Source organism: Pholcus phalangioides, unplaced genomic scaffold (genome assembly GCF_987345545.1).
Source record: "Pholcus phalangioides strain wild (caught in Gottingen) unplaced genomic scaffold, Ppha-v1.0 ptg000037l_1, whole genome shotgun sequence".
Taxonomy (NCBI): Eukaryota; Metazoa; Arthropoda; class Arachnida; order Araneae; family Pholcidae; genus Pholcus; species Pholcus phalangioides.
In genome coordinates, this window is record NW_028301624.1 from 3,969,523 (window position 1) to 4,244,730 (window position 275,208).

Genomic DNA, 275,208 nt, shown 5'->3' on the forward strand with positions numbered 1-275,208 from the left:
ATGGCGACATGAGGTGTTATGAAATGTCAAACCAAAACAAAAACTAGGCTTACCAGTTGAACGATCAGAAAAAAAACTTTCCTCAACTTTGATAACAGAGGCTCAATATATAGCTCAATAAGGTTTGCGCGGGAAGGTCTTAACGAGACCAACATATTTCTGCAAATTTTGATACTTTGGATTCCACGTCCGAGACATTTAGTGCCTATTGGATATATATCGGCTAGATGAATGGATAACTGTATTAGCGGTGACAAAATGGTAAGTGCTGCTTCTGTTGTCATTTTCTTTTTGGCCGAGTTTTATCTGTGAATAGTAGTGCAAATGTCGCGAACCATGGTTGGTAAAAATAAGATGATGGTATGCTTTGCGTATAATGTATTGCTAAATAATGATAAGTTAAATGTTAGTAACATAATTGATAAGATCAAAGAGACAGTAGATGATGAAAAGCTACCTCTTCAGGACACTATAGAGTTTATTCTTTATGAACTGGATCCAATTATTCAAGAGTTCATAAATCATAATAAGTTCAGTGAATGGCTATGTGAAACTGATAGTGAATGTGAAACTAATGGTATCTTACGTACTATTATGAAATTTGTTGAAGACTACGAAAATTCAAAAGATGCTGCGTCTGATAAAATAATTAGTACAGAAATTCTTTGTAGTGAGAAAAAATTATACAGTCGTGATTTCCAGAAATGTGGTTTATATTTAAGTAAGTGTAGGGATGACGAAAAATATCCGATAGGGACGCGAAGTAATAAGAAAACTAAAGTAACTCCTGACATTATTGTCAACGAAAAGGTAATTGTTGAAAAGGAAACTCGGACTGCGGATGAATCCCACGCTTCCCAGAACACTCAACAAGAAAAAACAAAAATCATAGCAGATGATCAGGTGGCTGGCCCATCTCAGCAACCTGATAATTGTTTGCCCAAAAGGGCTAATGGAAAGTCAATAAGTAAAAATGTTGAAAAAGAAAATACAAATGATCCAGATCCCACTAACACAAATGAGTGGCGATTGGTTGAAAAAAAGAAGAAAAAAGTCAGAATACCCCCATTAAATTTGACAAAATACAAGAACTGGAAAGAACTCTCAGTTAAAATTAGGGGTGTTTGTGAATCAAATTTTGATGCCAAAAAAACTGGCACAACATTGCAATTACACGTAACAACAGAAAATGATCATAGAGCTGTGACTAAAATGCTTGAAAAAGAGGGAGTAAATTTTAGCACATTCACACTAAAGTCAGACAAAAACATAAGAGTGGTTATTAGGGATTTGGATACAACAACATCTTGCGATGAGATCAAAGAATCTCTCAAGGAGTTGGGTTACACAATTATTAGTGTGGTACAGCTAAAGAGCCCGCGTCATAAAGATGGTGAAAAGATTTTGGTTCCAATACCACTATGGCTCATTGATTTGCCCAGGACAGATAAAAGCAAGGAAATATATCAATTATCTTCATTAAATTACTTAAAGATAAGAGTAGAAACATACAAAAGAAGGAAGGGGTACACGCAGTGCTACAACTGCCAAGCCTGGAATGGGCACACAGCCCGAAATTGTTATAACGAAGCCCGCTGTGTCAAATGTACAGAAAAACATCACACATCACAGTGTGATAAGGTAAAGGGTAAGGACTTACCAGTGTGTATAAACTGTTCCTTAAATCATCCGGCGAGTTTCCGAGGATGTAAAAGGTACCCGGGGAACCTTAAAAAATCTGGTCCTAAAGCAGTTACTAGGTCACAAAAACTTAGACCACCAAAGCCCAGGCTTTTTTCCGTCACAAGTTCAAGTGACGATGAAATTGAGAAAATAGACATTGAAGCTGAGGAATTACCTCAACAGCAAAAACCAACAGAAGTAAACAATAGACCTACAAGAAGGCATAAGACATATGCAAAAGCTGCAAATGTCCACGAAGAGGTGGAAAATAACAAAATAGAAACTATCAAAAACACAATGACATCAAAAAAAGTTAACATGACTGAAACAAACAATAATGTATACTCTGTACCAGAAATTATACCCACATCAACTATTGCAGTTGAACGTAGGGAAAGTGTAAATAATGAGGTAACCGCAAGGATCCCTCCCAACAGGATGGATGGGGAGGTGTCCCAGATTATGAATACCGGTAATAATGAGATATCATTCCCCTTACAGGAGTTAATGGGTCTAATGAAAAAATGTTTTAATAACATATTACAAGCTAAGACATATCAAGAAAAATACTCAGTATTTATTGATAGCTTTACTGAAATATCTATGAAACTATTATCGGTAAACTTCACCAATGTTCAATAATAGTTCACAACAAATAAAATATCTCAAGATCATGGCGTGGAACGCCAGAGGTATTATTCGTGATCTCCAAGAATTTAGAGAAATTGTTGCAGATGAAGATTTTGATCTGATGTTAATTTGCGAAACATTTTTAAAACCATGCTATACAGCTAAAATAGCAAATTATGATTGTATAAGGAAAGATAGAGCGTACGAAAGAGGAGGGCGAGTAGCCTTATATATCAAAAGGCATTTAAATTATGACATTGTTGACCTCCCACATTCCCGAGATTGCGAAGCGTTGGCAGTGGATCTGCACCTCACTAGCACTAGAAAAATCCGAATTTGTGTTTTATACAAACCACCAAATAATCAATTCGATATCTCTCTGTTAAATCATATATTTGACTGCAATTATGCAACAATTCTTAGCGGTGATTTAAATTCTAAATCACCAATTTGGAATTCAAATAATTACAATGCAGCAGGACGTATATTAGCGCAGTATTGCAGAAATAAAAACATTATTACATACGGGCCAAGTGCTGCGACACACTATCCCGATGACAGCAACCGAACACCAGACGTCCTAGATATTACACTGGTCAAAAACCTCAGTGTTCCTTTAGCAGTAGAGGTAATATCTGCACTTTCATCAGATCACATTCCAACAATTATTGATGTTGATTTCGAAATTCCCATACAACAAAAAATCAAAAAAATTACAAACTGGCCACTATATAGGCAAGTGCTTACAGGAATTGAAACACCAGATAATGCTAGTGAGTGTACCATAGATATAGAAAATGAAATAAACTCATTAACACAAAAATTGCAAGACACTGTTAATAATTCCACTCGGGAAAGGTCAAACGAAAACAACCCATTAGCACTCCCCAGATATCTAAGGGAAATGATAAGAGAAAAGAACAGAGCTAGAAGAAGGTGGCAAAGAACCAGAGATGCTATACATAGGCTCAGATATACAACATTACGAAACAATACACGTCGAGAAATCAGGGAATTTACAAGTGAACGATTTCTAAGGTTCCTAGAAGATGCTAATTGTGAGGATGGGTCGTTCTATAACATTTATAGAGCACAAAAACCCCGTAGCCAAAGACTTACATCTATACATGGCCCGCATGGACTGGTATATACAGATGAAGATAAGGTAGAAGTATTTGCAGATACCTTTGAACTGCAATTCTCACCAAACACTAATACTTCAAATGTTCAGGTCGAGAGAGTGCTTAGAACTATTAATGAATATTTTGATAACCCTGCACCTGAAACACAAACAGCTCTCACTCCAACAGATATTAATGAATTAAAAACAATAATAAAACATTTGAAAATTCGGAATGCATCTGGGCATGACCTAATTTCAAATATGGCACTGAAGAATTTGCCCAATAATATTTTAGATTATATTGTCAAAATATTTAATAGATTGCTGGAGCTCAAATATTTCCCGTCTAACTGGAAAACAGCAATTGTTAAAATTATACCAAAAGCTGGCCAAGATTTGCACTTTCCAAGCAATTGGAGACCCATCTCGTTGCTTAGTAATTTTGGAAAGTTATTCGAGAGAGTTGTGGTAACACGTATCAACACTTACGAAAAATCTCATCCAACAATTGGGCCCGAACAACATGGATTTAGAGATGGTCATTCTACAACCACACAATTATTAAGAGTTATAGAAACACTCCAAGAAGCTAGAATTTATCATCATACAGCTGCAGTTGCACTGGATTTAAGTAAGTCATTTGACAAAGTGTGGCATGAGGGGTTGCTCTATAAAATGATTAGAATGGCCCTACCCTTTAGCATAATTACAATTATACGTCATTATCTAGCAGCAAGAACTTTTTATGTAAAAATCAATGACACAATATCTACAACTAGACAAATTAAGTCATCTATAGTGCAGGGCAGTGTTTTAGGACCTTGCCTCCACAATTATCACATGAATGATTTTCCAGTGGCCATTAAGGGTATTACTGCGCTGTACGCAGACGATTCAATGATAATTTGTACAGATAGAAAACCACAGAAGGCATTAAGTAATTTACAAGAATTAATTGATCAAGTCGAAACATGGTGCGAAAACAGCAGAGTTAAACTTAATGCAGACAAGACAGTATTTATGTGGATCACAGGAAAATTAGATCTACCCCCAGATGCCGGAATAGTGGTTGAGGGGAAATTCATTGAACCTGTTTTAAGTACTAAATACTTGGGAATAATAATTGACAAACGATTGACATTTGTGCAACAACGCAATTATGTAATACAAAGAGCAGACGTAGCAAAACACACTTTAAAACGCATACTTGCAAGCAGATCAACATTGACAATCAAGAACAAATTAAATGTATACAAAATGGCTATCAGATCCATACTTTTATATGCTGCACCAGTGTGGCTCTACTCGAGCAATCAACGCATGGTTAAATTAGAACAATATCAAAACAAAACAATAAGAGCTATGCTGGGAGCCAATTGGTTCATCAGAAATAGAAGTATAAGAAAGGATACTGCAATGCCCACCATACACGCATTTGCACAAAAGCTGGCTAATAATCTCTTCCAAACTCTTGAAGAGTCAGAATACCAACATCTTAGGGAAATATCCACTTACCCAAAAGATCAGATATCAGCTTTCTCCAGACCCAAAAACTTTCTGGTTATGAAAAGACCGGAGGTACCGGGATTGTGAAAAATATATAGAAGCAACTATATATATACAGTGTAAATAATTAGAGACCAACTGCAAAATATCAAATTTTGTAGATAATATATATTTAATCAAATAATCATAATTAACTGCATTTAATAACATATAATCGCATTTATTAATATGATATATGGTTGACGCTAAATATAAAAGTGAGAGTAGGTAATATATGCATTATGATGAATGATTAGTGTTAAAAGAATAACATTAATTATAATTTAATGACGTCCTAACAGGCCGATGAAGTGACATTCTGTCACTGCCCTGTTGAGTGACACTTTCTGCTTTTTATTTCCCCTCCAGCCTACTTAAGCTTTCTTTTCGCCCTAGATTAATAACCCAATATGGGTAATATTAAACTCTAAGTAGTTTAAAAATAATAACATATACAACCATGGCGAAAATCGCACTACTAGTCCAGGATGGCTAAGAAATGACTCAGGGGTATGCACTGTTTGCCAATTTCAGTCGGAACCCACAGGCCACTATGTCATATTTAGGATTTAGGATAGCTCAATAAAGCACAGGGTTTTGATTGTGCGTACATACTGTCCCTGTCAATGGACTTTTTAGATTGCTCATTAACACGATGAAACGAATAGCATTATTTTATTTATTTTCTCTTACTATTATGTTACTCGTGAATATTTATTGCATTGTGTGTGCCATCAGGGAATGATAGGGAATAAACCTAAAAGCAAAATTACACATCAAAGCCCACCACAAGGAGAAAACATACCATCTACCTGTAGCAATCAAAATGACTGCTCTTGGCCGTTCTAGGTATAAACGTCGATATCTTCCGAACAAAACTTTCAATGTCCTCAAATTTTTGTACACAGAGATGAGTACAGAAATAACGGAAAGTCACAAGAAAGGAAGTGTGAGTGTGTACGTCAAATACAGCCGAGAGGATGGCATTTTCAAAATCAAAAACCGTCAAAATGACTGTTTTGGCCGTTCTAGTGTTAAAAGTCCTGGAAAGTTCCTGAATACCGACTGGACAAAAACTCAACAGAATCCAGATGGCAAAGGCAATAATGAACATACAAAGAAGAAAGCCAACAAAAAGACTAATAGACAGTTAAAGGTAAACTATCCGACTCATTGAAAATACAACCAACAAATTCTAATGGGAGCAAAGGAAAAATAAATAAAAAATGACCCCATAGCCTCCACACCATATGAATACTCTGAACAAGAATGGATGGAAGTCATTGCCTCAGAACGTTACAAGAATAATGTCTTTAATACCCAGGAAATCTTTCAGGAGATCATACAAATCATAGGACACTCCACAGGTGAAGGCAAGACGTTTGGAATAGCTTACCCCCGGAGTTAGTAAATTGTAACACAATTGACACGTTCAAAAAGAAATACGATAAACATGTTGTGGTAAATCGAGAAGCTATCCATACTTAGAATAAGACAACCATAAGTATTCTTTATGGGCATTGTATAATATTTTATCATGTGTATATATTGTTTATAATTTTTGTTAATTGGGTTGCTGTTTTTTTTTTTTTTTTGAAATATATGACATCCATAGTTTTATGGGCATCTTTTTCTCAGCCACCTCATTGGGCATTTTGCCTGTTGTGGCGTTGTATTCGTATTTGTATTTGTTTAAATTCGGAATTTCAACACAAATGCGGAAAAAAGCGGAAAAATTGTTGGAAATTGTCAATTTATAGGCTATTAGCCCCCATAATGATCTAACCGTCTTTTCCGCAGAAGCGTTTCTAACGTCCAAATATTCCGTGTCATTTCTTTGTGAGAGTGTTTCTAGATGCACGTGAAAGCCAGTTCCTTCCCCCCAAAACCCTTTGTACCCTGTGTGACAAGCTGTAACTCCCCTTATTCAGGTGTCCCTTTGGGGCAGCTTCACAAGAGCAGAAAATTATACTCAAGGAAAGAGTGCGTATTTAATTGTGTTCTTTCAACAAGACCACCGTGCTTATGTTCAAAATAAAAAATTATGGTTATTATGGTTATATAATGGTCAATTATGGTTATATTATACAGTTATGGTAAAAAAAGGGAATACAATGGCTTTGGTAAGATGCTGCATACTTGGGCATTGTTCACGAGATGCCTAGTCTTGTTAATTGACAACTGCAGTTGAAAGTTGTTTATTCATTCTAAAAATGGCGGGAAAAGGGTTTTGTACGTGTCTGTTTCGAGTTTATTTTTTCCAGACGCATAGGAACTTTGGGCTGGCTGTTTCCAAGAAACACAAGGATAAAACTCAAATTACACACACAATTCCCTTTAAGGGGAAATAATTATTCAATAGCTGCAGCCTTCCATATGCCGGGCTTCATTTCTTTCTAGTTTTCCTTTTTCCTTCACTCACATATGATCAACGAAATATTTTTTTACTGTCATGATCCTACGACAATAATATATATGCCATTAGACTCATTGTAGTGCTCCTAGAATGTTTTTCATCCGACACCAGATTCAAGACTATTTAGGCGTTGTAAATTTTTAAATTTGGCGGCTCCATCTTCATGCATATATTGTATATATAGATATATTCTTGTAACGAACAATATAAGAAATTCCGGGAGTAAGAAAAATATGTACAAAGAAAATGGAGAAAGAAAGAATGCAAGCACAAAAGAAAAGTACAATGGTGTCCCGAGTTTTGACTTTACATATAATTTTATTGATTCTCCCTCCATTTTGCTCCAGAAAATTGGCATTACAGTTTCTTTGTAGGATATCAGTTCAGTATCAGCTGGCTATTTGTTTTTTCCTTCTACTCCGCCGATTGTATTTGAATTAACGGGGAATAAATCACAGCGTTTGAATTTGCAAAATCTACATAATTGTTAATAATATACAAATGCCACCTCCTTTATGGTCCCCACAATGTAAATAGATAAATAACAAACATATAACAATAGAAAAATATATAAATTCCTGCACGTACCAATTCGTTAGAAATTTCGCAAAGGGAATATGTAGAAACACTACTGTACATGCACAGTAGTGTTTTGCAAAGTGGTCGATGAGACTCTTCGGGGGGGGGGGGACTATGAGTAGACATAAGGGGAAATGGGAGGACTAGAGAAAAAAGAATAAGTTTTCGAAAACTGACCCTTTTTCCAAGGGAGCATTCGTAAATATCTGTGCCTATGGGCAAAAAAAAAAACTCCTAAGAATATTGTGCACAGCAGTTGTACTTATTTCATCTGTTAAGCAAACAGAGCTAAAGTACGAAGGTTTTAGCAACTGGCTGTTGCGAAGATATATTTTGGAAAGAGAGAAAATTCAACTACCCCCGCGGGGAATCGAACCCACGTCCTTTCACTTTCCGGGTGAACGCCCTAGACCACTAAACAACAGAGGCACCGAATCTCTCGATCTTTCCTTGGAGCTCGTGTACACTGAAAGGGACCGTACATGGACGGCCGGACGAGACTTAGGCCAAGCTCACAACTGCTGACGCTGCCACCAGATGGCGACTTATACACGGATGACGTCACTCTCGCTACCATACGAAGATTGGTAGTTATTTTAGGAAAATTTCTTTTCCATGTGACCTCTCTCTCTCTCTTTCTCTTCTGTCAACGACAGAGACATCGTGTGAACTGGATGAAACAAAGCATATTTAACACGCACGTGTACAACGTATTATATCTAATATTCAAACGCAGGTTAAGGTAAAAGTGTAAAATTCGGTAGTTATATACAAAGGCCACGACAGGCAAATTTGGCCGAAGAGGTGGCTGAAAAAATTATGCCCATAAAAATATGAATGTCAAATATAACCAAAATGCCCAACATAAAAGCATATATCACCAAAAAAAATTAATAATATATAATACACTGCACGTAAAAAAATCATGGTTGTCTTATCTAAGTATGAATAGCTTCTCGATTTATCCCACTACGTCTATCGTACTTCTTTTAAAACGTATCAATTGTGTTAGAATTCACAACTCCCCGGAGGTAAGCTATTCCATTTCATTGACAACCCTATTAGAGAAAAACTCCTTGTGACACCACAATCTGGAATTTTTCCTTACAAAAAGATATTGTGTCCCCTTGTCGAAGCAGTTGATTGACGGTGTATTAATAACTCAAGGTCCATCCTATCCATCCCAATGAAAATTTTATAAACACTGCGATTATATACCCCTGACACCTTCGTCCCTCCAATGTAAACATATTCATGAAATCAAGCCTTGTGTGCCAACAAGAGCACTCGTAGCACTTCTCTGCTCCCTACCAACCAAGTCCATGCCTCTCCGTATGACTCAAAGAGACCTTTTTTTAAATGAAAATTTTGATTTATAGGCATAACCATTTTGGTAAGTTTAATAGATTCTGTTCATATACCAAGACTTCACCACCATTTATCGGTGATTATGTATATCCCCCAGTTCGTAAGGTCGTTTTGTTAAATATAATAAATCACCAATTAATTACTTGAATTTACTTGGTTTTGAATTTGTTGGTTTTATTTATACAAATTACGTGTGTGAATCTTCCGACACTTATATTTTAATTGAATTTTTATGGCAAAATATGTGTCTCGTGGACGTATCGCAAACTAATAAACAGGTTAAATGAAAAAAACAGAAGTGAGAGAGAGTAATTTTTTTTACATTAATCAAATATACCGACTTCAATTAGGAATTATGGATAACCGCCGGTGAAAGTGATGAACACATTAAAATTCATTGAATTCACACCGAGGCGATCTGTGATTATGCATAATCATAACTATGCATAATCACAGCTACTAGCTACATCATACTAGCTATCACATCAATTAGCTACTTTCCCGCAACATTTATATGCAAAAAAAATTCGGCATTCGAGTGATAAAAAAAATAGTTGAAGTAAATTACCAATGCAATGTGGATATAGCCCCTATACAACTCCTATCCATTTCAGGAAGGCAATAAATGAAAGTAGGGGGTGGAAGATATTTAAGAAGGGGCTTGATTGTGCGGAAATGTGTCCGAAATCTCCCCTACGCGGAAATGCATCGTGCGGATCTGCCGCCATACCGTTACTCAAAAATCCCCCATGGATAATGTGACATAATTGACAGATGCTAATCCCGCAAAATGAATATGAATAATTGAAGTTATCAAACGATTTTGGAGGTTCATCACATTTTCACAGAGAAGTCATAACATTTTTAGAATTAAAGCAGATCATTATGAGAAGTATGGCAACAATTTCTAGTTGGTTTCAGTTCTGGTATAAAAATGGATTCTTATTTTTGCTGTAAATAGTTCGGCATGTTAAGATAAGTCATTCCTCTTCTCTTTAGGCCACAAACGTATCTGGATTGAAAATGTCTTTCGAGATTTCATCAACGACACTAATATCAAACACTTTGGATCAATGTGTTTCTCGAACTGTGGTGAGTATTTTCAGTAATTAAAAAGAAATGTTAGTTCAACGTTAAATGTTAGTTAATGTTAGTAAAATGATTTTTCCACAGAAGTGTAATTTTGGAAAAACATATTCAATTTTTTCGAAACCTGCCTGATAAGTAAAAGCTTCTAATGTCGAATAATATTTCTATTATTAACTTTGTGATTCATTTAGTTCTTATTATGGTACGATTAACATTTAACCTTCTTTACGGCTGTTTCAGAGCGCAATCGCCAGATTTACACTGATTACGTATCGCTTACGGGTAGTATTAATTTATTTGTGGTTGCAGTAAATGAAAGAAAGATAGATTCAGAGTTGCCAAATGAAGTTTCATCTATCATAATTCTAAATGATCAAGGTATTTGTGTCATGTTCGAGATAAATGCATATAAAAGAGAAGCAAATGAAATTCTCAATTTTTTCGGCACACATTTGAAAAATTGGTAGAAAAATAACGAAAAACGGTAGCAAAATGCATCGTATCCTGTATTGTACTTGCAAACAATATAAAGTTTTAGTCCGACAAAGTTTCAAAATTGATTAGAAATTTACACGGCTGTCTTTGACACTAAATTACGGTGTTTTCAAAATAGTATCCAATTAGAGCAGCAACATAGTGGAGTCTCAGAGAAAGGAAGTAGGTTGCTGAAGATATCGTCTCACAGGACCGAAAGCTTGCTAATGTGGTTCCGATATTCCAAAAGGGTAGCAGAGAAACCGTGTCTAAATATCGTCCAGTGAACTCACTCTCGAAAATTTTGGAAATTATTATGAAAAGCAACTGTTGAAGTGGATGGAAGAGAATAATATGTTGGTGGAAAACCAGCATGGCTCAGGAAGGGGAAGTCCTGTTTAACCAATCTTCTTTATTTAATCTAACAATGATTCTGACTAACTTTCATGACATCCAGACTTTCTGTGCAAATAAAATCACCGATTTGGGAATTCTCGTCGACGAGAGATTTAGGTTTTCTGAACATTGTTCAGTGATTTTCAAATAATCGAATAGAACAGCCGCAGGTAATATTCAATACGTCAATCCCAGGGTCGTCGCCAGAAATTTCCTTCGGGGGGGGACAACTGATGTTTCGGGAGGGACCAAAATGTCCGAACAATAGACTTAAACGTGTCATTCCATAAAAATCAGCCATTTTCCAACATTTTCCCGAGGTCCTTTCCCCCTCTCGCTACGGCATTGGTCAATTCCGCGCTTAACAAAAATGATAACACTTACAATGGTAATATTATTCATGATTACAATAACATAATTACAGCTGCGTGTAACTTATTTGAATTTCGTATCGATGATGATTATCGGATCGATAATATTTTTATTCTTATCGAATCAATTTCATTTTTAGAGTTAGCTTTGACGAATGTCTCACGTATCATATATGATGGAGGAGGGACGCTTATGGCAGTTAGGTACCAAGGTGACGTAGAAGAGACAATAGGTATCATTGAAAAGATGTTGATGGCTGGATTGAAGCACATGCTGCTCGTTCAACAACTTCAACAAGAAAACAGCCAAGCCTTTTACGAGGTGTCTTTTTATTAATCACTTTCAATAAATAAAGCATGTTCTCTTCACCCCTCTCCTGAAAGGAAGTTTTGTCACGTTTTCTCATGTCTTCATAATCTGACTAATCAAGAGTAGATGTTTTCCGATTTATAACGTGTCTAAATTTAATTTTCTTGTGTGTTTGACAGGAGTTTTTTAATTTTCATAATTTGAGGAAAATTTTTTATTACCTTAAGAACTATAATTGAAGCACATTTTTTAGATCAAAAGAAAAAAATTTTATTTCAAATATTTAAAAACCAGAAGCTGAAACTCCTCACAATTAAATAAATGGATAATTTTGAATAAATAAAAATAAGCAGTTTTGGGGGCACTATCAGGCCAAGAGTGACACCCACTTTCCTTCCCTCCCTGTTGTTGGTCGGGGGTTTTGTTCGCCGCTAGGGGGCGCTACAGGTGCCATAGGCCTCCCCCCTTTTGTCCTCTCCCCCTCTATTGTTGGTCAGGAGCTTTGTTCATCGTCCAGGTGTTTTTTCGCCTTTATGGGGGGCTGTACCCTATTGTTAGTTATAGGGCTTTGTTCACCGTCCAGGTGTTATGCTTCGCCTTTGTGGGGGCTGAACCTTGTCGTTGGTCAAGGGGGTTTTGTTCATCGTCCAGGTGTCTTTTCACCACCAGGTGTCGTTTTTTACGGTAGCTAAACTAGTTTTACTTTGGGTTTGACGCCCCGCCCCTCAATATTAGTGGTTCTTTGGGAAACCCTCTGACCAATAACGAAGCTGGTTCCCTGATTTCACTTGGTTAACCCCGTTTATTTCAAATCTTTGTTCATGCTCTGTTCCTCTCATCATTTCTGCTCGATTGCTGTAAATGGTAAGATGGAGCTAAACGTTGATTACAAGGCTCAGATTCTGAAATCTCCGAAAAAATTCTTAGACGCATTAGAAAAAGAAGTCGAGTATTTGCCACCAGAACTTTCTAAAGTCGTCGTCTGTGAAAAAGAGTACCCAATACCATGACAGCATGCTGCTTATGGCGATAGTGGACTTACGTATTCTTTTAGTGGTCTCAGATTGACAGCCAAGCCTTGGTTACCAAGAGGATCTCCAAGAGGTGAGAGATGTTATACAAACAGCTACGGGATGGCAATTCAATTTCGTCCTAATCAACCGCTATGCTGACGGTACTCGCCGAATCAGGAATCATCGAGACGATGAATCTGACCTGGAAGCTGATTATCCGATAGCAACGGTTTCTCTTGGAGCTGAAAGGAAGATGGTGTTCACCCGTAAAGGTTCCGACTCCGTTTCGTATACTCTTCAGGACAATTCCCTACTTACTATGAAAGCGCAACAAATCGATTCTGGACACACGGGATTCCCACCGCCCCTGAGGTGAAAGAAGCAAGAGTCAGTCTGACGTTCCGTAAGATGCGCAACGATCCTGATGTTTCACCACCACCAATGAAAAAGTTAAAGACAAATGTGAAGGTAAGCGAATTTTCAAACTTTTTATTTATCAGAATGATCTTTTTATTTCTGAACTTCAATTGATGAGATTTACTGATATCCCTTTTTATATGTTATTATAGGTTGACGGTGCTTTTTCACCATCCGATGTGCCTCAGCATCATTACGAACTGGGTAATGAGGTTTACGTAAAGGTGTGCAAGTTCAGAAGTGATGTATATTGCCATTTGAGAAGATATGCTCTATATGGACAAAAATATTACCCAACGAAAGATGGTATCACTCTCACGAAAGAGGACTATATGGAATTATGTAACAGTGATGAGGTGATCCGCCGATCTCTAACATGCGATGAGGGTGAGTACGAAAATTCAATTAACGATCACGTAAAAGTGCGCGTTCTCGGTAAGACTGTTTTCATAGAGAAAGTAAGGGGTGTCTCCACATGTATCGTGTTGTCTGAAGATCAGTGGAATAATTTAATTGTTACTGAAAACAACGTACTTTCTAGCATAACCCTGCTAGTGCATAATAACGCAGATTTATTATCGGTATATGACCCTCCACATCAAAGTTTAGAACTTGCAGAAGACCAGATTTCTATTCTCCACCAATTTGTGAAAGATGTGTTCTGTGATTTTGTTTTTCGTATTTTATTCGGAAACGTTGATTGGAATGATTTCACCCTCGGTGCTTCAACGAAAGACTTTTATCGTGCACTTATGTTGTGCACTTATGTATCAAGTCATGTATCCGTTATACATGAACTTGGACGATTTCGCTTCCAAACTCAAGGACACTATCATATCAAACAATGATGAAAATGAAATTGTTGAATTTTCTGGTGACATACGTGTTGCAGACTATATCGATCTAGATTCGTATTTCAGATTTGATTAAGGAGGCTGAACGACGATTTGTCCTTACACCGTATTCGCTCATGCATAATCCTTATTAGCCTTGTATCGATCATATTCATTGTGTAACCTTTTTTACCAATCATATTAATAAATGTTTTCTTATTTTCAATTGGTCATGTTTCATTTGCGTATTGTTTTTTCTAAAATAACCAACAAGACAATTTTTTTTTTTAGATTAAATACTTTATTTCTTGAATATTAATCGTACAGCAAAATTTTTCTTTACATATTGATAAACACCAAAATCATTTCCTTTTCTGTTTAGTTTCTCAACAATGTTTTCTAAGGTTACATTTCTACTTCTCTGTATAACAAAGAACATAGCATATTGTCCACAAACATTGGATGTAGGCGACTGTAAAGGAGTCGAGTTCCATAAAATGTTTTTATATCTTCTTGTAAATGATTCAATTTCTTTTCCGTAAGTCTCTGGTTTCTGTCCATAAGAATCGAAAAATTCCAAGGTGTTCTTGTCAGGAATGTTGATTGCCATCCAGTGAGAACCAGGTTCCGTATGCTTATCCGTGTTCACAAACAAAGACGATGGATAGGATTTTATATACGCTGGTAGCTTGTCACATGGAAACACACCTATGAAATACGGCGTTTCCCGTTCTAAGATTGTTTTTATTTGAGACGAATACATCTTTAGCTGCTGAAATCGTAGAGGATGTTTCGTGCTTGGTTTATCTCTATGACGCTATCGAACTCTAGATAGACGATGACTGAAACTGGCTGGGTAAGAGGAGCTTTAAACTTTGTTTCTAGTCGTAGATTACCATGTCTGATCAAATTGAAATGATCACCTTGGCAGAGATCGGCACTCAGATCAAAGGCATAGATAGCATATCCCAAAGGGAATTCGCTTCTAGAGATGTCTATACCTGATACAAATACAATGCCACAACAGGCAAATTGCCCAACGAGGTGGCTGACTTAAGAACATCATGGATCCCCGAGCCATTTTTTTTGGAGGCCCTACCTACTACTGCTACACCACACATACACCCCCCCCCCCCGCGGAGCCCCCAACGAATCGGTACATGCGGGAATGTGCATGTACGTGTAGTGAAAACTGACGTGAAGTTTTTTTTGTTTCTATGTAATGCTTGTTATGTGCAGTGCTGCCATCTGCCACCAGTTTTTCTAACTATGAGTGAAGTGTTATGATTGAATGATTTATCGTTGTAGGACTGTTGCTCTCTGTGGCGAGACTTTTTAACGAGGAGATCGGCTCGCATTTGCGCCTTGAAGTTGGGAACCACAGAAAACCAACTTTAGCCAACCACCACTGTGCGCATCGCGAGTCCGTCACTATAACCACTCGACACCACAGCGGCTCTCTGTCTTGACATGCTTTTTCAGTTTCTAAAAACAAACTGTGGTGCGCTCTGGCATATAAACCTTGATCATATTGGGGTTCTAGAGGCTTAAAAGGTACAGGTTGTCCGTCAGTATACGCTGCTATGAAGTTAAGATCGTAATGTTTAAAATGGAACGGTGATTTGTTATACGATCCCGAAAAACCGTCGTTGTCTACTCGTCCGACCACCACTCTCTTGGGTAATTGACCAACTACGACACCGTCTTGAACCCACGACATGCTTCCCTGATGTATCGAATAGACTCTACATATTACTCTGTCTATCGGATACTTGGCTGACGTATGACTTAGAGCCTTTGCATGTGCTACAAACACACCAGGTGACACTCTCACATGTCTTATGTATAAACAAGCGTCACGTAGGATAACTTTGAAGTTTGCACCTATGTCTGGTGAAAGCAGACAGAATTCCGGCTTGCTACGGATCACCTTTATTCTTAGAGATCTAACAAGATTCACTAAGAGTCGCTGTTGACAGAATATGTCTCCGTGAATCGAACCTATCATGTCGACGGTCTTACTCTCTTCGATGAACACTGCGCGTTGTTTTAGACCTTCGTTGGGAGTCGCTGACGTGGGATCCACAGCATCCATTCTTCCGGCAGTGTCTTTATAAAATAGTTCTGTAGTCAGCTGACTGGTTTTACTTTCGTTACCGTGATTCAAAAGTTTTTCTATCATAGCCCTGTAGGGGTATGTGTTACTGGAAGACGATATGAGACGATCATTCAGAGAAACATCAACTTGGGAAAACAGGGATTGCAAGAACAGGTTCACAGGTGCAACTTTACTCTTTTTACTAAGAAAAGTCCCATCTCCTTTCACGACCTTAGCTTTCACGTGAATTAATGTTTGAGACAGATCTAGATACTCGTCACCGCTTCCGCCAATGTTAAATTCCAGAGGGCCTCCATCGGAGACGTTTGAAAGCGATTAATAGGTGATCCATTTTCCACTTTCTATGGTGGTCTGCGTCCCGGGTAGAGTGAATAGATTGAGTTCGAATTTTGCCAAATGAGGTGAATCCTTCAAGAGAAAAGCCATCACGGATCAAAAATATCGTGTGTGTTCACGTTGGATCGATTGGCTAAAATGATGCGTTTCATCTTCTTGCGTTTCCTTTTATGTCCCGCTCCAAACATTGACCGAGTCTTGGCCGCTGGTTTTCCCGTCAGTATCTTACCAGCTTTACCCATTCTTCACTTCGCAGCGATTTTGACGTTTTCACCTTTCATTACATCATCAGCAATATCAACACCAGAGCGTAAAATCTGTTTGCCTACAGTTTTAGCTCCTGTTTTCAGGAAAGGCATGGCTACTCTAAAAAGCCTTCCGAATATGCTCCCTAGACCATAACCTCTCTGAATCGCCACGCCCAAATAATACGGCAGGCCTTGTCCGGCTTGTTGGACATAGTAGTCCTCAAACTGTTTAGTGCAACAATGGTAAGGAACCTTCATCTTTCGTATCTAATCCGTAAATGGCAATCGATCGATAAGACCAGTGTTTTTATAAGAGCTGTCGCGTGCGGAAGTGAAGAATAAGAATCGATTTTCCTCTACTGAAAGGTATGTAATCTCCCGAACTGTCTCGAATTTCGATCTCTATAGTCTGGAAATCTTTTCGGGCTATAGGAAGATAGTGAGGCCTGTCATAATGTGAACTTATAAAATCGTTATCTTTTCCTTGCACCCGAACGACTCTTAGTAGCGGAGCCTGGACGTCACTAACAACCTGAGGTTGTATGATATCTGAATAGACGTACAAAACAGGAAAAAACACGTTAGTGTCAGCAACGTAAGGACTTTCAATCGTTTCTTCGACCAGCATGGGTTCGAATCCCAGAAGCTCAGCAATACAGGATTTTAAAAGAAGTTTTGCACTATCTTTTATTGTAATTTTCACTTTCCGGGTGCTTTCATTGTAATTGAACAATATTTTGTTTCTTAAAGCAGGTATCTTCAGACTGTTCAAGAGATCTGGAACTGTCTCGTAATATCCAACTGGTACGTTTCTCCCTTGTAACTTTCCATCACCTAGATCGAAACCAAATAAATTATTTTTCTCCGTTATATTAAACCACGTATGGGAATAAACAATTTCTGATAGGGCACATTCCCATTCACCAGTCAAACTTATTGGAAGCGGTAGTCTTGTGACAAAATGGGATGTAGTGTTTTGAGGATAGTATGACACTGAACTGTCGCTGGGAAGTGTTACATAGAACGACATCTTGTTGAATGACTGATAAATACGTGATCACCGTCTTTTATATGCGCTTGAGATGAGGCAACCACGCATTGAAACGGTTGTCGTAGCCTTTTAATTTAACGTAATACTCCATTCTACCTCTTATTTTACGTCTTTTTAAAATTTTTTCTACTTGATAATATTCGCTCGGTTTTACTTTCTGTAACTCAGATTCGTAAAAAGTACCATGAATAACTTCACCGTTAAAGTCGGCTATTCTGTACACTGGGAGGGACTCGTTCGAGTCTCTCTTTAATAGTGAAAATTTCACGTGTCCAATTATGCTCATATGCTTTCTCGAAAATCATTTTGGCGCGGCTTATGCGAACCGTATCTCCAATGTCAAACTTGAACTTTGTCTTCACGGGTTTCAAGATGTCCTTATACAATTCATTCCAAACAATCGATTGATTCTTATCAGTTACAAGGATGGGTTTGGTTTTGATACTACGATGCCATGTGTTGTTATAGCTATGCAGTAATTTGCTTAACACGTCTACATACCTATGCGTATTTCTGTGTGTGAAATATTTGAACATTTTCTGTTTCAATGTTCTGTTAAATCTCTCGAGGACACAGGCTTTTTTCTCACTCTCTGTTGAAAAATGTATGACGCCCATAGATTTTAGATATGATTGCAGTTTTATTTTTGAACTCTATACCCGCATCCGTCTGTAAATAATTGCATACACGATCCTTGAAAATTTTTCTGAACGCCTTGGTTACTTCTTTTCCGGTCTTATCTTTCAAGGGTATGGCCCAACCGAATTTTGATAAAATATCAATGCATGTAAGTACGTATTTGACGCCTTTGTTCTCCTTCTTGAACGCCTGCATGTCTACCAAATCAGCTTGAAATTGTTCGTTTATACATCCCACTATCACTCGATTCCTCCTAAAATTTTTTCTCGAAGGTTTGTGCAGAGTATATGCCTCATTACCCTGTAATAATTCTTTGACGTCTTTCAGAGTCACATTGATATCGTTTTCTTTCAGACTCTTGTGAAACGCATTGATTCCTCCGAAACTGGCTGGTTCGGAGAGATTTGTGTATTTATCCATATTTTTCCAAAATCTGATATTCTTTTCCTGGATCTTATTACATCTTCAACCCAAAATCCTCTTCTATCTTCGCACCCAACTATGAATGTTGTTACGTTATCACTAAAACACACCCGTTTCTTACTACTGTTCATTAGCAAAGGATGTTATTATTATATAGCGTGTGATTAAATACCAGAAAAAAACGAACGGTTTTTTAAATAAACGAAACAACACAATATTTTTCAAGTTTTACTTTTCTTTTATTGCATAAAATCTGTAGTTACAAGTTCAACCATTCAGGTGACAATATACGTTCAACAGAATTTTTAAATACTTCGTTTCCTCTAGGTGATTTTCCAGTAACCTTTTGTCGTAAGTTATGTCTAACGAGTTCCACGATATTCGATCCCGGGACCACAACACCATCAAGCTCGCCATCCGCATTCCAGAACAATTGTCTATTATACACTTTCATGGTATCAACCAGTTCTTTAGCGTTTTCCTTCTGTTTCGGAGCGGTTTTTCGAATGATCATGTTCTCGATACTGGGTCTCGCATCTTCTTCTTTTTTCCTCTTCTTTTCCCCTAAAATTTCAACATCTTTATTTTCTGCAACTGCTAGGTATTTTTGCAATACCTGTAGATAATGTTTCACTTTTTCATCATCTCTCCGCCCTTTCTTCTTGAGGACACTGTTGATATCATCATCTAGCTTGCTTAATTGCTGTTCAACAGCATTAAGGTGTCTATCTACCGAAACGATGACGTATTTTTCAGCGTTTGTATGAACAAAAACATGAAATAAAAATGCCATTTCTCTCATAAACGAAAAGCGGTCACTCAATTATTACGTAAACTGTGAGCTCTCCAATCCCTTCCCAGGGCAAGCGTGGGTCCAGAGAGGGAGACGAATAATATTGGGAAAATTTGTGTGTCCCGTAAAATACGGGATTATCCGATGCACCGACACAAAAAAGCCGGATACGTACTGGACTGATATCTATTCGCAGTTGGAGATTTATTTATTCATTTACATCCACAAAAGGCTAGTTGCATTTACATTGCGGGGAAAAGAAGGAAAAAACGAAAAGAAAAGAACCAAATAATGACAAACTGTACATACATGGGGAGCATTAAATTAAAATGGATATCTGATCAAGAAACTTGAAATGTCAAAGCTTGATAGTCGTTTGCAAAATAACGCGTACATCGGTATTATGGTGCTGTGCTTATGTGATGCATCGCGTATTGTACTGCATTGCGTATAGTTATATGTATTGTAGCGCATAGTGGTGCTTTGCGTGTTATGATACACTGTATATAGTGAATCGCTACTTAGTTTGCTGTCTTGCTGATATGGTGGTGCATTGCATATAGTGGTGTGGTGCATTAGTTATTGTGCTGTATTGCCTATCGTGGTGTATCACGTATGTATTACGGTGCATCGAGTGTTCTGTTGTATTTATGATGGCAATGCATTGCTTATCGAAATCACAATGGGAAACTGGCAATGAATAACTATTTCGCAGGCATTTGCAGTGCCTGAGGAATATTCTGCTTTATAATTAAAGAAGATGTGACGAGTAGTTAGCTCCATTGGAGGAGTTGGGGCGTCCAACGCCCAACCCCCTAGTATATATATATATATATATATATTTGTATATATATATACAATTTTTAGTGTATTTTCAAAAGCCAGGGGAACAATGGCCCCCCCCCGGCCCCCCCGAAATGACGGTTCTGACATTTTGCACAGAGGCGCCGACATGTAGAAAACATTGAGAGGAGATGAAAATAATTTTTCTTCTTGTATATATCAACCCCATACGCGACAGAAGCGAAATGCTGCATTGCATTGTACATTAATTAATTATTAGGGGGGGGGGAGGGGGAGCTCAACCTCCTCATAAAATTTATTTGAGGAGGTCTCACAGCGGCAGCCCCCACCTTCCAGCGTCTATGATTTTGAATTTTATTGGGGCTTGCATCTCGAAATGGACCTTCAACACAAGAGGTTGGTGATATCAATAAGGTTGAGAAACGCTGCAATATAACGACCAATAAATATCATTAAATCTACCAAAATAAAGACATAAATCAGCTTTCTCCCCCCCCCCCCCCAGAAGAAATAGACAAAATTCGTGTTTGAGTGTGTTTAAAATTTCTCTGTTTCCCCTTTTTTTTAAAAGTACAAAATGGTGGCCAAAGTACGATTCTCGGCCGAAGAGCACAGATTGAAGAATGCAGCCGACAGAATAGCTGAGATGGGCCACGCTTGGGAAGCCCAAACAACTAGCGCAATAAAGTTGCACGTCATGTCAGAGACGTTGTGAATTCAGATTCGTGGAAATTCTGTGATGTAGGAATTCTACGTCACATAATTTGTAAGTCACAGAATTTCCACGAATAAGATTTCACAAATTCGACATCGTAGTGTGTTTCGGTGTTAATGCATCACACCAGTGTGCACACCATATGATGTCTGATATGATCCCGAGCCATCTGACGTCACGTGGTTACACGTCACATCATACTAGTGTGTATCCGCCTTAACTGATGTATTCCAGTTTTGAAATTTTTTCTGCTAGGGCTCGTTCAAGTATTACGTCATTATCGATGGGGGGGGGGCGTCTCCGATTTGCTGACTTTTGATGACAAGTGGTGGGGGTTTGGATAATGCTTACGCGTCATCAACCGTGTACTGGATCGCTTAAGTGTACTGGAACTGTGTCCCGGGTCATTTAAGTGATCTGAAAATATGCCACGGGTCGCTTAAATGTTCTGTAATTATACCACGGGACACTTAAGCGATGTGTAAATGTGTCGCTTAGTTTATTTTTACAAAATTAGGTTTGGGGAAGGCAGGCCGCATCAGATAACCCCCTAAAGATAACCTAAAATAAATTTTGAGTTAATAGCCTCCAAATGGCATTGAAATTAATAGAAATTGATTATAATAACATATAAAGGTATTTTATTCCGAAATTTCAATTAAAAAAAAATTATGCATTAAAAAATAAATTTTTGATCGTGGGAGGGAGGCACGAGCCCCTCTATGCCCTCCCCCCTCCCCGTGTACGTCTCTGATCCCACCAATATGCGTTAGGGTTCAGAGGGGTGGAGCTGATGACGACATTTTGCTGACAAGGGGGGGGGGGGTCAGCGTTTTGCTGACTTTTGTTGACAGGGGGGGGGTCAAAAATGGCTAAAAATTTGTTTACGTAATGAACGTACTTGAACGGCCCCCAACCTCATCGGAAAATTTTCCTGTTGTGGCCTTTGTGTTTGTATTAAAATTTGATTAATGGTAACAAATCACTATTGTCGCAATGACAGCGACTAATGAACCCTTATTTTTAGTTGTCCTGTGAAATTTAGTTTCGGTGCTCTATTTAATCTCCACGTCATTTGTTTTTATGTCCCCAGATATTTGAAAGAACACTCAACCGGGTATTTTGGATAATATTTGGAGAAAGTACGGAAAAAAAGGTATTGGATGACTTGAATCTTCATCGATTTGGAACATACTCCTGGATCTTCATTTTAAAGACAGAAAAAAAGGTAAAAATTGAAAAATATGAATTTTCGATGACACTGGTTATAGTGCGGACTCGTGATGCGAGGATCCGGGTTCGAACCCCACAGTGGTGGTCGGCTGAAGTTGGTTTTCTGTGGTTCCCAACTTCAAGGCGCAAATGCGAGCCGATCTCCCCGTTAAAAAGTCTCGCCACAGAGAGCAACAGTCCTACAACGGTAAATCATTCAACCATAACACTTCACTCATAGTTTGAAAAACTGGGGACAGCACTACACATAACAAGCATTACACAGAAACAAAAAACTTTACGTCAGGTTGCACTACACGTACACGCACATTCCCGCATGTACCGATTCGTTGGGGGGTTCCGCGGGGCGGGGTGCATTTGGGGTGTAGCAGTAGTAGGTAGGGCCTCCAAAAAATGGCTCGGGGATCCATGATGTTCTTAAGTCAGCCACCTCGTTGGGCGGTTTGCCTGTTGTGGCGTCGTATTTGTATTTGTATTTGTATGAGGAAGCAAGTTTGAAACATAAGAAAACAAAACAAGCAAGGCTTTTCTGGCCAAAATGTAATGACTAATGAGCAATCCATAGTTTTCGGATTGTTAAACCGACGTGATAAAAATATTTTATCTTCCGATGTTTCATTCTTACGGGTTTGGAATAAGAAAAATGCTACGCCTAAATCTGTCTTCAAGACTATTACATCGGCCTAAAAGAAGCCTGACAGGATTAAACACAGATTAAAATCACTATGGCAGTCAAATTTAGAATTATGTGTCCACTGCCGCTGGTGAGATGCCACCGCTGACCCGCAGAATTATTAAATTTGTTAGCTGTTAGTTTGTTTCCAGTGAAGAAATCTGTAAAGGCAAGCGGACTCCTGTAATTTGCCTTATCTGGAATACAGCTTGTATTGGCTGAGACAGCTCCTATACTGCAGGCTGCAAAGGTATATGCTAGAAGAGGATATATTTGATCAGATGACTGTTGTACGGGTCGCTTTTTTACGCTCTATCTTTATAACGTTATAAAATATTTTTAAATAAGCATGAAGTGTCGCGATATGTCATAAACTGTGAGTGAGCAAACCGTGTATGAAGATATTTTTACTGCGTGAGTCTACAATGAGTGGTTGCAAAACTAATTGTGATGTTATGATGTCATGACTGTCTACGGGGTTTGTGTACTACTTAACGACCGGACTTGGTAAAGATTTTTCTCGTACAAGCGGTGAGCAAATCCAGAAATTGAGTTCATATTCGAATTCTTCGGGTGGTTTTCTATGTAAAACAATATTTCAAACAAATCTTGATAGAAAATTTTAGCCGTTACGAATTTTTGATTCTTCAATGCCTATGGAGATTATATTCAAATTATGCCTATGGAGCAAACTTTGTAAAAATATTGTGTAAACAATGTTGTTGTTAAGATGCCAATTTGAATGCATATACATTCTGGGGCTGTAATACCTGCTCATGCTTATTCTCATCCGATCCGAATTGTAAGCATCGGTTCATAAGCATGACGTTAAGAATAATCCAAAAAAACAATACCAAGGAATTATTCGTAGGTTCACTCCTTAACGTCACGTCACGTGAAAGAGGGAAAATCAAAGAAATCGCTTTCTACATAGGGAAAAAGGGAAAAGTGATTTTTCCCCTTGGCCGATCGACCACTGACCAATTAAAATTAAGCTTGGGATACACAACTACCACTATACATACGGTGGCAACGCAATTCATTTTTAATGCACGTGCAGAACATTTGTTGTTGTTTTCTTTCCACATTCTTTAACGTCAAAAATTGAAGGTGTTAGCGTGCTATCGGCTAGATAAATTTTTAATTTTTTTAATGGGTAGGATGGAAAATGAAAGGCGTATATGAAGAGTTATTTCTACAATTAAAATATATTTTTTAGCGTGTAAATATTATTCAGAAGGATATTCCAGCATTCTAATTAATTTGTTGTTCTTTAAGCCGTACTTCGTAAGAAACTACCAAAATCACATTGGGATAAAAATGTATTGTTGTCCTCCATTACCTATTTTGATGGGCGTGAGTGATTATTACTTTGCTTCATTTATTTTACATATATAAGTATATTATTTTATGATGATTATATCATCGAGAAATATACCGTGAAAAAAAATCTCGAAAAGACACGAAAAAATATAGCTGCAGAGGGACTTATCATTATATCGAGTATCGTTGTATCGAGGTTTCACTGTATACTACACTTGGATTTCTAATTGAATCCGTCCAATCAATTGTAAAAAGCCGACGAAATTGCATATAGTTTTCTTTCAAGGAAAAACACCACTTAAGTCATCGTAATAAATTTCCGAATCCAAGAAATAAATTTTTAATTTTTCGTATTTTTCACTCGCGATGGCGAGTAGAAAATACGATCATCCGATGCTTAAGGAGTGGGTCTGCCCTATCCTTATCTTCATCCGAATATTCGGAGAAATACGAAGCTTGTTTTCGGAGGGAGATTGCCGCTAGTACGGAAATTTCCTTTTCATGCTTATATTGTCATAATTGGCGCGGATACGGATCGGATTCCTGATAAGCATGAAGAGATAGTACAGCCCCTGTAGCCGAATACATTGTGCTCCACCATCAATATTTTGAAATTTAGAGTTGCATATTAAAGATTATGGACATTTTAATTCCCATAGGTAATGGCGTCTATGCAAAATTAACATGCGAAATTTTGAAGTTTAATTTCGAAATGTTTTTATAATTCTAAAATTAGTGTTATTGAATATTAGGAAGATTGATTCATATATTTTGCTCCGGCGCTTATTTTGGAATTCTATCTTCAATAGCTTAATTGATATAATTTTTTGAAATTTTTTTCAATCTGAACAGAAGAAAAGTGTAAACAAAGTACCCTTCACTAACACATTTATACAGGTACTTCGCGTAATGGTCAATCAGTTTATATTTATTTTTTGAGCTCTAAAAAATTTATAGTGTCTTTTTGTCATAGACCATATCTTGATTTCTTTTTTCGGGGCATGTTTTTCTTGCAGTGTTGCCAGATATACATTATAAACGTTTCAATGTCCCGTTTTTTTTATTTTAGACCATATTCTGTATTCTATTTTTCGGAATTTCGCCCATAGCGTTGTCAGATCATCATTATAATAGAGATTTCTGTACCGTTTGTTGCGTTTTGTCATAATATGGAGTCATTGATTACAACAAAGTTTTATTGCATAATTTGAAAATAATAATTTTAAATCAAAAGATAATGGAAATACCTGACAATAGCTTACAGGGGACAAGTAAAAAAAAACATTTATAATTTTGAGCTTCAGAGTGATGCTTCGGTGACAAAGGATAGAGAGGAAGATCATTGGTGCGATCTTGAAGAAAAGTCAGAAGAGGGTGCTACTGAGGAAAATTCAGAAGATAGTGCTACTGAGGGAGATTCAGAAAAGAGTGTTGCTGAGAGAGACTCACCAAACTCAGAAAATACGATTAATTTCATAAATATCAGGACACCACCATCAAGTACCAAGATAAGTAGGAGCAAAATAATACAATTGAGACATCAGATGATGGAGAAATCAACACGACTGTGGGATACGGCATAGGAAGTAAATCAAGACCAAGGTAATCAGAAGATGTCAAATTCAGAGGGAAGAGTGCAACACAAAGATTCTCAAGGACTTGGAAATGAGAAGAAGCTAAGAGCATCGGAGTGCCTACAAACATGTAGTCACGAATATAATGGGAAAAACAATAACCAAAAGGACACACAAACAGAGGAAATCGAACAATTGCGGTCAACGGATGAGATAGGAAATCAAACTCAAGATCAGGACATGAAAAAATGCAAAAACTAGAGGAAGGTGTGCAGCAGAATGATCATCAGGGACCTGGAAAAAAGTCAAGAACATCAGAGTGTCTACCAATATGCAGATACGAAGACAATGGAAATAGTAAGGACAAGGAGGACACATCAACGAAGGAATCAGGACGACTGTGGGCAACGGTAGAGAAAAGAGACCAGAATCAAGATCAAGAACATGAGAAGATGGTAGATTCAGAAGAAGGGGTGCAGCAAAATGATATTCAAGGAATTAGAAAAGAGACAAGAGAATTGGATTTTTTACAAACACGTGGACATGAGAACAGGAAAAAGAACAAACAGAAGGAAAAAGAAAAGAGTATTAGAAGATAACAAAGGGAATAATAAAAATTTTAAACAGGGTGGTCTAGAGTTACCATCAATACAACAAATAGAAAACAAAAAATAATAATTTACAAACAGAAATACATGAAAACGACTTAATTTTGAAACAGAGGTTAGCAATGACAGCCAGACAGGACGAAGAGGGGGTATTCAGCGAAGAGGTTAACATGACGCATCTATTAAGAAAAGTCAAAAACATAGTGAACCACAAATAATAATAGAGAATCAATCAGATACGACTTACCAAACAGCCAAAAGAAAAAGAGCTAATAGAATTCTACTAAACATTATAGAATGGATAGAAAACAACACGGATAAAAATGGAGTTTTTTGCGTGGGAAAGAAAGAATCAGATGAATTAAGGAAGGAAAAGACACATACTCAGGTAGTGGAGAGAAATGAGATTAGACAAGATTCCAGCGATACGGAAGTTTATCTTTCTCTCTCAGAAAATTACTTCGAATATGTGAACTATGTAAAGACTGTTGAATAACTGGAAGAACAACTGGAAAAGAATAGGGAAAGAGATGAATTTCAAGAAGTAGTCAGGAATAAAAATAAGAAGGTCAAGGAGATTAAAGTTAAAGCACAGGAAATAATTTTAAGAAATGATCATATAAAAGAGAAGGGAATCACAATTAATAAAGACAAGCACAGCACGGAAACAAAGGATAAGGAGAAGTCGAATAACAGGCATTGCTTAATGTTATATCCCAACATCAAAGATAGAACACAAATATTCCAAGAAAAGAAGCAAAATATAACCAAACAACTGATAGGAAATATGGTTGTTGAAACAAGGGAAATGAAAAATGGAATGGTGATATATTGTAAGAATGATCAGCAGAGACACGAGCTCCGCATAAAAGTACTAACGGAGAACTTCGTGATACAAATACGGTCTACGCATGGATCCTGAGGAATCAAAATAACAGGAATAAGGACAGGCCAAGGTACGGAGGAAAAGGTTTCCAACAACAGCACTATAGAAGGAATGACAATAGCGATGACTGGAGAAGACAGGAACAAAGAGGAAACTGGAATTATAGGGAAAGAGGACAGCAGCATAACACAAAGGTTCTCTCAAGAAAGTCATATCAACAACAAGTACAGCGAGCTACATATAATTACCGCAACTACAACAACACTCACGAGATAATATATCAAAATAGAATGAGGTGGCCGAATAGCAGGATCAGTTACCCAAGACGTCAGACATGAGAAAGACGTAGTAAAGTCTGGGAAGGAAAAACACGTGGATATGGTCAAAGAAAGATATGGCAAAATGATCAAATGTTGAATGGAGTAGAATGAATAACATTAGGTATATATCAGTCAGCAACAACACACGGAGATCGAAATGGATGCAGCAAGGAAGGAAAAATGGTTTTGAAGAAGATAAGGAACAAACGACACACACAGATCCAAGGTGCAGAATAGCATTTTCCAGTACAAGAGGAGAGAGAGCACAGCAGGAACAACTCTGTACGATACAGAGAGGTTACCGAAAAAGAGGATGGAATATTTCAGCAGAATCAATATAGGTTCCGAAAAGGAAAGGAGCTATTGACGCCCTTCAAAACGTCAAAGATATAGCCAAAAGCAACTTCAGGCGAGATCGAATCGTTTGTCTAATATCACTTGATATAATTAATGCATTCAAGATAACTCCTCTTAAACACATTATATCAAGGATTGACATTCCAGCATATATCAAAAGAATTCTCTACAGTTATCTGACGGACAGATCTATCGTTAATGATAATGGGAAAATACATAAATACAACACTGGAGTGCCTCAGGGGTCGGTCCTAGGGCCGACATTATGGAATTTGTCTATCAACGAACTCTTAAAAATCAACCCGGGAAAAGATGTCAACATAGAGGCCTTTGCCGATGATATTTTGTTAATGGTCTGTGCGGCAGTACCCAAACACTATACAAAAAAGACAAGACATATACTCATGAAAACTCAAGAATGGGCTGACATCTTTGGACTAAAATTCAACAAAGAAAAGTGCGTGTTTTCGATTTGTATATTTGATCATTTTTGTCGCACCACGGTCATTTTTCTGCACACGAGGGCTAATTAGACCGGGACCTACAATTTATTGCCGATTCGGAACGGCAGGCTTGTTTTTTATACTCATCGAGAGGTTGGTGCGCTAACCCCTCGATGGGGGGACTCCCTGCGGTAGCAATTTTTTGCTGCGGTCAAGTCGCCGTTTTTTGTTGTACCCCTGTGTCAGGAAAGTTTTCTGACAAGGACGAACCGGGTATCGAACTCGCGATACCTCTAAACATCCTTTGGTACTTTAGGCGAGCATCTTATCGACCGGGCTACCACGCCCTTCGATTTGTATAGAAAAGAGGAAAATTAAAAGCGTCCCATCAATCAGATTGGCTAATTTCCCCATTGTATACAAAACCAGCTTTAAATACATGGGAGTAATACTGAACCGGAATTTCACATGGAGTGATCATCTGCACTATATCAAAGAAAAAACATCTACATCACATCACGAATTGAAAAGAAACTTGAGGGCAACATGGGGTACGAAGCCGGAAGTTTTAAAGATTTATTTGGAGGCCATAGAAGAGAAAATAATATGTGGTTACGAAGTATGGTTTGAAGACAAAACAACACGTAATAAAAAACTTCTTCAAATACAAAGGCAATTCTTGTTGGATATAACGAAATGCTATTCGACGGTTTCGTACGAGGCGTTGTTCACACTAGCAGGTATACCTCCAACATTACTCAGAAAAATCAAATAAGATGGTATAATATCAGTAAATTGAAAGAGTCTACACAATTTGAAGAACAAATTATAATGCACTCTCAAATACAAGAGCCACACTGCTCTAATATTCCATCGAAAGCTAGTTCCTTCCCCCAAAACCCTTTGTGTCGTGATTGACAAGCTGTAACTCCCCTTCTCATTCAGGTGTCCCTTTGGGGCTACTTCACAAGAGCAGAAATTATACTCGATGAAAGGGTAGCGAGTCAAAATCGGACGGGACATATGCGGACAACATGGAAATAGGGTCAAAATCGGACAAATTTTGCCGCGCCCTCGATGTTGGCGATGTATCTCCCATTTGTTTCTCCAACCTGTTAAATGGCGAAAAAATGGATACAACAAGAAACCGGGTCAAAATCGGACAAATTTTGCCGAGCCGGCGATGTTGGCGGTTTATCCCTAATTTTTTCACCAAGCTGCTAAGTGGCGATTTTCTCTTTGATGGACATTATAAAGACATGCAGAGAAACTTTTGATGAAATTTGAACAATGAAAGACGTGAGTCGTCTACCAGTCGCCAGAACAAGTTAAAAAAATACCCGTCCTCTTTGAACCACTGACAAGTGATGGATTGCTACACGTAAAAAAAAAACGCCGACGTAACTAACACTACAATAATATATAGCTTCAGTAGAACTATTGTCATTATTATTACCGGGCTCGGTGCGGAGGTGATCATAAGCCCTTATCCCGAGGGATTTCTATCCTAGGAAGGGTCTCTACAACTAATCTCGCCTGAGTATTGTCAGCACAGTGCGTGGACTACGGCATTGTCAAACCAAAGGAAGTTGATTGTTTCATAAGAGGGAAAATTAGTAAAATCATACATAAATTAATGAGCACTTATACGATCATATACATAAACGATATCGATTGATCGTACATGCAAGATATATCGTGTGAAAAGAAAAATAACTACATCAATTGAACTAAATTTAATCAATAAAAATCACGGCAATTCACAGATGTCACACGTGGGTAGAAATATGATAATATAGAAAACATGTGAACTAGTTCTACAGAAACATTAAAAAAAGATTGTATTCTAATGAAGTGATCTAAAACTATGCACACACACACACTTATTCCGATTACATTCAATCCCGTTTTTAACGTTCCCGCTTAGTACGACTTATTTCTGTGGTCTCAATTCTAAGTACAGTGGATCCCACTTACAACATTTTTCAAAAAACCTGTCACAAAAACATTGTAAGCGGGGAAATGTTTTAAATGGAAAATCTTAGAGCGAATTAGTGAGTTGGAAACACCAGAATAAGTCGTACTAAGCGGGAAAACTATATAAGCAGAATCGACTGTAATTCTCATTAAGATTTCCCATTTAAAGCGGTTCTCGCTTACAACGTTTTCCATGACAGTTTTTTGGAAAACGTTATAAGCGGGATCCACTGTATTATATAATATTTATGCATTTGCATATAATAGGTGGTCTATTAAAAAATCTTCGAGTTGAGCATAATGAATCGAAATGATAGATATCAAGTAGATACGTGCGATCTTCATGCTTAATTGATTCAGAATTGAAATTATATTACTGTCTTATTAAGGATGGGACGAATAGTGATTTGAGCGAATAACCGAATACTCGGCGGCCGAATATGTATTTCCTTAAAATTCAACACAATCATAAATAAAATTGGGGTTTTTAATTGAAAATAAAATTATTTGTAATTTCAAATGATTGACATTGAATTTTAGTTATACTATTTATTATTTAAATAAATATTGAAAGATTTTTTATTGCCAAGATAATGACAATCAAATTTAACGATGATGTGTTGTATTTCAATATTACTTATGGAATCAATTTCCTTTTCAAAACTCGTTACCAGTTTTACGTCTTTAATCAAGAAAATGTCTCAGCCATTATTTACTCCCAACTATATATTTATTTGTACAATATTGTTGGCCCTTGGGCCTATACAAGAGGATGCGATTGAGAATGACAAAGATAATGTTTGATATTGGATAAAAAACTAGTGATAGAGGGAGATTCAACAATAGAGCATGGGAGTTTGTTCCATTCACCAATGGTATGAGGAAAGAAGCTGTATTTAAAGCAGTCAGTGGAAGCAGAAATTGATTTTATTTTAAGGGAGTGGTCGAGTCTTCTAGAGATGTAGGATGGTTTGGCCAAGACACCAGAAGTATCTATGTTGTACTGACCATGGAAAATTTTATAAAGCCATGTTAATCGAGAAAGTAAAAATATAGTAATGTATCATAAAATTTACGACTTATTTTCTTATTTTTCCTCTCTAGATGTTCTTTGTCTCATTCAGGAGCTCAATACGTATCTGGTCTAGGTACAACCTTCAGTTAGTGGAACTTGCGTAATTCATGCTAGCTTCCACCTTATTGAAGAAAAAATAAGTGTGACCATACGTCTCACGTTTAAATAAACTTACCCGTTTTGTGGTCCAGGATTTTTTATTGTTCTTGATTATGCTTGATAACTTGATCCACATTGCAGCTCTTATTGATGAACAATCATTAGTTACACTTGTCCGAAAATGGGTAAAGAGCACGAATAACTACATTTACTAAGAAATTTACTTCAAATGCTCCAGAGGAATGTGGACCGGAGGAGGAGGCCGGACACCCTTTGCTTATATTCAATCGTTCGAGAAAAATTACTGGGGTCACTGGTCGAAAATCTGGGGTGAATGGCACCGAGACTACCTCAAATTACCAAGGACTAAGATCAAGAGTTTCGGAAGTGTTTTGAACCAGTAGGTACTCATCTTTGTTTTAAACAAATAAATTTGCTTTCTGATCGATTCTGCAGGTGTCGGATGCATGCCAAAAATTACCATGGCTGCTCAGAACCCACAGCACCGACTCGGATTATCCGAAAAACGATAGAAAACGACTTTCGAGAGTGGGGGGGGGGGCGCTATATTGATTTAAAGGTAAAGATAATAAAAAATGTTAAGAAAATACTACGTTTATATCCTGGTTCACAAAGCTGTAGCCCCATCCGCGTTCTACTTGTGTAGCGGTATTTGAAACATGAGCAGTTAACGGCGATAAGGAACTTACTTCCATTTGATGACATACTGTATAATAATTACATTAAAACAATTATTTTTCTAGTTTCTCTTCTTTGGACCTGCCTAGTCAGAGACAATCTCCCCTGTTATTAATCCCTTTTATTAATTCAACTCCCCCTTTGTTATTAATTCAATAACTTAATTCGTTACAGATTAGGACTGCGAAGATCCATGACATCTTTATAAGGGAGACTGACATGGTTTGCTGATATATGAATGCTATATTTTTTGTTTGATGGCACAGTAAATTAACTATAAAGATGCTTGCGAAAAATTTTAGCTAATTATTATAGGTACACGGAAGACCCCAGTTCAGGAGAAGACTCCTTCTGTTCCAGTCTAGTTCAAACGGGAACTCTAAGTACATTGTGTGTGCAGCGAATTACATTCAGTAGTGTCGGAAGATTTTCTCATGAGTGCGGGGGGGGTAAACTTTTTCTTTGTCGAAGGAGAATGATAGTTAACCTACAAAATAGGGTGGATAGATCTGTTGGTTTTACATGACAGTCTCGGTTTTTGTCCAATTCGGATCCCGCTTATAACGTTTTTGAAAAATAGTCATAAAGAACTTTGAATAAACTAAAAACGAATTCCCTCAGAGAGAGAGAAAGTCAGACTGGGGCAGAGACAGGGAATGTCTAATTTAACACTACTCAAGACAAAAAAAAAAATCGGTTTACCAAAGAAACTTCAACGGTTTTAGGTTTTAGTGGGCTGCTGATTCCAAAACTGGTGTTGGTTTTGACGAAATGACTCTAGTTTTGAGATAGTACATATTCTCAACATTCCAATGCAGTCTGTAATCACTATTTTTTGCGGCAGATTTTTACTTTTGTGTTTTTTCATTCATTTTCGTAACTTATTCTCACTATTAGCATCATTAAGGAAGCGTAATTTTCATATTTACGGAATAAATGCGATAAAAGTGAAATTAGCCGATGTAGATGAATAAATACGAAAATTTTGATTTTTATAACTTTTACTCAAAATTTCGAAGATTTACAATGTTAAGCGAAAATAGGTCGTGATTTTGCAGAGCAAAATGCTTTTGAATTCTAACTCGTGAATTAAGAGTTCAGTTGCCTTCCGTTTCTGAGTTCTGTCCGAAAATTATGGATGTTATTGACTATTTATAGAAGGACCAAACTATATATCCATTCGCGCACGTTTTGCGCATCAAGTTAATTTTCTCATGAACGCAAAAGTCAGAGCCATTTTTTTCGAAAAGACAGAAAAAAGTTTGACAGCAGCAGAAGAGTTTAAATACATTTATTTTACACGATATTCGACGCGACAAATTAAATTCTGCAGCATATACAGTGGTTTTATGCTGGGCCTATCTGACGCCGTGACAACACTTACATCAACTTTGCACCCAAATTTTGTACTTTGGAAAGCTTCTCCAAGATAATATTTTTTGCAACGTTATGGCATGGTATGAAGTCATTGATAAATAGAATCATACTACTTTCAGTAGTCATCTAAAATACTTCTGTTGATGGCCATGCACATGAAATTCTACTACCTAATTTGCAAAGGCAGTTATTCAAAGTCTTCGTAGTCCCGCCAATAGCAATAATGCTGACACAGTCAACCTTCGGTTTACGAACGTCTCGGTTTGCGTATAATTCGGTTTACCAACAACAAAAATTGATTCGGTTTACGAACACGCAAGCAGGAAAATATTTGACTAAATTCGAAATGATAATGGAGAAATTGAAGTGTCTACGGCCGCATTTCGATTTTTTCAAATGCATTCCTCCGAATTCGACTACTTTTATCCAGCTCATAGATCAGCTTGTCATTTCAAATTTTGGGACGGTTATCATCAAAGAAATTTTTGAAACACGTTTTGCAATAACCTCTGATACATATATAATTACCACTATCTGATTTCTAGAAACATCATTTTAATATCCCACAGTGCTCATAGAACTTATTGATGAAGTTTGGCAGCAAGTGACTTATAAAACCATGAATTCGGTTTGGAACGCAGTGTAGCCAGATTGCTTTGCAGGCAGAAATTTCGAGAGCTTTGACATTGAGATTAATAGATGAAATTAATCAGACTAGACATGGGTACAGCTTTGCCCATGTATAGCATATATGCCCGTTTTCTCGTAAAGTCTGGATTTTCTCTGGAAAAAAGTGTTTTTAGTATCGGTATGATTATTATAGGTTTCGAGTTATTCACTTGAGCGTGAAAAAGTGTAAAAATTGACACTGTAGGAATCTTCGGGGTCTTAGAAACGAATGAATCTATTTTTACATTAATTCCTATGGGCAAATGTGTTTCGGTTTGCCAACCTACCTCAGGAACGAATTAACTTCGTAAACCGAGAGTCGACTGTATCATGTACCTACAACGCCGTTACTACTCACAGAGGGAAGTACTATTGAAGAAGGAGATATGGAGAGACTACTGAAATATTAGCTTCTAATTAAGTACTTTATTACTTCGCTACAAAATGAAACCTGAAGGAAAAATGTATCGTTAGTTTTGTTCATTTTTGCGAATAAATGCAAAATCTCAAATTTAGAAAATTTTATTTTTGCGAAATTTCGAAATTTTATGCGCAAAATTTACGTATATCACATAATCAGACAGCTGTGAGCAGGGATTTTTGATGGTTCTCAAATTCATAAATTTCTTAAAGATTCGAAATTTTCATCGTTTTTGACGGATATTAATCAATATCCGTTCAATCCGGTCAATCTTCAGTTTGATCATGAACGCAATCGGTTGTTGAGAATTTTTTGAATGATTACAAAGCAGAGAACGATGAAGAATTGCAGTAAAATACGATTAATTTGTAATTTGAATTTAAAAATTCTCAAACGTTTGAAAAATAGACTGTTAATATATGAGCACAAAGGCGCATTTTCTTCTTAGTTACTTGGTCCAATTTCACAGACAATCTGAGTCATTTTAATGACAAGAGAGGCGGTTTCATCAAGATATGAAAGTAATGGAACAGAATTATCAAGGCAAGCTCGAGCCTCGCGTATGATGGCTGATTACTCTACCGAAGCCTCCTATGAAAGACATTCAAAACCTATAACAGAAAATCATGCAAGTGCTTCTCCTTGGATTAATTTAATATCATTTTGTGTTCATGTTAGTGGACAAAATGCAACATTATAGAGTATATCATTACTGCATTGATCTATTCTGATATCCTAAATATATTCCCTTATTTTCATTCCATATATTATACGATACATAAATGTATACACGATATGTATAATGTATATTATGCATATATTGTTTTACTTTTATTCTGAACATAAATGTACCACAAATTTCGTGTGACGTGCATTGCCTGCATATTGAAATCTGATAATTGAGTGGAGTGTTTTTAAAGATGTGCATTTATTGATTTACAAATACGCATTATTTTATTATCAAGGACGGGCTTAAGCATTTTGTGGCCCTCGAAAACTGAATTTCCTAATCCCTGAGTAACCATGAACACTCTGGAGCACGCCAGGTTTACATAGGCAGAATGAACATCAAACTACCATTTCATGGTCACAGAGAAAAAAATTATTCGACAATAAATTTAAACGATATTGCCCGCTGCTTCCAGACATTTAAAGGTTTGAGAGCTGTCGGAGAAATCGAACCGATTACCTATCCAGGACCTCAACTTCATACTCTTTCAGCCGGGCAAGTATGTCTGCCTCGTGTAATTTTTTAAATTTTAAAAGAAGAATTTAGCAACCCATCGTCCGGAGCACTAGATCCACCTCCATCTTTTACTTGACTTGGAGGAAGGGGTTCTGTGAAAACCCTCGGCAAGAGGAATAGGGTTCGATGTCTGAATTTTAAAGGTTTTAGACAAAATTTTAAGCTACAGCGAAACCTCGATAAAACGACTCTGCAGACCAAGAAAAAATGTCGTTGTAGATTATGTAGGGATTATATATCGTTATGTCGAGAGGTAACAGTTTAACATTAGAGTATAGGCATTTTCAAACAAGGCCTGAAAAAATATCGTTGTAGAGTAATTTACCGTTATATTGAGTATCGTTGTAGTGAGGTTTAAATGCATTCGCTTTGTTGAAAACGAAGTTTTTAAATTAAAATGCAATCAAAGTATTTTCTTTCATCACGTTTTTGCGGCCAACCTTCACACTTGCCCAAGTCCGGCCCTAAGTATTGACTTATCTTGCAATTTATGTATTGATTACTTTTCATGATTAAATTGATTCATTCCATTGATTCAAGCTTTCTAGTGATGTAAACTCCGCTCGCAGATTTAAATGCGATTTGTGTGCGGCTTATATGTAGTACTACTGAAATTTAGTTTTCACTTTATGTTAAAAATTACAGCGTTTGAAAAAAATAATGCCAGATTCACACACAGAAGCAGCACTCAAAATTACCCTGAAATCACTAAAAAGTTTTTTTCAATAAAATTACTGTTGAGCAGTCTACGTGTCAAAGCACTCGAAATTTCTGCCTGAAAAGCAATCTGGTTATAATGCGTCCCAAACGGAATTCATGGTTCTGTAAGTCTAAAGCCGCCCTTAGAGGTGTGCGGTTGCACCGGGCCCCGCACTCACGGTAACTTATTGGAGGCTTCCATTAATTCTTAAATTATTTCTTGCATTAATTCCGAATTTTCATCAATTCAAGAATTTTTTCTTCCGTTCATTCTAAAAAAATCAATTCTGTTATTATTTTTCTAATTAATTCTGAATTTTCATTGGTGTTGGATCCATTTCTTACAGTTATTTTTAATTCCTCAATTCTGAAATTTTCATCAGTTTCTGGAATATTGTTTCCTCTCATTACTTTGAAACTACCTTTAAGTACTGAATTATCATTAATTTTTTTTATTTACATTTTATTGTGTATTTAAAATTTTTTGTTAGGATATTTCTCAGCATTCCTGCATATTCTGAAATAATAGCTGATGATCTCCCCCCCCCCCCCCCACAAAATATATAAAATCGGGGCTAAGGGTGTCCTAAACATTTTTGATGCCTCGAAATTTTTGAGATGGCCCCGTGTCTGATAACGGCGTCCCTGTGTAAGTCACTTTTTGCAAAGCTTCATGAATAAAAATTATGAGGAATGTAGTGTATTAGTGTATTAAATTATGTTTGCAGAAGTCAGCGATTGTTAATTCTGAGGCAGAGATTATTGCAAAACACCTTCTTAAAAGTCCTTTGATTTAAACCTTCGAAAGTTTTAAAATTACTTTTTTATCCATGGGCTGGCTAAGAGTCGTATTTGGAGGTACGGACGGCAATGTTAGAAAACGCGTTTCTCAGAAGAAAACAAGGCGACAATTGACTCTAATCCTCCCAGCTCTCAGTCAATTTATTCTTCTTCATAGTACAATCTCCCATGGGGTCGGCAGCCGACATACATTGATTCTTCTTCAAACTTTCCAAGAACTTATTCTCCCCCCCCCCCCCATTAAACACATTTAGAAAATGTAGCTCGAAAAATCGCCAGAATCATTCGCCAATAAGTGTTAAATTATTGGTAAACATAAAATGTCCGATTTTGACCCGATCGCGACCAGAGAACGTACCTTAAAATTCGCCAGAATTACTCGCCAGTAACGTTTGATTATTGGTAAACATAAAATGTCCGCATATGTCCCGATTTCCGACATGTCCGCATATGTCTCGTCCGCTTTTAACCCCTAATCCGATGAAAGAGTGCGTATTTTATTGTGTCCTTTCAACAAGACAACCGTGCTTATGTTCAAGTACCGCAGAGGACAGGCTATAGACATTCCCAAGCCATAAATACAATAAAATGGCTTCGGTAAAAATAATATAATGGCTTCGATAGAATGCTGCATACTTCGGCATCGTTCACGAGATGCCCAGTTGTGTTAATTGAGAACTACAATTGTAAGTTGTTATTCATTCTAAGAATGGCGGGAAAAGGGTTTTGTACTTGTCTGTTTAGAGTTCATTTTTTCCACACGCATAGGAACTAGCTATTTCCAAGAAATACAAGGGTGAAACACAAATTACGCACACACAATTCCCTTCAAGGGGCAATAATTATTTAGAGTAGCTGAAGCCTCCCATATGCCGGGCTTCATTTTTTTCTAGTTTTTCTTTTTCTCACTCAGATATTATCGACGAAATCGTTTTTTATTGTCATGATCCTACGACAATAATATACACTGCTCAAAACAATTAGGGGCGCAAGCAAAAAAGTGAAGAAAACCGTGCGAGACAGCCACGTATTGGCATACAATGGATAGTACACGAGTATCAATGCGCAATACAGAAAAAAGACGTAAAAAAATTTGGAATTAAGCTTTAATTCTTTGAAAATATGGAAAAAACATGAAAAGATGATTTAGGGCAACAATTTGGTTACACGTAAACGATTAAAAATAAGTACTGATTAGACATGATGCATGAGTTTTAATAGGGCGTGTGGTCTCCTCGAACAGCTAAGACTGCTGCACACCTGTTTGACATGGATGCGATAAGGTTATCGATCAGACTTTGGAGAATACTGTTCCACTCTTCAAGAAGTGCAATCTGCAAGTCTCGGACAGTAACAAGCGGCCTTGGTCGTGCAGCAATGCGTCGTCCGAGCATGTCCCAAACATGCGCGATTGGATTCAGGTCAGGAGAGCACGCTGGCCATTCCATACGCTGTATTGTTTCAGCTACAAGCATGTTCTCCACCAGACGAGCTCTATGCGGTCGGGCATTATCAACCTGGAAAACAAAGGCATCTCCAATGGCTCCAACGTAAGGGATGACATGAGGTCGCAGTATCTCGTCTGCATACCTTCGGGCCGTCAAAGTGCCATTCCGAATGATATGCAGGCCCGTACGTCCGCCTATGCTGATTCCACCCCATACCATCCAACCAGCTCGTCTGTATTGTGACCTTTCACGAACGAATGCGGGGTTATTTCGATTGCCCCTGTCCCTCCATACCAGAACACGTCGGGTGTCACACTCCAGACTGAATCGGGACTCGTCTGTAAACAGCACTTGGCTCCAATCATATTGCTCCCAATCTCGATGTTCAGCAGCCCATCTTCTTCGGGCCGCACGGTGGCGTGGGGTGAACGGAATGCAGACCATTGGCCTACGTGCATAGAGCCCTCTCTCATGAAGCCGATTACGTACTGTTTGGCTGGACACTCTTCATCCTGTTGCCAAGAGCACCCGTCTTTGCAGCTGCGTAGCATTCTCTGTTCTGTTTCGACGGGCTGTTAACCGTATATACCGGTCATCAGTTGCTGTAGTGGCGCGTGGCCGACCTTGCCCTGGTCGACGTCTAACATTTCCTGTTTCTTGGAATCGATTCCACAGCCTTGCAACAACACTTCTGGCGACTCCAACAGCGTCCGCGAAACTACGTTGTGTTTTCCCGGATTCCAGTCTGCCTATAACACGCCATGCCATGGATTCCGGTAAATCACGTTGTTGAAACATCCTGAAGGCACCTTGTCTCAAAAAACAATACTGTGCAATCGAATTTCACAGTTACGGCAGTAAAACAGACGTTTCTGCAACATCCCGATTTCTGCCCTTATCTCCTTTTTCTGGTTTTTGACGTCATGAACTTTGATTTGCATATGAAGTTTTCTTCTTCCGTTTCCTGCTAGGCTTTAAATTATGGATGATTCATTTTATGTTACTTATCGGTATACATCTTTGCGTAATTTTGTCAAAACCATGTGCTCCCCTAATTGTTTTGAGCAGTGTATGTTAAAGACAACTAAATTATGGGGGGGGGGGGCAGAAATATAAATTCGACCAATAATACGATCATTGTAGGGCTCTTAAATTTTTTCTTATCCGACACCAGAGTGAAGACTATTTATGCATTGTGACATTTTAAATTTGGTACAACATATTATATTCACACAAAGACCAATATAAAAAATTCCGGAAGTAAGAAAAATATGTACAAAGGAAAAGGAGAAAAAATAGATGGCATACAGCACAAAAAAAAGTACAATGGTGCACCGAGTTGGGACTTTACATATAGTTTCATTGATTTCCCCCTCCCCTCAACGGCCCCCCTGACCCCCCCCCCTCCTCCCCCAAATGACGAACCCCGATTCCCGGCCTAATTTACGTGGCAGCAAATGCGATCATTTTCATCAACCAAAAACCAAAGCTGCGAATCACGAACGAAAAGCAAGCGTAATGCAACTACAACCGGTAAGGACTTATTTCCACAAACCAATGTGCAATTTTAAAATAAATTAATAATAATTAATTTTTTATGAGTATTATTTTGATTACTTATTCTCATTTACAACTTTTGTTTTAAATAGCCCATATGCATGGCCCCACATCCTGATGCAGGGCCCCCAGGCTGGGATGTTTTACGGGCCCCCCCCCCCCGACCAGATTTTCACGGGGACTCCTTTGTGATGAATTTATAGCATGAAAAACAAAAAAGAATGATTAAAATCACCCTGGGCCCGAGGGCTGGAGCCTTGTCAGCCCACCCATTGTGGGGGCCATGCCCATATGTTTATGAGATTGAAATCCAGGAAAATTTCTGGGATCGGATCACTTTGATTCTATATTTTTCGGGATTGGGAGAAAAACCCAGGAAACGTTAACCTTAGTTATGAAAGAGCTGGATGTCGAAAAATTAAAAAAAAAATCTCATTAAATCATTATTGTTTCAGAAAAGTTCAGGTGAACTCGTTTTAAGTCAAAAGCGTATACAGAATTTTTGTCAAGGAGGGGTGTATTCATCAACCTTTTTTTTCCTTCCGAGGAGAGAGGGTTAATTTCTACTCAAAACAAAAACGCCTCAGAGGAGGAGGAGGTTTAAACCCCTCCCCCCATTTCGTATGCCAGTATCCTGCGTACAACATTTCACATCAAAACATCGTACATCGAAACGTTCTGTGCAGGGCCGCAACTAAATGATTGGTCACCCACGGCAAGCGCGCATTTTGACGCCCCTTTGTAATGTTCAAGGACAGGTTTCAGAATGAAATTTGTGCCCCCTCTGATCCAGCGCCCGAGGCACAAGACCCGCCTGCTCCCCCTAGTTGCGGCCCTGGTTCTGTGAATTCAGATTTTCAACAAACAACTAAACTTCTTCGATAGTGCAGAAAGGTTTATTTACAGGGGGCCGTATAAAATTAATACGTGTCTGCTGTGGGACTTGGTCATTGAGTGACAAAAAGAGTGAGCTATTGAGTTTGCAAGCATGTGAGTGACCATCAGAGTGACCTTAGTGAGCAAACAGATCAGTGAGTAACCAAAAAAGAAAGACCTAGAGAGTTTGTGAGCATGTGAGTAACCAAAGGGGGAGTGATCTAGAGCAGGGGTTCTCAACATTTTTTGACTCGTGGAGCCCTTTCAACTAAAACATTCTATGACGGAGCCCCCGTAGGCCAATCTTTTAATAATTCATCAAAGTTACTGATTTATTTTTACTGTTTAAAAATATTTATAATTATTATTATTTTTTTTATTTTCCTCGGGCGGCCGCGGAGCCCCTGGAGAGTGCACGAGGAGCCCAAATGATAAATTACTCACGGCCCGGTTTGACTGATGACAGTGGTTGGTACCGGATCACGGTCCGTCGGTCAGTGCCGTCTTAACGCATGGGCCTACCCGGGCACGGCCCGGGGGCCTCGAGAGAAGAGGGGCCTCACAAAAATTAGATTTGGTTGAAATTTTCTGTAATTTACCTGGTAGGTGCTCAGAGAAACCACTTGGCCCGGGGGCCCATGATACTCTTAAGACGGCCCTGCCGTCGGTTGAGAAGCATTGATTTAGGGTGTACAAGCATGCGAGCGACCAAAACAGGGTGCAAGAAAGTGAATGATAAAAAGAGTGCCCTTGAGAGCAAAGAGCCAAGTCAGTAAGTGACCAAATAAATGACCAAGAAAGTCTGCATACATTTGAGTGACCATAAGAGTGATTTCGAGACAGAGACATACCTTTTTATTAGGAGCGGGGGGAATGCATTAGCGGGTTGCAGCCTAATGTGGCGAATTTGAAGAATGTGAAATCAAGAAAATTAGACAAGAAAGGGCGGCAAAATTTACGCCACAGGCGACCAAACCATAAATCCGACAAGCGTTCAATCAGCGGCGTAGCTTTCAATTCATGGCCAGTCTGTAACTGGAGGGCTTGTCATTGCTTCTAGCAATTGGCACCGCCTATACTTCATAATGGCTTCCTAGTCGAAAACAAATTGGGACATAAAATTAGTTTAGCTTTTCTGCCTCCATATACAATGTCGACTTGACGAAGGGTGAAGGACGTTTTACTATTTTCATGTAGTTTCTTGTGTCGGTACTACAGTGATTCTTATCAGTTTTCAGAATCGATAAAAGCTTCCTCACGAGCATAATATATATATATATATATATATATATATGTCGCTATCTCATTCTCTCACTTCAGAAAGAAATACCCGGCACGCACCTGTTCTGATGGGTGCAGCTCTGTCTAGGTCCTACTGAACAAATTGGGCTTAGTATCTCTATTGTGGAATGGCCACTGAGCAAAGGGGTAAAAAACAAATTTGATGTTCCGTCAGTCTTTGTTGTTGAAAATGAAGAATGTGAAGAATGTCAACAGTCATGAACGGCTTATTCGGATATTTTCCCGCGCACACTTTTCCCTTATTCTATTAATGGAACAAAACAATTGATAATAATTCTTTCAATACAATTCTTTCAAACAATAATAATTCTTTTAATAAACTGGCCAGTTCTGGTCAATCGTCGTGTAAAGCAATGGTTCTCACTGGTGGCACTGGGATACTTCAAGGGGGGGCCACGGAAGAAAATTCAGAAGGGGCCCATGAGTGGTGGTTTGGGGGGCTGCAGAGAGCTGAGAAGAAAAATTAAGGTGTGCAGAAATAAAACTTTTATATTTAGTGACTATATACACAGTATCCACATATATTACAGTATATTACAGTATCCACAAAACTTCACCCACAAAACCACGGCTGTCTTAGGGAATGGACCCGTCCGGCCCTCACCATCTACATTTTGCAGTAGGTTCCCTAGGAGGTTCCTCACACTTGTGAAGGGTCATGCTCGGTGGTCTCATGTCCATAAGTGAGCCGCCCCCCCCCCCTTATGATATTTTGTATAGTACAATAAATTTTGTAAATAAGTAGGAAATATGTAGGCTGTTTGTTTCCGGCTAAGTATAAGACTACCATAGTATCACTTTGCCTAGGAGACCCATGATGTTCAGACAGTCCTGAATAGAAGTCGGATTAGCAGGGAGCTCAATAAATTCTAGGCCAGTGGTCTGGAGGCCAATCTTATTTGCAAAATTTTTGCTCAGTATAAATTCACTGAAAAAATCAATTCAATACGTATAAAGAACCTTGCTTGTAGATGAGGGTCGAAGATTCTGGGTAAGACAGGGGAGCCTCGAGAAAAAAAAAATGCTTCAAAGGGGGCCACAGGCAAAAAAAAGGTTAAAAAACGCTGGTGTAAAAAGGTGAATGCGTGAAAAATGATCGAATGACACCATAAAAGAAAGGGAAGATAGAAAATAATTGTTTCTCGTATTCAGTGACACTTATAAGCAAAAATAGATAGATGGAACTAATGGAAAAAACTACCTCTTTCTCTTTTTACGGGCAATCGAAATGACCGATTGAACCGAAGATAAAATTTGAATCATAGTTTTATTTTGTCATGCTACTCAGGAAAGAAAGAAAGAGAGACGCAAGGCCATAAAATATAATAATCAAGACAGATGCGGCCGGAGGGGCGAATTGGGTAAGTTTTTTTCACCGTCCCATATTGATATGTTATGGGACAGACAAATATTCACATTTTATTTGGCTCTTGGTAGGGGTTGGTTGTTCCCATCGCCTATTCGATCCCCGCCTGAGCGAAGACAAGCATCTTCTGCGGCTAATAAAGTCGAGGCAGATATCTTCAGCTTCGAGTGGAATGGAGTCTGATGTCTTCAGCAGCGGATGAAGCCGATGCAGATGCGGTACAGCATCTCGATAATGGTCATCCATGGGACCAGAAATTTTGTCCGCTAACGGGAAGCAGAGCCGCAGCAGGGACATGCAAGCATTTTGGCTCCCCCTTTTAATGTTGAAAGAGAGGTAAAAGTGTGAAATTTACGCCCCTTCTGGTCCAGCGCCCGGGCAGCAGACCCACCTCCTCCCACCTACTTGCGGCCCTGACGGGAAGTGTCGATTTATGGGAGATACGATAAAAACAGTGGAATCTCATTTATGCAACTTTCACATTTATTCGACATTTGACTTCAGTCGCTATTGGTTTCTATACTAAATTTTTATGTTAAAATGCCCTATATATATATATATATATCATAAATTAATTTCTAACTGTTTTATACAGTAAAAGTGAACACCTGTTCAGTGGTTCTGACATATTTTGCAATAAAAATTTAATCAAGTTAACATAAGTTTGAAGACGTTAAAAACATGTATAAAACCTTTATCAGTCTTGTAATGTTGGCTTTTTTTACGCTTATCAACATGTGCAAACAAAACCAACGTTGATATTTGGAATCATCATCCTGGACCAGAGTTATGTTCAGTTAATCAAATAATTAATTGAAAGATTATCATATTTTCCAAAATATGTGAACTTGGATTCATACATAATCATTGTGAGTTTTATAAATTGAGGCATCTTTTACACCGATGTACGCGTTGTTTTGCAAACGACTATCAAGCTTTGACATTTCGAGTTTCTTGATCAGATATCCATTTTAATTTAATGCTCCCCATGTATGTACAGTTTGTCATTATTTGGTTCTTTTCTTTTCGTTTTTTCCTTCTTTTCCCCGCAATGTAAATGCAACTAGCCTTTTCTGGATGTAAATGAATAAATAAATCTCCAACTGCGAATAGATATCAGTCCAGTACGTATCCGGCTTTTTTGTGTAGGTGATAATCCCGGATAATCCCGTATTTTACGGGACAGACAAATTTTCCCAATATTATTTGTCTCCCCTTCTGGACCCACGATTGCCCTAGGAAGGGATTGAAGAGCTCACAGTTTACGTAATAATTGAGTGACCGCTTTTTGTTTATGAGTGAAACGGCAGTTTTATTTCCCCTCACTTTTATCAAAATTTAAGAATGGAAAATGTTTATTTCACCCGACTGTTTTTTATCTAACATGTTACAGTGAACATGTACGAGCAGTAGCGTGAGCAAGATAATTTCGGGGGGGGGGGGGGAGAAGACTTTTCTTCCCTCAAAGCGAGGGTTCGTTCTTACTGCAAAAAATAATAATAATAATAATAAACTGGAGTGTGTCCGAAACTCCAAGAATTTCTATCATGAAATTTTTATCTGAAAGAAATGAAAAGTCAATAAATGAACAGAATTCGGAGTGCAAGTTCTTTTCAACTAGTTTTTGGAGTCAATGAGGAGACTTTCGTTTTTACCGCCTTGGAATGTGCCGTATTGCAAATACCGTAGGGGAAAGAAAATGTTTCTTACCGAAGAGGAAAAAAGTGTTACTGACTGGGCGGTACCGAAATGTCAATCTTTTTAATCACCACACTGTCCGGGGTATTATATACCGTTGTTCGCAAGGGGGCTGGCGTCATGTTTTACTAGAGAAGCCGGCCCATTTTGGAACGATTTTGTGTTTTTGACGTGCCATTTTGAGAACGATTCGACAAAAACTCATGCTCGGTGGATGGTTAAAGCACACCACGAAAACATTAAAAATGAATATACTGATACAAGAGTAAAACAAGCCACGCAAAAGTACACATCAACAACAAATATACAAAATCATAATATTTACGACAAGTTATCAAGAAAAACATCTTCAAAGAGTGGCAAGAATATTGGGATGATAGCAACAAAGGAAGGGTCACATATGCTATCTTCCCTAAGATTAGCACCACGAGAATTCAAGGGGACTTTTATATAAATCAATTACTCGCGCAACATGGTGCCACAGGAATTGCTCAAGCTAAGTTTCATGGAAAGTCCCCGATGTGCATTTTCTGCAACAAAGATAGTGGCACCACCCAACATCTTATATATCAATGCGAATATTGGGAAAGCCAGAGAAAGAAGATAAACTTCACAAGCACTAACATTCCAATTACGGCACTGATTAAAAACCAAAAAACAAGAACCCTTCTTTCTGGTATAACGGACTTGGCAGTGCAAAGGTACTTAGGAACAGAGTGAAATGTTCCCGAGAGGAAACAAATAGATTGAAAAGGGGTAATCGGGAGCATCAAATTCCTGCTCGCGGGTTGTTAATGGTGTTGCCCGAGTTTTGTAAGGTGAATTGTTAACCTCGGACCAATGGTGCTCCGGGGATATAAAATGTATACATTTTTAACATGTATTTTTTTTTTTTTGATTGATTGAGAAAATAAATGCTCCCTTCGGGGAACCCCCGTATGGCGAATCACATTCGCCGGGTCGGGGTAAGTAACTCATATGCTAGAAGAGAAAAATACAAAGTTCAGGAGAGGAACCCTAGAAGTTTTATTAGTGAAAATAAATTATTAGTTAGAAAGAATAGAGGAAATACATTTGCGACTTTTCTAATTTTTTTTTTTTTTTAGTTTTTTTGAATGGTTTTTTCAGAGAGGTAAAAATTAGGAAAAAAGAGGCAAAAAGGGAAGACTTAAAAGAAAGAATTATCCAACAAGAATACTGTCCAAAGTTGTCATCCTCAAAAAAGTATTGAAAAAATTACCACTAATTCTACTCATTAAAATATGCAAAAAATATAAAAAAAACCCGGAGGAATTTTTATGAGCCAGTCAAAAAATATTACAAATATTATAATTTTGAACACCAATAGAGGCGAAGAATGACAAAAATCCCACAGTCGTAGAGTGTTAGTGACGTCATTCAAACGACTGCATGGTCAGGTACAGCATACACAAAGAAACAAGGGGTAAATAACAGGTGTCTAGAAGAGGCAAGCTATAGGGGGTAGAAGGAAATCCGAAAACTATGGATGTTACACAAGATAGTGAAATTCTGACCCACTATCGTGTTTCTTCAAATTTGATGCTAAGCACTTTCTGAATTCCAATCGCGCACGTTTACTGTAATTTTCACTGAATTTAAAATGTTGGTAAAATATATCTCGGCTAACGAAGGTAATGCCTTCTGGAATAATGTTCGTTGTCCAAAATCTTCATTAGCCAAAACTTAATTTCTTATAGCTTCCCATGTAAAATCGTTCAGTTCGTTCCAGGTCCTGCCCAAAATTCGAAGAGATAAGTTTTGAAAAAGCCACGGAGCGCTACAAAAATAAAAACTTTCACTGAAGCCTGAAATGAACAGCCTAAAAAATAGGCAAATGAGAATTTACAGGGAAATGGGATATTGAAGATCTTTTCATTTTCGCTGTGTATACAAAACACCAGCTTTTTTCTGCTAAAGTTGGTGTTGACACAACCCAGACTAGTTCGTAAGTGTCCCCATCCATTTGCAATTCGGCCAGCTCATTTCTTTGCCTCGTATATGTAGATAGAAAAGATGGAGATGCAGAGTTCCTGGAATGACCAGCCTTCAGTTTGATGCTAAAGAGCACCGGTTGAGAACCGCTGCTCTTTAGCATCTCGGTGACTCGAGGAAAATAAAATGAATCAGTAAATTTGATAGATAAATGAATAAAAGAGGCCTACAAGGTTATGCCATAAAAATTATGTACAAAAAAGGGCTTCTCGAGTCAAACAGGGCTCCGCCATAGCAATTATATACTGAAAAGGGCTCCGCGAGTCAAAAAAGGTCGAGAACCGCTGTTAAAGGTTATTTTACTATCATGCTGTGGCAACGGCGCTTTTGTAAATACAACGTTTTTGTCTCCAGTGAGTAAGCTGTTTGGGTATTTTCACTCCAGCGCTAAATTTATATATCTCCATTTTTAACGTAATAAATAATCTGTTATTAAAAGCATCGCCGAGCATTTGGTGGAATTAAAAAGGCTTGCATCAACGTGCGTTTTTCGCGAATTTTCGGACGAGGCTTTGCGGGATAGATTCGTTTGCGGTATTCGCTGTGAGGTAACTCAAAAACGTCTACTGGCAAAAAAAAATTTGAAACTAGCAGATGTCATTGACATAGTTGTAGCAATGGAACTCGCTGAATAAGGTTCTAATAATATCAAGGTTACAGCGGCTGGGCTCTCATCGAATGTAAACAAAGTGGGAAAATCAACTTTTCATCAAAATAAGACGAGATGGAGTAAAGGTGTTCACGGTAACATGGCACGTTCTCAGAAATGCTATCGATGTGGTGCGCCACAAAATGCCGAAAAGTGTAAATACAAAAATGCTAGGTGCCATGCCTGCAATAAAATTGGACATATTTCTCCAGTGTGCAAGTCAAAGCAGAAAAATTTCTCTGCTAAAATGGTATCTACTGCAGATATATCGGACACTGAAGAGTACAATTTATTTTCAGTGAATTCAATTAATAAATGGAATGAAAAATCTCGTTTCTTGGTTAACGTACATATCTGTGGTAAACAATTAGAAATGGAGAAAGATACTGCGGCAGATGTAGCTATTATCTCCGAGTGTTGGCTGAAGAAAAATTTACCTCATATTGTTCCCAAAATTACGAATGTATATCTTAAAGATTACAATCAAAATCCTATTGATGTTTCCGGGGAAGTAATTGTAGATGTCACTTATGAGAATCAGACTTCCAAGTGTCGTGCTGTAATTGTTAAAGGCGATCGACCAGCATTGTTTGGAAGGGACTGGATAAAATGTTTCAAGTTGAATTGGCCTAAAATATTTTCCATACGCAAAGTGAATGAATCTGGTGATCCTGCCAAGTGGCTGACTGATAAATATTACAAGCTTTTCGAGGAAAGTTGTGAACCAATTAGACATATCAAGGCAACATTGAAAATGAAGGAGGATGCTCAACCAGTTTTTTGCAAATCACGCCCTGTGCCTTATTCATTGAAGGTGAAAGTTGCCGAAGAAGTTCACAAATCCGTACAACGTGGAGTTTGAAAATTTGTGGAGCATTCCAGTTGGGCAACACCTCTTGTGATCGTGCAGAAAAAGAATAGTGATGTTCGACTCTGTGGTGATTTTACGGTCACTGTGAACAATTCAATCTTGATCAAAATCAGTATCCACTACCTACACAGCAGGATGTTTTCGACTCTCAAAAGTGGAAAGTATTTTCCAAGTTGGATTTGAGTCATGCTTATCAACAAATCGAACTTGATTAACGCTCTCAAGAATGTCTTACTCTTAACACTCACCTAGGTTTAGTACGACCATCGAGATTGTTGTATGGCATAAATAGTGCGTCGGCAATTTTTCAATCATCAATTGAAAAGATCCTTCAGGGTTTGTAATCAGTGATATGTTTTCAAGATGATATTTTGATTTCTGGTGATACAATTGATGCACATTTGAAAACATTAGAGAAGGTATTTCAACGATTTTCTGATTATAATGTCAAACTTAATTTGTCAAAATGTAGTTTTTTGCAAGAAAGTGTAGAATTTCTTGGCCATATAATTGACAGTCAAGGTATTCATCCTATAATGAAAAGATTAGGTGCATTAATCAAATGAAAGCTCCCACTAATGTCACTGAACTCAAGTCATTCTTAGGTCTCTTGAACTATTATTCAAAGTTCATTAAAAATTCTGCTATGCTATTGGGTCCTCTATATGAATTGCTTCATAAGGACACCCCATGGAAATGGTTGTCTCAGTGTGATGAAACTTTCAGAAATGTAAAAACATTCTATCATCAGATGCAGTACTTGTCCATTATGATGAAACATTGCCATTACGAGTATCTTGTGATGCTTTCATTTGGTTTGGGAGCCGTTTTATCACATGCCATAGACAATAAGGAACGTCCCATAGCATATGCCTCTAGAACATTAACTAAAGCTGAGCAAAATTATTCTCAAATTGAAAAAGAGGCAGGAGAAATCATTTTTGCTATAAAAAAATTTCAGCAGTATTTGTTTGGTAAACCTTTTGTATTGGTAACTGATCATCGCCCCTTAATAAGCATTTTTGCACCAGACAAAGGTATCCCCTGTAATTGCGGCAGCTAGGCTGCAGAGGTGGACTTTGTTGTTATCTTCATTCAAGTATTCTATTGAGTACGAAAAGGGTTCTGATTATGCCAATGCTGATGGATTATCTCGTGCTCCAGTAGAATTTGAGACGGTTGCACAATCTGATATATTTAAGATTTCATATTGTGAGGATTTGCCGATAACTAGTTCAGATGTTGCCAAGGCAACTCGAAATTACCCAATTTTGGGAATAGGCTTGAAGTATGTTCAGAATGGTTGGCCTGAAAGACTCGATAATGAGGCTTTAAAACCATTTTTCATACGTAGAGATCAATTGTTCGTGGACTGTGGTTGTCTTCTATGGGGAATGCGTGTGATCATTCCAGAAAAAATTAGAACACGTTTATTAGATTTACTGCATGATACACATTCTGGAATTTCCAAGATGAAAGCTATTGCCAGAGGTCATATTTGGTGGCCACAATTGGATTAACAAATCGAAAATCTTGTTCAACATTGTTCTGCATGTCAGAAAGTAAGCAAAGCTTTGCCAGGAACCCCACTTCAACCGTGGGTATGGTCATAGCCCACTAAACAATTAGTTTGTCTAGTCGGCCGTGGTATGGTCCACATTTCCATCCGATAGGGTGCATATTGACTTTGCTCAGAAAGATCAAAAGAATTATCTTTTGGTTGTTTATAGTCACTCTAAATGGTTGGATGTGATACAAATGTCTTCCATCACTTCTGTTAGTACCGTTGATGCTTTGCAACAGTTATTTTCTCGATATGGTTTACCGTCATAGTTGGTTTCTGACAATGGTCCTCACTTGGTTTCGGAGGAATTCAGATCCTTTTTAAAATGTAATGCAGTTATTCATACTCTGATACCAACATATCATCCTCAATCTAATGGACTCGCAGAAAGATCAGTACAGACTGTCAAGCATGCATTGTCAAAAATGCAAAATGATCCAAATGATCATAGATCATTGAGTAAGAAAATTTCTCAATTCCTGATGACGTATCGTTTCTACACCTCATTGTACAACTGGTGTATCACCCGCTGAATTGTTTTTATCTAGACAACTCCGAACCCCATTGTCTCTTGTACATCCCAGTGTTCAAGCAAGGGTAAAAAAACGACAAGATTCACAGAAAATGTATTATGACCCTAGTCATAATGCAAAAAGGTATTTTCACCCTGGTCAGAAAGTTTTTGTTCGGTCCAGTAAGAATCATCAATGGCGTCAGGGAACTTCAGTAGAACCCAAGGGAAGCAAGACATGGATTGTTAACATCGCTAGGGAGAAATATCTTGCTCATATTGATCAGTTACGCCCTGATCATGCTTATAATCCAGTGACTACTGATAGTTGTGAATGTGATATTCCTAGGAAATCAATTGCAAGTGAAAGGTCTATTACACATGTTCCTGTTGTGCGATGACAACATTACTCATTCACCTCTTAAAATTCGTAAGCTGAAGCGTTTGTTAGCCGATGTATCACTATACATCATGTCGTTTGCTATTATTCTGCAATTTAGTTTCAAAATAAATAAGAAAAGAAACAACTTATTTTTTTATATTTGTGTGTATATTAAACTTACTTTTATGTATATAATTTATACTTTTGAAGCACATTTGAGGTTATACCCGAATATAAAGTAATTTATTATGTTTTCTAAACGTATGAGTAGTACTAATAAACGGTATAACAATCGATATTTTTTTTCTAATTCAAAAAACATTACTCTGAAATCACGGTATCTTATTTCGAATTATTTGACAGGGTAAAAGATACGTTGCTTACACTCCCACTCACAGGCCACAAAGCAGAGCAAGTGAGAAAGGTTACAGACGAATTAAAAATTTCCGCAATGTTGCAAAAACGAAATTCCGCACTTCAGACATGAAAGATGTGCAGTTGAGGGTTACGGCGAATGATGTAAGTGATTCTTCAGTTAACGTCATAACGTAGTTTGATAAGATGTTCTCTCTCAGTTTGATAAGATGAATAGTATGTACGTATGTATATTTATTCATTCTTGTGTAAATGAATTGACTGCGGAGCGTCGTTGGTCATCTTGGAACTGACAAAGGTAACAATTTATTCCTTTGGATTGTTTCTTGAAATGACGTCTGTCTTCAATTCTTGTCTATTCACAAATTTTGTTTTTTACAAATGTATTCACACAATGACATGTGGGAGGTAAAGGCAAAGCATCATGTCCTTTAAGTCTATGAAAACTCGAGACTTAAATTTCGTAAAATATTTTTTTATCTATGTATTGACTAATAGCTTTCATCAATATAGAAAATGTATTATCAAAAAATTTTAGTTGTATGTTGTATAAAACTAATATTCATATTTTTTTGAAATGAAATATTCATATTATTTTTAATGCAATAATTTATTTCATCTAGAATTTTCCAATGTGGAGAAAGAATTCAAGGAAAGGAAAGGAAGAGTTCATAGGTTTTGATGCGAAAATACTCGAGATATTCCAACAAAAATTCCAATTCAAGTATGTGTGTGTATATACGTATTTCGTTCTTTAATTTGTATAAAGGACCCCTTTTCGCAGAAAATTAGGTCTTAAGAGTAAGGGTAATTTCTTTACGATGAGAATGACTCTAATGATGGTAATCAACTCATTGATATAGCTGATAGAGATATTTCAGATGAGAATAATGAGGGATTTAATGGTTTCTATGATGTGTGAATGAAAAATATATTTGTTTAATACCTTGGGAAATACAAACCTTCAATGACAACTTTTTTACAAATTTTATCCAAAACACAGGGATGTTCCTTTTACACGTTAAAATACGGTGTATATTTATATCCAGAACTAATTTAATCAGGTTCCAAATCTATATGCTAACTTATTAACCAATTTTGTATAAATATTGGGTTATAAATATAAATTACAAATTAATATTTACATTATTGCTTGTGTACGATACTTATTGAAAGAATATTATAATTTTTCTTAATGTTATTAAAAAATAAAAACTATGTAGAATTAATAGTAGTAGATATAAAGTAGAAAAAATATGAAGCATATTATAAATTTTCTTTTGTTTATTTTACACGATAAATATATATATATGAATGCTGATTGTACCATTATATATATGGTGTAGCGTAGTGGTGAACTCATTTTCGCCAATGATATAACAAATCATTATTCTTGATTAAATGATTTTTAATTTTAAATAACAATATGTAAATTCTACATTTTAGTTAAAGTACTTTAGTGTCGACCACGTTGGTCGCACATCCATTCACTATCTCGGTTCGTCTCGCTCTGTCTAAGTTCTTATCTCTCGTTAGACGACGGCGTACTACCTCTACAGGAGCAGGTGTTTACAACCGGCAGATGTTTTGACTGCACCCGCCGGGGCAGTCCACATAAGTTCAAGGGGTAGGATTCGATGGACGTCACAATGGCCCTATATAATACTGTGTGGTGTATGGGCAGATATATTTTTGTGACAAATTAAAAAAATATTGTAACAGGCAAGCTGTTAACAAGGATGTACAGTAATACTTTTATTCACGAGACACGTGAGATTTAAGTTGTATCGAGAGACGAAGACATTCTCGAGGAGTTCGATTTTAACCTTCATGACGAAGGGTTGTGTGTTTCGCATGTTAATGCAAAATAAAGGAATGCTTCATGTTCGTCACTTCGTATAGGTTTACGGAAAATTCACCGCCAACAATTCACCGACAACAATTCACCGCCATGCAATTCACCGACCAACAATTCACCGCCATGAAATTCACCGACCAACAATTCACCGACCAAAAATTCACCGCCATGCAATTCACCGCTAGGAAAATTCACCGACTAACAATTCACCGCCATGCAATTCACCGCCGGAAGCAGTTAGCGAGGGAATGAGCGATTGAGTTACTGAGTGAGTGACCCAGTGAGTAAGTGATTCAGTGAGTCAGTGAGTGAGTGAGTTACTGATTCAATAAGCGAGTAAGTCAGTCCGTAAGTGAGTGAGTGATCTATTGAGTGAGTAAGTGCCATATCCTAAAGATATGGCGGAAAGTTTAAATAATGACTTTATGAGAAGAAATTCAGATGATACGGATTTGGGTTGCTGTATTTCTGAAATATATGACATCCATATTTATTGTGGGCATCTTTTTCTCAGCCACCTCGCTTTGCATTTTGCCTGTTGTGGCGTTGTTTTTGTATAAATTACAAATTGCTGTTGCCCAATACAAGATAGTATATTCAACAAAATTCCATTAACTCGGTTTTACTCAGAAACTTCTAATGGAATGTTAAAAGGGGTAATAACAGAATTAAAAGATAATAAAGTAAGGGTGTTGCGACTCCCACGGTTTCCCAACAGAGGGAGGCAGAGGTACCATATGTACGAGCTGTATTATTATTATTTATTTTTCCTTTTTTTGTGTGAGTATATTTCAGTAGTACACATCATGTAACTGAGGAGAAAAGAAGGGCAGAACGTCTTCTGTCACTCTGATTTACGAAAAGAAAAGAATATAATGGTTTTGTTTTCGACTAAGTGTTGTTTAATTCTTGCCCAGTGTAACATTTTATTCATAATGCGAGAGGGGTAAGTTTTTAATTTTATTTGGTAGAAACATGATTTTAAATTAAATTTTAGATCGACCCGGACGGGTTCCGCTTTGTCGATCCCTAAACAAGTGGCGAGCCAGCCAGGATAAAGAATTTTTGATTTTAAGAGTTTTTAAATGAAATAATTTTAGATTTTTTAATTGAAACAATTTTGGATATTTTAATTGAAAAACAATTTTTTGATTTTCCAAGTGAAATAAGTTTAGAGTGTAATCGAAGGTATTTTATTTGAAGAATTTCCATCATGGAAAAGTTAGTTAGACAACGAAAGCCAATTAGAAGTTCATTCACAAAAACGGTAAACTCTCTTAAAGAGGAATTAGGTAATGAACCAGTGAATCAGGGTGAAATTCTAGATAAATTTACCAAGCTTGAAGAGTTAAAAGAAAAACTAGAAAATCTAGACGGTTCGGTTCTAGATGCACTTCTAGACTTGAAAGATGTTAGTGATGATGATGTCTCAAAAGAATATGATACCACGGAAGAGTATAGAGATGTGTTTATTACCATCAAACGTTTGGTAAATGAGGCATTACAAAATGCCAGTCCAGAACAGGGCAGTAAGGCAGAATCTGTCATTAGTTCGAATAGACGTACTCAGTATAAATTGCCAGAAATTGAGCTTAAGAAGTTTGATGGCGAGTTAATCAATTATTTACCGTTTCGGGCTCAATTCAAACAAATTCATGATAATGATGAATTGAGCGAAATTGATAAATTTCATTATTTGTGCCAGGCTATGCAATCTGGAACCAAAGCCAAAGAATTTATCAATGCATATCCTGTCACAACGGAAAATTATGAAAAGGCAATTAATGCTTTAAAACAGAGGTTCGGTATAACCGAATTATTGATTGAGGTCTATGTAAAAGAATTATTAAAGTTGATAATTGATAATTCATGCCATAACAAAAATAAGCTGCCCTTGGGTAAATTGGTAGATAGCATAGAAGCTCAGTTACGGGCCTTAGAATCTATGGGTGTTGATTTTGAAAGCAATGGAGCTTGGCTATATCACTTAGTAGAAAGTTGTTTGTCAGAAGAAATTCTAAGGGCCTGGCAACGCTATTCGTATTCTTCCTCCCCCGCTTTAGAAAATTCCACAGATGTGCACTCCATCCCCAAGGAAGAATTTCCCCCTCAACGACAACCAAGTTCAAGGTTAACGAGACTCATGTCTTTTCTGCACCATGAAGTAGAAAATGAGCAAAGGGTGTTGTTGGCAAGAAAGGGATTCGAGGGAGGAAGGGATCAACGACCCCGAGAAAAACAGAAAAAGGGAGATTCTCCCCTTCCCACAGCAATAAACCTACATGCTGGGAACGTTAAGTTGAACTGTATTTTTTGTGATCGTCCCTCACATGAGAGTAAAGATTGTTTTGAGGCTATGTCTCTTTCACTGAATGCAAAATTAGAAAAAATTAAAGAAAAAAAATGCTGCATGAAATGCATTAAAAGAAATCACATTGCTAAATTTTGCCGTACCCTCGTCCGTTGTCATATTTGTAATAAAAATCATCTCACGTTACTATGTCCCGAAACACCTTTGAAAAAGGCGAAAGATAAACGTACGATAGAGGATAATAAAAACCTTTCTTCAGATTCAAGCACTGTGCAAAGCACATCTGTTCAGGAGGAATGTACTTCATCTGTGGCATTAATGACATTAGAGCTTAAGGTTACGGGGAAGTTCTCAAAGCAAGTCCGTGTGCTTTTAGATTGTGGATCGCAAAAGTCTTATATTAAACGGTCCACAGCTGAAGAATTGGGCCTCGAATGCGTCACAGTGGAAACAATATCGCATACCTTATTTGGGGGTTCAACAATCAGTGCTAAGCCCCATAAGAAATTTCGTACAACTCTGGGGGCAACCGATAGATATTTAAAAACACAGTTAGAATTCGAATTTTTGAGTCAGGAAGTGATTTGCGGAAGCATCCCACGGTTAGCCCTTGACAGTAAGCTACTAGAAGAGCTCAAAATTAATAAAATATGGTTAACCGATGTAGGAACAAATTGCCCAGAAGTTGAGGTACTGATAGGTGCAGACATATATGGTAAGATTTTGACCGGACGAGTGAAACAGTTGCAAAGTGGTCTAACCGCTATCGAAACAAAGTGGGGATGGACAGTATGTGGGGAGAAGAATGATAACAAATGTCCAATTGACCGCTCCGCTAGCACTATGACAGTGACAAATCTATCAATAAGGGAGTTAAAAATTCCAGAATTATGGAGCTTGGAAACAATTGGCATTGGCGAAAACAGGAGTCATATGACTAAAGCAGAGGAGGAAGAGCACGCTCAAGAACAATTTTGTGGATCACTGGATAGGAAACAAGATGGTAGATACTGTGTAGGATTACCATGGTTGGACGGACGTCAAGGTATTAATTCCAATCGACACATAGCCGAGAAAAGGTTGTATAGCGTTACTCATAAGCTGAAAAGAACCTCTACTTATGATGATTATGGAAGAGTATTTAATGAATGGGAACAGGAAGGAGTAATCGAAAAGGTACCCGACAATGAGTTAGATCGAAAATGCCACTATTTGCCCCATCATCCTGTCATAAAACCAGATAGTTTGACCACCAAAATCCGACCTGTATTTGATGCTTCTTGTAAAAGTGGTAGGAATCCCTCACTCAATGATTGCCTGGTAAAAGGACCAAATCTCATCGAGCAAATCCCTTCCATAATTTTGAGATTTCGGGAAAAGGCGATAGGGGTGATATCCGACATTCGACGCGCATTTTTACAAATTGAATTGAAGCAGGAAGACCGAGATTTTTTGAGATTTTTATGGTGGGATGCAGAGAACAAAATACAAGTGTTCAGGCATAATCGAGTTGTATTTGGAGTAACAAGTAGTCCGTTTTTGTTGGGTGCGGTAATATTACACCATTTATCTCAGGCACCTGAAGACAGGAAGTATCTTGCTAAGAAGCTTACAAGATCATTTTATGTAGATAACTGCATTACTTCCGTTGACAATACCGAAGAATTGAAAGAATTCATAACAATATCCACAGAGATGTTAGCGGAAGCGAAAATGAAGTTGAGAATGTGGGAGTTTGGCCCTTCTGAGGAAGTGGACATTATGGAGCATGAGATCCCGGACGTCCAACCCACAGATTTCAGTGTCTCAGTCAATATATTAGGATATCTATGGAATAGAACAGACGATAGTCTTACCATTCCCGTCAAATTAGACCTAGAAATTCAGAATCCAACGAAAAGAGAAATGTTATCTATTACGCAAAGCGTATTTGACCCGATTGGTTTTGTATGCCCAGTGATGTTACAAGCTAAATTGCTCATTCAGCAAGCATGGGTATTAAAAACGGATTGGGATGCTCCCTTACCTGATGATATAAGAGATAATTTTGTCCGCTGGTATAAACAACTGGGGTTATTGGCCGAGCTGAAATTTCAACGAAGAGTAGGATATGGAGATCATGAGAACTGGTCTATACACGTGTTTTGTGATGCCAGTCAAGCGGCGTATGCTACGGCTATTTTCCTGAGATGCGAAAATCAGAATAAGGTATCTGTGCAGTTGGTAGGTGCACGGTGTAGGCTAGCTCCACTAAAGAAAATTACGATACCCAGACTTGAACTTCTTGCATGCGTCATAGGAGCAAGATTAAATAATTTCATAGTAAATTCCTTAAATGTTTCCTCAATTAGCTCGTACTTTTGGACTGATTCTGCCACCTGCCTTGCATGGATCAAACGTAATGACCAGTGGGGCACATTTGTGGGCAACCGAGTGCGAGAAATAGGGAAATTGTCAAATCCGAACCAATGGCTCTACATCCCAGGTCATTTGAATCCAGCAGATCTTCCTTCTCGCGGCTGTAATGTAGCCCACCTGATAGAGAGCAGATGGTGGGAAGGACCGTTATGGTTGAAAGAAAATAGAGATACCTGGCCTAGTCTAGAAGTGCATACAGATGAGCGTCTAGTAACTGTAGAAAGAAAGAAATCGCCCACTGTAAATTTAAGCGTTAATGATAATAATGAAAATATTAGTTGGTATAAAAAATTCTCTAACTTCTCTCGCATTGTGCGCATCTTTTGCTGGGTGAGAAGATTCATCTTGAGAGCACAGAAAAAAGTCATCCAGAAAGGAAATCTAGTGGATGCATATGAGAAGGAGAACGCAGAAAATCTCCTCTGGTTGTCTGTGCAACGAGAATCATTTCCTGTCAAGGAAAATCGCTTCAAGGGTCTGACCGTTGTTGAAGACGAGAATGAACTATTGAGAATTAAAACCAAAATTATTGAGAGAGACGATGAATTTCCGTTTCTTTACTCGCTTCTCCTTCCTACGAAACACTATCTTGTGGACTCTTTGATTTGACAATACCATGTCAATAATAGCCATGCAGGGATGCAAATCCTCGCGTCAATACTAAGAGAAAAGTATTGGATTATATCTTCAAAACGGGCAATTAGACGAGTGATTTCCAGATGTGTACCTTGTAAACGACACAAGGCCAAAGCAGGGACAAGTGTACCGATACAGCTTCCGTTCGACAGAGTGAGGGAGGCCAATGTCTTCGAAATAGTAGGCATAGATTTGTGTAGACCTCTCTATTTGAAATCTAAAACCAAAGCTTGGATCGTACTGTTCACCTGTGCTATCTATAGAGCCATACACTTGGAGTTAGTGTCCTCTTTAAGCACCGAAGCATTTATACAAAGTTTCCGCAGATTCGTGGCCAGAAGAGGCAGACCATCCATTGTGTACTCCGACAATGGAACTAATTTTGTGGGAACTAGCAATGCGCTAAAACTAATTGATTGGATTAAAGTTACCAACGATAAGCATTTATCTCCAATCAAGTGGAAATTCATCCCCCCTACTGCAGCCTGGTGGGGAGGATGGTGGGAGAGACATAAGATCAGTCAAAGAACTCTTAGTGCGAGTCCTAGGCCGGTCATCTCTGCATTTTGAAGAACTCTATACGATCATTTGCGACGTTGAGGCTACAGTGAACCGCAGACCTCTCACATTCGTATCAGAGAATTCTGACGACCTGGTGGCGCTTTCTCCAGCATCCGTTCTCCAAGAAATCCCAACATCAGGAGTTCCGGATCTTGACGTGATTGATCATAAGAGCTCCAACGCTAGGCTCAAGTACCGTCAGAAGCTCCGAGGTGAATTGAGAAGCCGTTTCCGAAAGGAGTACTTGGGTCAGCTGATTCAACGGTCAAGTGAACAAGGAAGGAACTTCCAAGTCGACGATGTGGTCTTGGTGGGACTGGAAGACAAGAAAAGAGTGTTGTGGCCCATGGCCAGAATAACAGAAGTTCTTCCCAGCAGAGACGGTAGCACGCGCGTGGTAAGACTCCAAACGAGATCTGGAACTCTAGTTCGACCTGTACAAAGACTTTACCCGTTAGAATTGAGTGACTCACAAGATCCGGTCATTAAATTCAGCGAACAGAGAAGGTATAGATTCGGTCGAGAGCTGAAAATACCGGACAGACTTATATTGTGACACTCAACAGTCGTGTGTGCAAACAAAATCAACAATATGTGTCGCACTACATAATATGTATTTATTTTATGAATGTCATGCATTTTTATACATGTTTGATATACTCAAATTTTGAAAATTTAACTTTTATTATGGGTTATTATGCAGAGCATATGTATTTTTCAACTTTTGTAGTTGCATGTGTATATATAGCTATTTTTTGATTCTATGCTCAGTAATGTTTATTTCGGAACAATATTTTGTATATTGGAATTTTGTTTAGGCGCACTGCAATTCCAATGGTGGGAGGATGTTGCGACTCCCACGGTTTCCCAACAGAGGGAGGCAGAGGTACCATATGTACGAGCTGTATTATTATTATTTCTTTTTCCTTTTTTTGTGTGAGTATATTTCAGTAGTACACATCATGTAACTGAGGAGAAAAGAAGGGCAGAACGTCTTCTGTCACTCTGATTTACGAAAAGAAAAGAATATAATGGTTTTGTTTTCGACTAAGTGTTGTTTAATTCTTGCCCAGTGTAACATTTTATTCATAATGCGAGAGGGGTAAGTTTTTAATTTTATTTGGTAGAAATATGATTTTAAATTAAATTTTAGATCGACCCGGACGGGTTCCGCTTTGTCGATCCCTAAACAAAGGGGATACGCGATAAATCAACCCCCTAAAAATGCTTAAAATCATGTCCTGTTATCACTTTGATATTATAAAAAACATCGCTGATCATCAGTAACCAATGGGTTTTCTTTATGCTGAACTAGCTGTTACCCGCGATTTCACGTGATGAACTTTCAAAAATCCCGCCTTAGTGCGTATCTATATGTACTCTATATTTACTATATACGTATATATATACTTCCTATGCAACGGAAATTAGTGACGATTTTTTTAATATGGGAGTCGGTGACGTTTTTTGAGTGATGGAAATCTGTTACGTTTTTGTGTTACGGAAGTCGGTTACGATTTTGGGATCAAGTTTTCATTTAACTCTTGCATATATCGGGATCAAGTTATGTGCATGTACCCAGAGGTTCCCACATCCTACAGCAGGTCCCCTAAGCTGAAATAGATGGCGGGCCCCCAAACCAGCGTTTTCACGGGCCCCTCTGTGCTTAATTTATAGTGTGAAAATATCACAAAGTATAAGAAACGTTCCGGCCCCTGTCAGCCCTGCCATCGGGAGGGTCATGCCGAGAGGTATGTATACGTAAAATATACATATATCACCAGTGCTCCCAACATACAGGGTCGAGGTACCCGGGAGATTGCACATACACCTTCATGGGGAAGTTAAAAGGTTTCATTTCCAGGGGTCCTTGATGGAACTCATTGTTTTCTTGCTGGTTTAACATTGACAAATTTGCGATAGCGGAAGCCCAATGTATATCCAGTCTCAGGTCCCATAAAATTTGCGAATTCGGTCACGGGTAATTGCGTGGGGGGGGGGGGGGCTGGATTTTATTCGTTGGTAAAATAAATATTTGCAGTGGCCTTCACAGGGGATGCCCGATTAGCTTCCGAGTCAGGGGTCCCATTCCATTTTGGGGGCACTGGATGAATCTCATTCTTTTCTGTTGTTTAACATTGTAGAATTTTCAACAGCACAAGCCCGAGATAAATCCAGTGTCTGTGTGCCCCACTAAAAATCTGCGTATGGGGTCCCCGTTACTGGATGTGGGCCCTGGATTTTATTCGTTTTAAAATTGATAAAAATTAAAAATTTTCGTAGCCACTCACACGTCAAGCCTTCAGGTCGGGGCCCCATGGAAAAGTTGATAGGTTTCATTTCGGGTGTTCCTGGATGAATCTCATTGGTTTTTGTTGTTTAACATTGTAAAATTTGCAACACATCGGTAGCCCGAGATAAATCCAGTCAGGGCCACCCCCCTAAAATTCAACGAATTGGAGTTTGGGGACCCCCATGGGGAAGTTTTCTGGGGTTACTTGATAAATCACATTTGTTTTTTGTTGCTTTATTATTATAAAATTCGCTTCTTCAGTAAGCTGGTGCTTTCACGTGTCCCTTTCCATAGCACGCTGATGAAGTGGGACGAAATAAATAAGATATGTTGTGAATAGAAAAGGGGGGGGGGGGGTTTGACAGATGGCAGGGGGGGGGCAGAGCCCCCTAGTACTGTATATAAAATAACATGTCATGCCTGATTCATCATCGCCGAGCCAAAACCGCTGAAGCTGTAAATATATCAAATTTTGTGAATAGTTTTTTTCACGACGTAAAGACTCACTACTCACTAAGAAATGGTTTTTCAATATTCGACAACACCTAAGGGCGTCATAAGAGTGGGTATCAACGTTGAAATCATGCCGAACCGAAACAGCTGAAGCTATAAATATGACATTAGATCAATATTGTAATATAGACTCATTGAGAAGGGATATGTTTTCGGAACAATCGGATTTTTTAATCATTTGTGGCACTACTACGTTAAAAAAATTAACTCACTTACTGAACATTCACTCACTCACTCCCTCCCTCACTCACTAACCAATTTACTCGCTCGCTCAATCACTGACGCGATCACTCGCTCAATCACTGACTCGGTCACTCGCTCAATCACTTACTCACTCGATCACTCGCTCAATCACTTACTCACTCGGTTACTCGCTCAATCACTTAATCACTCTGTCACTCGCTCAATCACTTACTCACTCGATCACTCGCTCAATCACTTACTCACTCGGTTACTCGCTCAATCACTTAATCACTCTGTCACTCGCTCAATCACTTACTCACTCGGTCACTCGCTCAATCACTGACTCAGTCACTACTGGGTCACTCACTCACCCGCTCAATCACTTACTCACTGGGTCACTCACTCACCCGCTCAATCACTTACTCACTGGGTCACTCACTCACTAGGTCACTCACTCACTCGGTCACTCAATCACTGACTCGGTCACTCGCTCAATCACTGACTCGGTCACTCGCTCAATTACTTACTCACTTGGTCACTCAATCACTGACTCAGTCACTCAATCACTGACTCGGTCACTCGTTCAATCACTGACTCGGTCACTCGCTCAATCACTGACTCAGTCACTCAATCACTGACTCAGTCACTCAATCACTGACTCAGTCACTCAATCACTGACTCAGTCACTCAATCACTGACTCGGTCGTTCGCTCAATCACTTACTCGGTCACTCGCTCAATCACTTACTCGGTCACTCAATCACTGACTCGGTCACTCGCTCAATTACTAATTCACTTGATACCTCAATCACTTACTCACTTGGTCACTCAATCACTTACTCACTTGGTCACTCAATCACTGACTCGGTCACTCGCTCAATCACTTACCCACTCGATCACTCGCTCAATCACTTACTCACTCGGTCACTCAGTCACTCACTCGATCACTCGCTCAATCACTTACTCACTCGGTCACTCAGTCACTCACTGGGTCACTCACTCACTCAGTAACTCAATCGCTCATTCCTTTGCTAACTGACTCGCACTAAAACTGTTGTCGGTGAATTGTGGGTGAATTTTCCTAGCGGTGAATTTTCCTAGTGGTGAATTGCATGGCGGTGAATTGTCGGTCGGTGAATTTTCCTAGTGGTGAATTGCATGGCGGTGAATTGTCGGTCGGTGAATTTTCCTAGCGGTGAATTGCATGGCGGTGATTTGTTGGTCGGTGAGTTGTTGGTCGGTGAATTTTCCGGCGGTGAATTGTTGTCGGTGAATTGCTGGCGGTGAATTTTCCGGACACGCTTCGTATACACCTCACCAATCGTCACATTGGCGCCCAACGTTTTTAAAATAGACGCGTGAGTGGTTTTAGCTAAGCGGACATTCTAATTAGGTACCAAGTGAGTGAAAATGGCATATTTGGCGAAATATCGAAAAGACGAACTCCGTCGCCTTGCCGAAGAGATGGGCGAATCTACCGAACCCGAGATGAAAGTGATAGAGCTAAAGAAACTTATTACGTCCAGTAAAGAATACGATGAGGTCTTCGCAAAAGGAGTGCTACAGACCCTCGTAGAAGAGAGAATTCGACAAGAAGAAGCAGAAGAAAGAATTCGACGAGAAGAAACAGAGGAGAGGATTCGACGGGAAGATGTCGAAGAGAGGAACCGGCGAGCAGAAATGCAGTTCGAACTCGAGAGACTGAGGATAGAAGCGGAGAAGTGCCAAGCTTCCGTTCGACCGGCTGTGACAAATCGGGACTTTCAAGTGTCGGTTCCGCGTTTTGAATCATCAGATGACATTTCATTGTTCCTGGTCCTGTTCGAACGACACATGGGATTACACCAAATTCCGGAAGAATTGTGGATTACGTATCTCATCAATAGCTTACCGAAGGAGGTGGCTAGGATCTGTGCCAGGGAGCCTGACGAGAAGTTCAAGGACTATCGGTATCTCAAGGAACTGCTGTTAAAGCGATTTAAGCTACATGCGGACAGATTTCGACAGCTTTTTGTAGAGCATCGGAAGAACTCGGAGAGTTCATGGCGTGACTTTTATTTTGAGTTGAAAACGTATCTTGAAGGGTGGTTAACAGAAGTTAAGGTCACAACATTCGAGGACTTGATTAATCTAGTCATAGCTGATCAGATGAAGAAGAAGTGCCCTCCACAAGTGAAAGAACATTTCATCGATGTATTGGCCATGTTGATCTCCCCATCGGAACTAGCGAAGAAACTCGACGCGTATGAAGATGCCAGGAGTACTTTCACAAAGAAATTCAACCAGCAGTACGATGTCGAGGGTCGTCGAAAGCAAATACCGAGGAAATATCCATGGACGTCATCAAAACCAGTGATTCGTGCAGATGAACAGACACTTCCCATGATCAGTCTGGATGAACAGCGACCTGTAGGTTGCTATGGATGCGGATATCCGGGGTTAATTAGAGCGCAGTGTCCGACCTGTAATCCTGAAACCACATCGACAACCGCTCAGTTTGGTAAGTTGGAACTGAATGTATGCTGTTCTGTAACAAAACCCGTAGCATTGTTAAAAATTCATGTAAATGGCAAAGTGGGAACTGCCTGTGCCGACAGTGGTGCTACGCACTGTATCGCAAGTGATACTCTGCATCGTATTTTGAAAGAGAAAAACGCCAAATTCCATCGGAAAACTATCAAGATGCGTCTTGCAAACGGACAGCAATCAACGGTGAATGTGTGGACCACAACGGTATTGATCAACATCCAATGGAAGCGACTAAGGACGAAATTTATAGTTCTTCCTGGAATCGCCGGTAACAGAACTCTTTTGGGAATCGACTTTCTAGAGAAAGCTGGTATCGTGTTGGATCTCAAGCGAAGGCAATGGTGCTTCGGGGAAAATACTCGGAAGCGATTCCACTTTGTGAACGAGTCTACGATTAAAATTGTTCAACATGTAGTAGAGCATGTTCACTTGAATTCTTGCCAACTACGACAAGTTGAAGGACAGCAACGGAAACAAGTGCTGAACAGGTCGTGGAAAAATAATGAAATTTTTTTCAGTCCAGGGGGAGGAGACACTCCCGAAGGCGAAGTTCACCATGGTGATATGACATCCGAACCCCAGCGGTGGGATCCGTCTAGACGTCTCAGGAACCAAACAGGTCGCGTCCGTGACTGTCCACGTCATGTTTCTGGCTATCCACGTCCTGCTGTCCATAGCGAAATCCACCAATCCGCAAGAAGTGTTCATCACCAACCGGTGCAAGGGCAACCACGAGTTACTCCGACAGGCAGGCAAGTACTAGCAGGAACGAACGAGTCGAACTTTCCGGTGCCAGGCGACGCAGTCCAGGATGACCAGGATATTATCCCATACGGCATCGTTGTAAAATGCCAAGCCAAACAATAACGTCTAGCAATAGCTTCCGTGAGTCAAAGATTCAAACAAGTATAAGCAGTGCTAGAGAGAGAGGAACGATAAATGCAGGGGGAGTGGCTTTAAGTATTCTGATCAAAACACTAACGCGCGTCGATCAGAAGTTCGCAGCCATGCCCAAAGAAGTCGTGAAAACAGGTTGACTCCCATGCGAAGCCTTACAAGAGTTTCTGTGAAGCAGAAGGCGGAACAAAAACGGGATGAACGCAAAGGTTATGTTAACAACGGTTCCAAGCAGAGTTCTCGAAGGAAGAACTGGTCGACAAAGTTCACGCCACAACGAGATGGACCGTACCCTGTGCTAGCTCAGAGATCGCCTACGAGGTACATAGTCGCTGATCCGGCCAAATCGGGTGTCTCTGTCAGCGTATATCGTACTTCTGCTCTCACACCATGTGCGAAACCGGATGCTGTATCCGTAGTGTCATCACGAAAGACGGGACGACCACTCAAAGTTGGAACTAACAAGAACACTGAACAACTTCCCATAACGCCTATTGCTGGTTCCTTGCCGGAACGTCCGCGAAACCAGAGGGGGAGTATGTAACAGGCAAGCTGTTAACAAGGATGTACAGTAATACTTTTATTCACGAGACACGTGAGATTTAAGTTGTATCGAGAGACGAAGACATTCTCGAGGAGTTCGATTTTAACCGTCATGACGAAGGGTTGTGTGTTACGGATGTTAATGCAAAATAAAGGAATGCTTCATGTTCGTCGCTTCGTATACACCTCACCAATCGTCACAATATCTACATACATAACATAACAGGCCCTGATTCATGCCTGATTGATTTATCATCGCCGAGCCAAAACTGCTGAAGCTATAAATTCCAAATTTGGTCAATAGTTTTGTTTCATTCCGTAAAGATTCACTAAAAAAAGGTTTCTATAAATTAGGCCCCTTGGGGGGGGGGGGGGTTCAAAAAGATAACATAAAGGAATTACGCCGACCAGAAACCGTTTTATCTATATTCATGAAAAATTCGGGCAAAAGGTTTATTTCATAACGTACAGACCAATTATGAAGGCGTTTTTTTCGAAATTCAACACCTTAAGCGGTTATAATTGTGTTCGAAACGACATAGAGAAATCACGCCAGCCGAAACCGCTTAATATATAGTCATGAAATTTGTTCAGAAGTTTTATTTATCCGACTAAGAAGAGTTTTTTTGCAATTCGACGCCCTAAGGGGGTTCCTAAAGGGGTTCAAAGGTAACAGAGAAATCATGCCAAGCCGAAACCGCTGAATGTAGTCATGAAACTTGGTCAGAATTTCATTTTATAACGTAAAGACTAAGTAAGAATGGGTTTTGAACTTTGACCTCTAAGGTGTGAAAGGGGGTGATAAGGGGGTTCAAATGTAACATAGAGATATATAGATAACCTGCCGTCGAGCCGAAACCACTGAAATCCACCATCATGAAATTCGGTCAGAAGTTCAGTTTCATGACGTAAGGAGTGATCAAGTGTTTTTTTGGAAATTCGACTCCAGAGGATGTCATGGGGGGGATTTGAAAGGTAACGTAGAAATCACTCCAGGCCGAGACCACTGAAGAGCTCTATTCATGAAATTTATCTGAAGTTTAATTTCATGACGTAGAAACTAAGAAGGGGTTTGTTAAATTTAACCCTTCGGGGGGGGGGGTTCAAAAGTAGCATTCATGACATTTGGTCAGAAGTTTAATTTCGTGATGTAAAGTCATAGTTTTAGTAAGAAGGCGATTTTCGAAATACGACCCCTAAGGTGTCACGCCTAGCCGGAACCACTGAAGATGAATATTCATGAGATTTGGTCAGCAGTTTTATTTCATGACTTTAAGAAGGGGTTTCTCAAAACTCCACCTCTGGAGGGGGCATAAGGGGTTCAATAAGTTTTGAGGAATTCATATGTACAAATGACGCCATATCGAAACCTCTGACGCTATAAATATGAGGTGTTTTTTCAAAATTCAGCCCGCACTGGGGGAGATAGGGGTTGTTGATTCAAAGAGTGGTTATATGGAGCAATCATCACCACGCCGAAATCACTGAAGCCATAAATATGAAATGTATTCAGTACCATATTTTATAATGTAGATACCAAAAGACGGGATTTCTGAAAATTTATCCCCCGAGGAGGCCATGTGGGATTCAAATGTTATATAGGGGAATCATCGCCGAGTAATTTTCAGATTACGAAATGCACGCGAAAGAGGCCACGGTTAACAGCTAGTATATATATATAACCAAATCACAGCAACCCAATATAAAACCGTATATCCGAAAAACTCTCCACGATATATAATTCCATATCACTTATTAGAAAAAACTGTTAAGTAATACTATATAGTACAATGCCCACATAGAAGAGATTATGGTTGTCTCATCTATGTATGGATGGCTACTCGGTTTTTCCCACTATGCTTATGATACTTCTTTTTAAACGTGTCAATTTTGTTAGGGTTAACGACCCCGGAATCTATTCCATGTATTAGGCTAACTATACACTACGGTTCGGATGCTGAGGTTAATCTTATCAGCAACTGCGGAATTTTGTTAACTGTTAGCAACTGGATTTTAATGTCACGTGAATCTTGGGATTGGCTAAATTATTTTTACCAAGCTTTGAGCTTGGCTACGGTTAGCATGCAAATTCATGCTCATATAAATTGCATTACAGTAAAACCACTCTTAACGGACACCCCTCAGATGCGGTCACCCATCTTTTACGGCCAAATAATAATTTTGAGTTGTATAATGAAAGTATGTATTTCAAATCCCTGATTAATGGTTACCCCTCTTTTAAGGGCAATTTTTTTTGTCCTGTCGGTGTCCGCAAAAGAGAGATAAACTGTATACACCTAATAAAAATTTTCAGGTAATGAAATTATTTAATTTTTTGTAACAATATTTACCGTTTGAAATTAATTCGGAGTTGAAGATAGAGAGTCTACAAGTTAACCCATTTTTGACCGCTCTTCCAATTCGTGACCAAACCGCACAATTTTTTATGTATGATAACTGGTAATTGTTATTCAAATAACATACTTTTGAAGATTCAAAAAATTGGACATGAATTTAGCACGTTTTTCTTTGTAATAAAAGAAAATGAATGAAAAAGTAAATTAATTAAATTTCTAATTAATGGAAATTAATCATCTTAGTTCAATAATAATACAGTGGAACTTCGGTTAACGATCTTAATTCGTTCCACCAACGGACTCGTTATCCGAATCACTCGTTATGCAAATCAAACTTCCTTATAGGAAATAATGGAAACTTGGATAATTCGTTCCACAATTATTCTTTCACATGAAAATTGTGTTTGTTTTGACTAATAAAAACGTCATTCATTCAATAATTCAACACAATAATAATATAATAAATAATATAATAAAACATTAAAAAAATAATAACACCATTAATAAAATAGGCAACACGATAATATTTACAAATTGACTTGCTCTAAACCAGGGTTTTCCAACCGGTGTTCCAGGTAAGAGCATTTTTGGGGTTCCGCGGAATCAAAAGTGACGGAGAACCAAAAAATTGCGGAACCCTGACAGCTCAAAAAATTCTTATTACTGTTTTACTTGAGGTAATTTTTTATTTAAATTTTTGTTGAGATTGTGCACTCCAAAAAAAAATCGCTTTGGCTTCTTTCTCCCATTCTCACACGCAAGTCCCTCAGACAAGAGTCAAGACTCCCTGGAAATTGGTATTCCCGAAACTCAAGATCTCCATGAGGAACCCTCCCCCCCCCCCATCCCCGGACGGTCTACCTCCTAGGATGCTGAACTTTTGAATTGTTTCTTTGCATTCCGTGGTCACCACGGTCCCTCTCCCTTTTAGGATCGCCAATTAAGCTTCGTGGTGTCAGATTCTTATCGCTTTTCTGAACAGCAAATCCTAAATAGCAATCACAAAACAGAGAAAAGGAAAACTTATTGTCTAACTTGCCTGTGGTTATTTTTTTTTCCATTTCACAGATTTTTTACCACAAAATAGAACCGTGTTTATACGACGTTCAAGAAAGCACGTCAAAACGTCGTATAAGGGCGGAAATCGTGCAACTGAAACTTCTCTTATAAAATGTCCCCCCCCCCCCCAGACCTGAAAGAAAAAAAATTACAAAAATTCAATGGTTTTAATTGCATTTTGTTTATTGTATAATAATCATTCTTGAGAAAAATTACCCACAACATTATAAATTTTTCAAAATCATTTAATAAATTACTTAAATAACTGTAATTCGCTTCGCATTGCACCACAGTTGCTTAAATCCTGAGTATTCTTATATTTTTCTCCTGAAAATTTGAAAGAAAAAACGTAACTTTTACATTTTGAAAAGGTTTTTTGTTGTTGTTTTTTCCCATATCTAAGCAAAGCACACATATAATGCTTTTCCAGCTCTTTAAACGTTTTCTAGAAGAAAAGAAGCGAAATACTTCAACAGTGTGTCTCAAACCATGTGTCGCGGCTCTCAGCGGGCATTGCCAACATTTGTGAAGGGCGTCGCGGCAAGCTTTCGACAATGCTGATTGCCTATTTAGTGTGTTGAAAGGGTGCTTTTTTAAACTATTCTGGGCGGGGTGGGGGAGGGGTAAAGCTGTGTGGATTCCAACTAGAGGAGTCTGGTGATACAGGCGTTTCACCAGAGGGGGGGGGGGGCACAAATTTCACCCTTTAACCTCACCTCCAACATTCAAAGAGTGCCAATAGACGTGCCAATATACGGCTAAGTATCGAGTCCGACATCACCCAACCCCTTAACCTGGGCAATGGCTTTAGTTGGCATTTGTCGATAGAGCCTGGGCGGTAAACGGCATGAAAGGGAAAAAGAAAAATTCTAAGAATCAAGGAGTGGCCTTGATATCATACCTCTGTCAGCAATCAGTCAATTAGTCTATCATCCAAGTTTAGGGCTTTCCGGGTGATAATATGCAATGGAAAACTATTGTAGCGACACATTTTTGTAATCCCCAATAATTACATAGATTGAATGAGTGTTGTCCCATGCAGACGACCCCCAAGAGTCGGTCAACGACCTCGAGTGAATCACGTGATAACGGGTACTGGAGAAACTGGAGACGACCGTCAGGAAAACAGCAGCAGAGACTCACTACACACGAAAGCGTGAGGTTCGAAATTTTATGTCTGTCTTCCTTTTTAATTAACCCAGATAATTATTATGTGTCATCCTAATAAATGTTTATTCCGAAGCAATGACTGCGTGTGGTGACTCCGCAATGCTCATTTTTCAAACATTCGGAGTTCGAGTTGAAGCGAAAACGTGGAGTAATTAATTGAAGTTTTTGCCACTCATAAATGCCCTGTTGTCTTCTTTTTCACCCTGTCCTGGTCTGTGTGGGACTCGGGTCATTTGAATCACATGCGAAGAGTTGGAGAAAGGCATTGACATTGAACTGCATTTTTTCTTCGTCCAGCTAGTCTTTTGTTTAATGTTGAATAAAAAGCGTAAGGGGAATTTCCCACAAGTGACTATCATTGTATGTAGGTGAATTCACCGAAAATTTCAAGGTTTCGCACCCCAGAAACAAATAATCTCACTCGATGTCCAATCATTGCTGCTCATGTAACATCACGTGACAAGCAAACATTTGGCATGTTCCAGGGAAAAAAATCCTACATGGGGACAGTTGCTAAAATCATCCTTTTCATTCCGCGTTTACGTTTTTTGCTCAAGTTGGAATTTTTCGCTCCTCTGAGACAACGATTTCAGCTTGTGCTGAATAGTTTAATCTTCATATTTACTATAGCTGGATGTTGGTTTGGCCCACTGAAGTAAGGGAGTGGAAGAGCGCCCGAATGACGTAATGTTAAGAACCTGGTCTCGGGTTTGAACCCGACGGAAGATATTTTCCTCAACGAACTTGAGGCGACCACCGATAGATATATCGCCTTCATTTCCAGCCTATCTCATTGATTGCAGTAAATTGCGATTCGTTTCCTTTTGACCCATCATTCTACATTTCGAATGAGAATGTTGTAGCCAAAATTCGCACTCAACCTGGTCAGTTGATCCGGACCTCCACGGGAGCAATCATTTCCCTCTAGAGGTTAAGTGTCTTGATCGACGCCATAGTATACCTGAGACCTCCTCGGTGGAAGCTTGTGGCCGATCGATGGGCTGACTTCACGGTCAAGGCAGAAATCACGGAGGATATGGTTTCGCAACCCGACGTCGACCATTGTGTCGACCTTGTGACCAGTTGTATGATCTCAGCAGCCAATGAAACAATACCCAAATTCTCCTTGAAACTTCCTAAATTTCCTAAACCTTGGTGGAATCACGAATACACTCTTATAATTAAAGCACAAAAGAAAGCATGGAGTAGGTCCCGGCGGTACCCTACCCATGATAATAAGTTGGCATTTTTAAAAGCAAAGGCGATAGCGAGAAGAACCATGCGCCAGGCTCAACGTGAGTCATGGCAAAAGTTTACGACGGAAATCAATTCATCAACTTCATCCAAAATTATTTGGGACCGGATCCGAAAAATCAGTGGCCATTATCAGTCTCATCCCATCACTATATTAAATACCATTGACACTATCATCAGCGATGTGAGAGATATTGCGGACACCATCGCCGCCCATTTCGCCGCTGTCTCCAGTTATGCGAACTATCCCCCCATCGTTTCATCCCATTAAATCATCGGCCGAACGCAATGCGTACACCTTCTGGCCTTTTACACCGGCGGGGCCGGTGTAAAAGTTCATTTGTTCACCCTGCATGAACTGATGACGGCCTTGCAGCGAAGTCCTGACTCAGCTGTAGGGCCCGATGGTATTCATTATTCCATGATTCGGCATCTCTCACCAGAATCACTCCCATATTTACTCATATTATTTAATCGGATCTAGGTCAGTCATTCATTCCCTGACACCTGGCGAGCTGCCATTGTTCTTGCATTCCCGAAGCCTGGCAAAAATCCTCAGCAACCTAATAGTTACAGACCTATTGCTTTGACCAGTTGTTATGCAAGCTCATTGAACGCATGGTCAACTATCGCCTTATGCACTACCTTGAGGTTAGCAATATTTTATCGAAACATCAAAGTGGCTTTACACGGTTCAGATCCACAACATGCAATCTCTTAAGCCTTGAGACTTCAATCAGACAAGCATTCGTGAAGAGGGAGCATATGATAGCCATATTTTGACATAGAAAAGGCTTACGACCGTACTTGGAGGCACGGAATTCTTCCCGACCTCTATAATTGCGGCTTGCGGGGCAACTTGCCCGTTTTTATTACGAACGTTCTTGCTTGCCGCATCTTCCAGGTACGGATAGGAAGCACATTATCAGCCCCCAAAAGGGGTGTAATGTGATAGGCCCCCTCGTGGTGCACTCTGGGTAACGCCAAATCTATGACACGCCATTGTCTTCGCATATTTGTGCTCATATCATTCATATTTCAATAGTCCAAATTACATGTTAATTTCCATACACCTCACAATACTAGTCTTGCGTCTGTTTGTCTTTTGTGTCCAACCTCCCAGATGGGGCATTGCTTCTAGCGTATGCCCCATCCGGGACGCTGTCTACCTGCGTGTTTGCCGTGCGTGGAGACCCGTAAGGCTGGAGATGGGGATCCTGGTTAGCCTGACGAGTTAGCTTTGCCCTCTTCAGCCGAAACGGGAAACCTGGATTAGCCCAGTCTGGGTCAATCGGCTGGTTGCCTCGGTGGCTGAAGGGGTTACACTACTGGGCAGGTAGAGGGACCGGGCCTGCCGGACGTCGTTGAGGTTTGTTGGTGCTGCTTCACGACGATCTTGGATCTTGAACGCGTCTGCTCGCCTGTTTCGGTGGTGTATAGTTCCTACCTAACCTGACGTTGCTACTAACCTTCACAGGTTATGTGTGCGCGTCCCCTCGTAGGGCTCCATGGTGGGCATGGCCGAACAAACTATCTCCAAAATGGGGAAAAATTCAAATGCACCAAAACGTCAAAGAACTGCCATGAGTGAAACAATTGTTAGTGAACCGGATCCTATCATTTCATTTTTCTTCTTGCATTCTTCAGATACTGATAAACCGCTGGCCAAAATGCCACCATTCGTAATAAACAAAGCTCTCTATGGCGCAACAGGCACATTAAAATCAGTGAAGGCTCTTCGTTCAGGAGACCTTCTCATTGAAACTAACACACCTAAACAATCCGAACTCGTTCAAAAGCTCACATCTCTTGCAAATATGCCCATAACAGTCAAAATCCATCCCACGTTGAATTATTCACGTGGTGTGATTTCAGATACTAACTTGATTAATATGGATGAAGAACTACTAACAGAGGAGCTGGCGTCTCAAGGCGTAACATCTGCCAAGCATATCATGAGCCGCAAAGATGGCAATCCAGCTCCATCACGTAAAATAATACTGACATTCTCATCACCAACATTGCCGAAAGATATCAAGATTGGCTATTACAGCCTCAAAATCCGGCCATACATACCTAACTCTGTAAGATGCTTCAACTGCCAGAAATCCGGTCACTCACGAACGGCGTGCCGCAGTCAACCCATCTGCGCAAAATGCGGTGAGAAGGACCACATTTCGGACAACTGCACTTCAACATCATTCAAGTGCGTCAATTGCGGTGGCAATCACCCCGCATTTGACAGAAAATGTCCGAAATGGAATGAAGAAAAAGAGATCCAGAAGATCAAGGTCCTTAATAACATCTCGTATATCGAAGCACGTCGTCGCATAACATCTAACCAAGCTCCAATAGTTGGTAAATCATACGCCAATACGACTTCACAATCACCGACTACTAACAAGACTAACAGTGTAACAAAAGTTTCTATTACAACTCAGACCGAACCAATTGCTAACACATCTACTCTAACTTCATCCAATTAACCATGCACTAGTTGTGGCTGCTGTTACTCCGCTGGATTCCGGAGGGAGTCACTACCTCCGAAGAAGAGGCAGGAAAGGCAACAGCAAACACATTCAAAATATCTTCTGGTACAAAACCGAAAATTAGTTCTGGAAATAAAACAAAAAAGAAACCTTTCAAGACGGGGTATTCCAAAAAGCCATACAGAGAGCTTTGAAACATCCCACCGTTAAAAATGTGTCACTTATCGATGACACATCGATTGGTGACATGGATCTTGACAATCCTGCAGAAACCGGTGCTACTCGCCGCAAGATTGACCGGAATAAATTTAAGGACCTTGAACCGTCTACTTCTATTTGAAATTTAAATTTATGGCCAACAAAATTCAATAGAACATTCGTGGTCCAATTATGAAGATCTCAAGGATTTGATCAATAGTTATCATCCTGTTTGCGTGGCACTCCAGGAAACTTTTGCGAAGCTCTCGCAGACATGTAACATCGGGCGACATTCCCTGTTCCGTATTGATTACAATGACGGGAGTAGAGCTTGCCGCGGTGTTGCTCTGCTGGTTCTACATCACGTGTCGTCACGCGTTCTAACGCTGCGCACGAACCTGCAAGCCATAGCGGTGGAAATCTCTACAGGCCTAAGGATTACCATCTGTTCCATTTATTTGCCACCAAATGACACCATCTTACAGAGAGATCTAGAAGATCTGATTGATCAATTACCACCACCATTTTCTATTCTTGGAGACTTCAATGCACATAACATGATATGGGGGTTCAAACAGCAACACCCCTCGTGGGGAAATGGTTGAACGTCTGTTAGATGACATGGACCTCGCCATCATGAATGATGGCAGTTTCACTCATTTCTATGCCCCAAACAATAGTTTCACTGCAATAGATCTATCCTTATGTTCACCTACACTCTTACCCAACTAGTCCTGGTCGGTTGATCCGCACCTCCACGGTAACAATCATTTTCCTCTAGTGGTTAAGTGTCTTGACCGACGCCATAGCATACCTGAGGGACCTCCTCGGTGGAAGCTTGTGGCCACCCGATGGGCAGACTCCACGGTCAAGGCAGAAATCACGGAGGATATGGGTTCGCAACCTGACGTCGACCACTGTGTCGACCTTGTGAACAGTTGCATGATCTCTGCAGCAAATGACACAATTCCGAAAATCTCTACGAAACTTCCTAAATTTTCCTAAACCTTGGTGGAACCACGAATGCAATCTTACGATTGAAGTACAAAAGAAAACATGGAGTAGGCTCCGGCGGTATCCTACCCATGAAAACAAGTTGGCATTTTTAAAAGCAAAGGCGATAGCGAGAAGAACCAGGCGCCAGGCTCAATGCGAGTCCTGGCAAAAGTTTACGACGGGAATGAATTCATCAACTTCATCCAAAATCATTTGGGACCGGATCCGAAAAATAAATGGTCATTATCAGTCTCATCCCATCACCATTTTAAATACCAATGGCACTATCATCAGCGATATGAGGGATATTGCGGACACCATCGCCGGACATTTCGCCACTGTCTCCAGTGATGCGAATTATCCCCCCATCGTTTCATCGCATCAAATCATTGGCCGAACGCAATGCGTACACATTCCGGCCTTTTACACCAGTGGGGTACAACTCATTGTTCACCCTTCATGAACTGACGACGGCCTTGCAGCGAAGTCCTGACTCAGCTGTAGGGCCCGATGCCATACATTATTCCATGATTCGGCATCTCCCACCAGAATCAGTCACATTTACTCAGTTTATTTAATCGGATTTGGGTCTGTCATTCATTTCCTGTGCCCGAGTGGCATGGTGGTAAGATACTCGTCTACCATCGTGAAGGTTGTTGTCTGGGTCCCAGGTTCGAACCCAAGGGAGGATATAGATAAGATATTTTCCCTAACGAACTCCAGGCGACCACCGATAGACAGTGCCTTCACTTCCAACACATCTCACTAATGGCAATAAATTGCAACATACCAATATGGCCAGAGTTGGTGTTTGGTGAAGTAGTCATTCATTTCCTGACACCTGGCGAGCAGACATTGTTCTTGCATTCCCGTAGCCTGGCAAAAATCCTCAGCAAACTAATAGTTACAGACTTATATTGCTTTGACCAGTTGTCTGTGTAAGCTCATGGAACGCATGGTCAACTATCGCCTTATGCACTACCTTGAGGTTAACAATATTTTATCGACACATCAAAGCGGCTTTAGACGGTTCAGGTCAACAACATGCAATTTGTTACGCCTTGAGACTTCAATCAGACAAGCATTCGTAAAGAGGGAGCATATGATCCAAAATAACCTGGCTTCAATTCAGGATACCATGAAGGAATACAAAAAAGATATAGGTGACATTACTAAAAGCTTAGAGTTTCATATGGAACTATTAAAAGAGGTTGACAACAAGGTGCAAAATTTATCCAATGAAATAACCCATTTGCGTGATGAAAACTTGCAATTAAAGAACGAAAATATTCAACTGCATAGAGACATATTTGAACTAAAAGAATCACTTTCAGATATAGAATATAGGAGTAAAGCAAATAACATCGAAATAAATGGTATTCCTGAGGAGAAAAATGAAAACATAATTGAAATGTTGAACAACATAAAGGATGTGCTCAACATCACCCAAGATACCAAAATTGAGAAAACACATAGGGTACCATCATTCACAAAGGGGAAACCTAATCCAATTATTGTCAGATTCAAGGAGGAATCATCAAAGACGACTTGGATTGATGCTGTTAAAAAGCACCCATCCTTAGATACTGATATCATCAATAAGAATTTTACTCCTCAGAGAATTTACATCAACGAACATTTGACTCGACACATCAAGCAACTGTTTTATGCTGTAAGGAAATTCAAGTATGAACAAAACTACCAGTTTGCCTGGACTAAAAATGGGAAGGTGTTTTTAAGACAGACGGAGACATCCACGGTATTAAGGATAAGAAACACCAAAGAATTGGAAAAAATACTTGTAAACAATGTTTGACTTGGAAACTGAAAACTATATAGAATTGAACAACGATAGAGTGCCTGTCTTGAATTCGCCTAATTCTATAAAAGAGTTTCTAAATACCGATGAAACAGCTTGTAATACGACACTGAAATATATTGTCTGTAATGTGAGGAGTATGAGGAAAAACTTTGATAATTTTATGGTATTTTTAAAATATACTAATGAAGATTTTGATGTGATATGTCTAACTGAAATCTGGATTAAGGAATGTGAAGTGAATATGTACACAATCCCAGGTTATTATAGTTTTTATAATTGTCGTGAATATAATAAATCAGGAGGGGTTTACATATACATTAGAGAAGGTATAAAAGTCAATTCAATCTCTAGTCAATTTCAGACAGCAGAAATTTTAACATTGAAAATTTGTGATTTCAATATTATATTTTCACTATTTTATAGATCTCATAATTATACCATTGAACAATTTAATAATGAACTTAGAATATATTTGAACAAATTTAAAAACTCGGATATGGTAATTATGGGTGACATGAATGTGAACCTATTCAATGATAATGACATAAATATTAATGACTATTTGAATTTATTCTGTTTAAATGGTTTTTCTTCATTTGAAAAATGTGTTACAAGAATCGGATTTACTGATTCAACTGATGTTGACCATGTGTTTTACCGTTCGCTAAAAAATAATTTTCAGTGTAAAATGGGCGTATATGATGCGGGAATCACTGATCATCATCTACTAATTGGTTACATAAGAAAATGTTCACCATATAATAGCGATAACAATTCAAATTATATAGAAAAAACTTGGATAAATTATGAATTATTTGAACGATTTATTAGGGGTGTTGATTTCACGCGGGTGTTTGATGAAATCGATACAAATCAGGCTTATATACGTTTTATTGACATCCTTAGATTGAATTCAAGCTTATTTATAAAAAAAAAATATGTTAAAGATAGAAATAGGGCAAAGCTTAATGAATGGATTACGGATGACCTAATTAAAATGATAAATATTAAGGAGAAACTATATATGAAGCATCGTAAAAATCCATTCAGACATGATTATGAAATCAAATATAAACAATATAATACTAATTTAAAGAAAGCAATCAAAAAACAGAAAGATAATTATTTTAGGGAAAAGTTTATCAATTTGGGATCAAATAAAAGAAGTCAGTGGAAATTTATAAACCATTTTGTAAACAACAAAAAAATTAGGAAATTACCCAATTGTGATGATCAAAATAAACTAGCTAACGATTTTAATGATAACTTTATAAATCGAGTAAGGGACACTGAAGTAAACAATCAAACAAATGACTTTGTAAACAACGAAAGTTCTCAACTCAATTCAATTGTTCTTCACGAAATTGACTTGCCACAAACTGAAAGCTTGGTTAACTCAATTAATATTAATAAGCCAGCAGGAAGTGATGGTCTGACACCAAGAATGATTAAAATTATCTATCGTCACCACCCATCACTAATAACCCATCTGATTAATAAATCTCTAGATACTGGAATATTTTATAATGAACTAAAAAAGTCGATTGTTACGCCCATATACAAGAAAGGTAATAAAGATGACATGAACAATTACAGACCAATTTCGATTTTACCTATTATGTCAAAATTATTAGAGAAATGGGTAAAACGACAACTTAATAGTTATGTACACGCCATTGCCTACTACTCACATCATCAATTTGGTTTCAGGGAAAAAAGGAATACTGAAATGGCTATGATTAGATTAATGGATTATATACAAAATAAAATTAATAATAACAAAAAAGTAGCAGCTGTATTTATAGATATCAGTAAAGCGTTTGATACAGTAAACTGGGATATCTTATTGGAAAAACTAAAAAATATTGGAGTAAGAGGGCTCCCACTCGATTGGTTCAGATCTTTTATAACAAATAGGAAACAGACAGTTAAAGTAGGCAATGCGATAAGTCAGGTAAAGGCAATAGATACAGGCGTACCTCAGGGATCGGTTCTTGGCCCAATACTTTTTTCTATTTACATTAATGAAATTCATGATATCAATATTTCCGGTCAACTTGTTTCATTCGCAGATGATACAGTTCTAGTTTCCTCCGCTGAAACAACTGAAGAACTGATAAAAAATTTGGAAAAAGACATTCATGCAATAAATAAAAGAATTCGAAACCTTCGACTTAGGCTAAATGCTAGCAAAACTAAATGGGTTCTTTTTAATTTAACTAACTTAAGCACACAGACAGATTTAATGAAATTTCATGAATGTAACGACTTTCTTTCAAATACTATATGTAACTGTTCATACATTGAAAGAGTACAGCATTATAAATATCTTGGAATCATTATTTCATCTAACCTAAAATGGAAAGATCATACTGATCAAGTTGTTAATAAATTACGAGCAATCACAGCAATGACGTATAAATTAAAGGCTATCATCTCACACCAAAGTTTGAAAGAAGTATTTTTTGCATGGGTGTTCCCACATATTTTATATGGACTACAAGTTTGGGGGGGAACATATAAAAATTCAATCCATACTATTGATAATCTTTATGACTGTTTGCGACGTGACATTATACAAACTAACAGTTCTGCACAAAATAAAGTATCATTGATCCAATTTAATATACGGCAACTTTATCTGTATAAAGTTTTAGTATACATCTATAAGAATCCTGATTGGTATCCCAGAGTGAATATACAAAGAACTATGAGATCACAATATTTATATCAAATACCATTACCTAAAAAAACAATTTTCAAAAAATCAATATGTTTTCTTGCTCCAAGAATATGTAGAGAATTTGATGATATTATTAGACAACAGCAATCATTTTATATGTTTAAAAAGACTATAAAGGATCGTATACTGGAAATAGCAGATATGGAGCGGTTCGTTTCGTTCGATAGTTAATGCAAATGATATAAGGAGTAAAATTTGTTTATATTTTTGTTGTGTAAGAAAATATATCTGTATTTCGACATATCAGACTATAGTTTAACTTTTAAGGTAATATAGTTGGTGTGACTTGAATGCAGCAATTGTAGTAAAATATATCTATGTATGTTGCCAGAAATTCTTTATGTAATGTATCAATACGACCCATGGAAGGTTTCTTATATCCCTTTGGGTCGAAAAGTGTTTGTTTAATTTTTTTTTTTTTTTTGTCTGTTTTGTCAATTGTGCTGTTTGTTCAATAAATGACAGCCATATTTTTTGACATAGAAAAGGCCTACGACCGTACTTGGAGGCACGGAATTCTTTCCGATCTCTATAACTGCGGCTTGCGGGGCAACTTGCCCATTTTTATTAAGAACTTTCTGGTTCGCCGCATCTTTCAGGTACGGATTGGAAGCACTTTATCAGCTCCTCAAATTCAAGAACAAGGTGTACCTCAAGGCACCTAAGTGTAATACTTTTTATTTTAAGACTCAACGGGGTGGTGAACCAACTCCCGTTGTCAGTCACTGGCGCACTCTAAGTGGATGATCTGTTGATATCATACCAATCAGTGAATATGAGGACAGCCGAGAGACAATTACAAACCGCTCTTAACAGGATCAGCAAGTGGGTTCATGGTAATGGCTTCTCTTTCTCAGCCGACAAGACTGTCGCTGTGCACTTTTGTCGGCGTCGAGATTTTCATGATGACCCACAATTGTTTCTAAACAATAGTCAAATACCAATAGTAGAAAATACAAAATTCCTCGGCGTCACATTCGATAAAAAACTGACTTTCAAACCTCATATTGCGCAATTAAGAGCTCGTTTCATGAAGAAGATGAACCTCTTGAAGGTCATCTCTTCTACATCATGGGGAGCAGACCGTAAGTCGCTCCTCCACTTATATAAAGCTCTAATAAGATCGAAGCTCGACTACGGCTCCATTGTATACGGGTCGGCACCTCGGAGCTATCTTAGTGTGCTCGACCCAGTCCACCATCTCGCCCTCCGGATTTGCTCTGGAGCTTTCCGGACGTCTCCAATGGAGAGCCAGTACGTCGAATGCAATGAGCCATCACTGACATCAAGAGACCAGCAACTTTCTTTGAAACTCGTCCATCGCTGGAGTCAACTCCTCTATCGCCAATGTCAAAGAGGATGTCGCCACCGTCAAATCCTCCATCGCCGATGTCAAAGGGGATGTTACCGTCGTCAACTCCTCCATCGCTGAAATTAGAGGGGATGTGGCCACTGTGAAGGGAGACATCGCCACGCCTATTGCTGGAGTGAAGGATGACATCGCCACTGCCGTCGCTGGAGTAAAAGAAGAACTCTCTCAAGAAATGAATTCCATCACTGAACAGGTGAATGCTGTCGACGAAAAGCTCTCAAAAAGAATACTGGAGCTGGAGAAGAAAATCCAAGAGCCAACGTCTTCCGCGGATGCCCACCTTTTCTTGCCAGCTATAGCTAACGTTAACCGGCTGAACATCAAGCCCTCGACGTATGACGGCAGGACATCGTGGTCGATCTACAGGACTCAGTTCGAGATGATCGCTTCAGCGAACGGATGGGGCTGTATGCTTAAAATCTTCCACCTAGCTGCCTCTCTCCGAGATGAGGCCGCCGAGGTGCTTCAGACGCTTGCGATGGTGGTACGTAGAGAGAGATATACGTACGTAGTAGATATCCGTACGTAGAGAAGTCGTTGCTGGAATTTCCGAACCAGGTCCGTCCTGACGATGCTCGCGTTGGCTCCGGTGTCGATGATCATCCTGCACGGCAGTCCATCGATCTCGTTTCTTACGTGGAGTCCGTGGTCTTCTCCGTGCAGCTGTGAGACGTGGTACACTCGGCATGGCGCATCTTCCGTACCGGTAGCTGTGGCTGAGCATGCGCTCCGTAGGTGGCCTTTTCCGTGGCGTTTCCAGGTTCCCAACGACTTGTCTTTCTGGGTCCCACGATCATTCTTGGCACTCTTCAGGAGATCTTTTAGCTCTCTGATTAGGCTGTAAATACGTGTAAATTGCTGTTCTGTAAATAAATCTGTGTTTGTCCGTCGAACCACTTCTTGTCTTGCTACCGCGAAGTCTTGTGGAAAATCATCCGGAACAATTTGGTGTCAGAAGTGGGATAATTCAAGACTTGCATGAAGACGAGAAGAATGGACATGGATGAGATGCGAGAACAGCTGAACCAACTGATGTCTGTGATGGGCCAGATGAAAATGGGCATTGTGAACGAGATAAACTCCTCCATCGCTGCCGTCAACTCCTCTATCGCCGATGTCAAAGAGGATGTTACCGTCGTCAACTCCTACATCGCTGAAATTAGAGGCGATGTCTCCCTTCACAGTGGCCACATCCCCTCTAATTTAGTAGTAGTCCTATACTTGGTAGTCCGCAAAATAAACAGCCTACATATTTCCTACTTATTTACAAAATTTATTGTACTATACAAAATATCGGTGGTGAGGCCCGGACGGGTCCATATCCTAAGACAGCCCTGGTTTTGTGGGTGAAGTTTTGTGGATACCGTATAAGTGTATATAGTCACTAAATATAAACGCTTCACACCTTAATTTTTCTTCTCAGCTCTCTGCAGCCCCCCAAACCACCTCTCATGGGCCCCTTCTGAATTTTCTTCCGTGGTCCCCCCTTGAAGTATCCCAGTGCCACCAGTGAGAACCATTGCTTTACACAACGATTGACCAGAACTGGCCAGTTTATTAAAAGAATTGTTATTGTTTGAAAGAATTGTATTGAAAGAATTATTATCAATTGTTTTGTTCTATTAATAGAATAAGGGAAAAGTGTGCACGGGAAGATATCCAAATAAGCCGTTCATGACTGTTGACATTCTTCACATTCGTCATTTTCAACAACAAAGACTGACGGAACATCAAAAGTTGTTTTTTTCCCCTTTGCTCAGTGGCCATTCCACAATAGAGATCCTAACCCCAATTTGTTCAGTAGGACCTAGACAGAGCTGCACCCATCACAACAGGTGCGTGCCGGGTATTTCTTTCTGAAGTGAGAGAATGAGATAGCGAGATATATATATATATTATGCTCGTGAGGAAGCTTTATCGATTCTGAAAACTGATAAGAATCACTGTAGTGCCGACACAAGAAACTACGTGAAAATAGTAAAATGTCCTTCATCCTTCGTCAAGTCGACATTGTACACGGAGGCAAAAAAGCAAAACTAATTTTTTGTCTCAATTTGTTTTCAACTAGGAAGCCATTATGAAGTATAATGAAGTATAATTATGAAGTATATAGGCGGTGTCAATTGCTGGAAGCAATGGCAAGCCCTCCAGTTACAGACTGGCCATGAATTGAAAGCTACGCCGCTGATTGAACGCTTGTCGGATTTATGGTTTGGTCGCCTGTGGCGTAAATTTTGCCGCCCTTTCTTGTCTAATTTTCTTGATTTCACATTCTTCAAATTCGCCACATTAGGCTGCAGCCCGCTAATCCATTCTCCCCGCTCCTAGTAAATATGTCTCTGTCTCTAAATCACTCTTATGGTCACTCAAATGTTTGCAGACTTTCTTGGTCATTTATTTGGTCACTTACTGCCTTGGCTCTTTGCTCTCAAGAGCACTCTTTTTATTATTCACTTGCTTGCAACCTGTTTTGGTCGCTCGCACGCTTGTACACCCCTAAATCAGTGCTTCTCAACCGACGGACCGAGATCTGGTACCGGCCACTGTCATCAGTCAAACCGGGCCGTGAGTAATTTATCATTTTTTTTCCATAAATTTTCCATTAGTCGTGTTTATTTCCGGGCCTTCCACTCAAAAAAAAAAAAAAAAAAAAAGTATCAACCGGGTGAGATTCTAAAGGTTGAAAACCACTGCTCTAAATCGTTCTTTCGGTTGCTCAGGAACATCGTTTCTCACTCTTTAGGTCCCCCTATTGGTAACTCACAGACCAGCTCCCTCGCTTATTCAATCACTCCCATGCTCAGACACTCTCTAGGTAAGCGGTTCTCAACCGGGACTCCGTGTGCACATTTTCACGGGGACCCCGCAGCCAATTGAGAAAATTAAAATAAATCAGAAAAAATTTTGATAAAGCTTGATGATCAGAAAAATTTTAAAGTAAAAAAGATGCCTGTTTGGCTCCGCAATCAAAAAAGGTCGAAAACCGCTGCTCTAGGTTATTCTTTTTTTTGTTACTCACTGCCTGCACACTTCATTATTTGCCCTTTTGGCCACACACCAACCTTCTTCGACATACTCTAGATCAGCTGTTCTCAACCGGTGCTCCGCGGAGCCCTTGAGCTCCTTGTGCAGACTCCAGGGGCTCCGTGGCCTCTCGAGGAAAATAAAAAAAAATCAAGTAAAATTAAAAAAATAATAATTATAAATATTTTTAAATAGTAAAAATAAATCATTAACTTTGATGAGTTATTAAAAAAATTGGACTACGGTGCTCTGCCATAGAATATTTTAGTTGAAAGGGCTCCACGAGTCAAAAAATGTTGAGAACCGCTACTCTAGATCACTCCCCCTTTGGTTACTCACATGCTCAATAGGTCACTCTTTTTGTCACTCACTGACCAAGTCCCACAGCAGACACGTATTAATTTTATATGGCCCCCTGTAAATAAACCTTCCTGCACTATCGAAGAAGTTAAGTTGTTTGTTGAAAATCTGAATTCACAGAACCAGGGCCGCAACTATGGGGAGCAGGCGGATCTTGTGCCTCGGGCGCTGGATCAGAGGGGGCACAAATTTCAGGTGTATCGACAGTTCCGCACGGTGCATATCCGCGCATGGGGAATTTGGTGACGATTCCGCACAGCCCATTCCCGCACTTGCGAAAACAAAGGTCCTTCTTGTCTCTCTTTTTCTTTTTTTATTCCTGTCTCTTCCTCTTTTCTTCTCTACCATAAATGGCCTGAAGTTATAAGAGGGGTTGTATCCTCATGAAATTGTGCCACTGAAATAATCTTTGACTCGCGCTTTTTCAACTAATTTCTCATAATTTAAATATATAAATAAAAGAAAACAACCTTTAATAGGTGGATACATCATTATTGTATATATTAAAATATATATTCACTTTATTTTTTACCGTAGATCAGAACAACAGAAAAAACTCCAAATCACAACGTTTCCTTCTGAGGCTTGCACAGTAGGCGCAGTAAAATATCTTACCTTTTTTTTCCTACGCAATGTACTACATGAAATTGATTCTTCAATAAATTCTTCAATAGGCAAAAGGGTGTAGGTGAATAATCGCCCCCCCCCTTGTTCACTATATAATCCCCCCCCCCTTTTCCGTTCTTTATTGGCTTACCGCAATATCCATAGCATGTTTTCAAATTTGACACATGGACACATTTCTCTTCAAATCGAGATGAGTTCTATTTGTACCTCTAAAACTGAAAATTTCACTGATATTTTAGGGGTTTTGATTTGTTTGTAAAATTTTTACAATAGACTCCGGCGGTGTGCTAGTCCAGCCGGTCCAGTAATCCGGCGTTTTTACGAGTGGTTTCTTCGTGCACAGATGAGGAAATCATGTCACTGCATGTCTTTGCAAAGAATTTTATATTATTTAAATGGATTTTTTCAATTAACTTTCGGTATTCGGGTGATTTCGGTAATCCGGCACACTCCGGTTTGATATGTGTCGGATTAGCAAGAGTACTGTATTTCAATCCACAATATACAGTAGCCTATATATACAGGAAATATCTGCAAAAGTTCGAAATACATCCATTAACGAAACATGAAAGGTTCGATAGTCGAAGACGTTACCGCGTCACAAAGGATCGAGAACTCTTGAGCACCATGACGCTCGCGTGCAAAAGATTGTAGATGGCTGCTGTACAGACAGTGTCGCACGCTTGTCACCATCACGTTTGTTGTAGATTTATAGTATTTGCTAGTGACAAAGGCCGAAATGGTCTTCAAAGCTTCAAGAACTTTTTCGCAGATGGGACTTTTAAAAGTTGTAGTAAGCAGTTTTATCAGTTGTATACGATTCATGTAGACATAAGTAGGAATGATGAAGAAGTCACAATAGTTCCTATAGTTTTTGCTTTGCTTGAAAAAAAAAACCGGAGGATTCTTATGCAAAACTATTTACTGTTTTAAAAGAAGCCAGATGGAATCCTCAGTCAGTGACTGTAGATTTTGAAATTGCATCAATAAAGGCTCTAGAAAGACTCTTCCCACTAACCAAAATTTTCGGATGCAATTTCCATTTCAACCAATGTCTATGGCACGTACAGTCTTTAGGGCTCGTAAATTATTACAAGAGCAATGATGAAGTAAGATTACATGTGCGTATGTGTGCAGCATTAGCACATCTACCATTGGAAGATGTAGATAACGGGTGCCTATCCATCCAGGAAAACTCTCCTACAAACCCGAAATTGCAAGAATTTTATGATTACTTTGTAAAAGAGTGGTTCAAAAATTTGGTGTTGAAAACAATATTTGGAATTGTAATAAAAGAAAACACAGAACAAACAACGCCTTAGAAGGATGGCATAAGAGATTCAATTCCATTATGGCTAAACCAAATCCAAATATCAGAATACTGATCCTGGGTATGAAAGAGGAATCTAAATACAGTGACTTCTACATGAGTCGAGCAGAGGTGGATTTAGAGGGCAAAAAAGATGCGCAAGGTACGCTAAACTGGACAGACGTATTTCACACATTCTGCTTAATTATGCAAGCACAAAAGATATCAAAAAATGTTTGGAGTCTCTAGCTTATATTGCAAAATTGGAGTAAACTTTTGCAACAGAAGTTTAGTATGTGTTTTAACATGTATAACCGGGAAATAAAAAAAATATTCAAAGAAAAAATGATCACAATACTTCATAGCTAATTAGATTTTATTAATCATGTTTCTCTTTTTCAACCGAAATATTCTTCATGCTTTTTCATTATAGCACAGAATTATTTTTGAATTAATAAATGAAATTTATTGTATATATAAATTTTTTTTCTTAATTGTAAAATAATTATAAAAATGAAAATTATTTTTATTTCCATAATAAAAAACACAATATTTATATATATTGTGTTTTTTTTTCTTTCTTTCTTAATAAACTATATTTTCTACATAAAAAAAATATTTTGCAGGCAAATTCACGCGCGTGCGCGCGGTTATTATTTAATAATTATTTCCCATTTGGAGCTCCGCTTTTTTTTCCTGCATCATGTAAATGTGCTTTTGAAAAATTTTAAAACAAGGTTTTTTCAGACAAGAAAGTAAAAATTTTGCATTTCACACAATTTTCAATTATAATATTTATGTTGAGGATTCAAATTAATTTTACACGCTAAATCAATAAGTGTGATAAATTTTAGGACGTACACCTCCGAACGATTTTTTCCGGAGGAAATGGGCGGAGGGGCAAAACTTCATTTGAAGAAAGAAAAGGGTTTAAATATTTTGTAAACAATGATGATTCTTTATCAGCATAAATATTCAGATTTCAAATCGGTAAATTATTAATTTATTTTATGAGTTAATCCTGATGTCCTAAAATGTGTATTCAACGTGACTGATGTCCAGTTAGACGAAAAACTATTTTAGGAATATTTGCTCTCTCTCTCTCCTGCCAACGACTGAGGCATCGTGTGGGCTGGATCAAAGAAAGCATAATGATTAACACACACGTGTACAACGTATTATATCTAATATTCATACACAGGTTACGGTAAAAGTGAAAAATTCGGTAATTATATAAACATACAAAGGCCACGACAGGCAAATTGCCCGAAGAGATGGCTGAAAACATTATGCCCATAAAAAATATGGATGTCAAATATAACTAAAATACCCAATATAAAAGCATATGTCACCAAAAAAAAATTAATAATACTGTATATAATACACTGCCCACATAAAAAGATTATGGTTGTCTTATTTAAGTATGAATAGCTTCTCGATCTATCCCACTATGCCTATCGTATTTCCTTTGTGTTAGAATTCACAACCCCGGAGGTAAGCTATTTCACTGACAGCCCTACTAGAGAAAAACCCTGTGTCACCACACAATCTGGAATTTTTCCTTAATAAACGATATTGCGTCCCCTTGTCGAAGCAGTTGATTAACGGTGTATTAATAACTCAAAATCCATCCTATCCATCCCAATGAAAATTTTATATAAACACTTTGATTACATACTCCCACCAACTGCGTTTCTCCAACGTAAACACGTTCAAGAAATTAAGTTTTTTTTTCATAGCTCAAGCCTTGTGTGCCAACAAGGGCACGCACAGCACTTCTCTGCACGCCATCAACCAAGTCTATGTCTCTCTGTAGGTATAGTGTCCAAAACCTTACGGCATACTCCAGTGCACGACGAAATAAGACTCAGAAAAGCGGAAGAATGACTCTAGGAGAACGCGAAGAGACCTTTTTATAAATGCAATTTCTGATCCATTATGCTTAACCATTTTGGTTAGTTTAATAGATTCTGTTCATGTACCAAGACTTCGTCACATTTATCGATGATTATGTATGTTCTCCAGTTCGTAAGGTCGTATTGGTAAATACAATAAATCGTCAACGAATTAATTGAATTTACCAAAAATTATGCATTCGATCGGTAATGCTGGTTTTATTTGTACGTAATTATGTGTGCGAAGAAAATCTGTCGACACTTATTTTAATTTAATTTTTATGGAAAAATACGTGTCGTGGACGTATCGCAAACTAATAAACAGGTTAAATGAAAACAAGAGAAATGATAATTTTTTTTACATTTATCAAATATACAGACTTCAATTAGGAATTATGAATAATCGCCGGTAAATTGATAAACACATTAAAATTCATTCAATTTACCGAGGCTATCAGTGATTATGCATAATCACAACTTTAGCAACTTCCCGTAACATTTATGGGTAAAAAATAGTTTGGAGTGAAATATTCCAAAAAAATCGACATTCTCACGAGTGATAAAAAAAATAGTTGAAGTAAATTACACTAATGTAATGTGGATACAGCCCCTATACAACTCCTGTCTACTTCAGGAAAGCAATAAAAGAAAGTAGGGGTTAGAAAGAAAAAAAAAGAAGATACTTGGGAAGGGGCTTGATTGTGCGGAAATGTGTACAAAATCTCCCCTATGCGGAAATGCACCGTGCGGATCTGCCGCCAGACCCAAATTTCATTCTGAAACCTGTCCTTGAACATTACAAGGGGGCGTCAAAATGCGCGCTTGCCGCGGGTGATCAATCATTTAGTTGCGGCCCTGCACAGAACGTTTCGATGTACGATGTTTTGATGTGAAATGTTGTACGCAGGACACTGGCATACGAAAGGGGGGGAGGGGGTTTAACCCTCCTCTTTTCCGAGGTGTTTTTGTTTTGAGTAGAAATTAACCCTCTCTCCTCGGAAGGAAAAAAAAGGTTGATGAATACACCCCTCCTTGACAAAAATTCTGTATACGCTTTTGACTTAAAACGAGTTCACCTGAACTTTTCTGAAACAATAATGATTTAATGAGATTTTTTTTTTAATTTTTCGACATCCAGCTCTTTCATAACTAAGGTTAACGTTTCCTGGGTTTTTCTCCCAATCCCGAAAAATATAGAATCAAAGTGATCCGATCCCAGAAATTTTCCTGGACTTCAATCTCATAAACATATGGGCAATTTGAACAAAAGTGGTAAATGAGAATAAGTAATCAAAATAATACTCATAAAAAATTAATTATTATTAATTTATTTTAAAATTGCACATTCGTTTGTGGAAATAAGTCCTTACCGGTTGTAGTTGCATTACGCTTGCTTTTCGTTCGTGATTCGCAGCTTTGGTTTTTGGTTGATGAAAATGATCGCATTTGCTGCCACGTAAATTAGGCCGGGAATCGGGGTTCGTCATTTGGGGGGGGGGGGGTCAGGGGGCTGTTGCCCTCCTCCCTCGGCTTTTGAAAGTACACTAAAAATGGTATGTAGGCCTATATATATATACATACATTGAGTACATGTTCTCTGCCAAACCCCCCCCCCCCCCCAGAAAAGGTTGAAATGACGTTCCTGCTGGGATTACTCTGTAAAAGTTTGATAAAAGTTCTTTAATAAAACTAAAAATACAACCAATAAGAGCATCGGTTACGTTTGAGTGAATGTAACCGATGCGTTTATTGATTTTTTTTTCAAGTTTTGCAAAAGAACTTTTATAGTGTAATTCCGGAGATACGTTATTTTATCTGTTTACATTGTGGCAACCATCAAGGAGGTGACATTTGTATACTCTTAGCCAGCGGTTCTCAACCAGTGCTCCGCGGAGCCCACTTCGATGAATAAATAAAAAATAGGCCCACGGGACTCCGCCATAGAAATTATAGACCAGAAAGGGCTCCGCGAGTCAAAAAAGATTGAGAACCGCTGCTCTTAGCAATTATGTGGATTTTGCAAATTCAAAAACGCTGTGATTTTTCTCCCCGTTCCTTCAAATACAATCGGCGAAGTAGTAAATAAAAAAAAATACCCAGCTGATACTGAACTGATATCCTACAAACAATTGTAATGTTAATTTTCTGAAGCAAAGGGGAGGTGAAATCAATGAAACTATATGTAAAGTCCCAACTCGGGGCACCATTGTACTTTTTTTGTGCTGTATGCCATCTATTTTTCCTCCTTTTCCTTTGTACATATTTTTCTTACTTTCGGAATTTTTTATATTGGTCTTTGTATGAATATAATATGTTGTACCAAATTTAAAATGTTACAATGCATAAACAGTCTTGACTCTGGTGTCGGATAAAAAAAAGATTTAAGAGCACTACAATTATCGTATTATTGGCCGAATTTATATTTCTGCCCCCCCCCCCCACTCCATAATTTAGTTGTCTTTAACATATATTATTGTCGTAGGATGATGACAGTAAAAAACGATTTCGTCGATAATATCTGAGTGAGAAAAAGAAAAACTAGAAAAAAATGAAGCCCGGCATATGGGAGGCTTCAGCTACTCTAAATAATCATTTCCCCCTTGAAGGGAATGGTGTGTGTGTAATTTGTGTTTCACCCTTGTATTTCTTGGAAATACCTATAGTCTGTTTCAGGTTAACTTTGTAGCGAAGAGAAAGGTAGAGAGTGTATTCCTTTGCCGCAAAATATAGTTCTCATATATCGGATGTTTAAGATGAACCTTTATACAGAATATTTAAATTTTTTCTATGATTTTGAAAAAAATACTGGAAAAACATCGTTTTGAACCGATGTTTACTTGTTTAAAATTTTTTAATTATAAAAAATATTGGTTACCATTATCAAAAATCCATAGCAACGGCAACGATACTCTGGCGCGATATCCTAGGAATTTTCCCCGCCAATATCACTGTCGTGTTTTTTCCGTTACAAATACAAATACAAATACAACGCCACAACAGGCAAAATGCCCAACGAGGTGGCTGATAAAAAGATGCCCATAAAAATATGGTTGTCATATGTTTCAAAAATACAGCAACCCAATTAAAAATGCAATTAACACAAATTACAAACAATATATACACATGATAAAATATTATACAATGCCCATAAAGAATACTTATGGTTGTCTTATTCTAAGAATGGATAGCTTTTCGATTTACCCCAACATGTTTATCGTATTTCTTTTTAAACGTGTCAATTGTGTTACAATTGACTACCTCCGGGGGTAAGCTATTCCATTTATTAACAACCCTATTGGAGAAAAATTCCCTGCGACACCATAACCTTGCATTGTCCCTCACCAATCGATACTGGTGTCCCCTTGTAAAAGCAGTCGATTGGCGGTGTACTAAAAGTTCATGGTCCATCCTATCCATCCCATTGAAAATTTTGAACACTTCGATCATATCTCCTCGACACCTGCGTTCATCCAATGTAAACATATTCAAAAAATGAAGTCTTTTTTCATAACTCAAGCCCTGTGTGCCAATAAGGACACGCGTAGCTCTTCTCTGCACCCCTTCAACCAAGTCTATGTCCCTCTGTAGGTATGGTCTCCAAAACCTTACAGCATACTCCAGTCCAGGACGAACTAAGCCTCGAAAAAGCGGAAGAATGACTTTAGGAGAACGCGAAGAGACATTTTTTAAAATGAGACCAAGCATTCTATTCGCTTTTTTGACAACCGCTGAACAATGTTCAGAAAACTTAAGTCGCTCGTCAATGAGAATTCCCAAATCGGTGACTCTAGTTGCATCCGGGATAGTGACACCATTCAACTCGTAAGAGAACCGTGGGTTGTTCGAACCAAAATGAGCGACCATGCACTTATCTACGCTAAACGTCATGCTCCATTCATTTGCCCATGCTGCAATCTTGTTTAAGTTGGTCTGGAGCAACTCCCTATCGCTTTCATTTCCGATTACCCCCATTAGCTTCACATCATCTGCGAATTTGCTAGTAATTCCATCGATACCCTGATCGAGTTTGTCGATAAAAAGTGAAAAAAGTATGGGGCCAAGGACACTTCCCTGAGCAACTCCACTTGTGACGTCTGTCCAACCAGAGAATTCCCCGTTCACCATAACTCGTTGCGACCTATCTCTTAACCACGATTCTATCCAATTCAGCAAGTTGCCCCCTATTCCAATCTCGTGTAAACGCTTCAAGAGTTAGCCATGTTGGACCCGATCGAATGCCTTCTGGAAATCAAGGTAAACAACGTCGACATTTTTGCTCTTACCCAAAGCCTTAGTCACGTAATCATAGAAGCAAAGGAGGTTAGTTACACATGACTTCCCCTTCCTGAACCCATGCTGATTATCCGACAATACATTATTCTCGTCTATCCACTTCACAAACTGCCTTTTGATGATAATTTCCAAAATTTTCGAGAGGGAGCTCGTCAAACTCACTGGACGATAATTAGACACCACTTCTCTACTACCCTTCTTAAATATCGGAACAACGTTAGCCAGTTTCCAATCTCTCGGGACGATACCCTCAGCAACACTACTCCTGTATATCTGTGCGACTGGCCCCAACAATTCATTAGCACCTTCCCTGAGAACCCTGGGATAGATATCATCTGGTCCTGGTGCTTTGCTTGCACATACATTTCTTAGAAGATTTAGGACCTCCACGTCTTCCACTTGAATATCGTTGAGCGTTTTATTACCCCATGCAACACCCGTATATCGAATATCATTATCTCCATTAAAAACCGACGCGAAAAAGTCATTGAAAGCACTACACATGCCTACATTGCTCTCTACTTTTGAGCCTGCTATCGAGAGGGGGCCAACTGTCCCCTTACATCCATTATTGACGTATCGAAAAAATGATTTTGGGTCAGAGCCAATGTTATCTGCCAACCTAGATTCAACTACACAATTGTATACTATATATATTTTTTTTTTCCGTTATTTATTTGAATTTTCCATAACGATAAAATTTTTCATTGTTTTACATGCAGTTATAGGCTTACATAAAAACCAATATTCAATCAGTTTTATTTTCTCCCAAAAATAGGCTTCAGTGAGTTCAGATATTCACTCATAGATTACAAGAAGTGTTTCTCTTCCACGGGAGCACCGATATTGTTATGAGAGGCCCTCTATGGGTGCAGAAGTTTTAGGTCCTCCTTTTTTTTTAATTATTTTTTGCCATGTTTATGGGATAGTTTTAGTTTCCGATCACGGAGAGTGTTGACAGAGTCGCGACTTCCACTCACACGAACGGACGCCATCGTCCACTCGTTTCTCTCGATGCCCCGTGCCTTTAGTGTCTCTTCAGATAAAATAAATGAGAGGGGGGGGGGGAGGGTCCACAGTAGTTTGGGCTTTCATCTTTTATGTGACATGTCATTTCTTTATTTATAACATGTCTTTATTTTCACCAGAGATAGCCACGCTAAAGTTCTCTGTTCTTCCATTCCTGAATAGTATATTTTTGGTTTTTGAATACTCGCTGTAAACAAAACCCAATAAGAATCATCCGTAACAACCATGAGCAGCACATCAACCGTAACAAAAAACTAAAACTGTCGTGAAAACAAACAAGTGGCATCGACGTATACCGTTCGGGGAAGGGGGGAGGTCGAGCGACGGAAATTTCGGCAAGAAAAGTGAGTAGAAAAATTCTAAACTTTTCCGTATCATTATTATTATTTGGTGCCATTCCTGCATTTACACGTGAAAACAGAGTTAATCTGCTTCTTCTCAATTTTATTTAACATTCATTTTTTCCATATAAATTGAAGAAAAAAATTAAAACTCCCCAAGTTTTTGAGAGCCATGGTTAATATACAGTATTTTAAAATTATACGTTGCTTTCATAATATTGTTTGGATTTTTTTTTGTAAATAAATTTCAGCTGAGGGAAGGGAAATATTGCAGAAAAATATGACTGTTTTTTGAAATTTTTAGTGTTACTTACGGCACATTAATAAAGAGTAAGTGACACGCTGATGGAAGATAATTATTTTTTCTAAATTTTAAAACACTTTCTAATCAAAAAACAAAACAAATGATTTCAAAAACCTCACTTCAATTTCTGAAAGTATCGGCAATGGTTTTCTTTTAATTATATAATTATTACTAATTTAACTGTGCAATTACGTTACACGTAAAAAATATTTTTTTTAGTGAGATTGGCGAGAATCGGCCATACCTTACCGAGGCCGCGCATCGATACATAGGTAAAGAGGCTTTCGTTCCCTTAGCAACGAGTGATGCGGTTACCTCGTAGCTTCCCCTTCACTGCAAAGTTAACCTGAAACGGACTATAGTTCCTATGCGTGTGGAAAAAATGAACTCTAAACAGACAAGTACGAAACCCTTTTCCCGCCATTTTTAGAATGAATAAACAACTTACAATTGTAGTTGTCGATTAACAAAACTGGGCATCTCGTGAACGATGCCGCAGTATGCAGCATTCTATCGAAGCCATTTTATTGTATTTATGGCTTGGGAATGTCTATAGCCTGTCCTCTGCGGTACATGGAGGAAAGAATAACAGGAGGTGACGCGAACAGCGCCTCCGTTGAGAAAGCATGTGAATCTGGGTTGCCAGATGAAGCCAGTGATCGCTCTTAAAGGGACCAAGTAAGCCCAAACAAACCGTGGCATCCCATGCTTTCCTATGAGAAACACCCCCGTTTTTAAAATTCATTTAAAAATTTACTATTCACTTTAGGAACTCGATTTTTTTCCCTCAAATTCTTTGGATATATTTATGCAATTGAACTAGAGCTTTTACAATTTTAGTTGTTATTTGTTTTCGAATATTAACTTCAACAACATGGAACCTTTTGCAAAAATAACCAAAATTTACCCATATCTTGTGCCACAAAATTCCTTCTCGGCATTTTAATTTTAAAAATATTATGCCAAAACATGTAATAACTCAGTGCTGAGAGAAATACAATGTTTAAAGACACTTGAGCAAGCGGTGTTTGAAAAAAAATCTGCCTTTTTTGCGAAAAACATTATATATGCAAAACATTATCATATATAACGCTTTTCAGCTGTTTATATTAAAATATTGTAGAAATATTTCTCCATTCCAGGCAAAAACTCGAACACAGACACAATTTTAGATTTCAAATTCAATTCGAAACTTTTTTTGTCAAATTTTCGTACACATACCACTTTAAAAGCAGAGTAATTGGTACAAAATGAAGAGGAAAAAAACAGCTCAGATTATTTTTCTAAATACTATAGGTAAGAGAGATGGCTTATCAAAAAAGTTTTTTATTTTTTAATATTTTTTTCTCAATACATCTACATAGCGGAAAGTTCGGATGGGTGGCATATATTTCAGTAATAAGTATTCAAGAATATGAGAGTGGAACGGAAGAAGGGTGGCGAAATTTGTACAGGCTACAGGCAGCAAAACCATAAATACACAGTGGCGGAGGACGCTCGAGCACTTCCAGTACTTTGAGGCCATAGGCAGAGATTGACTTGGAAGTCTGGGGGGGGGGGCAATGTCATTATTGCTGGGGGGGTCACGATGATGATGATGATGTCAGATCATATATACATTAGATCAGTCGACTCCACCTTTGCCCCTCCCCCCCCCGTATCTCCGCTCATGTTTGAGGCACGGGGGCGGTAAAATGCTGTTTGCCTCGGGTGCCAAAAATCCTAGCTACGGCCCTGCCAGAAGGTGCTCGAGCACCTTCCTGAAAAAAAAATTCCTCATGTAAAGCTTAAGACGAGCACCCACGGGCCTGAAACACTTTCGAAATGTCCCGGATCTATGATAATGATGAACGAAACAAAAAGGCAAGATAAACAGTTAAAAGAAAAAAATTATGAAATTGCATTTTATTGCAGCTTCATATTATTTTAATTAATCATATTTCCATAGACATTAATGTGATGCATCAAATTTTTAAAATAAATTGAAGGCACTGAACTAAAAACTTATGACGAGTCGGGAGTGAAAAGTGATCTTCCCCTTTTTCAAAAATAAATTAAAAATATAAAAACCCCTTATACAAGGATAAACTTTTATCTTTCCCCATCATTGGATCATGTAGATTACCTGAAGACGCATTAAATGGTCATGGTGCTTAAATTTATTTAGTTATTAATATTTTAAAAGAATTCGATCCGGCAAAACACATGTTAAGTATAGGGAAAAGAGCGGTTTGTTTGGGGTTACTCGTCAGCCCATAGGGTTGCCACAACGGCTTCAATTTTCGTTCCTGATGTCACCTCCTGTTATTCTTTCCTCCATGTCTGCGGTACTTGAACATAAGCACGGTGGTCTTGTTGAAAGGGCACAATAAAATACGCACCTTTCATCGAGTATAATTTCTGCTCTTGTGAAGTAGCCTCAAAGGGACACCTGAATGAGAAGGGGAGTTGCAGCTTGTCAATCACGACACAAAGGGTTTTGAGGAAGGAACTAGCTTTCGCGAGCGTATAAAGGCTTTCTCGCCCAGAAACAAAGCTGCTTGAAAGATACCACTAGGTTATTTTTACTTAAACTATTCAACACTAAATTCTGTTGTTCAAATCACCAAAATTTTACGTCATAATTTTAACCAGTCTACTCTGCAGAACAGTACAAGACTAATGTCCTTCCTTGATAGTATTTTTATGTAAGCAAGAATTTTTTTTGAAATTTTTTTTTCAGAGAAATGTAGCTTGGTTGACTACGTATTATCGCCATAACAATTTATAGTTAACATATTTTGTTAAAATAGTTTCATAAAAATAAATTTGAATTTTAAACAAATCTTAACTCACTTCACAAATGTGAAATTTTTTTTTATAATCTGAATCAGTTGTTTTCCTCTTTGATCAGACGAAATGATTAGGAGTTAGGACACCACAGAATTTATATCAATACATCTATCAACATGAAATAGGGTCGACATGTCCTGTAAAAGTGAAAGAAACATTGTTATTGGACCTGGTTTTCCAGATACAGAAATAGCTTCTAAAAAATTTATGTGGTCTACATATCTTTCTGATTCAGGGGCTTGACTGACAAACTATAACTATACTCACATGAATGAAATTACCATTTTTTGAAATTAAAAAATTTCAATAAGTACCGTAGTATTTTTTTAAATTTGTGTACAAAAGAATTTAAATTTTTTATGCCTTTCCAAGCAAAACTTTTGGAACATTTATCTATTTTTTAGAAAAATTATCCTGCTCCAGATTGAAAATCTGGAACATTTTTTTCTCATGACCATGAACAGTATTATTTTCTTCCAGAAATAGAAAATATTTTTTTTCTTACACACACATTATACATTGTGTGTTTGTGTAAAGTATGTATAAAGTGTCTGTCACATTATACATGAGCTTTCAAATACAAATACAACGCTACAACAGGCAAAATGCCCAACGAGATGGCTGATTAAAAGATGCCCATAAAAATATGGATGTCATATATTTCAAAAAAAAAAAAACAGCAACCCAATTAAAAATGGATTGGATTGGATTTTCAATTTATTGGCGCAAGGACCAATTTGGCCAAACTGCGCCAAAACATGATATAAAAATACGAAAAATGTCCTTCTGTCATGTCAAAAAACTAAAACATATAAAAAGGAACATAAAACGTAAAACAATGACATAAATTGTAAAAACTATAATTTGTCATATAAACCAATGGCCTTGATGAATTTAAAAATGCGAGATGCATCGCTATGGTCATTTAAAATGTCATGAAGTGAAAGATGACTCTGACCAAAAGCGGTCGTAAAATGATGACGATGATGTGAACAAGTAAAAGCATGAGCAATGGTCAATGGACTTTGACAATAAGGGCACTCTGGTTGACTCTCTCGTAATAACAAATATGATTGTGTTAGGCGACTGTGTCCTATGCGCAACCGGGCAAGCAGAACTTCCTCCTTTCGGTTAGTTCTGCAGCTCGAACGCCAAAGGCCAAGTGTAGGCTTGATGGCATGAAGTTTATTATTTATTTGATTGTTCCAGTGCTCCTGCCAGCGGCGATGCATCACTTCCCAGAGGATTGAGAAGTGGTCACTGGCAGGTATCAAAAGGCTATTATCAATGTTAGTTGTTGTTCGAGCTGCGGTGTCTGCTTTTTCGTTGCCCGGTATTCCTACATGACCTGGTACCCCGTAAAATTTTACTGTGGTACCATGATGAGTGAAATAATGTAGTTCATGAAAAATGGCATGAATGAATGGATGAATGTGAAACGTACAGGAACACAGTGCTTGTAATGCGCTGAGAGAGTCGCTATAGATGATGCATCGTCGGTGGCATTTGCGTCGTATATGACGTAGAGCCTGAAGGATTGCGTACAGTTCTGCCGAATATATAGTGAATGTGTCTGGAAGTTTGAAAGATGTGTGGCGTCGCCGCCGACGTGTGGGAAAAGAAAGCCACTTCCTCAGAGCGAGGATTGATGTACGCGCTCAAAGCGCCATCAGGTGATTATTCTAGTTATTGCGCAGTTCGTTTCTCGTCATGTATATAGGATGTTGTGTGAAATAAAGTCCGTCCCTTGTGTAAGATATGTCTCTGTAACTACACGCAACCGATGCATCTCATAATTCCCGATATTGGTGACCTTGGAAAGTCTGATCATCAGTTGAGACATTATATCTAAAAAAAGAAACAGCGGACGCATCTCAACGGAAACAACACGTGCTGTTGAACATTCTCGCCCACGCAAAAGCGAAAGCATGGCGGACGTGGCAGCGGTAAAGATACCACCGTACAATTTCGCCGATCCTACACTGTGGTTCTTGATGTGCGAATCAACTTTCGAACTGGGGATTCCGAAACCGGTAACGGACAGTCGCACAAAATTCAACTACATAGTGGCCCATCTACCACCGGAAGCAGCTTCCGTCATCCGCGATGTCATCACGAATCCAACGGCAACAGATCCCTACGGACACGTGAAATCGGAATTAATCAAGCGCAGTGGTGAATCGTCACAGCAAGAGATACGGAAACTTCTCACTGGGGAGCAACTCGGTGATCGTTGTCCAAGTGAACTTTTGCGCGTCATGCGGCGTCGCGCGGAATCACACAGCGTTCCGGACGAGCTCATGTTGGAACTGTTTCTTCAGCATTTGCCAACATCTGTGCAATCTATCCTGGCTGCAGTCACACCACTAACGTTGGACAAAGCGGCCGAAATCGCCGATCGTGTCATGGACGTAGCACCACAAGCGGTAAGTGCCTGTTCTAACTCTTCCGCGAATTCCATCGAGGAACGTTTGTTGTCGGAAATCGAAAAGCTCCATGTGCGAATCGACGAGATTTCCCGAGGGCGAAGTCGTAGCCCGTACCGAAATCGCTACCCGCGACAGCGTAGCAGATCGAAAAATCGCGACGAGTGTTGGTATCATCGACGATTCGGCACCGATGCCAAGAAATGTGTCTCTCCCTGCAAATATTCGGGAAACGAACTCAGCAAAGAGTAGAGGCGACTTGCTCTTTGCCATCTACGTCACGTCGCCTGTTTGTGAAAGACATGAAAACGAATCTATCTTTCCTCGTTGATACGGGCAGTGATGTTTCGATCTTGCCGGCAAGCCTTTCTCAGCGCAAACAACGGCCTGTTCAAGCGTTCGCAGCCGCGAATTCATCATCCATCGAGGTGTACGGCCAACGTATTCTTTCCGTGGATTTCGGCTTGAGACGAAATTTTTCCTGGCCATTTTACATCGCCAATGTGTCAACTCCTATACTGGGTGCGGACTTCCTTCATTATTTCGACTTAGTCCCGGACCTTCGCAACAAGTTCCTACGTGACTTGAAAACGAAATTGAAACGTCCCGGACGCGTCTCAAACGCAACGTGCATTCATTCGGTGAAAACGATTACCGGTGACTCGGCGTATCACAAGCTGATTTCTGAATTCCCGGAGATCACTAAACTTCCTAATCCAAATGCACCAGTAAAGCACAACACCATCCATCATATATCCACAAAAGGACCGCCTGTGGTGGCGAAACCTCGTAGGTTAGCTCCAGACAGATTAAAAATAGCGAAATCGGAATTTCACAACATGCTGCAACTGGGGCATTTGAGACCTTCGAGGAGTAATTACGCCTCACCACTTCATATGGTACCAAAAAAGGGTACCTTGGAATTTCGACCGGTCGGAGATTTCCGTGCTTTAAATGCACAAACGTTAAAAGACAAATATCCCATTCCTTGCATTGCTGATTTCACTGCTGAACTGCATGGTACTAAAATTTTCAGCCATGTGGATCTCATAAAAGCCTATCATCAGATCCCAATAAATCCTGATGACATCCACAAAACAGCAATATGCACACCTTTCGGATTGTTTGAGAGCACCAGGATGCAATTCGGATTGTGCAACGCTTCTGCAACCTTCCAGCGATTCATCGATGAAGTGACCAGAGGACTTCCTGGAGTTTACGCATTCGTCGACGACATCCTGATTGCATCAAAAGATCCTGATGAACACATCCATCATCTCAAGACTCTCTTCAACAGACTTCAAGAATATGGACTCTGCGTCAACGTCTCCAAGTGCAACTTCGGTAAAGAAACCATCGACTTCCTTGGATTCCGGCTATCTACAAGCGGCATCGAACCTCTGACAGATCGAGTTCAGTGTATCTTGGATTATCCACAGCCAACGACCTTGACACAACTTCGAAGATTTCTCGGTATGTACAATTTTTATCGACGTTTCATTCCGAAAGCTGCCGATTTGTTACATCCGTTAATAAAATTTCTCGAAGGTCATAAAAATAAAAAATCACCTCGTTCTGCTCGTGCCAACGACCAACTCGCGTGGACCGATGAAGCAACAAAGTCGTTCACTTTGGCCAAAGATGCCATGGCAAATGCCACACTCCTGAGACATCCACTTCCTGGAGCTAAATTAAGTGTTTGGGTAGATGCTTCAGATGTCGCAGTGGGTGGTGCTCTCATGCAATTAGCCGACAAATGGGAACCCATCGCATTCTTCTCTATGAAATTGTCCAAAAGTCAAAACAAATGGTCCGCATACGACCGAGAACTATTTGCAATTTATTCATCTATAAAAAAATTCAAGCACATGCTCGAAGGCAGGGAGTTCATTATCTACACAGATCAGAGGCCCCTAATTTATGCCTTCAAGCAAAATCCAAACAAATGTTCGCCGCGACAGCTTCGTCATTTGGACTTGATATCCCAGTATTCAACCGATATCCGTCACGTCCAAGGCTCTCAAAATTATGTCGCAGATGCACTGTCAAGAATCGAAATCGACGCAATAACTGGTTCTAAGGACATTAATTTCAAAGAATTCGGGGAATTTCAATCAAGCGACCCTGAACTGAAAGAAATTTTGAAGGGTAACAACACATCTCTACAGCTGGAACTGAAGCCATGTCATCTAACAGATGGTGAATTATGGTGTGACATTTCAACTGGCTCACCCAGACCTTTCGTTCCAGACTCGTATCGAAAGCTGATTTTTGACCACCTTCACAATCTATCGCATCCCGGAATCGCTGTAACAAAAAACCTCATTTGCTCACGATATGTGTGGCCAAACATGAACAAAAACATCACAGCTTGGGTACGCTGCTGCCAATCATGTCAGCGATCGAAAATCCAGAGGCACACAAAAGCACCTCTGAGCACCTTCGCACTTCCCGACGCTCGTTTTTCACATGTGCACATTGACATTATAGGCCCTTATTCACCATCAAACGGGAACATCTACTGTCTTACCATGATAGACAGATTTACAAGATGGCCCGAAGTAACACCGATACCGGACATACGCGCCGAAACCATCTGCAAAGCATTCTTTGATTCATGGATCAGTCGTTTTGGGTGTCCCTCAACAGTGACCACAGATCGTGGAACTCAATTTGAATCTCATCTCTTCCAGCAGCTCGCAGCACTACTAGGAACAGATCGCATACGAACCACTGCATATCATCCAATTGCCAATGGTCTGGTCGAGCGATTTCATCGCACCCTAAAAAGTGCCATCATTGCTCACGACAATACCAAATGGTCAGAATCGCTTCCGATAGTCCTCCTGGGTCTACGATCCGCTTTCAAGGAGGATCTTCAAGCTACCTGTGCCGAACTGGTGTATGGAACCACTATTAGATTGCCATCTGACCTACTTTCAGATGAGGTGTCCAAATCTACACCAGACGCTACCTATGCATCAATGCTGTCTTCGCTCTTGAGGAGTTTATCACCCGTATCTCCATCTCATAAGAATACTTTCAAGATTTATGTTCATCCTTCCTTAAAATCTTGTTCTCATGTGTTCTTACGCGTAGACAAAGTTCGACCTGCATTAAGCGCACCCTACACTGGACCATATCCTGTAGTGCGAAGGACCGACAAAGTTTTTGTAATCAAAGTAAATGGTAAATCTATCTCAGTGTCTATTGACAGAGTCAAACCTGCATTCGCCATGGATGACAGAGAACCACCTGCAGTCACCGAACTACCAAATGAGATCAGTTCTAAACAGGACTCCAAAAGTCTAGTGTCAACGACAGAAAAAACAGTAACAACTCGTTATGGACGAAGAGTTCATTTTCCAGAACGATTTGTTTCGTATTTTTGATTGCATATGTTTTACACCCATTTATATTCTTGTGTTATGCCTTTACATTTTCGCATATGTGTACATATTATTTTCGCATTTCTCGCATAAGTGTTAATTTACATTATTTATTTTTTCAAATCATTGCAAACATGTTAACATCGTATATATTCGTATTTTTCATTCGTCTTAGCAAAATATTGAATTCTCAGCTGTCGCAAGTATTTATACACACATGCACATTGGTTATTATTTGTTATAATTTTGTATCATCAATATGTGAATGTCAATCTTGTATTTCCTACATTAGCGTTCGCTCGCTCACTGGGGGGATAGTCTGTGGCGTCGCCGCCGACGTGTGGGAAAAGAAAGCCACTTCCTCAGAGCGAGGATTGATGTACGCGTTCAAAGCGCCATCAGGTGATTATTCTAGTTATTGCGCAGTTCGTTTCTCGTCATGTATATAGGATGTTGTGTGAAATAAAGTCCGTCCCTTGTGTAAGATATGTCTCTGTAACTACACGCAACCGATGCATCTCATAATTCCCGATAGATGTCTCCTCACAGCAGATGTAGGCACAACCGACATGGCCAGTGCTCTTGGAGCCGTCGGTATATATGGGGAAGTACCTGTTGTACCTACCCCTGTGCCTAAAGAAAATCTGTCGATATATGACATCTGCTGTGGTGGCTCTAGGGTATAATGATAATGAAAGAGGGACATCTGGCAGAGACTGCTCCCATGGTGCCAGTTGCCAAGCAACTGGGGCCACACGACTGATGTCTAATTCTAGTTCTTCCACAAGTGCCCACATACGAAGACCGTAAGACGGGACACATGAAGGGCGAGCAGCAAAAAATCTATGAAATGACGGATTGAAAATGACATTATGAAGTGGATGACCTGGTAAAGATTTCATTTTAATATAATATTTCAAAGAAAGCTGTTGGCGTCTTGTTGTAATAGATGCCTCCTTGCATTCAACATACAGCCTCTCCATAGGGGAAGTCCGGAAAGCTCCAGAAGAAATGCGGAGAGCAAGATGATGAACTGGGTCGAGCACACTCAGATAGCTCCGAGGTGCTGACCCGTATACAATGGAACCGTAGTCGAGCTTTGATCTTATTAGAGCTTTATACAAGTGAATGAGTGACTTACGGTCTGCTCCCCATGATGTAGACGAGATGACCTTCAAGAGGTTCATCGTCTTCATGCAACGAGCTCTTAATTGCGCAATATGAGGTTTGAAAGTCAGTTTTTTATCGAATGTGACGCCGAGGAATTTTGTATTTTCTACTATTGGTATTTGACTATTGTTTAGAAACAATTGTGGGTCATCATGTAGGTCTCGACGCCGACAAAAGTGCATAGCGACAGTCTTGTCAGCGGAGAATGAGAAGCCGTTATTATGTGCCCATTTGCTGATTTTGTTGAGTGCGGTTTGTAATTGTCTCTCGGCTGTCCTCATATTTACTGATTGATATGACATCAACAGATCATCCACGTAAAGTGCGCCAGTGACAGACAACGGGAGTTGGTTCAACACACCGTTGAGTCTTAAAATAAACAGTGTAACACTTAAAATACTACCTTGAGGTACACCTTGTTCTTGAATTTGGGGAGCTGATAACGTGCTTCCGATACGTACCTGAAAGATGCGGCGAGCAAGGAAGTTCTTAATGAAAATGGGCAAGTTGCCCCGCAAGCCGCTATTATAGAGGTCGGAAAGAATTCCGTGCCTCCAAGTACGGTCGTAGGCCTTTTCTATATCGAAAAATATGGCTAGCATATGCTCCCTCTTCACAAATGCTTGTCTTATTGATGTCTCAAGGCGTAACAAATTGCATGTTGTTGACCTGAACCGTCTAAAGCCGCTTTGATGTTTAGATAAAATATTGTTAACCTCAAGGTAGTGCATAAGGCGATAGTTGACCATGCGTTCCATGAGCTTACATAAACAACTGGTCAAAGCAATAGGTCTGTAACTGTTCGGTTGTTGAGGATTTTTGCCAGGCTTCGGGAATGCAAGAACTATGGCTGCTCGCCAGGTGTCAGGAAACGAATGACTGACCCAGATCCGATTAAATAATATGAGTAAATGCGAGAGTGATTCAGATGAGAGATGCCGAATCATGGAGTAATGAATGGCATCGGGCCCTACAGCTGAGTCAGGACTTCGTTGCAAGGCCGTCGTCAGTTTATGAAGGGTGAACAATGAGTTGTACCCCTCCGGTGTAAAAGGCCGGAAGGTGTACGATGTACGTTCGGCTGATGATTTAATGGGATGAAACGATGGGGGATAGTTCGCATCGCTGGAAACAGCGGCGAAATGGGCGGCGATGGTGTCCGCAATATCCCTGACATCGCTGATGATAGTGCCATTGGTATTTAAAATGGTGATGGGATGAGACTGATAATGACCATTGATTTTTCGGATCCGGTCCCAAATGATTTTGGATGAAGTTGATGAATTGATTCCCGTCGTAAACTTTTGCCAGGACTCGCGTTGGGCCTGGCGCCTGGTTCTTCTCGCTATCGCCTTTGCTTTCAAAAATGCCAACTTGTTGTCATGGGTAGGATACCGCCGGTACCTACTCCATGCTTTCTTTTGTGCTTTAATCGTAAGATTACATTCGTGGTTCCACCAAGGTTTAGGAAATTTAGGAAGTTTCGAGGAGACTTTGGGTATTGTTTCATTTGCTGCAGAGATGATACAACTGGTCACAAGATCGACACAGTGGTCGACTTCGGCTTGCGAAACCATATCCTCCGTGATTTTTGCCTTGACCGTGAAGTCTGCCCATCGGGCGGCCACAAGCTTCCACCGAGGAGGACCCTCAGGTATGCTATGGCTTCGATCAAGGCACTTAACCACTAGAGGAAAACGATTGCTCCCGTGGAGGTCCGGATCAACCGACCAGGACCAGTTGGGCAAGAGTGAAGGTGAACATAACGACAAATCTATTGCAGTGAAACTATTGTTTGGGGCATGGAAATGAGTGAAACTACCATCATTCATGATGGCGAGGTCCATATTGTCTAACAGCCGTTCAATCATTTCCCCACGTGGGGTGCTGTTAGATCCCCAAATCATATTATGCGCATTGAAGTCTCCAAGAAGAAAAAATGGTGGAGGTAATTGATCAATCAGATCTTCTAGATCTCTCTGTAAGATGGTGTCATTTGGTGGTAAATAAATGGAACAGATGGTAATTCTTAGGCCTATAGAGATTTCCACCGCGATGGCTTGCAGGTTCGTGCGCAGCGTTAAAACGCGCGACGATACGTGATGTGGTACCAGCAGAGCAACACCGCGGCTGGCTCTACTCCCGTCATCGTAACCAATACGGAACAGGGAATGTCGCCTGATGTTCCATGTCTCCGAGGGCTTCGTAAAAGTTTCCTGGAGTGCCACGCAAACAGGATGATAGTGATTGATCAAATCCTTGAGATATTCATAATTGGATCTAAGACCACGAATGTTCCATTGAATAATGTTGGCCATAAATTTCAAATAGATGTAGACGGTTCAAGGTCTTTGAACTTATTTCGGTCCAATTTCCGGCGAGTAGTACCGGATTCTGTAGGATTATCGAGATCCATGTCACCAATTGATTTGTCATCAAGAAGTGACATGTTTTGTAATGTAGGGTTCTTCTTTGCTCTCTGAATGGCTTTTCTTGAATATCCGGTCTTGAATAGTTTAATTTTAGATTTATTTCCACTATTGATTTTTGGCTTAGTAGCTGTAGTTACTTTGAATGTGTTCGCTGTTGCTTTTCCTGCTTCTTCGGAGGTGGTGGACTCCTTCCGTAATCCAGCAGAGCAACAGCAGCCACAACTATTACATGGTTGGTTAGATGATGTTTGAGTGGATGTATCAGCTATGGGTTCAGTCTGAGTTGTTACAGATGCTTTGGTGATTGTTAGTCTTATTAGCTGTTGATGGATTTGTTAGCATATTAGAGTATGATCTATTAGCTATTGGAGTTTGGTTAGAGATTATACGACGGCGTGCTCCAATATATGAGATGTTATTGAGAACCTTGATCTTCTGGATCTCTTTCTCTTCATTCCATTTCGGACATTTCCTGTCAAATGCGGGTGGTCGCCACCGCAATTGACGCACTTGAATGGTGAATTAGTGCAGCTGTCCGAAATGTGGTCCCTCTCGCCGCACTTTGCGCAGGTGGGTTGACTACGGCACGCCATTCGTGAGTGACCGAATTTTTGGCAGTTGAAACATCTTACAGGGTTAGGTATGTATGGCCGGATATGAAGGTTATAGTAACCGATTTTGACATCTTTCGGCAATGTTGGGGATGAAAATGTCAGGATTATATTACGTGATGGAGCTAGATTGCCATCTTTGCGGCTCATGATATGTTTGGCAGATGTTACGCCTTGAGACGCTAGCTCCTGGGTTAGTTCATCTTCATCCATGTTAATTAAGTTAGGGTCTGAGATGACGCCACGTGAATAATTCAGCGTGGGATGGATTTTGACTGTTATGGGAATGTCCCCGAAAGATGTGAGCTTTTGAATGACTTCGGCTTGTTTGGGAGTGTCAGTTTCGACGAGAAGGTCTCCTGAACGGAGAGCCTTCACTGATTTCAGAGTTCCAACTGCGCCATAGAGAGCTTTATCTATCAAGAATGATGATACTTTTGACAGCTGTTTATCGGTATCAGAACTATGCAAAAAGAAGAATGAGACAGTAGATAGATTTGAAGAAGCGGTTTCTGTGACAATTGTTTCACTAAGAGCAGTTCTTTGACGTTTTGGTGAATTTTTTTGTTTTTCCCATATTTGAATGGGTATTGTTCCACTCCCACCCACCATGCCCACCATGGAGCCCTACGAGGGAACGCGCACACGTAACCGGTGAAGGTTAGTAGCAACGTCAGGTTAGGTGAGAGCTATACACCACCGAAACAGGCGAGCAGACGCATTCAAGATCCAAGATCGTTGTGAAGCAGCACCAACAAACCTCAACGACGTCCGGCAGGCCCGGCCCCTCTACCTGCCCAGTAGTGTAACCCCTTCAGCCACCGAGGCGACCACAGCCGATTGACCTGGACGGGGCTAATCCAAGCCTCCCGTTTCGGCTGAATCCGAGGCCAAAGCTAGCGCATCAGTCTAACCAGGATCCCCATCTCCAGCCTCACGGGTCTCCACGCACGGCAAACACGCAGGTAGACAGCATCTCGGATAGGGCATACGCTAGAAGCAATGCCCCGTCTGGGAGGACCCCTCCCCACCTAAGCGGGGCCCACAATGAGGGGTTGGACACAAAAGACAAAAACATGTACAGGACAAAACGAGATGCAAGACATGTACTGCAAGATGTGTAGAAATAAACATGTAATTTGGGCTATTGAAGGTGAATTATATGAGCACAAAAAGCGATGACAATGACGTGTGATAGATTTGGCGTTTCCCAGGGTGCACCACGAGGAGGCCTATCACATTACACCCCAATTAAAAATGCAATTAACACAAATTATAAACAATATATACACATGATAAAATAGTATACAATGCCCATAAAGAATACTTATGGTTGTCTTATTCTAAGAATGGATAGAGCTTCTCGATTTACCCCAACATGTTTATCGTATTTCTTTTTAAACGTGTCAATTGTGTTACAATTAAGTACCTCCGGGGGTAAGCTATTCCATTTATTAACAACCCTATTAGAGAAAAATTCCCTGCGACACCATAACCTTGCATTGTCCCTCACCAATCGATACTGATGTCCCCTTGTAAAAGCAGTCGATTGGCGGTGTACTAAAAGTTCATGGTCCATCCTATCCATCCCATTGAAAATTTTGAACATTTCGATCATGTCTCCTCTACACCTGCATTCATCCAATGTAAACATATTCAAAAAATGAAGTCTCTCTTCATAACTCAAGCCCTGTGTGCCAATAAGGACACGCGTAGCTCTTCTCTGCACCCCTTCAACCAAGTCTATGTCCCTCTGTAGGTATGGTCTCCAAAACCTTACAGCATACTCCAGTCCAGGACGAACTAATCCTCGAAAAAGCGGAAGAATGACTTTAGGAGAACGCGAAGAGACCTTTTTGAAAATGAGACCAAGCATTCTATTCGCTTTTTTGACCACCGCTGAACAATGTTCAGAAAACCTAAGTCGCTCGTCAATGAGAATTCCCAAATCGGTGACCCTAGTTGCATCCGGGATAGTGACACCATTCAACTCGTAAGATAACCGTGGGTTGTTCGAACCAAAATGAGTGACCATGCACTTTTCAATGCTAAACGTCATGCTCCATTCATTTGCCCATGCTGCAATCCTGTTTAAGTTGGTCTGGAGCAACTCCCTATCACTTTCATTCCCGATTACCCACATTAGCTTCACATCATCTGCGAATTTGCTAGTAATTCCATCGATAACCTGATCGAGTTTATCGATAAAAAGTGAAAAAAGTATGGAGGCCAAGGACACTTCCTTGAGGAACTCCACTTGTGACGTCTGTCAAACCAGAGAATTCCCCGTTCACCATAACTCGTTGCGACCTATCTCTTAACCACGATTCTATCCAATTCAGCAAGTTGCCCCCTATTCCCATCTCGTGTAATCGCTTCAAGAGTTTGCCATGTTGGACCCGAACGAATGCCTTCTGGAAATCAAGGTAAACAACGTCTACATTTTTGCTCTTACCCAAAGCCTTAGTCACGTGATCATAGAAGCAAAGGAGGTTAGTTACACATGACTTCCCCTTCCTGAACCCATGCTGATTATCCGACAATACATTATTCTCGTCTATCCACTTCACAAACTGCCTTTTGATGATAATTTCCAAAATTTTCGAGAGGGAGCTCGTCAAACTCACTGGACGATAATTTGACACCGCTTCTCTACTACCCTTCTTAAATATCGGAACAACGTTACCAAGTTTCCAATCTCTAGGGGCGACTATCACATTCCCTGAGGACCGTGGGATAGATATCATCTGGTCCTGGTGCTTTGCTTGCACATACATTTCTTAGAAGATTTAGGACCTCCACGTTTTCTACTTGAATATCGTGGAAGGTTTTATTACCCCATGCAACACCCGCATATCGAATATCATTATCTCCATTAAAAACCGACGCGAAAAAGTCATTGAAAGCACTACACATGCCTACATTTCTCTCTACCCTAGAGCCTCCTATCGAGAGGGTGCCAACTGTCCCCTTACATCCATTATTGACGTATCAAAAAATGATTTTGGTTCAGATCCAATGTTATCTGCCAACCTAGATTCAACTTCCTTTTATCCCTTATCGCTTTCTTCAACAGTCTTCTTTTATTAGTAAACAATGATAGGTCACCTCGTCCACTTTTATACTCTCTGAATGCCATTTTCTTTTCATGATAAAGGTTCCGCACGTTATCCGTGAATCATAGAGGGTGCGATGCACAAACACGCTTTTTCGAACAAAGGGTATAACGTCGTGCAAACCAGAGGACAGCTTCGTACTAAATTCTTCCCATTGACTTACCACCCCTACTGATTCCAACCGGTCTTTGAAAACTTCCGCTAACCTTCTTTTCAAAACATCAAAGTTAGTTCTCCGAAAACAAGGAACCAATCTTTTGTTATCAACCTTACCCGAGGAAAAGTTACAGTGAAATCTGACGATACGATGATCACTGGAAGAAAAGTTTTCCCCCACTGAATCATGTTCAACTAGATCCTCAGAACTAGTAAGAACTAAATCCAAAATAGTAGTACTCCTAGTGGCTTCTGATACATTCTGATACAAAAAATTTTCGAGCACCAACTTAAGAAAGTCTCTTTCATACTGATTTCCAAATGAAAGGTTCTCCCAATCAATACCTGGGTAATTGAAATTGTCTAGTATGAGAACCCTCTTACGCTTACACTGTAGGAAATTTCATCATGCAATTTGGCGATGTAGTTTGGATCCCTATTCGGTGGATTGTAACAAACACCAACAATAAGTTTATGACGTCTTTGGTTCTCAAGTTCAACCCATATGGTTTCAATATCACTTCTCTGCACGTTACACTCACTAGTCTTCAAACAGAATTTCACGTATATCAACACTCCACCCCCTTTCCTATCAGATCTATTTCTCAAAAAGGTATCGTATCCTGAGATGTGTAAGAAAGGTTCATCCCCATCGTTTGCCCAAGATTCTGTAATGGCTATAATATCCAAGCCCTCCACAACTATCATAGTTTCTAAAAAATCTTTCTTATTACCCAAGCTCCTGGCATTTATGAAACACACATTTTAATTTGCCCGGTGGTTTAGTGTCAATCGAGAAGCCATCCAAGTCAGAGGTGGTTAATTCCCCGTCAGTACTGTTGTGATTACCATTAACTAACCCGCATTCCCGACTACGTGGTCTGGGAGTAAAAAACCTGACCTAAGACTATCGCAGACCCCCCTCTTATTTAGATGGATCCCATCCGAACGAAGCCACCTATCGGTAAATGCGGGAAGCTTCAAGAGCGTGACCCCAAGTGAGGAGCAAATGTCCTTCAGGCCTATATTGAATTGGTGGATCCTACTCCTATATCCTCTACTACCCCTTGGCAGCACTGGAATCACTGCCACATCTGAACCCCCCTCCCTAGCGGATAATAGTACATCCTGGTACTCTGACAGAGACTCACTACTATTCGCTCCTACCTGATTTGTTCCCACCCACAGAATCGCCCGCAAGGGCAACTTTCGGCGATGAAAAACGTCTGGAACGTTGCCAATCTTCCCCCCAGGAAGGCAACAGCGCTCGAAACCCCGAAAATCCCTACACACTCGGTTCCCAAGTTCCCTAACCATAGAATCGCCGATGATTAAACCCCTATCACTATCCCCCTCTACCTCATCCACGACCACCCATTCGCCCTCTAAACTGTCGTTGTTCGTGGAGATTGCTTCTTCATCAACGGGTGGCTCGACGACCAGAGGCTCCGTTATAACCGGGCCCTCTGGCACCCTAACTTTTTCCCGTAAAGTTTCGACCTCGAGTTCCAGCCTTTTCCTATCCAAGCACCCTCTACAGTTGAAACTATCAGCTACTATGCCCCTAGACCAGGGAAATCTCCCGTCGCAAGCTCTACACAACACTAGTCGCGGTAGAGGCATACTAACACTATTGCTAAAGCTAGATAATAATAATAATTAAAAATAGGAAAATGAAAAACGTTAATAGGAAATTAAAATAATGCAAATATGCGAAATATGCATAAGAGATTGTACGAAAAAATTACTCAGATGCTCAACACTAAATCACGAAGAATAAAATAAATATACAAATAAAGAATAGAACACACTCTAAAAAAAGTATTAAGCTACAAAGTACAATTTTTACTTCTTAGAATTAGCTAACTATCTCAAATCACACTAACACTACAACTATAGGCCCAAGTGGAAGGAAAAACAAAGTTATTGAGAGAACCTGGGAAAAAGTATACACTGTTTGCTAACCCTAACGTCCAAAAAACCTACGAATTTATATCAGGGAAGCGAGAAAACACAAACCTCTCTGGCAAAAATTCAATGAAAATGAAATGCGAACGAGGAAAAAAAAAGTCGACCGAAAATACACAACGAAAATTTAAAAAAAATTGAGAGCAATGTAATAAAAAAAACCACTTATCTCGCAATCCAGCGTGTGCTAGAAAAAAAAGAGAACACCGCAGAATATGACCCAAAAATAAACAACACTCTAAGTAAAACTCTTGAGAACGAAGAAAAACACAAAGAAAGACACAAAATGGCGCACTGACGTTGCGGATGATCCTTCGGTAATCCCCCGGCAACGGTTTCGGATAAAACTTCTTCTATTGGTCGGTGAGCGGAGCGCGATAAAAGCACGTCCGTTCCCAACCACGGCGAAGACGATGACGATACTTTCCCAGTATCATTATCACCAATTATTTTATTTAAATTAACATTAACTAGAGTGTTTATCAATTGTAAATTTACATTAATTACAAGTAAAAACGTGCTGCCCTGACATGTCTACCCCCTCAACGTCCGTGAAAATGAATTGAAATATTACAATTGTATATATGTCTATCTATATCTATCTTCAAAGCACATTATTATTACCCCTACCAATGTCAGGCTCTTTCCCCTTCAGTGAAATTTCGCGCAATTTTACGGTTCTGTGGTGAAATGAAAATTACGGATGAATGACTGACTATAGCCCTGATAAATCAATTCTTTTATCATGTCCTAGAAAATAATATAAAATGAAGGAAATTTTTCACTTACCTGTTGCTGTCTTTCGGAAATTTATACATGTGAACACCAGTCTTCGAGTTCATTTTGCAACCATCAAATCTGCAATAAAACTTCGGATACGCGGACATATTCAATAAATATAGCTACAAGGTATGTAGAGAATTTTAGTTGGCCCTTAGAAGGGCCTTTTTTAGAATTTTAAAGATTAAAATTTGCCAAAAAAATCAAGAGCAATAGCTAACCAACCTAACCAAGCGTCTTCACGTGAGTAAAGTAAACAAAATGGCGTGGAGGGGAAAAAAGACGATTCCTTCCCGACGCAAGCAGCCAATCAAAGGCCAGCATCAGGAGTTTGTCCTTCCTCAACAGAGAGGGCGCTGATGTCATGTTTGGATTCCGGTTTTTCCATAGGACTGTTCACGCTTACTCTTAATGCAGCTTTGCCCAGAAATGACATGTAAAATTTGAGCGTCTAAAGGCGCTCCTACCGAAAAGATTGTTAAAGGCTATATAACTATCAATATAAATTAGAACGGACATTGTATCTTCTGAAATTTCATCATCATCATAAGTGTTAAAAACATTGTAAAAAAGTTCTGGTATTTTTAATCTTTTCGTATAGTTATTAAGTTCTGAACAATTGAGGTCTTTCAATTTAAAATCTCTCTTTTTCTGTGAGTGCAAGCTAATCGTGCTCAGAATCCTCAATTTTTTTTCGGCCTCCATTACCTGCAAACAAGAAACATTATAATTCCCTCCACTCATCTGGCGATATTGCCCAAAACGTGCTTCAAGACTGTAGGTCGGAAATTTCCCTGCATTATATATGAACAGCCCAATGTGTCAAAAACATATTTGACAACTTCAATTAAACTTTCAGTTGTCAACTGGAGTGCAAAAAAATGTATCTTTTGATAGCATGCCACCTCTTCCGGGAATACCTAGCTTTTTCTTCTCTGGAGCTTTCAAAGCTGACAATTCGTACCACTTTTTCAACCATGAATTGAATGCTATTAAGAAGGTTACATTGTTATCGTTTACTGATTTAATGGGGTATGACATATTTTTATATATTTTTTAAAAACTTTTGGTTTTTCCTCTTCTGATATTACCTAGAAACTATGTAGGCCTACTTATTTGTAATGTAATTATCTGTAAAAATTCTAGGGTTTCGGCCTAAACGAATAAATTATCGTAATGATTAGAAAAACATCCTCAAAAATGTAAGATGCCGTCATAAAACCATAGATGGTCTTCTCCCTCACCCCAACCGCAACCGTGCCCCAGTCAGTTCTTCGCATTAGCAACCTCGTTGAAGAAAAACTCCCAGCGATACCATAACCTTGAATTGTCCCTTACTAACCGATACTGGTGTCCCCTTGTCGAAGCAGCTAATTAACGTTATATTAATTAACTCACGTACCATCCTACCCATCCCGTTGAAACTTTGACCATATCCCCAAAACTGGAGATCGGCAATGTGACTACTACAGTCGAATCCCGTTTTAACGAATACCGTTATAGCGAAAATCTCGTTTTAACGAACACTTTTCTAATCCCCCAAGTAAGTTTACATAGGAACAATGCTAGGTAACCTGGAATTCCTTTATAACGAAATTTCGTTTAAACGAAGTGATTCCTCCGGTCTCTTGGCGTTCGTCATAACGGGATTCGACTGTAGTAGCATTTCACTAGCTTTTAGCTACTGCTCTCTTCCCTGTCCCAGCTTTCTTCATCGCTGTTCTACCGTGTCCATTCAAATATTTTTCTTTCTCTTTGTATTTTCTTTCAAATATTGTAAAATATGTTATTTAATTGTAAACTAATTTTTGTATGGACAAACAAATTATGAATTATGTAGTACTTTCCATACATGCACCTCGTCCATATTCCTCTGTGGAACTGCTAACGCATTGGTGCATTTTGGAATGTGCATGTTCGTGTTGTGACCCTTATAAGAGAAGTTTGTTTCTGTGTAATGCTTGTTATTTTGCTGTCATCTGCCAACAAAATACTTTTCAAACTATGAAAGAAATGTAATGATTGAAAACGTTCCGCTGTAGGCATGCGGCTCTCTGCGGTGAGAGGCGAGATTTTCTAACTGCGAGATCGACTCGCATTCACGCCTTGAAGTTGGGCACCACAGGAAACCAACTTTAGCCGACCACTATTGTGGCGACGGTGATGTGGCAGCAATGTGACTGCAGGAATCGATAAAGTGGTAAATGATGGAATTTGTCTCATGATTTGATTGCCGAAAGAAATCTATTGAACTCTTCATACATTGTTTTTGCAAAAAAAATATAGGCAAAACATTTCACTTATACATCTCAGTTCTTTGCGTACAGTGTTAAGTAGATGTCGAGGATGGACTTTGTACTGAAAAATTCGAAACTCTGAACGTCCAGATGCCAGTAAGAGGTGATATAAAATTACAGAAACAAAATTTTACTCATTGATGAACGAGGATGGATGATTAGACAATCGAATGATTGTTTTCGCTCTGAATATAATTGCTGCAGACTTCCAATGAAGGAAAATCATTAAATGGAAAAAGAGTAGAAAAACAAAACCAAATTTTAGCACTTTTCCCAAGGAAGATAATGTCTAATACATTCGATTAACTTAGCAAGATTTGTGAAACTTGTGCTCCCATTTAACTGGCAGTTATAAACATTGTGAATATTTAGTTTACTTCTTGACTAAGACGTGGAATAAACAGAATATGTATCGTTATAATTTTGTTCTATTTTAATTTTCCAGTTGGGAATTCGTGCCATGTCCGGATGGAGAATGGGGCAAGTTGATGGATAATGGGAGCTTTACTGGATTGATTGGTGTTCTTCAGAGACGTGTAAGTTGTCTCAGTTAATCCGCGTTGATTGATCTCAGTTGACTGCTTTTATGATTGCTTTTTTTTTAGTTAAATGAGTAAAAAAAAGCGCTTCGTGTTTATGTGGATAATTTTGATACAATTTCGCCGTGTAGAATATCTATCGGAAAATGTAGAATCCTAAGTAGAATCTCACCTAAGAGGACTAAATATTTTACGAATCAAGTTTTATAAATCTACTACTATTTTATCGCACACCAACTCCGGTCATATCGCCATACGGCAATTTAAAACTAGTGGAGTTGTGTGGAAAATGAAGGCGCCTTCTATCGGTGGTCGCTCTAGGTAGGTAAGGAACTTGCTTCTTATGTTCTTTCCCAGATTCGAACCTGTGGACTTTGACCGTAGCCTGCACCACTCGGGCGCTAATCATACTTATGAATCAATTGTTGGTGATTAAAAAATGCCTAATTTTCAACATTCAGTGAAATTGTTTGGGAAGATATCGTCGAATGTTTTTCATTTTTTGCCAATAATTTGAGAAAAAAACTACAAAATATTTCTGGTTTCATCGACAATTGCTCAAATGTGATAACTCGTAAAGGATTCTGAATATTACAAAAACAAAAACAAACATGACATTTGTGCGACTCCAATTTTTCTGTGTGTGTAATGAACAACATTAAAAATAAACTAAAGTAAACATTAAAATAAAGACAAAAGTATGGTTGTACCGAATTTCGTTTTGCAAAAGCGAAAATATCCTATAAAAGCTCTAATCTCAGATTCTACTTAACTTTGCTTCAGATATTTTAATTGAAAATCACAATAAATTATCTGTATGCAATAATAATCAATCAATAAGGATAAGTCGTTAAAACGATACTGTTATTTAAACTTCAATCGAAGTGTGCAGTAAAAACCTAACTATAGAGTTCTAGTGTGTCGTGAAAATTCAACTGTATATTCAAGTGTGCCACACATTTTTCTTAACTAGGACGTTGTGAGGATAAAACGTTGGATAAACGTTGTGAGGATAAAACGTTGGATAAACGTTGTGAGGATAAACGTTCTCATAACGCCCCATTCACCGGTCAATAGCCGAAGGTCGCAGGAACTTTACCAAGTGTTCGAGGTTGGCGTCGGTGCACCCTTTCGTAATTTTTCTCGTTCTCGTGCGTTTTCATCAGCGTGTTTTCTGGATTTAAGCTCCAGAAAACACGCTGTTTCTCTTCGGTGTTCTTATTGACTCTTTTTAAATTTGTGTTAAGTATTGTGTGCGGTTAGATGATATGTTCTACCAAATTGTTAGTTTTGGAAATTGCTGCATTTTAATGAAGGACCGCCATCTTGAATGTGTGAGAACTTTCATATTTCGTTCTTCTTTCCTAATTTTCATTCGCATATTTTCCGATATAAATTTATATTTCTCTATCTTTTTCTTTTAATTTCATTTTTACTTTTATTTCTGTTTTATTTTTCCGTTGAATTTTTCGTTTTGATCATTGTTGCCTACTTGCTCGTACAGGGGGGAATACCTGGTTCTTTGTTTTTGACATTTTATGTTTGCTTTCTCCTCTTTTCTGATATATATTTTCTTAGTTGTTTTGGGCATTAGTGTTAGCAATCAGGTTAGAATTTTTTCGAGTATTCTTTGTATTTTGTGTTATTTTTTTAGCCTGAGTTATTTTAGTTTTGGGCCTATTAGTTTTAGTGAAAATTTTTTGTAACTTCCAAATGGTGTTTTGTCACCTTCGTTTCGCCAAGGCTAATTTGTTTTGTTATGTATTGATAGGAAATATATATATTTTTTATTTTTACTTCATATTTTTTCGGGGCTACTTGCAGTCTGGCCAAAGGTTTTGTTAAAAGTTCGGCCTTTTCAAATACTGTTATGGAGGACGAAATATTTCTTATTTATATTATAACTACTAGCTGATACCCGGCGACGTTGACCGCCCCGTAAAAAGTGTATATATGTATAGCTTAATAATTATTTCTTAATGAAAAAAATTTCTGCATCAAGTAAGAAAAAAATTACTTTTATTTTTAAATATTTTAATTAAAAACTTCAGGCAATCGCTTGTGGATACACAATATTTTTTGTTTTTCCATCTGGTGTGTAGATGTACAAATTTTTGGGATTACCAACACGCGAACAGGCGACGAAAAGCTGTCCGTGAGAAATACCGGGCTCAAGTAGTATCCAAAGACTTCAGAAATTCTGCAGGATACAGAACTGTCTGCGCTGAGTCTGTGCTAGTGTCAACCGATTTGTAAGATGTGGTCTCCAGGAATAATTTTTAGGATTTTTTCGTTGATCTTGTTCACATTGTCATTTTTGGATGCCAGAATCGCTCTCTCACAAAGCCACTCATGGTTTCGGTGATTTTGTTGAATGTTTGGGAAGACTGTCTGAGTAAATTCTTGAACTGAGTTCAACAATTGGCAAAATCCATTTGGGAACGTAATCAATCCAGTGCTTGGGTCTACGGGAATTCTTCCATTGCCAAGTTTGATCAACTGATGTGAAGATGATAGCAGTGCTGAGTCATTTTGCTCGCATGTTGGTGGATAATGATAATTTTTTAACTTCGTGCCAGAGTGTTGATGATTTGAGGCAAGCATTGAGTTCATCAATTGACGTTGAACATCTTAATTCCCAGTTTTGTCGTCGTAGTTGTTGTTCTCTGTTGTTAGCGACGTAATACGCCCAGCTTGTGCAGCGAATATTATTCAAACGCCTTTTAAGCACTTTTTATATTGAAACTATATCTCTACGATGGGCGGTTGATGAGATAAAGGCCGCATTAGCAGTTACAGAACACCCTGTATATAGGCTAGCAGAAATACCCGGCGCTTCCCGGGTTTCCTTCAATTACTGGAAAGATTGGAAAAATTACAAACCGTTATAAAGGAATAAACTGTTAAAATAACAGAATTAAAGGTGTGACAAATCATTGTAAAGGCATATATACACGTCTGAAACGCATTGTTGGAAACCACGGTAACCAAAGTAAACGTTCCGAAAGTAATTGTTGAGGCCCCAATACCATTGTTGCCCGACAGTTTAACGCCCATTTCGGGCATTTGCCTAGCTCTGACGAACTTTTAAAGTAGCCTACGGTTCAATCCCGGACCTGTTTGATATATATATATGCAAAATCTGGCGACGATCGGTCTAAAACTGTAGATTTGTATAAAGAACATACATACATACATACTTTCACATTTATATATAAGATTATAATGGAAAGCATGTTTCTGTGTTGATATTCAGATCTCTCATCAAAAAAGAAATCAGTATTACCATCAAAAACCACAAACTCTTTATCAGTTAACGAGCTGCGTAGGTGATGAAGCTTAGGTCTGAAAAAAAATGGTTACGGGCAAATCAGAACATGCTCATAGCGCCAAAGAAATAGACAATTATGAAACAACAAATAGGGCCGTATGCTTATGATGCAGCAAAAGCAATATCGACACAACTCACCGAGAGCACTATTAAATCTCGGTCATTCCTCTTGGTGAACGACCACAACTGAAAAACCTGTTGATGACTTATATTGATGCCACTAAAGCCTTCTTGTTATTTATTAGAGCCTCCTAGAAGAACAGCGGTGGAAAGAAAAGGTACTGATTACCAGTGAGAGAGCACAAGAGGTAATACGACTCAAGACGTCAAACCTATTCGGAGAAATGTTGTCCACAATTTATCCAAAAGCCTACACACTTCGATCTAATGTGAGTGACCATGCAGATGCGACGCAAACACATGGCCAAGAAGCCACGTAGACGTTTTTGCCTACAACAAAACAATGCGCTTCTTCTACACTGGACATCGGCTAAGAGTCAGCAGAAAGGAAAGAGCAAGCCTAAGAGAACATAAAAAATATAACCCGGTTGGCCAATGGGTAAGAACTCCATGCTGGACTTTCCTGCCATGACTACCAACTGCTCAATTGATGTAGGATCTGGTTCAAATGATTAATTGGCTAGAAAAAGTGAATCCCCAGCTCTCTCAACACTTCCATTAGTTGAATAGACGACCTCAAAAATTGATGGACTTGCGAATACGGAGATTCCTACGACTTCCTCAGTGATCCCAATGGAAAGCAGCGACTGCATCTCTAAGAGAAACCAGTTCGTTGAAGACCTTATACATCACATCGAGCAACTGAAGGTCATTCAACATCCTGAAATCAATGACGATAATCCTATAAGCAATAGTGACAATCGATTCTTCAAACGCTCTAGAGATGAAAGTCGCCAATCGATGTCTAAAAAATTTACTTCATACATTGACGAACACAATTCATCCGAGAATGCATCTGTCGGTGAGGCTTATGAAGAATATGAAATAATCGACAGATGGGAGATGCAGCGGGAGATGCCACATTCACCAGCGTGCTCACGAATGCGAGGACTTCCCACGTGTGAAGCATATGATACTTCCGAAGTGCCAGAAAATATATCTCATGACATATGCAGAGCAGACTCCGAGTATGAACTGATTGATAGATGGCCGAAGCAAAAAGAGTCAACACGATCACCCCGTTTGCAACACCGTGTACGAGGAGTTACGCCTATCAGGTACGCAAAATATGATGGTTCCAAAGTATCAGAAAAAGCATCTTTGGACCCAAGCAAAGCCGATTCCGACTATGAATTCATTGATAGATGGCCGGAACCAAGGCAGTTAACACGATCGCCCCAAGTGCAATACCGATTTCGGTGGCATGTGCCTACGAGGTATGCAAATCGCAAGACCAGAATTGACGAAACTGGACAGTCATGAGAATCAGAAATAGTTGATTCATCCCCATGTTCACACAAAAGGAATCGCCATTACGAGCACCATCTTAAAATTACACAAAAAATAAATCAGCGAACAGGAACATTTCATAGCAGAGTACATAACGACGGCAGAAAATACAACAGAAGAATATGTATAAACTGTTACATGAGTAATCTAGCGATGAACTGCAATTACGAACTACAACATGATAAGGAAGATCAAGCATGTGCAAGAGTAAACCACTGCAAAAACAGCTTACGGCAATATGGAATGGGAGAACCACCGCAACAACCCCTGGAAACATATATTCAAGTTCACATACATTTCACAGTTCAGAAATAAACAGGTGTACACGCTGCCAGAGATATCACCACCACCACGCCAGAAACTGTCCGTACCCAAGATGTGTAAAATATGGAAATATTCATAATACAGATGTATGCACAACGAAAACACGCAGATGCATTAACTGCATGGAAAGCAACATGAACAGTTCAACGATAATAGCAGTAAACCACAGTGCAACCAGTATGTCCAAAATTTCAAAAGCACAACAGAACGGCAGCTCAATCATCCACAAATCATTTCAAAACATTTAATAAAAGTTAATGCTGATCTCCATAAGCCCTAAAAAAATGAGCGCTGGAAAAAGTACAGATGAGCTGAAAATACTGCAAATAAACATTGACAAATGTGTAGATGCAACATCACATTCAGTGAAACAAGCCGAAAAACTCCATAGTGATATCATTGTAATACAAGAACCCTGGATAGGAAAGGCCTCAGATTGGCACTCATGACATTCGCATAACCAAAAAGCAACTATTACAATACTAAGTAAGAAAACAGAAGGAGCAATCTTTGACATTGTAGTGCGTTCTTATCCATATGGATGTCGCACCCTCCTCACGCTCCTGGTGAACGTCAGTTAAAATAGTACCACCGATTTGTATAAACATGTGTCTTCCTTCTCGTTATATTTCTTTCATGTCGTTAAGTTTTGATTGTGTTCTATCTTGTCACTAGAAGCATCGGATTAACATCAAGGAACATGCAATAGTTGTGAAGTTGCAATTAACTGACCGATGGATCAGCACGTAGAAATACGTGTGAAAAAAATCCTTTTCTTTTTTCCAAAACAGTTCTGAACGTAGAAACACGAGGCAGAATATCTGCTCTTGAACGGCTCGGAACGTATATCTCCGTTTTTTCCTTCCCCCTCAACGTCTTTGCTAAAACATAACAAGGATGAGCCAGGATACGCCTCTCCCCTTTCTTCACGCGAACACTCCCGAAGGGATTAAGCCCCACGGTACTGTGCAAGACAAGAGTCAGAATTTCTGTTGCCACATTGTGTCTGTGGTTAACTTCGAAAGTCAATAGTTCTTTGCGGCATACAACATGTTTTGAATAGCACAATCGGAATCTTGAAAAAAAAAAATATTTATCTTCAGTCTTTTGGAAATCTCAAGTGATTTTGAGGAAGGAAAGAGATGTTTTCCTCCCTTTTTTTCATCTATATATATAAAATTGATTTTCTGTGTGTCTGTGTGTGTGTATGTTCTCTATACAAATCTACAATTTTAGATCGATCGTCGCCAAATTTTGCATATATACCAAATGGGACCCGACTTGAACGATAGGCTACTTTAAAATTTCGTCAGACCAGGGTAAATGCCCCAAATGGGCAAAAAACTGTCCGGCAACAATGGTTTTTGGGCCTCAACAATTCCCTAGCGATGAGTTTCAGACGTGTTTATGTCTTTACAATGGTTTGTCACTTCTTTAATGCTGCCAGTTATGTATAATAGTTTATGCCTTTATAATGGTTTGCCACATTTTCAATACTCTCAGTAATGAGGCTTTTTGAATAGACGTCATAATCATCACCATCATCGCTTTTAGGGTCAGGAAAAGGGTGATCCTCATAGAAATCACTATTAAAATTGCCGATTTAACTGCATAAATACGGAAATTTAGTGGGGGGGGGGGGGTTCCCTGCCACATCAATAATTTTAAAAATTAAATTGATTTCTCGATTTTTGAAATATGGAATTCACTTGGAGATACGAAGCCCAGAAAATTAAAAATATGAAGTAATTAGCCGGATCTACTTTTGAGTTGGATATCCATGTAATAACATTGATTTCAACTTTTTATTTATATCTTTTCAAGCATGAAAATTAAGTTCTCCGTATTGTCTTTTGATATTTATTTGCATAAATTCATATAGTTTAGGATGATTTTAAAATTAGTTATGGGCCCCGTAAAGTGCATCGAAAAAATTCCACAGCTTTAATTAAGCATTTTTGGAAGCTCAAACAGGCAGAAATAGATAACTTGAAGTTCAGGGGGAGGGAATCGAAATACCTAACACCCATAAAAAAAGGGGGGGGGACTATTCATTTCTACGTTTCTTTAAATTTAGATTTATTTATTTCATGAGTCGCGCAGGACGTCGCCATATTGGTTAACTTAGACACGGTTTGCATATCCCTCAAAGAAAGAGGGAGATATCACATGATCCAAAAAGCCTCATTGAAGAAAACCCGGGCAGCGCCGGGTATTGTAGCTAGTTACAAATATTACCGTTTCCAGGAAGGACTCTTTTTCAGCATAGACTGATTCCAGCCCAGTTGACCCGGCCAATGTACGAAATTCGGGCTTTTGCAGGTCCCTATACATCAGTGGTTCTCAACCTTTGGAAGCCCGCGGCCCGGTTGATTGCTTTTTTGCGACTGGAAGACGTGGTTATACACACGACTGATAGGAAATAAATGGGTAAAAATGAAACGGTAAACCACACTTATATGGCCCGGTTTGACTGATGTCAAGGCCCGGCACCGGGTCGCGACCCGGTGGTTGAGAAACACTGCTATACATCTTTATATCGGTCCCTATGATTCTGGGTCATCGCCGCGTTGGCGTATTTTTTTTGTGATAACTATGGCCATTTATAATTGGCCATAGTTATAAACCATATGGATAATTAATAATCATTAATAACCATAATGATTATGGTTAGTTATGGCAACTCTAACGATCAAAGGAATCTGAATATCGATATATAGCATAGGCGCCGGAACCATTTGAGCCTCATCCCCAATAAATTTTGTAAGAGGGCTGAGCCCTCCCCCAATAATTTCTAAAAAATAATGTAATTCACCTTCCCACTCCTGCGTGCTCGCTTGAGTCCCATATATACGGGACGACCAACAAATTTCAGTCCCCCAATGTTTTCTTCATGTCGGTGCCTCTGATATAAAAGCCCGAATTTCGGATATTGGCAGGCTCAGCTGGGCTTTCCCCGTCGCGATTTGGCCAACTTCGGGCTTTGGCAGCAACATATCTATTATACTTGAATGTGCGGAATTCTTTTTATTTTTGAGAAGCAAAATCTGACACTAAACGATGCCAACCGCAGTACAAATGAATGCCGAATACTGTGTGCAATTGAGATACTCTAGCTTTTTCAGAGTCCTCCACTCCCATCCGAGTTTTTTTTTTCTTATTTAGATCAGTGGTACTCAATCTGGTGCCCTTGTGGTCCTGGGATATTTTAAGGTTACTAAGGGTGAAAATCAGATGAAAGGAGAGCCACGACAAGTGGTAAAGGTGTCATAGAGAGCTGTGAAGAAATAAAGCTTTCAAGTGAATTGTTAGGAAAAATCTGACTACTTTCACAATTCAGCAGAAATATTTATAGAACCAAGATCATACTTACCCATGAGCCCATGTAAGCATGATCCGGGGCTTCATATCGTGGCTTACATAATGTTAATCCGATGCTTGTAGTGACAAGATAAATCGTAATGAAAACTTAACGATTTAATATACGAAAGAAACATAACGAGAAGGATGACACGTGCATACAAATCGGTGGTACAATTCCAATTACAATCACCAGGAGCGTGAGGAGGGTGCGCCATCTATACAGATAAGAACGCACTACAGCACTTCCCCTCCAGTCGAAGACGAAACATTTAACCAGCCGAGGGGCCGCGACGCATATGTGAGTCAAAACTCTAGTGTACCAACAGGGGCAGCAACTCACATATGCGTTCACCAAAAATGGTTTCGAAAGTGCCAGGAACGCACATCTGCGTCGGAGGAAACCAGTTCCTTCCCCCATATCTTTTGTATTGCACCGGACACGAATACTGCCATGTCATACGCCCCTTTCCTTTCTCCATTTTTAATCTTTCAGACTGAAGATCACTTGAAGATCTCTGAAATAAAAGGACACGGGAAAAGAAAAGTTGTGGGGCACATGTACCTTCCTCACATTGATAACACAGATACTCATACATACACGAACACAAATGAACAATTGAGTGTTGTTTGACATCGGCTTTCTTCGAGGATTATCACGAAGACTACTTTGGGTTGGGGAGGTATTAGGAACTGAGCAGTGGAATAGAAGCATTCTTGGATATCAGATAATTCCCGTCAAAAAAGGGAAACAGATTTTCTTGTAAAAGGCCTTGATAGACTGTAGCATATTTCATTCTGTCAATTTATCAATGTCGCTAATTTTTATTAAACGTTGTGTTTATCATAGAAATTGTATGCAACCTTTCAATAATTGTGTATTGCAATTGAAAATTAAATACCTATAGCAGAGCAATAAAATCATGAGCGGAAACAGAGGGGACTAGTCGCCTCTACCGAGTGGCGTACACAGGATCAACTTTCGGGAGAGGCATAAAAGACTTTGGGGGGGGGGGCACAAAAATGTTCTTCCTGAGAAATTCTGAGTTACTACCCTTCGAAAAGCATTTATATTAACAGAAAATGGTAAATATGACATATAAAGTGTATTTTCTTTTAATATTTCAATTTTTTTTTACATAAATCTAGTGAAACTTTCATAGGCGGCCAACCCTATTCTCTGACCAACTTACCCTTTGCGGCAAGTTTTTCTCGGAACGGAAAACAGGCTCCATAGACATAATACAAAAATAACCCCTATTTCGCTGCCAGCTCTGTTTGCGATCAGCGGCTAACTTGTCGTCTTAGAAGAGTTTCACTGTATAATTTCTTTTTCCTAATTTTTAATGGGCTTGGGGGGTCGGTGCACGGGTCAGCCTCCCTGCCCCTTTGCTCTACCGCCCTCCGCTTCCCCAAAAATAAATCTGTATTATCATAGGCGGAGAATGGAGGAGGAAAATCCGCCCCCTCCCCCTCGTTCGAAGCACCTGAATCCGTTTATGAATGAAATACAGTGTGAATCCCCTCTCTTGCGGACACCCTGCGGAACAAAACAACTTGTCCGCAAAAGAGGAGTGACCGTAAAGAAGAAGTTTTTCGTTTGTGATTGAGAAATTACTCTGTGAAAAAAATTCATCATTTGAACATCGGTGACAAAGGGTCCCAGATTTAGTTTTCTTGTAATCTTGCACATAGTAATGAGCAGAGATACGGAAGTTCACGGGGAGGGGGGGGGGGGAAGTTCAACATAATTTTTAGGAATTTATTCAGCTTTATTAGCTTTGCGTTGAGATAAGTAGACCATTCTCCAAATACAGATAAATACCCCGTATTACCTGTACAAAATACATTCCTATTCATTGTACTAGCAAGTTTGAAAGAAACGTAACGTCAGTACAAGTGAAAAGAGATATAGATTTTCCTTTCCCCTCTAAATCCCTCTTCCTGAAATTCTTTTTTTTCCCCCTCCTTTTATTGTTAGCTAAAATTGTTTCTTTCCTGATAAGAAACTATCTCAAAAACGGTTATTCAGTTGCCTATTATCAATTGACTGCTTCATCACCTTCATTTTAACTTGCGACAATATTGAAACAAAGTAAAAAAAAAATGAGTGACAAAGAAGAGCTTTTGTAAAGCTCAGAAAATGAATCATCTAAAATAATCCGTTTCCGAGTCGGAAGAGGAAGACATAAATGATGTAATATGGACTGGTGGAAACTTAATGCAAGAAATCCTCGAGAAATATGCGAGAATATTATTAATATTGCAAATGTGCCGCTAGTTCTCAATGCCTTGCAATGCGGAACATTTTACTGAATTTTTGTAGCCTAGTGTATTTTTATGGGGACTTTTTCTCATTCTTTTATTTTTCTACTATCGGTTCAATTCACAAATTTAATAATTGCTACTTCAGGTGTCTTTCCTATATTCATTATAATTTTCAAGTACTTCGTTTACCCTACATCTGTATGTTAGAGAAAATACTTCATTGAAAAGCTATCAAAACCCCTTTTTGTGAGAATGGTATGAACTCATGTGTATATGTTGCAGTAAATATGAAAAATCAGTGATTACCCATAATCGCCAGTATATTATGCGTAATCACCAATTGCGTCGGTATAAAGTAAATTAAGTTTCCTACATTTATCACTTTTATCAGTGATTACGTATAATTCCCGAATGTAGTTGATAAATAACATAAATATGGAACAAATCATGCAGAAATATTCAGCCACTTATCAGTTTTTCCCGTACTTGATGGGAGGAATTAAATTAAATGAAAATAATGTTATAATGATAAAAACATATAAAAATTATTATCAGTCTTGTAATGTTAGCTATCGTTAGAATGTTGGAATTACCTTTTGGGTGAGACAATATACTAGGGAAAACAACGTGAGCATACCAAAAATTAGAAGAAAACAACAGCTAGATGCGTTTCGGAACTGTATGAAATTCCTTCTTCAGTAGCAGAGACAAATAGTGGAAAGACAAAATAATCTTTATAACAGGAGTGACTCGCCGTTCAAGAATCGGACTTTTTGACTCTTTGTCTTGAACATCGGCATTTGTCTATTTATCACCGGTTAATGTGATAAATTCGGAAAATTTAACAAATCTGTCTAAATGGTCTGGAATTATGCATATTAACCGAATTTTTCGCATTTAACATAAAATATATACGGGGGGGGGTAGGGGGGGGCACAGGTAACGGTACGCACGACATTTTACTGGCGAACGTTGTCACTAGAGGCATACTCCCAATTAGAAAAAGTATCCAAATAGCGAGCATTATTCAGATACGTCATTCATGTTTCAAAGCGTTGTTAGTTACTGAAATAAAACACATTAGTTTTTGTACGGACACCCTGTGCCCGAAAATCAAATTAAAAATTTGTACCTTGTCTGTCTCTATAATGCAGCCAACAAAAACAAATTCCACGTTTCCACGTGGTAAAACAGTTTACCCGCATTCCAATGCTATTTTTCCCTAACATTCCCCCATTTTTCTAATTCGAATATCTCAATGAATATTCCACTTAGAAACGTGGAATTTTTTGACATCATAAGGAGAGTCAGGGCAACAACTTTCTAGTTGGATTTTTGGTTCAATAAAACGAACTAGTTTGGCAATTTGCTGACAGCAGGACTTCTTCTGAAGAAGATGTTGTCTCCGCAGAGTTTTGTTTGCCTCAGAGAATTTCCCAAAGTGAAATTTTTTGGTAAATTTGCACTCCGTGGCGTAATGTGTAACATTCCCTTCACCTCCGCATTTACAGGTACTCTGGTCACGCTTACCAAACCGGTGAGGATACGAGGGGAATGGCCCGTGCTCTGTGAAGAAGTAGACCATTTTCCTAGTCCATCCGAGACATCAGAAGGCCACTGCTGGGACGATCTCGTGAACTTTCCTCCCGGAGAGTCCCAGTAATGTTGCCATCTATTCAATAGCTCCTCCTTCAACAGCTTTTTGGCCCACGAAACTGGTGAAGGCAGTGAAACACCGATCTCTTCACTCTTTGTTGTTTCTTTGGCCAGTCGATCCGCTGCCTCATTTCCCCAGTTCTGTGCATGTGCCTTGACCCATGATAGGGATATGTGGGGAATGTTCAGAGCAAAGCATACGAATATCCCTGGCTATGGAGTGGGATGACTGGGGGTTCAGAATAGCATATAGCGAAGAAAGATTGTCCGTATAGATGTTTTTGACTTCTCTTGCCCTGGCAGCATATTTAGTGGTCTCCCAGAGCGCCAGGAGCTCGGCCTGGAATACGCTATTGGAAATTGACATCTTTCTAGACCATTGAAATAGTATGGTTTTATCTCTAACCACCAAGAAAGCAGCAGCGGTACCGTCAACGGTTTTGGACCTGTCTGTGAAGATGTTCGTACTTTGAGATGTTGGTGGTTCTTCCTTCTCGGTCAGAGAGATTTGATCTTGAATCGAATTTGCGGGATGATGAGCCCATCCAAAAACCTTAGACTGAAACTCTTCGAGTCGGAGTATATTGCTATTGTCCAAGGTTATTGGCGTCTGTAGTCTGGTCAGTAGAGCCCTCTTGGCCTCGAATTCTACCCAAAGGCTGAGGGGGGGAATCCTAGAATAACATGAAGGGCATTATTTGGAGTTGTTGAATATGCTCTTGAAATATATTTTAAAAAACCTCGTTGAAGTGAATTGACCCTAGACTTTTGTGCGCTTGTTAGGTGGTCTCCCCAAATGGCCGCAACGTAAACAGCAATGCGTTGAATAACCGATATATAAAGTGTTCGTCTCATTGAGTCGTTGTTGAGATCGTTGACCTTGGTAGTCTGTTCTAGGACATGTTGTTTCCAGGTAAGTTCTTCGTCGATGAACATTCCCAGAAGCTCCATGACCTTCGTTCTTTTGATAGAGTTGTTGTTTAATCTGATTGTAGGAGGTCTGTGAGAAGATATCCAAAGAAAATTGGTTTTTTCTAATGCTATGGTTAGATGATGATCGCAGAGCCACGTATCTATTATTAAAAGTACCGACGTTGCTCGATCTCCCACTCGTTGCAATGTTGGACCAGAAACTATGACTGACACGTCATCCGCTTAGGCAATAACCTTGATATTCCTCGGCCATTGGATTTTGAGGAGAGGATCAATGGCGCTGTTCCAAAAGATAGGCCCCGAGCAGGAGCCCTGGGGACATCCTCTCGTGAGCGTCTTGTGAACAAAGCCCGTAGGGGTTTGTAAAGCCACGGTTCTATTTGTTAGAATGTCTGCAGAAATACCAAACAGCTGAGTAGAAATGGGCATGGAGCGGAGTCTTTGTCTGATGATAGGATATTCAATGGCGTCGAAAGCACCTTTGATGTCTAGCGAGATTATCGCGATGTTATGCCTTTTCAACTTTTGTGCCTGTATTTCTGGTTTGATTTGCAGAAGGGCTGTTTCGGTGGAGCGGCCGGTTCTGAACCCATGTTGAGCATCACTCTAGAAATCGTTTGATTCTGTGCGATATATTGAATCCTTTGGACGATAATTTTTTCCAGGACTTTGCCCACTGTGGAGAGCAGATTTATTGGTCTATAGCATAGGTTCCCAACCTTTTTGGAACCAGCGCCCCCCCCCTTTTTTAGTGCACGACTCCATACGCGCCCCCCCCCCCTTCTCCAGGTAAAGTATATTGTACATAGTATATGTTGAAAACAAGGACACAATTTTAAATTAATTTATGAGAAGGTAATAATATGTATTTTTCTCACAGTATGTGATTGAAAATATACATGCTATTTGGAAAAAATGAATATAATACCATTAGTGAGATATCTGAGCTTGATGTGATGAAACTAATTTTTCGATGTTTGGTGCCATTTTTGTCAACAATAATCTTAAATATCCGCGTTCCACTATTGACAATTTGTTTCTTTTCTTCGTTAATAGACTGGTGACTATGCTCTCTCGGCTGAATATGATGATGGGAATGCAATAAAAAACTTTTTTGCTGCAGCCCATAAAACCGGATATAATGTTTGAATTTGACTTTGTAGCCAAAATTCCCGATACCCTTTTCCTAATTTTAATTTCAACTCTTCATTTGTTGAAAATTCTATCAACTCTTCCTGCAGCGATAATTCTGTTATTTGAGGAAGGTTCTAGGACCCATTCTGGAATAGTCATGTTAACTACATCCTGAAATCTATTCGTAAAATCTTCTGTCAGTGCTTCCAAATGCTGGCAATAAACCAAAATGTCGTCATCTGTTGTTTCCATTGAAGAAAGCATTGGAAACTGATAAAATTGTCGTCTACCAAAGTTTTGTTTGAAAAAAAGCAAGTTTTGACACGAACGCTGAAATAATTCCTTTGCTTTGATAAAATTCAAATCATTACCTTGAAGTTGTACATTCATTTCATTAAATTTAGTATATAAATCGGCCAAAAAGGCGCAATATCACTCTTAAATTTCAATAAATTCTCTCTTAATGAATCATCCTTTTTTTCAAAAAACTTTGTGGCTGATTCAAAGAGTTCGTAAAATCGTTTCAGACAGGTACCTTTTGACAACCAACGAACTTCTTTATGTAATAATAAACGATTGAAGTGTCTTCATCGTTTTCATCACAGATTTCTAAACATCCTGTCATGGAGAGCATTGCTTCTGATCTTGTTAACTGCTTTTAATTACATATTGTATCGAGCGACGAAAGCGATCACTAAGATTTTTTGCGACCAAATGTTGTCGGTGAATCATACAATGCACGGCCACTAAATTTGGTACGACTTTTTTTCAGGATTGAAATGAATCCACGGTAGGAGATTAATATCACCGGAACATATTGTGTTTATTACAATGAAATGCCTTTATGATTTTGCCAGGGTTATTAAAATCAAAACAATAAAAGTAATAAACACATTCTTACTTTTGGTGGTAACAATTTACCCTTGATATGAAGAAATTCCAAAATACATTGGTTGGTATTTATAATAATCTTCAACCTCTGTCCACTGCACTATTGTACCGCTCGGGAAATATTGCCCCGGAAATTTAAGGTCTATATGACCTTGAATTTTCTGCACATGCTTAAAAGGGCGGTACCTTCAACGCCAACTCAATAGCCTTGCTTACATGGGAAATGAAAAAAATAAGGGGAAACCGCCATCCACCAAAGCCAAATTTTTTTTGCTGAACAGGGAAAACTGACAACTCTGTTTCCTTATTCCGCAATAGCGAAAAATCGCAAAGGATTATGAGAAATAGTATGCACCGCGAAAATCCCCAAGAGGATATGTAAATACAGTATTTTTCCTCCTCTTTCTTTACTCTTCTTTCTCTACTAGGGAAAACAGTCATCAAGCCAGTGCCTGAACTCTCAGTGATACCGCAATATTGAACATGCAAACCGGGCTAATATGACTTGAACATGAAACGCCCCCCTCATACTTCTGAACGCCCCCTCAATATGACTTGAACAAAAAACGCCCCCCTCAGACTTCTCAGCGCCAACCGATCGGCGGTAGCGCCCACGTTGGGAACCACTGGTCTATAGGAACCGATCAGCTTGGAGTTGTGGAGTCACCACACAGAGCCACAGCTTCTGTTTAAACATTTATTACGACGACACAAACATAATGATTATCTCGGTTAATAAAAAGGAAGGCAGACATAGAAATTTCGAACCTCACGCTTTCGTGTGCAGTGACTCTTTGCTCTGATGCTGTTTTCCAGACGGTCGTCTCCAGTACCCGGGATCACGTGACATTCTCGAGGTTGTTGACCCGACTCTTTGGGGGTCGCCTGCGTGGGACACCACACACTCCCTCCCCAGTGATCACGAGTAGTAAGAGGTGATCGCGTACTATGGAGTAGCATAGGTGATCACGAGCACTGTAGACGATCTGGAAAATGGACAGTACGTCCAGAACGAGTGGTTCGAAGTGGTTTCACAGCAGAATCAGTTGTGAGTCTGTCAGACGGAACTGCAGTTGGTGCGTTTGGAGACACGGGCACCGGTTCCACCGTCGGATTCATGAGAAATGCCGGTTTAAGCCGATCGACTGACACTGACACTTTTTTTCCTCTAATGTCCACGTTGAACACTTTGTCGGTCCGGCTGATCACTCTGTATGGTCCTTCAAATGGCTGTTCCAGAGGACGTTTCACCCTATCAGTTCTTACGAAAACGTGAGAAGTAGTTTTCAAATCATGGTGAACAAATGAAGGATGTCCTCTATGCCGTTTGATTGGTCGTGGCTGGAAAGCTTGGACGTGAGTTCTCAGCATTTGTAGGAACTCGGAAGCGTCAGCTGAGTTGGAATTAGCTTGTGCTTGGAAAAACTCACCAGGTAATCGTAAAGTTTCTCCGTATAGTAGTTCTGCAGGTGTGCACCCCAAATCTTGCTTCAGAGAGCACCGAAGACCGAGTAGAACTGTAGGTAATGCTTCAGTCTATTTATGGGTTTGGTTTCATTTCAACGCGGCTTTGAGAGGGCGATGCCACTCTTCCAACATACCGTTTGCTTGTGGATGGTATCCAGTTGTCCTGACCCATTTTGCTCCATAAATTTGGAAAGCTCCCGGAATAGCTGCGATTCGAATTGGCGACCTTGATCAGTTGTTTCTGTTAAAGGTGTGAAGTATCGAGAAATCCAGGTGGAAAGAAAAGCTACAGCTACCGCGGTTGCTGTGATGTCGCGGATAGGTACCGCTTCTGGCCATCGTGAAAACCGGTCTATCATTGTCAGGCAATAAGAATATCCATCGGAAATGGGCAGTAGGACAATGATATCCAGATGAATATGTTGAAATTGTTGGGAAAGTTCCACAAACGATTGTAGTGTAGATCTCGTGTGCTGGTGCACTTTGGTTCTTTGGCATGGTATGCACACATTTGTCCATTTAGCACAGTCTTTAGCTAGACATGGCCAAATGAATCGCTTTCTGACCAAATCAATAGTACGTCTAATTCCTGGATGTGAGAGTTCGTGCATATTCCAAAACACATCATATCGACATTTTTCTGGAATATAAGGTCGAACAGCACCTGTTGATAAATCGCAGTAGAGCGCTTTAGCTGCGTCTGGAAGAAATACTTTCTTCAGTTGCAAAGCTGATTTGCTCTTTAAGAGTTCCTCTAGTTCTTTATCCCCCTCTTGTTGCTCAGCGATGAGAGTAAAATCGAGACGTCCAGGAACTGAAATTGCTGTTACCTTAGCTGTCTAGGTGAGAATTTTTCACTTTTTTGTCGAAACGCATAGCACAGTGGTTTATGGTCATTGAAAAGTATAAACTCACGAGCTTCAAGCATATATCTGAAAAATTTTATGGAAGAATATGCGGCAAGAAGTTCTCGATCGTATGCGCTATACCGTGTTTCGGTGGGTGAAAGTTTACGTGAGAAAAAACCTAGCGGTTGAAGACCATTGTCCGTCACCTGGTGCAGTGCACCACCTATAGCATAGTCGGAAGCATCAACGTGTAGAGCTAATTGGGCAGACGGGGATGGATGTGCCAACAATGCGGCATTAGCTAGTAGTTTTTTGCAATCTTCAAATGCTTTCAAAGTTGATGTAGACCACACAACTTCTGTTTTGTCTTTCCTTTTTTTAGTAGAACCTTTCAATAGATCATGCAGTGGCGCTTGTGTCTCAGCTGCATGAGGTAGGAAACGGCGATAAAAATTTATGAAACCTAAAAATTTACGCAATTGCTCAATTGTTTCCGGTTGCTTGAAATCGAGTACAGCTTGTATTTTGTCTGGGCGAGGTGTGATACCAAATGGTTTGATCACATGTCCCAGAAATTCGAGCTCAGAAACACCAAATATGCATTTTGACAAATTTAAAACTAAGCCATACTGTTGAAGACATTGGAATATTTGTTTTAAATGAATTTTGTATTCTTCGGCATTTTCAGAAAAGCATAGAATGTCATCAAGATATACGTAGCAGAATGGTAAACCTCGTAATACTTCATGCATGAACCGCATAAAAGTTTGAGCGGCATTTACGAGACCGAAGCTCAATCTTGCATACTCGAATAAACCCCAAGGGGTTGTGATTGCGGTTTTTGGTATATCTTCTTCGGCAATGCTAATTTGATGGAATGCCTTGAAGATGTCTAATCTAGAAAAAATAGACTTACCGTGCAATTCTTGTGAAAAGTCTTGAATATGGGGTATCGGGTAAGAATCAAATTCCGTAACACTATTTAGACGACGATAATCACCGACAGGACGTACAGTACCATCTGCCTTGGGCACGATATGTAACGGAGAGCTCCAACGGATTTTGGAGGACCGGATAATCCCTTGTTCCAAAAGGAATTCAAACTCGGTTTTCACCTGTTGTTGAATTTTTGGATTGAGACGTCGAGGTTTGGAAGCCACCGGTGGCCTCGAGTGATGATATGGTGTCGCGTCACATGTTTCACTGTTAGGGTAGAAAACAACCGAGAATTCTTGAAATATAGCGCTGTATTCAGAATCTCCAATGGTAGTGACGGAAGGTTGTGTTGTGGGCTTGATCGATCCGAGTACCCGTGATGATGTTTGCGAATCGATGAGTCGTCGGTTTCGCACATCAACGATTAGGTTGAAGTTGCTGAGAAAATCAGCTCCAAGTATTGGTGATGTGACGCCCAGGCCACATCGTCGTCAACTACGAGAAATGTCCAGAAAAAAGGTTTCCGGAGACCTAAATCCAGTTTCTTGACCGTGGAACCATAGGCAAGAATCTTACTGTTGTTAGCGGCGAACAAATGGAAACTTGGATGTAGTGCTGACGAATTTTTTTGGGCGGGATAACAGAAACTTCACTGCCAGAGTCAACAAGGAAACGATCACCCGTAACTCTGTCAATCACGAAGAGCCTGCTGGATTTGCTGCCCGATTCCATCATACCAGCGATGATGGAAGGTCGTCGTTTTTTTTTTGGTATTTACAGGGCTGACGGCAGTAGCGGGCATTCTCACCGAACTTGTTGTGATAGAAGCAGATATCCCGTGCTCGACTTGAACGAGATGTGGAAAGCCTAGCTCGTCGCTGTTGGGAGTTACTACGATATCTCCCTCTAGAGAGTCGATTCACCGTAGCCGTTAGCTCTGCCACTTGTTTGGTGAGCGTTTCGATGGCTGATGTCGAATCGGTTCGATCTGGAGTCGACTGCATTTGAGATGACGACGATGGCTGGATTCGACACACGTAATTTTTGGTAGTGACTTCAGCCACTTTGTCGGCTAGGACAGCAAGTTGATCTAATGGCTCACTGGAAACCGATAACACTGCTTGAATATTTTGCGGTAAGCGTTGCATCCACAAGGTGCGCAAGAACTCGTCAGTGACTTTGTTGCCGGAGAGTTCTTTCATATTTCGCAGCAGTTGACTTGGCTTTTGATCACCCAGCTGTAGCTCGTTCAAAAGTTCCTTGACATTTTGATGTTCCGTCGCGGGGAACTTCTTTATGAGGCGATCCGACAAGGTTTGATAGCGGTTGATTGCCGGAGGATTTAATATCAGATCCGAGACGAAAGACAAGCATCATCCGTCCAAAGAAGAGACCAAGGCTGCATACTTCGTGTCATCGTTAGTGATTCCACTTAGTTGAAAAGCACTGTTGCACTGTTGAATCCATAGTAGTATAGTATAGAACCGAGCACGCCCAGGCTCTGTCGCTTTTGCGATATAAGCTTATTGATCGTGAGATCGTGGGCGTACCGGAAAAAAGCCGGTCGGGACTCAAGCCGGCCGCGACCAATATCCACACCCCCACACCCAAACCCCCAATCCCAAGGCACATCACCGCTCGACAAGCCAGGACAGGACCGCGGGCGCAATCCCCCCTCAGCCCCGCCGACGCGGCCCACAACGCCCCCAACATGCCTCGCGAAGGGAGACTCCCGAACATCCTGACGAACCTCCACCGCGGACACGAGACAGAGAACCCTCCACAGGACGGGGACACCACCCCCACCAAGAAAAACACTGACGCCTCGCAACAAGGGCCCCAACCAACGCGCCACTCCCGACCACGCACGAAGCCACCCGACCGCCGACACCCATTCCTGCCCTCCCTGCAACCCCCCGCACGGTCCACCCCGCCCACCCCCACCCGAGGAGCCACATGCGGGCGCGATAGTGAAAACCGCAGTTTGCCAAAAGACATGTGCCACATCATCAAAAAAAAAAAAAAATACTACAGATATATTAAATTGGTCCTCTGCAGCCATTGCCGAGAGACGTATTCCGTGAAGTGCTGTGAACTTTGACTCTTACGGGTTCTCCGCATCATCATCTTCGTCGGCGAGATCTTGTTCTGCATAATCGACTCGTCTGTTGACCAGTCTGGCAGATCGCCTTAGTTGGCCCCTGTTTGCTGATGTTGTCTCCTCATCTGGGTTGTTATCTTCATCCAGTTTGGCTTTTTCTGGGTGATTTTTCAGGAATCTGACCATTTCCACCAGCTTCCTTGTAGATTCAGTTCTGTGAAGGATTGCTTTGATCCAGGCGGTCTCGTATTGTTCATCTGGAGCCTGGAAGTGAAAAATCCTTGTGTGTTCACAGGTCGTAGCGTAATGCCATTTAGAGCCCGTCGACCCACAACTGCACTTGTCATTCGGGATCAGTTTGAACCTCCTCAAATATGCCGAAAATGGCCCGTGCCCTGTGATAAACATTGTCACTTCCCTTTTCCAATTGCTACTTTTCAGACCCACAGTTTTCAGCACCTCGTGGGTGGAGCGACCGTTGGCCTCCGGGTTGTCCCATCTAGTTTGCCACTTCCTGAGGAGGTCAGCCCTTAACATCGCTTTGGCCGCTGAGTGTGGTTGCTTGACTGTGTTCCATTCAGTTCCGTTTATGGTGGCGTCTTTTGCCATTTGGTCAGCTATCTCGTTGCCCCAGGTGCCCTCGTGGGCTTTGACCCATGAAAGTTGGATCCCTGGATGTCTAATCAGTACGTTTCTGGCCCATTTCGTGTTCTGATATAGGGCTCCTGAGGGCCAGTAGGCTGGAAAGGCTGTCCGTCCTGATGTGTGCAGGGACTCCTCTTATTGCTGCGTCCTTGACTGCTTCCAGTATGGCCAGAAGCTCCGCCTGGAAAACTCTGTTCCTGGACTTCAGCTTGGCCTTCCAGGTAGCGATGATCTCCTTGCCTGTCGTGATGACGTAGGCGGCCCCCGTCCCCTCCTTTAATCTAGACCCGTGTAGTAAATTCTGTTTTGAGTTATGTGAGCGAGTTGTTCCTCGGAGATCTGTCCGTCCTTGCCGCTGGAGACAGCGTCTCTCCGTATATTTCTATGGACTTTTAAAAGCCTTGTCCCTTTGGCTTCGTATTCGAAGCGAAACCTAAGTGGGGGGATGCCCAGGATCACTTGGAGGGCGTTCGTGGGCGTCGTATTATAGGCCCCGAGATGTGTAAGAGGTGCGGCCTCTGAAGTGAGTCTAACCTGTCCCCTAGCTGTACTTTGGGCTTAGCGAACCAGATGGCCGCACCGTACGCTGCAATTCTTTCCGTCACGGTCAGGTACAGAGTCCTTCTCAGGTGTTGAGGGATGCCCCATTGCGGGCCGGTAATTCTTTGCATCCGTTGGAGAACCTTAAATGTTTTCTTCTTCTGAGATATGATGTGGTTCTCCCACGTTAAGTTCTCATCGATTTGGGGCCCCAGATAAATGAGGAGCTTGGTCCTTTTGATAGGGATTCCGTTCATTCGAATGGCCGGGGGCCTCTTGTTCGAAAACCAGATGAAGGTAGTCTTTTGGTTCGAGAGGCTGAGGTGGCGTTTCTGGATCCATCCATTCAAGATGTCAAGGGCCTTTTCCGCTAGCTTACCTGTTCCTTCCACTGTGGCAGCTGATGCCACAACTACCACGTCGTCGACGTAAGCTTGCAGTTTGATCCCCGTTGGCCATTCCACTTTGAGCAAATTGTCGAGGACCACGTTCCAAAAGAAGGGCCCCGAGCAGGATCCCTGGGGGCTCCCTTCGTAACTCTGCGCTCTGCCGTTCCTTCATCTGTTTCCATTGTGACCAGTCTTTCTGTGAGGATGTCCGCCGTCGTTGTTTTATGTCGTCCGGCAGGGGTAGACCATTCAGTCCCCTCCCCCCAGACGTCTCCATGTCGTAAATTATCGAAGGCCGACTGGACGTCCACCGAGACCACCGCTACATCCATTTTCTGTACCCTCTGTTTCCGGATTTCCTCCAGTAGGTCCTCTATTGCCGACTCTGTCGAACGCCCTTGCCTGATGCCATATTAACCTTCGTGCCACCATCCTCGTTTATCCAGGTAGAAGTCGATCCTCTGAAGCAGTAGTCGTTCAAAAACCTTTCCAATCGAAGAGACAAGCGAAACTGGTCGGTGGGATCCCAGAACCCCCGAGTCCCTTTCCTTCTTGAGGAAAAGTAGTAGTTTGACCACTTTGAAGACTCCAGGAAAGCACCCCATGTTCAGGCATCTCTGGAACCATGTTACAAAGAGTTTGGGAAACGCGTTGTTGATCTTTTTCACCATCCTACACTCATGTCCATAAATTAAGGATAATGCCAGCTCCGGCGAATAAAGGTTCAGAAACAAAACAAACGTTACTTATTCATAAAGGCCATTTATTAAACAAAAGATAAAGAACAAAAACGATGGTGTATGTATGATACCATTCATAAAAACTACGATTTTTGCTCCCTGGAGCAATTGTAAAAAATATCTCCTTTACAAAAACTTACTATTACATGGTTGATATGATGGTTAATACATTGTATGTCTCCCATGCGATGAAATACAGTCCACACAACGCCTAGGCATGCTGAGTATCAAATTATCGATCTGATCTTGGGGAAGATCACTCCACTCAGCAAGCAATGCTCTCCGAAATTCCGATACACATGTAGCAGGTGGTTGACGGGCTGCAACTCGTCGGCCAAGCATGACCCACACATGCTCTATCGGATTCAAGTCAGGTGAGAATGCTGGCTATTCCATACGGGTTATATCCTCAGATTCAAGGCATTCGTTTACGATGTTTGCTCGGTGTGAGGACGGGCGTTGTCATCCATAAACACAAATTCTGCGCCCATGGCACCCCTAAACAAACGTACATGTTGTTCCAGAATGATGTCCCGATAAATTTGGGCTTTCATGGTTCCGGTTTGAGCATGCAGATCTGTTGTGGAACCCAGTATAATTCCACCACAAACGAGCAATGCCGTACTACCGTAACGGTGTCGTTCAATGATGTTGTCTTGGTGGTAACGGGTACCTGGCGTTCTTCATATGAAAGTCCGACGTGAATCAGACTGCAAGCTAAACCTGGACTCGTCGGAAAACATCACACAAGCCCACTGTGACGATGTCCACATTGCATGTTCTCTACTCCAGGCTAATCGCTGCCGACAGTGAGTTGCTGTGAGCGGAACACATCTGACAGGCCTGCGAGCATATAGACCAATATCTCCCAAACGTCTGTACACAGTTTGCCTTGAAACTGTGGTACCCGTGGCTGGAGATAGCTGACGAGACAGGTCGGATGCTGTGCTCCGTCTGATTCTTTTGGCAGTTACTGCCAAATACCGGTCTTCATTCGGCATTGAAACTCAGGGGAGACCTGTACTGTAACGTCTATTGACATTTCCGTTATCTTGGAATCGTTTCCAAAGCCTGGAGATGACACTTTGGGCAATTCCAAGTTCCTCGGATACTTCCATCTGAGTACGCCCACATTCCAGGCGGCCGATAATTCTACCACGTAAAAAATCATCCACATGCGTCCTCTGTGTCATAACTATTCGCTTATGGCACTTAGCGCCTTACAGAACTCTTGTGAACAATTTCACTTCTTTGCCACCATTCCTTATATACCCCCCCTCTTACACTCTCGTCATTGTGACGTACTATCGGCATCATCTGGTGGCTTCCTGAAATTTGCATATCATTCTCGCAGATGTGTGTGATAATTCTACAGGTGAAATTTTTACTTTAGATTTCGATTTCCGTGTGATTCTGAATTATCCTTTATTTATGGACATGAGTGTATTATCAACTCTATCCGGTCCTGGAGCCTTGCGATCGTTGAGGCTCTTCACAATCTTGGTGATCTCCGTTCTCGAAATTCTTTTGTCCCTAGATGTCTTTGAAGCTCTTATTGACGACAGTAGTGCCATTTCCTCTTTTGTATCTTCTCGTGGAATTCCTGGATAGATGGTGTTCAGCTGTCGCGATTCCCCTTCCAGTATGCTTTCTCCTCCTCCGTCTTTAATGATAACCTGGGCAGGGATTGGCCTGCGCTTCATTGTCGTTTTGTAGGTGTGTCCTCATGCTTCGGTGGTGTTCTGGCATTTTTCCTTCCACTTCCTCAACTTGGTTTCCCTAATTTTCTTGCTGTAGAGTGCCCTGTTTCGAGAGGAAGATTTTCCTTGCAGTTTGTTTGTCCTCCTCCGTGGCCTTTAACCATTTCCGTTTGATGGCGCGAACCAGCTTCCTGTCTCTTGCCAGTTCAGGCGTCCACCAGTTTGGTGAGGCGGGTTTCTTTTTGTCGCTGGGAGCCGGTATCAGGGTCCTGTTTCTGGCTGAGGCAATGGCCTCCATGATGTTCTCCGATGCTAGCTCCAGATCTTGTTTGCTCATACACATCTCTAGTTTTGTCTCCAGTTCAGGCACATTGTCTTCAGTTGGCGAGCGAATCTCTCAAGTCTCCGCTCCGTTGTGCGGAACTTAGACTGTCTGTCCCCAGTGAACGTCTCCTTCAGCTTGATGTGAATGTACTTGTGTCCGGAATGCGAGTTCTCCTGGTCCACGTACCATTCCGTTTGGTTGGCCAGATGTGAGTTGTTGCAGGTGGTCAGATCTGGCCACCCTCTCGCTTCATGTCGTTCGAAGGTTGGCGTCTCATTGTCTCCATTGAGCAAGATGAGGTCGTTGGCGATGAGGAAGACCAACACCCTGTTCCCTCTTTCATTATTATCCGTATAACCCCAAAGTTCATTCCGTCCATTCCAGTCCGCACCGATGATCATTCTCGTCTGTGAGTTCTGCCCGAGGATGTCGTTGGCCTCTTGGAGCACTTCCCTGATTTCTCTGGGCGGCGTTGAGTACGAGCTGGAAAGGATGAGGGCCCCGTCGATGAGGTAGAGTTGTATTGTCACTGAGTTCTTTCTGATGGCAAGAGTTGCGGCATTGATTTTCCTATTTGGTATAAATATGGCTGCCTTACCGTTCTTGGACAGCCACGTTGCCCATTTAGTGGGAATACCTTGGGTTTCGAATCCTGTCTCCGTCGTCCTTACCCATGGCTCCTGAATCAAGAAAACATCAACTTCCCATTTCTCAGCCACGAACTCTAGGTTGTTGGAGGCGCTCCTGACATTGTCTACATTGAATTGAACGATATGCAGACCACGTTTTCCTCCGTCCAACGTGGCACCCTCTGTTGAGTTCCCCGAGTCCATTGTGGTGTGTAAAGATTTATAAGTTGGCGCCTAACGTCTGTTTCCTCCTTCTTCAGACTTGTGCTCTGATTCGCCGAACCGTCCTGCTGGCTGCTGTGTATCGCCCATTATCCATGTCGGATTCCCAGATCAATATTGGCGCAGCACCGGTATCGGTTCGTCTACCGTCTTTCTGGCTCCGGTCATAAGCTTTTGTTCTTTTATCTCGGTAAGCGACCGACCTGATGGATTGTCGATCGTCGCTTGTCACGTCTTCCTGAATCCTCTTCCCTCCTGATGACTACCTCCGGTCTCCAGTTCCATCTTGCTGTAATATGCCTGTCGCCATCGGGTTTTGTCCGTCCTGTATGTCATCCCGGGTTCCTTCTCCTCTTTGGCAGTATTCCGGGCTCGTCGTGGTGTCGTGGGTCCCTTCTTATGGACTCGCTTCTTTGGCCGCTTTTTCTGTAAGCTTCTGTTTCCTCCCTGAATGTGGGACAGGAGATACTGGAGGCCTGGTGGTTTGTGTGCCGTGTAGTGCCACGATCCATGTTGTATAGGAGACAATTGATGCATAATTCTCTTCCGCCTGGGAAGTCCTTCGCTCCGTGCCTATCGGCGCATCTCGCACAGAACTCATCTGGGCTTGTGCATTGCGTGGCCCGGTGGCCAATGGCTTGGCACCTAAAACAGCGTGGCGACGGGATGAAGCTCCGAATTTTCGAGTAGTAGTAGTTTCGATTTATTAGTAGTGACCACCCCCCTTTTTTCAGCGCTGCCTCTAGTGTCCTGTTCTTTGTAACTTCCACAATTTGATGCAATCCTCCCGCAATTCTCGCTTTGAGCTGCGACTTGATCATAATGTCCTTTCCTGCCAAGTCCAGCGCTTTTGTGAGAGCCGTCACTATATTTTCCTTGCGTGTAGCGGCTGGGATGTCTCTCAGAAGAATTTCAGTCCTCTTGGTCCTGGGAGGCCGTGCCGTCATGACTTTCTGTGGAGGTTTCTGTCTGTGGACAATTCCACCTCGAATGATTGTACGTTTTTTATGTTTCTGAAGTCCACTGCAATTCCCTTCTGTATCGACCGGATCCCGGCCTGTGATTCACCTATTCCCTTGCTCCTCAAGTGCCGAGTGATGACGGGTGCCAAAAGACCAAGATCTTCAGGGTACTTTGGGTATACCAGTATTGTATTTATCTTCTCCCCGTTGGATATGACCGCGGCGTATGTTCTTCCGTGTTGTGTGACATCGGAGATGCCAGCCATTACCCTCAGTCTTTCGTTGATGTTGGGTACTTTCTCGTTGGCTGTGCGCTCAAGAATCCTCGTTCCAACCCGTGGGCTCCAAGTGATTCTCTTCGTACTTCCAGGGTCCCATCGATGGGGCAGAGCTCCACTGGCGGTGTTCCTCCCGTCCGGGTCCTCCTGTAGAGTATGTCGATGTGTATGTCGAGATGAAGATTGGAGATTGCGGTTGGGAGGATCAAGAGCTTGCTTTGGACCCGTAGGAAGGGCATGTATAGGAGATAGAACGAATCGAACTCTGCGGGAAGATATTTCCTTCTTCTTTTTGGCTTTTCGCCTGGTAACTGTGATGAAGTCGGAGTCAGAGTCCAGAGTCGTCTCATCAACTGTTTCGTAGGCAGACATGTCGGACGGAGGACTGTCAAGCGAGGAAGATATTTTCTGGGAAAATATTTCTGCGGGAAGATATTTCCTTCTTCTTTTTGGCTTTTCGCCTGGTAACTGTGATGAAGTCGGAGTCAAAGTCCAGCATCACCTCATCAACTGTTTCGTAGGCAGACATGTCAGACGGAGGGCTGTCAAGCGAGGAAGAACCATGGTCTTCCTCCGTTGATTTAGGGGATGAAGGACAATCTTGAAGTAGCGGCCTTGTCTCTTCTATAAGCGAGTCTGTTGTTTGCGTAGCAAAGGATGTTGTAGAAAAGCTGAGATAAAGCCGCTGAAAATGTAGAATTATTGGCAGTAGTAGTCGCGGGAAGGATAGATGACGGTTCAGCAGAGGAAGAAGATGTCGATCCTGCGCGATTTTCCCGTTGAGGTTTACCCACATATTGTTCTATATCGTTGGTTTGCGTATGTGAATCTGTCCGTTGGCCGAGTCCTTCAATCCAATTAATTATTATGTCTAGAAGTTTGTTGGCTCTTTTCCTGGGTTTAAGAGGTATGTTGTATTCGAATGATGGGGTTCTTCTAACACCAGTAAAAGAGTTAAGAATTTCTTTTATGTCAGTAGCCATGTGCATGATGGTCAAGTATTTTCGGTTGCGTTCGAAAATATGGAAGGTGAAGATCTGTTCACTTTTGTCATTATCCGAGGAATAGATTTCAGGGCTAAGTAAGGAGGAAGGGAGGGCTTTCGTAGGAGACAAGGTTGGCGAATTAGTGGCGGGCGATTAAGCTGGAACATGATGAGAGTATTTCTGTAGAAGTTTTGAAGCCGATCTTGTAATTCTTTTTCCAGAGAGGGAACTTATTTTGTTCATATAGACCTGTGGTGTCGGTGTAGCTGGCTGGGTGAGAGGAGCGACTACGTTGGTGACTGCAGACAATACGTTGGGGCAGTTAATGGCATATTTTAGGCCCGGACATTCATTTAAACTGTCTTAATAGTAGGTCGGTAATGAATAGTCCGTTGAAGAATCAGCTGTTGGACGATTTATAGTCTGTTTGATTGGTTTCTTCTTAGCTTTATTGGTTTTAGCCTTTTCTTGCGTCGTGTTGACAGTATGTGCCTTGGATTTATGCTTGTGGAGGCGCTTGGTCTTGGATTTGGTTTTAGATACAGAGAGACCATGAGGCATCGACGAGGCGGAGAGTATTGGTGATGAGGCGGTAACTGTGAGCATCTTTAGTATGTTTTGGCGAGTGCGTCTGAGGATATTTCATGAAGATCTGGGCCAGAAGGCCTTTCGTCTTGGAAGACTTCGGTGTATCTTGAATTGATGTCATAGCTGTAGTATAAGGATAATTTTTTGCATGCTGGTTCGTGTGTGATGCGTAGATGCGAAGCATATGATGAGCGTTGTGTGTCAGGAGGTTGGCTGTATGCGGTTTCCTTACTTTTCTTCTTCTTAGAAGAGTGACGATGGCTTCTTTATGGGCGGTCGATATATATGAAGGATGGATGCTCCGTATAGCTGTCTTTCCCGAGGTTTTGGCTATTGTTTCGGGATGTGGTAATGTTTTGGCATGCAGTAACTGGTGTCGTCGTCATCTGGGGGTCCACATGAGTCGTAGCGTAACGAGATGCTGGATCCTGTTGAGTATGCTGCTTAGGAGGTTGCGACTCTTGTGTAGGAGAGGATCCGGCAACTGGAGAGATGTCTTTAAACAGATCTTCCAGGATTTCTCTGTCCTTGCGGTATGTCGATCGTTTTGGACGTGATAGACATGATTGATATAATATATAAATACAATGAGCTAATCAGAATCAACGAATCAGAAAATTAATTGGACACAGAAAGATAGGGGAAAAAACTGATCCGCAGGATTTAGAGTTCTAAGCTCAAGAAGAAATATATGTAAGGTGTCAGAGATAGGAGACAGAGATTGACGCCAATATATATATAGAAATACGAAAAATAGTTTATTGAAAAGAATAAAGTAGCGTAAAGGAAAGTAGATTGATCTTGTACGCAAGCCGTTGTATACAGCTCATCCTTAATGTTAATGTATACCGTATTATAAAAAATTGTAAAATCAGGGATATTTTAATAACTAATGTGTCGAATTGAATATAAAATATATCAAAGTTTTCAGAAAAATATACGCTATTCAAATCTATAAAAAGGAAAGATATAGCTGTGATAGAATCTCAAATCCGTTAGTCTCGTTGTAAAGTCGAAGTTTATTCTAGATAATTTGCTGAAGATGTCAAATAGGCTCAAATAATCAGTTGTACCTAAATCTAGCAATAGAATTATTGAAAGGCATTGCAAAGCTGATCAGGGAATAAATTTCATAATTTTAGCTCGATATTACCGAATATACAAGGTCCATCAATATAAAGACATCTCTTATCCTTGCTGGATATGGCGAATCGCTCCAAAAACGGGAAAATATTCAAAAATCACACAAAGTCGATATATTTCTATGATATTTCAAGCAAGTGATAATTAAGAGCGACTAATAAAAGAGAAATAATAAGAATCGAACTCAAAAAGCAGCGAGAAGGTACTAGATGAAGGCCCCGAAGAAGTCGCTATGCTGTAACATTGCGAAGAGGAAAGTGTTCACCGCGATGGTCGTACCTTCCGAAGTAGTCGTTCGATTTACTAGCGGTTTTCACCAGGGTGTAGATACAGTGTTGATACGCTGAAAAATAATGAAAAGACGAATTCCAAGAATATAAGCACGGAGCGTCGCAATTGATATCTTGCTTAGTTCGCGCCTTTTAAAAGACTATTCCACCTTTTCAGATACCGCAGACTATGTTGTCCATATGTTGATTCCATAGTTGCACATTCGATTTCCAAAACGGAGGTAGTCGAAGTCCAATCCTCGAAACTTGAGCATTTTCTTCCGCCATCGCTCAGCTCCAACGGGAGAGAGAGAAAAAAAGAAGAGAAGACGAGAGAAAGGAGGAGGTCACTCCAGAAGAGAAGAAGAGCAGAGGATGATGCGTGGGAGAGAGGGGCCTGTTCTTCAGGGGCCTGTTTGAGGGAAGAATCTAGTCGTCGTAACCACAGACATAATGGAGGCTCGGAAAGAAGAAAATTTCCGAAAATGCATGAGATTGAATCTTCAATGAAGATGGCCTTTTTGTGATGGTCAATGTTCCTAAACGTCGCTGGTCACCACTGCGGAGTCACCACACAGAACTACAGCTTCTGTTTAAGCATTTCTTACGACGACACAAACATAATGATTATCTTGGTTAATAAAAAGGAAGGCAGACATAGAAATTTCGAACCTCACGCTTTCGTGTGCAGTGACTCTCTGCTCTGCTGCTGTTTTCCAGACGGTCTTCTCCAGCAAGGTTTCTAGAATATATACCGGGTCTCCAGTACCCGGGATCACGTGACACTCTCGAGGTTTTTGACCCGACTCTTTGGGGGTCGTCTGCGTGGGACACCACAGAGTCTTTATTTTTTTTTTTGAAAAATAGGAGTAAGTTCGCCTTTTTGAAATGTGATGGAAATAAGCCGAATTGAAGACATTTATTGACTGTCAACTGAAACAGGAATTCCGGAAATTTTTTATTAATTGCCTTAAGCAATACGTTGTTGATTCTGCCTGGACCGGGAGATTTTTTTTCATTGATTCTATCGATGACACGCCGAATTTCAAAGTTAGATATCTTTCTTTCTTGTGTAGAAACGTTGGAAATTGTTTCAGGGAAAGAGAAGTCGACACCATCTGGCAAATCCCCATCCGGGAAAATGCAGGAAAGTTGCTCGGCAGCGGCTTCCTCAATGCTGTGGTTGTCGACATTTTCTAGCATGAGTTGAGGGGGCAGCCCCTTGAACTTGATTGTGGCCTTGTATGTTTTCCCGAATGGATCGAAGGTCTTCTCGCATAATTCTCTCCAGGCCGCTCTCCTAGTTCTTCTGATAGTCTTGGTGTATTTAGCTCTATTCTTACGGAATGTCATGCTATGGCATGAATCTGATAAATTTTTGCAATTTTTGATTGACCCCTTATGTTCGGGATCGACAACTGTCAATGAGAGATGCGTACATTTCCCCTAAGAATGTGTGTTCTGCACCGCACTAAGAATAGAGAATCTATTTTTAGTAACATCTCCAAGAAATCCATTCAAAGTTTAAGAGCAACAATGCATCTTCTAAAAGAACTCAACAATGAAAACTCGACAAACTGGAGACGCTGTCCAGACATGCCAAGAGCTGGCGAAAAACCGACGCCTGACTGCGCCAACGCTACATTGTGGTGATCGTCTTGAATGGCTTCAAGTGACCTTCCATACACTAAAGTTGAGTCACGTAGACGAACGTGGTGAGAAAAACCTGATTAAAAACCGCCAAACTCACCAACTCAGCATCATCGAAAAGTTTGTGTTCTGTCAATACACGGAGAGACTTCATCATGTAAAGGTATCGACGTTTTTCGGGAACCTTCGGGTTTCGGGGGCTCTGTGCTCCCGAACCTCTTCGTAAAAAGTTGACTTTTTATAAAAAATAAAAAAAATAGTTCTCACATGAATTTGTTCGTATGCCCAAACATGCCTATCTAGATGTGTATCCATTTTGCTGATAAACTCGCCGGTAGCATTCGGTAGGTCTACATTCACCGAAAGCCACCATCACCAAGCATCACCTAATGACGGCTGAGAGAACTCAGGGTGTTGTGAAGGGGGCTGGCAATGGTTCATGCGCAGTGTTTGCTTCGCGGTTTGATGAGACTTTCGCGAAAGAACAATAGTTTGTGTTGTCGAGATGAAGGACAATAGTTTGTGTCATCGAGATATGGAGAAAAAGGTACCTAAATTTTTTTGAAGCGCTTCCTTTTTTTATTTTTTGTGTATTTTTTTTTATGAGTGCACAATTTTATTATTTTAACGTTAATGAGAAATACAGCAGAGCCTAAATATACCTCGCGTTAATTCGTTAATATTTCTTACATTTAATATTTTATCTACTATGTTGCTTTGAATTTTATTTTGTGCCATAGTGTGGCGAATGTCATATCAATGTGCATCCAAGCATTTGTTCATCCATCAACTTCCCCTAATATGTGTTTAATAAAGATAACGTTTAAAATGTATTCCCTATATCGACTCGGCCAAATTAATTCTCGCTTTGTTTTTTTTTTGTCATCTCTTCTCTTCCCCCTACTTTCAGCACCCCCACACAAGCTCGATTTGATTTTTTTTTTATACTTTTCTTTCTTGACATGGTACCGTGTTACTTCGGTTACGTCCTGATTGTTATTGCGCAGAAGCCCTTAGAATTTTTTTTTCTCATAGAACAATTGTTTGCATGCATGTGTATATATTTTTATGGTTTGATGTTATGGTCAAATTCTTTTGGAAAGGAATATTAAAGGTTTTCTCAAAAAAATGAAAATATCAAATCTTGCATATTTTGGGTTGTGTATTTTAAGGATTGAGGCATATATTAATTACTACGAGAGTGAATTTTTTATTTCTTATATTTCCATTGAGTCTGATCAAGTATTCATATAGTGATGATATTACCACCACCATCACACTTTTGCTATCCACAAAATTTCAGGGGTAGTGCATATTTGAAACGATTTTTTGTTTGAAAGGGTCAAAAATATGAATATTATGTATTTCATGTCAAAGTATTTTGGAGGGGTAATAGGTCTCTCATAAAGTTATGATGGGCGCCCACACAATTTTTCTTGAGCACTAATGTTTTGTAGCAACATGCCACATATGTTTATACGATTCTACTCCACTGTGGTAGCCAAAGTTTTTCACATTGCTACTCTGTTTTCCTCGAGGCTACCTCGCGGCAAAATTTTGATTTTGCTATTTTTTTTTTCTGTCCAAGGCTACCACTGACTAGCCTTGAAACTTGATTTTGCATTTTGTTTTGTTTTTGTTTTGTCTTCATACCACACGTCCATACATGTTAGGCCACTCACCTACACACACGCTTCGTTGGCCGCACAAGGCATGGAAACATATACACAAACAACTCCTCTGTAATTTTGCATGCTGCGTACTTTGCTTTTTGCATTCTATTGTTTTCACCACTTCATTTCATCTCGATAACCATGGTGTCATGTTGATCCTTAAAATAAATGTATATTCTTGCTAGCGAATTGCATTTATGTCTGCGCTAAAGTTTTGGCATGCTATCATGATAATCAGACCAACCTTTTTTTCGTTTCCCCTATCGACACTTATACACGAATTTTTTTTTACACGCTGTTGTCTCTTCGGACACTACTTCTTTTACTCACTTTGACGCATAATGTTTTTGTTTGATCACACTTGTACACGGATTCTTGGATGCTTGCATTCCACTAACATTGTTTCGTTTTCTGTATCGTCCTTCACAAAAGGTTGAATTGGATTTTGAACATATTCTTCACATCAGCGCTTTTCAAAAATTCTCATGCACACGACCTTTTTGTTTTGTTCACATTTTCATACATTGTTTGTTTTGTGATGTCCTCCAATAGTTATTCACGTACATGATTTTGCACTCGCATTGCTACACTCTCACGTTGCAAATTCATGTGCACACACAGATCTTTGTCACATTTTTCTACATGTGGTTTTGCATACTCCCATCCACACCCATACTTGGTGTGCAAAATTCACAAGCACAATTTTTTTGTTCACATCCTACACATTGTTTTGTTTGTGTTGTCCTACTCACTCAGTCACCCATGGGATTTTGCATACTCACCTTCACACATACGTTCTCAGTTTGCGGAATCACATTCACACAACTCTTCATTGTTTTCAATTTACACATTGTGTTGTCTTGTATTGTCCTATGCATGTGCATTTGATTCTCACTCTCTCATCAATTTGCATATACCCACTCTGCAAATGCATATACACAATTCTATGTTTGTTCACATTTCACACCTTCCGTTTTGTATTGGTCCACAAACACATGGACGTAGTTGATTTTGCAAACTCGTAGCCTCACATTCTGGTTTGTGAAATTCATGCACACAATTTTTTTGTTTTGTTTGTTTTCATTTCACATGGTTTTGTTTTTGTGCTGTCCAACACATAACAGTCTCACTGTTTGAACTCACGTATATACATACTTCACTGTTTTTGTTTCATACTTTGTTTCTTCTTGTATCGTCATACACATACAGTTGTGCATATGGATTTCACGTACTCTCAGTCTCTTCACATGTTCATACTTAAACTCATATGCACAAAAAATGTCTTCCTGCAGTTCACACATTTTTTTTTGTCTTGCATTGTCCCAAACACTCATTTGTGCATGTGGTTTTGCGTAAGCTCACCTTTTTCTCACATTCACTGTGCAAAATTCACATATACATGATTTTTTTGTTTCGTTTACACTTCACATACATTGTTTTGTTTTGTTTTGTCCTACACACTCAATCGTGAACTTGATGTTCATATGCTCTGGTTGGTTGTTCTGTACTTTCACAATTTTCAAATTCACACTTCACACGAAATTTCCATTTTTTTTTCTCATTTGTTTGTTGTGATGTCCTACACATTCAGTTGTGCTTTTGGCTTTTCCATGCTCTCCATATATTCACACTTCGAAAAGTCGCATGCACACATCCCTGCTCATTCACATTGTTTTTGTTCTCAAATGCACAGTTGTGCACTTGATTTTTACACGTACTCATTTGAGTTCACATTCACACTTTTGAAATGCACATATACACAAGTTCTTGTTTTGTCTACATGTCTCCCACGCCCGAAATGGGCAAAAAACAGTCGGACGGCAATGGTTCATGGGCCCCCAATAGTCACTTTCAGAATGTTTACTTTGGTTACCGTGATTCCCTAACAATGCGTTTCAGACATGTATATATGCCTTTGCCATGATTTGACACTTTTTTAAAGCTGTCAGTATATGTATAACACACTGCTGGCCACCGTAAATGCAACACCATGAAGGAAGCATGCAAATAGTATTAAATTTACAACATGCATTAGCGGAGGTGAGATATGCAAATGATTAGAATTTCAGCGCAGACGCACATCACGCGCGCCTGTGGCGCCACTTCAAAGCGCTATTTAAGGCTTGGAGATTTCGACGATTTGAAGTACGGCAATTGTGTTTTTCTTGTGGTTTTTTTCAAAAAAAACGATCAATTATGCCTCGTAGAAAACAGCGATCATCTTTTGATCAAGTATCCGAGTTCGACAGAGGAAGGATAGTGGCCTACCGAGATTGTGGATTATCTTTCAGGGAAATCGGTAGTCGTGTTGGACGAAACCAAACAACTGTAATGCGGATATGTGATCGTTGGATGCAGGAGGGTACGACGGACCGACGTGTTCGATCGCATCCACCTCAGTGCACCACTTCACGTGATGACAGGCGTATTGTGCGTATGGCAGTGACGGATCGCTCAGCCACATCACGAACCATAGCACAGCACATTCAGTCTGTACCGCATCATCCAGTGTCTGCGCGTACCATTCGACGCTGTTTACAGCAGAGTAGTCTGTCCGCATTGCTTCGTCTACCCTTGACGCAGAACCACAGACGTCTCCGCCGCCAATGGTGCGATGAAAGAAGGATGTGGACGGCACAATGGAATGAAATTGTCTTTACTGACGAGTCATGCTTCTGTCTGCAACACCACGATGGTCGGATTCGAGTCTGGAGACACCGTGGAGAGAGGATGCTGAACAGCTGCGTTATGCACCGCCACACTGGGTATACTGCACCGGGTATTATGGTATGGGGCGGTATTGGATATAACTCTCGCGCTCCTCTAGTACGCATTGCCGGTACTTTAAAAAGCCAGCGCTACATCTCCGAGGTGTTGGGGCCAGTTGTCCTTCCTTACCTTCAGGGCTTGCCCACAGCCATATTTCAACAGGATAATGCGCGACCACACGTGGCACGCATTGTCTAAAGGTTCTTCGTCAATCGCCAGATTGAATTGCTTCCCTGGCCAGCTCGCTCTCCGGATCTTTCGCCGATAGAAAACATGTGGTCCATGGTTGCTCAACGATTGACCCAGATTACATCCCCAGCTGCCACATCAGATCAACTTTGGCAACGCGTGGAAGCTGCTTGGTCTACTGTACCCTAAGAACACATCCAAAGTCTCTTTGAATCAATGTCGAGGCGTGTGGCAGCGGTCATCTCCAACAATGGCGGCTACTCTGGCTACTGATTTTGGCAGGAACCACACTTCACAGAAGTCTATAAATTTAATCATTTGATGCTTGGTCAACATGTTATTTACAAAATAAATATTGTTGCGATATCTCTTGTCTTTCTTGGTGTTGCAATTTGGGTGGCCAGCAGTGTAGTTATAAGCAATTTCTACACGATTTCAAAAAATATTTTGAAGTTTAAAATTCATGTGATATTAATTTGTTATTTTGAATTATACTCATTAAACAGAAATTAAACGTAAATGAAACCTACATGCATGTAATTTTACAATTGTAGCATGAAAATCAATGCATCTTTTAATATAAAACACAGGTGGCCTGTGAATATTTACTGAAAATGCTCATGAACCGTTGGGGCCAGTTGCTCAGATTTTCAGAAGCAGTGTTACTGAGGGTATCGTCCCATGGGATTGGAAGCTTCGCAATGTGGTTCGGATATTTAATAAAGGTAGTAGAGAAACCGTGTCGAATTTTCGTCCAGTCAGTTAGAAGAGCTCCCTAGGCAAAGGCAATCCTTTCTTCTATGATCGCGTGACCAGGGACGTCATTTCAACGTATGTATATATATATATATATATATATACTAGGGGGGCGAAGCACCCCTTACGCCTCCGGCGTCCAACCCCTCCAACTCCTCCAATGGAGCTAACTACTCGTCACATCTTCTTTAATTATAAAGCAAAATATTCCTCAGGCACTGCAAATGCCTGCGAAATAGTTCAGTACGCGATGCATCGCAATATGCAAAGTACCATAATATGTACCTCAATACACCGTAAGCACTGCATTAAAATAAGCAATACAGCACAATATGCAATGCACCACAGTACGCAATGTATCGCATTGAATAAAACACAATAATACGCAATACACCCTAATATGCAATAAGCACTCATTAAAATAAGCAATACAGCACGTGATGCACTACAATACAGCACGTGATGCACTACAATACAGCACGTGATGCACTACAATACAACATGTGATGTACTACAATACGCAATGCATTACAATGAGTAATGCACCACCGTTTGCAATCCACCACAATACGCAAACGCGATGTATCGCATCAAGCAAAGCAGAATAATACGAAATGCACCTCAATACGCAATAAGAACTGCATTACAATAAGCAATGCAGCACGTTATGCACTACAGTACGTAATGCATAACAATACAAATCAACAACCAGCAAATCAGCATATAAGAACAAATACGCAATAAAACTGCATTACAATAAGCAATACAGCACGTTATGCACTACAGTACGTAATGTATAACAGTACAAATCAACAACCAGCAAAATCAGCAATGCACTGCAATCAGCGAAACATCGCAATAAGCAATTTACCACAATACGCAGTGCAGACTGCATCGGACTGCATTATAATAAGCAATACAGCATGCGATGCACTAAAATCATATTGTATTGGCTGTGTACCACAATAAGAAATAGAGCACAATACGCAATACACTGCACCACAATAAGCAATACATTACAATACGCAATACAGTGCACCACAATAAATGCAGACTGCATCGGACTACATTATAATAAGCAATACAGCATGCGATGCACTAAAATCAGCATTGTAATGGCAGTGCACCACAATAAGCAATAATACATAATATTAATACATAATAATCATAATACAGCACAATAGCAATAACCACTGCATTAGATTAAGCAATACACTACAATACGCAATCCATTACAATAAGCAATACACCACAATACGCAATGTATTACAATAAGCAATACAGCACAATAGCAATTACCACTGCATTAGATTAAGCAATACACTACAATACGCAATCCATTACAATAAGCAATACACCACAATACGCAATGTATTACAATAAGCAATACAGCACAATACACAATGTATTACAATAAGCAATCCAGCACAATACACAATGTACCACAATACGGAATAAGCACTGCATTGTAATATGCAATGCACTACAATACGTGATGCATACCAATACGAAATGCACCAAAGTGCACTACAATAAGCAGTAGACACGGCATTATAATAAGCAATACGGAACACGATGTACTACGTAATGCATACATTACACAATGCACCACAATCAGCGGTGCACCACAATACGTAATGTACCTTACAATACGCATACTGCATTGATGCATAAGAATACGCAATGCACCACACCACACCACAATAAGCAGTAGGCACGACATTATAATAAGCAATACGGCACAAGATGTACGTACAACACGCAATGTAGCACAAAACGCATCACAGCACAATACGCAATACGTACTGCATTATAATAAGCAATACAGTACGCGATGCACGTACACAATACAGTACACGTAATGCATAACAATACGCAATACACACCATAATAAGCAATACAGCACTGCAACACGTAATGCATAACAATACACACCATAATAAGCAATACAGCTCAATACGCAATACACACCATAATAAGCAATACACATAAGCAATATGCAATAAAGCACTATACATCGCAATAAGCACCACAATACGACATAACCACTGAAACATAATAAACAAGTGATACACTGTAATCAGCAATGCACCACAATAAGCAATACAGCATAATACGCAATGCTACACCATCGGCGATTCGGTGCAATAAGCAATGCACCATTTTAGGCAATGCAGCAGAATAAGTAGTGCAGCCTTATAATAAGGGCACCACAGAAAATAATGCACCACTATATCATGCACCACATTAAGCAATACAGCACAATACTCAATGCTCCTCCATCGGCAATACAGGACAGTGCTTATTGCACCACCATCGGCAATACAGCACAATAAGCAATGCGCAATCAGAGGAAATACAGCACAATAATTAGTGCACCAACATATTCAAAGTACCGCAATAAGCAATGCACCATTATATTCAGTGCACCACATTAAGCACAATACGTAATACACCACAATAAGCAAAACAACACAATGCGTAATTTACCCACATCGGCAATACAGTACAATAACAAATACACCATCACCGTAGGCAATACAACACAATAAGCAATGCATCACAATATGCAGTGCACCACAATACGCAATGAACTACAATACACCATAAGCACTGCATTAGAATAAGCAATATGGCACGTGATTCACTAAAATACGTAATGCATAACAATGCGCAATTGGCCAATATTTACAGTGCACCACAATAAGCAATGCAGCACAATACCTCATGCACCGCAATACCGCATAATATGCGATGCATCGCACTAAACAAAGCACCATAATACGCAATGAGCTACAATAATTATCAATCCATAAGCACTGCATTACAATGAGCAATACAGCACTCAGTGCACTACAACACGTAAAGCATCACAATCAGTAATGTAGTAATGTGCGTAATCAGTAATATTGTACACCACAAATAAGCAATGCAGCTTAGTATGCGATGCATCTCAATAAGCAAAGCACTATAAAAAGCACTATAGTACGCAATGCACCACAATACCCGTTAAACGCTGCATTACAATGAGCAATACAGCATGCGATGCACTACAATATGCAATGCACCGCAATCAGTAATGCACCATTATTTTTGCAGTGTCACAATAAGCAATGCAGCACAATGCGCAATGAGAAACAAGTATTCATACTCGACTCAAAATGAAACCTGTCAATTTTCCCATGAAGAGATCTGTCCAATGCTCCGCCCTGGGTACCCAGACCCTGTGTGTTGGGAGCACTGGTGATGTATACATACCTCTAAGTACATGCACAAGACTCCATCCCTACAGGTCAAGCGGTTCCCGATGTATTCAGGGGTTGAATGAAAACTCGACACAAAATCGTAATCGACTTCCGTAACATAAAAAAGGAACAGATTTCCGTCACTCAATTCTATAACATAAAATCGTCACTAATTTCTGTTGCTTAGAAACAGGCCCTTTCCGAGTTTGTGATTTTATATTATAGAATAGATTTATTTATTTACTAGGGGGGCTCCCCCCCCCACACTTCTCTTCACAAGATATCTTGTTTATTTCGTCCCACTTCATCAGCGTGCTATGGAAAGGGACGTGTGAAAGCACCAGCTTACTGAAGAAGCGAATTTTAATAAAAATATCAATAAAGCAACAAAAAACAAATGAGATTCATCAAGTACCCCCAGAAAATTTCCCCATGGGGGGAAGTCCCCAGATTCAATTCGCTGAATCTTAGTGGGGCACAACAATGGATATATATTGGGCTACCGATGTGTTGCAAATTTTATAATGTTAAACAACAAAAACCAATGAGATACATCCAGGTGCACCGAATTGGAACCTCTCAACATTTCCACGGAGCCCTGACCTGGAAGCTTGTCGGACACAACCCCTGTGAGGGGCCAAGAAAATATTTCATTTTTATCAATTTTACAACGAATAAAATCCAGGATCCCCACATCCAGTAGCGGGGACACAATTCGCATACTTTTGGTGGGGCCACAGACTGGCTTTATCTCGGGCTTCCACTGTTGCATATTCTACAACAGAAAAGAATGAGATTCATCCAGGGCTCCCAAAATGAAACTCGTAAACATGGGGCCCCCGACTTGGAAGCTTGTCGGTCATCCCCCGGTGCGAGTGTCATGAAAAATTTCCATTTGTATTCGTTTTACCAACGAATAAAATCCAGGGCCCCCAAATAATTACCCGGGACACCAATTCGCATACTTTTAGTGGGGCCCCAGACTGGCTTTATCTCGAGCTTCCGCTGTTGCATATTCTAGAACAGAAAAGAATGAGATTCATCCAGGGCCCCCAAAATGAAACTTGTAAACATGGGGCCCCCGACTTGGAAGCTTGTCGGTCATCCCCCGGTGCGAGTGTCATGAAAAATTTTCATTTGTGTTCGTTTTACCAACGAATAAAATCCAGGGCCCCCAATAATTACCCGGGACACCAATTCGCATACTTTTGGTGGGGGCCCCACACTGGCTTTATCTCGAGCTTCCGCTGTTGCATATTCTACAACAGAAAAGAATGAGATTCATCCAGGGCTCCCAAAATGAAACTCGTAAACATGGGGGCCCCCGACTTGGAAGCTTGTCGGTCATCCCCCGCTGCGAGTGCCATGAAAAATTATCATTTGTATTCATTTTACCAACGAATAAAATCCAGGGCCCCCAATAATTACCCGGGACACCAATTCGCATACTTTTGGTGGGGGCCCCACACTGGCTTTATCTCGAGCTTCCGCTGTTGCATATTCTACAACAGAAAAGAATGAGATTCACCCGGGGCTCCCAAAATGAAACTCGTAAACATGGGGCCCCTGACTTGGAAGCTTGTCGGTCATCCCCCGCTGCGAGAGCCATGAAAAATTATCATTTGTATTCATTTTACCAACGAATAAAATCCAGGGCCCCCAACCAATTACCCGGGACACCAATTCGCATACTTTTAGTGGGGCCCCAGACTGGCTTTATTTCTGGCTACCGATGTTGTAACCATAAAGCAATAAAAATCAATGAGGTTCATTCAGGGGCCGCGAAATGGAACCTGCAACTTTTTCATGGGGCCCCGACGCGGAGGCTTGTCGGACATCCCCCTGTGAGGGGTCACGAAAAATTTTCATTTTTATCAATTTTACAACGAATAAAATCCAGGACCCCCCCCCCCACATCCGATTTATTTGGGCTTCCACTGTTGCAAATTCTACAATGTTAAAAAACAGAAAAGAATGAGATTCATCCAGGGCCCCCAAAGTAAACCTGTAAACATGAGCCCCCCCCCCCCCGACTTTGAAGCTTGTCGGTCATCCCCCGGTGCGAGTGCCATGAAAAATTTTCATTTGTATTCGTTTTACCAACGAATAAAATCCAGGGCCCCCAACCAATTACCCGTAACCGAATTCACAAATTTTATGGGGCCCCCAGACTGGATTTTTTTTTTTGCTTCCGCTATCGCAAATTTTTCAATGTTAAAGCAGCAAGAAAACAGTGAGATCCATCAAGTGTCCCTGAAATGAAAACTTTTGACTTATACGTGCAATCCAACCCCGGGTATCCCGACCTTGTGTGTTGGGAGCACTGCTGTTGTATGTATATTATGCATATACATACCTCTCAGCATTACCCCCCCCCCCACAAGGGCAGGGCTGACAATGGCTACGATGTTTCTTATCACTTTTTGGTTTTTCTACTATAAATTAACCACAGAGGGGCCCCTGAAAAGCTGGTTTGGGGGCTCGCCTTCTAAATTCCAGCCTAAGGGCTCTGCTGTAGGATGTAGGAGCCTCTCGGTACATGCACATAATATGGTCCCGATGGGTCAAATGGGTCCCGATATGTGTTATACAGTTAAATGAATATTTGACCCAAAATCGTAACCGACTTCCCTAACACAAAAACGTCACCTATTTCCGTAACATAAAATCGTCACTAATTCCGGTTGCTTAGAAACAGGCCCTTTTCGAGTTTGTGATTTTATATTATAGAATAGATATATATATACCAGTATATATACCAGTTTTAGTGTAGTTTCAAAAGATGGGGGGGGGGGGCAAAGGCCTCCGTGACCAATCAAGGCAAAAAACATCTACATTTTCGCCCTTATCCAAAGCCTTAGTCACGTGCAGGCCCTCCCAAATGACGGGCCTGCACGTGACTAAGGCTTTGGATAAGGGCAAAAATGTAGATGTTTTTTGCCTTGATTTCTAGAATATATTCGAATGGATCCAACATGGTTGGAAGCAACTTGTTTAATCCAACAACCGAGGCTCCACTGTACACACATTTTTTTTATTTTCTCAGGAAGCTGACGTTGCCTTCCCTATGGTTGCTCCATTCCTGGAACGTTGGAGTGCCGCAGACTTCTCACCAAAGTACGGTCAAGGAAAGAATCTGTTGATAACTCGAAATCCCGGTTACAAATCACAAATGTCTGTTTTTTATAAGCCGTTCTCTTTCGAAGTAAGTACAGAATATACATAAATTGTATTGTGATTGAATTACCTTGCATCTGATCTGTCTACATCCGAAGTTTTCATAAGAAAGCTATGAAATTTTGGGAACCCTTTAGCGAAGATAACCAGCGTATTCGAAGCCAAAAATATCCTTTCAAAAATTAAAATAAAAACTGTTGCGTCGCGCGGCAATGTGTTCGGATTCTTTGCAGCAAACCTTAAGAATGGGATCACTCACTGTAGAGCAGTACAATTTGCATAAATAAAACAAACATTCTCTACAGTGGTGTTTTCCAACTTGTGGTCCGTTGACCCACGGAGGTCTGCGTTTACCTTGTAACACATCCATTCTTCGGGAACGTCGATATCTCTCTGATATCTATCTGAGAAATGTGCAGTGGGATGTGTCCGGTCCTTCAATGTTCAATGCATACCTTGTGTAAGTCATCCGCCGGATTCATTGATTTACCACAATTGCCTGAACGATATATTTAGGGCTATGAAGTTGTATCTGCAGTCGTTCCCAATTTCACGAATCAGCAAAAAATTACGCGTTTTTATTTGTAAAATCAAGATAAATCGTTGTATCTAGGGTTGCGATTAACACAAATATACACGCAGGAATTGAAAAAAACGTTAAATTTTCAATTTTTTTATCATATGAAAATTGTAAAATACAATAAATTTTGATTTCATGAGGGGAGCATCAAAATTGACCTTCGCTATAGGGGGTTCGCGACATCAAAGGGGTTGGAAAACACTGTTGTAGAGGTGGGTCAAAATTGTACTAGAGGTGAATGTTAAAACTCTGTTCTTTTCTTTGCTCATAATTTCATTCCCATCTTATGAATTTGGTAATACTCTCGGTACTTTTAAAGCATTTTTATTTACAGTCAGGTCATAGACGGCTCAGAACAAGGAACTATAATTATAGACCACCTGTATGTCTAATTATGTAGATAACTAGACGCATTTTCCCTATCCCTCTACATTTTGTGACATGTCAGAAAAATTGAACCATTGTTTCAGAATTTGATATTTTACGAATTTCTGAAAGAATTTTTATAGAAAAATTTACACGTGATAAAGTGCATTTTATGGGCTTTGGTTCTGTGTATATATGAATGACTCTACTTGACTGTTCGAGGCTTTTCATGGTCGAATACAGCGGAAGGCATAAACATTTGTCTGTGTAGACAGTGTGAGGTTGGGATTCTGGCTATAGTAATTGAAGTTGCTCAGTTTTATGGGCCTGAAACCGAAGAATTAATTTCCGAATGCGATGACAAAGCTTTTCAGTGAATTTTGTGTCATTTTGGTAATAATGAGAAAATAGATGTTGCATTTGTATTTTTAAAGATAAAGAATTAAATCATTGATGTTTTCGTTGCTGAACGCAAATTTACACTTTTTTTCGTGGAATGGAACGTAAATTATTGAACTGACGTTGAGGATAACCGATGAATATAATGGCAACTTTCACAATCAAAAAACAATTTTTCGAAAATTCAAATACTTTGAGTAATCTTTTCAAGCATTTATGAACATTAATCAAACATTTTGTGAATCAATGCACACATTATTTGTGTGGTGTTTGGTCAGAACATGATATCTCCAAAAATGGCTTTTTAATATAGTAGTAAGTCTTGCTAATTATAATTGTAACTAATTAGAAGTGAGATAAATGCACGAATACTTGCGTATATACGGCTAAACAACATAACGTATGATATTTTCATTTGCATTTGTGTGTATGCATTATTTCTGGTTTTTAAATGACAATGAAAATGCTTATGCCTCAAAAATGTGATTTTGGAGTTATTATGTTCTGACCAAACACCACAAAATTTGGTGTCGCATACATAGAGAGTTGCAATAAATGCTATCAAGTTCGCAAACAATCTGAACGATATCATTTTTTTTGTTTGTTTCTAAATAATTAAGTTTCAGTTTTTCCCCTCCCCCAACAATTTTTATATCAGGTTTGGTTCGGAATTCTCGGAACAATACTAGTTGTTTCTATAACTTGTTATTTCATCATGATAAAGTCTCCAGAAAGACTAAACCGAAGTGGTAAGCCGCCCTCGTTCTCCAAAATAGTTTGGTCACTCTACACGACGCATGTTTGTCAAGGTGAGAAAACACAGTATATTACTTGATTTTCTAGAAAACTATTGAATGTGGAACAGAAATATTTTGAATTTCGAGAGAGAGAGATAGAGGTAAAACACACTAGCATACATATAATCACTATAACTTTTCATAGGCTGATTGAGTAAGTCGACCTTGCGACCCTTTTATAGACTTCTTTGACCGAGTTTAGGTCGCGACCCAAGGCTCGACGTACTTACCCATAAACAAACCGCGTTTGTCTATACTTAACATGTGTGTTGCCGGACCGATACTTTTAAAACCTAAAAAGTTAAATAAATTGAAGCACCATGATTAATCAATTGCGTCTTCAGACTACATTATCCAATATACGTGGGGAAGATAAATTTTTCTCCTTATATATACAATGGACTTGTTATTATTATTTTTTTAATTGAAAAAGAGAGGTAATCTTTTACACTCTCATCTCTTTATACGTATTTAGTTCAGTGCCTTCAATTATTTTAAAATTTCGATATATCCCATCAATGTGAATATTGTTATTGAAGTAATATGAAAAGACAGCTCAAATGAACCGATTACATTCATAGGTTTGATTTTTTTCTTAACTGCTGATTTTTCCTTTTTGTTTCGTTTACCATTATGATAGACGAGACATTTTGGAAGTATTTCATACCTGAGGGGTGCTCGTCTTGAGTTTTGCTAGGAGAAATTTTGATTTTACGCTCAATTCTGCAGGTGCTCGGGTCCGTACTACAAACATTTAGTGCTCGATACCGCTGTGCCAGCCTACTGATCTCGAAGCTTCTTTATCATGCTCATTTTTTTTTTCTTTTTGCAAGATTTTCTTCGTTTCGCTTTAATGGGCTTATTGAGCTCCTCAATTAATTAATTGAGGAGCTTATTTTCAAGAGTCCACTTTGCTTTCCACTTTTTCTAAATTTACAGTATAAGTAATAAATATATATCTACTCTATAATATAAAATCAGAAACTCGTAAAGGGCAAGTTTCTATGCAATGGAAATTGGTGACGTTTTTATGTGACGAAAATCTGTTACGTTTTTGTGTTACGGACGTCGGTTACGATTTTGGGTCAAGTTTTCATTTAACTCTTGCATATCGAGACCCATTTGACCCATCGGGACTAAGTTATTGTGTATGTATTTATTTATTATACAATAATGTTGCCTGAGGCCTAAACATGAGAATGCGGTTGTGGTGACAGAAAAAAAGTTTTACATTTTTCGAAAATATATATGGCGTGGGTGAATCAACGATAGTGGAGGGGAATGAGTTCCAGTTAGAAATGGTATGCGGAAAAAAGCTAAATTTAAAGCAGTCGGTGGAAGCGGAGATATAGGGTTTATTTTAAGTGGATGATCAAGTCTGCTGGAGATATATGTTGGCTTGGAGATGATACCGATGGTATCGAAATTTAAATGTCCATGAAGAATTTTGAAAAGCATGGTTAATCGAGAAAAAAGACGGTGAGTACTTAGAGGGAGAAGATTAAGTTCGCGTTTAAAGTTCAGTGGCAGACACATAGGAGGACCAACTGTCATAGATAAAGCGGATGGATTTGTTTTGCATTGATTCCAGCTTCTCGATATTGCTAGCAGTGTAGGAGCCCCAAATTTCGGAGGCATAGGAGAAGACTGGAAAAATATAGGTTTGATAACAGAGGAGTCTAACATCGCGAGTAGAGTGTTTAAGGTTGCGGCGAAGGAAAAAGAGTTTATTGAGACATTTTTGATAGATATAATCGATGTATTTATTCCAGCACAGGTATGCTGAAATGATAACACTCAGGTATTTATATTGAGAAACCTGGGATATGGGAGAGTTACTAATGGAGTATGAAAATTCGAAAGGTGAGAGTTTACGTGAAATTCTCATGAGAACCGTTTTAGAGATGTTGAGCAATTGAACGTTTAAGCCGAGTGTAGAAAGTTTAAAAAGTAATTTATCGTGGGGGACATTGTCATATGCTTTTGAGAAATTCAAGAAAATGACATCAGTTCCTAAGTTTTTATCGATAGCTTCCGATAGGTCATGGATGAAAAGGGCCAATTGAGAAGAGGTGGAGGGAGAACGTCTAAAACCATGCTGATTAGGGAAGAAAAATTTTATGGAGTCAAGATGGGCGCGGATTTCCTTTGCTATGATGTGTTCAAGAATCAAGGTGAAGTGATAGCAATAGGTCTGAAATTGAGGGGATTGGTAAGAGGTCCAGATTTGTGAATTGGAATGATTTTGTTAATTTTCCAATCAGAGGGTAGAATGGAGGAATTTAGAGAAACATTGAAAATAATCAAAAGACAGTGATTTCTTCAGCACGGAATTTGAGAATGTAGTAAGGGATTCCATCCGGACCCAAAGAGCGAGGTTTGAGTTTTTTTAATCATTTTACGATGCCCTCCGTAGAGAAAAAGATTGGGTTAGAGTAATGGAGTCAGTGAATGAATATTGTGAGAGGAGGAGGATCCAATGAGAAAACTGAGCAGAATGCTAAATTGAACTCAGTGGCGATATCCACTGGAGAAAAGACATCTTTAGTTGGAGTTTTGAGAGATGGGGAGCCAGCTGATTTGGGACGGAAGAAGTTCCGAAACTTAGAGGGATTGGTTTTGAGATAATTTGGGAAAGAATGAGGAAGTTATTTAGTTTTTTTGAAAAGAGATGAGGTCTTTAAGATTTTTGGTGTAGGCAGAAGTTGCGGATTTAAGTGAATAGGATTTATTTACTTTGTATTTGAGAGCGGTACGGCGAGAAAAATTCGCCGTACCGCTCTCAAATACAAAACATTTTCGAGCGGGAAAAAAACATTTTTTACGAACCGGGAGAAATCATCAGAGCTCAATCCTTCTTCATATACCATTCATTATTTCACCTTTAGTAATTTGATAATTTTTTGTTACATCATATTTCACTTGAAAATTCAGCTCCAAATTAAATATTTAATTTCAGAATAGAAGTAGAAGTTTAAAAAACACAATTGTGAAAAGTTTATTTTTTCTTGCCGAAATCGAAAATTAACTTTGACGCATCTTTTGCGTTCACGGTTTGTTTTGACTTTGGGTTACTTCGAAAAAGCTCATCTGACAAACCTGATTGCCAATTATTTCTCAACGGATGGATGCGTGACTCCATCTCTAGTGATTGATAGCTCCATTACTAGAATCAGACCTGGTGCAATGATAACACACCAAGAGGTAAGAGCTGAAAGATTAAGATCAAAGATTAAATTAAATTAAGATCAAGCTCAGCTTGCCAACGTAGACAATAAAACGTTACTTTTCTGCCTATAAGTTGTCTATCGTTACTTTCCGAACAACCCTTGGAGATTATATGAGCCAAAGTTATGATACGGAAGGCCACGTACAATGACTGCGACTGCAGGCAAGAGGATTATGAGAATGGCGTCTATTGTCAAGAAATGTCTTTGCATCCGATAAAATGTAGAATTGATCGCAAAATATTTGTCAACAATTCGTCGTACGTTCAAAAAAGATCACAAGATATGAGATTTTTATTTTTTTTGTAGTTGATGTGCTTGAAAGTGATATTGGATGTACTAAATTTTATTCTATACAAAAATTTAAACGTTTTTAGGACAAATAAAATTTAATTTGTCGGATGGTCGACGCGTTTCGGCTCAAGCTCTACAATGGAGAGACACCATCATCAAGACCTCGTGATCAGAAATCACACAAATGAGTCGTGGAGGGGTGATGTTTATGTCTGGTCGTCCGGAGAGTTCGCCTTTGTAATTGATTTTCTGCTTCCATGTGGTCTTTGGATGCGAATTGGGGCGCCATCTGTTGCAAAGTGGTGAAAATTCTGTCTCGACTGAGGTTAATAAAGCCTGTCCAAGCTGATGAAATAGGTAGCGTGTTTCTTCCATCATTAACAGGGAAATTCTGGCAAGTTCTGATGAAGTATCCCTCGAGAAAATTCAGTTCGGAATTATGTGTTGCTTTTTTAAAAAGACACGCTTTATTAAAATCAAAACTGCGTGGAAATTGTCAACAGTAATACTGTATTATATACTGTTTTTTACTACTTACCCGCATGAGGCCATCCACTAGAAGAGAACGAGAGCGCACTAATATAAGACGCTCGTAGCCTTCAGAAAGTCCATTTTCAGTCAGCCAATTACCTCCTTACAACGTGATTTCGACGTGTACTTCCTCGGTTGCTCAACCGTTAATGTCTCGTGGAAACTCTGCTTCTTTTAACAGGTCGTAGTGTAACGGAACTTTTCAAACTTGCACGTGGCCCCGGCGTGGACTTATTCGTGTGAATAAACAGCCTTGATGAGGCTCGAGCTCCCGTGGAAAAGATTCGACTTTCCTATTTTCTCTTCTTTTTTCTATTTCGGCCACCAGGATAGGCCAATCTTAATTTCTAAACTTTCTCAATATCCTAATTCACTGAATTCTTTCAAGCGCCATACTATATGGCACATCAGTAAAGGTAAGTTGTGGCTTACAATCTTACAGGCGTAAACATGAAGGTCTGTCCCATCCGTCTGCCCGCTCCTGGTCAGGCCACTAGCGATTTCGAAGCCTTGAGCAAGCTAGCGAAACTCGCTCTTGAACATGACGATATACGTCAGATATAAGAAAAACGTCTGATGTCGTTCTTGGGACTTTACTTAGCTGACTATGGCAATCGTCTTCTTCTTGTTGAGGACAAATGTAGCGTTGCTACAAATTTCAGCACCGTTATGGCACACTATGAGGATTACTTAGCTGATGAGACGAATACGTCTAACTTAGATGAACTCCTCAAGTATTCTGTTTGTTTCTTTCTCGAAATCGATGAGGCTCCCTGTAAGCACACGCTTGCATCCAAATTCAAGGCCCAGGAAAATTCCACGGTATCATCGCCGCTCATTAGCAAGTCTTCTCTTAGAAGTGCAAAGAAGGCTAAAAAGAAACACAATAAGTCGCAGGATTCTGTCCCAAAGTTGGTTTCTCATTCTCAATCTGTCCCAGATGACGACAGTAATTTCCCCTGTGCTTCCAATGAAGCCCCTTGTGAGGTGCTATCACAAAGTGAGGATGAAGATGGGAATCGTAGAATACAACAATCGGACCAAGGCGGCAGTAGCATGGCACTACAGGATCTCATTAGCTCAGAGGATAAGGGTAATGAAGATGATATAGCTAATTAAGATATTGATCTTACCGGTTTTCAGAAGGTGACCCACACTAAGAAAAAAGACAATATCCCTCCTGTCATGTTGAATAAATGGACGGGTTGGCATGAGCACTATCCTAAGATCGTTGATATGTGCAAGCACAAACCCGAGGTTAAATCGGGTGCTAATAAGATGTCAGTTAAATTCTTTCACACTGATGATATTCGTAACTGTACAAAGCTCTTTAATGAGCTTGGTTTTGAGTATCATACTTTCCAGGTGGAGGTTGAACGTCCACTAAGAGTGGTTATCAGAGGGCCTCCAGTAAACATGGAAGTTACTAGCATACAAACGGCTCTTATTAGTGAGGGTCATGATGTTGGGAAAGTAAGCCCAATGAGACACTTCAGAACCAAGAGATTCATGCCCCTGTTCATAATTGAAACGGGAAAAGGAAATAGTGGAATATATAAAATTAAGGAGTTGATGGAGCTTCCAGTCACAATTGAGAAACTTAGGGGTGGCCCTGGAAAATTAATGTGTAGAAAATGTCAGAGGTTTGGCCATTCTGCCCAGACCTGTTTTAATTCTGCAGTCTGTGGCATTTGCGCACAAAAACACAGGGTTCAAGATTGGCCCCAACACACGAACAAAGCGCATGAAAACAAGTGTTCTCGTTGTGGTCTGGAACACAGAAGCTCATTTCAAGGATGTCTGAAGTGGCCCTGGCCTAAACCTAAGACCCTCTCTTTCACTCCTTCGGATGAAAACGCACCTCAAGTAGAAAAAGAGGTTAATCTCATAGACTTCCAAGATAAAAACAAGGAAGCAAACACTCAGCCCAGGGTAAGTTTTTCCGATGTGGCTCAGCCTAAAAAGGCGGTAAACAAAATCCACAAATTTGTGGGAGCGCTGAAGAAACGTCCTATCCCTCATACTTTGAGTGGGGGACATGCTTCAACAATGACCTCAACAACGGAGGCCCAGGACCCACTGGTCCCATCACTGATCGATGTAGAATCACAAGGGCCGTCGAAAAAGGTTGTTGAGAGGAACGAGGACACTATTGAGCATGACGCAAATGACATTGCTACTGCTCTAACAAACCATCACAAAATACCACCTTCCAAAAGCTTAAGGGTACCACTGAAGAGAAAGATAAGTTCGCAGTTATCCGGCAGAGCTTTATAGAGGTTATCCTATTGGCCAAGAAAATCTAATTCACTCATCACTTTCTGCTTTTTCGAATCTCAAACACTAATACGATAGCAATTAGTAACACCACTTTTACAACGGCTCCTAAGCCTTTTAGAATCATCAGCTGGAATGCTGACGGAATCCACAATAACCGCCATGAATTGCGTGAAACTATTGATGAATTTGACCCGGATGCGGTTCTCATACAAGAATCGTGGCTTTCACCGGCACGCAACTTCGAAGTCCATACATATGAATGCCATAGGCTTGACCGCCCCAACCTACCTGGAGGGGGTGTCCTTATTCTTATCAAGAGGAATTTTCATATTGAGACAGTTGATCTTCCTACACCCACAACTTGTGAGGCCATCGCTATTACGGTACATCACCCAAATCAACAACCGATGGTAATCTGTTCCTTCTACAAGCCACCACGCTTTCGACTCGATATCACCTTAGTAAAAGCGATATTTAGAAGTAACGGTAATAAGCCCATATTTGTAGCTGGTGATTTCAACTCTAAAAGCCAACTTTTCAATAGCAACACAACAAATCAGGATGGTAGGATGCTCGCAAATTTTTGTCATTCAAATATGATTGATGTTCATGCGCCGCAATCATCTACACATTACCCCTACAACCTTCAGCATAGGCCAGACGTACTTGACTTTGGTTTGACAAAAACCTTCTACACGCAGTCACCATTGAGGTACTCAGTGCTCTCGGATCTGACCATAATCTGGTACTATTCGAGATTGACAGTGGTATCACTTATGAAATTCCATACATGCTTCGTACAGATTGGACCAACGTCCGTACAACACTGGAAAATGAACCGGTCATTGAGATCAATAGTTTGACAAAAGAGAGCATTGATATAGCAGCAGAAAAAATTACTGAGGTAATTCAAAATGCCGTAAATAATTCGACAAGGCGCATTAAGCCTTTTAAAAATTATGGCATCCCTGAGGTGTTAAAGTGTAAAATTAACTTCAAAAATCAACTCCGAAGACGAGTACAGCGTACGAGAGATCCCAATCTCCGTAACATGCTGAACCGTATATCCAGAGAAATAAGAAACAGCCTCAAGGAATATCACTCTCAGAAGTGGGATGATTTTCTTGATGAGGCTGATGTATCGGATGGGTCTCACTGGAAATTAATTAGAATTTGCAAGCCCAGAGCCATCAACATCAACAGAATACATGGTGCAAATGGTCTTGTATACACTGATGAAGAGATAGCGGAGTCATTCGCTAATACATATGAAGACCAGTTTTCACCAAATAGTAACCAACCGCCTATTGTAGAAACACACTTTGAACAGGTGGTTAACAACTTTCTACAAAACAACTAGCCACATAACATCATGACGGCTGCTCCCACTGATCGTAAGGAGATCCTCGAGATAATTAAAGGACTTAAGGTATCCGACTACCTTTCTTGTCACTTTTCTTTAAAATGCGTCTGGAGTGAACTTTAAATACATTTTTTGATAGGAAGTGTCTCGAAATGGTGAAAACAGTGACAAATTTTGGTCTATCTATTATATTTTCTGTGAAAAAGTCGTTTTTATGTCAAATTTTAGACAAAATTCATGTGATATTCGAAACACGATTGCAAAAAATTTTATTAATGAAATGCTTTGTAATTTTCACAGTGCATTTAGCTAGTAATGCTACATGTTATGAACCAAAATTTAAAGGATTGCATGATATGTTCATAAGTTACAACAAAATAGGTTTAAGTACGTGTGAATTTTTTGAAATTTCAACCTACATTTTGTCTATAAAACTCTGTAATTCAAAACATATATGTGATAGACCTTAGATTTTGGTTCGTAACCTCAACAATATATAGCAAAATATCACATTAAAATTTCGTAATGATGCAATGAATAGATTTTTGAAAATCATGTCACAAAGTCAAGTAAACTGATTATTTAACGTATTACTTGTATGTAAAAACGCAACACTAAAGTGAACATAACTTTGATTCTAAGCATCATATAAACGAAACAAGGCCTGTTTTGGAATCACAACAAACAGGGCTTTTATTAAAAAAAAAAATGGAAATCCATATTTTCTTCCAAAATGACGTTTTCAACGTAGTCGGATATTGTCGGAGTTGTCAGAAAAAAAGGCCCCTGGGTTTGATAATATTACTAACACAGCTTTGAAGATACTTCCATATAATATTATCACCCCATTAGTAAACATCTTTAATGGTATGTTAAAAATTTGTCATTTTCCGTATAGCTGGAAACATGCCATTATTAAAGTCATTCCAAAAACTAGGGAGATAAGTCTATTTGCGAATGATTTTCGCCCGATCAGCTTGCTTCCGGGATTGACCAAGATTTTTGAACGAGTTTTTAAGGCGAGATTATCTTTGTATCTCGAGGATAACAGCTTTATCCGAGATGAACAACATGACTTTCATAGCGGACATTCTTGTGTAACACAACTGGTCCGTGTTGTGGAGTACATACAGGATGCTTTCATCCACAAGGATTATGTAGCATGTTTTGATTCAGACATACAGAAGGCCTTCGATAATGTTAAGCACTCAACACTGATTGCCATTATGATACTTAGAAGGTTTCCTTCCCACTTTATACATATGGTTCACAGCTACCTCAGGGATAGGACATTTCAGGTCCGTATCAAAAACGCCCTCTCCACCAGACGTCCACTAAAGGTATCTATTTGTCAAGGGTCGGTAATTGGCCCAATACTCTTCAATATTTTTATTAACGATTTTCCTGCTCCACAAAGAGGAATCTTAGCTTCTTATGCTGACGACTCGAAAATCCTTATGGTATCTAGGGACCCTCAGCAAGCTCTGAGGAACTTGCAAGAAATGGTCCGAAGGGTCGAGATCTGGTGTCAGCTACATGCAGTGGTCTGAAACGAGGGTAAATGCAACTTTATATGGTTTGCAAGGAGACAACTCCCTCCGAACACCACTATCACAGTGGGGCAGACCATATTACAACCCAAGTCTCAGACAAAATATCTTGGTGTTATTTTGGATAAAAAGCTCAGTTTCAAAGCTCACATTCATGAGGCAAAAGTTCGAGCCGCTAAGACTGCAGGACTTCTAAACAGAGTCTGTTACACACGCTCTGCACTTAGCCTCAAAAACAAAACCATTATGTACAAGTCAGTCATTAGACCAATTATGTGCTATGCAGCACCATGCTTTTCCACAGCGAAACCCTCTGTCATCAAACAATTACAAGTGCAGCAAAATAAAATACTTCGGCGATATACCGGGGCACAATGGTATATCAGAAATCTTGACATAATGAAGGATGTGAACATTGAAACCATACATGACTACTTAGTCAAACTATGTAGAGGATATTTCGATAGAGCTGAAACATCAGAATATCAGCACATAAGAGACATCTCGCCTTATCCTGCGGTAGAGGTGTTGAGGTTTCTTCGACCTAAGAACATACTGGCCTGATATGGCCCAATGAATTGGTTTAGTTTTGTAAAAAGTGTAAATAGTTCTAATTCTCTCTTCATTGATTGGAAGCATAGTGTTGCATATATACTGAACGCCTACCAATATTTATCGCATTTAATCTTGTATCCACATGTAATCATATATATTGTATTCACGCCATTTATTAGAATGAACATATATATACTCTTTTGCAACCATTAGGTGCAGTATTCCACTTTTTTGTCAATTATTTGCTGAGATAATTGACTGATTTTGTAATTGTATATAAAATGCGTTCTTGAATTCCTCCTCCTTCGGACATAGCTCTAAAAATTTCAAATTTCTGTGATAAGTAAGCCACAACTTACCGAATTCATTTTTTCTAATATGATCTGAATTAATTTGACGTATACTGACTCTCTGAGTACAGCATGGGCTGTAAATTTTATTATCTTTTATTGACACGCCTCTTATACACTTACACTCACACACTCAACTATAATACAAACAGCTTCTTAACTTCTTCATCCAGCTCGTACGGAGCAGCATCAAACAGGGAAGCTTATGGGAAGTCTTACATTTTCTCAGGGCGTACCGAGTCTTTATCTACCTCAGTCAGTCAGTTGTCAACAGTGCTGGGCAACAGCCGAACTATTTGTCTGCCACCTCTCTCAACATGCTTTCGGTGTTCGAGAACCCAACATTTCGTAATTTTCAACACAACACATTTTTGCGCTTGGATTTAGAGACGAACGGTCGCATTTCTTGGTGCTCTTCGACGTCAGTTTCATAACGTCAACGAGGATCTACGGAGTTTCGCCGGATCATCAGATTCTACGGTGCTCTGGGTGCCCTGCTTCGGTTTTCGTCATCAACGATGTATCGACTTGCTGTTTGTGTTGGTTTCTTCTGATGGCGGTTTTTTTTCGGCGGGAAATAGTGTGCATCGAGTGTCAGTGCTACAGTGAAGCCGTTTGTTGTGTTCCCAGTGATTACGTCTGCCCCTTTTCCCCTGTTGTGCTTTTTGTTACAGGTTATCCAGTTGGATTTTCTCAGGTGAGTTCTATTCATTTTGTAAGTGCTCAAGGGGTCCAATCTGTCCATTCTCAAATGTGGATAATATTCATGTTGTCAAGAAACTGTGTTCTCTAGCTGAGGAATATCATGATTCCCCAGATCAAAAAGAGAAATTTGAGAAACTGGTTTTTAACTGGTTAAAAATTAGCTATGAAGAGGGTAACTCCCTGAGTAATAATGATGATTGTGAAATTGCAAGGAAACTTGAAGTTTTTTCTGTATATGTTGTATTGTTGGAATCTTCTCCTGATGAGGAAGACTTATGCATGAAAAAATGTTGAGAACAACTCAGTTATTTTTTGAGGAGGTCAATGCAAGCACCTACATTCATAGTAGTAAGCTTAGATTTAAGTCGGTGGTTCCTAAAATCAGTGAAAATCATGTGACTCGTGCCCAAGGCGCAAGAAAAACAGGGTTAAAAAGAAAAATTAGAAAAAATAAGGACCTTGTTGATGAAGTAAACAAACTGGATATCAGTCCGGGAAACAGTCCTGATAAGGCAGCTGCCCAACACCTTATGACTAGCCCCTCTAACCTGGCAGGTATGAATAAAAATAGGGGTACCCACAAAAAATTAGAATACGTTTCTGTCACATCGTCTTGCTCTAGTAGTGATACTTGCGATACATGCTCCTCTGGCTCCACGGTAAGCAGTACCTCTACTGAATCGTCTGAGCAACTTTCGCCTGAAAATAAGAACATATTGGCGGACCCAATAGACCCTAGTGAATACACGCTACCCATACTAAATATTCAGAATAGTACTTTGAACTTTACGATGGATGACACAGTTGCTACTGCAACTAATAATAATATTTCTGGTGTTAACTCGGCACCTTCTACACCTAATTTGTTGATGGAGAATATCTCAGATACCTCTGAGACAAATGAACTCTGTCAAGTGTTGGCGGAACAATCAGATTGTAGTAAGGACACGCACAGCACACCCATACATTCAAACTCAGCTGTATCTATGGATACCATTGCAAATAGTAAGCCATTCGATGGTAATGACAAATGTGAAGAGATAACTGACAGTAATGATGGATTTTCAGTGGTGATTAGAAAAAAAGGGAAAAAGTCTGGCGACAACACAACGAACAATCCACAACTCTTACACAACCCACAGGTTAGGGATTCCTCACCAAATACAGACTCTGATGGTAATGACAATGATAACGAAGGGTTCATTACAGTAACAAAAAACAGAAAAAAAGAGTAATATACCCCCAACAATACTTACTGACTGGGGCAATAACTGGCTACAAGACTTCAGTGAAATCAAAGTCAAATGTGAATTTCCTCCCCAACAGAAGCCAACTGGGGAAAGCATGACCTTCCAGGCCTTTTCTGAGAAAGATCACAGAACAGTCACTAAGATATTTGACGAGAAAAAATGCAGATATCACACCTACCAAACTAGAGGAAATCGAACAATCAATTTCGTAATTAGGAGGTCTTTCAGCAAACATAAAACCTCAGGAAATAGCTGGGGACCTCCTAAAACAGGGGTTCCCAACTGTTTAGGTCACAAACATGAATAATTATTCTTCTGGTAGAATACTATCGCTATTTTTAGTAGAGGTGAGAATTGAAAACAAACAGTTTGCAAATGTGAAAAACATAGGTGATATTCCGATCAACATTGAACGGTATAGGGGTAACCAAGTGTCCCTTCAATGTAGGAACTGTATGCTGATGAGGCACAGCTCCTATTTCTGTAGAAATCTACCTGTATGTTCGTTCTGTTCAGGTAACCACGAGACCAGAATCTGCGTTGTAAAAGGCGACAAAAAATACCTGAAGTGTTTTTTCTGTGGAGGAAGCCATACGGCCAGATTTTCAGGCTGCAGCTCTAGACCCGGATTTGCAAATAAAAACACACGTACTTTTTTACCACTTATACCAGCTGGTATTAAACCACCAATACTTGACGATTTTCCAACTCTAGTTGGGCAAGATGATGACAATTACAACATTAGGTTCAATTCATTATTCGTTAGGTCTAAACAAGGTCAGACCATAGCAACCCCAAGTATTCCCTCTCCCTCACAGGCGAATGCAGAAAGGGAAAGATTAGAATTACTTTACAAACAGGAAGAACTGCATAACATCATACGAAAAAGCCCGCACTCACTAGGTTGTGGGAAAACACACAGGTCTGCAGATGAATGGAAGGTTGAACTGCAAAAAATCTTACATCGCGATGTACTGCATGACATTATCACTCACACTGAGGAACTTGACATGAGCGGTGTTGAGCTAGCAGAGGAAGAGACAAATCACACCTCCGATGAGAGTAATGAAGTGCAGAATCAAAATAAACAAAAATCTGAAAACTCTGGTACTCTGACTTCAAATGACAAGTTGCAAAACACTGTGAATTCACATATTCACATAATATGCACAACTCACTCATTGATAAATTTGGCAGCATATTAGAGTGACTCTGGGAAGATTCAACTGATTATCTCAACTTTGATTCAAATTCTCGATCAGCCTAACAATAGTTCAATTAATTATTACCCCCCCCCCCTGTCCTGGAAATAATACTGGCATGGAATGCAAACAGCTTAAGAGGAAGTACAAAAGAAATTTTCAAACAAACACTTTTTGATCACCAAATGGATATTGCACTGATAAGTGAAACTTGGTTATTACCCAGTAATAAGTACGAAATAAATGTATATCAATATATCAATGTATAAGAAGGGATAGACTTCACAATAGGGGGGGGGTGGAGTCGCACTGTTCGTGAGGAACAATATCCCCTTTCAGCAACATATAATCTCTGACTCATCTGATATTGAAGCAATGGCTGCTACCATTTACGTGAATGGAATAGCCATGAGATTTTGTGCTATTTACATATCCCCGAATAACACTCTGGATATGGAACTCCTAAAAGAAATTTTTAATACAACTATACCAGTCCTGGCCATAGGCGACTGGAATTGTAAATCCTCTCGTTTCCACTCTAGAACACCTAATAGACAGGGCAGAATTTTGAGGAAATTCGGCTTGGACAATTTTTTGGAGGTTGTATCGTCACCGGAGCCCACGCACCATCCCACCACAAAACGTTGGAACTCCGGATGTCATTGACTTCGGTATTGCAAAGAACTTTTTGCACAATATTCATATGCATGTAAAACCCTTACTCTCATCACCACATAACCCACTTTTTCTCACTATAGACTTTCTGATCCCAAGGAAAAAATTGATATGGAATCAAATCGACTGGGCCCAGTACACAAACAAACTAGAGGATTTACCAGTCATTGAGCTTAATGACCCAAGTGCTCTGGACATAGACCAAGCAGTTGATCATGTCACTGCTGTAATTAACAGCACAATTAAAGAGGTAACGACAGTAAAGCGGAACTCCAAAAATAATTTTGGACTTACAAAAGAAATACTTGAAAAAATTCAACACAAAAACAGAGTTAGGAAGGGATGGCAAACCTATAGGGGCAACTTGGATAAAATCATCTTAAACAAACTACAGAAAGAAATCAAAAAAGAGGTTTTGCAAATTATGTTAACGAAAGGTTCTCCGATTTTATTGGTAATGCTACAGCTGAGAATGGGGGCCTCTGGAGGGCTTGGAGAATTTGTAAGCCTAAAAACACAAGACTTAATAAAATACAGACCCCGGCTGGGAATACAGTATTTACTGACCAAGAGATAGCAGACACTTTTGCAGAAGTATACGAAAATCAGTTCTCTAGAAATTTCAATCAACCAGTAAATACATACCAAAGATTAAGACACAAGGTGGCTTCTTACCTTTACAACTCTGCAAATTCACCTCAAGGGCACATGGACTTAACCACAGTTAATGAAATCCGTGACATTATCAATCATTTGGATGTCAAAAAGGCTGCTGGTATTGACGGTATTAGGAACAAAGCCTTGTGTTTACCAGTCAGTATTGTAGAATCTATCAACAATATATTTAACTCGGCTATACAAAACAACTATTTTCCCTTCCCTTGGAAGAAATCAGTAATTAAGGCAATACACAAGCCTAGTACTGACCTATTAATCGCATAAAATTACAGACCGATTAGCCTTCTTAGTAATCTCAGCAAAGTATTCGAGAGAATCATTGCTCCCAGGCTAATACAGCACATTGACGCCAATAACATCATAAGACCTGAGCAGCATGGATTTAGTTCACAGCATTCATGTTTCACTCAGCTTTTAAGAGTGTCAGAATTCATTACAGATGCCTTTAACAATTTTGACCACGTTGCTTCTGATTTCCTTGACATCTCTAAAGCTTTCGACCGTTGTGATCATGTTACACTTCTGTCCAAGCTAATCGATCTTAATTTCCAATCTCATTTTATTATATTTTTCTACAATTACCTTCTAGGCAGAACATTTCAGGTAAAAATTCAAGATAGTCTTTCTGCTGTTAAACCCATACAGGCTTCTGTCCCTCAGGGCAGTGTACTGGGTCCACAATTGTTCCTTTTATACATAAACGATATCCCTGCTCCACAGAATGAAACAATTGCGCTTTTTGCGGATGACTGTGCAGTTTTATGCAGCAGCAGAAATGCATCACAAGCTGTGGAGAACTTATAGGATACAATTGACAGTATTGAATACTGGTGCGACAAATCAGCTGTCAAATTCAATTTTGCAAAATGCAAATTTGTGTGGTTTACTCGTCACCGCAAACTTCCTAGGCAACCACTGTTTATTGGCGATCAAATTTTAAGACCAGTGAGCCAGGTTAAATACTTGGGCTGTACACTAAACAAGAATCTTTCCTTCTCATCTCATATTGAGTTTGTCAAAAACAAAACCAACAGAGTAATGGGAATGTTGAATAAGATCACGTTCCCACAAGCCAAATTAACGCTCCAAAACAAAATCATTCTGTTTAAATCAATCCTCAGACCCACCCTCTTATATGCGTCCCCTGCTTGGGCTCATGCCTGTAAGATGAACATTAAGAATTTGCAAACTGTGCAAAACAAGATCCTCAGAAGATTCACGAAGGCGCCATGGTTCATCAGAGGGGCGAATATTAGAAGGGACTTGGGCATTCCCCACATATTCGATTATATTCAGACCCTAAATAAAGATCAATTTGATAGAATGAAAGAATCCTCATATCATCATCTTGCAGATATTGTGGACTATAATATACATGAAATAAGGAAATATAGGAGGCCACAGCAAATATTTCACTTAAATTTTAATACTCTTTAGCTGCCTTCTTGAATGTAAAAGGTATACAGCTGTATATTCCGTTGTTCATATTTTGTGTTTGAGAGTCATCTCTTGTGTTCACTTGAATTCATGTATATAACTAATTATTTTTTCATATTATTTTTAATCGTATTGAGCACTTACTGAACAGAACTCTGTTGTGTGTAAATAATAATATTGTTTGCATTGTGAATGGAACTTTTTGAATTATTGTAGCATCTCTTGTAAAATGTGTTCTCATTGGTACATTTCGAACAGTTTATCCCTCATTGAGTGTGTGCTTGATGACTAGAGGGGTACTAACGCCCAAGGAAAGCTCTACTTCCACAGCAGTTATCTACTGAACTCTTACATTAATAGCAGGAAATTCTACTTAATATTCGGACAAATTCATTTTTCATTTTCGTATGTGAGGTTTTTGCGCTGCGACCCCCATGCAGTATTTTTCCCCCTCTTTTTCCCCTCGAATAGAATCGAATGGTGTTTTCTGGTAGTGTGCTATGGTGATTTCGGCTGTTCGGTTGTTGGTTGTGGTTTCAAAAAAAAAAATCTCTGGCTTAAATTCGCTTAGCCTGGCTTGCTCAATTTGACCAGTTGATTTGACTCAATTTGACTCTCTCTTTTTCCGTCTTCTCTTCTTCATCCACTTTTTGCTTTCCATTTTTTTCTTTCCCTCTTCATAGGCCTTCCTGGCCATTTCGTATGCCGACAGTCGTCCCTTTTTGGATGGGAATCAGCTAAATATTCTATTCTGGTCTGGTGTTCGAGAACTCGAATATTTAGATTTCTCCTGAGAGGGGGGCAGACAAACAGTTCGGCTATTGCCCAACGCTATTGCATAGCTGATAACTTTTGAAAATGAAAATTAGGGAAATTTTCTACGAAAACCACCCCCAAATTAATACAAAAGGGATTTTTCCAAATAAAATAGGGATTTTCCACCTATAGAAGTTACACTGTAGGGAATAAAATCCGTACTCAAAAATTGAAGTCAAATAACATAAGGATTTTCCCCACACATGTAAGTTAAACCCTTGGGAACAAAATCCCTACATAAAAAACAAGTAAAATTGGATACCAAAATTTCAATGGTGATCTAAAGCAGCATTTACAAAAAGAATATCAAAAATTTATTTTAAAACACATAGTTAGACTAAATACAGCCTCTTCAGAAAAAGTACTTTAATGTAAATTTATTACTCAAATGAGGGAATGGTCTCTTTTTTAAAAGAAAAGTGAAAGGACTTTTAACAAGAAAAGTTTTTAGAAAAAAATTGGATCGAAAACATTTACAGGAAAATAAAAATGCCATGCAAAGGTTTGACTTAAAAGTGAAGTTGTGCATGTGTAGCAGACTTAGCTTTCTTCAGAAATTCATCACTGAAATCTTTTTGAAAGCACTTAGTTTTCTGACAATGTTTAGCTACAAGTAAACTTTCCAGGTTCTCATTAGAAAGAGATGATCTAAAGTCAGTTTTTATTTTTCTAACCTGACTGAAAATTCTCTCACATTCAGCATTGGAATGAGGAATTACAAGTATGGACAGCATCACTTTGGATAGTCTTTCATAATTTTTTCCCCCGATTGCATTTGTGATGTTACCAATCCGTGTCCATTGAACATCAACTCGTTTTTCGTGATTTAACAAGTCAGCCAAATCTTCCATCTGCAATTCACAGAACTGTGACTCTAAATTATCCAAGACCTTTTTTTCATAGTTTCATCTTCTTTCTTAAATGAAACGACAGGAAACTTTTCAACAAAATACTTGACCTTTGAAAAATCAGAATATGAAATAGTTGCTGGATTTACTACTTCAGCATTGACCAAAACGTCTGAATTAAGAGGGAAAGTGTGATAAATGTAATCCAAAATAGAAACAAAATATTTTCTTACATTCAAAAAGAAAAATGCTCTATTTCTGTCTGGCAAAGACGAAACTAAGTTTGAAGTTAGACTGCCAATGACAATCTCAAGATCTTTTTTTTGGTTTTCAGGATTATGGTAATCCACAAGCAGTGGAGATTTTTTTTCCCTTTACAACATTTGCTTTTTACACAAATTTCGAGAGCAACTTCTTAAAAAAATGTATAATCATTTGTCGTAAAACATGTATCAAAGGATACTGTGACTGTGAAATAGAGCAAAACATTTCCAATACAGGTATGATATTTTTCAAGAACAAACAGAATGCCTTATTCAGATCTGATAAAAGAAATTGAAAGACACGCTCTTTTCGATTTCTGGGTGTATCAATTTTTTGTCATTTTGTTTTGATTTTGTAATTGTTCACTCTTTCCCTTGAAATTTTTACTCGAGGCTGTTTTGGAAACTTCAGGAAGTTTATTGAAATTCAAATCTGTATTTGTGATCTCGGTTGTTTCTGATAATTTTTGAACTTTTGGAAAACTATAAGAATCTAAGTTTGTGTCTGTTCTTTTCGTGCAAGTATTTGAAACTTCTTCAGTAAAAAAACTCAACAGTGGGTCCCACTATTCAATCAATCTATTCAAACATCGACCCATGGATAACCACCTGGTTTCGACATTGTTGAGGATTTTTCTCATTTCTGTTCCATGAAATTCCTGGAACTGCTCAAATTTGCTCACTCTCTTTGCACTCCGTTTTAAATAGTAATAAACATCAACTAAAATTTCATCTACATTTACGGGCAAAGAGGCCATTTCTCGTCCAGCAGCCAGATCAGTGAGATGACTCACACAACCCATTACAAAAATTTCACTGTGATGGTCAGTTAAAACTGACGCAACACCTTTGCGATGCCCAATCATCACATTTGCATTGTCACAACCAAGGACAATACAATTTTTTATAGGAATTCCCCTGGACACCAAACTGTCAACAACAAGATTTCCAATGTTTCTCCCGGTTGCATCACCGTTCAAAACAGGAGCACACAATATATCACTTTGAATTTGCAAAGTTTTATCATCGAAATACGTCACAACAATGGGATATAGTTTGTCATCCTTGTTACTACCATCGGTAGCAATAGCAAACGGTTTCTGACGTAAACCCACAATCAATGAAGATTGTTCTTCTGCAGAAATCACGCGAATTATAGCTGTTGCTTTTGTGCGAGCACTTTCATACTTTTTTGCAGTTTCGGAATCCGGAAACATTTTCTTAAGTAGTGGTCCTACGTGATCGGCGCAGCTGACAGGCAAATTGTGTTCAATCAAAAATGATGTGAACAAACATTCATTACCTCAAAATCATCGGAGGGTGGAGTAAAAAAAGCGTCAATTTTTAAACACTGACTTTTTTTAGCACTTGCTTGATGGTTTTTGGATTTCACATGGATGATGATGTCATTCTTTCCACCATGACCGATGTTTATATCTGTAACAAAAACTGTACAAAAAGCAAACGTCGTCCCTTTTCTGGAACGGTTGATGAAAGGAAATTCATCGGAATAAGTACCTTTAAAATTAATTAAATACTTTTTCGGCTTATCAGTATCCACGTTTCGTTACTGCATGTACGTGATTTTAACAACAAAGAGGAAGGTTTGACCATATGCTCGTCACTATAACCTTCAATTATTATCCATGACTATTGACTGCTACGCTATTTCCCTGCACGATAAGATAATTAACTTTTCTTGTTGCCATCGGAGGGTTCACACTGTAAAACTTCCATAAAAAGAAGAAATTCCCACTATTCTCCACTTACTACGCGTGACGTCATTTCAAAAGGGAAAAAGAACAGAAGCAAACGACTCCCCCCCCCCCCAAGAAAATTATTAGGGATTTTTTTCAATGAAGTAGGAAATTTTTAGGGACAATTAGGGATTTTTACAATTTTTTGTAAAAATCTGGGAGATTTAAGAACTTTTTCGGGAGGTCGGGAGATGAAGCTAAAATTCGGGAGACTTGGCAGCTATGCTGTTGGCAACTTTCACGTAATTTTGGTTTTGATAAAGCAACACATAATTCCGAACTGAATTTTCTCGAGGGATACTTCATCAGAACTTGCCAGGATTTCTTCATAAATGTTGGAAGGGACACACCACCTATTTCGTCAGCTTGGACAGGCTTTATTAACCTCAGTAGAGACAGATTTTTCAACACTTTGCAACAGATGGCGCCCCAATTCCCATCCAAAGACCACACGGACGCAGAAAATCAAATACAAAGGCGAACTCTCCGGATGACCAGACAAACATCACCCCTCCACGACTCATTTGTGTGATTTCTAACGACGAGGTCCTGATGACGGCTCTCCATGGTAGAGTCAAAACACGTCGACCAATTAAATTTTATTTGTCTTAAAAACGTGCCAAGTTTTGCATAAATTAAAAAAACCAGGCAAAGTTATAATTTTTATGATAATAAATTTTATTCATTGTCTTAAGTTTCGATTGAAACACCAAGAGGGTTGAGCGAGCAAAAGATCATGGCTCGAATCAGCATCGCCAATGTAGGCAAAGAACAACAATTTTCGTTAATATAAAAAATACGTAATGTATCTTTACTTTAGGAACAGTCCTTAAAGATTATATAAAGCAAACCACACGCGGTAGAAAAAATGCCACACACACCGACTACGACTCATACTTCTTAACCGTTCATGCAACTCGTTGACGTTCCTTTCAATGACAGCGACTGCATGAAGGTGGGTTATAAGAATGGCATCGAGAATCGCGAAAAATGTTTCCACATCAGATAAAATGTAACATTGATCACAAAATATCTATGTCAGCAATTCGTCGTTCAGTCAAAGTGGCAAAATAAGTGTTTCTTGGTTTGAAGTTGATGTGTTTGAACGTGATATATATATTGGGTGCACTATATATTTTTTTATTATTTCAGGTTTCATGTCAAGGGTTTTCCGAGGTCGAGCGGCAAAAATAATGCTAGGATTTTGGATGTTTTACGCGTTAGTTTTTTCGTTAAGCTATTCAAGTCTGATCACATCATTTCTTTCCACGCCGGAGCGAGAAACACCAATTACTGGATATGATTCCTTGGCTGAAGCTTTGAGGAACAATCCCCAGATGAAAATCGCGGTAAACGCAAAAACAGGCATCGCTAATATGATTCGGGTAATATTATCATTCTTTAAAAAATAAAGTTCCCAATCACTTCAGAAAAGATAGGAAAAACTTTAAAAGGTGATATATTGCCACCAATACAAACAATTGTCATCAAGGAATGCTTGGTCTAACATGAAACGCAAACGTGCTCGCGTGTTTCGAAACGGCCGCTCCGCAAACGTTAAAACGGCATTCCTGTTGAAATTTAACAGGAGGGAAAAAAAAGACACCTTGCATGCAAATTTAACCTGGAGAAGAAGAAGAAACCTTATGCAAATCTGCGTCACAGTGAATAAAAGGCACATACGCCCTGTCAAGTTATTCAGCGTGCAACCGTTCTAATAGTTGCAACGTACGGGATAATGACACACTTTAGTAATATTGAAAAAACAGACGTGCCTTTTATTCACTGCGACGCCGATTTGCATAAGATTTCTTCTTCTTCCCTAGGTTATATTTGCATGCATGATGTTCTTTTTCTCCCAATAAATTTCAACGGGAATGTCGTTTTAGCGTTTGCGGAGCGGCCGTTTCAAAACGCGCTAGTGCGTTTGCGTTTCATTTTAGACCATGCATTAATCGATGAAAATTGTTTTATTGGTGTGTACTATCACCTCTCAAAGTTTTTCCTATCTTTTCTGAATCGCCCTGTATATGTACACATATATAAGAGCAGAAATATCATTTGGAGTGAAATATATGTATTATACATATATCCTGTTGGTGAGTGATGGAGGAGTTGAGAAAAATCATGGTTATGCTAGTTAAAATAAAATATTTATTACTATATAATTTAAACTTAACAATTTCAGGACGGTTGTTATTGCGTGTTCATTTCGCGGTGACTGCCAGCGGAAGTGTGTTTTTTGCCAAGAGAGATCAAATCTTGCCAAACATTGGCGGGATATACAACAGAGTATCCCCCAGCGACTTAGTCGCGATTAAGAGAAACAAAGTATATGAAAACAATATATGTGTTACAGCGCAAATAATGTATGAGATATGCGGTATACAAACAAAAACTGTGCATAATGATATTCGTACCATTTGAGAATAAATTTGCAAATCAATAAATATATGTCCATATCATTGAGAAGACCAAACGAAATTTATTGCATACCCTCATTTAGAAAAGAAATATTTCGCAAACATTTTTACTACCTTGCTCCTAAACTATTTAATGCTTTACCGTTGGTAATGCAGAATATATCTAGGTTTGCATCATTTAAAAAATCACTTTTTGAATTTCTAATAGCAATAGACGATATAGATGTATATTTTCAATTATAGAAGCGAATTATATTATTATCCATACGCCTGTAGTTGCCTCATATCAATTGTTATTATATCAAATGTGAACTTGTATATCAGCATAATTATTACAAAAATTAATTTAAAAATTCATTTCATTATTTAATTGTATTTTTTTTTTTTTATTATAAGTTTTGTGTTATTTTTTTTGTTTCTTTCGTCTTTATCTTTAATTAGTTGCTCTGTACAGGCTCAGGCCTCTAGACAACAAACATTGAGATTTCACTGTGTCATGTATTATTTAAATTTGGAAACAAATAAATAAAATATTTTATTTATTTATTTATAATAATAATAAATAGTATGTACGGCAGCTCATAATTTTTGTATTATTTTCAACTACATAGGGACTTTTCATAATATCAGGTGAGCTAAACCTTGAGTTAAACCTATGGAGTGACGATTTTTAAGTTAATATGGTTAATTGAGGATTAGATATGCTTAAAAAATAAAATGTAATTCATCGCATTCTGATGTACGAACAGTGAAACGACCATAAGACGAAAGTGCCGTCATCTATATAAAATTATTTGCACTAAATACTTATTTTCTCATCTGCAACAAATTTATCGTGTTTAATACAAGATACAAATATGAGCAAAGTGTGTGGTGTATGCGAAGGTGTAGTCATTGATGAAACTGAATTCTTTCACTGTACACAGTTCAAAGAACTTATACATCCGGTGTGTGATGGAACACCGGAATCAGCTTTTCGAAAAATGTCGGAAAAAGAAAGTGAATACGTCTGCAGACAATGTAACCAGAAACAACAAACAGATCAACAAGCTATAGAACCAACTGACGAAGATATCACGTTAGAAGGGATGGAAAAAATCGTTAGAAGAGTGAAACAGGAAATGAAAAATATCTTTGAGGCTGCCATAAATAATGTGATTCAACAACAAAATTCCCTAACAGAGATTTGAGAGGTTGTAAAGGCAATAAAATTCAATTCTAAACAGATGGGGGAATTTGGAGCAAAGATAGAAAATATGAAGCTGCTAGTGGAAAAAGTACACAAAGAAAATGAAGAAATAAAACTTGAAAACACAAATCTCAAGCAGGAGGTGACAGAACTGAAATGTAGAATAAATGACTTGGAAACAAGAAGTAGAATAAACAATATAGAAATTAGTGGGATCCCAGAGACGAAAAATGAGAATATTTCTGAAATAATAGAAGCAGTACGAACACAACTGGAGATTCAAGAAACAACTGAAATAGAAGTAGCACATAGAGTCCCGACAAGAAACAAATATAGACCAAAACCTATAATAGTAAGATTTCAAACAGAAAGATCAAAAAATATTTGGCTACAAAAAGCTAAAGCAAAAGGTGAAAATCTTACAGCTGATAAACTGAATTCAAACTTTCAGGATAATAGAATCTATGTAAATGAACACCTTACACCAGAAAACAAAAAATTGTTTTATATGATGAGACAAACAAGAGACAGAATTGATTACAGATATGCTTGGGTGAAGGGAGGCAAACTGTTCCTTGGGAAAGATGAAACTTCTAAAATAATAAGAATAATTACTGAAGACCAACTACAAAAACTTGAGTCAAATGCTGATGTCCACCGAAATTAACGACTTTGAGAACTCAACACAGACCCCATATCCGCTGGAGGAACTTGATGAAGTAAGAAAATATCTCAGTACACTCAAGGAAGAAAGTAAATCATTGACATTTCTAATTTTAAACATTCAAAGCTTAAGAAATAATTTTGACATTTTTTTAATATTCCTTAAAACTCTAAACAAACCAATTGATGTGATATGTTTAACTGAAATTTGGATTGAAAGTGATGAAAAATTTAATTATGAAATCACAAATTATGAAGGTATAAATGAATATTATTCACACATCAATTGTAGAACGTACAATAGATCAGGAGGTGTAATAATATATATATGAAATGATATTGTATCAATAAAAAAAAGGAGCAAACTTAAATTCCGCTGAGGATTTACACATAAACTTTCCAGATTACAATATTGTAGATATGTTACTGTTATATCGGTCTCATTCATACAGTATTACCCAATTTAACGAAGAACTGGAACTATATCTAAAAAAATTAAAGACCAATCTATTAATAGTTGGAGACATTAATATTGATTTATATACCAGGAATAGTACAACATCTCACTATCTTGATATATTGGCAACAAATGGATTACTTTCGTTACATGAAAAAATCAGAAGAGAAACAAACACTACACAGACCTGTATTGATCATGTTTTTTTTATAGATCCAAACATAACACTGCACAGGAATTTACAGCCTTCAAAACCAAGATTACTGATCACTACCCAGTATTGGGATTCATACACTTCTTGCAAAAACAGTCCAACAGTATTGGTGAGGAAAGTAAACACATAAAAATTATTAATTACAAAAAATTCGAAGCTTTCATCTCAACGCTAAATCTCGAAAACATTGTAGAAGATGAAAATGACGAAAACAACTATAAACACTTAATGAATATCTTAACACTGAACTCAAACTTATGGACTGACACTGTGAAACAAAAACCAAAAAAGAATAAAAAAAACTGGATTAATGAAGACATTTTAAAAAGAATAAATTAAAAAGAAAAAACTCTATATAAGATACAAAAAAAATCCGCTAATTATCTCGTACAAATCAGAGTACAATGAATGAATGAAAGCCAGGGTCTCTGCCTTCGGACTTATCCCGTTGCCGAGATCTCTTCCAGCCCAGCTTCGTGGCAGAGTCTGGAACATAGTGAGTGTGTACACCCAACAGTCTGAGTGTGTAGCTAGTGTTGTGTATGATATTTCAGTGCTGCCATGTATACTTAAAATTGTGAGTGAAGTGTAATGATTGAATATTTGTAACGTTGTAGGCCTGTTGCTCTCTGTGGCGAGACTTTTTAACGGGGAGATCGGCTCGCATTCGCGCCTTGAAGTTGGGAACCACAGAAAACCAACTTCAGCCGACCACCACTGTGGTGTTCGAACCCGGATCCTCGCATCGCGAGTCCGTCACTATAACCACTCGACCACCACAGCGGCAAATCAGAGTACAAAGAATATGAAACAAATTAAAAAAAGTGCATTAAAAAAATTAAGCAGGGGTATATTAAAGATAACTTTAAAAAAACTGGGAAAAACAAACGACTACAATGGAAATACATTAATGAAAATATATTAAACAAAAACATTGGACATAAGACACTGCCAGAATATCAGGACCCTATGGACTTGGCCAATAACTTCAATAATGACTTCATTACTAGGAATTTAGACGCCAATGAACAAAATAGTTTTTGCATGTACTGTATAGACCAAAATAATATATCAACCAGTTCAACCAACTCCATGTATTGTACTGAGATAGATCAGGAAGAACTGAAACAAGTAATAAGAGACCTAAAGGAAAACAAAGCAAGTGGCTATGATGGACTAACCCCTAAAAGGATGAAAATAATTTCAAAATACCACCTAAATACATTAAAAAAATTAATTGATCATTCTATTTTGGATGGTATCTTTTATCATGAATTAAAATATTCTCTCGTCCATCCTATATATAAAGCAGGAGATAAAAATGATCTGATCAATTACAGAACGATAAGCATACTTCCAGTTTTTTCAAAAATAATTGAAAAATGTGTTAAAAAATGACTTCTAAATATCCTAAATAGACAAAACTTCTCTCCCAATCAATGTGGATTCCAAAAAAAAAAAAACTCAGAAATGGCAATATTAGATCTCAGTAACTATTTAAACAATGGCTTCAATAATAATATGTATTCCATAACTGTGTTCCTAGATTTAGAAAGAGCATTTGACTTCGTTGATGTGGAAATATTAACAAGTAAGCTATTTTCAATAGGAATCAGAGTAAACATGCTTAAATGGTTTGAGTCATTCTATAATAAAAGACAACAAGCAGTTGTGATTCAGAAAGAAATTAGTTCCTTTCGAGAGGTGAAGAAAGGAGTACTCAAGGATCTGTACTGGGCCCAATACTATTTTTAATATATATAAATGAGTTATGCAATTTGAAATTTAATGGAAAGTTGATAACCTTTGCCGATGACACCGTGCTTTACGTAGAAGATACAAATGCATTAGATTTAATAAAAAAAGTAGAAGACGAAAAAAGAAGATGACCTAACGAATATTAACATGTGGTTAATAAAACATAAACTAAAACTTAACATACAAAAAACAAAATACATCTATATGAAAACAAGAAACATGAATATCAATGAAAGCATACACCTAAAAATACATAATCATTGTCGCTGCCAAGATAATGGTGATTGCTATCTCCAAGAAATCGAAAAAGTTCATGAGTACAATATCTGGGTATAACAATACAACATGACCTTAAATGGAACTCGCACTGTGATACTTTAATCAAAAATTCAGAAAATACGCAATAATCATATATAAAATGAAAAACTTAATCGATGAAAATTTTTTGAAAGACTTATTTTATGCATGGATTTATTTAATCACTAATTATGGAATTTGTCTTTGGGGTGGAGCATACTACAATATTCGGAAATTAGATAGCATGTATGATAGAATAAGATCTCAAATAATAACAGATAGTACGAAAATACAGCCACACTATATCTTTAAGACAAAACTACATATATAGAATGATAAAATTTTCACAAGTAAATGAAAAATATTTAACAAAAGTTATGGTATCAGGTACCGAAACCCAATAAAACACGGTATAAAAAGAGCTTTTCCTACATAGCCCCTAAAGTTTTAAACTTATTTTATACTGAAAATCAAATTAGCAATAGAAAAAACATAAATCTTATAGTATTTGACTTCGTTAAAAATAATGATTATGAAATGATTTTAACAAAGACGCTATAATCAGATATAAAAATAGTTTTGTGAACTGTGTACGAAAAAAGAGAAAGAAATTGTAAAATAATGAACGGATGTATATGGTTGTTATTGTGCATATAAGTATATATAGATACATGTATATGTATGGTGTTACATGTAATGTACTAACTGATATTCATAATACGCATAATTTAATTATTTAACCGTGATTATGACTCTCAAAATGAGAAATCTAACATCTTAACGCATACCGTAATGGTAAATATATAAATAGAAATACAATATAAAACATGTCTAATCGTTATGAAAGCTGTTGTCTGAAACATGTGGGATTATAACCCCCTTCAGACCTGCTAGAAGGACTTTTAAGTCCCTTGGGGTCACAAAGTGTATGTATTTATGTGTTTTTATGTTTGTACCTATGTGTATGTTTGTATTTGTATATATGTCTGTGTTTTTGTGATTTGTTTACTGAATAAAAAAAATAAATTATCGAATGCAAAAATACGTATACAGAATGCAAAAAACAAACATATATATAATACATACTGAATACAAAAAAATAGGTATAATGCATGATTTGAAAAATTGAAAGCATACAAAACAGTCACTAAATCTCAGTAGTAGTAAGTGAGTCTTTCATGAAAATGAACTTTTCTTCCTGATTTTGTCATGGTGTTTTTGGATTTTACGATATTGGTGTCACTTGTTTTGGGAACAACCATTGAGAAATTAGGCGGAGTCGGTGATTGAATATTCTCGTCAATTACGTAAGCGGGTTTAACTCTGTCGATTGACACTGTCGCAAGTTTATCGCGTATCTTGATAACAAACTTTTTGTTGTCGCGTTCTATTACCTCATACGGTCCTGAGGGAGTTGTTAGAGAGGGATGGATGTTGTCCTCGCGAAGAAAGACATGCGAACAAGACGATAAATCCTTGTGAATGTACACACTTCTTGTGTTGCGACCAGAGGAAGGGAGAGGTGATAGCTTAGGCCAAGAGCATAGTGAGACGGCGAGCAAAGCAGCGAATGAAAGGTAAAAAAAATGCGGGAAGAATATAGCATCGAGCAAAGAACGGCCCGCGCATAGTCAGGCGTTGTTCTAGAGTGGATCAGTGACATGGATCTGTTACTGTTGGAAAACTTTGGGCTTAAGATTTGGTATTTGTTGAAAAATAAAAAAATAAAACGCAGTTGTAATGTCCACAGTATAAACAAAACATGACACATACATGGGGAATTTCATCATCTCTACAACCAACTTCGAGAACATCCGGAAAAGTTTATATCGTATTTTCGTATGAATTTATCTACGTTTGACTACATGTTAGAAAAAAAATAACTCCCAAGTTATTAAAAAATTGGACGAACTTCAATCGCAACCCCATCAATCCTACAGAACGTCTTGCAGTGACATTAAGGTAAGAAAAACATTTTTTACATTTAGCAATTTATTTTGAACTGAAAATCAATAAGCGTAGAAAAATCACAAAAAAGACGCAAATCATTCACAAGACTGAACAAACGTAGCTGCTGGATAATCTTGTACATTCTGAACATGTAGAACTTTTCACATTTATTTGGCTTTTGCTGTCCGTAAACGAAGTCATGAACTACATAGTTCTTGCATTTTAATTCGTAATATCATTTTTTTTTTTGTGGAGCGAGAGGACGCACATGTGGTAGCAGGCTGTCAAAAAAACGTTCATCTTCATCACGAGACCTACATTGCTGTTTTTCCATAATTCTCAACTTATTTTCTTCCAACTTGAGAAGAGTAGTACCAATGTCAGAATCGTTTTGCTTTTGTCGTTTTAATCCTTTAATAACTGGAGTGGTGGAATTTCCCAATTCATTTCCCTCATCTTGCACTGAATTTTTTTTTCCTCTAATATTGGTGAAACAAGTAATGATGCATTGGACTCGGTCTGATGACTAGTGTTTTCTATCTCTGTATCAATCAATATCCCTCACTAATAAACCGCCAATGTCATATTCCACTTTGGTCAAATTTCCGGTACTTAGTCTGGGGGTGAACGGATCTTGCAAAAAGCTCAAACTTTCAAAATATTGCCATGAGGATTTCCGAGAGGACTGAGATGCTGCGTCTCCGGAACGACTGACAGGAAATTTTTTTAGTTCTTTTCGGAAAGCGTCACGCAAAGTTTTCCATTTTGCTCGCACAGTGTTTCCTAAAAGAAAAAAAACCAACCAAATTAAGTATCAGAGTATAGTATTTTTTTTGTTTAGTTATTTGACTACAGGATCATCTTTCAGGAGCTTGGGTTTCACTTTTCGGATGGGTGCGACAACAGTGTCATTAATTGTACGAGAAACTATGGAAGCAATTCGGGAAGTGTTGCAACCAATACATATGAAAGTTCCCACTGCAAATATGTTCCAACAAATCGCCAAAGAATTCTACGAAAAATGGAATTTTCCAAATTGCATAGGTGCCATTGATGGCAAACACATTCGAGTTAAATGACCCCCCGCCCCCGCCCCACTCAGGAACCATGTACTACAACTATAAAAAGTTTTATTCTATTGTTTTTCAAGCTGTTGCAGATGCTAATTATAAATTCATCGCAATTGATGTTGGTGGATATGGTAAGCAGAGTGACGGAAGTACCTTCCTTCTTCAGCACTATTTCATTCGATACAATCGAAACGTCTGGATATACCCCCTGAAAAAGCATTGCCGAATTTCGGGATTGTTGTCCCGTACGTTTTCATCGGAGATGCAACATACCCATTGTTATACAATTTGATGAAACCATTCTGCAGGCTGAATTTAGATTCCGATGAAGAATACTTCAATATGAGGCTTTCTCAGGCAAGACGTGTTCTTGAGTGTGATTTTGGTATAATTAATGCTAAGTTTCGTTTACTATGGAAGCCCCTTGAAACATCAACGGAATTTACAGACAAAATTGTTAAAAAAATTTGTCTCTTGCATAACATAATCATTGACAAGGAAGGTATGTATTAGTATGCAAGATGAGCAGTTGCTGAAGTTCCAAAATGGAAAAAACTGTGCGCAGGAAAACAACAGGCCGACGAATATCGCCAGCTTCGTTAGGGAAACTTATAAAATGTTCTACTGTCAAAATAAAATATAAGTTATGCACAAGCTGTACATAATACAAAATACTGTAAATTTTCCTACTATAACGAATGTCATATTCCAACGTTATTACTGTACACACATAATAAAACGAAGTAAAACAGAAAGTTATATTTAGAAATATTAATTACTTGTTGAGTTTAATTCCTCTGCCACCTTGTCCCAAAGTTTGTCGAGAATAAATCTGTTATGATGATGGTGATTTTTTTTATCCCCGTCCATGTTGATAAGCGCTATAAGAGCAACGAAAAACGTTTGTAGCGAAGTTCCCGCCTTGTTGCGGTGCGCGCCACTATGCGCAGTCGCATTGGAATTCATGTGTTCATTTCGCTGCGTCGATCTCTTCTCTGCTCGTTGCTTTGCTCTACTTTTCACTATGTTCTCAGCCTTAACGCATAATCTCACGCAAACGCGAAACCTAGTTTGAGTCAGCTATTTCCCTATATGACACGGGAGAAAGTAGGTCAGCTGGAAGACGAAGTGTTGTACCGTAAACAAGTTCGGCGCTGGTGGCTTGAATGTCGTTTTTGTAAGCAACTCGCAATCCCAGCAGAACTATAGGTAACACCTCTCAATGTGGGACTCTCTATGATAACAAGTTTTTTCTATGCTCATGTTGTCACCATGTCCGTTGTAATTCCGCATCAGGAAAGTTTCTGACAAGGACGAATCAGGTAACGAACTCGTGACACACCTAAAAATTCTACGGAATTTAATGCCAAAATGTTTTGCAATTCCTCGTCTTGGGTTTGAGCGTCTCAGAGAGTTCCTTGTAATTCAATGGTGGTAGTTTGGATAGAGCGTCGATCTCGATCTTGGAGAGAGCATTTGCGACGATGTTGCCTTTTCCTGGATATGCTGAATGTCCGTAGAGAATTGCGAGATGAAGTCCAAATGCCTGAGCTGTCTAGGAGAACATTTATCAGGTTTCTGCTGAAATGCAAAAATGAGAGGCTTTTGATCAGTGTATATGGTGAACTCTCGTCCTTCAAGCATGTGTCTGAATCGACGGACACATGTGTAGATGGCTAACAACTCTCGGTCGTAGGTTGCCAACTTTTTCTGACATGTTGTCAGCTTCATCGACAAAAATGCAATGGGATTCCATTGATTGTGATATTGAATGAGAGATCCACCGATGGCGATGTCAGACGCATCTGTCCACAAACGTATTGGGGCATCTGGATTTGGATGGTGAAGTAGAGTTGCTTCAGTCAATGCAGATTTCGCTTTGTCGAATGCATCCTGGCATGCCTCATCCCACGGAAGAGGTTCGTCAGACTTTTTGCGTAGGGGCTTTTTGCAGTTTCGCCGGCCTTCTAATAATTTCACCAAAGGTGCCAAGATATGAGCAGCCTTCGGAACGAAACGACGGTAGAAGTTGAAAAGTCCCAAGAATTTTCTGAATTGTGTGAGAGTGGATGGCGCAGGATATTTTGCGATGGCTTCGACTCGATCTGGAAGAGGCTTGATGCCAGTCGGCGAAACCTGTACTCCAAGAAAGTCCAAACACACACGTGGAATGCTTCAGCGAGAGACTATAGTCGTTGAGTCACTGAAAAATTGTTCTCAGATGATAAAGATGCAATGAGAATATTATCAACAAAAGCATACGTGAATGGAAGATCTCGCAACACTTCATCGATAAAACGTTGGAAATTGGATGCTGCATTGCACAGACCAAAAGGCATTCGTGTGTACTCGAAGAGACCAAACGGTGTTGCGATGGCCGTTTTGTGTATGTGGTCGGGAAAAATTGGAATTTGGTGATATGCGGAAACTAAATCTACGTGGGAAAAAATATTTTTCCCATGAAGTTCCGCAGTGAAGTCTTGAATGTTAGGGACGCAGTGTCTCTGTCCTTGATGGTACGAGTATTTAGGGCTCTGTAGTCTCCTACTGGTCGCCAATCCAAAGAATTTTTCTTCGGGACCATGTGTAGAGGAGAAGAGAATCTGCGCTTGGAAGGTTGGATATGGCCGAGATTGAGCATTTCTTGAAAAGCTGATTTGGCCAGTTTCATTTTAGCTGGATCCAGCCTGCGAGCTTTAGCAGAGACTGGTGCACCAGAAGTTTCTATGTAATGCGTGGTACTGTGCTTAATGGGCTGGTCGGGACGCGATGGTTTCGTGATATCGGGAAATTCGGGTAGTAATTTGTGATAGATGCTATCTTCCGACACCACGTTAACAGAGTGAAGGTCCGCGTTATTTAAATGTCCCGAAACTTCCAATTCGCTATTTATCAACTAATTTTCTACTCCTAAGATCGGGTAATAAGTTGAAATAATGAAGGAAGTCGGCTCCAATGATTGCACATAACACAAATGAAAAACGAAAACACAAACGGTTTCCTAAGGCCTAAATTTAAGGTGAGTATAATTTCTGGTCATATACTTTAATTCCGGTGCCGTTTGCAGCTTTAAAATTTTGAATCGGTGATAATTTGAAATCATTTTTGGTTGCCGGTATAAAAGAACAGTCACTATCAGTATCAACGAAAAAGCGAATGTTCGTTTTACGATTGCGAATGAATAGGCGACGAGAACTTACCGGCAAGTGGCATGTCGCCGCTACCCCTGGCCGTTTTCTTTCTTTTGGTAGGAGCATGGCTTCGTACACTTCCTGGCATTGGAACGGAACTTGCGATAATACCAACATACGTCAGAAACACTTGCGGGACTTTTCCGTCGGAAACGGGACTGGTTTCGATCACGAGAATGACTCCTGGCTCTTCTAAAAACAGCAACTTCTTTCCGCAGTTGTTTTATTTCCTCCATCAGCTCGGAATTCGAGGAAGCTGCACTAGCTTGAGGGACCGATGTCTTAGTAATCTCTTTGATTTCGATCGGCGTCGACTGCAGGATGCGATCCGCGACTTCAGCTGCTTTCTGTGGTGTGAGTGGCTACATGACAGCTACAATCGAAGTAACATTCGACGGAAGCTGCTGTAGGAATAGTTCCAAGAGAAGAGAGTCGGCAATATTGTGATTTACCGCACGACGCTGCATGATTCGGAGAAGTTCGGACGGTTTCTTATCACCCAGCTATTCTCCGGACAGGAGACATCGGATTTCTTGCGTTTTCGATTCGCCGCATCATTCGATGATGACCGCTTTTAGTTCTTCATACGGGTTGACTTTCCCGTGCTACATGATGAAATCGCGTACCATTGTAGCTATTTCCGGTGGCAGGTGCGAAACGCAGTGGTTGTACATAGTTTTTGAGTCCGTTATCGGCTTCAGTGTTGCGAGTTCAAAGGTAGCTTCGCACATTTCAAACCACAAGTCTGGATCCGACGCGGTAAAAATAGGTATCCGTATCGCCGACGCTTCTGCCATGTCGAAAAAGGAAAACGGTACCGTGAAACCACGAGGAGAATGAGAAACGATGAAGAAATTCCTCACATACCTAAAAGGCTACGTCTTGGTCACCATTATCCTGTTGGTCAGTGATGGAGGAGTTGAGAAAAATCATGGTATTGTTAGTTAAAATAAAATATTTATTACTATATAATTTAAACTTAACAATTTCAGGACGGTTGTTATTACGTGTTCATTTCGCGGTGACTGCTAGCGGAAGTGTGTTTTTCGCCAAGCGAGATCAAATCTTGCCAAACATTGGCAGCTTGGCGGGATATACAACACATACACACATACACATGAAAGATGACTTTTTGAAGAAAAAAGTGCGAGATGGAATTTGCCTATATAAGATTGAAATAGAAAAGAAAACCTATTCAGTGTGTCGTCGTCAGGGGTAGGAACCCCATTCATGGTTCGAAAAAGTAGGCGTTTCTGAAGGGTGGCTATGTCTGATTACACTAAAAATACCACTCCATGTTTCCCGATGCCCGCCTTCTCAAAAAACACGTTGGACGAAAAAATAAAGAGGATTGAAACATGAGGGAGAAAAATATAAAAAAAAATACAACATTCGCAAATATACAGGGTGTCCTGTTTGTGCTAGCACGGCGTCTATCTCATCAATCGTTCTTCATGGAAGTATGATTCCAATATAAAAAAAAATACTGAACAGGAGTTCAAAAACTACCTTGTACCAGTTTTGAGAGTGAATATACAGCTTGCAACAAAATAAAAAAAAAAATCTAAATTTTTATACAGTCTTCTCTCCTGTCTTCTAACTTCCTATTATAAAGTTGATGTCTGCAACGTCTCTCACTAGACATTTATAAGAGTCAGACTGAAGGAGCATTTGGAATTACGCAATAGCATAAATAAGCTTTACTCCGACATTAGTACAATAGTTACGAAGAAACACAACCGACCGTCATGACCGCCGGAACTCGAATCCCGGCAATCGAACTGCGCGCGCGTATTGAAGCTCGCGCTTCGCGCTGTAGCCAAGTCATACATAAATATAACATATATATATATAACACCTTCCCTTCTAAAAGAAAGTCTGCACTAAAATGCACAAGTTCAGTTAGGCAACTAACTCACTACACACCTAGTCTTTCAGGTGGTCGCCTGCGACGTTGTGATCGCCTCAGATGAGGAGGTGATGAATCAACAGCTTGAGGATTACTTGCCTTCGTCGGTTCATTTCTGATGGACTCGGTATTCTCCGTCTGATCGGGCCCCTCCGACTTATTGGGCTGCTGGGATACCTCGGAACCAGCTGAACGCGAAGGTGACGCCGAAAGCCGTTGCCGTGCCGTAATTGGTCCCGATGTCGAACCACGTGACCAGAAGGAGTACTCACTTCCGACATGACCCTACCTCTTGAAGCGGAAACCATTCCTGGAATTCACATTGGGCCATTTGCGTAGTTCCTGCACCATACCGTATCCTGAGGTGCAAACTTGGGTTTGAGATCGGGATCCGTCGCCCGATGTTGACCCGGTTTCAACAGTTTGCGCTGTATTGCTTATTTTGGTGCACTGCTAATATATCCCAAGTTTCTCAATTTAAATACCCCGGTGTTATAATCTCGGCTGACTTACGTTGGAATAATCATATCGATTATATCGACCAGAAATGTCTAAATGAACTTTTCTTCCTTCTCCGGATTTCGGGTTTTTAACCAGTCGGAGACGACGCGGGTTTCCAGAATCGGAAATACGAATGCACTATGTTCACACTCTTATACAATAAAACCAGTCTTTAATGGTGCTGCACAGGCATTAAAATACAGGCGTGGTTGGCGTGGCAAAATCATGTTGCTCTTCCCCTCACAAAATTCCTAGTTAAGGCCCGGATGCTGAGGATTAGATAAACATAGACGATAATGTACAAACTGCAGCTGGCACGACAGATATTGACATCCTAATTAGAAATTGTTAATTCCTGTATTAAGCGGAAACCGGTCTTCAATGGAATAAAATCGTGGTCCCGAGATTTAAATGCCAAAACACACAAAAAAACCTGTATAAAATGGAACTTGTCTAACGCCGAAACGGGAAGCAAAATCGTGCCCTTGAACGGAAAATTTCACTCAAACACTGGGAGTGTTTGTCGACCAAAAAGTAGACTAAAGGAGCGTACAAAATTGTATCTTGCTCCACCGGAATTTTTTACGCAATTGTGAATTCTTTATCCACTTTTACGTTAGCGAAAGCCGTTTCTGTACTTGATTGTGGTTTTGGTAAGCCATAAGGCAGTTCTTTTCTGAAATTTTCGAAAAAGTAGGCTTTTCCACGGGAGAAATCAGTGTAAGGCCTCGATTACACTATATAAGTTTGACAAAAATAATTTTTCAAAACGTGAAAAAACAAACCAATATGCCTATTGGTTGCATTCGCTCTGAAGTAACCGATGCGCTTATTCGTCGCATTTTTCCAGTTTTATAAAAGAAACTATCTATTGTATAATCTTGGCTTAAAGGTTGAATTTCCAAATTATATGCAGTACTTTCGAAATTGTATGCAAGCTGTGTGCATTCCTTGATCACAAGGCTGAGGATTAGATAAGCATAGACGATAATGTACGAACTGGAGCTGGCACGACAGATATTGGCACCCTAATTGGAAATTTTTGAGGAAGTTAAAACGAACGTAAATGCCATTATTTCAGAAGAAAAACAGTGTAGGTCGCGGAATTTTATACAGATGCTATCAAAACCCGAGTACAGTATTTAGTAATTATAGACTAATTATTTATTTATTTTATCTTACTTTCAAATTATTTACTTTATCTTTAATTAATTTATATTTTACTTCAGTCACACACGAGATCGTTACATAATTTTACACATTATATCAATTAAACCTTTATTAAGCAAAAACCTGTGTTCAACGGACAAAAAAATCTTGGTCACTTGCGATTCCGTAACGTGGAAATTCTGTAACGTACAAATTATGTGACGTGGAATTCCTCGTCACAGAATTTCCACGAATCTGAATCCATAACGTCTCTGACATGACGTGCAACTTTATTGCGCTAGCCGTTTGTGCCTTCCAAGCGTGGCCCATCTCAGCAATTCTGTCGGCTGCATTCTTCAATCTGTGCTCTTCGGCCGAGAATCGTACTTTGGCCACCATTTTGTACTCTAAAAAAAGGGGGAAACAGAGAAATTTGTCAATTTCTTTGGGGGGGGGGGGGACGGAAGCTGATTTCTGTCCTTGTTTTTGTCGATTTAATGATATTTATTGGTCGTTATATTGCAGCGTTTCTCAACCTTTTTGATATCACCAACCTTTTGTGTTGTAGGTGAATTTCGAGATGCAAGCCCCCAATAAAATTCAAAATCATAGACGCTGAAAGGTGGGGACTGTAGCTATGAGATCTCCTCAAATACATTTTATGAGGAGGCTGAGCCCCCCCCCCCTCAATTAATTAATGTACAATGCAATGCAGCATTTCGCCTCTTTCGCGTATGGAGTTGATATATACAGGAAGAAAAATGATTTTCATCTCCCCCTCAATGTTTTCTACATGTCGGCGCCTCTGTCCAAAATGTCAGGCCCGTGATTTGGGGAAGGTCGGGGGGGGGCGTTGCTCCCCTGGCTTTTGAAAATACACTAAAAATTGTGTATATATATATATATACAAATATATATATATAATTATAAATACATTGAGTGCATGTTCCTTGCCACCCCCCCCCCGGAAAACGTTGAAATGACGGCCCTGCAAAATATATTGTTTTTGATAATTTGCATATAAAAAAATAATTCCCTCGTGTAGTTGGGGAATTTTACAAATATGAAAAAAAATACCAAATGAGTTATGTCTGATGAATATAGTCGGACCCCGATATAATAACAAATTTGACGAGCGTACCCCGATAACAAATTTTACTACCGTACTCCGATATATTGATACGATACATATATAAATTATTATGTATATCATACAGTATGTTTTATCGCATGGTTATTATGCATAATCACCGGTAAAAGTGATCTCATATTCATTTACACCTGTTTGATTTTACAGTTTCAAAGACTAAATAAATAATTTGTTTACTGACCTGAAACTTCATGTTTTTCTCCGATCTATCGTCCCAAGCCTTCCTCCGCGCATTTTGATTTCTGTATTCTCAGTGGGTAGGGTGATAGAGCAAAGAATTTGACCTAAAGTGTTCGATCAGTTGCTCTTCCATCATCAACACACGAGCAAAGAGCGAATTAAATGAAAACACGAAAAAAAAATTGAATAAATCAAAACGCGAACACAAAAAAAATTGATCAAAACACGAACGTAGCAAAAAAAACGAAGAAAACAAATATGGTGTCTTCACATGCCATCACACGACTGACGAAAATCTGAACGATTTGTGACACGTAATAAGGCGTGTTACGTCGAATTTCGTAATCCGACACATTCACGTCGCGTCAGCACAGTGTGAACGTACCTACAGAAGGCTCATGGGTGGAATTTATATCGCACTTATTTCTACGTGGTCCCACGTCACGTCAGAGTAGTGTGCACTGATTTTTGAGTGTTATGCCAAATTACATCATCACAGACTTTTCCACGTCATGTCAGCACAGTGTGAACGTACCTACAGATGACTCATTGGTGGAACTTTATATCACACGCATTAACGTGTGGTAACACGCCACGTCAGTGTAGTGTGTATCCGCCTTTACTGTACCATAGTTGAATGAAACAAGCTCCCCTCCGCTATTTTTAACTCCCTCACGATTTCATGTCAAATGTTACAAAATCCTTTGGAAGGCCTTATTTATCATTACAGTATATATGACATGAATGTCGCTCTCCACTTGTTAATACAAGATATACAGAAGACTGGATGTTGTGAAGATATTTATTATTTTAGATGTTAATTTTTTAAGGAAGGAAAAAACTCATCTCTGCCTCTACCGGGAGTCGAACCCGGGTCCCTCGATTGCCGGACGAGTGCTCTGACCACTAAGCTACAGAGGAGATAGAGATTTTCCTTCGCTAGATCATAATATCTTGTATTACAGTATATGTTGTTTTAAAACATTGACTATAGATGAACAGCGAAATGTCGCGGCAAAAGAAAATGCTTCACAATCTTATTATTTTTTTATTATTTATATTATTATTATTACATTTTATATACACTGAAGAGCCAAAAAAAACTGGCACACCTGCCTCATAACGTGTAGGGCCCCGCGAGCCCGCAGAAGTGCCGATAATGTTCATGTCTGGGGATTTAGGTGGCCAGCGGAAGTGTCTAAAGTCAGAAGAGACACTTTGTAGCAATTCTGGACGTGTGGGGGTGTCGCATTGTCCTGCTGAAATTGTCCAAGTCCGTCGGAATGCACAATGGACATGAATGGGTGCAGGTGATCAGACAGGATGCTTACGTACCTGTCACCTGTCAGAGTCGTATCTAGACGTATCAGGGGTCCCATATAACGCCAACTGCACACGCCCCATACCATCACAGAGCCTCCACAAACTTGAACAGTCCCCTGTTGACATGTAGGGTCCATGGATTCATGAGGTTGTCTCCATACCCGTACACGTCCATCAGCTTGAAGCAATTGGAACCGAGACGCGTCAGACCAGGCCACGTGTTTCCAGTCCTCAACAGTGCAATGTCGGTGTTGTCGGACCCAGGCGTTGCGTAAAGCTTTGTGTCGTGCAGTCATCAAGGTACACGAGTGGGCCTTCGGCTCCGAAAGCCCATATCGATGATGTTTCGTTGAATGGTTCGCACGCTGACACTTGTTGATGGTCCAGCATTGAAATCTGCAGCAATTTGTGGAAGGGTTGCACGTCTGTCACGTTTAATGATTCTCGTCAGTCCCGTTCTTGCATGATCTTTTTCCGGCCGCAGCGATGTCGTAGATTTAATTTTTTACCGGATTCCCGATATTCACGGTACACTCGTGAAATGGTCGTACGTGAAAATCCAAATTTCATCGCTACCTCGGAGATGCTATGTCCCATCTCTCGTGCGCGACTGTAACACCACGTTCAAACTCACTTAAATCTCGATAACCTGCCATATTGTAGCAGCAGTAACCGATTTAACAACTATGCCAGACACTTATTGTGTTATGAGTTACTTACCCCGACCCGGCGAATGTGATTCGCCATACGGGGGTTCCCCGAAGGGAGCATTATTTTCTCAATCAAAAAAAAAAAAAAAAAATTACATGTTAAAAATATATACATTCTATATCCCCGGAGCACCATTGGTCCGAGGTTAACAATTCACCTTACAAAACTCGGGCTACACCATTAACAACCCGCGAGCAGGAATTTGGTGCTCCCGATTACCACTTTTCAATCTATTTTCTTTCTCTCGGGAACATTTCACTCTGTTCCTAAGTACCTTTGCACTGCCAAGTCCATTATACCAGAAAGAAGGGTTCTTGTTTTTTGGTTTTTAATCAGTGCCACTTGTTGTGTTATATCGGCGTTGCCGACCGCAGCGCCGTACTCTGATTGGTTCCATATCTCTTTATTTGCATACGCATGCCTGTACCAATTTTTCTGGCTCTTCAGTTTATATCATCACTATTCATATCATTATTTTATCATTATTACATTTTTTTTTCTTTCAAACCTTTAGTGTTTCAGATATGTTGAAATTAAAGAAATTCTCATTTTCGTAATCAGTAAATACATATTTTCTCTTCCTCTATCACAGAAATTCAAAGGTCCGAAGAAAATTATAGCTGAACGTATACATTTAGCACCAACGGATGAAGAATGCCTCCGCTTGGTACTGGAGAAAGGCTATGCAACTCTGGGTCCAGACGTTACTATGAAACCGCTGATAGCAAAGATGAACATAAGAAATTACTTATACTTTCTTGATGAACCTAAGCACCCATTGCAATTCGCTTTCAGAAAGCATTTTCCTTATCGAAAACAGATAAGCTCAGCGTAGGTGTAAAATGTCTTTTTCTTATCTCATGTATTAACTTTTCTTCTAAAATTTGTTATTCTACACAAAAATATGTGGCTTATTTACCTGATATCACAATTCAACATGATTCTGGTCAGGGCCGGACTTTAGCAAGTGCGAAGGGTGTGGCCGCATCGGGCCGCCATGTTTTAGGGGGCCACAAAACGGGATGAAAATGGTGAGTTTACATTCTGACTTAATAAAACAATAGCTTAAAGTATTGTCCAAAGACTTTAAGCTATTGTTCAGACATTTAAGTTCTAAAATTCAGAAATCGAACCCTCTGGGCCTTGGGTTCTGACAGACATCCCCCCAACCTAAGCTAAGAGAAGGGTGCAAATGGAATCAATACCCCGGGCACTGGACCAGAGGAAGCTAAATTCTTTTAATGGAGAAGTAATTTCAGCATAAAAGGGAAAATAAAATCGCAGAAAAAATGAAATTCTAGAATAATATAGATCTTTCCTTTTTGACTCGGGTCACAACATTTATTTTATTTTCATTTTACTTTATGTAAAAACACAAAGGAACAGGTTGAAACCCAATTAGTTTACAGTAAAAATAAAAGTTGGCACGGAATACAAACCAATAAGAAATGCACAAAATACAAATGAAATAACAAAAATTATTAAGGAAAAAATATACAGCGTGTCCTGTAAGTTCTAATGCGGTGTTTATGTCATCAACCATTCGTCTTAGAGGTACGATTCCAATTTAAAAAATTCCTTCAAAAATTAACCTGTACTGGTTTTGAGAGTGGAAAAACAGTGTGTCGAAAAATAGAACTCTGAATTTTTATACGGTTCCCCGTGCTCCGCATTCCAATAAAAAAATGTTGCCCGAGAAACAAAAAGATCCCGTTTTAACTACAGTATTCATCACATAATGTAATTCAAAAATCTGAGAAAAGTTTGGAAAGAACATAAATTTGGGAAAGGAGCGTTGTCTGTTAGTTTCTGCTGTTCTTTCCTAACTTTACTCAGATATTTGAATTACATTATGATTCTGAATATTGAAATTGAATGAAAAAATGGTTATTATATCGGACCACTGGAAGAATATATCTATATATATAAAATTGATTTTCTGTGTGTGTGTGTGTGTGTGTGTTCTCTATACAAATCTGCAATTTTAGATCGATCGTCGCCAAATTTTGCATATATACCAAATGGGACCCGACTTGAACGATAGGCTACTTTAAAAGTTTGTCAGAGCAGGGCAAATGCCCCAAATGGGCAAAAAACTGTCGGGCAACAATGGTTTCTCGGCCTCAACAATCACTTTCCGAAAGTTTACTTTGGTTACCATGGTTCCTTAGCAATGCGTTTCAGATGTGTATATGCCTTTACAATGGTTTGTCATTTCTTCAACGCTGCCAGTATATGTATAATATTTATGCCTTTATAATGGTTGGCCACATTTTCAATACTCCCAGTAATGAGGTTTTTTGAATGACGTCGTTATCATCATCAGCATCGCTTTGAGTGTCAGGGAAAGGGTGATTCTCATAGAAATCAGTGTTGATATTGTCGATTTCAATGTAGAAATACGAAAATTTGGTGGGGGGGTTTTCTGTCACATCAATAATTTTAAAAATTTTATTGAATAATCGGTTTTTGAAAGATTAAGTTCACTTAGAGATATACGAAGCCCAGGTGATTAAATATGAAGTAGTTATCCGGACCCACTTTTGAGGTGGATAAACATGAAATAACATTGATTTTTATTTACTTTTTATTTATACAGGGTGATCAGCGAATAAGCCCTTATTTCAAAATTAAATATGTCTACAACAAAGATCAATAGAATTATGCGGTAAACGGTACGTTTATTAGCAAAACTGTAAGAATGTTGTACAAAAATTTCGAAAATTTAGTTTTTTTTTAATTTTTTGAAATTAAAAAAACAAAACAAAACTGGAGATTTTGAGGTTCCGAAAATCCTCATTTGTGTGAAGAGAAACCACTGCATTCGCCTAAAGTTACTGCATGGGCTGCGGTATGCGCCAGAGGCATTATCGGCCCCTTCTTCGTGCGAGAAACGATTACTACTAATACGAAACGTTAATTACGTATGTTAAATTACGTTACAATTTTGGAACAATTTGTCAGCACACGTGGCGCATACCGCAGCCCATGCAGTAACTTTAGGCGAATGCAGTGGTTTCTCTTCACACAAATGAGGATTTTCGAAACCCCAAAATCTCTAGAGTTTTGCATTTTTTTTTAATTTTAAAAAATAAAAATAAAAACTAAATTTTCGAAATTTCTGTACAACATTCTTACAGTTTTGCTAATAAACGTACCGTTTACCGCATAATTCTATTGACCTTTGTTGTAGAGATATTTAATTTTGAAATAAGGGCTTATTCGCTGATCACCCTGTATCTTCTCAAGCATGAAAATTAATGTCTCCGTATTGTCTTTTAATATTCAACTGCATCAATTCATACAGTTTAGGTTGTTTTAAAATTAATTATGGGCCCGTAAAGTACATCGAAGAAATTCCACAGCTTTAATTAAGCATTTTTTGAAGCAGAAATAGGCAGAGATGGATAACTTGAAGTTTAAAGGTGGGGGGGGGGGGAATCAAAATACCTAGCACCCTTTAAAAATAGAAAAATATATATATACATTCATTTCTACGTTTCTTTAAATTTGTTTTTCTTTCATGAGTCGCGCAGGAAGTCGCCATATTGGTGAACTTAGACACGGTTTGCATGTCCCTCAAAGAAAGAGGGAGATATCACGTGATCCAAAAAAGCCTCATTGAAGAAAACCCGGGCAACGCCGGGTATTATAGCTAGTCTATGTATATAAAATTGATTTTCTGTGTGTGTGTGTGTGTGTGTGTGTGTGTGTGTGTGTGTGTGTGTGTGTGTGTTCTCTATACAAATCTACAATTTTAGATCGATCGTCGCCAAATTTTGCATATATACCAAATGGGACCCGACTTGAACGATAGGCTGCTTTAAAATTTCGTCAGAGCAGGGCAAATGCCCCAAATGGGCAAAAAACCGTAGGGCAACAATGGTTTTTGGGCCTCAACAATCACTTTCCGAACGTTTACTTTGGTTACCGTGGTTCCCTAGCAATGCGTTTAAGACGTGTATATGCCTTTACAACGGTTTGTCACTTCTTTAATCCTGTTAATATATGCATATGTATAATAGTTTATGCCTTTATAATGGTTTGTGAATACTTTCAATACTACACAATACTACTATTCAATACAATTAATTACATTTCAATACTCTCAGTAATGAGGCTTTTTGAATAGACGTCATAATCATCATCAGCATCGCTTTGAGGGTCAGGAAAAGGGTGAGACTCATAGAAATCATTGTTAAAATTGCCGATTTTACTGTAGAAATGCTGAAATTTAGTGGTTTTTGGTATTGTATTGAATTCTCGATTTCTAAAATATTGAGTTTTCTTACAAAAATACGAAGCCCAGGAGATTAAATATGAAGTAATTAGCCTGACCTACTGTTGAGTTGGACATTCATGCAATAACATCGATTTCAACTTTTTATTTATATCTTCTCAAGCATGAAAATTAATGTCTCCGTATTGCCTTTTGGTATTCAACTGCATCAATTCATGTAGGGAAGGATATTTTAAAATTAATTATGGGCCCGTATAAAGTACATCAAAATAATTCCACAGCTTTAATTAAGCATTTTTGAAAGCTGAAACAGGCAGAAGGGTAACTTCGGGGGGGGGGTGATCGAAATACGTAGCGCCCCTTAAAAAAGGAAAAAACTATATATTCATTTCTATGTTTCTTTAAATCTAGATTTGTTTATTTCATGAAGTCGCGCAGGCACTCGCCATATTGGTTAACTTAGACACGGTTTGCATGTCCCTCGAAGAAAGAGGGAGATATCACGTGATCCAAACAGCCTCATTGAAGAAAACCCGGGCAGCGCCGGGTATTATAGCTAGTATATATATACAATTGGTTAAACTCAGGCTCCGTGTGGTTCAATACGCATTTAAATAAGCAATGATGACTCCTGAAAGAAAGAATCATGTTAGTGTTAAATTTCAATAATAGTTTTATAAAACAAAATCATGAAAAACGTTTCATATTACACAAACAAAAAACAAATAATAAACAAAAATATTACTATACCAAAATCTGCAGATTGCACAGACAGAATACTACACGTTCAATTATAATACAGTAAAAACTGTAACAAACGGAAGGTCAAGAGATGAAATAATTTTCCGTTTCATAGAGGTGCAAGTAAAAAGTTTATGCAGTGATTTATTTCTATCGTGTACGAAACTTGAGTTTTGGGAACATCACCCCAACTTCTATAAACCAACGAGTGTAAGTAATAATGTCTTTATTGTGCATTAGGCTGCAGCCCACAATGCGAAAAAGCTATTACAAAAAAAAGAACGCTTGGTTGGACAACACAGACGAACATCTGGATGCAGAATGTAATATAAACGCTTAAAAAAAATAATAAGTAAATAAAAAAAAAATACAGTGCAGAGAAAAAAAACACAATAAGAATACGATATGAAACATTGATGTTTCTCATTTCGTGGCAAGTTTTAGTGTTATTGCAACTTAATTAAGATTACATAAAAAAAGAACTGAAACAATGAATTCCTTCCATCTCGTAAAATATTGGAGAAATCACATAACGATAATGACTGAGAGCCAAAGACACAGACGTTGGCCAGCAAAATGACTGCAGTTTGCAATGACGTGTACGAAATCAACTTCCCCACGCGATAATCACACCATAACTTTGGTTAGAAAAACGATTTAGGTCCCCTAATAAAATTTCAACGATCTTGTAGTAAAATAGTCTGATATACGGGATTCCTTTGAAAATTCAAGTATTCCTCGGGAGGAAAATTTTAATATGTTTATAATATGGGTTAGAATTGCTTTCTTCAATACTATTTCGAAAACTGTCAACAAAATTTTCCGTGATTGTGTACGTGACAGATTCGAAATTGGCCTTAGACCACCCGCAGAAAAGGATGTAGATAAACCAAGGTTATTTATGACATCCAGAAGGGCTTCAACGCGGAGTCTTCAACCCACCTTATGATTAACACTCCAATTAAGGCAAAACGTACTAAACTTTATAAAAAACCTTATAAAAATTATAAAAACAATCGTTAAATGCAAACATGCCTTCATATAATATTACTGTGATTTGAAAAGGAGACATCAACCTCCAAATTTATTCATTAACTTTTTTTTATCTATCGCAACATCAATGTTTTAAAGCGTTAAATTATAATACAGTGCAACCTCGATATCTCGCCGTTTATTATTTACATGGTTGCCACAATATTCAATTTATTGGGGAAAATATTTCAACTTGACACATGAGAACCATACCCGACTTAAGTCGACTACGATTTAAAGTGCATTAACGTAACTCGTTTTATTTCTGGCAGACAATGGGCTGGTAACTTATAATTTAACATCTTAGTTTGAAGTGCGTATAATTTTTTTTGTCTGTGAACTGCAAAAATGTTTCCCGTAACAGAGTGGACAGAAATGTTTAACTTAGAGTAAGCAATCACAATTATTCTAAATACACTTTTATGTTTTCAACAATTATATAGACAATATGAAAGGTATCCCAGAGACTCCTGTATGACATCTGAAAAACATCCACGCTGAGGAAATTCAAAAAACACACCCCCTCTCATGGTTCGAATTTTGGCTCAGGCAAAATTTTTAAAATCTGGTCAAAATGGATGTAAGAGATATATTTGTCATCAGCTCTGAACAGCTTCCTAGCATCATTCATAGTTTTGAGGCACATAACTTTTACCTCCCCATCATCTTCAATGTCATTTTGGGCTACAACAACGTATCTATATGTAGATTTATATAGTGGAGGCTACCCCTCCCGTAGGAAAGAGTGATAGTGATCAAAGTAAGAGTGACTGTAACGACACATCTTCAACTGACTCATCTTCTGATTGTGACACACGTTCTTCACAAACATCATCAACTTCTTCAGTTGAAGGAAACGAATCTTCACATATAAATGCGACACAACAAATTGAAAATAACACTAAACAGGAACAAACAGTAGAGCAACAATTGCCTAGTAGTGTTGACTCTGATTTGGCTAATCAGCCTAATGACAACAATGGCTTTACTGTTGTAAGTAGGAAAAAGAAAAAGACTAACGTTCCACCGATTATTTTGACTTCATGGGGCAACAACTGGATTGCTGATTTCAGCGAAATTAAAGCTGTATGTGAGTTTCTCCCACAACAAAAGCCAACGGACAACAAAATAACCTTCCAAGTTTTTTCAGAACTTGATCATAGGAAGGTAACAAAAATTTTCGATGACAAAAAATTCAGATATTATACTTATCAAACAAATAGCAACAGAACCTTAAAGTTTGTCGTTAGAGGGTTACCTGCAAATGTTAACCCCCTTGACATTAAAGCAGACATTGAAAGGCAGGGTATACCAGTGGTCAAGGTTTGTAATATGAAAAATTATTCAAATGGGAGACCTTTCCCACTTTTTTTGGTAGAAGTTTTGATTGAACATAAGCATTTTGCTAATCTAACATGCATAGGTGACATCAACATTAGTATCGAAAGATACAGAGGGACACAGTCTCCCTTGCAGTGTAGGAACTGTCAGAAGTACGGGCACAGCAGTTATTTTCGTAGGGACCTCCCTGCGTGTGCATTTTGTTCAGGGTCTCATGAGACTCGGAATTGTACTCATAAAGGTGATAAATCTAAATTGAAGTGTATTTCATGTGGTGGCCCTCACACGGCTACATATTCTGGATGTAGTGCTAGACCTGAAGTGCCAGAGAAAAAAGGCAGGATTTTTGAATCTAAACTGCCTGTATCACTTAGGGGCCCTTCGATGGAAAAATTTCCAACTCTCCCTTGTCAAGATGATGGCAACTTTAACATAGGACACAGCTCATTATTCATAAGATCTACAAACAACACAAACATCACACCTAATTCTGATAAAACACATGGCAGAAACATGGAATCTGAAATTTCAGAACTAAGGAAAAAACAAGAATTTTTGCATAATACTGTTAGGAAAGGGCAACATCCCTTAGGGCGAGGTAAAGTGATTAAATCAATTGATGATATTTACCGAGAATTGCATCAAAAGTTGTATAAAAATGTGATGAACCAGCTTATTATATACACAGAAGAGCTGGACATGAGTGACATCGACATGGTCAATGATGATAGCTATCATACCTCAAATGAGGAAGTGGACTTTTCTAATCAAAATGCTATCTCACTGGCTAAAAAAACACATGGTGATCATTCCAACTCTGATAACCTGTCTAAAAATTGCACGGACACCGAAAATTTAATCAACAATTTTGGAAAATTGTTGGAAGGGGCTAACATTGACAAAAACAAGATTCAACAAATACTCTCAGTTTTGATTACTATTCTAATATCGTCTAACAATAGCTCAAACAATTGATGCTCCTCCCAGGCCACTCATTGTAATGGCCTGGAATGCTAATAGCCTTAGAGGCTCTAAACACTTATTCACTCAAATGTTTTTTGATTATCAAGTAGATATTGCACTTATCAATGAAACTTGGTTCCTTCCCAGCACGGTTTTCAACATAGGTGGTTATCAATGCGTCCGACGGGATGGACTACATAACCGGGGGGGAGGAGTCTGTATATTTATTAAAAATTGTATTCCCTATCAACAAATTATTCTTTCTGATTCTACTGATATTGAAGCTGTGGCGGTCTCTATTCATATAAATAGAGTATCAATGGACTTTTGTGCAATTTATAAACCGCCTAATAACAGCTTGGACTTAAATTTGTTAAAAGAAATATTCAACACCAGCTCACCTGTTCTAGTAGCAGGTGACTGGAACTGCAAGTCATCTGTTTTTCTCGAAGTCAACAAATAAAAATGGTAAAATTCTTAGGAAATTCTGTATTGACAATTTTCTTCAAGTAATCTCTTCCCCTCAGCCAACTCATTTCGCTGGCCAAAACAGAGGAACGCCTGATGTCATTGATTTTGGTCTAGCAAAATAATTTTTGTACGATATACAAATGTATACTAAGGCAATTCTGTATTCTCCTCACAATCCCCTGTGCTTCAACATTGACTTTTTAATACCCAGAAAAACACTTTTGGTAAATCACATTGACTGGAATGCTTATAATGAAAGACTTTCTTCAACAGCACTAAACACTGTTGATAACCCAAACAGTGATGACATTGACCAAGCTGTTGATAATTTGACCCATCTTATTAATGACTCAATTAAAGCCTCTTCTGCTCAAAAAATCAAATCTGAGAATCAATTTGGCTTGCCTAAAGAAATGTTGGATAAAATTAGGCATAAAAACAAAGTTAGGAAAAAGTGGCAGAGGTACAGAGGTGCCTTAGACAGAATAATTTTAAACAGACTCCAAAAGGAGATCACAAAAGAAGTTGCATCTCACATCAATGACCGTTTTTCTGACTTTGTGGGTAATGCTACAGCAGAAAACGGCAATTTATGGAAAGCTTGGCGGATATGTAAGCCCAAAACTACACGAATTAACAAAATTAAAAAGACAGACAACACAATTGTTTACACACATCAGGAAATTGCTGAAGCATTCGCAACTACTTATGAAGGGCAATTTTCACCCAATAGGAATCAGCCTAACAATACTAAATTATGGCTTCGTAGAAAAGTCGCACAATTTATTCACTTTCACACAAATAATTCTACATGTCACATGGATATAACAACTAATGATGAAATCAGCTCAATCATCAACTCATTGGATGTCAAAAAAGCACCAGGTGCTGATGAAATTAGCAATAAGGCTTTGAAGTGCCTGCCAGAAAATATCATTACTCACATAACAGAAATTTTCAACAGTGCTTTAACATTAAATTATTTTCCAAAACCTTGGAAACATTCTGTTATAAAAACAATTCACAAAGCTGGGACTGACCCACTTATGGCACAAAACTTCAGACCAATAAGTTACTGAGCAACTGGAGTAAAATCTTTGAAAAGATTGTCGCAAATAGACTTACACAATTCATCAATGAAAATCATTTAATTAGACCCGAACAACACGGGTTTCGACCTGAGCACTCTTGTGTAACACAGCTAGTTAGAGTCTCAGAGTTCATAAATGAAGCTTTTAACAATTTTGATTTTGTGGCTGCATCATTCTTAGACATAGCAAAAGCATTTGACCGTTGTCATTATGCTACATTGCTTTCCAAACTCATTGACTTAAATATGCCTCCGCATATGGTCATATTCTTCTATCACTATCTTTTAGGTCGAACTTTTCAAGTAAAAATTCAAAATACACTTTCTTCAATAAAACAAATTCATGCCTCTGTGCCTCAGGGCAGTGTGTTGGGGCCACAACTGTTCCTGCTATACATTAATGACATACCTTGTCCCCAAAATGGCATAACATCTTTATTTGCAGACGACTGTGCAGTTTTGTGCAGTAGCAGGGATGCAAATCAGGCCTTCAACAATTTACAAGAAACCATGGATGAAATAGAATATTGGTGTGATCAATCTGCCATCCAACTGAATAGTGACAAATGCAAATTTTTATGGTTTACTAGACGTCGTAAAATACCGGACAGACGACTTGGTACACAATCTTTAAGCCCTGTTACACAAATAAAATACTTGGGCTGTATCCTCAACAAAAATCTATCTTTCTCTTCACACATTGATCATGTAATAAACAAATCTAATAGAATTATGGGTATGCTCAATCGCATCACATTTCCACAGGCAAAACTTTCATTAAAGAACAAAATTATTCTTTTTAAATCCATAATAAGACCTACTCTACTCTATGCTTCGCCAGCTTGGGCGCATGCTTGTAAAACGAATATCAAAAAACTACAGACTATGCAGAACAAAATACTCAGTAGATTTGTTGGAGCCCCTTGGTTTGTTCGTGGAATAAACATCAGACAAGACTTGGACATATTCACATACATTAAGAAATTAAACAATGATCAATTCGAGCGAATGTTTAGTTCCCAATTCGAACATCTGAGGGAAATTGTTGACTACGATGCTGACTACTTAAGGAAATATAGGAGACCCAAACAAATTGGCCGCCTTACATGGGAGAGTTTGTAAAGATGTTTTCTTCTACAAATCTCATTGTATACATACTATTTTAATGCATAAATTCTCTCATTCAATTGTATATACTCACATTACTTGTATACTATGTATCTATCCACTTTTGTCATTTATTCGCATCTATTCGATTTGTATCTTCTCATTATTGAATTTTGTATATACACATATATTTCCCAATTGAACTTGCATATGAACTTTGACCTATATATGATGTACATATGAAAAAGGTGTAAAAAAAAAAAAGAAGAAGAGCGAGAAGACTCTTTTTGAACTTTGGATTGTTTTGCTTACATAAAATTTATCAATGGTAAATCCCCATTAATTTCTGATGCACTGAGTTGAAACAGAACTTTATTACCTGTATTGCATTTTTGATGTTATTGCTGGGGGTTTTTGCGTCACGACTCCCATGTGATGTTTTTTGCCCCATTCCACTTCGAATAGATGTTGCTAGCTGCAGATTGTGTGACCTGCTTCTGTGAACTGTGATGACATTTGCCTGCGTATAGCCAGATCATGACTTTTAACCAATTTGACCAGTTCTTTTTACATACACTACACATTCATGCAAACACATATCTATCTACAAACATGTACACATTTTCTTCTTCACAGGCCTTCTTGGCCAGTTTTTATGCCGGCAGTTGGCCCTCGCGGGCTGGGAATCGGCTCAAAGTTCAATTCTGGTCTGGTCTTTTTACTTGATAGAAAAATAAAATTTTTATGAAGACAGGCCCCAGATCTCGAAAGGGACGGACGCATAATTTTTTGCTCCCAGATGCTAGCCCGTACCCAGTCGGAGCCCAAATAAATCTAAGCACTAAGTAATAATTGTCTGTTTAACTAAATTTAGTTAATGATGTCGAATAGCAAATTAATTTTCAGATGCTTCTTTCACGACGTTCTGAAGGAACCAAGAAATTGGAGATGGAATGAAATCGTCCAGCTAACCCAGGACGACAAAGCTGATGTCTCCGTACTAGCAGATGCAGCAAGGAAACTGCTCAAATTTACGGAGCAAGAATTTGCCTCCTTCCAAAGGATGAAAAAAGCATAAATCTTCACAGAATGTGTCGTGGCGATGCGATACTACGCAACATATTCGCACAAAATAAGAGGAAATTAATTGCTTTAGATCAAAAGACCGCTGACTTGGTGCAATGGGAACCATTCGAAGAACTTTTTGTGGTTGACTACTGCGGCCTTGCCAATGTGAAATCGCAAGTTAGTATCGACGATGCCAAACATATGCAAAATATCGTTCAAGCACTTGCAAAAAATTCCGGGAAAAAGCCACAGAAAAACAAGGAAATCCGGGAAAGTACAAGAGAAGAGCTTCGAACTTCTCACCGAAGCGTTGCACCTCCACAAGCAACCCGAAAAATAGACCAATCAAAAGTGCACATATACGAAGCCGCGCCTACTCCTGAGCCGAGAGAAAGTCCCAGCCAGGCGGCCATGGGACGTGCAGACGTCGTGGAAATTCGTCGGAGACCGCGGAGCGAGTACGGGGAAACCCAGGAAAGCCCCGCCCAGCCTTCTTCAGAAATTTAAACTGACGAATCGCATCTCGACTGCCCTGGCGAGGCCACTCCCGCTCGAGAGACGGACGGCAAAAATCCGGAACTTTTTCCTGTTGAAAGTCGGAACGTTGACGGCTGGTTTCGACTGGCCCCCTCTCTGGAACAAGTGTGCAAAAACTATTTTTCGGTAAAACATACAAAATTCTGCTGGAAAGCTTTGCGGATCATGACGCGGTCCTGAAATTCTTCTGTGACAACAACATTGAAATCCTGAATTTCTCAAGGATAAGAAAAAGTACAGCCAGGTATGTACTAAGGGGTCTAGACATGGACACCAGCACGCAAGACATACGGGACGAACTTATCAAGCAAGGTTTCGAAATCGTAAACATTTTCCAACTAACATCCAGACGACGCAAAGTGGCAAAGCGAATTGCAATGTGGAAAATAACAGTACCGAATGATGATAAAAACAGAAATCTTACTGATCTCTGCCGCATAAAACACGTCATCATCAACATCGTACCATTTAAGAAAAGGCCTAACAACATCGAGCCGAAAATGAATGTAACTTCATTCCAAGGTGCATCAAATGTGTAAATTCACACCCAGACATGCTGCGCGGCTACGTAACGGGTAAAGACCCCCCTGTTTGTGTGAACTGTGGAAAAAACCACCCGGCCTCGTATAGGAAATATGATGCTTTTAAAGACGCCGCCAAAAAGTTGAAAGCCGGAAACCAACGTTCGGCACCCACGCGCAAAAAACAAGTGCCTAAGGTTAAAGTCCCTTCCTTAACCGTGTCTAAATCGACAAAAAATTACGGCGACTCAACCTTCCTTCCGCGAGGAGTATGGGAAAAATTTAACTCGGTGACGCGTCCACAGTTCAAAAGTGACAAGTCCGACAGTCCAGGCCCGTCGAAAAAGACTGGAAATTGCGAAAAAAATACGGAAAAACTCGGTGGAAATAGCCCGAAAAAAGCGACGAGAAAAGTAAGAGATACTAACCCCCGGCCCGGCAAACATAGTTCGCTATACGGGGTTCCCCGAAGGGGGCATTTATTTTCTCCACACACACACAAAAAAAAAAATCAACTTTACAGTAATCTTACCCCAGGGAACAACCATTAACAACTCGCGAGCAACAATTTAGTGTCCCCCTGGGGTTTATAATAATTGCTTCACTTAAGTATTATATTTTACATTGTAATTATCACACTGTAGATACACATTCACATATCACGAGTCCGACAACCATTTGATCCTTCAACAAAAAAAGAAAAAGAAAAAAAAAATCCTATACACACATCAGGTCAGCTGAAATATACAACGCAAATCAGCCCGTCAATCAGCTAACTTTGCACAAGATCGAAGAACACTGTAATACAAGTTATATTTCAGTCGATTTTATGCATTATAACTTACAGTACAATATAGTGACATATATTTTTTGTGCAATGCAACACACATGCTATCACGAACTAGAAGTTTACATATTTTCGTAAAAAATCAGTATATGACATAAATTGAAAAAAAATTGTAGTACATATTATTAAAATTCACAGTATAACTCAACAACACAAAAGATTCAAGTGAGAACTTTACATTGAAAAAATGGTATACGCTAATCCAGTCTAAATCAGAAAATCCTTTTCGTATTCATCAAATGCACTTATATATTAAATTATTCAAATAACTTTTCAGTAATATCTATATATTTAAAACAAATATATCGTATTATGGATTCATTTAAAAATCTTGTCATAAAATAGGACATTATTGGTGATGCATATAATATTCCACGCTTTTCTGCATGACGGATTTTAAGAAACTAGCTATTTTCTTATTTTTCACCAATGTTAAGATTTTTATGTTGTGATCGCTAAAATTGCATTCTTTTCTGTCTTTGTCCCATGCCTCACATCTATATACTATATGTTGAGCGTCGCTAGCCTCCTTCTTGCAGAAGATACATAATGAGTCTCGCCTGTGGAACCGTGCCTGATAGACTCCCAGTGCCCCATGTTGAGTTAACAATTGGTTGATGTAGAAGTCTCCATAGATGTTGGTTGTTTTAACCTTCGGCATTATTGAGCGTGTAAATCTCCCTTTTGTAGTTGAGTTCCACAGCCTCTGCCATTCATTCTGTATATTTTTTTTTATGGCATTTTTAAGTTGTATTTTAGTGATTTTAGTTTTGATGTCAATTTGGTCCTTTTTTATTGCCTCTTTAGCTTTATTATCCACATAGTCATTTCTCTTATTATTATTATGCGCTTTGATCCAATGAAATTTGATATTGTGACGATTGGTGAGGTGTTTACGAAGCGACGAACATGAAGTATTCCTTTATTTTGAATTAACCTGCGAAACACACAACCCTTCGTCATGAAGGTTAAAATCGAACTCTTCGAGAGTGTCTTCTTCTCTCGATACCACTTGAATCTCACGTGTCTCGTGAATAAAAGTATTACTGTACATCCTTGTTAACAGCTTGCCTGTTACATACTCCCCCTCTGGTTTCGCGGACGTCCCGGCAAGGAACGAGCAATAGGCGTTGTTGGAAGTTGTTCAGTGTTCTTGTTAGTTCCAACTTTGAGTGGTCGTCCCTTCTATCGTGATGGCACTACGGATACAGCATCCGGTTTCGCACATGGCGTGAGAGCAGAAGTACGATATACGCTGACAGAGACACCCGATTTGGCCGGATCAGCGACTATGTACCTCATAGGCGATCTCTGGGCTAGCACAGGGTACGGTCCATCTCGTTGTGGCGTGACCTTTGTCGACCAGTTCTTCCTTCGAAAACTCTGCCTGGGACCGTTGTCAACATAACCTTTGCGTTCATTCCGTTTTTGTTCCACCTTCTGCTTCACAGAACCTCTTGTGAGGCTTCGCATTAGAGTCAACCTGTTTTCACGACTTCTTTGGGCATGGCTGCGACCTTCTGATCGACGGGCGTTAGGGTTTTGATCAGAATATTTATAGCCACTCCCCCTGCATTTATCGTTCCCCTCTCTAGCACTGCTTATACTTGTTTGGGTTCTTGACTCATGGAAGCTATTACTAGACGTTATTGTTTGGCTTGGCATTTTACAACGATGCCGTATGTGATAATATCCTGGTGATCCTGGACTGCGTCGCCTGCCACCGGAAAGTTCGACTCATTCGTTCCTGCGGAAACGTAAGTCTAGTACTTGCCTGCCTGTCAGAGTAACTCGTGGTTGCCCTTGCACCGGTTGGTGATGAAAGCTTCTTGCGGATCGATGGATTTCACTATGGACAGCAGGACGGGGAAAGCCAGAAACATGACGTGGTTAGTCAAACATGACGCGACCTATTTGGTTCCTGAGACGTCTAGACCGATCCCACTGCTGAGGTTCCGATGCCATATCACCATGGTGAACTTCGCCTTCGGGAGTGTCTCCTCCCCCTGGACTGAAAAAATTTTCATTATTTTTCCACGACCTGTTCAGCACTTGTTTCCGTTGCTGTCCTTCAACTTGTCGTAGTTGGCAAGAATTCAAGTTAACATGCTCTACTACATGTTGAACAGTTTTAATCGTAGACTCGTTCACAAAGTGGAATCGCTTCCGAGTATTTTCCCCGAAGCACCATTGCCTTCGATTAAGATCCAACACGATACCAGCTTTCTCTAGAAAGTCGAATCCCAAAAGAGTTCGGTTACCGACGAATCTAGGAAGAACTATGAATTTCGTCCTTAGTCTCTTCCATTGGATGTTGACCAATATCGTTGTGGTCAACACATTCACCATTGATTGCTGTCCGTTTGCAAGACGCATCTCGATAGTTTCTTGACGGAATTTAGCGTTTTGCTCTTTCAAAATACGATGCAGAGTATCACTTGCGATACAGTGCGTAGCACCGCTGTCGGCACAGACAGTTCCCACTTTGCCATTTACATGAATTTTTAGCAATGCTACGGGTTTTGTTACAGAAGAGAATAGATTCAGTTCCAACTGACCGAACTGAGCGGTTGTCGCTGTCGTTTCAGGATTACAGGTCGGACACTGCGCTCTAATTACCCCCGGATATCCGCATCCATAGCAGCTTACAGGTCGCTGTTCATCCAGGCTGATCATGGGAAGTGTCTGTTCATCTGCACGAATCACTGGTTTTGATGACGTCCATGGATATTTCCTCGGTGTTCGCTTTCGACGACCCTCGACATCGTAATGCTGGTTGAATTTCTTTGTGAAAGTACTCCTAGCATCTTCATACGCGTCGAGTTTCTCAGCTAGTTCCGATGGGGAGATCAACATGGCCCATACATCGATGAAATGTTCTTTCACTCTTGGAGGACACTTCTTCTTCATCTGATCAGCTATGACCAGATTAATCAAGTCCTCGAATGTTGTGACCTTAACTTCTGTTAACCACCCTTCAAGATACGTTTTCAACTCAAAATAAAAGTCACGCCATGAACTCTGCGAGTTCTTCTGATGCTCTACAAAAAGGTGTTGAAATCTGTCCGCATGTAGCTTAAATCCCTTTAACAGCAGTTCCTTGACATACCGATAGTCCTTGAACTTTTCGTCAGGCTCCCTGGCACAGATCCTAGCCACCTCCTTCGGTAAGCTGGTGTAATCCCATGTGTCGTTCGAACAGGACCAGGAACAATGAAATGTCATCTGATGATTCAAAACACGGAACCGACACTTGAAAATCCCGATTTGTCACAGCCGGTCGAACGGAAGCTTGGCACTTCTCCGCTTCTATCCTCAGTCTCTCGAGTTCGAACTGCATTTCTGCTCGCAGGTTCCTCTTTTCGGCATCTTCCCGTCGAATCCTCTCGTCTGTTTCTTCTCGTCGAATTCTTTCTTCTGCTGCTTCTCGTCGAATTCTTTCTTCTGCTGCTTCTCGTCGAATTCTTTCTTCTGCTGCTTCTCGTCGAATTCTTTCTTCTACGAGGGTTTGTAGCACTTCTTTTGCGAAGACCTCGTCGTATTCTTTACTGGACGTAATAAGTTTTTTCAGCTCTATCACTTTCATCTCGGGTTCGGTAGGTTCACCCATCTCTTCGGCAAGGCGACGGAGTTCGTCTTTTCGATATTTCGCTAAATAGGACATTTTCACTCACTTCGTACCTAATTAGGGGATGTCCGCTTAGCTAAAAACCACTCACGCGTCTATTTTAAAACGTTGGGCGCCAATGTGATGATTGGTGAGGTGTATACGAAGCGACAAACATGAAGTATTCCTTTATTTTGCATTAACCTGCGAAACACACAACCCTTCGTCATGAAGGTTAAAATCGAACTCTTCGAGAATGTCTTCTTCTCTCGATACCATTTGAATCTCACGTGTCTCGTGAATAAAAGTATTACTGTACACCCTTGTTAACAGCTTGCCTGTTACAATATTATTTATCGTTGCCAGATTTTGTATTGTACGATGAATTTCGTTATAATTGTTAGGGTTTGCTAGCGCTTGTAGTGCCGATTTCGAATCACTAAAAATGTGCACATTTTGAAGGTGATTTTCATGAGTATATTGCACTACCTGTGATATCGCTGCAATTTCGGCTCTAAATACAGTGCTATGATCACTAAGCCTTGTTAGTTCCTCCTTTTCAATCTGTGTGTTTTTATAATGCACATAAGCACAGCCAACCCTGTTTTCAATCCTGGATCCATCTGTGTAAATTGAATTTTAAATACTGTCCTTTTGATCTTCATTCCAGTCGATCTTCTTTTTCTCCCACGGTGGTATTAGAGCTGGCTTATCTTCTTCTATGTGCTCTCTTTTAACAATATTTTTATTAATGCATATTTGTTCTCCAAGTTGAAACAATTTGTAACGTTTCAGCAGATTTTGAAGCGTAATCTGTATGGGTGGTATCCCAGTAAGTACATTCAATGCTTTGCTTCATTAGAAACCGTAATATAGCATTTTGAGATTACAATTAAAGCTTTCCTCTGGATAGAAATTAATTTGTCATCCTCAGTTCTTGTATTTGTGTACCAGATTTCGTACCCATATATTATCATTTTCTCCAAGCATTCCAAATAAATTTTTTTTAGCACTTCAGCTTTGACACCCCCAACAAATGGCCCTTGATCTTTGAACAATTTCTTGCGTCTTTTTGGCCATTTTGTTCTTAATGTATTGTAGATGGTCAGTCCATGAAAAGTTTCTATTGATAACTACACCCAAGTATTTGAATTTTGTTACATATTTTGGTGATGTTTTATTCATCTTTATAGAGGGGATCGTTGGTATTTTCCCCCTTTCTTTTACTATCGTAAATAGACATTTTTGAAGATTAAATTTCAAGCCAAATCTGTCCGCCCATCTTCCAAGCTCCTTAAGGATGTTCTTTGATTTCTTGATGAACTTGTATGGTGCTTCTCCTGTTATTATGATCAAGAAATCATCAGCAAACGCTTGTAGTATTATACCTTTAGATGCGGCCTTTTTTAAAATTTCATTTGCTGCAATGTTCCATATCGTGGGTCAATACCCACCTTGGGATACTCCCGAAGGTTCTCCCCAAGATATATTATATTCTTCAAACTTATTTGTAACTTGATTCCAATACGTTCTTTGTTGTAGGTAGTCAAACAATATATTTTTTACATATGTTGGTATTTTCATTTCACTGATGGCAATTTTAACTTGATCTATTCTAATGGAGTTGAAGGCATTAGATATATCCAAAGACATCAAGCATGTTAGTTTATCTTTCTCAAAGTTCTCCATTATCGTGTTTTTAACTTGTTGTAGGGCTTGAATTGCACTTTTGTTTTTCATAAATCCATATTGATTATCAGTTATTATCTTATCCTTTTCAACGTGATATATTAATCTGTTATATATACATTTTTCTAATGTTTTCCATAGATCAGATAGTAAGCAAAGAGGACGGAAGTTTTTATATCATTCATCTGTATCTCCTTTTTGGTTATACATAAAATTTTGCTCCTCTTCCAAATCTGTGGGAAAGATCGTTGTTCGAAACACAGATTGTAGATAAGAAGAAATTTGTCGGGGCATGTTTGAAATATGATTGTTGCAATAGATTTAGTAATGCCATCTATTCCCGTTGTGGTGTCTTTACCGAAATCCTCTATAATCATAGAGAGTTCTTCTTGCCCTATATACTGCATATCCAAATCTCCCTCTATCTTCATAAATGTCGAATACTGTTGATCATAAGGGAAGAAATATCTGTTTTTTACGTCATTCATCTCTGCTACATCACACACTTCTTTACCTTCTAAGTTTATGACCTTCTGATGAATTTCCTGTTTTCTTTCTTCATTGATTATGACTTTATACCTCCTCCCATATAGATTTTCCTTATTTATATTTTGCAGGTATTTTTTGAATGATTCTTTCTTCGCTTTCTTGATTATACGTTTGTATATGTTATACTGTTTCTTATATAAAATTTCCATCTTTTTCCTTTCTTCTTGCTCTTGTATTTTTTGCATTCTCCTTCTGCATGCTCTCACTTTACTTCTTTGTTTTTGCAATTGTGCATTTCACCATGGTTCAGTTTTATCTCGATTAATTCTCTTCAGGCTCGAATTCTTACACATTTTAATGTTTTCAACAATAAAAAATATCATCTTTTATGTTCTTTTATTATCTTTTATGTTCTGAAACTTTTAAGTTCTTTTTGGAAGTTATCGACATAGTTCTCGATGCCTATTTGTCTAATGCTGTCTATATCATCTTTTTGTAGAAAGTTTCTCAAGCTCTCTTTCAACTTCATTATACTGTATTAACATTCTTAGTACTAAAGTTCAAATTCTGTCTTTTGATTTTTTCTGTTTTCTTCGTATTTGTAAGTGATGAGTCTGTGGTCACTAATGGTACATTCATCGTGCACCTTCCAGTCTCGAATCTTCTCTAATCCTCCCCTTGATATTTTGAGATCAATTCATGATTGTCCTCTGATGCAGAAAAATGTTGGAATATCTTTGTTGTTGTTAACACAGTCCATATTATCAGTCAATAAGAAGTTTTCTACCTTGTTACCTCTTTCATTCTTTGGATTCGGTCCCCATATTTTGCTATGAGCATTTAAATCACTTTTTATAATAATAATTTCATTGCCATATTTATTGCACACATCTTCGAGTTGTATTAGATGTTCCTCTATGTCTTGCGATGGAGAACAATATGTAGATATGTATACAATCTTAGTGTTATCAGTCTCTATCTTTGCAGCAACAATATTTTTACTGGTTTCTAATTTTATCACATTCAGTCGTTTGTTTGTTATTGCTATTGCTGCTTTAGATTCTTCTTCATTGGCAATTATCCTCCGTCTCATAGGGATCCCCATAACTTTTCCTTTGAAAACATATGATTCATTAAGGCTGAGGATGTCAATTTCTTTTTCTGTGGCAGTTTGTCCAAGTAAAGACGACGCATAGTACGAGTGGTTCAAGTTTATATAACCGCACTGTATCATTTCCTTATTCATTTTTTTCTAAATGTTAGATGTGTTTGTATATTTTATTTCAAGCTAAAACCACTCTTACTCTTAGAAATATTTTTTATTGTTGAAAACTCTTGTTATGAGGATCCCTCCTTCTTTTATAGGTCTATAAGTCGTATGTAAGTCATTAGAGGTATCCTTGTTTTGTGAAATATAAACTGCATTTTTTTTGTTTACATAATTGGCCCTATTTGCATTGTTTTGTCTGTCTTTCCACTCATTTTGTTCTACCCCATTCCATCGCCTTTCTCTCTGATATCCATTGGTGTTTTGTCGTCGATAATCGTTCCATCGTGCTTGCATATTGCTTCCAAAGTAAGTTGTTCTTGTATTATACCCCATGAGATTCCATTCGTTTCCTTCACTTTTGTTCCAGTTTGTTGTTCGCTCATATCTGTCGTTATTTCCTTGCTTATAATCATACCAATCTGTTCTTCCATATGTATTCGCATATCCTCTTCTGGGGTTGTATATTTGATAATTTCTGTTCCTTGGTAAACGTATGCTCTGCTTTCTTCTATTGAGTCTTGGACTCCATACATATATAGTATTTTTCCAAAATTCGTCTCGGAAAATCTTTTGCTTAATTTCTTCTTTTTCCTTCTCATTGTGGCAGTAAATTAATATTCTATTATTTATTTCCTGTAATCTTACTGCATTTTCCTTTGTTATTTGTTCGATGATACTCCTCATCTTTTGCTGAAATGTGCCCGTTCTATCTTTCGTATTAGGATATAAATATAATTGATGCTGTTTCGATGACTCTTTCATATTTTTTCCGCTACATCTTTGCTGTTGTGACTCTGCGAGCGACTCTCTGTTTTTCAGTCTTTATTTTATTTTTACGTGCGAGTTCCTTCTTCTTCTTTTTTGTCATTACCTCCTTAAATGCTGTTTCAACTTCATTTAGAGAAGTCCACGCTACCCTTTTTGGTGATGTCTCTCCAATCTGTTTTCTTTCATTACTGTGTGCTGGTATTATATCCTTCTCGTCATAGTTGATTTCTTCTATTACTCTTTCGTAGAGAAGGGAATCTTGTTCTATTTCTGTTTCGTTCTCCACTTGCTTTTCTTTCGTTCCAGAAATATTTACTTGCATTGTAATATCTGATTGCACCATTTTATTCAATTTATCTTTTACTTCTTTGGTGATAGTATTTTTCTTTAGAATGTTAAATTCATTGGTATTGTTTTCAAACCACTCTAATAATTAATAATTTAATTTATTCTTAAAATCCAATTCAGTGGTTATGGCGTATTATAGTGCTTATTGCGATGCTTTATTGCGTATTTAGCTGTATTGATTATTATAATGTCGTGCATACTGCTCATTGTTAAGCAGTTCACCATATAATATTCACAATATTCACCATATTGCACTGCAATATGGTGAATGTGGTGCATTGTGTATTGTTATGCATCAATGCAGTATGCGCATTGTATGGTACATTACGTATTGTGGTGCGCCGCTGATTGTGTTGCATTACGTATTGTGGTGCGCCGCTGATTGTGTTGCATTGCGTATTAGTGTGCACCGCTGATTGTGTTGCATTGCGTATTAGTGTGCACCGCTGATTGTGTTGCATTGCGTATTAGTGTGCACCGCTGATTGTGTTGCATTGCGTATTAGTGTGCACCGCTGATTGTGGTACATTGCGTATTGTATGCATTACGTAGTACATCGTGTTCTGCATTATAATGCCCTGCCTACTGCTTATTGTGCTGTAGGCCTTATTGCGGTGCATTGCTGATTGTGGTGCATTGCGTATTGTTATGCATCACGTATTGTAGTGCATTGCATGCTGTATTGCTTATTATAATGCAGTGCTTATTCCGTATTTTGGTACAATGCGTACTGTGTTGTATTGCTTATTGTAATACATTGCGTATTGTGCTGTATGGCGTATTGTAGTGTATTGCTTAATCTAATGCAGTGGTTTTTGCTATTGTGCTGTATTGATTATTGTGATGCACTGTATTGCGTATTGTAGTGTATTGCTTAATCTAATGCAGTGGTTATTGCTATTGTGCTGTATTGCTTATTGCTATTGTGCTGTATTGCTTATTGCTATTGTGCTGTATTGCTTATTGCTATTGTGCTGTATTGCTTATTGTGGTGCACTGCAAATACAATGCTGATTTTAGTGCACCGCATGCTGTATTGCTTATTATAATGCAGTCCGATGCAGTCTGTATTGCGTATTGTGGTAAATTGCTTATTGCGAAGCTTCGCTGCTTGCAGTGCATTGTGATTTTGCTGGTTGTTGATTTGCACTGTTATGCATTACGTACTGTAGTGCATAACGTGCTGTATTGTATGCTTATTGTAATGCAGTTATATTGCGTATTGTGGTGCATTGCGTATTATTGTTCTTTGCTTGATGCGGTTCATCGCGTTTGCGTATTGTGGTGGATTGCATATTATACTGTGGTGCACTGCAAATGGTGGTGCATTACTGATTGTAGTGCATCGCGTGCTGTATTGCTTATTTTAATGAGTGCTTATTGCATATTGGGGTGTATTGCTTATTGCGGCGTACTGCAAATAGTGGTGCATTCCATATTGTAGTGCATCGCATGCTGTATTGCTTATTGCAACGCAGTGCTTATTGCGTACTGTGGTGTATTGCATATTGTGCTGCATTGCTTATTGTAATGCAGTGCTTACAGTGTATTGTGGTTCTTTGCCTATTTCGATGCATCGCGTATTGTGGTGCATTCCTTATCATGGTACACTACTTATTTTGCAGTATTGCTGATGTTGGTGCATTGCTTATTGCTGCATTACCGATGGTGGTACATTGCGTTTTGTGATGTATTTCTCATTGTGGTGATCTGCACTGCACTGGTGGATTGAGTATTGTGCTTTATTGCCGATGGCGGTGCTTTGCGTGTTGTGATACACCGTATATAGTGAATCACTACTTAATTTGCTGTATTGCTGACATGGTAGTGCATTGCATATAGTGGTGCATTACTTATTGTGCTGTATTGCCTATCGTGGTGTATCACGTATGTATTGCGGTGCATCGCGTATTCTGTTTTATTTATGATGGCAGTGCATTGCTTATCGAAATCAGAGTGGGAAACTGGCAATTGAATGACTATTTTGCAGGCATTCGCAACGCCTGTGGAATATTTTGCTTTATAACTAAGGAAGATGTGACGAATAGTTAGCTTCATTGGAGGAGTTGGGTGGGGGTACTTTTTTTTTCTGCTCCCCTAGTATCGTTATAAAATCATTGGAATTTGAAGAGGGGGATAGGGTGGCAAAATCATGTTTGCCCATCCTCACAATAATATTAGGCTACGACCCTGGATGAAATGGTCTTTAACGATAAATAAATAATATTAATAACAAAATACAAAACCAGAGAAAAAAATTACTACTCACCGTACTTGTGTGGGTCCGCCAGGTTGAGTGCGAATTTACACCAAAAATGTAGAACGGGGGAAAGAAAAGCGTGATTTCACTTTCACCCCACCAAACACCAATCAATTCTGTCCCTATCGCAATTTACTGCCATTGATGAGATGGGCTGGAAATGAATGCGCTATCTATCAGTGATCGCCTCAAGTTCATTAAGGAAAATATCTTCCGTTGGGTTCGAACCCGGGACCGTGACAGCGACCTTCACGGTGGTAGACGAGCATCTTACCATCACGCCACTCCCCTGGTCCAGTCTGCCAAACCAACACCAGCTATAGTGAATATGAAGATTAAATTATTCAGCATACTGAAATAGTAGCCTCGAGAGGAACGAAAAATTCCAACTTGAGCAAAAACGTGAACATGAAATGAAAAGGAAGTTTTTAGCAACTGTCCCCATGTAGGGACACTTCACTTGAACTCGAACTTCAAATGTTTGAAAAATGATTATTTCTATACATTCAATCTATGAAATTATTGGGGATTACAAAAATGTGTCGCTATAATATATAGTTTTCCATTGCATATTATCACCCCAAATGCCCTAAACTTGGATAATAGACTAATTGACTGATTGCTGACAGAGGTACGATATCAAGGCCGCTACTCGATACTTAGCCTTTTCCTTTTTTTTCCTTTTAGGCAGCTCAGTACCCAGTCTCTAAATGCCAACTTGAGCCATTGCCCTGTTAAGGGGCTGGGTGGTGTCGGACTCGATACTCAGCCGGGACAGGAACGCATTTTGGCACTGTTTTCAATGTTGGAGATGAAATTAAAGGGTGAAATTTGTGCCCCCCCCCCACTCTAGTCCAACGCCCATATCACCAGACTCCTCTATTTGGAATCCACACAGCTTTCCCTCCCACCCCGCCCAGAATAGTTTAAAAACACCCTTTCAACGAACTAAACAGGCAATCATCAATGTCGACAGCTTGCCACGACGCCCTTAACAAATGTTGGCGATGCCACTGAGAGTCGCGACAAATGGTTTGAGACACACTGTTGAAGTATTTCGGTATATCGGTCCGGTGGTGCGATACCGGTCGGTGTTCTTGGTGGCTGGTGGGCTTTCCTTTTTCCAGCATGGCCCAGCCGTAAGGTGGCCTGTTTATATCCCACAAGGAATAGAGCGGGGGCCATGTTTGGTGCATAACTCAAGCCCATTGTTGTTAATTTCCACTCCTAAATCTCCCCAACATTTATTATTCTATGCCGTGCTGTGCTTTTTTTGTTATCGTTTTAGATGGACAATGCAACTGCTCGATGTGGAGAGGTTCCAGAATAGGATTAGACTGGTCACTTGACCAGCTACTAGGGATGCAATGATAATAATGGTTTTATATGTACCGCTGCATAAGAAGCGGACGTATGGTTCTTCTCTGTTGATCCGATGGACGGGAAGTGATCGATGGTGTCGTTCTGCTGTAGGTCGGATGGGACCTTGGGCCGACGGAATGTTCTTGCTGGTCGTTTGCTTGGGTCGGAGGTCCGGTGGGGCAATGCCGGCCAGCGTTCGGTCGGTGTACTTGGCGGCTGACGGGGCTTTCCTTTTTCCAGCATGGCCCAGACGTAAGTTGGCGTGCTTATATCCCACAAAGGATAGAGCGGGGGCCATGTTTGGTGTTTGAACAACTCAAGGTCCGTGTGCTAATAAGGACACGAGTAGCTCTTCTGTGCACCCACTTCAATCAAGTCTATGTCCCTCTGTAGGTATGGTCTCCAAAACCTTACAGCATACTCCAGTCCCGGACGAACTAAGCCTCGAAAAAGCAGAAGAATGACTTTAGGAGAACGCGAACAGACCTTTTTGAAAATGAGACCAAGCATTCTATTCGATTTTTTGACCACCGCTGAACAATGTTCAGAAAAGCTAAGCCACTCGTCAATGAGAATTCCCAAATCTGTGACACTAGTTGCATCCGGGATAGTGACACCATTCAACTCGCAATAGAACCGTGGGTTGTTCGAACCAAAATAAGCGACCATGCACTTATCAACGCTAAACGTCATGCTCCATTCATTTGCCCATGCTGCAATCCTGTTTAGATTGGTCTGGAGCAACTCCCTATCGCTTTGATTCCCGATTACCCCCCATTAGCTTCACGTCATCTGCGAATTTGCTAGCAGTCCCATCGATACCCTGATCGAGTTTATCGACAAAAAGTGAAAAAAAGTATGGAGCCAAGGACACTTCCTTGAGGAACTCCACTTGTGACGCCTGTCCAACCAGAGAATTCCCCGTTCACCATAACTCGTTGCGACCTATGTCTTAACCACGATTCTATCCAATTCAGCAAGTTGTCCCCAATCCCAATTTCGTGTAAACGCTTCAAGTGTTTACCATGTTGGACCCGATAGAATGCCTTCCGGAAATCAAGGTAAACAATATCTACATTTTTGCTCTTACCCAAATCCTTAGTCACGTGATCATAGAAGCAAAGGAGGATAGTTACACATGACTTCCCTTCCTGAACCCATGCTGATTATCTGACAATACATTATTCTCGTCTATCCACTTCACAAACTGCCTTTTGATGATGATTTCCAAAATTTTCGAAAGGAAACTTGTCAAACTCACTGAACAATAATTGGACATAGATTCTCTACTACGGATTCTCTCCATTGGGCCCCCTACGGTACTGAGCGAGAATCGCTGTCGCCACATGTTGTCGGCCCGTTCGGGTTTGAGGCCGTTCTCGTAAGTACGTAAGCGAATACCGTTCCCTGATTTCAATTGCGTTGCGTTGTGTTTATAAAGTATAACGCAGGCAAAGTTTACACAAAGTAGTCATACACGAGATGCTGGAAGTTAATTAGTTTATTTACACTGTAGTTAATTGAATTTATGCAAATTGTACTTATCATATTACCATCCTTATTAAAAGAAATTAATACAACTTCATTAAAAAATACTTAACAAAATCTTCGGTTGGCCCCCCCAAAACAATTAAGCTCTTGGCCCTGAACATTATATGACCCGTGATTTTCCATTACACCTCAGTTCGCCCCCAAAACAATTAATTACAAGTACCTACACTATATGTCACATATGGGAGAGAGAATATAATCCATGCATCACTCACCAAGTTGTAGAGAGACCCTTCTCCAGTCTTTAGCCCCTTAGCAGCATTTCGTCTCGATCCTCGATAACCCGAGCTTCACACACTACGGTCCTGATTATACTTTCTGGCTTCACTCCTCATGTTTGATTCTCTTCTCGAGCTTAATTTTTCTCTAACTCCCTGTATCCAGATTTCTCTTGCCATTTAACATTTCATTTCAGACGTCCCAGTCCCTTGAAAAACTCCACCCATTTAATTTGATTTGATATTTTCCCATCATCTCTAAGTTTCTATTCGTTCCTTGAAGGTTTATTCATAAGATTGGCCATTCCCGATCCATCCCTAATTTCTTTGTCCAAGCGACTCTCCCTTCAGGACCCCGAGAACCCCAACGGCCATGGCCTAACCTTTAACCTACATTGAAGCTTCCCATAACTGACACTCGGCATTTTAGATCCTCTGGTATACTTTAATTGCACCCCCTAAATAAAGGGATTCTACTTAAATGACCGTCATCTATTCTCAATCTTGAAATTTGTCTATTCATTCGTTGGTCCCTTCATTTTCTATGATTCCCCTCTTTTTCTCCAAGAAAACACTCCTCGGACGATCCCTTTTGCCTAGGGCACCCCTGAAGTACAACCAACCAGATGCTTTGTGACGGTAACTAAAAGATTCCCTAATGAATGGCGATTGCCCCATCTTCTTACATCGGCCTGTGATTGTATTTCTTTTAATTTCCCACCGCTTGGACAAATCTTCTTTCATCGACATGACACCACTTACTTTAAACCCTCAAGAAACATGTCTACCATCCATAGACAACCATTCTTATTTACGTTCCTGTTATTCAATTATTTGTTTGCTGTACTAGTATATCGGTTACTGTCGCCTGCTATCGGCGCCTGACCTAAAGTTATACAAATACAACGCCACAACAGGCAAATTGCCCAACGAGGTGGCTGACTTAAGAACATCATGTATCCCAGAGCTATTTTTTTGGAGGCCCTACCTACTACTGCTACACCACACATGCGGAACCCCCCAACGAGTCGGTAATGCGGGAATGTGCGTGTACTGAAACCTGACGTGAAGTTTTTTTGTTTCTCTGTAATGCTTGTTATGTGTAGTGCTGCCATCTGCCACCAGTTTTTCTAACTATGAGTGAGGCGTTATGATTGAATGATTTATCGTTGTAGGACTATTGCTCTCTGTGGCGAGACTTTTTAACGGGGAGATCGGCTCGCATTTGTGCCTTGAAGTTGGGAAACACAGAAAACCAACTTCAGCCGACCACCACTGTGGGGTTCGAACCCGGATCCTCGCATCGCGAGTCCGTCACTATAACCACTCGACCACTGCAGCGGTAGGTAGTTAGTAGTTAAATCCAAAACAAATTAAAATACTCCAAACTGTCAATTTTAAATATATCTGAAAATAATAATTTTAAATATTCCCTCTATTCCCTATTTCTATTTTAACTAGCACAAGCTAGTTAACATTCCTCCCCTTTTTCTAAAAAAAAACATCCATTTTTCCCCCTTTCCATGGTGAGCGATGATGATGATGATACTCTCTTTCCCTTGCAATGTGTCAGCATATTAGCGAACTACCATTCATGTTGCTGGAAATGAACAGTCAAACAATCTAATATTCTCTTCATGTCAACTCAACTTCTTTCTATTGCATACGTTAATAACGCATGTTGTACACTCCCACCAAAATATAACCAAATATCATGATACTTCAATTGAAATACACTATGCAATAAATGAACCAATAAAACAAGTAAATGCACCAAACCTATAACAAATAAATGAAAACACAATGAATAACACCGTAAGACATATAAACACACAGATTTCAACCTATGATACTTCTTAGTATGTTATTCACTGTTTGCTATCAGAGAGATGTAGCCTATACCGTATATTGTATATTGGCACTTGAACAACACCTGATGTGTTATTCGGAAATTCTTGCTGCATTTTCTACACGCAAGAGTTTGTTTTATCTTCTTCATATGATTCCAATATTAAAATCGTCCAGAATAAAGGACTAGAATGTCACTATCTCATCTCGACGTTCAGTGTCTCTTAGCGTCACACAGTCACACGCGAAATGTTCGTTATTTTCTTTCATGATGAAAATGTACCAATTGGGCAACATTTCAATTAGAGAACAACTGTCAGCCGGCATGTTTCCTGCTGAAAACTCAATTGAAAATTGATATGCTGCTTTTCCCAGTGCACCACTGTTATTGGAAACTACACGTTACAGTTTATCTTTTATCCGAGGTGAACTTTGAACACATCTGTTGGCTTCATCCACTACAATCCACGATAATCGCAGATTTCTAAGGTATATGAAGATTCACTGCTCACTGGATTCGATTATAAAAGTTCGGAAGACATTTTAGGCTGGGCGCTCCCAATAAGTTCCCAGCTGCTAGTCTGGTCACATTGATCGAATACAGTTCATATTGGCCGTGCAAAAGGTAGGACTCCATGCGAATTCGTGATGCAATTACTCCCATCTGATGTATGTCCCTGCTATTAGGTTTTTACCTAGCAGTGACACTAGGCACTGTGTTCACAGGTAGTCCACGGCATACCTTCTGAACTCGTACATCGTGATCCTTTAGACGTTTGGCATCAACACACAACGAACCACCGCTGACCAATGGAAGGCTTGGAAGGATTTGGAATCTTTGCGCTTCCCATCATGACCAGTAGCTGCTCATCTGCTGAAGTTGCAATGATAATGAGAGTTAATTCATCGATCTACGCTCTTATTTTCGGCTACTGTTCATTGTCACGTGTGATGCACACCCAAATGTGGCACCAGGTGAATATAGGTGGAGATGCTTAGGCACTGTTACACTGTTTACAGTACTGCATGTAACTTATAGGCAAAGTGATTAACATGATATATCTCTCTCCCAATTGTTAATATGTTACTTATACTAGTTCACACAATTACACATTAGTTTATACAATTGCCCTTCTTTCTTTTTTTTTTTAAATCTATATACAAGTGATATATATCTCATATTTTCCATATTTACATCTCCCTTCGAACTCTCGCCTTGAGTGTTTAAATTTATACTTAGCTAATCACATTAACTGATTTCTCAGCTAACCTATCTGCTAATCGATCAAATAACGTTTTCTCAGATTCAGGTATGTCTACTGGTTTAATTATCCATGAATATATTCTGTCAGCTAAATTCTGCTCTGTTCTATCGTCAGTGGTCTCTGCATGACTACTCTCTGGTAAATTTTGTCTCACCGGAACACTTGAAGTTTCGGCGGTCCCGTCTAGAGTATTTAATTTCTGTACTTGCCCTCGTTCATTTCGGGTTCTTAAATTATATCGAGATTGGGGTATAGTATAGTATAGTATAGATCCGAGCACGCCCAGGCTCTGTCGCTTTTGCGATATAAGCTCAATGATCGTGAGATTGTGGGCGTGCCGGAAAAAAAACTCAAGCCAGCCGGGACCAACATCCACACCCCCACACCCAAACCCCCAATCCCAGGGCACATCACCGCTCGACAAGCCAGGACAGCACCGCGGGCGTAATCCCCCCCCCCTCAGCTCCGCCGACGCGGCCCACAACGCCCCAACACGCCCCGCGAAGGGAGACTCCCGACCATCCTGACGAACCTCCACCGCGGATACGAGAGGGAACCCTCCACAGGACGGGGACACCACCCCCACCAAGAAAAACACGGACGCCTCGCAACAAGGGCCCCAACCGACGCGCCACTCCCGACCACGCACGAAGCCACCAGACCGCCGACACCCATTCCCGCCCTCCCTGCAACCCCCGCACCCGCGAACGGTACGCCCCCCACCCGAGGAGCCACACGCGGGCGCGACAGTCAAAGCAGCAGTTTGCCAAAAGACATGTGCCACATCATCAAAAAAAAAAAAAAAACACTACAGATATATTAAATTGGGCCTCTGCAGCCATTGCCGAGAGACGTATTCCGTGAAGTGCTGTGAACTTTGACTCTTACGGGTTCTCCACATCATCATCTTCGTCGGCGAGATCTTGTTCTGCATAATCGACTCGTCTGTTGACCAGTCTGACAGATCGCCTTAGTTGGCCCCTGTTTGCTGATGTTGTCTCCTCATCTGGGTTGTTATCTTCATCCAGTTTGGCTTTTTCTGGGTGATTTTTCAGGAATCTGACCATTTCCACCAGCTTCCTTGTAGATTCAGTTCTGTGAAGGATTGCTTTGATCCAGGCGGTCTCGTATTGTTCATCTGGAGCCTGGAAGTGAAAAATCCTTGTGTGTTCACAGGTCGTAGCGTAATGCCATTTAGAGCCCGTCGACCCACAACTGCACTTCTCATTCGGGATCAGTTTGAACCTCCTCAAATATGCCGAAAATGGCCCGTGCCCTGTGATAAACATTGTCACTTCCCTTTTCCAATTGCTACTTTTCAGACCCACAGTTTTCAGCACCTCGTGGGTGTAGCGACCGTTGGCCTCCGGGTTGTCCCATCTAGTTTGCCACTTCCTGAGGAGGTCCGCCCTTAACATCGCTTTGGCCGCTGAGTGTGGTAGCTTGACCGTGTTCCATTCAGTTCCGTTTATGGTGGCATCTTTTGCCATTCGGTCAGCTACCTCGTTGCCCCAGGTGCCCTCGTGGGCTTTGACCCATGAAAGTTGGATCCCTGGATGTCTAATCAGTACGTTTCTGGCCCGTCTGACCATTTCGTGTTCTGATATAGGTCTCCCGAGGGCCAGTAGGCTGGAAAGGCTGTCCGTCCTGATGTGTGCAGGGACTCTTCTTATTGCTGCGTCCTTGACTGCTTCCAGTATGGCCAGAAGCTCCGCCTGGAAAACTCTGTTCTTGGTCTTCAGCTTGGCCTTCCAGGCAGCGATGATCTCTTTGCCTGTCGTGATGACGTAGGCGGCCCCCGTCGCCTCCTTTAATCTAGACCCGTCCGTGTAGTAAATTCTGTTTTGAGTTATGTGAGCGAGTTGTTCCGCGGAGATCTGCCCGTCCGGCAGATCTTTGCTCGGGTGTGTAGTCCAACCCTTCATCTTGGCGCTGAAGGTTGATTGGGGTAAATTTTTACCTTCCCTATTTTCACTTTCGGATTCATCCTTATCAGTAGCAATGTCATTAGGTTCCGAATGAGCATTATCCTGGGGCAACGATGTATTTACGACATCGGTATCTTCTGTCACTTGGCCTATCATTCTGCTGGACAAAAGGACATAGAAGGTAGGGTGACAATACAAAACTTTCTTCCTCTTCTTATTTTCTTTTTTCCTTTGCAAATGTTCACCTAGATTTCAAAACAGACTCTTTCTGAGCTTATATAGACATTCTTAATTCTATTGTATTTGAAGGTAAGAGAAAAATTCTTTTTTCTTCTTTTATAGAAGCGAAATCTCACGCTGTACGTTATCAACCGCAGTACAAATGAATGGGGAATACTGCATTTGTGATATAGTATCCCACCCATCATAACACAAATTAATTCTCGGAATTTCTAGCACGAACTAGTTTCGGTTTTTCCTCTTTTTTTTCCCACTTTATTCTGCTCACTCACTGTATACATTTCCTTCTCAGTGTTGTCGAGTGCAGAAATATATTTTCGTGCTCTGTATATTATTTGTACTTCAAGATTTAATTTCGATTTATTCATAGCGTGCGTTAGAAAAATGGCTTCAGATTCTGAGCAGGAAAGTCTCCTATCTTCAAATGAAGAGTACATGTCATCAGAATCTGAGTCTGATGAATCTGATTGCGGATTAGATGCGCCCAGAAATTGGTGCTTGGTAGGAATGGATACAAAAACGCCAGCACCACTGAAATTTCCATTCTCCGGAAAACCGGGGGTTCATGTCACTGTTGAAAATCCTGATGATCCTTATGAATATTTTCGTTTGCTGTTCGATGATGAACTTTTAGACTATATTGTGCAAGAAACAAATCGTTAGGCAGAACAGTTCTTCGAAACTGCTAAATTGACTCCATCATCCCGTGCACGTAAATGGCATGACACTAACAGGAATGAGATGAATCGATTCCTTTCTTTATTGTTATTGCAAGGGATGGTTCAAAAGCCCGTCGAAAGATGGTTTTGGTCAAAGCGACCAATGCTTTCAACCCCTTTCTTTGGCCAGGTCATGAGTGGTGAACGATACTGCTTATGCAATTTCTTCACTTTGAGAACAACGAAACATTTGATGCAAAAATGCACCCTCAGCTTAAATTGAGAAAAATCTATGATGTGCATCGAAAAACCGTGAAGAATTTCCAAGCCGCTTACACCTCCTTGTCAGCTATTTCAGTGGATGAGACTTTGTTAGGTTATCAAGGCTTACTAGGATGGAAGCAGTATATACCAACTAAACGTTCCAGATTTGGAATAAAAATGTTCCAACTTTGTGAATCGGAAAGTAGATACATATGGAATTCTCTGGTGTACACAGGGAAGGATACTGTTTTTCGTGATGAATACCGTCACTATGACTTAGCAACGAAAGTTGTTTTGATACTAAGCCATGACTTGTTAGGAAAAGGCCATGTAATCGTGACAGATAACTTTTATACATCCCCTGAATTGGCAGAGACACTAATAAAACAAAGGACTGACACCTATGGAACTATGAGAATCAATAGGAAAGGACTTCATCCTGCCCTGAAGACCAAAAAACTGAAGAAAGGCCAGTTCATAGCGTTCCAAAAAGGAAAGATGCTAGCCATGAAGTGGCAAGATAAAAAAACCCCTATGCATGCTTAGCACGGCCCACAACACGGAATTCGTCGACACTAGCACGAGTGGAAAGGTTTACAAGAAACCCGTGCTGGTAGTGGACTACAATTCTACTATGGGAGGTGTAAACCTTGCAGACCAGTGTCTGTCATACTATAATATTGCAAGAAATCAACAACGAAAGTATTACAAAAAAATATTTCGTTATCTACTAAATCAAATAGTATGGAATTATTTTGTTCTATTTAAAAAGAATGGTGGAACATCGAAACAGGTAGGTTTCAGGATGCGTTTGGTTGAAAGACTGATAGAAATATCTGGTAATAAGATGAAACCAATATCTAACGGAGGCGTAGCTTTGGATCCACTGGAAAATGTTCGGAGAGAAACTAGGTTTCAATGCAGTGAATGCAACGTTGGGTTATGCGCTGTAGACTGTTTCAAAACCTATCACACAGTTAAGTTTTATTGATTATGAAGTATTAATTAAGTTATAAATAAGTAAGATATATTAGTCAAAGTAATGAGTCATGTAAGAACCGATTTATCCAACCTCTATCGGTAATTTAAAACTTCATTAATTCATGTCGGGTTTTTAATGTGCTCTAGATATTATGTCAAGATAACTGTTCGGAGTGAAAAGTGAGCTGGCCTCCACCGGGAATCGAACCCCCGTTCTCTCTCTATTCTGTCAAGTGCACTAGTTAATGCACTGCGGTGCACAGGCTTTTCTCTCTATCTTCATGTATTGGCGTATGCGCTGAGTAGAAACATTGTAGCTTTATCAACTTCAGCAATAAGATTCCAAGGTACGATAGTAGATACCGGCTACAATATCTGTTCGACGCTTACATGCTACAATGCGTGAAGAGAGAAGGTAAAGTTCATGTTACCGCAGTACATTGGTTAGTGTTGTTGCTCGGATTACGAGAAGACCGTGGTTTGATTATCGGAAGAGGCCAGCTCATTTTTTATTCCGATACATAGTCTTGGGATATCCAGAAAGCCCCCTCTCTGATAAACAGTCGGTTATCTGTAAATTTGGATTAATCAACACAGGCTACGTTCGGTTGGATGATCGAGATTCTATTATATAACATACATACTGTATTATTTTGTATTCATATTTTCGTCATGTGTACTTGAATTTCTCTTCTAAGAAAACCAGACCAATTCAATATTATTAATGTTAATCCGCGATTGCTTAACTAAATTACTTATATGCACCATATAACTGAATTTTTACTTGATTACTGCAATCAATGCAAATCGAAACAATTCATTCACATTTTAATTTTTTTTCTCGTGTCGATGTAAATTAACACTTTTAGATTTTGTTTGAATTTATACACATAATTTAGAATTCAATTATATAGTAGAAATTAGCCTACCACTTTGTGTGAATTTGTTTTATTTTGTTCTGGCACTGCTCAAAACAATTAGGGGAGCAAGCAAAAAAGTGAAGAAAATCGTGCGAGACAGCCACGTATTGGCATACAATGGATAGTACACGCGTATCAATGCGCAATACAGAAAAAAGACCTAAAAAAATTTGGAATTAAGCTTTAATTCTTTGAAAATATGGAAAAAACATGAAAAGATGATTTAGGGCAACAATTTGGTTACACGTAAACGATAAAAAAAAAGTACTGTTTCTTAGAGCAGCGGTTCTCAACCTTTTTTCACTCGCTGAGCCCTATCCAGTACATAATTTCTATGGCGGAGCCTTGTATGACTCAAAGAGCCCTTTTTTGTACATATTTTTTATGGCAGAACCTTGTAAGCCTTTTTTATTTATTTATCGAATTTACTTATTTATATTATTTTCCTCGAGTCGTCGCAGAGCACCTGGGAGGTGCACACAGAGCCCTTGGGGCTCCGCGGAGCACCGGTTGAGAATCCCTGTCTTAGAGCATTTATTGAAATCTATTTTGCACGCATGCATTTCCTATCTCTTATTCCTTAATTTTTTTTGGACGAATGTGCTTGTGAATAGTTTCTATTGAAAGCCAAGTATAATTATGCAGCGTAGATATTGTACATAGATATTTTGGTGCTCATCGCGCACAAGACCGCAAGACGGGTCATATTAAAAAATTGGTTGAAGTAACAGATAATCAGATGATTTCTCTTTCATACTCTGATTAATTAATGCATTTTACTAATTTAAATTGCAACACTTTCATCGCACATATTTGTTCTGTAAGGAGAACTAATTTTATTGGCATAAATTATATATACATATATATACTAACCTTCAGCAATCTCATAAACCACCTTCTTAGGAGGTGAAATGAATTCATCCATAAGAACCAACGTTTATTAGAATGTTGATATTTTGAGGGCGTGAAAGGGATACGAGTAAATGAAATGTTCTGTTGTTTTATCCGATATGATCTCACCAATAAATGCTTAAAACTGCTAGGGTTTGTTGTGAGGAGCAGAAATAATTTCAAATCAATCGCAACAATCGCGACACTTTTCAGGGGACTTACGTGCTCCCGAAACTAGAGTACTGCACTATTATATGGAGTCCTCACAACAATCTAGACTCACTGATTCTAGAAAAAGTCCAGAACAGATTTCTACGTTACATGTTTTAAAGGCAATTTCACGTCTACATCCATAACGTAAGTACAACTGAACTGCGACGTTTTTTCCATTTCCAATCATTGGAATGCCGAAGAAGGAGCAGTTACCTTCGCATTTTGTACAAAATTGTCAATAATATAATTGATGACTGCTACCTTCTTCAACTTGTTGATTTTTCTGTGCCAATTGGAAATAGGCCTGTTCGGCGGACTTTTCGCCTCCCTAAACCCCGAACAAATATTTTACGACGGTCCTCTATTTTTCAGATGTGCAATATATATAATCAGTGCGATGTGAAACCCGATATGTTCAATTCAACTATAAGGGAATTTCTTAAAAGTATGTGTGAGTACTGAATATTCATGTTATTATGCTTTTCCGTATGCATTTCTAATATTTTTCCACTCGCTTTTTTTTTTTTTTTTTGGTAGTTTGTTGTATTTGTGTTTTTGTATTTCTCTTCTCTAGTCCATCTCTGTAATTGGGCAATCCTTTCCTATTGAGACGCGAATAAATAAATAAATAAATTTTCATGGCCCCCTACCGTCACCTCTTGACTTACCCCGGGCCGTGCTCGGGTAGGTCCATGCTTTAAGATGGCACTGGCCTGGTAACGTAATTCCAATCCCTACGTTCCTAGTAACACAAGAGGCATTTGCAGGCGATTGATTGTTTACTACGAGCAAGAAAGTTAAGAAAATTTCACGAGGGGCGGAGTTTTTGGCGAAACTGAATTTCGAAGTGCATTAATGAAAAATGAAAGCATGTTTTCATGAATCAATAAATGACAGCTGGGCCCAGCTTCGCGAGCCGTTATTGTTGTCATCTTGATGCACCTGAACTACATTTGATCAAAGAGTAAAAAAAATGAAAGCATTTTTTAGCGAATCAATAAATGACAGCAAAGATGGGGAAAACAATCCCGGATAGGTTTGAGAGGGAATCGAAAACACAACCTTCGGAACGTGCGTTGTGTTCTCTAACCATTGCTCCAACGGCGAACGACAGATTCAAGCACAATTAAGTATATGGACTGTTGAACATCACCAGCAAAAATTTCACTGACGTAATGGTTCATCACTCATTTCGGCCAATCATGATGCGCTAAATTTTTATAATGTGCTAGGAATGTAGGGTTTGTTTATAAGAGGCGTGTGCCTAAATAAATGTAGCAACTTTCTACATGTCATTTTGGTACTGCACTTGCAGAATACCAAACACTGTTGCTGCGAACCCGGACTGCATGAAACTGTTTCTCTGTGATTTATTTATTGTCACATTGTTATGATTCGTTTCTGTAGTCAGCCAAAAATCATATTTGAGTGAATTCGTTATTGGTGAGTTCCATAATGTAACTTTTCTTTTAATTTCATTTTAGATTGCTCAGGCTTATAGAGGCAGGAATTGATAAGAAATTGTTGGAAGACATAATAAATTATGAAAAAGATTATCATGAAAACTCGAAGGAGATTCACGCGGTACATACAGCCAACATTGATGATAATCCATTGAAGTCATTTTCACTAAATGCAATGCAAAGCTGTTTTTATGTTCTCTTCTTTGGTTACGCAATTTCAGTAATCGAATTTTTTTGGGAAATTTTCTGTTACAGATTTTTGTCTAAAAAAAAGAGCAGAAAGAACAGGGAAAGAAGAATAATAAGAAATATGTAAAGAAAAGCCCTTTTTTTCCTTTTTTTCTGGGCATTTCTGCAAATCAAAACAAAAAAAAATTGAAATGAAAAAGGATTCGAAAAAAAAATGTTATAAAATGCAGAATAAACAGTGAAATGTTAAAGAAACAACTACCTTTTATATTTTTAAATATGATATTTTCAATTAGTGGCAAAAATGCAAAGTCATAAATGCTGTGCAAAAATCGAAAGCAATGAAAAAATTCAGAAAAAGGGATATATATATATATATATATATATCTACTCTATAATATAAAATCACAAACTCGAAAAGTGCCTGTTTCTAAGCAACCGAAATTAGTGACGATTTTATGTTACGGAAATGGGTGACGTTTTTTGAGTGTCGGAAATCTGTTACGTTTTTGTGTTACGGAAGTCGGTTACGATTTTGGGTCTGTATCACATATCGGGACCATGTTATGTGAATGCACCGAGAGGCTCCTACATCCTACAGCAGAGCCCTTAGGCTGGAATTTAGATGGCGAGCCCCCAAACCAGCTTTTCAGGGGACCCTCCGTGGTTAATTTGTAGTGTGAAAAATCAAAAAGTGATAAGAATCGTTGTGACCATTGTCAGCCCTGCCCTTGTGGGGGGGGGGGTCATGCCGAGAGGTATGTATATGTATAATATACATAAAACAGCAGTGCTCCCACCACACAGGGTCGGGGTACCCGGGGAGGATTGCACGTATAAGTTAAAAGTTTTCATTTCCAGGGGCCCTTGATGGATCTCATTGTTTTCTTGCTGCTTTAACGTTGAAAAATTTGCGATAGCGGAAGCAAAAGATATCTCCAGTCTGGGGGCCCCATAAAATTTGTGAATTCGGTTACGGGTAATTGGTTGGGGGCCCTGGATTTCATTCGTTGGTAAAACGAATACAAATGAAAATTTTTCATGGCACTTGCACCGGGGGATGACCGACAAGCTTCCAAGTCGGGGGTCCCATATTTAAAGGTTTCATTTTGGGTGCCCTGGATGAATCTCATTCTTTACTGTTTTAGAATTTGCAACAGCGGAAGACCGAGATAAAGCCAGTCTGGGGCCCCACTAAAAGTATGCGAATTGGTGTCCCGGGTAATTGGTTGGGGCCCTGGATTTTATTCGTTGGTAAAACGAATACAAATGAAAATTTTTCATGGCACTCGCACCAGGGGATGACCGACAAGCTTCCAAGTCGGGGGCCCCATGTTTACAGGTTTCATTTTGGGGGCCCTGGATGGATTTTCATTCTTTTCTATTGTAGAATTTGCAACAGCGGAAGCCCGAGATAAAGCCAGTCGGGGGCCCCATGTTTACAGGTTCCTTGTTGGGTCCCTGGATGAACCTCATTCTTTTCTGTTGTAGAATTTGCAACAGCGGAAGCCCGAGATAAAGCCAGTCTGGGCCCCGCTAAAAGTATGCGAATTGGTGTCCCGGGTAATTGGTTGGGGGCCCTGGATTTCATTCGTTGGTAAAACGAATACAAATGAAAATTTTTCATGGCGCTCGCACATGGGAATGACCGACAAGCTTCTAAGTCGGGGCCCCATGTTTACAGGTTTCATTTAAGGGGCCCTGGATGAATCTCATTCTTTTCTGTTGTAGAATTCGCAACAGCGGAAGCCCGAGTAAAGCCAGTCTGTGGCCCCACCAAAAGTATGCGAATTGGTGTCCCGGGTAATTGGTTGGGGGCCGTGGATTTTATTCGTTGGTAAAAAGAATACAAATGAAAATTTTTCATGCCACTTGCACCGGGGGATGACCGACAAGCTTCCAAGTCGTTCCATGTTTACAGGTTTCATTTTGGGGGCCCTGGATGAATTTTTATTCTTTTCTGTTCTAGAATTTGCAACAGCGGAAGCCAGAGATAAAGCCAGTCGGGGCCCCATGTTTAAAGGTTTCATTTTGGGGCCCTGCATGAATCTCATTCTTTTCTGTTGTAGAATTTGCAACAGCGGAAGCCCGAGATAAAGCCAGTCTGGATTCCCCACTAAAAATCTGCATATTGTGTCCCTGCTACTGGATGTGATGCCCTGGATTTTATTCGTTGTAAAATTGACAAAAATGAAAAATTTTCGTGGCCCCTCACAGGGGGGGGGGTGTCCTACAAGCTTCCAGGTCAAGGCTCCATGGAAATGTTGAATGTTGACTTCTAATTCGGTGCCCCTGGATGTATCTCATTGATTTATTTTTGTTGTTTAACATTATAAAATTTGCATCACATCGGTAGCCCAAGATATATCCAGTGTGGGGCTCCACTAAAATTCAGCGAATTGAATCTGGGGACCCCCATGGGGAAGTTTTCTGGGTGTATCTGATGAATCTCAGTTGTTTTTTGTTGCTTTATTACTATTTTTATTAAAATTCGCTTCTTCAGTAAGCTGGTGCTTTCACACGTCTCTTTCCATAGCACGCTGATGAAGTGGGACGAAATAAACAAGATATGTTGTGAAGAGAAGTGAGGGAGGGGGGTTGGCCGCCAAAGGTGTATATATATATATATAACAAATGTTTTTTGAACATATCGCATGAATTGAGAAAACAGGTTATACAAAAGAAACAAAAGTGTAAAAACAATACCCAAAAAACTGGAAAAAAAATTGTACATATCATCATCATCATCATCATGATCAACTATTTTCAATCCACTGCTCAATGAGAAGGTCTCCTCTAAATTTTTCCACTTTACTCTGATGCCATTCAGTTGACTCCAGACACTTTTCTGATCTCGTTTATCCATCTTATGTGGGGACGCTTTCTTCGTTAACACCACGGGGAAACCAATCTAAAATACTTGTGGTCCATCTGTTGTCCCGTCTTATTGCAATATGTCCTGCCCATTTCCATTTTCGACGTATAATTCTTTCCATGATATAATATACCTTTATGTGGTTCCTTATCCAAGCGATTCGTTTTCTGTCTCTCCTTGTGATGCCTAGCATACATCTTTCCATGCTCCTTTGTGTTGTATCTTGAATCAGCATCAATATCATCATCATCACTTGTTAAACGCCGTGGCCTTGTCACAACTGCTCACTGGTTAGCCGAGAATACCGATTTTTTCTAACATGCGCGATAACATTCACCCGCATGTTATTCGATCGGCCGTTTAACAGTGCCTCCGTGAATACGGCCATTAGTTTGGGTATTAGATACCTTTCTCTCAAGTTTCCCTGCTTCAATACAATCTCGAATGGAGGAGATGTATGAGGACGCTCTTTTCTTAGCGGCTCTAGGGAGAAGCAAGCCTGAATTATCTCCATTGGTACTGGAATTGATGATTTCAAAAATACAGTCAAGCATATGAAGGACATTTGTAACTTGACCTCTCTTGTATTCGGTGAATTTGATACATGAAGTTATTAGCTTGCGCCACTCATTCGTTGTAGAAATTTTCCAAGTTATCTTGTGAGATTGGTGGGTTGAGAACACTAAGTCTGGTACGGAGGCTTTCAGGGATGATGCGGAAATTTATTTGATTTTTACAATTGTTACAAATGTCTCCAGGTTGACCCTTAGGTTGCTGAAGTTCAGAAATGGCAGTATATTCAGTATATTCAACAGGGTTTTCCAACGTGAAAGCTCTCAGGAACCCTTGATGATTATGAGGTTATTCAGCAGAACACTTAACAAATTTTGAAAATTTCTTCAATAAACAGAGTGCTCCAAAAGTCCACATTCACTTGGCGGAACAAAAATCCTCGAATCCTCACTTACAGCAGATAAGATTGTCAAAAAATATATTTGTGAGTTACACATAGGGTGACCATAATTATGACCCATTTTTACAGGACAAATTGATATTTTTATAATATTCGGCTATATATCGTTTTAATAAAAAGGTTTTTGTCAAGCTTCCTAAAAAAACTCACTTTGAAGTTTTTAAATTGTTAATTCGTTATCTTAACATCAATTTAAATGTCCGTTTTTTCCTGTTTTTTTCATTTGTTCATCCTAGTTATACATATAGCTTCCAGATAGTGCGAAACACGCTCATTTGATCATTTTTTTCCTCCACCATTTCATTTTATGCACAATAGGACTAATTAGACCGTTACTTATACAGTTCACAGTCGATTCCGCACGGTTTTTTATGTTTCTCACCGAGAGGTTCGTAAGCCAAACGTTTGGTGTGCAGACTTTCTTCAATAGTAATAGTGCTCTTTGATCATCATGCGCTGTCTTTGCAATTGTTCCTTGTATCCTTGCAATTGTTCCAAAAGGCACTGGCAAGGACAAAAGAGGGTATCAGACACACGATATCTCTAAGCATCTTTTGGCAGAGTTCGCGAGAACCTTATCCACCTGAGCTACCGCTATGTAAGTAGTACTCTACAAATACCCAGGGTTTTTTTAATCATGACAACACTGATCTCGTTTAAGTGATCGCATTAAAATTCACGAAATACAAGAAGCTGTCAAAAGAACAAGAAAATAGTAAAAAAAAAAAAAATGTTTGGATCTGGGGGGAGGGGGGCAAAGGGAGCAACTGCTCAAATTTTAGGGGACGGGAAATATCACGCAAGAACAAACATACTGTTGTGAAATCATCGGAATTTGAAGTGGAGGGAGCGGCCAAATCATGTTGCCCCTCCTCACAAAAATCTTAGTTACGACCCTAGATGAAATATAGTTTTCAATAATAAATAAATAATATTAATGACAAAATATATAACGAGAGAAAGATAAAAAAAATTACTACTCACTGTACTTGGTCAGCCGCGTTGAGTGGGAATTTTGGTGTGCATCATTCCCATGCGAAATGTAGAACGAGTGTCCAAAGTAAAAGAAAGATAGATAGATAGAACCGCTCACAGCCTTGGACTGATGCAAAGCACCTTACTTCCGTTACCTCAAAAGAGGCAGAGTTGTGTCGGAAAAGTTAGCAAAGATTTATAGTGGTGGCTCCCCTTGCCCCGTGCTCGCAAGTTTCAAATTATTCGCGTCGTTCTCCCCATGAAGACAGCCATCAACTCGATGCAACGTACAAGCCATTTGACAAAAATGGGTCACTGAATCCAATGACTAGGGAGAAAAATTGCACGTGCGCCCAGTGGCACATAAGGGCCGGAGACCGCAGCCTGGGATTTCAAAAGAAAGGTGGAAAAGACTTGTGGACAAGAAAGAAGGAAAAGTAGCTGGCATGTTGAAGTGGGAGAGATTTGAGAATGGTCTAAATACACAATGCATACAAATTACATATATACAGCGCCTCGACTATGACGGGAAACGAAGAAACAAAGCCTCCGTCCACAGCGCTGAACAGTGTGTTCTGCTCGCTCTTCCCCTTACAGAACATGCAATATATACACACACAGAATACACACATAGCCCGCACTGCGACGGGAACAATCAAACAGAGCCTCCGTTGACAGTGCTGGGCATTCACATTTGAATTACATGCATATATTATTTACTTTACAAAAATTTCCCTTTTTTATACTATTGGGAATGCACATAAACATTACTATGAAGGTAGTATTGGGTACAAATATCACCCTGAGCTCATACAAATATTCAAGGTTACGAAATTACTATCATACTATAAAAGTGCGGCTGGAACAATCAAACACAGTCCCCGTTCACAGTGCTGGGTGGCAGCGACCACATTTGAATTTCCCATACATATATTTACATAATATATTTATATAATATACACTATTTACATAATATAAATTTCCATTTTTATATAATTGTCGATACACATAATTACTATGCACGACACATATATTGGAAAAAATGCCATAATGAGCTCATACAAATATTCAAGGTTACTAAACCACCATCATACTATGAAATTGTATATACAAAAACATTCATAATTTATACAGGGTGTATTACTAAAATATTAATGTTTAGGAGCCTAAGTGCGCCCCTCTATGTTGAATCTGCATCTGTTTCAGATTCTACTTCCGAATCATTAGTGGATTGTTCCCTGCTTTCAGTTATTATCAAAATAGTTTCTTTATTATTCATCAAATAGCCCAAGACTTGTTGTAGTTTTCTCGTTGCAGATCTTCGTAAAATAATTTTCCGTTTCCACAAGATCTCTCTTCCGCTCGGCGGCGCCTCCAAATAGTATCCCTTTGTGTACTCACACTGTGTCACATAGTGTATCACGCTTCCCGGAAGGCCGCATCTACACGTGCTGGTCTGGCTGATTTTGAACCTTTGCATGTATTCGCCGAATGGACCGTGTTCTGTGAGGAACATTATTATTTCTCTCGGCATGACTTCTTTCATTTTACCCACTTTTGGTATAACGTCGAAGACCTTTCTTCCACTTGTGCATATTTGCCAATGGTGTTGCCATTTCTCTGACGCTTCTTGCGAGAGCAGATTTTTAATGTAGGATGCCGGTAATTTCATTAGGTGGTTTTCAAGTTGATGTTTTGTAGCCTCTTTCGCGAATTTATCCGCCATTTCATTCCCCTCAATGCCTACATGAGCTTTTACCCACCGTATTGTAATCTTCCTGTTGTCCATCAGTATTTTTCTAATGTCATGCACTAGGCTATGAGGGGATTCTACGTCTCGTATTGCCTGTATACATGACATGCTGTCTGTGTTTATAGTTGATTTCTCTGCAAAATGTTTCGCATAATTGACCGCCATCCAGATTGCGTATAACTCTGCTTGGAATACAGTGTTGTTATTGAGCAATCGGCAGTTCCATTTGTCCGTTATTTCACCCATGTATATACTGACGTAGGCGGCCCCTACACCGTCCACGGTCTTTGAACCATCTGTGAAAATAATTCGATTTGTTGATTCTTCTGCATCTGTGGTCAAGACCTGTGTCGGCAAAATATCTTTCACCGGGTGATACGTTCATGGTGGATGTTTATGCTCTACATCTGTAGGAAGATATGTTACATTGTTTATTTTCATCTCACGCTTTAGCCTTAAATTTGCTTTCTGTACTTCGTTGTCCAAAAGTACATGTAATGGGGGATTGTTAGTTAATACTTGTAAAGCACTGTTTGGTGTTGTGGAAAAGGCTCCAGTGATGAATAGCAGGAATTTTCTTTGAAGAGAGTCTACTTTTGTTCTTAACTGTTGTTTGGGATCACCGAACCATGCGATGGCACCATATGCTATAATGCGGATGGCGACAACTTTATAAAGCGTATTTCTAATTCTTGTATTAATGCCCCATGCAGGACCAGCCATTCTTTTAAAATTTTGTAAGCATTTCTGTGTTTTCGTGATCAGATAATTCACATGTTTGAACCATGTCAGGTTTCTATCAAACATTATTCCTAAATATCTGATGTTCATATTGTGTCTAATTGGATTGTTTCGCAGTCTAATGGTTGGTCTTCCCTTTTTGTGAGAAATCCACAAGTAATTTGATTTGGGGAATTCGATCTCTAAATTATTTTTCGTGAGCCAAGTATCCAATAATACCATTGCTGCTTTTGCGTGCTCAGTGATCTTGCGGATTGTAGAATCACCAATTACCATAGCAATATCATCCGCATACACTTGAATTTTTATATTTTCAGGCCAGTTTTTTGTGAGTAAGTCCTTTATGACAAGGTTCCACAGCATCGGCCCACTAGAGGAACCTTGAGGGCACCCTTTCGTTTGAACTATAGTGAACTCGCCCTCATCTGTAAAAAGGGATATATGTCTTTCTCTGATTGCATCAATCATTGTTCTTCTCACATTGTCCGGCATTGAGATGTTGAGAAGTTGTTTTACTATTGTTTTATGTGAAATGTTATTGAAGGCTCCCTTAATATCTACTGATATTAGGGCAACATCTTGTTTTAGGCTCTTAAATGTTTGTATGCTGTCATGAATCTTTGAGAGTGCTGTCTCAGTCGAGAACCCTCTTCTAAATCCATGTTGTTTATCACTGATCCACTTCGTTTTCTCGATGTAGTAGTTGATCCTTTGTGTCAGCAACTTTTCGAGAATTTTGCCCACTGTGTTTAGAAGAACTATTGGACGGTATGAGTTGATATTGTTCGGATCTTTTCCTGGTTTTAGAAATAGTATCAGTTGCCCTTTCTTGAATGCTGTAGGGAAAATATTGAAGCTGAGGCATTTATTGAATAGAGTCAGGAAAAAGAATTTGTGGAAAGCATGTATACTTTTAATCAATGAGTTTGTTATTCCTTCAGGACCGGGAGCTTTTTTCACATTTAGTTTATCAATTAATCTATTAATTTCTTGAATTGAGAAAGGTCGATCGTTTCTAGTATCAGTATTTTGTGTATTTCTTGATTGCCTTACAGTATTTTCGTTTTCCCCATTATTTTGGGGGAAAATTTCTTCTAAAATGTTTTGGGCAGCTTGCAAAGATGTTGTTGGATGATCAGGATTTACGAGGAATGTTTGTGGAGGAAATGAACTTGTATTTGTGACAGTCTTGTACGCTTTCCCAAAAGGCTCCGTCGCTTTTTCACAAAACTTCATCCAGCCTTCTTTTTTTGCACTGTTGACTTTCTTTTTGTATAATGCAATTTCTTTTCGATATAATTGCTTTAACCTTATTTGATTGTCCGGATTCTTTTCTCTTTCACACCTCCTCTTTAGTGCTCTCAGTCGTTTCCTTTCTAACGTTAGTTCATCATTCCACCATGCGAGGTTTTGAATTGGTGAAGGTTTCACTTTTGGAAATGTCTGGTCACACATGTTAGTAATATATGCCATTAGTTCCTGGCATATTCGTTGGAGGGTTTTGTTGTCTTGACATTTCCTTAAATTGTATTGTATTGTTTTAATTACGCTTTTTGTTTTCAAGTTGAAAACCTTTAGCTTCCTCACTGTTATTTTATATCGTCGTTGTGGCTTTTGGCAAATAGTCGCATTTGTTTGTATATAAATGTATTTATGTCCGCTGAGCGTCACTTTCTCGTCCACTTTCCAAGAGGTATTCAGAAGTGTTGCATGCCAGTTCGTAATAGTCACATCCGGCCATCCTTTCCCATAATCCGTCTCGAAGGTGGGAGGAGAATTACTATGGTTGAGGAAATATAAATTGTTCCTATTAGAATAATCAATGAGCTTATTTCCTCTAGTATCTGTCCTATGGTCTCCCCAAAGCGGGTGATGACTATTGAGGTCGCCGCACAACAATAGGTTCGCTTGTGTGGCCAGTTTCAATAGTTGGTCCATTTCTTTGAGAACATTCTCAACACAATCTTTCGGTGAAGAGTACGCACTAGCTAATATTAGATCATGTTGAGGCTGTGAGATTCTAATCGATGTGATGTTGTTGCTCGTATGATATGTCATAGGGTGAATGTCTGGATTGAGTACCAGGATTGCCGCCTTTCCATTTCTGGACATCCATCTTTTCCATCTTTTCGGAAATCCAAGCAATGGCTTCCCTGGTATTCCTGGCTCCTGTAAAGCAATTATGTCAATCTTGTCCTTGATTGCTGTCTCTATGAGCAAGTTTATTGCCGCTCTAGTTCGATCTACATTTATTTGTAATATTTTGAGATTGCCCATTGAAGATGGTGTCGTTGAATAACATTGAATTTGCTCTTTTCGACTTAATCTTGGATGTTTTTCCCGTCTGTTATTTTGACATGTTATCCGAGAGTTGGCTATTGCGTCCTTCAGGTTATCTTGAGGCATTGTATATCAAAAATGTAATATTAAAATAGTTATCTATTATACCTGACTTATATGAGTAGGAAAAAGATATGTTGTCTTGTTATCAATTTTTCAAGTGTAACTTCAACTTGAAATTGTTCGCGACTGCCGAACTTATGACCTTTGCAGCCGACGAGTCTGTACATATCAAAGTAATTTTACCTTTATGTTCATCTATACTAGCAATGAACTCCTGTAGATTGCTATATTTTAACTGTTCTTCTAAGTCATTCATTACTTGTTTAATCTCCTTTTGGTCAATAGCGTTGAATGTCAGTTTAGATTCATTGTTATCGGCATCCTTATACAAGGTATTACAAGCTCTTGTGGTTAGATTTTTCTGGTTAGCACAAGAGATTCCTGCATATGTAGTATGGCTGCTTCGAATTTCACTATGATTCTTAAGATGACAACGATTGTAGAAAACCAAGCCGGATCCAAGCCGGAATGCCGAAGAGGCCTCTCCCTTACAACTCTGTTCCTCGGATTCATAGACAATATCACCCAAGAGGTTAGAATTTTTCTGATGCATTGCTGTTTTTTTATTATTGAAAGTACGTCCAAAGTTCTTGTTATTTGAAGTTTTAACCCCTTCATATGTTTGCGGTTGAAGTCGGTGCCGTTTAAAAGCATCGGCCCCTGGGCGCACAACATATATGTACTGCCGGAGGCTTCGGTTGTTGAGTATAAATCTTTGGATGTTTTTACAGTCTTCTTTAGTGTAACAATCAACTGCCGTACCATTTCTAATGTGTCTGATGTTGTGAATTTTTTTCTCAAATTTTTTGATATTAATTTGGTTGTTACTGTTAGTTCGATGTGATTGAGCCAATCTGTTCTTGTATAACAGCACTGAATAGATTTGCCGATTCTTGTTTTTCCTCTGCTTCTTCCTGTAGCTAACTTCTTGGAAAGGATTTTCTGTATTGATAGAGAGCTTGTGAACTATGATATAGGAAGATGAACTGTCATTTAATTCATCTACATGATTTGATATTATAGATTCCTTTTGTTGAGGAGGGGAAGATATGGGAATTGATATCTGTGTGATTTTTTCAGAATTAGTCACAACGGGCAAATTCTTCTCTGCCGATTTTCTCGCAGTTCCATGTTGTTTTTCAAGGCGTTGTCCTTGTAGTGATGGGGAGTCTGTGTCAAACCACTGAGTTCTTGTTTTACAGTCTCTTCAATCCATTCCACAATAGAATCTATCATAGAGTTGGTTTTTTCCAGTGACGCTGCAGGGGGGTTGTAATTGTTGCTTAACCACTGTTCAAGTCTTGTGCGAGTTTCAATTCCAGAGATGCAGGTGTTGACAGCTTTAATACTAGTTTCAGTGTTAATTGATGTGGTTGCAGATGGAGATGGATGGATTGTCGCAAATCATGCGATACTTCTGGAATGTTGGTGTTGACTCCAGCCTCTCTGTGAGTTTTTTTAGCGACATCTCTTTGTGGTTTCGGAGGTTGTTGTGGTGCTCTGTTGCGCATCTCACCCATTTTGCTAATCTGCTGTTGGAGAATTTTTTCGATCTGTGGTTGAGCTGAGAGACGGTCTTGATGCGACTGAGTAAAAAAATGTTGTGTAGTCGAAGTGAGTGTTAGTTCCTGAGGAGAAGATATTTCTGTTTGGCAGAAGTTATCCCTAGTAGATTTGAGGATGTTGTCTGCCCAGATATTGATTGCATCAATTATTTTATTGCTTCTTTTGCGTTTTTTAGCGGGAATGTAGAACCCTACATTTCCTCTGGCATTATCACTTGTATAGGAGTTCAAAATTTCCCGAAGCTCCTCAAGGAGTACTTGTACATTTGGTTGGAGTGTTTTATGTGCTGAAAAATCAGTTGAGATTGAAGTATTGGCACCCATCGTTTTTTGTGCATATACTTGATGACCGTTGAGTTTGGGTATGACTTGAGATGAAGCTTGTTGAGAAGGTAAGGTTACAGAATTATTTGTACTCAAATTATCACTGGATTGCATTTCTGTTATCAAACTGGGCTTGAGGAGATCCTCAGAACCTCCTTGACCCCTAGATATGGCAAGGTTCTTGCCTTTTTCCTTAAGTCTTGATGAACTTCGTCTGACAGGTTTTTCAGCTGATTTGGGTGTTTCTAACCGACGAGAAGTGTTTTTTGTATTCTTGTTCCGACAGCAAATTTTGTCTTCACATTGAGTTTGTTTTTTGACCCTTATCTCAAGGTTCTCTTTTTTTTTCTTGGAGGTTTTTAAACTTTCTGTTCCCTGGGAAATGTTCATATTGGCAGTATTGTTCTCCTCACTTCTTTTCTTAACTTGAGACTTGACGTTTTGTTTACCAGACCTTTTATTTTTTTTTACACTATTATAACTTTTGGAATTTTTATGCGAAGAGAGATTCTGTACTTCTGCTAACTTTTCTTGTAAAAAAAAGTGACTTTTATCAAGTTTCTCTTTCTTGAAGTCTAAATAGTCAAGCATTGTCTGAAGTTCCTTGTCGTTCCCGGTGCAATCACTTCCCTCTGGTAGAGAATCCAAATAACTGCCTTCATCCCATGATTCAATTGATGAGTCCATTATTTTCGAACTAAAGTGATTTGTTTGTTGGACCGTCGATGTATTTAATGAGAGAGAAGTTCCTTTCGAGTGAGATTCAGGGTCACAAGATATGTCAGTATTTAGTTTACCAAGTAGTTTGCAAGAAAGTGGTGTGTTTGGCAGACCCAACTGACTTTGGGAATCATTGTTATTGTGATCATCAACAGAGAGGAGTGTCTTTGATTCACTGCCCTGTTCCTGTTCCCCGGAATTGCTCGTCCTTTCTTCTACAGAGAAAATCTGTAGGTCATGTAGAGTGTTATTATTCAATACCATTGAGGGTTCAGTTTTCGTTTCCATTGTTTCAAGATCTATGTTTTGTGTCTTTTCTGTCAATGGGATTTTCACTGCTACTTGACTTGTAAATGTAATCGGTCCATTATAGGCATCAGTTGCTCGAAAGTCTTTCCTCTGACATTCTGAATCTTCTATGCTGAACTTGGGCGAGTCTTGCTTTTCTGGTTGTTCATTATGCACAAATGAAGATGTTTTCTGTATGTTGAAAATACCAATTTTATGTTTCCGTTTTATCTGCTCTGCTTTATTCGAAATTGATGTTTGTGGGTTGCAGGAATTCAGTTTGTAGACCACGTCTGACGTTGACGACGAAGATGAGAGGGAGCCAATCGATGAGTTTGACGACGAGATTGAGACATCTGAGTTTTCCGATGTTACTAAACGGGAGCTAATATTGAAGGTTTCATTGAAAGACCTGGCCAAATTTTTAAAGACTTTGTGAATTTTGGAGGTTTTCTTGTTGATTCGATTATCTCTCTGGTCTTTTTTCTTTTTATCCGGTTCATTGTGCTCGCTTCTCTCAAGATCTAGTATTGGACTTGTCGTGTTTGTGTCCGTATGGAATGGGTGATCTGTGCAGTCTGGTTGATTTGAAGTTCCCACAAGGGTTTCTTTTTTGTCCATGTTTGAATCAAAAGCTGGGGCCCCTATAGGTGTCTTATTTGACTTATCCATAGTCAATACAAAACTATTAACACCACTACTAATTATGAAGAATATTAACACGAGAAATGTATGCGTGACCTGATTGAATGGTCACCAAATCAAATCCGTTCACAAAAACTATATCAAAATGTTCTCAAAAATGTAAATCCAGTACAAAACTATTAACACCACTACCAATAAAAAGAACGCCAACACATGAGAAACATGTATGCGACCCGACTGAATGGTCACCAAATGAAATTCGTTCACAAATATTATGAAAAATGTTCAAAAATGTAAACTCAGCACAAAACTATTAACGCCATTACCAATTATAAAGAATAACCACTCATGAAAAACATATATGCTACCCGACTCGCCGACTGAATGGTCACCAAATGAAATTCGTTCACAAAAAATTATAGTAAAATGTTCAGAAATGTAAATTCAGTACGAAACTATTAACGCCACTACAAAATATGAAGAACACCAATACATGAGAAACATGTGTGACCCGACTGACTGGTCACCAATGAAATTCGTTCACAAAAAATTATAGTATAATGTTTGTCAAAAAACTTTTACCATGGCAAAAGAAAGTCAGTTAAAGAAACAATTCAGGACTTCAAATACCAAACATGGCTAAATGCAGTGAAAAGTCCAACAACCATTTACATGTATAATAAAACTTGTCACCTGGTTCGAAAATGGCGAGTCATACACATAACGTTGGATTCCTTTTTAAAAAATCATATCTCACCAATTATAAGAGTTATGGCAACGATTAACAGATTGAATTATTGCAAATGTTCTGGTTAATGATCTCTGCTATCAAGTTTCGAAAATCACTCACCCCTATCATGTCTACTTGGTCTTTAAATGTAGTTTAGCATGACCGCTTGAAAACCATTGAAGTTTATATCCGGAGTTTGTAATCATACCATCCACTTCGAACTATTGGAATGCTTGAATGATCTTCATACCGTTTTGCAGCTGACATTCCCGCCGACAAATCAGATGAAAAATTTTCACCGATCATCACTGAAAATTTTCAGTCATTGATAGCGGAAGATGATAACCGTCGCTCGTTGATCACGACTGCACCGATGTTGCACGCGTGGCATTAACAATATCCAAATTTCTTTCCTACATCACACAACTCCACATATGAACCTGTACTCCTACACTTAATAAACAATAATTACGCATTTACTGCCTGCCATAACCTAATATTCACGTTTTAAAACAGAATTTTTAACGGAGCACGAAAATAAACAAACTGCCTCCATTGTGACTTGACTGGACTCTCCAAGTAAAAGAAAGACTGAATCCCCCCCCCCCCCGATCCATGGTTCCAAAACAGCAGCAGCTATAGTAAATATGAACAAAATTATTTATTTACTACCATTTATTCTTACGCTTCTGCAGAGTTGATGCAGACAAGATGAGCTTCACACAAGTAAGAACAGCGAAAACTACACCAAAACCGCTAGATCACTTCCTCTGATTAAAGGGAGCACAAACTAAAATTGTGGTCTCAGAGGGGCAAAAAATTTTAACTTAAGCAAAAACATAAAACATGAAGAGAAAGGACAGCCAGTTTTTAGCATTTCACCTTGCAGTGTTTTTTTTTTTCGGGAAACTTCTAAAAATTCGCTTGTCACGTGATGTTACATGACAGCAGTGACTGGACATTGAGAGCGATTATGAAGTGCGGAATCTTGAAATTTTCGGTGAACTCGCCAACATACAATTGCGAAAACTCATGGGAAACTTCCCTTACGCTTTTCCTTCAACATTAAACAAAAGAATAATTGGAAGAAAAAGAATGCCGTTCAATGTCGATGCCTTTCTCAAGTTCTTCCGACGTGTGGTGGTTATTCCTCATGTGGTTCAAATGACCGGAGTACCCTGAAGTCGAGGTCGAGAACGAAAAAGGGGACAACAGGACATTTATGAGTCTCAAAAACTTCAATTACTCGACGTCTTCACTTGAACTCGAACTTCAAATGTCGACAGCTTGCCGCGACGTCCTTCACAATTGGCAATGTCCCCTGAGAACTGGGACGCATGGTTTGAGAAACACTGATGTAGTGTTTCGGTTCTTTTCCTTCAGACAACTTCTAAAGAGCTGGGGTCTATTACGCTCATGACGTTACGCCCGCGTTTCAAACGTGTTTGGGGTTTGCAGTGCATTGTGGGATAGATTTACGTCACCATCGTTAAAGGTTGATTTTTCTCACATCGTTACTAGCGATTTTCGTCATCGTCATCGCTATGGGAAGCGGTAGATAACGCGATTGGAAAGCACTCGTTAAGCTCGTGTTACGGAAATAAACATGGCCGCTCGAACGTAAATTTTTCGATGAAGGTGAGAGCAGCGGAGAGAAATTAGTGGAATTGGAAATTATTCGTTCATTATTAATTTATTAAGTTTATTGCAACGAATAACAATTCTCTGAATAACGTTACTTAATTTAGTAACATGATTCAGAGACAGCATTGTCGTTTAAAATGTTATAAAATTGCACTTACTGACTGGAAAAACTATTCATAGTAATAAATCGTCATAAATTATTATATCCGGTACTAAGATAAATTTCTCTACAGCGATATTTTTTTTCAAATCTTGCATGGAAATGCCTTTATTCTTAAGTTAAGCTCATCTCAATATAAGAAAATTGTTTAACTGGTAAATCTCTCTGTCGCGATGTTTTCAAGACATTTTGAAATTCGCTACAATATTTTTTTTATATCTCGTTCAAAATCGACGTCAATATATTTTTTACTACTCGTTTTTATACAACTACTACTTCTATACAACTCGTCCCCAGCATATTTTTTTCTTAATTCGTTTAATAACATCGATATTTCGTAATACGTAATTTTATCACGGATAATGTTAAAATAATTGTATTGCTGCTTTCTGTGCAGTACGCAGAAGTGTAATGCAGTAAACACCTTTACACGCACACACACAGAGTACTCTGCGCACTAAATAAGTACACTATAAAAAAAATCGAAGTAAATTTTATTAATCAACGAATAAATTTTTTCTGATCCTTGAGTGCACTTTCTGATCGGAGTATGAAAGAGACGTCAACAACAGTGTGAATTTGGTAGCACTTCATTTTCATGATGTGTGAAGAAATTAAACCAATTGTCTAATCAATGATGTAAATAAAAGGTTACTTGTTCTTGATTTCGTCTTAATATCAAGACGGTAGATAAATATGTTAAAAACATGGGAATATATGATAGTGATATTTTTCCTGGTCGTTTTGAAAAAAAAAAATGCATATAACATCATTGAACTTCAACAGAACATCATTTTTTATACACTGGTGAAATAAATTAAGAGAATTTGCATATTTTATCGAATTTCATGAAAAGAACTGAACTGAATGTAAAACCACTGCTTCTAGACAAAAATGCAAATCTTGTACGTCAAATACGTAAGAGTACACGTGTGTGTAGGCGGAGCCAGTAGAGAAACAGGCTTTATTCGCTAGCCACCTCGGCGAATTTCTTGGTATTATCTTGCAGCAATCGGTTAATTTCAAATTGTAACAGTAAAAATGAGTAACCACCAACGTTTAGATGATGGAATGAGGTGGCGAATTGTGGGGAGGCTAGAAGCAGGCCAATCTCAAGTCCAGATTTGTAGAGAGGTCAATTTAACGCCCAGCGTCGTGTATAACTTATGGAAACAGTTCCAGGATACCGGATCCATCGAGAGAAAGCTTGGGCAAGAGCCACGACGGCCAGAGAAGATCGCCATTTGTTGATTATAGCGAGGCGTAACAGGAGTGCTACAGCTTCTCAGCTCTCTCGTGACTTGTACGCAGCCACAGGAACCCGTGTATCAAGGGTGACTGTTTCCAAAAGACTTCCTGAGAGAGGGTTGTTTGCAAGAAGACCTGCTGTTTGCGTCCCGCTCACTTCTACGGACAGGAGAATCCGTTTATCATGGTGCAGCCTTTTCAGGGGTGCAGTTGGCCCTGAGTTCATTTTAATGGACGATAACGCGAGGCCACATAGAGCTCTTCTGCTCAACGATTTTCTAGAGAGTGAAGATATTCGCCGGATGGATTGGCCAGCCAGATCTCCAGACCTTAACCAAATAGAGCATGTCTGGGACGCTCTGGGGAGGGCAATTGCAACTCGCAACCCCCCTCCTGGAACCATCCAGGGAATGAAAACAGCGCTGCTGGACGAGTGGGATGCCACAGGAAATGATAAACTGCCTTATTTCAAGTATGAAATCACGCTGCGAAACCTGTATATCTGTAAGAGGGGACCATACCCGCCTATTAACCCATCTATTAACCCATTTTTTTTTTGCTTATTCTGCAACCGCTGTTTCATACCTTCAGACTCCAACGAGTGTTACGCACGATCATGCATGTGTATTGCAATTATTGAGTGGTTATTTGTTTTGTTTTGTATCAATGTATGTACATATCAAATTTCATTAAAATCGGTACAGTAGTTCTAGAGATAATCGACCAAGTCTGCAAATTCTCTTAATTTCTTGCACCAGTGTATGTATTTCGGCTTTGCTTAGATATAGAAAACAAAAAACAAAAACTCTTTTTTTTTTAAAAAGTGAAAAAATTACGTTTTTTCCTTTCAAACCTTTTTGAGAACAATATAAGAAAACTCAAGATTTAAACAACGGTGATACGATGCGAATTACAGGTATTTAGCGTAACTTATAATGCGATTTTGAAATAATGTTTTTTTGTAATTTTTCTCAAGAATGGTTATTATATAACAAACAAAATGCAATTAAAACCATTGCATTTTTGAGATATTCTCTTTAAGATCTATGGGAGAAAGTATTTTTAGAGAAGCTTCAGTTGTACGATTTCCGCCTTTATACGATTATGATGTGGTTTCTTGAACGTCGTATAAACGCCGTTCCATTTGTGATAAAGAATCTATAAAATGGGAAAAATAACCTCAGGCAAGTTTGAAAGTAAAGCTTTTCCCCATTTCTCTGTTTCAGGGGGAATTGCTATTCAGAAACAAGATAAGAATCTGACATCATGAATCTCAATTGGCGATCACAAAGGGGGGGGGGAGAGGCACAGCTTGTAAAGAGAAAAATTTAAAGTTCAGCATCTTTGGAGAAAAATCCTCATAAAATCCGCATGTAGGTCTTGAGTTTCGGGAATACCAGTTCCCAGGCAGTATTCTTGACTCTGTTGTTGGGCGTCAAGAACTTCAACCTAATCGTTGATGTGCGAAACCGACAACTCATCGATTCGCAAACATCATTACGGGTACTTGGATCGATCAAGCCCACAACACAATCTTCCGTCACTGCCATTGGAGATTCTGAATACAGTGCTTTATTTCAAGAATTCCCGGATGTCTTCAACCCTTCACAGATCGGTAAAACAGTGAAACATGTGACGCGACACCATATTATCACTCGAGGACCACCGGTGACTTCCAAGCCTCGACGTCTCAATCCAAAAATTCAACAACAGGTAAAAACCGAGTTTGAATTTCTTTTGGAACAAGGGATTATCCGGCCCTCCAAAAGCACTTTGAGCTCGCCGTTACATATTGTGCCCAAGGCAGATGGTACTGTACGTCCTGTCGGTGATTATCGTCGTATAAATAGTGTTACGGAATTTGACTCTTACCCGATACCTCATATTCAAGCCTTTTCCCAAGAGAATTGCACGGTAAATCTATATTTTCTAGACTAGACATCTTCAATGCATATCATCAAATTAGCATTGCAGAAGAAGATATACCAAAAACCGCAATGACAAGAAAAATTTCGATATGATGTGTTTTGGAATATGCACTAACTATCACACCCAGGAATTAGACGTACTATTGATTTGGTCAGAAAGCGATTCATTTGGCCATGTCTAGCTAAAGACTGTGCTAAATGGACAAATGTGTGCATACCATGCCAAAGAACCAAAGTGCACCAGCACACGAGATCCACACTACAATCGTTTGTGGAACCTTCCCAACAATTTCAACATATTCATCTGGATATCATTGGCCCCCCTGCCCATTTCCGATGGATACTCTTATTGCCTAACAATGATAGACCGGTTTTCACGATGGCCAGAAGCGGTACCTATCCGCGACATCACAGCAACCACGGTAGCTGTAGCTTTTCTTTCCACCTGGATTTCTCGATACGGCACACCTTTAACACAAAACAACTGATCAAGGTCGCCAATTCGAATCGCAGCTATTTCGGGAGCTTTCCAAATTCATCGGAGCAAAACGGGTTAGGACAACTGGATACCATCCACAAGCAAACGGTATGTTGGAAGAGTGGCATCGCCCTCTCAAATCCGCGTTGAAACGCAACCAAACCCATAAATGGACTGAAGCATTACCTACAGCTCTACTCGGTCTTCGGTGCTCTCTGAAACAAGATTTGGTTTGCACACCTGCAGAACTACTATACGGAGAAACTTTGCGATTACCTGGTGAGTTTTTCCAAGTACGAGCTAATTCCAACTCAACTGACGTTTCCGAGTTTCTGCAAATGTTGAGAACTCACGTCCAAGCTTTCCAGCCACGACCAATCAAACGGCATGGAGGGCATCCTACATTTGTTCACCATGATTTGAAAGCTACTTCCCACGTTTTTGTAAGAACTGATAGGGTGTAACATCCTCTGGAACAGCCATTTGAAGGACCATACAGAGTGATCAGCCGAACCAACAAAGTGTTCAACGTGGACATTAGAGGAAAAACTGTGTCAGTGTCAGTCGATCGGCTTAAACCGGCATTTCTCGTGAATCCGACGGTGGAGCCGGTACCCGTGTCTCCAAACGCACCAACTTCAGTTCCGTCTGACAGACTCGCAACTGATTCTGTCGTGAAACCAGTCAGAACCACTCGTTCTGGACGTACTGTCCACTTTCCAGATCGTCTACAGTGCTCGTGATCACTGATGTTACTCCACAGTACGCGATCACCTCTTACTACTCCACAGTACGCGATCACCTCTTACTACTCGTGATCACTGGGGAGGGAGTGTGTGGTATCCCACGCAGACGACCCCCAAGATTCTGGTCAACGACCTCGAGTGTGTCACGTGATCCCGGGTACTGGAGACGACCGTCTGCGAAACAGCAGCAGTAGAGAGAGTCACTACACACGAAAGTGTGAGGTTCGAAATTTCTGTCTGCCTTCCTTTCTATTAACCAAGATAATAGAAATGTGTCGTCGTAATAAATGCGAAAATTCCGAAGCTGTGGCTCTGTGTGGTGACTCCGCAAACGCCTACTGGGCGCAGTTTGAAAAAAGTGATATTTACCATAATATAGAGCTGCCAAAAAATGTTTGATATAGAAAGAAGTTGCTTAAATATATACAACATTTGCAAAATATTATTATATATGGCAACATAATGAAGTATAGAAATCCACCAAGAATTTGTTACATTAGTTATTTACAAAATTTTTGAAGAAAAATGAAAAACATATACTTTGCAATATGAATGAAATAAAAAATCAAAAAGTATGATGCAAGAAAAAGAATGGAAAAAAAAAACTGTCAAATCTTAAGACAAAATCAAATATTATAAAGGAACAAAAATCAAAAAGGGAGAAACATATTTCAAAAATGTAGAACTGCAAAGTTATAGAAATATTTGTTTGACAAATTCAGAAAAACAAATATATTCATAATTTGTGAAAAAATTCTATTGAAACAATATAAAATTTTCAAAAGAAACAATCAAATGAAAAATCGAAAAAAATGTCACTTTTTATTGTGGAATTTAGTTATACTTCGTTCCTTGTACAGCTGCGAGTTATCATTTGTAGAGTTCTGCCATTATTTGAATGTGCCACAGTCGTAGGAGTATGTGCCACAGTATCAGTTGAGTCTTCGTCCGAAGAATATATGCTTCGAATAGTACGTGGTGTTCTAGTTTCTTTAGGAATGAAGTCATCTTGGTTCTGCTCAATTCTGGAAATTATTTGTTCAAACTTTTTAATACATCCAGGGGTTTCTAGAAGTTTTCTTCTCCATAATGGAATGTCAGCTTCCGTGGGGGTTCCAAATTGTGGCATTTTTACTAGAGGACAATCCGTTGCAAAGTCTATAGGAGTTAGGAGTGCCTCTTTTACAGCATTTGCATAAGAAGCTTCTAATAATTTTAAATCTTTCCAGATACGATGGGAATGGCTCATGTTCAGTAAAAAAAATAGGGTCATTCCCCTTGTCCAGAGTTGATTTTGAATTTTAACTTTAGGTAGAGGCTTGCAAATTTTACATCCAGTCTTTCCTCGATCCCATTTGGTTTACTAATTATGGATCATTTCATTTTTGAACCTTGACTTTGCCCAAGAGATGGGGAACGGGAGGTTTACTTCTACATCTTGGCGTTTAGTCGCCTGTTTGGTAAGTGAATCAGCCTCCTCGTTCCCCCAGGAACTTTCATGATCTTTGATCCACGAGAGCTTGATTTTTGGATGATTACACAGTAATTCTCTTATGATTCTTGAGGTGTTTGATTTTGAAAGTGGATCATTTATTGAATGTAAAGAGGAGAGTGAATCGAAAATTTTTTGATGTCTGTTTTTTGTAGAGTTGTTGCTTTCTTAATATCTTCTACCAGTGCAAAGAGCTCAGCCTGGAATATATTGGACTCATTATTTAATTTAGCTGACCATTTAAAGGTGATGGTTTTTTTGTTCAGAAACTAAGAACGCAGCCACTGTTCCATCCTTCATTTTTGAAACAACTGTATAAATTTCGATGGGTGCCGGGGAATTATCTTGAGTCAGAGAAATTTGATAGTGCTTCAGTTCTTGAGTAGGGTGAGCTGACCTTCCTTTTATGTTCTGTTCAAACTGAGAAAATTTAAGGCTGTCAACATTTTTCTTTTTAGTCTGGACAGCAAACCCACTATCCTTCATATTGATGCTAAATGTTGGTAGTCCCGTGATGACTTGAAGAGCATTAGTGGGGGGTAGTACTATATGGTTTAGTAACATAGAGGAGAAATCCCCTTTGGGCAGAATCCAATTTTGATTGTACTGCCTTAGTTAGCTTGCTGCCCCGAACTGGTGCAGCGTATGCAAATATTCGTTGGATAACTGTCACGTACAGAGTTCTTCTCATTTTTCCATCTATTCCCCATTTAGTTCCGGCACATGGGAGTAATTTTGGTACAATTAAATTGGATTTATCAGCCTGTTTACTGACCTGTTCTATGAAGGAAAGAACTATGTCAATATATATTCCTAAGTATTTCAAAAGTGTTACTCGTTTAATACTGCTGTCATTCAATTTCAGTGGTAAACTTGGTTTTTTGTTAGTAAACCACATATATAGTTAGATTTGTCTGCAATCAAATTCAAATTGGGATTTTTCAGCCAGATGCCGATAATACGTAGAACCTCTGCTGCAAGGTCTCTGGTGTTCTTGATAGTAGTACCCGAGGCAATCACAGCAAGGTCATCAGCAAATGCCTGGACTTTTGTGCGATCCGGCCAGTTTATCTTAAGTAGAGAGTCGAAGGCCGTATTCCACATGGCGGGACCGGAACATGAGCCCTGTGGGCAGCCTCTCGTCATGTTATCTGTAACGAGGCCCCCTGATGTTAGTATTGCTGCCTTTCTGTCCTTAAGGATGTTACAAGTGATTTTAAAAAGCTGAGAAGATATCGGCATTTCTTTAAGTCTTTCCACGATGATAGAATGTTGTAGGCTGTCAAAGCCACCTTGAATATCTAAAGAGATTAGAATTGTATCGAAGCCAGCAGCTTTCTTACGCTGGATAAATTCTTTGAGTTCCAATAGTGCGTGTTCGGTAGAACGCCCTGGTCTGAATCCATATTTTTCTTGACACCACCAGTTATTGATTTCTGTATGAAAAGATAGTCTTTGCTTAAGGATTTTTTCAAGAGCTTTTCCAATTGTAGGAAGTAATTGGATTGGACGATATGATTTAATATCAGTAGGATATCTATCCTTTTTTCAAAATGAGAATAATTTTCCCTATTTTGCAATGCTTAGGGAAAACTCCTAGTTTGAAACATTTATTGAATTGTGTGTAAAAAAGATCCGGAAATTTTTCGTAGATATATTTGACAAGTTGATTACTGATATTATCATGACCTGATGATATATATCCAGCTGAGGGGCTGCGACGCACATGTGCGTCAAAACTCTAGTGTACCAAAAGGGGCAGCATCTCACATATGCGTTCACCAAAAATGGTTTCGAAAGTGCCAGGAACGCACATCTGCGTCGGAGAAAACCAGTTCCTTCCCCCATATCTTTTGTATTGCACCGGACACTAATACTGCCATGTCATACGCCCCTTTCCTTTCTCCATTTTTAATCTTTCAGACTGCCCCTCACTTGAAGATCTCTAAAATAAAAGGACACGGGAAAAGAAGAGTTGTGCGGCACATGTACCTTCCTACACATTGATAACACAAATACGCGCATGCATAGAAGAACACAAATTAACAATTGAATGTTGTTTGACATCGGTTTTCTTCGAGGATTATCACGAAGACTACTTTGGGTTGAGGAGGTATTAGGAACTCAGCAGTGAAATAGGAGCATTCTTGGATATCAGACAATTCCCGTCAACAAAGGGAAACAGATTATATTGTAAAAGGCCTTGATAGACTGTAGCATATTTCATTCTGTCAATTTATCAATGCCGCCAATTTTTATTAAACGTTGTGTTTATCATAGAAATTTTATGCAAAGTTTCAATAATTGTGTATTGCAATTGAAAATTAAATACCTATAGCAGAGCAATAAAATCATGAGAGGAAACAGAGGGGACTGGTCGCCTCTACCGAGTGGCGTACGCAGGATCAACTTTCGAGAGAGGCATAACAGACTTCGGGGGGGGGGGGGGCGGCACAAAAATTTTCTTCCTGAGAAATTCTGAGTTACTACCCTTCCAAAAGCATTTATATTAACAGAAATTGGTAAATATAACATATAAAGAGTATTTTCTTTTGATATTTCAATTTTTTTTACATAAATCTAGTGAAACTTTCATAGGCGGCCAACCCTATTCTCTGGCCAACTTACCTTTGCGGCAAGTTTTTCTCGGAACGGAAAATAGGCTCCATAGACATAATACAAAAATAACCCCTATTTCGCGGCCACCTCGGTATGAGATCAGCGGCCAACCTACTACTTCACCGCACACCAACTCCGATCATATATCGCCACACAGCAATTTCCAACCAGTGGAGTTGAGTGGGAAATGAAGGCTCCATCCATCGGTGGTCGCCCTGGGTTCGGTAGGTAAAGAACTTGCTTCTGATGTTCTATGCCCGGATTCGAACCCATGGACCTTGATGGTAACCTTCATAGTGGAAGACGAGCATCTTTACCACTGCGCCACTCGGGCGCCAGCGGCCAACCTGACGTCTTAGAGGAGTTTCACTGTATAATTTATTTTTTCTAATTTGTAATGGGTTTGGGGGGTCGGTTCACGGGCCCCAGCCTCCCTGCCTCTTTGCCCCTACCGCCCTCCGTTTCCCCAAAAGTAAATCTGTATTATCATAGGTGGAAAATCCGCCCCCTCCCCCTCGTTCGAAGCGCCTGCATCCGCTTATGAATGAAATACAGTGTGAATCCCCTCTCTTGCGGACACCCTGCGGAACAAAACAACTTGTCCGTAAAAGAGGAGTGACCGTAAAGAAGGAGTTTTTCGTTCGTGATTGAGAAATAACTCTTTGAAAAAAATACATCATTTGATTATCGGTGACAAAGGGTCCATAGGTGGATCCTTTGATCTCAGATTTATTTTTCTTGTAATCTTGCACATAGTCATGAGCAGGGATACGGAAGTTCACGGGGGGGGGGGGGGGTTCAACATAATTTTTAGGAATTTATTCAGCTTTATTAGCTTTTCGTTGAGATAAGTAGACCATTCTTCAAATACAGATAATTACCTGTACAAAATACATTCCTATTCATTGTACTAGCAAGTTTGAAAGAAACTTAACGTCAGTACAAGTGAAAAGTGATAAACATTTTCCTTTCCCCTCTAAATCCCTCTCTTCCTGAAATTCTTTTTTTTTCCCCTCCTTTTATTGTTAGCTAAAATTGTTTCTTTCCTGATAAGAAACTATCTCAAAAACGGTTATTCAGTTGCCTATTATCAATTGACTGCTTCATCACCTTCATTTTCGCTTGCGACAATATTGAAACAAAGTAAAAAAAAGTAAGTGACAGAGAAGAGCTTTTGTCAAGCTCAGAAAATGAATCATCTAAATCATCCGTTTCCGAGTCGGAAGAGGAAGATATAAATGATGTAATATGGACTGGTGGAAACTTAATGCAAGAAATCCTCGAGAAATATGCGAGAATATTATTAATATTGCCAATGTGCCGCTAGTTCTCAATGTCTTGCAATGCGAAACATTTTACTGAATTTTTGTAGCCTACTGTATTTTTATGGGGACTTTTTCTCATTCTTTGATTTTTCTACTATCGGTTCAATTCACAAATTTAATAATTGCTACTTCAGGTTTCTTTCTTATATATTCATTATAATTTTCAACTACTTCGTTTGCCCCACATCTGTATGTTAGAGAAAATACTTCATTAAAAAGCTAACAAAATTCAGTCTGTGCGAATGGTATGAAATCATGTGTATATGTTGCAGTAAATGTGAAAAATCGGTGATTACCCATAATCGCGTAATTTAAAAAGTTGTGCCCTGTCTGTCTCTCTACTGCAGCCAACAAAAACAAATTCCACGTTTCCACGTGGTAAAACAGTTTACCCGCATTCCAATGCTATTTTTCCCGAACATTCCCCGATTTTTCTAATTCGAATATCTCAGTGATTATTCCACTTAGAAACGTGGAATTTTTTGACATCATAAGGAGAGTCAGTGCAACAACTTTGTAGTTGGGTTTTTGGGTATAGTATGTCCGTATAGAAAGTTAAATTTTATATTTTAATAACTATAGTACCCCTTGCGACATGAATGCGTGTCTGTGAATTCACGACTTCAGTAAATTTACAAATTTAAATGAAGCCTCGTTGAAAAAAACGGAACAAATTGCATAAAAAATAATCGGAACAAAAATTACAGGAATGTCCCGTAATAGGGGACACATGTGGTCCTAAAAATTGTATGAGACATTTCAGTGGACCTTGGGTTCAGAAAGGTTGAGAAACACCGAACTAAAAAATTCGAGTCTTGAAAACGGAAATGACATAGCATTAAATTAAATAGGAGTTTTTTGAATTTTTTTAGCCGTAACACAAATCCAACAGAATTATCAACTTTAGAAGCCTTATATTTTGAAACTGAAAGCGCCTATTAAATACCAATACAAACGCCTATAAAAAAGTTTGTACACACCTATACAAACAAAATGTTCGATTTTCAACATTTGTGAAATTAGTGGAACAGCAAATATAAGGTATATTTATAATTTAGATGGATTTGTACGACCCATTTCTGAAGCCGATGCGATAAGAACCCCTAAAATAGATTGATGATGTAAAAAAAAAATCAAGCATAAATTATACTTTTAAGATCTATACACACTTTTCCTCCTTTATTTTTTTGACACCTAAATTATAAATTATCTCATATGCAGAACACCTAAAATACAAATTTTTCAGCATATTTCCCTCATCTATATTTCTGAATAGTTAAACCGTGAACAAGTAAATAACTCTATACTCTATCAGTACGATTGAGCAGGTTCGACAAAAATCCAGAGGTGCACTATTGTTCAGATTTAAGAATAGAGGCATTAAGTGGGCGTTACACAAATGCCACTTCAGTCAAATCCCTAGCACCCCTTGCTCGATGACCTGCAGAGCAGAAGGGGGGAAAGCATTTTCTAGCTGGCCACTTTTGAAAACATTTTATTGAAGGTGAAGTGTTTTTTTTCAAACCATTTTGTGAATCTTCTGTGATCCTCAGAGGGATATAATGGGTATCTGGGGCTATACTACCTGCTCATGTTTATCCTCATCCGATCCGAATTATAAGCATCGGTTCATAAGCATGACGTTAAGAATAATCCGAAAATGATACCAAGGAATTATTGTTAGTCTCACTCCTTAACGTCACGTGACGTGAAAGAGGGAAAATCAAAGAAATCGCTTTCTAGACAGAGAAAAGCGATTTTTCCCTTTGGCCGATCGATCACTGACCAGTCAAAATTAAGCTTGGGATATACAACCACTACTATACATTTACTGAATTTTTTTGGTCAGCGACGGTGGCAACGCAATTCATTTTTAATGCACGTGCAGAACATTTGTTGTTTTCTTTCCACATTCTTTAACGTAAAAAATTGAAGGTGTTAGCGGGCGATCGGCTAGATACTTTTTTTTATTTTTGTTAATGGGAAGGATGGAAAATAAAAGGAGTATATGTGTGTGAAGAGTTATTTCTATAAAATTAAAATATATTTCACAGCGTGTAAATATTATTCAGGAGGATATTTCAGCATTTTAATTAATTTGTTGAAGTTCTTTAATCCGTACTTTTCATAAGAAACTACGAAAATCACATTGGAATGAAAATGTATTGTTGTCCTCCATTGCCTATTTTGATGGACGTGGGTGATTATTACTTTGTTTGATTTATTTTATATATATATGTATGTAATTTTATGGTAATATAATTATATCATCGAGAAATATACCGTGAAAAAAAATCTCGCGAAGAAATATAGCTGTAGAGGGAATTATCGTTATATCGAGTATCGTAGCGAGGTTTCACTGTATACTGCACTTGGATTTCTAATTGAATCCGTCCAATCAATTGTAAAAAGCCGACGAAATTGCATTGTTTTCTTTCAAGGAAAAACACCACTTAAGTCATCTCGTAATGTGAATTTCGAAGTCCAAGAAATACATTTTTTATTTTTCGTATTTTCTACTCGCCATCGCGAGTAGAAAATACGATCATCCGATGCTTAAGAAGTGGGTCTCTCCTATCCTTATCGTCATCCGAATATTCGGAGAAATACGATGCTTGTTTTCGGAGGGAGAATGCCACTAGTACGAAAATTTCCCTTTCATGCTTATATTGTCATAATCGGCTCGGGTACGGATCGGATTCCTGATAAGCATGAAGAGATAGTACAGCCCCTGACCTCCTTTGAAATTTTTTCCATAATGTTTTTGGCAACAATAGACAATGGAGAAGTTGTTTGTTTGTTTACTTTTCCCTATGTGGCATTCTCTTTCAGAATTTATAAATTTGAACAAAATATATTGCAACCCTAACAGTTGGCTACTTTTGTTACAAGACACAATTTACAGTACATATGGTCACCTCAAAAAAATTCAGCTCCATATATGCTGAAAGGATATGTCGGGACGAATGGTCAAACATTAATATATTTCTATCGATACAAATATTCACTGTTTTACCACGACGCCAATTGCATGGGCAATCCAATGTTAAATAGAAAAACTTTTAAAAATTTATAAAAAATCAGAAGTAGTGTCTAGAAAAAAAGAGTTTCATCATTCCACAGTTCTTCAAAGGGGGGGGGGGAAGCAAGAAAATTCAACTGGCAGTAAGGAAAGTTGATTAATAAAGAAGTTATTGACCAAACAAATTTGAAAATTTCCAAAGTTAAGTCAATGGGAATGGGCGCGGGAAACAGTTTCGCTTCTAAGTAGTCAAACAAATTACTCTAATTAGCCGGTGGATTACTGTAGAGGCAAAAATTTAACACCAAAAAAACTGGATGTTCAGCCGACAGCATATGATGAAAAAGTTGCCCAGTCATAGCGCAAAATGTTTTGCTATTGTGGACGTAAGAAAAAGAAGTCACAGTACCTGAAACTCAGAGCCAATCAGCACTGATTGGGTTTGAAAAATACACCCAATTAATTCCAAATTTCACATGATGACAATGGATGTATGCACACACACACACACACACACTGCATTTTTTTTAAATTTCTTGTGCACAAAAACCCGGTAAAATATTTTGATTGAGTATCCAACAGCGCGGCACTGAAAATGCGACTTTTCGCCAACCTTTCCACAACAGATTTCCGCTCGTCAATGAGAATTCCCAAATCGGTCACCCTATTTGCATCCGGGATAGTGACACCATTCAACTCGTAAGAGAAATGTGAGTTGGTCGAAACAAAGTGAGTGACCATGCACTTGTCAACGCTAAACGTCTTGCTCCATTTATTTGTCCATGCTGCAGTCCTGTTTAAGTTGGTTTGGAGCAACTCCCCAATCACTTTGATTCCTGATCACCCCTATTAGCTTCACGTCATCTGCGAATTTGCTAGAAATAATATTGATACCCTGATCAAGTTTATCCATAAAAAGTTGAAAAGTATGGAGCCAAGGACACTACCTTGAGGAACTCCACTTGTGACGTCTAACCAGATCAACGAGTTATGGTGATACTCCGTTCACCATAACTCGTTGTGACCTATCTCTTAGCCACGATTCTACTCAATTCAGCAAGTGACCCCCAATCTCGCTCAAACGCCTCAAGAGTTTATTTACCATGGTAGACCCGATCGAATGCATACTGGAAATCAAGGTAAACAACATCTAAATTTTTGCTCATACACAAACCCTTTATTGATGTGATCATGGAAGCAAAGGAGGTTAGTTACACATGACTTCCCCCTTCCTTAATCCATGCTGATTATCCAACAATGCGTTATTCTAGTCTATCCACTTCAATTGATTTTTGATAATAACATACACAATCTTCGCGGGAACTCGTTAAACTCACTGGACGATAATCGGACACAGCGTCTCTGCTTCCCTTTTTTTAAATATCGGAACAACATTAGCAAGTTTCCAATCACTTGGGACGGTACCCTCAGCAACACTACGCCCGCCAGTAAATCTGTGCGACTGGCTCCAACAATTTATTAGCGCATTCGCTGAGGACCCTAGGATAGATATAGTCCACCGATCACGAGAAAGAACACTGGCTAACATTACGTCAAGTCGGACAATTCTATTATTTACTTTTAGGTAAAGCAACTGCCCATCGAGAATAGCGCATTAGCAACGGCGCTTTCCCGTTTGGCGTCTTTAGCGCTAGAAATTTCACTAAAAGCGCCACGGCAGTGCTCTCGATAACGTTGTCATCGCAGTGTTTTTGTTGCGTAAACACCGGCTGTTCGACAGTGTCGTCTTAAGGCATTGTCGCACAAAAATAAGATCTGGTTGAAATTTTCCAGAATTTACGCGGTAGGGCCTCAGAAAAATCACTTGGCCCGGGAAAGCCAGTGATGCGCTTAAGACGGCCCGGCTGCTCGAGCACTTACGGCACACATTATTTAATACAAAAAACATATATTTTTTATTCCACAGAAGGGATCGAAAACTCCAGCCTTTTTTTAATAATCAGTTCCATGCATCAAGCTGAAGCCGAACACTACTCGTATAAAACATTTTCGACCGTGGCCCCCAGAAGAGGATGGGCTACTACACCGCACACCAACTCCGGTCATATATGGCCATACGGTAATTTCCAACCAGTGGAGTTGGGTGGGAAATGAAGGCTCCATCCATCGGTGATCGCCCTAGGCTCGGTAGGTAATGTTCTATACCCGGATTCGAACCCATGGACCTTGATGGTAACCTTCGTAGCGGCAGACGAGCTGAAGACGAAGGATGGGCTGACAAAATCCAGGCTATAGGAGAATTCTTATTATTTTTTTTTTTCCTACACTGTAAATTCAGAATGGACGGCCGCTGAGAGAACCCAGCCAGGATTCCTGCTGCAGCATGAGAGGACCATTCTTCCGATGCCCTTAAGCATGGCCCCCACATCTTGCAGCCGGGCTCTCATATTGGAATCTTCGACGGGTCACTCTAAAATGAATTTATAATTGTAAAAAATGATTAGAATCATCCAGGGCCCCAGAGCTGGATCCCTGTCAGACCTGCCCTTGTGGGGGACATGCCCTTAAGTGGCTATAGACGTAACTGCAAACTTGACAAGCAGGCATGCTCAATTTTTTTATTTGTCACTACTGCATTTGTCACCTATTTAAAAAGCCCATATGAGTAGCTTCTGTCGAGAAAGTAAAAGGAAAAAAGACGATGATATGGCTATAAGAGAAGGTAAACAGAAGAATGGTAAATTGCTAGAAGATGCCATTCCCTTGCTGCGGTATAGAAATTGAACCGAAGAAAATGCCATATAATTTATAGTAGTAATAAATTATTATTATAATTATAATACTCCTTTTGTATTAAATTATTAATTTAAAGTAATTTTACTCCCTTTTTATTATTAAATGATCACTACTCCCTTCGAATTTTTTTCTGTATCAAATATTTTAGTTTAAAATATTAAATATAATAAAAATTCAAATTTTTGACGCATGATCGTGCTTAACACTCGTTGGAGTCGGAAGGTGTGAAACAGCGGTTGCAAAATAACCCATCTATTAACCCATTTTTTTTTTGTTTAATAGGGGGGTATGGTCCCCTCTTACAGATATACAGTTCTCGCAGCGTGATTTCATACTTGAAATAAGGCAGTTTATCATTTCCTGTGGCAATTGGTCCCACTCGTTCAGCAACGCCGTTTTCATTCCCTGGATGGTTCCCGGAGGGGGGTTGCGAGTAGCAATTGCCCTCCCCAGAGCGTCCCAGACATGCTCTATAGGGTTAAGGTCTGGAGATCTGGCTGGCCAATCCACCCGGCGAATATCCTCACTCTCTAGAAAATCGTCGAGCAGAAGAGCTCTATGTGGCCTCGCGTTATTGTCCATTAAAATGAACTCAGGGCCAACTGCACCCCTGAAAAGGCGAACATAGGGTTCTAAGACTTCATCCCTATACCTCACACTAGTCACAGTGCCTCTTTCAAATACATGGAGAGGTGTGCGTATATCCAACATGATGCCTGCCCAGACCATTAAACCTCCTCCGCCATAATGGTCGATTTCGCGGACATTGGAGGGTAAGTAGCGGGTCCCTGGTTCTCTCCATATGAACGTACGGCGAGAATCGGTGCTTAGGCTGAACCGGGACTCATCAGTGAAGAGAACGGTCGCCCATTGATCCATACTCCAATCTCTATGCTCTCTGCACCATGATAAACGGATTCTCCTGTCCGTAGAAGTGAGCGGGACGCAAACAGCAGGTCTTCTTGCAAAGAACCCTCTCTCTTGAAGTCTTTTGGAAACATTTACTCTTGATACACGGGTTCCTGTGGCTGCATACAAGTCACGAGAGAGCTGAGAAGCTGCAACACTCCTGTTACGCCTCGCTATAATCGACAAATCGCGATCTTCTCTGGCCGTCGTGGCTCTTGGACGACCTTGCCCAGGCTTTTTCTCGATGGATCCGGTATCCTGGAACTGTTCCATAAGTTACACACGACGCTGGGAGTTAAATGGAACTCTCTACAAATCTGGATTTGAGATTGGCCTGCTTCTAGCCTCCCCACAATTCGCCACCTCATTCCATCATCTAAACGTTGGTGGTTACTCATTTTTACTGTTACAATTTGAAATTAATCGATTGCTGCAAAATAACACCAAGAAATTCGCCGTGGTGTGCTAGCGAACGAAATGCGTCTCAACTTACGCGTGCTTATAAAGTCTGTTTATCTACTAGCTCCGCCTACACATGCGTGTACGCTTACCTATTTGACGTACAAGATTTGCATTTTTGTCTAGAAGCAGTGGTTTTACATTCAGTTCATTTCATGAAATTCGATAAAATATGCATATTCTCTTAATTTATTTCACCAGCGTAGGAGCCGCAAAAGACGTGATGAGTGTTAAGCCGAGAGAACCGAACGCCGACAGACGTTAAGGCAAATAGGAAAACTAAAAGATTAGAAGAGGAATTGCAGGCATTTCACAAAAATTAAAGAAGTGGATTTATACGCGAAAACGAAGGAAATATTAGAAGAATTAAAGAGAATTGCTCGGGCATATGACAAACAGGAACAAGATCTGAAAGACTTAACAGGAAACACAGCAGATTGGCAAAAGAAGTAAGGAACGTAAAAGAAATCTTGTCACACTTGAAGACACGTGCAACAGAGCCATCTTCAAGTCATCGTGTTCTCCAAACAAAAGTGATTTTTCTGTGAGTCTCCTACTGAGAAAAAAAATACTTACCATTTTACAAGGTTAAACTAAAGAATTTGAAACATAAACAGATCTCATTTTTATGCCGCCGAGCCCCTACCGTCATCTGACGATCCCCGGTCCATTCCCGGGTAGGCTCATGCGCATCATTAAGATGGCACTGGCCTCGTATAAATAAAAAATGTTATTGTGTTACTGTACTTGCAGACCTTCAGTCTGGGTGTAATGGTTTGCGAACTGCATCAGTAGTATGTGCAGGCCTCTGGCGCCTGCCACGCCCCCCA

At 39.3% G+C, this 275,208-nt stretch overlaps 3 protein-coding genes across 5 annotated transcripts; 2 read left to right on the forward strand and 1 right to left on the reverse strand.

The window, feature by feature from the left end:
- Positions 1-15,012: 15,012 nt before the first annotated feature.
- LOC149065946 (uncharacterized protein F54H12.2-like) lies at positions 15,013-16,944 on the reverse strand. Its single transcript, XM_089253326.1, has 3 exons — positions 16,932-16,944; positions 15,745-16,581; positions 15,013-15,248 (listed from the first exon to the last, which is right to left on the reverse strand). The coding sequence occupies exons 1-3, from the start codon at positions 16,942-16,944 to the stop codon at positions 15,013-15,015; spliced, it is 1,086 nt and encodes a 361-aa protein (XP_089109452.1).
- A 36,150-nt stretch (positions 16,945-53,094) lies between these two features.
- On the forward strand, positions 53,095-241,846 carry LOC149065947 (glutamate receptor ionotropic, delta-1-like). Of its 3 annotated transcripts, none has more exons than XM_089253336.1 (7): positions 53,095-53,191; positions 117,473-117,563; positions 161,030-161,188; positions 163,164-163,314; positions 184,236-184,468; positions 203,811-204,049; positions 241,432-241,782. In XM_089253336.1, exons 1-7 carry the CDS (start codon positions 53,100-53,102, stop codon positions 241,724-241,726), a joined length of 1,260 nt encoding a protein of 419 aa, XP_089109462.1. In that variant the 5' UTR covers positions 53,095-53,099; the 3' UTR covers positions 241,727-241,782. The 3 variants fall into 3 exon arrangements, with proteins under 3 accessions (XP_089109462.1, XP_089109463.1, XP_089109464.1); XM_089253337.1 differs by lacking the exon at positions 53,095-53,191 and adding an exon at positions 61,271-61,353; XM_089253338.1 differs by lacking the exons at positions 53,095-53,191; positions 117,473-117,563 and adding an exon at positions 149,485-149,898 and having other exon boundaries at positions 241,432-241,846.
- LOC149065948 (uncharacterized) lies at positions 100,283-101,476 on the forward strand. The gene has a single exon (XM_089253368.1). The coding sequence runs from the start codon at positions 100,611-100,613 to the stop codon at positions 101,358-101,360; it is 750 nt and encodes a 249-aa protein (XP_089109494.1). The 5' UTR covers positions 100,283-100,610; the 3' UTR covers positions 101,361-101,476.
- Positions 241,847-275,208: the final 33,362 nt, after the last annotated feature.

Coding starts and splice junctions, on each gene's coding strand:
- LOC149065946 (XM_089253326.1), bottom strand. Junction 15,249..15,744: donor ATATGCCAGAGCGCACCACA/GTTTGTTTTTAG, acceptor TATTTGTATCAG/GTATAGACATCTCTAGAAGC.
- LOC149065947 (XM_089253336.1), top strand. CDS start 53,100: ATGTGGAGAAAGAATTCAAGGAAAGGAAAGGAAGAGTTCATAGGTTTT. Junction 117,564..161,029: donor TTGGTGTTCTTCAGAGACGT/GTAAGTTGTCTC, acceptor TTATTTTCTCAG/GAAGCTGACGTTGCCTTCCC. Junction 184,469..203,810: donor GCATCGCTAATATGATTCGG/GTAATATTATCA, acceptor CCTCTATCACAG/AAATTCAAAGGTCCGAAGAA.
- LOC149065948 (XM_089253368.1), top strand. CDS start 100,611: ATGGCGGACGTGGCAGCGGTAAAGATACCACCGTACAATTTCGCCGAT.